The 244815-nt window shown below is 33.4% G+C and overlaps 14 protein-coding genes, 1 long non-coding RNA gene and 1 pseudogene across 37 annotated transcripts; 7 read left to right on the plus strand and 9 right to left on the minus strand.

The window, feature by feature from the left end:
- The first annotated feature begins 19377 nt into the window (after positions 1 to 19377).
- Positions 19378 to 25166, plus strand: LOC134247743 (AN1-type zinc finger protein 2A-like). Of its 2 annotated transcripts, none has more exons than XM_062730117.1 (11): positions 19378 to 19546; positions 19763 to 19805; positions 20124 to 20175; positions 20421 to 20552; positions 20976 to 21020; positions 22299 to 22414; positions 22707 to 22829; positions 22919 to 22970; positions 23179 to 23255; positions 24199 to 24286; positions 24544 to 25166. In XM_062730117.1, the coding sequence occupies exons 1-11, from the start codon at positions 19492 to 19494 to the stop codon at positions 24562 to 24564; spliced, it is 804 nt and encodes a 267-aa protein (XP_062586101.1). In that variant the 5' UTR covers positions 19378 to 19491; the 3' UTR covers positions 24565 to 25166. The 2 variants fall into 2 exon arrangements, with proteins under 2 accessions (XP_062586101.1, XP_062586100.1); XM_062730116.1 differs by having other exon boundaries at positions 24606 to 25161.
- A 1676-nt stretch (positions 25167 to 26842) lies between these two features.
- On the minus strand, positions 26843 to 36785 carry LOC134247735 (vacuolar protein sorting-associated protein 37A-like). 2 transcript variants are annotated; one of them, XM_062730094.1, is made up of 12 exons: positions 36601 to 36785; positions 36364 to 36438; positions 35833 to 35947; positions 35611 to 35699; positions 33401 to 33554; positions 33225 to 33289; positions 32724 to 32851; positions 32409 to 32467; positions 30655 to 30817; positions 30269 to 30318; positions 27930 to 28280; positions 26843 to 27472 (listed from the first exon to the last, which is right to left on the minus strand). In XM_062730094.1, the coding sequence occupies exons 1-11, from the start codon at positions 36705 to 36707 to the stop codon at positions 28209 to 28211; spliced, it is 1077 nt and encodes a 358-aa protein (XP_062586078.1). In that variant the 5' UTR covers positions 36708 to 36785; the 3' UTR covers positions 26843 to 27472; positions 27930 to 28208. The 2 variants fall into 2 exon arrangements, with proteins under 2 accessions (XP_062586078.1, XP_062586076.1); XM_062730092.1 differs by having other exon boundaries at positions 33225 to 33292.
- A 48-nt stretch (positions 36786 to 36833) lies between these two features.
- Positions 36834 to 45105, plus strand: LOC134247736 (CCR4-NOT transcription complex subunit 7-like). Its single transcript, XM_062730095.1, has 7 exons — positions 36834 to 36940; positions 38036 to 38213; positions 38473 to 38666; positions 38907 to 39068; positions 39399 to 39576; positions 41224 to 41301; positions 41584 to 45105. Exons 2-7 carry the CDS (start codon positions 38100 to 38102, stop codon positions 41749 to 41751), a joined length of 894 nt encoding a protein of 297 aa, XP_062586079.1. The 5' UTR covers positions 36834 to 36940; positions 38036 to 38099; the 3' UTR covers positions 41752 to 45105.
- A 7337-nt stretch (positions 45106 to 52442) lies between these two features.
- LOC134247737 (solute carrier family 53 member 1-like) lies at positions 52443 to 65236 on the minus strand. Of its 4 annotated transcripts, XM_062730096.1 has the most exons (18): positions 65104 to 65236; positions 64801 to 64888; positions 64325 to 64376; positions 64090 to 64191; positions 63609 to 63895; positions 61670 to 61771; positions 61101 to 61181; positions 60507 to 60585; positions 60197 to 60387; positions 59623 to 59802; positions 59127 to 59277; positions 58840 to 59040; positions 58385 to 58563; positions 57823 to 57959; positions 57374 to 57559; positions 57084 to 57098; positions 55787 to 55847; positions 52443 to 55253 (listed from the first exon to the last, which is right to left on the minus strand). In XM_062730096.1, the coding sequence occupies exons 2-18, from the start codon at positions 64867 to 64869 to the stop codon at positions 55239 to 55241; spliced, it is 2088 nt and encodes a 695-aa protein (XP_062586080.1). In that variant the 5' UTR covers positions 64870 to 64888; positions 65104 to 65236; the 3' UTR covers positions 52443 to 55238. The 4 variants fall into 4 exon arrangements, with proteins under 4 accessions (XP_062586080.1, XP_062586082.1, XP_062586081.1 ...); XM_062730098.1 differs by lacking the exon at positions 57084 to 57098; XM_062730097.1 differs by lacking the exon at positions 55787 to 55847.
- A 2758-nt stretch (positions 65237 to 67994) lies between these two features.
- On the plus strand, positions 67995 to 93909 carry LOC134247738 (uncharacterized). Of its 3 annotated transcripts, XM_062730101.1 has the most exons (10): positions 67995 to 68497; positions 71391 to 72249; positions 74388 to 74466; positions 75773 to 75889; positions 76285 to 77495; positions 81863 to 82160; positions 85380 to 85670; positions 85962 to 86158; positions 86380 to 86398; positions 91561 to 91648. In XM_062730101.1, the coding sequence occupies exons 1-9, from the start codon at positions 68246 to 68248 to the stop codon at positions 86385 to 86387; spliced, it is 3312 nt and encodes a 1103-aa protein (XP_062586085.1). In that variant the 5' UTR covers positions 67995 to 68245; the 3' UTR covers positions 86388 to 86398; positions 91561 to 91648. The 3 variants fall into 3 exon arrangements, with proteins under 3 accessions (XP_062586085.1, XP_062586084.1, XP_062586086.1); XM_062730100.1 differs by lacking the exon at positions 86380 to 86398 and having other exon boundaries at positions 91561 to 93909; XM_062730102.1 differs by lacking the exon at positions 86380 to 86398 and having other exon boundaries at positions 85962 to 86177; positions 91561 to 91657.
- Positions 93910 to 95400: 1491 nt separating this feature from the next.
- On the minus strand, positions 95401 to 103271 carry LOC134247740 (serine beta-lactamase-like protein LACTB, mitochondrial). The gene is made up of 9 exons (XM_062730103.1): positions 102968 to 103271; positions 100385 to 100557; positions 99789 to 99855; positions 99046 to 99236; positions 98679 to 98759; positions 98392 to 98416; positions 98099 to 98269; positions 96558 to 96723; positions 95401 to 96367 (listed from the first exon to the last, which is right to left on the minus strand). Exons 1-9 carry the CDS (start codon positions 103128 to 103130, stop codon positions 95833 to 95835), a joined length of 1572 nt encoding a protein of 523 aa, XP_062586087.1. The 5' UTR covers positions 103131 to 103271; the 3' UTR covers positions 95401 to 95832.
- Positions 103272 to 106245: 2974 nt separating this feature from the next.
- Positions 106246 to 109214, plus strand: LOC134247710 (uncharacterized). The gene is made up of 6 exons (XM_062730041.1): positions 106246 to 106281; positions 106963 to 107034; positions 107242 to 107298; positions 107455 to 107529; positions 108073 to 108209; positions 108529 to 109214. The coding sequence occupies exons 1-5, from the start codon at positions 106246 to 106248 to the stop codon at positions 108190 to 108192; spliced, it is 360 nt and encodes a 119-aa protein (XP_062586025.1). The 3' UTR covers positions 108193 to 108209; positions 108529 to 109214.
- A 974-nt stretch (positions 109215 to 110188) lies between these two features.
- On the plus strand, positions 110189 to 119831 carry LOC134247741 (pre-mRNA-splicing factor 38B-like). Of its 3 annotated transcripts, none has more exons than XM_062730105.1 (8): positions 110189 to 110301; positions 110476 to 110529; positions 113878 to 114048; positions 114344 to 114412; positions 114625 to 114776; positions 117181 to 117241; positions 118183 to 118460; positions 118653 to 119831. In XM_062730105.1, exons 3-8 carry the CDS (start codon positions 113893 to 113895, stop codon positions 119218 to 119220), a joined length of 1284 nt encoding a protein of 427 aa, XP_062586089.1. In that variant the 5' UTR covers positions 110189 to 110301; positions 110476 to 110529; positions 113878 to 113892; the 3' UTR covers positions 119221 to 119831. The 3 variants fall into 3 exon arrangements, with proteins under 3 accessions (XP_062586089.1, XP_062586088.1, XP_062586091.1); XM_062730104.1 differs by having other exon boundaries at positions 110476 to 110525; XM_062730107.1 differs by lacking the exons at positions 110189 to 110301; positions 110476 to 110529 and having other exon boundaries at positions 113922 to 114059.
- Positions 119832 to 121026: 1195 nt separating this feature from the next.
- LOC134247742 (ral guanine nucleotide dissociation stimulator-like 1) lies at positions 121027 to 149477 on the minus strand. 8 transcript variants are annotated; one of them, XM_062730108.1, is made up of 18 exons: positions 149152 to 149477; positions 144993 to 145011; positions 144412 to 144503; positions 135883 to 136076; positions 134226 to 134294; positions 133927 to 134111; positions 133465 to 133598; positions 133080 to 133301; positions 132771 to 132874; positions 132145 to 132229; positions 131938 to 132027; positions 131294 to 131535; positions 130815 to 130883; positions 130644 to 130682; positions 124899 to 125016; positions 124397 to 124546; positions 123944 to 124052; positions 121027 to 123749 (listed from the first exon to the last, which is right to left on the minus strand). In XM_062730108.1, exons 1-18 carry the CDS (start codon positions 149176 to 149178, stop codon positions 123595 to 123597), a joined length of 2103 nt encoding a protein of 700 aa, XP_062586092.1. In that variant the 5' UTR covers positions 149179 to 149477; the 3' UTR covers positions 121027 to 123594. The 8 variants fall into 8 exon arrangements, with proteins under 8 accessions (XP_062586092.1, XP_062586095.1, XP_062586093.1 ...); XM_062730111.1 differs by lacking the exon at positions 149152 to 149477 and adding an exon at positions 145704 to 146019; XM_062730109.1 differs by lacking the exon at positions 144993 to 145011 and having other exon boundaries at positions 144412 to 144507.
- A 9106-nt stretch (positions 149478 to 158583) lies between these two features.
- On the minus strand, positions 158584 to 184866 carry LOC134247745 (high affinity copper uptake protein 1-like). Of its 7 annotated transcripts, none has more exons than XM_062730119.1 (7): positions 184728 to 184866; positions 180229 to 180390; positions 166820 to 167026; positions 163435 to 163501; positions 161945 to 162116; positions 161359 to 161400; positions 158584 to 158795 (listed from the first exon to the last, which is right to left on the minus strand). In XM_062730119.1, the coding sequence occupies exons 2-7, from the start codon at positions 180250 to 180252 to the stop codon at positions 158594 to 158596; spliced, it is 714 nt and encodes a 237-aa protein (XP_062586103.1). In that variant the 5' UTR covers positions 180253 to 180390; positions 184728 to 184866; the 3' UTR covers positions 158584 to 158593. The 7 variants fall into 7 exon arrangements, with proteins under 7 accessions (XP_062586103.1, XP_062586104.1, XP_062586102.1 ...); XM_062730120.1 differs by lacking the exon at positions 161359 to 161400 and adding an exon at positions 160642 to 160680 and having other exon boundaries at positions 180229 to 180393; XM_062730118.1 differs by having other exon boundaries at positions 180229 to 180393.
- Positions 184867 to 185080: 214 nt separating this feature from the next.
- Positions 185081 to 201984, plus strand: LOC134247746 (FK506-binding protein 15-like). Its single transcript, XM_062730126.1, has 30 exons — positions 185081 to 185242; positions 187485 to 187573; positions 187900 to 187966; positions 188321 to 188390; positions 188506 to 188580; positions 190448 to 190546; positions 190903 to 191055; positions 191158 to 191226; positions 191466 to 191609; positions 191759 to 191902; positions 192071 to 192184; positions 192396 to 192555; positions 193560 to 193636; positions 193833 to 193908; positions 194476 to 194624; positions 194728 to 194826; positions 194922 to 195016; positions 195270 to 195372; positions 195744 to 195915; positions 196117 to 196253; positions 196382 to 196465; positions 196574 to 196645; positions 196735 to 196887; positions 197083 to 197175; positions 197329 to 197532; positions 199139 to 199246; positions 200012 to 200183; positions 200493 to 200967; positions 201240 to 201360; positions 201686 to 201984. Exons 1-30 carry the CDS (start codon positions 185187 to 185189, stop codon positions 201755 to 201757), a joined length of 3702 nt encoding a protein of 1233 aa, XP_062586110.1. The 5' UTR covers positions 185081 to 185186; the 3' UTR covers positions 201758 to 201984.
- Positions 201985 to 202866: 882 nt separating this feature from the next.
- LOC134247748 (plancitoxin-1-like) lies at positions 202867 to 207091 on the minus strand. The gene is made up of 8 exons (XM_062730128.1): positions 206941 to 207091; positions 206634 to 206805; positions 206321 to 206438; positions 205807 to 205971; positions 205296 to 205463; positions 203596 to 203693; positions 203388 to 203510; positions 202867 to 203224 (listed from the first exon to the last, which is right to left on the minus strand). Exons 1-8 carry the CDS (start codon positions 207042 to 207044, stop codon positions 203126 to 203128), a joined length of 1047 nt encoding a protein of 348 aa, XP_062586112.1. The 5' UTR covers positions 207045 to 207091; the 3' UTR covers positions 202867 to 203125.
- Positions 207092 to 210395: 3304 nt separating this feature from the next.
- LOC134247751 (plancitoxin-1-like) lies at positions 210396 to 215210 on the minus strand (annotated as a pseudogene).
- A 1020-nt stretch (positions 215211 to 216230) lies between these two features.
- Positions 216231 to 240973, minus strand: LOC134247711 (uncharacterized). Its single transcript, XM_062730042.1, has 22 exons — positions 240831 to 240973; positions 238180 to 238354; positions 237712 to 237793; positions 237448 to 237609; positions 236862 to 237065; positions 236199 to 236349; positions 233023 to 233167; positions 225176 to 225348; positions 224616 to 224787; positions 224124 to 224220; positions 223843 to 224004; positions 223178 to 223339; positions 222967 to 223064; positions 222445 to 222573; positions 222002 to 222063; positions 218490 to 218661; positions 217969 to 218080; positions 217676 to 217837; positions 217163 to 217324; positions 216977 to 217074; positions 216676 to 216798; positions 216231 to 216414 (listed from the first exon to the last, which is right to left on the minus strand). Exons 1-22 carry the CDS (start codon positions 240923 to 240925, stop codon positions 216304 to 216306), a joined length of 3009 nt encoding a protein of 1002 aa, XP_062586026.1. The 5' UTR covers positions 240926 to 240973; the 3' UTR covers positions 216231 to 216303.
- LOC134247749 (uncharacterized) lies at positions 227396 to 231012 on the plus strand. The gene is made up of 9 exons (XM_062730129.1): positions 227396 to 227591; positions 228707 to 228757; positions 228941 to 229015; positions 229277 to 229368; positions 229557 to 229599; positions 229881 to 229955; positions 230350 to 230438; positions 230603 to 230645; positions 230865 to 231012. Exons 2-9 carry the CDS (start codon positions 228713 to 228715, stop codon positions 230982 to 230984), a joined length of 582 nt encoding a protein of 193 aa, XP_062586113.1. The 5' UTR covers positions 227396 to 227591; positions 228707 to 228712; the 3' UTR covers positions 230985 to 231012.
- LOC134247752 (uncharacterized) lies at positions 232781 to 233700 on the minus strand. Its single transcript, XR_009987920.1, has 2 exons — positions 233660 to 233700; positions 232781 to 233176 (listed from the first exon to the last, which is right to left on the minus strand). It is a non-coding gene; the product is annotated as an uncharacterized LOC134247752 (long non-coding RNA).
- Positions 240974 to 244815: the final 3842 nt, after the last annotated feature.

Consider the following 244815-nt stretch of genomic DNA (forward strand, 5'->3'; position numbering starts at 1 on the left):
TAGAAATGACCGCAACAAAGACAAAGAATCTCAAAGTCCTCCCGTTGATTCTTCGGCTACGGCAACTAACGTTCAGTCTGAGCAATCGGCATCTGTTTCGCAGATATCGTCGAGCTACAAACTTGACAAAGTTGATCCTATCAAACTCATCCACAAAACTCTGTCGGACGATGAACGCCAGCAAATTTTGGAACATAAATGGGTACCAGATAAGAAGTTTGAATATCCTCAAAATACTACAGGTAGACGCTATAGTAGTAAATGGGAAGATACACGACCGTGGCTACGATATTCGCTTTCAGATGACAGCGCCTTTTGTGCGTATTGCATTGCATTTCCGGCAACAGTATCCGAGAAAAATCCAGAATTCATAACGGTTGGTTTTCGAGATTGGAAAAATGCTAAAGGAGAAACACGAGGTGCATTAGAAAGGCATGCCAAATCCGACAGGCACAAGACCGCTCAAGAGAAGAGCGAAATGTTTTTGATGACAGTTAAGGGAGAAAGTATTCCCGTGACCGAAAGTATAAGCAAGGCTTATCAGGAAAATGTTCAGAGGAACAGAGCTTGTCTAATGTCAGTTATAGATGTTGTTATACGGCTCGGACAGAGAAACATTCCTTTTCGCGGTAACTGGTCAAAAGAGCTAGGAAAAGAAGATGGTAAATTCCAATATTTTATTGATTGGAAAGCACAGTTTGATGATGTACTTAATGTACACCTATCTACTGCCAAACATAAATACCTTTCTCCGAAAGTTCAAAACGAATTCATTCGTATCTGTGAATTAGAAATACGAGAAGCTATCAGAAATCGGTGTGCAGAGTCGCAATTTTTTAGCATAATGGTCGACGAGACCACAGACGTGGCTGAAAAAGCACAACTGGCTATTTGTGTGAGATATGTAAATCTAGAAAACAATAGCTACCAGGTTAACGAGGACTTTTTGGGATTCGTTGAAGTGGCGCAAACAGACGCAGAAACAGTCTGCAATGCAGTTTTGCACAATCTTGGCGCGGAATGGGGGTTCGACCTGACAAAGTTGCGTGGACAAGGTTATGATGGATGCGCAAATGTCTGGTGAGGTTTCAGGGGTGCAAAAAAGAATCAGAGATGACTATCCGGAAGCAAAATACTTTGTTCATTGCAACTCGCACCGCCTGAACTTAGTTATAGTAAACACTTGTAATAAGGTGGTAGAGGCAAGAAACAATCTTACAATACTTGGTAAAATTACATGGTTTCTATGTGGCGTGAGCAAACGCAAAGCTATCTTGATGAACGAGGTGAAAGAAGGAAGCAAAGAGTTGGATTTCGACCTTCTGTACGAAAATGAAGATGTCCTCTTTGAATCTACGATGAGACAGAACATGATGCCGAAACTATCAGACACCCGATGGACTTCAAGGGTAGATACACTATCTTGGGTCCTAACGCATTATAAATCTCTCATCAGCGTTCTGGAAATCGTGCAGTCGAGATCTAAAGGCCAGGCTGCAGCTGATGCTTCATCATACCACGCCGTCTTACTGAAGTTCGATTTCATAGTTGTTGCAGTGGTTCTGCAATACACTCTTGGATATATACGCCCCCTTTCAATTCTGCTACAGTCGGAGTCTTGCGACCTAGTGAAAGCCTTCCAAGAAGCTAGGGATTTACTTTCAATATTCGAGCGTATTCGAGCAGATTCGAACATCAAATTCCACGATCTTTATGAAAGAGCCGTATCGATTGCCCATGAAATTGAAGTTGAACCAACAAAACCCCGAAGCACACAAAGGCAACGACATAGAGCGAATGCCCAAATAGAAGGCATTGAAGAACACTACCGTGTCAATCATTTTCTACCATTCATTGATCATATAATCGCACACTTAAATGAACGATTTCCAGAGACCCTGAAAGCAATGTTCTACGGGAACTATCTTGTACCGTCGTTGATCATACATCTGAATGAACAAATCATTACTGACATGAAAACCGAGTACCTGAATGACCTGCCTTCCCCAAATAACTTTAAACATGAGGTGGATAGATGGATTTTAAGGTGTAACAGGTCTAACTTGCCGGAGTCTGTAACAACTCTTACAGGTGCGTTACAGCATGCAGATACAGATTTGTATCCAAACATTCACGTCATCCTCAAGCTGCTCTTAACTCTACCAGTAGGTTCATGTTCTTGCGAGAGATCGTTCTCGGCACTCCGGCGGTTAAAGACATGGTGTAGAGCCACAATGACAGAAGATCGGCTCTGTGGTTTGGCTATGCTCCATGTCCACCGGAACGATCAGGTCGGCCAGGTAAACGCAGAGTCCGTGTTAAGACGGTGGGACATGGGAGGAAGCAGAAAGATCCATCTTGCGTTCTCTGGTGATCAAAGCTAGACGATCACCGTTAAGCCTTCAGACAATATTGAAAATGGGAATTACGATTGTTTATTTGATCATATCTATCCAAAATAGATATAATAAAGTGGTAAGCATTCTCAAAATCAAGGAAATGGTCCAAAATTGAGCCGTTTGAAGCAATTTTTTTTGCAGGGGGGCTTCGCCCCCCACACCCCCCGACCTTTGGGGGCCTCAATCGGCGGCCCCCAAACCCCCGCCTCCTCTATCTTTTACCCCTAGTTACGGCCCTGGAGATACTTGACACTGGTTGAATACGGATAATTATTATTTATTCTTTTGTATATTGAACTCTCTCTCTCTCTCTCTCTCTCTCTCTCTCTCTCTCTCTCTCTCTCTCTCTCTCTCTCTCTCTCTCTCTCTCTCTCTCTCTCTCTCTCTCTCTCTCTCTCTCTCTCTCTCTCTCTCTCTCTCTCTCTCTCTCTCTCTCTCTCTCTCTCTCTCTCTCTCTCTCTCTCTCTCTCTCTCTCTCTCTCTGTGTGTAACCACCCGTTGTGGCAATGATAGGTATAAAATCCTACGCACTTTGTGCTGTACCATTTATTATGCCTTAGGACAGATCAAGGATTTTTTTCAGGCGGGATGTCGAAACTTCATAAATTGAATAATAATTTTACTTTGGACTGGAAATTAACCCAAACGCCCAAATTGAAAGAGAAACTAGACGTACATGTATTATGAGCAATGAGCTCATACCCCGCCTCCCAGGGTTATAATGGCAAAGTCCATATTTCGCTAAACCCATACGTGTCAGATCAAAAAGTAAAATGGGAGGTGCATGATGGTAATATGTAATAAACTTAAGATTCTTTGAAAGTCTCATTAAATTTCTCTAACTGGTACAAGAGGATTTGCGGATAAGAGATGGGTACCCCAAAGCGTAACAGACAGACGAACGGACATAACGATTACTATATAACCTCCCACTTTTCAGGCGGGGGATATAATAAACGTGAACTATACATCACAGGAATGGGAACATTGGGAACTTTCTCGAATACCTTCTCAAACGTATGTGTCGAACTTGGACAACAGACAAAAGAATTTTTAAAAAGCTAGTTTTAGGTAAAATGTGGAATTCTCACGAGGAGTTTACTCTCTCTTCCTATATGCTTTTTCTAGTAATCATGAATTATTTATGTCTAGAAATTTAATTCACATTAAATTCTATTTTCATTATCATTGTACCAAAGAATCAAACTCGTTTATTATACCACATGCGTGAGGTATGATGTTTTTGACCCGTCAGTCAGTCTTTTTTTTTTTTTTTTTTTTTTTTTGGTCAGCGCAACTTCTCATAAACCACTGTACAGAGTTTTGTCAAACTTTGCAGATATTTATAGGAGACAATGTGTGTGTAGATTTGCACATCACCAGAAAATTCCGAATTCTTTATTTTTCGGGAATTTCCGCACTTTTACATTTAGATTTTGGCCATATCCTGAATATAGAGGTGAGCAGTTTGTCAGCGCAAGTCCTCATAAACCGCTGCACACAATTTCGTCAAACTTTGCAGATATTTAGGACACAATATGTATAGATGTGCATATTACAAGGAAATTACGATTCCTTTATTTTTTTCTGGGAATTTCAGCATTTCGACTTTTGGGGGAGCGTGGAGTATGTGAATGCTCACTTTTTCTTTCATAGTGCATAAAATTATAAATAACTTTAAATCAAATTATATTAGGTCTAATAAAGCCAATACACAGTATTTATTTGGTAATAATTGATCATAAATAAATCCAATCTGTTTCAGACGTTTTTCTTAAATTATTTTTATGAAAGTGTTATGCATGTTTTATTACACCCCCCCCATATCACGGGAAAATATCTTCAAAAGGTGAATGATTCGTAATAATGCCTGTTTTTTTTTTATGAATTTGATGAAGTTAAACCATGTACTTAATCGTAAATTTTATTTACAACATGTACAGACAAGAGTAATGATTATTTTTGAAAAAATTACTTGCATTTTTTTTTCAATCAACCCCACTGAGCTTTCAACCTTTGGTATTTTCCCTGAACAAATAAAATGATCGGCATGGGCCACGTGTGTCCAAGCATCTTTTATGTTGAGTTAGCAATGGATTACATGACTTCTGAGATGCATTTTTCAATAAAAGTAAAATAGGATCATTCTTTCGACATGTGCACATCCCTGTAACGATAGCAGTAGTCAGGTAAATGTTTTTATCACTGCGTTTGACGCGTTTTCTCGACCTGCATGGGTGTTTGGTGTACATGTATGTATTCCGTGTTAGTTTATTTTCTATATTGCAGCAAATGCATTAAAAAATAATTTGATTCTCGGTATAGTTCCATTTTTGTTGAATTTTTACTTTTCAAACATGTATTTGGTCAGTTTATGGACTTCTAAAAACTTTGTTATCGGAGATGTGTACATGTCGACAGTCAGGCTAGAAAATCACTCAAGTGAAGCAATCGTACAAGGCTATATATAGCAGGTACAGGTGACCAAAAATTTGCAATTAAATATGGCGGAATCGAAGAAATATGGCGGACAAAGGCGTACAGGAATGTAGTAAGTCGTACAAAGAGGAAAATGATGGCTTTTTAAGAGTTCATGTCAGCTTTAATGCACACAGTGGATCTTACCACGAACAACTGACAAATCGTTGAATGAATAGCAACATTTACGCCAGCTACATGTTTATCTTTTACCTCGTACACGTGGTTCCAGTCAATCTATGATCGATATTAAATGTACATCAAACATTTTTTAATAAAAAAAATATAAATATTAGAAACATTCAGAACACCAGCTCTTCATTTCATGCAAAGCGAGAATCTTTCCTCGCGTTCATCGACAAACTTGACACAGCCTGGAATTAAATCCAAACAATAGCTCACGTAACACTGCGTAACACTTTCGTTTCCATGCGATATCTCGAGAAGTCTTTGAGCTTTTGCAATGAAATTTTAGACAATAATCTTTAAAGCATATGGAAGATCCCTATTAATTCTGAAGTTAAAAGGTTATGGTCATCAATCAAAAAATTTTGTCTGTTTTAACAGTTTTGTTTCCAAGTTCTCGTGTCAAAGGTCAAGGTCATTAATTGATACATTTTATGAGTGTGTGTTAAACTTTCATTTCCTGGCAACATCTCAATAATCTTTTGGGTTTTAGCAATTAAATTTTATACCATAACACCATCTATTTCCCCACCGGCCTTCTTTACGTCCCTCCGTTCGACTGTATTTCTGTCTGTAACACTTTCATTCCCAAGCAATATTTCGAGAAGCCTTTGAACTTTTGCCATTGTATTCTGCATGGCACTCCCTATGGCCTAACTAAAACGCCTATTGGTTTTAAAGTCAAAGGTTAAGTAGAGAGTAAATTAGACACACAGTTTTTAGTAAAATTTTATCAATATAGAACGTGATGTAAAAATGCATAATTCTCAGAAACAGTTTGGTTTTTTTTTTACTTATAAACTTATTAAATTTACCCTTTTTCTATATACCTCATCTCCACACTCACCCCATCCTCTATCCCTCTCTCTCCCCTCACTCTCTCTCTCTCTCTCTTCACTCTTTCCCCAATCTCTCTTCCCACTTTCTCCCGTCTCTCTCCCCACTCTTTTTTCCCGCTGTCTCTCCCCACTCTCTTTCTATCTTTCTCTCTTTCTCAACTCTTTGCCCACTCTATCTCTTTCAACTCCCTCTCTCTCCCAATCTTCCCACTTTTTCCCTCTTTTCTCACTCCCTCTCTCTCCACAGTCTCTCACTCTCTCAACCCCATCTCTCTCCCCACTACCTCTCTCCAAACTCTCCACACTACCTCTATCCCCACTCTTTCTCTCCCTCTCTCCCTCTTTCTCCTAAGTTCCTCTTTCTCCCACTTCATCTCTTCCTTCAATTCTTCCCACTGCCTTTCTCTCCCACTCTCCACTTCCTCAATCTTCCTACTTCCTCTCTCTCCCCACTTCTTTTCTCTATCCGAATTCCCCCCTCTCTCTCCCACTCTCCGGACTACCTCTCTACCTACTCTCTCACTTACTATCCCAACTTCCTCTCTTTCCCCACTCTCTCTCTCCAAATTCCTTTTCTCTCTCCAACTCTCCCCACTCCCTCTCCCTCCCATTCCACTCCCCTCACCCACTCTCTACCCACTTACTAGGTTTCACACTCTCCCCACTCCCTCTGTATATTAGTACCACTCCTGCTCTTTTTCCAACTCTTCCGACTCCCTTTCTCCTTTCTCTCTCCCACTCTTTTCACTCCCTACCTTTTCCAGTCCCCCCTCCCTCTATCTCCAATTCTACCCACTCCATCTCCAACTCTCCCCAATCCCTCTCTCTCTCTCCCACTCTCTCATCACTCACTCTGAACATATTTTCTCTCGCTCTCTCTCTCTCTCCCACTCCCCCTCTTTTTCTACTCCCTCTCCCATTCCCCCATTTACTCCTCTCCCACTCTCCCAACTCCCTTTCTCTCCCATTCTCCTCACTCGGTCACTTTCTCACTCTCCCCATTCCTCTCTCTCCCCACTTCCTCTCCTTCCCCACCCCTCTCCAACTCCCCCACTCCCTCTCCTTCACCATTCCCTCTCCCATTCTCCCCACTCCCAATCTCCTCCTCTCTCTTCAATTCTCCCCACTCCCTCTCCTATTTTCCCCATTCCTTACTCTCCCCCACTCACATGCTCCCTCTACTCCCTCTCCTATTCTCCCCCACTCCCTTGCTCTCCCACCTTTCCACTCGCTCGCTCTCTCCCACTCTCCCCAATCCTCTCTCCACTCCTTCTTCTCCCTCTCTTCAATTCTCCCCATACCCTACTCCCACTTTCACCACTCCCTCTCTCTCCCTCTTTCTCCCCACTACTTCTCTCTCTCTCTCTCTTTCTCCCCACTCCCACTCTCTTCCTCTTTCTCCCCACTCCCTCTCACTCTCTCTCCCCACTCCCTCTCTTCCTCCCCATTCCCTCTCACTCTCTCTCCCACTTTCTCCCCACTCCCTCTCTCTCCCCGCTCCCTCTCTCTCCCTCTTTCTCCCCACTCCCTCTCTCTCTCTCTCTCTCCCCACTCCCCCTCTCTCCCTCTTTCTCCACCCACTCTCTCACTCTCTCTCTCCCACTCCCTCTCTCCCCACTCCCTCTCTCTCCCTCCTCTCTCTCTCCCCACTCCCTCTCTCTCTCACTCTCTCTCTCTCCCTCTCTCTCTCCCTCTCTATTCCATCTCTCTCTCTCGCTCTTTCTCCCCACTCCCTCTCTCTCTCCACTCCCTCTCTCTCTCCCTCTCTCTCCACTCCCTCTCTCCCCACTCCATCTCTCTCTCTCACTCTTTCTCCCCACTTCCTCTCACTCTCCCTCCCCACTCCCCCTCTCTCCCTCTTTCTCCCCACTCCCTCTCTCTCCCCACTCCCCCTCTCTCCCTCTTTCTCCCCACTCCCACTCTCTTCCTCTTTCTCCCCACTTCCTCTCACTCTCCCTCCCCACTCCCCCTCTCTCCCTCTTTCTCCCCACTCCATCTCTCTCTCTCACTCTTTCTCCCCACTCCCTCTCTCCCCCACTCCCTCTCTCTCCCTGCTCCCTCTCTCTCCCCACTCCCTCACTCTTTCTCCCTCTTCCCCTCTCTCGCTCTTTCTCCCCACTCCCTCTCTCTCCCTCTTTCTCCCCACTACCTCTCTCTCTCCCCACTCCCTCTCTCTCTCACTCTTTCTCCCCACTCCCTCTCTCTCCCTCTTTCTCCCCACTCCCTCTCTCTCCCCACTCCCTCTCCCTCATTTTTCCCACTCCCTCTCTCTCCCCACTCCCACTCCCTCATTTTCCCCACTCCCTCTCCATTCCCACTTATTTAAAATAATATTAATAAAAATAACTATCCAAAAATAATTATGAAATTTTTATTTTTCAATGTTTTAAGTTTTACTTAAACCGTGTTTACCTTTTAGCAGAAGAATTGTATATTTTTGCAAAAAAGAAATAATGCATTTTAAGATCTTAACGGAATCTTAAGGTAAATAACTTTAAACATCACAAAATACTCATGGCATTACATGTGTATGTTCATGGATTTAATTTGAATAACAATCTTTATATGCTTACTAGCAGGCACATCCACTCTGTCCTTGAAAAAACACTTCTTGATCTCTGAATGTTCTTGAAAATATTAATAAATCATTCAAATAGATGCAACACTGATGTTGAGATGAAAATTCACTTAACAATCTTCCATTATACTTTGACATGTTGCTGGACATTGGCCAAACCAAATGGAAACATTTTTTCCATGCCATAGATATTTATCTCTATTTCTCCCATCAGTCCTGGGGCGGAATTCATAAAACTTATTAGTATATTCTTAAGTTGCACTAGGACACCCAGTCTCATGATAACATTAGCAGCTTCTCCTTCACTGATCTTGGAATGGCTTGTAGGATTTGGTCTTCTCTGTACACCTTTTCTTTAGCAAGACACTGGACTTTGTAATGCCTTAGTTCATAGGAATTTTCTAATTTTGATGATCTGGAGAATGTCAAAATTTTTGGTAATCCTGTGTAGTGCTTTATAATATCAGTTTGAATTTCAGATTTAGTTTTCACTGTTGGTATTTCAGGTAATAATCCGATACATGTACTAGCAAATCCTTGTGGCCGTGTTTGAAGATCCTGAGGTGTATCTGCCTTGGGTGTCAACTTCAAGGCTTTAAAAGAATTGATAATGTCTTTGGCTTCTTCTGAAATATCATCTCCCATAATGAATTTTTCCAAGAATACAAAATCCTAGACAGAATTTGAATTTCCAATGTAGTAAATCACTTCAAAAGTTCACTCACATGTATCACTTGAATTGAATTCAAGATATTTCACTGATTTCTTAATTTCACATCCCAAAATGTATTGTTTCACTTTGATTAACACCACAAGTATCATATACATGATTTAATATGAGAGACTGTTTGTTTTGAATATACCTAGAATATCAAAGTAACATCTAAACAAGAGGCCCAGGGGCCACATCGCTCACCTGAGCAAATCGGCAAGTAAAAAGCACAAATCAAATCAGAACTGAAAAGTTTACTGAAGGGGGGGCTTTAATTTTAATACTACTTGAGAAGGCTTTCATATTAATACAGCATATGACTTTGCTGTTCTTGATAAAAAGATTTTTTAAAAACATTATCTTCCAATATACAACTTCATAATAATTTTAATTTGATTCCCCACTGTTTCCCTCCTTACTCTAAAGGGTCATGATTTGAATAAATTTAAATCTTCAATGCATGAGGATGTTTACATGTGATGTCAATATGACTAAACATTACTTTTCTGTTCTTGGGATTTTACCCTTTATTTTTCTATGTAACACTTTGATCCATCATTGTGGCCCCACCCTACCCTTGGGGGTTATGACCTGAGGATGATTCCACATGAGTTTCATCTTTCCTTACCCAGTGCTTTTAAGATTTTTTCCTATATGTTCCAATGTAAAACTTTGATCAGCCATTGTGGCTCCATCCTACCCCCCGGGGTCATGATTTGAATAAACTTGAATCAACACGTACTACCTGAGGATGATTCCCCATGAGTTTCATCTTTCCTGGCCCAGTGGTTCTTGAGAAGAAGATTTTTAAAGATTTTCCCTATATACTCCTATGTAAAAATTTGATCTGCCATTGTGGCCCCACCCTACCCCCGGGGGTCATGATTTGTACAAACTTGAATCTACACTACCTGAAGATGCTTCCACATGAGTTTTATCTTTCTTGGCCCAGTGGTTCTTGAGAAGAAGACTTTTAAAGATTTTCCCTATATACTCCTATGTAAAAATTTGATCAGCCGTTGTGGCCGGGCCACCCTACCCCCAGGGGTCATGATTTGAACAAACTTGAATCTACACTACCTGAGGATGATTACTCATGAGTTTCATCTTTCTTGGCCCAGTGGTTCTTGAGAAGAAGATTTTGTAAAGATTTTCCCTATATACTCCTATGTAAAACTTTGATCAGCCATTGTGGCTCCATCCTACCCCCGGGGGTCATGATTTGAACAAATTTGAATCTACACTACCTGAGGATGCTTCCACATGAGTTTCATCTTTCTTGGCCCAGTGGTTCTTGAGAAGAAGATTTTTTAAAAATGCCATTAATTTTTCACTAATTCATAATTATCTCCCCTGGAAGAGGGCCTGGCACTTCATTTGAACAAATTTGAATCCCCTATACCTATGAATACTTTGTGGCAAGTTTGCTTGAAATTGGCCCAGTGGTTCTTGAGAAGAAGATGAAAATCTGAAAAGTTAACAACGACAACGACGACACCACCGACAGACAATGGACAAATTTGGATCAGAAAAGCTCACTTGAGCCTTTGGCTCAGTGAGCTAAAAATCAAGATAAAATATACTTGAAAACAAGAGACCCAAGGACCACATTGCTCACCAGCACACTTTGGCTAAGGAAAAGCAGAAATCAGTTTAGTACTGCAAAGTTTAAATATTAAAGTGGTTCGAGGAGGTATGATTTGAACAAACTTAAAATCTCCACTTCCTAAGAAGGCTTTTGAATTACTGTAAACCAACTTTTATTCATGTGCTAGAAATTTTCACAAAGTTTGCGAGAGCCTCATCATCGAGAATATTTCTCGCCACCAACCAGTCCTTAAAGTCTCTGTATCTATTAAAAACAGATTAAAAAAGGCTTAATCGCAAGAATTAATCACTGCGAACTAGTTTTACTCCAGTAAATCGCAAAATGATTTGCTAGTTGTCGCAAATAAAAGTTGGTTTAGAGTAATATGACACATGATGGCTAAAGGATATCCCCATTGTACCCCACCCTACCTCCGGGGGTCATGATTTGAAAAAACTTGAATCTACACTATCTGAGGATGCTTCTATTTTAATATGTCCAATATCATGACTTTGCTGTTCTTGAGAAAAAAATTAAAGATTTTTTTCCTTATGTTTTCAATGTAAAACTTAGATCCCCGTTGTAGACCCATCCTGCCCCCTGGGGTTATGATTGGAACAAATTTGGAATCTACCCTACCTGAAAATGATTCCACGTAAGTTTCATTTTTTCAAGCACAGCTGTTCTTGAGAAAAACATTTTAAAATGATGCCACTTATTTTTCACAAAATCATAATAATCTCCCCTTGGAGGAAGAAGCGTCATTTGGAAAAAAAGTGAAAATCCACTTCACCCAAGGATAAATTGTGGCAAAGTTGGTTGAAATCGGACCAGTGGTTCTTGAGAAGAAGATGAAAATGTGAAAAGTTTACAGTGGTGATGATGACAATGATGACAGACAACGGACAAATTTTGATCAGAAAAGCTCACTTGAGCCTTCAGCCTAGGTGAGCTTAAAAAGAAAATGAAATGCAGCACAAGTATGCCAAATGAACAGAATAATAAAAATCATCAATGTAAGAACTGAATTTCAGAAAAGCTATTACATAAAAAATGTCATGAGTGAAAAAATATAATAATAAAATTTCAAAGAATTGTGGTCTATTTTCGTGAGATCCAATTATTTATGGGATATTCAATGTATGAAATACGAATGCCTTATCATATGTCATTCAAAAGCAATAACCAAACTTAAAGTTTTGGAAAATTATGTCAAACATGAAGATCAAGGGGTAAAAATTCAAAGCATGTTCAGAAACATCTTGTCACAGGAAATCCACATCAAATTTGAAAGCCCTAGCTATCTTTTCTAATGATAGCTATTATTGTAATAATGATAATTTTTTGAAAAATAGGTCAAACTTCAAGGTCACAGAGTCGAAATTCATAGTATATTTGGAAAAGTCTTGTCGCAGGTAATGTACAAAGTCATGTAAAATATGAAAACCCTTATCTCTTCTTGTTTTAAAGTAATGTCCAAGGTTAAAATATTTGTGACTGACTGATAGGAAAATGAGATTTATAGATGTCCCCTCACTTTTGCAAAAGCGGGCAACAATAATGAAAGGAATTTCCGACAAAAATTAAATAACATATTCACAAAAATTTGAAAATATTAAATCACTAATCAGTAATCAATATCCAGTCAATTTACTCTTAGTCCAAATACCAGTCAATATATAATTCTGATTGAGAATTCAACAATAAAATTTAAATTAACAAATTATCAAAGTAATATACAATTTAACTAATTTTATTACCTGGTATATAAAAAAAAATTTATGTAGCTCAGAAAGAAACAAAATCAAAAGAATGTCCATTTTTTTTTTTTTAAAAAAAGGAATGCCACACCAACATTTTATTTCATAGATTTAAGACATCCCTAAAATTTTTAAGTATGGTTTCTGCATTGAAAGGCTGATAATAGCTAATAATATTTGAAAAAATACAAAAAAATTCACATAAAATAATTAAGAGCTAATATTGGTCTTTCAATGTCGAAATCATTGTTTAAAAAGGATGACTCAGAGATCTATAAAATAAAAAAGTTTGTGTGGCATTCATCCTTAACTGATTACTCTGAATAAAGGGCAATAACTCTAGTTCACTTCAACTTGGTCTATATTTTGTGTACACAATAGAGAGAAACAACAATTGAAAGATGTTCAAAAGGCAATGACAACAAAATGAATATAATATACACAATAAAATTGAATACAGTGAATGAAATGAAAATTAAATATGAGCAGATGAAATAATAAAATAGTGGCAGTCTTATTCAAATCTACTCTCTAAATAGTGAGCAGGTATAAGGGGGGTATTCTCTACTCAGTACCAAAAATTTCAGTATATATTACATGTACTTTGATATTCACTGCAAAAATAAACTATGACAGACAGACATGTAATTTATAGTTAACCTTACTGTTGTCACACACCTACTATATTTCACTTGATCAACATCATCGTCGGTAACCCACGGGTGATTCACGTTGATTCTCTCTATCATCGAGGAAGCTTGCGGACTCAAAACCCATGGTTTGCGACGATGGATCAACATATAAACATATATAATATATTAATACCTATCATAAACATTTGAATGTACATGTGACTAAGAAGAAGGGTGGGGGGGTGGGGGGCATTACCTTTTATGTGCATTCTCCCACAGCTACCACAGCTCTGTCAGCATCTGTTCAGTCCAGTCAGCAGTTGTCAAATAATATACATCTGTATCATGCAGTGCAGTGCAAAGGTGTTAGTATAAGAGTCTGAATTTTAAAACTAATATATCCGTTACCAATACAATAAGGACAGGGCACAAATGTTTTGTTTTCAATTTACACATACATCTACATAGAGTAGATAATAATACAAAACAGACAGACGAACGTACAAACAGACATCCGAATTGCTATAGCTATACCCTCCCACTTTTCAAGCAGGGGGTATAAAATTCTAACTATATACTGGTTAGGGAGGTGCTGTATTGTAGACTTTCTTACCAATGCTGGTGGAATAATTCCGATTGAATCACCACAGAGTCAGTGCACACAGATGTCACAATAATATAAAATCACAGTTCACAGTGTTGATCACTATTACACTTAGGCTAAAGTCAGCCAGCACAAAACTCTCACTGTTGACAGTTAAAACATATAGTAGCTCTCACAAGGAGGAAGGTAGAGGTTAACCATCATTCATCAGCTATCTGCTTTATCTTGTGTAGGCACCATCCATCATCAACAACCAACTAGAGTGCCAAATGTAGTTGTGGTCTTATGTGAAGAATATAACACATGCATAATTATGGGTCCATTATTCATTTAATATTGCAGTGTTGATATGGATGGATTCTGGTGTAGTGGTCACAATAGCCCTATAATAGGAATAAATAAACAATATTAAGCATAAATGAGATGTGTTTGTGAAACAACTGATGCTTCCACATGGTAGATAATAGTGAGGGTTGATGTTTCTCAGATGCAGGTCAAATTCCAAAGGTAAAGGTCAAAAGGTTAAAATTGTTGATATCCAAAAGAAGGTCTTGTCAGACACTTAGAATACACCTGTAAAATATGAAAGCCCTTGTGCTAACTGTTCAAAAGTTATGACCAAGGTTAAAGTTTTCAAAACTCAGGGTCAAACTCTTAGGTCAAATTTAAAAATATCTATACCAATTGAAGGTTTAGTCAAATATAATACACATGTTAACCTAGCCCCAACTTGATCAGGGCCTGATATTCCTTACATCCAGATCTACTAACTGAACCTTGTCCCAATTGAACAGTAACTCTTTTCCCCAAAATTTTGGTAAAAAACACCCAATTTATAGGCAAATTGAATTTTTCTGTGATTTTATCATGCAAAAAAACTTGAATCTTAAGAATTTAAGGATTTATCTACATGTATATGTGAATAGGGAACAAGCCTTCAAAGTATCGCTTTTTTAAAAAGTAAAATTTAATACAAGGGAAATGCTGTAGACCCAATTGCACCCACTCAAAAGCTATGGGCAAGATTAATTTATATGCATACAAACAGGCAGATGGACAGGACAAAAACTATATAACCCCAAATCTTTGATTCCGAAGGCACAAAAAATGTAACTAATTTAAAGTGCACATTTCCCATTACATGAATACAGATCTGACTATAGCTCAGTAGATTAAGTCACAACTGCACTTTTTAAAATTTATTTTGAGGTTTTACTTACCTTGACTGCGTGGACCTGTCTGTTCCTTCTCGAATTCTTCATATGCTGGAAGAAGTCGATCAGTAACCTTTGACAACTAGAATAGATCATAAAGAAATTAAAAGAGTGATTTAAGAGTCAAACAAATTTGCTCTAGATTAAAAGAAAAACAAGATGTGTTTGTGAAACACTGATGCCCCTGTATGGCAGCTTAAGGCTGAGGTTGAAGGTTCTCAAACTCCAAGACCAAAAGGTCAATATTGTTGGTTTCAAGAGTAATTAGGTCTTTTCACAAGGAAAACACCAGGTCCCAGGATCATGAAACAGACAAGACTTAAGTCAATTTTTTAATCGCCTGGACAATGTTTATTAATCATTGAATGGATCTCTAATTTTGCACATAACAACATTTTGGTAATGCAATGTTAAAAAATACTTTAATTTTTGTCTACTTGACGTTAACAAAATTCTAGTACAACATGAATATTTTGACTTAAGTTTAAGAATGTTTCATGATCCTGGAGCAAGGTCCTGTGAAATATGAAAGCTGTAGCATTTACAGTTTAAATCCTGTGGCCAAGGTTAAAGTTTTTTACAAAGTGGGCCAAACTTTAAGGTCAAGGTCAAAAGGTCAAAATCTTTTACACCTGTTGAAAGGTCTAATCACTATGAATAAATATGTAAAGTATGAAAGCCCAAGCACCAATTGTTCTTAAGACATGGCCAAGGTTAAAGTTTGTTTGTTTGTTTTTTTTTTTAAAAGTGGGTCAAAATCTATTTTCAAGGTCCAGAGGTCAAATTTGGTGGTACCCAAAGAAAGCTCATCACAAGGAATACATCTGTGAAATAACAAATATATAATTAAGCCATATAGCCCCATCCAATAAAAAAATTATGGGTATTTAAATGTTATAGTTTTTGTTGACAAAGACAAACAGATAAACAGACAGAACAAAAACTATATTCGACTGGATCTTAATCTGTTAATTACAGCGGCATAAAAATTAACAATAAACTTATAACAGTATAAGGTAATATGCATATTGCAAGGACAATGTAGCTCTTGCTATCTCCTTTCATTTTGAATTAATTTACAAATTATTTCTCTTTATTGCATAAAAGTATATACTAGCATTAAAACATTAATTTTGAAAATTATTCATATAAAATATTACGTAATATATACATTTCAATGCAACTTTCACATTACATTTACTTATGATAAAAACATTATACTTCACAAGATTATCCAATAATCACCTGTTTCGTCACTGGCGGATTTAGAGGGGGACCAGCCCCCCTTCTTTGTGTCCAAAATATGCATAAGATACTGCCCCCCCCCCCCCCGACCCCCCTTTAAGTTTTTTTTTTGCTCCGTCACTGTGTTTATGGAGCAAGGCAAACTCAATAAAGCTGCATGAATATGTCTTATAATACTATACAAACATACATACCAATAATCTGTCAGGTTTGTCAGAATGGTTTTAATATGGCTGACTTCATAATAGAAACAGTAAGCTTAACCTGTCTTTTTCATGAACAAAAGCAGTTCACCAATAGCGGGAAAAATTCTAAAGGAAGTCTATTGGTTCTTCAAACCACATGACATATATCACATGTCTGAATTTGGCCAAATACAGTGTAGGTAAAATAGCCATAGGCATTATGGCCTATACTGACTGAAACTGAGAGTAATGATCATTCAATAGCACAAGAGAATAGGATATCAGGGCAATATAGGAATGTGTATCCAATTGTGTTTCAACTCAAATCAATGGCCGATTTAGAGGGGGGGGGGCAATTAAGCCTCCTCCCCATTCTGGTGTCCAAAATATACAAAAGATTTAATAAAGAAAATTTGTAGTGTGGCTGCACGCCCCCACCCCCCCCCCCACCCCCTTACAAGTTTCCTGGATCCGCCACTGACATAGAATAGAACAGAACAGAACAGAACATTTTATTTCTAATTTAGAGCCCATAACAGACAAGTATGAGATTGTTATAATAATAAGGAAAAGATAAGCCAATGAATAGCAAAACAATTATACAATTAGTAATTGACATAAATCATTTTAACAATAATCCTGTCTAAAAGGAATACATCAAATATGCATGTATGTGTAAAAGACTAATGCTACTATAACATGTTATCATTTATAAATTTGCCCACAAAATTAAGAGTTTCCTTATCTTCTGTATTGAGTAACCAATAAAGTTTTTGGTCATCATCTAAAGCTGAAAATAGTGGAAATTTATGATTAATTAACTGAAATATTTCTTTTCTTTGATGAGCAAATTTTTTGCATGTTATTAAAAAATGAGTTTCATCATCTATGTTGTTAGAATTACATCTATTACATGATCGATCTTCTCGAGGAATATTGGTAAATCTTCCCACTTCAATTTGTAATCTGTGACAGGAAATTCTTAATTTACATAGAGATTTTCTGTGATGAAAATTTTTAACAACTGATAAATAATTCTCATAACCCCAATTTTGTTTGAGTTTCACATATGTGGATAATTTGCCATCAGTATAACTTTTATGACTTGTATACCATTTCTTCACATAATAATCTAATAAAATTTTATGACAAAATGACTTAAATGTATATTTCCCATAACAAATAACTTCATCTTTAATATTCAGTAATTTTCTTAATTTCTGTATAAATGCAAACCATGAGTTCTTTCCATTCACAAAAAGCTTTTTACTACATTCATATGCATCTTTAAGTAAAGGAAATTCTATGGACAAATTTTCAAATCTATACCAACTTTTAATCAACAACCTGACAATATCATAATGCAGGGGGAACCTTCCTAATTCAGACAGTACTGCAAAATTTGTGCTTTTCTTATAAACGCCGAGAATATATTTACAGAATTTAAGGTGTATTCTTGCACAGGGCAGATTTTTAAAGCAGTCTTCAACTGTTAAATTTTGGCAGTTTAGGAATTTTTTAGTATTTCTATTACTTCAGTGGCAGAAGTTCAAAGGGTCACCCATCGTCGGAAACCCACGGGTGATCTCGTCTTTACTTATCAAAGACGAGATCACCCGTGGGTTTCCGACGACGAGGGTCACCGTGTTACCGTTTTATGCATACGATTACAAAAGCCTAGGATCAATCAACAGAGAAAAAAATTTAAAAGGCGTTATAACGCCTCTCGAAAAGGCGTAAACGCGTAATAACGCTTTTTTTCGCGTTATAACGCCTTTTAATTTTTTTTCTTCTTCTCAATTTGATTGTTCCTTATAGACTTTCGTATATATCAGCAATTTACTTCTCCAAAAGAATTATTTTTCACGTCCATGGAAACTTGGGGATCCCTCAATTTTGTCGATTAATAGTTTATTTTAGAAAGCATACCTTCTTGGTGCTCCATAATAACGTCTCTGGTGTCCTTTTTTCAAGCGATAATATATATGCACGTTAATATTTTTGCTTGGTAGTGCAACTCCCTATAAATATGTGGTTGTGTCCCCTCCCAAACTAAAATTAATTCTTTTCGTTTTGATCCTTCAAAAGTTTCAAAATTTATAGATATAGTAGCTAGAATAAAATGACAGCTAGTGGGCACAGGAGTTGGTGTACCTTTTAATAATTTTACCGAATTTTTCAGTAATTAAAAAAATTACGTAATTTACCGTAATACTGTAATCATGGTAATGGTTTTACCGAAATTTTCTGTAAAATAATACATAATTCTGTAACAAATATTACAATGTTACGTAGGTGTTTTTATTATTATTTATTTATTTTACAAGTATTTGAAAATTTACAGATGCCAATTAAAGATCCAAGTGTAGCATGCTTGCAATGAAAATTTCAGTACAAAAATCCATGGTGATAGCCAATATTTACCAAAATAAATCAATGTTTCTATTGGGTTTTGAACCAATTTCAAGAAAGAAAAGAAAGTGTCAAGAGTTTCAGAACCCAGTTTGTTGTGACATCCTAATTTAATAAGTATAATTTTTTCAATTCAGTTTATAATTTATTTCAAGTTGTAATTTTTATGTTAAAAGTTTCAGCCGGGGTGGGGGGGGGGGGGGTTGTTAACTATAAAAAGATGTTCAAAATCGACTTTTATTTGGATAAAAGTAATGAATTCTAGATGTGTTCAATATCAGAGTTGCGTCAGGGACCTACAGTGTACCGTGGTATCTGCTAAGAATATTCTGGGATTCTCTAGACGGGAGTATGCATTAGTTACAAAAAGTAAATCTCTTTATGGCGCGCGTATACATTATTTAAGATTTGAATACATCTAGTATGAAAATAAACTTATTTTTATTTTTTCTTATTTGGTTTTGTCGTTCTTAATTACTTTTAAAATTTTATTCTTCGGAGTTGAGTCCAACCACTGAGTATTTTAGTTAATGACTACTCTTTAGCGGATATGACGTCACGAAACTTATAAATAGCTATGTGAAAAACTAAACAGCAAAGTCACTGGTCACCATATAGTACTTGTAGAAGAAAGTAGAATTACTTGTTTATTGTAAAAGATGGAGTTTCCAGACTTGGGCCAAAATTGCCATGAAAAAACGTGTAAACAACTTGGTATGTTATTTGAAACTAATTATACTGTATGGATAAAGTACAGAACTGACTACATGATTTGGATATGGAATGGATATGTCAAAGCTTAGAGCCACTAATTTGCTGTAGATTGGCCCTATCATTATATAAACTCAATTTATATTATATAATCAGTGTATATATTCAAAATTTTAGGAAATTATGAGTCATGTATCTGAAAATCACATTTACTTTCAGATTTTCTACCTATGAAATGTGATGCTTGTTCTCAGATATTTTGGTAAGCAATTTTACAGTCTTATGTAAATTGAAGAAAACATTGTTTTTCATTTTTAGATCCTTTCAATGAATCGTACAAAGATATTACTTTCCTAAAAATTGTACCTGAATTTCGTGAAATAACAGTAAAAATATCATGGAGGACAAAATTAAGATACATAAAGACAATGGTCGTGTATTTTATGATCATACTGGAGACTTCAGGCACATACCTTTCCCTTTTAACTTGTAAACAAGATCATCTAGTTGCAACTATCTAAAGAGCAGTCGCAAATCCTCTCTGGGGTGAATGAACTGAATGTCTTGCTTTCTTTTGTAGCCGAGACCACATACACTACAATACCCACAATTGTACTGAATCATACAAGAAGGTCAGTGAGAACACCTCATTTTTATGAGGAATTGAATGTCACCAGTGTTTGAAATGCACTGTAAAAACTAGCCAGGCATTAGCCACCCCTGCTTAAGATCTACTATTATAGCAATTTTTATGTGTCGGGCCATCGGACACATAGTAATTTCAAGCAGACAAGCATAGATTCAAGTTAAATTCCCCCTTTTAATGTTAAAAATATATAGACCTGTTCTTAAACATCTATTCATTAATCTAAATTAGGATAACCAGGTACCTGTTTGTCCACTATGCAACACACCAATCCCTGTCAAGAAGGAGGAGATGCCGGATGTGGTCGTAGGCCAACACATAGACCGGGACTGTCAATCTGACCCCGCTCGCAAACGGAGAAAGGTATGATGTGTATCCATAAAGTCGGTATCCTAAGTAGTCTTACTTAGTATTAGGTAAATATAAGGATTAATTAAGCTTTCATTGACATTAGCCAGATAGGAAAAAAGCTAGCAGCTAAAGAGTTATGAAAGTAATCCAGACCATATTCAGTTTTTGTGAAGATTAAGGCTTTTGGGTGAAAAGCTTTAATTTTAGAATTTTGGTTTACTTTAATGATTTATTAACTAGTTTTAAGAGAGAAAAATATAGTGGGCCATGTACAGTTATAATGTTTTTACATGATCTTAAAAACTAAAGCCATATTATATTCTATGATGTAGATTGTTTCCATCAGATAGAATTAATACTGTATACTTTTAAAGACTGTATATTGAATTTATCCACTAATTTCTTGATGAATAACATCTTTAATTTAAATTTCAGGTTTACACCAACAAATGTTCACACAAAGGGTGTAAACAGAAAGAGGTATGAAACACTAAAGCTTCTGTCTACACATCACTTTATCAATGTCTATCCTCAATCTATTAGATTTAAGTACAGTGAAATATCAGTATCTCGAAGTTTGGGGGACCTGGACACGACTTCGAGATATCCGGGGGTTCGAGATATCCAAAGTTATCTTCCAAAGTCGAATCAATAATTTCCCGTTTTTTCGTATATATCTTCATGCGTAACACTATCCTGTATTACCAAACATGCAGTCTTTATGGTAAAAACTCAAGCATATTCGCAATAAATATTAAGAAAAACAATTGTTGTTGTTTTCTTTATCGTGTATAATTGTAAAACAATTTAATATACATGCCTAATTGCATATACAGCGAATTTACATTTTCCAGGCCATGCTTACGTTGTCAAACGGGATGTATCATTAGCGTTATTGAATTTTTTAAAAACATAATTTGATGAAATTTAATGCAAAATGTTATTTAAAAAATAATCAGTATTCAAACTGTGTACTTGTTTATTATTAATAGCTTGCAAGTATAACATTACGAAGTGCTACTAAGGAACATATAGTTTACGAAACTAACAATGCAAATGGCGGTCAAGATTATCTATTGATATGCAGATAAACATGAATGTAATCAATCACTGTGCATTATGCGCTGCAACTTAACTGTTTAACTTTATTGTGAAAAATATTTGAGTTTAATGAATTTACGATTTTAATTATACAGAGTATATTATTAAATGCAATATCGGTAATATTGTCTGTATTTAATTTCTGAGTTGCTGCGAAGTGGTTTGTTTTATCGGTCGTAGACTACACCAAACACCCAAGCTGTCATACCAATTAACCTGTCACAGATACCCAACATGAGCTTGGGATTAATTAAGATTCTCCAGGTTTGAAGGTGTTAATTAATAGCCACTGGCGAGAATGTGTGAAGTCACGATGCCAGGTGTGTTCAATAGACCGAAAAATTCACTGCAGTTCGAGATAAGCCAGGTAGAAAAGGGCTTGGGACTTTGAATATACTTCGAGATAAGCGGGGTATTCGAGATTACCGTGTTCGAGATATCAGGTGTTTTTTAAATCATTTATAGAGAGAAAACGGCTGGGACCAGCGATAGACTTCGACATAAGCGGGGTATTCGAGATATCCCATGTTCAAGATACTGATATTTACCTGTACTTGAAATAAAAGAAAACAAAGCAGATGTGTTCCTCAAGTAATTGATTTATTTAAGTTTACATTGTGAATGTGTAATACAATGCACTTTTCATGCTATTTACAGTTGGTTCCAGTTTTATGTGAAAAATGTCAACAGAACTTTTGTCTGAAGCACCGCTTTGAGACGGATCACGACTGTAAAGGGTTCCAAGACACAGGGAGGGGAATGTCTAGGACGGGGTAAGGGGAAAAAATATTTTAATGTAATGCTAACGTAAAGTTTAATCCAACTGCATACAAAAAAATAAACTAATCTATTTTATCATCTCAGAGGCAAGAAGTGTTGCTATAACTATCGGCAATTCTTGACGGCAAAGTGAAAACTTGACATGACTTTTGTGCATGTTTCTCTGAAATTTTCAATATCTTATTTTGTAATTGAGCATTTCTAAGTTTATCTAACTTTGGTATATAAATATACATCTTTATTTCAGTGTCGTACAACAAAAATAATAAAATGTATTTTTTTCAGTGCTGCAGCTATATTTAGAAATATGCAGTCTTCCAGTAAGCCGACAACAAGTGGTGCTAGTAGTAAACCGAAAACTAAACCTCAGACAACGTCTTTGTCACAGCTAGGCAGGGAACTAGACAGGTAGGGGTCTATAAAGAATTTCTTTTGTAATATATGTATGAAAAATATTGGAAGAAAAAAGAATTTCATTATAACTCATCTATTTTCAGTGAGAGAAGGCAAAGGCAAGCCGCTGCAGCTCAATCTGTTCAGGGGGGAATGGTAGGTACATTATACATGTATTCTATTATTAAGCATGATTTAAAGGAAAAAAAATCTCAATATCAATTCCCCCTCCTATGCCCCTAGTTTGTTATTGCATGTAGCAAAAACATAGGATCTTTACATTTACATTGTGACCAGTATTCATATTTCGTAGACACTTGTTTGGTACAATTAATTTATTGAACTCTACTTTTCCTTATTACAGACAGAAGATGAGGCATTAGCACAGGCAATTCAACAATCTTTGGCTAATTCATCTCAGCCACAAGCACCTTCAAAACCGTAAGGACAAAATATTGTTTTCTTGCTATTATCTTTATTTATGAATAAATTTGACACCTTGATTTAAGAAATAAATAACAAGTTTATAAACTTCAATTCCCATTGAAGTTTATAAACTTGTTATTTATTACTTATATATACATTTGAGACAGACAATTGAATATTTTCGAATTTAAATTATTGCACTTCGTAGATTTTGAAAAATGACGCAAGGTGTAAATCGGCTTGCATGGCGGTTAGAATTCATTAGGTTAAGGAATCTATTTCGAAGGGAATATATATAGTGAAGAGATCTGGGAATATTTTTATGAAAAATGATAATCAATTGACACAAGAAACACGTCCGAAGTTTGATGATACACAACATCCGATGGGAACACTTGTCCGAGCCAGTTAATTTGCAATTTGATCAAAAACTTTCTACGGTTTCAGTAACTTTTATCGTGAAACACTGATAAACACGGAGACAGGCCATATTGAACAGAAAACGCCGAGGTGTTTGGCAGTTGTTCATGGCATGATTGCAAAGATATTTTCCAACATATTTACACATTTATCGTGAGTAAAATTTAAAGATAAAGTAAAAGTTTATCGTGAAAATTTAACCAAAGGTCTACCCCAAAAATAAGGATGAACATTAGAGACTGTGCAGCTGACAAAAGTGAAGAAAAATGTAAACAAAAGCTAGGCTCCTCGTTTTCTCTATGTACACATGTTGAATCGATAGGTATCATTTTACTTGCTTATTTTGTTCATTTTTTATACATGAAAAGCAAAGAAGGTCAAGTTAGAAATTTTCTCTCTATATGTTTATATAGTGGAGAGATACCACAAATGTATATATTTGGTTTTATAACTATAACTTGTGATATGTAATGGTAATTTTAAGTGAACTTGTATAAAGTGAACAGATTGAATATATATAGAAATCATATTTTTGCAGACTGACACAACAGGAAAAAGAGGACCTACTTTTAGCTCAGGCCATAGCAGCTAGTCAGGAAGAGAACCAGCGAGAACAGAGGAGAAGGGTAAGTCTCAAAAGTCGGTTTGATTTATTAAAAACAAGATAGAAATCTCAAAAGTCATATGCTACTCAACACAGAAGACTATCTTGATATGGAGTCATAAAATTTGAAGATGAAAGGCCAGGGTTATTCCCTGCAAAGAATACAAACATTCCATTTTCATTGCATGCAAACAAAAACCAAAAATCAACACAAGCAGTACACATGTTATTTGTGAATCACATGTTAAGAATTCTATTTTCCTTTCCTTTTTACAACAGATGCTGTTGGCAGCAAGATAGAAAACAGGTTAGAATTCAGCCTTGTCTGTTTTCTATTGTAGCAAGAAGCCGCCCAGCGTAGAGAAGCAAATAAAACATCATGTCAGCTATCTTGACGAGGACTAAATTTTATTCAGGAAAACTGTGTTCTCTTTTTATTATGAACATCGCTAACATATTGAATATTTTATACCTGTATTATTATTAAATTATTTTATTCAAATTTATTGTAATATTTGGTTGGTCATCTTGAATAGAAATTCTGAAATTTTTCTTGTATTCAGATTATGCATGTTTTTTTGTGGTAATGTATTAATGAACTAGTGTATGCATTGATAATTCTTAAAAGATACGTGTACAAACCACAGTTTATCTCTCACACAGAAGAATTAAGCATTAAAAATGTTCCAAGTTACTTAAAGTGGCAAAATGTGCAACAGTTTATACGTGTATATTGTCCTGTAAAATTACCTTTTAAACTAAACAGCTATTACTTTTTTCAGTGTGGCAGGCACATCTGTTTTTAAATTTTGGAAGGAAAAGGCCAAAAAAAATTAATCAATAGTTTCTCAGGCACTGCCGCATCAGTTCAAAAACGGCCGCATTGATCAATTTTTTTGACATATTGAAAAGGGAAATAACTCAATTTTCTATTTTTCCAAGTTGAAAAAGAAAATGGAGATATTCCCCTTTTCATGAATGCTAAGGCCAAAAAAAATTAATTAATTGTTTCTCAGGCCAAAAAATTCAAAAAAACAATATATTTCTTCTAAATTTACAGTGTTTTATGAATTAACTTTTAAATAAATGTTTAGAATAACATTATTTAAAGATGAATACATATAACTAATTTCAGAGAACAAAAATTAAGAATTAGAAGATATTATCATTTTATTGAACATGCTTCAAAAAAAAAAAAAAAGCCTGCCTGCCGCATTGAATTTTGATTTTTTTGGCCTGAGAAACTATTAATTAAATTTTTTTAACCAAACAATGTGGGTTTTTTTTATTATTAAGTTTGATTGATGTAGATTTATTTATTTACATTGTATTTTCCTCTTGTGCAATGGTTGTCAGATACGTTTGCATTAGTCTTTAAAAGTTTTTAATCTTTTCCCAAAAGGCAAGTGGTTTAGAATTACCAAGAGTATATATTAAAAGCCTTCATTTTTATTTTTTATGAACCTTTGCATTATTAATAGATCATTCAACCTTGAGGGCTTTTTAAAAGTTTTCTTAATTTTGTATTTAAAGGTTGGCAAGATTGGCTTTCTCTAGTACATGTGCATGTACTATGTGTAATATTAACTCAAAGTGGAAATTATAGTTCATAACCATTACTATACTTGTCTTTTATTTTGAAAAAAGTGACAGTATATATATTGATTTATCAAAATGTTGTCTTCAAAATAATTAAATTTCTGCCCTCTTTAATTCTTGATGCACTTTTTATTAATTGTTGTGTGCATCTGAGTTTCAAGTAATATATATGTACATGACATTTTAATTTTTATTGTTGACTCAATAAATTATTTTAAACTGTTTATTTTTTTTTGTTAATTGTATTTTGATCTTCGTCAAGGGATATCTTTGAATGATATTGAATGAAAGGGAAATCATTTATGTTGAACAAAAAGGGAGTCCTATCATACCAACTTCGTTTTGACTTATTTTATTTCCAGATTTAACTATGATTTAACAATGTAGTAATGTTTAACTATGGTAATCTTTAGCATTGGTGATTTTTGAAAACAGACTCTGGGGTCACAAAACTTGCACAAGCTCACTTTTGATCTCCATCTCACCTGTCCACGATGTATTCCCTTTTGTAAAGTGAGACTGAGATCAAAAGAGAGCTCATCTAATTTTTATGGCCCCAGAGCCGGAAGGTCAGAGTTTAATTTCATGTATAAATGTATAAAGAATTCAAAATGATTCCAAGCTTAGCATTATGGCCAAAGTCTTTACATCTTTGACTTAAAACTTTTTTCCTCTCTTAATGTAAAAAATACTTTTCAATGTCCTTTCACTCCTTATACATGTGGCGCCAAGTCAGTAGTGTCTTGCGGTGAACCCCTAGCATGCAGGAGTTATGTAAATGTGTTAAGCTTGTATAATTTACTTCAAAAAGATACTTTCCATGGACTTCAAGTGCAATTTATACATGTACTATAATATACAGTCAAAACATGTATATTGCCAAATCACTGGAAAATTTCATCGTATTTGAGATATCACTGTTTGAGATTACGATATACAACTGTACCTGTGATACATTTTACTCCACCAAGTGACACCATTAATGGTTAACAATATTTATTTTTCAATAGCTTTTATCACATAACAGTTTTTGTAACTGCAGCCTTTTAACAACCATCTTCTTTCCTTCACAAAAAACTTTACACAACAAGATGAGTGCATTATAAATTACTTACACTTTTTGTCTAGTTGTTGACTTTTTCGCTCAAGTTTTTCTGGTAAATTATACTTGCAATCCATGTCAGAAATATACTATATGAAACTTCACACCAAACATTTCATTTTTTTTAGAATCAATTAAACCAACAAATCTTTTCTTGAAAAATAACAATGGTAAGTTAATAGGCAAATACAAAGTAATCATTATTCGTGCTAATGTCTGTATGAAAGCAATGAATAAAATACCATCTGTTCTTTAAAGACATCGGTCTATAGGGGAACATTTAAAAGATGTATTGCACAGAGACTACATGTATCTTAAACAAAAGTAAATGAAACAAAAATACAATAGTACAAAAGTCTTCACTCAATGTTCCAGTTGAGTAGAAAAATGAAAAGCATGAATCATTCCAAATTTTACATGATTGAATTTTTAAAAATAATTATGGACTTCTTTCTCTTTAAAAGTATTCTTTGGAAGTTACAATGTTTAGTGTATTTGCTGAGCTTACTATAGATAATTATTATGCTTCCTGTCTTTGTACAGATAAATATAGGATTTATATAGCGTAAGCATACTATGCCGAAATAGAGCACTGTACGTGATTTACATGCATATAGGAGAATTTTATTAAATATATAAACTTAATTTATACAATTTACACAAGTAGGAGAAAATAGACAAATATTATTTGAAAACAGTTATATTTATTCTAAGGAATCTGAGATAAATGTGTACAACAAAGTTTCAAACTAATTATATACAAATTGATACAAATTATAGAGATTAAACCCTGTCAGTCTTTAACAGCTCTTTGTGACAGAGAAAATCTAGTAACCAAAATAACTAAGCATGAAAATTCTAGCATCACACAGTTTTTGCAAGTGCGCTGTGTTACCACCATTATTTTCAGGAAAAAATCAAATGGGCATAAATAATAACAACAGTGAATATTTTCATGTGACACTATTATATAAATATAGTTGGAAGTACTTGTACATTTACATGCATATGATAAAACAATGTTGGATGCTCAATCTCTGGATCTGATTATACAAATTGATACAAATTATAGAGATTAAACCCTGTTTTAAAGCTCTTTTGAAAAATCAATCAGACAGAAATCTTCCTAAATGTTTTCATTCATAATGGATGCGAATATTTTCATGTGACTTTATGAGAAGTGATTTCCAACACAAATTCGGGACCGGTTTATGAACCTCAAAACTCATGCACAGCAAGTTTTTCAGCTTCTATATCCATGCTGTAGTATTATTTGAGTTAGTTTTTCATCCTTAGACCTTCTGGCATGACACAACTAGAATGAAGAAAAAAAATCAAATGACTTAAAAAATATATATAATCAACTGGTTTGATACCTGCAGCCAATCACCATGAATATTTACAGCTTTCTTATTTTAAGACATGTTTTTAATTGATATTCTAATCCAGTCAAACCACATATTATTTTAAGGAGGAATGCCACACCAACTTTTTATTTTATAGATCTCTGAGTCAACCTTTTCAAACAATGGTTTCAGCCGTCATTCGCTTTCAATTATTTTATATGAATTTTTTTGTATTTTTTTCAAAGAAAATTCAAAAAATTATTCACATCCAGATAAGATACTTTCTTGTAAAATTTTTGCTGTAAATGAATGCATCACATGAATACCTAATAAAATATGTAAAGAAAAGCCGTATAGATATTAAATTTTTTTAAATAAAAAAATATTTATGAAAATAAAACACATAATTTGTGAATATTTTTTAAACTTGTGGTTAAAATCTTCTTGAAACCAGTCATAACTTGGAAGAACATGTTCATTCATCATATTTATAAAAGAAATTGAAACGAAATAGCCAAATTTTAGAGAAATTGATTTTTTTTAATTTTGGCCAATCCAGATCAAAATTAAACCAATCCCAACCATAATTGCAAATTATTGGAAATAAATAACATTTCCCCAATAACACTAGTCTGATTGGGTGTTATAAGGGTTAAAACAATATTGAACCTGACAATAAAATAGATTTCTTCACTGTAAATACATGAAGAGGCAATAAATTAGCATTTTATTCATTTTGTGTTAATTTTGATCGGGATCAGTTTAATTTTGATCGGGTTAGGTCCAAATATTAAAAAAAAATTGATTTCTCTAAAATTTCTCAATTTCGTTTCAATTTCTTTTTAAAATATGATTGACAAACATGTTGTCCTTAGTTGTTACTAATTTTATGGTGTTTTTAACCATAGGTTTAAAAAATATTCACAAATAATGTGTTTTATTTTCATAATTTTTTATAAAAAAAATTAAAAAGTTCTAACCAGCCTTTCTTTACATATTTTATAAGATATTCATATGATGCATTCATTTACAGTAAACTTTTAACTCCAAAACAACTTATTTGGATATAAATGAATTTTTTCATTTTCTTTGAAAAAATACAAAAAAATTAATATAAAATAATTAAGCGGATTATAAAAAAGCCTTTCAATGCTGAAACCATATTGTTTAAAAAGGATCATTCCTTATAATTTAATTTTAAAATAATTAAAAATTGGGGATGTAAAATTGTGTTGTTTTTAATATCTCAAATTTCATCCAAATACAACAGTTTTAACGGAAGTGATGAGAAAAAGAGATAAAAACTGGTACATACAATAGCAGCCATTGATGGTAAAATTTTACATGAGGAAACGTTCGAGCAACTGTTTGAAGTCAAAGGTAACATAACGACACGCCCATTTCTTCATGAAACGAAGGACTGGAAATGAGGGGATTGATGGTTTTAGGACACTGGTTACACTTCCCGCGACAAGCAACATGATTATACAAAATGTTATGAGTTTTTTTGGAAAGAGCCAATGAGAGACCGCTTATGTAAAACAGAATTAAATTATTTGATATAATTATGAATTTTATCATGTTTATTGAAAAAATACAAAAAAATTAATATAAAATAATTAAGGGCTAATAACGGCCTTTCAATGCTGAAACCATTGTTTAAAAAGGATGACTCAAAGATCTATAGAATAAAAATTTGGTGTGGCATTCCACCTTAACCTCAATATCTCAGATCATCCAATATCTTACAGTTTTATTCTCATAAGACTTGAGATAAAAGAGATTTGACTGTACATACATGTAATGCAGTCTTTACTGCACGTGTTTTCAAAAATAAAATTCATCAAATTAACATTTACACTTTTAAATGTACAATATGTAATTTTCATTATAAACTACAAACAAAGTAGATACTGAAAAAACTAACACATTAGTTTAATGAATAAATGATGCTTACACTTCTTGTTTGAATAAATCTCTGTTTAAATTCCTCCACGTCCATTTTTTCTGAAAAAAAGAATTTTGATATTAAGCAAACATAAATTTATGTATAAGCATAAGCAACATACACAGGTATCATAGAGGTACCCTAGTAATTTTACCTTTTGACAGGGTTCTCTTGTATGAAATCATCAATAAATAAAATGTATATGATTGTACTGTTTTATGGACTTTTGATCTTGAATAATAATTTATTTCATATATATGAGATGAAAATAATTCATTTTATGTATTTTGTTGGACAGAGAAAGAGAGAAATAAATGCAAATCAGACAATGCTCTGGCCCAAGGATCTCCTTTCACATTTTTAAAATCTAACAATCTTCTCTAAATGCAACTTACTTTCCAGGAACTGGTCTACAATGCTTTCAGATTCTTCCTCTGCTTCCATTAGTGCCACCTTGAGGTTGTTTTGGATCACAGAGGGGTGAAAATCCTCTGATCTGGTCATTAGTCTCTTCTGATGTTGTTCAAACTCTTCTTGTGCTCTCTCATAAACGTTGTTCTATAAATTATAATTGAAATTCACACAAATCTTCTAAAAATAAGGAACATTCTCCATTTCCCATATGTCCATGCCTTGAATAGGATAACAGGGGACATTAAATCTCATTTGTCTGTCTGTACGTCAGTCCGTCTGTCTGTCTGTCCATCCATCACAAAAACTTTAACCTTGCCCATTTTTGATTTAAGGAGCTAGACTTTCATATTTCACATGTGTAATCCTTGTGACAAGACCTTTCTTTGGGTACCACCAAATTTGATCTTTTGACCTTGACCTTGGAGTCTGACCCACTTTTACACAAAAATTTTTAATTTTTACTTTGGCCAAAACTTTTGAACAGTAGATACTAGGACTTTTATATTTCACATATGTATTCTTTGTGGCAAGATCTTTCATTGGATATCAACAACTTTGACCTTTTGACCTTGACGTACTTATGAAAAAGCTTTAACCTTGGCCATAACTTTAAAACGGTCAGGGCTAGGACTTTAATACTTCAAATATTTAATCCTTGTGAGAAGTCCTTTCGTTGAATAACAAGAACTTTGAGCTTCTGACCTTGACCTTGGCATACTTTTTAAAAACTATAACCTTGGCCATAACTTTTGAAGGGTGAGGGCTAGGGCTTTCATACTTCACATATTTAATCCTTGTGACAAGACCTTTCATTGGATATCAACTATCAAGCACTTAGACCTTTTGACCTTGACCTTGGAGATTGACCTACTTTTTAAAAACTTTAATCTTGGCCATAACTTTTGAACAATAAGGGCTAGGGCTTTTGTACTTCACATATTTATTCCTTGTGACAGGACCTTTCATTGGATAACAAGATATTTGACCCTCTGATCTTGACCTTCTAGTTTGACCTACTTTTAAAAAAAAATTTGACCATAATATTTGAAGTGTTAGGGCTTTCATACTTCACACATTTATTCCTTGTGACAAGACCTTTTACTGGATATCAACAACTTTGACCTTGACCTTGGAGTTTGACCTTCTCTTTAAAAACTTTAACCTTGGCCACAACCTTTGAATGGTAAGGGCTAGGGCTTTCATACTTCACATATAAGTAATCCTTGTGAGAAGACCTTTCATTGGATACCTTTGACCCTTTTTACCTTGGCCTTGGAGTTTGACCTACTTTTTAAAATTTGGAATCCAATATATTTTAATTTGCATTTAAGAAAAGTTTGATCTTTGCTTTGTTACCATACAGGGTCATCAGTGTTTCACAAACGCATCCTGTTCCTTTTAACTTTTGATTGAGAAGAGATAGGGCTTTCATATTTGACATGTGCATTACCTATGACAAGATATTTCCGAGCATGCTATGATTTCTGACTCCTTGACCTTGGCCTTCACGATTGACCTTATTTTTGAAAAAAAAAAAAAAAAAACTTTGGTGATAATTTCTAAATGACATATGATAGGACATTCATATTTGACATCTCTTCCACAAAGACACAGAGAGCCAGGGACCACAATTCTTTGAATTTGCTTGTTTTTTAAAAAAAGATAATTTATATTTATCAATTTTCAAATGCCCTGAAAAGGAATAACTTCGCCATATATTATATCAGCACCATACCTTTTCTAAAATCCATTGTCTGAGTTGTTCCAGTATTGGTTTATAACTTAAATTGCTTCCTGCAAATAAACATATTGGCATATATTAAGAAATGTATATTTTTATGGTGATGCCTTATATTTTTCCATTATGTTTTTTTTTCACCTAAAAGCAAAAGACAATGGCAAATGGAAAAATACATGTATATTCCAATAAAATAGAAAATCAAGCCCTCAAATTACTACTTCATACTTTAATATCAAGATACATGTATCTGGATGCATTTTTCACTACCCACTTATTTATAGATTATAAAAAATGTACAAAGTTACTTACTAGCCAATTCGATGCATTCACTGGAAATTTTCTCTCTTTCCTCGGCAAATTTTCCCACCTCTGGTAATTTCTGGATCATTTCTAAAATTTTGTCTTCTTCATCTTGTAATTCATACAATTGTGTAAGGCTGGGGAAAAAAGGTGTTAAATAGAATACAATTATGTTAATAAATATAATTCTCAAAACCTTCAAACCACCCATCCCACCCCCAAATAAGTATCCCCTTATCTATTTCCCTTCAATAAAATCAAAATAAATTAAACTGAATAGATAATGAAAACTTTAAAAAAGTATCTTGTTTTTAAAAGATACAGATGACATTATTGACATATTAAAAAAAACAAAAGTAAGATAATTATGTATATTTCATGTCTTTTAATATACATGCATGTATATAAAAGTAGTTGTCAGTAGTTTAGATATATATGTAAACCTGAACAGTAAAACTTGAAAGAATAGATTATCTATGAAAAAATTCCATGTGCAATAACCTTACAAACCTTTTTGTTTTAAGATCTGGAAAGGCTGAAAACACATCAGGAACTCTACCTGGTGATACTCCAGCCTGCTAGAAAACAAACAAATAAAACTTGTCATATTCTGTCCATAAATAATTCTGCTAAATTTTTTTTTAAAACAGCTACAGCCCACACTAGTATCAATGTCTATAATGTACCTCTGTGGAATTTTCAGTGCCTTGCATTGGTTCTGGCTGACCGGTTCCATACTGAGCACCTGGTGGCTGGTAGTAACCTGCTAGACTCCCAGAACTAGAATAACCAGACACTGAGGAAGTAGCCGGGGGAAATGGAGGGGGTCCCACTACACCACTGAGAATAATTAAAATAGAAATGTCATGAATGTATTCCTTTACAGTACAAAAGAAAACAAGAGGCCCAGGGGCCACATCGCTCACCTGAGCAAATCGGCTGGGAAAAGCATAAATCAGATCAGAACAGAACAGTTTACTGAAGGGGGGAATTTAATACTACTTGAGAATGCCTTCATATTAATACAGCATAATACTTTGCTGTTCTTGATGCAAAAGATTTGTTAAAAACATTTTCTTCCTATATGTAACTTCATAAAAATTTGAATTGACTCCCCTTTGTTTCCCTCCCTACCCCAAAGGGCCATGATTTGAATAAATTTAAATCAGTATTTGAACAAACTTAATTCTACACTACCCAAAAATGCTTCCATATAAAAACTAGTATCACTAATCATGACTTTGCTATTCTTGAGAAGAAGATTTTTTAAAATAAATTTCAAGGCTAAAAAAGGATCCCCACCCTATCCCTGGGGGTTATAATTTGAACAAATTAGATTCTACACTTCCTGAGATTGATTCCATATAAATATCACTAATCATGGCTTTAAAGTGCTTGAGAAGACAATTTTTAAAGATTTCCCTCTCTAGTCCTATGTAAAAATTTGATTATCCATTTTGGCTCCACCCTACCCCCGGGGGTCATGATTTGAACAAACTTGAATCTACACTACCTAAGGATGCTTCCACATGAGTTTCATCTTTCCTGGCCCAGTGGTTCTTGAGAAGAAGATTTTTAAAGATTTTCCCTATATACTCCTATGTGAAACTTCGATCAGCCATTGTGACCCCACCCTACCCCCATGGGTCATGATTTTAATAAATTTGAATCTACACTACCTGAGGATGCTTCCACATGAGTTTCATTTTTCCTGGCCCAGTGGTTCTTGAGAAGAAGATTTTTAAAGATTTCCCCTATATACTACTATGTAAAACTTTGATCGGCCATTGTGGCCCCACCCTACACCCAAGGGCCATGATTTGAACAAACTTGAATCTACACTACCTGAGGATGATTCCACATGAGTTTCGTCTTTCCTGGCCCAGCGGTTCTTGAGAAGAAGATATACCCGGTACTCCTATGTAAAACTTTGATCGGCCATTGTGGTCCGCCCTACCCCCGGGGGGTCATGATTTGAACAAATTTGAATTTACACCACCTGAGGATGCTTCCACATGAGTTTCATCTTTCCTGACCCAGTGGTTCTTGAGAAGAAGATTTTTTAAAGATTGTTCTATATATTTCTATGTAAAACTTGGATTCCCTATTGTGGCCCCGCCCTACCCCGGGGGGTAAATGTTTTGAAAAAATTTGAATTTACACCAGCTGAGGATTCTTCCACATGAGTTTCATCTTTCCTGCCCAGTGGTTAGTGAGAAGAAGATTTTTAAAGATTTTTATATTCATATGTAAAATTTTAATCAATTGTGGACCCCGAAACACGTCCTGGGGGTCATAAAAATTTGAACAAACTTGAATCTACACCACCTGAGGATGATTCCACATGAGTTTCATCTTTCCTGGCTCAGTGGTTCTTGAGAAGAAGATTTTTTTAAAATGCCATTAATTTTTCAATAATTCATAATTATCTCCCCTTGGAAGCGTGTGTGGCCCTTCATTTTAACAAACTTGAATCCCCTTCACCTAAGGATACTTTGTGGCAAGTTTGGTTGAAATTGGCAACACCGAGGTGTTCGTGGTGTGATTGAAGATGAAAATGTGAAAAGTTTTCCAACAACGACGACTACAACAACTACGACGACGACGATAGACAATGGACAAATTTTGATCAGAAAAGCTCACTTGAGCCTTCCGCTCAGGTGAGCTAATAAGCAAGTAAGTGTAAGACAGAAAACTAAACAGTTTATCTAAAAATTTAGTTACTTTTGAGATATATTTAAGTAAAATATAATTTACTCCTTTGCTAATACTTTCAGAGTCTTTTTTCTGCTTTGAATCTATCAAAAAGTGCTCAAATATTGTCCTCTCGGCAGATAAGTTGCAACTAAGTGTAAATTATAACATAAAATAGCAATTAGCAAACCCCAATGCTTACAAATTATTTGATTGAAGCTGAGGGGGGTGCAACTTAAATTCATCAATAATGGACTGAACTACTGCAGCGAGACTGGAATGCATGGAAAACTGGAAAGAAAGACATACAGCTAGGTATTAAAATACTGATTACAACAGTTGTACAGATATTGATTACCTACAAGGTACTTTCCTTATAATTATTACTGATTTGGTTTTATTTCATCCTGTTACATGAACTTACTGATGAGAGATTTGGACAGTTGATAATTTTCGATGTCGAGTCGACCCATTGATGATATACTGGGGGATGAACGGATATTGAGGGTGGGTCTTGTGGGAACAGAGGAGGGAGAGATCTAAAATTTAAAAAAAAACATGACATGTATATCTCTTTTTTTTGCTGAATGAATTTCAGATAAGTACCCTATTTTTTGATTATGTCATCAGATTAAAACATATAAGAATGTAGACATGGTAGATATCCATATCTAATTGTCCCCCAGTTCTTTAAATTTGCTTTTTGAACCCTATATAACTAATTTCACTTAAGTGTGCCATTTCGCATTACGTCAGGATTTTTTCATCAGTTGCACCCAGCGTACACAATCCATGCCCCTGCTGTGTGATTTGTCAACTCATTATAATCTATACATTGACACCAAAAACAGTCTAGCACGAGCAACTTCCAGTTATAAGGCTTGCGGTTAGGAGCTGTGTACTATTTGATTACAGATATTACTATGCTGAATTTCTCTAATTAAATTCTACTTACACGACTAAAGTTATGTTATTGTTTCCTGTAACAAATGTTATTCTGTATTCTGTATTCGGTAGAACTTCAATTGGACTACAACAAAAAAATTATAGTTAGAAATTTTCTGAAAACACTGACATACACTGACATTTATACACTGTTTCGTCATTTCCCTTGTATTTCATACTAGTTCTTATGAAAGTATGAGTCATGAAATATTTACAAATATTATGGCAAACATATATGGTTACTTACTTCAAATTTGCTTTCTTTAGAGAATCGATTTGTTTTGTCCTGTGGGCCTGTAGATTTGTTTGTGATGAAGAGGTGTTTTTGTTTTTATTTCCAAAGATCCAACTCATTGTTGTATATTTTGACAGCTTTCACGACACAACTTTTTAGTCAAATGAAAACAGGAAGTCTATGAACGTCATCAAATTCTGCGATAGTCCGATTTCCGCTTTTCAGAGCATGCGTGTAATTTTGTACTGTGAAGACTTGACCATTGTAAAGAGAAATGTAGACGCCTCAGCACTACTCACTGATTATTTAATTGCTCCTGCAGTTAAGCACAATATCTTGAATATAGATAAGTGTAAGTAAAATAAACTTAGAAAATTAAATCCAGTGTTCATTCAGGAAATAAACGTTAAAATTTTGTATAGCATGCATGCATTGTGTTAGTTTCAGTTACTTTGCATGGAATTTAACTACTTGTAATGCTTTACTAGTTAACATGGTTAAGCCAACACAGGAACAAAGTTTAACACATAGGCATGAATATGTGATTGCTGCAAATAATTGAGATTTTTTATCTGCTAAAATAAATAAATGACAATTCCAGATGAATTAATACTGAGTCCAGTACCAGCAGGTAATTGTCATGAATAGAAAATGATTGATGCTTAGTGGTAGGTTATAATTTTAAATGGAATAGAAACTGTAGATGCAGTTAAGTCTTATGGATGATTTTTATTGATGAAACATGGAGATAATAATATTCAAGACCAAAATTCCATAAAACAATACAAAATAGAAGTAGAGCAAACAAGGACCTCCAAAACATCAAAGGTGAGATCAGGTGCCATGGAGGAGTGAGCATCCCCTGATCATACACCAACCTGTTTTTATAGCACTATGGAAGCCTTTCAAAATCTATGTTTTCAGTAATTTTATCAGACTGAAATAATGGTTGTACTTGTGTTTGAGAGAATTGTGAGCTCGGCCCCCTGAGATGCACTTATCTTGTTGTAGGTGAACAGATTTGCCATTATGGATGCCGGGCTAGACGTATTGAAATTTCCCAAACATTAAAATTCTCATATTTGTTGATTTTCTCTGGAATCAACTATAGTACTATCATTGGTAGCAAAGTTTAACAAGCAAAGGGGTATGGAGTTAGTTAGAATATAGATTCAGGATTGAAGTTATCATGATCTTGCATTGTTCGATTATTGCTAAAATCAAATGAAATTATTTTCTTGGGCTTCAAGATATTTGGCAGGACAGGGCTTACATCTTTGATATTCAAAAATATTCCATAATTCAGAAAATTAAAAGTTTATTATGTATCTGCTTTATAAATTGAAAACTTCAGAAAAGGAGATGGAGGACAAAAATTAAGCCTTGTCCTTAAAAATTCATATTTATAAAAGAAAAGGATGTTCATATTATTACATTCATTGTTTAGGAGAGGTGTAAACGTAATCTAGAAGTGTTGGAAGGCAGGGTTTGGTAGGGGCAGATATGCTGATATGCCTTCGGTAGCACAGACTGAGTATGGCATCAAAGATGTCTGGAACAGCAATCTGGAAGAGGAGTTTAAAAAGATCCGCCATGTTATTCAGCGATACAGATTTGTTGCTATGGTTTGTATTCAATTTAATGCAGCCTTTTATTACACAGAAGTTTTTAGTACTTTTCTGTCAAAAATCGGACATATCTATTCAATACATTTAATAGTTTTTCAAATGTAGTCGACAAAATATCACAATTTTACAATGTTGGGATATTGGCAGTTTATTTGGTTACCAAGGAGAGGTAGCGTAGAGGCAGCTGATAGTTTGGGCTGAATTAAGTTTAAAATACTGGAGCACATTTTGATGTGACTATTTTTTTTTTGTACAGGATACAGAATTTCCGGGAGTTGTAGCGAGGCCTATAGGAGAGTTCCGAAGCACTTCAGACTATCAGTATCAACTTCTAAGATGTAATGTAGACTTACTAAAAATCATCCAGGTGGGCCTTACATTTATGGATGAAAATGGACAGACCCCATCCCCCATATCTACGTGGCAGTTCAATTTTAGATATAATTTAACGTAAGTAGCAAAAGACTAAAGTAATATGGGCGTTATGGTGATACATCTAGTACATAATGTATGAAGAGAACAAAAGAAACAAAATCAAAATATAATATAGATTTTGATAAATGTTACATAGATAAATATGAGATGATGCTTAATTTGAGAGAAAAAAAATAGAAATAGAATCAAAATGTAGACTAGATTTTGATAAATGTTACATGAACATTGATAAATATGAAACTTTTGATATTTCAGAGAAGAAATGTATGCTCAGGAGTCAATAGACTTGCTACAACATTCAGGCATTCAGTTCAAGAAGCATGAAGAAGAGGGGATAGATGTGAATGATTTTGCGGAATTATTAATGACATCAGGAATAGTGCTAAGCGACCAAGTCAAATGGCTCTCATTTCACAGGTAAAGAAATTAAAAGTTTTTAAAGAATTATTCCTGAAAAATAAGTGAAATGACAGTTGTATGATTTTCTGTTCAAATTGTAAAAAAGGTACCCAAACTGTTGATTCAGAAATGTATTAATTGTTTATTACAAATGTATAAGTATGTAACCTTTCTTGACGAAGTTTGTTTAAAATGTAATGTACTGCTCAAATCCTTGTTATGCATCTCTGCTGACATATTTGCCCAGAATAGAAAAAAAAATGTACCAATAGGGAAGCTGAACTTTCATTAATTTATTTTACTGTTATTTATCCAGTGGTATAAATTAATGTTTGATGTGATTTTCAGTGGTTATGACTTTGGTTACCTCCTAAAGATTTTAACAAATACGCAGTTACCAGCGGAGGAGGCCGATTTCTTTGAATATCTTAGGATTTACTTTCCCAACATCTACGATGTCAAATATCTAATGAAGAGTTGTAAAAATTTAAAAGGAGGTTTGCAGGAAGTAGCAGAACAATTAGAGGTAATTTTCATCACAATTATTAAATCTCGTTTTGTTTTGAACATATTTTATTATGTAAAAATTACATAAACGGATTGGGCAGCAGGCATTGCCTATATGAGCCCTATCCACAAAATCTTGTTGAGTATGGATTATTCACTTACCTTTCTTGACGAAGTTTGTTTCTGTCTGTCCGTCTGTCTGTCTGTCCGTCTGTCTAGCTGTCCGTCTGTCTGTGCAAATGTAATGTACAGAGGGACATTAGAATCTACTACTCCACACTAAGATTGCTCATTAAGGGTGTGTCATGACCTTGACCCAAGGTCATTTGCCAAGGTCACTGGAAGAAAAATTTCATAATTCGTGTCCGGTCCATATCTTTATTATGGATAAACTTGGTAGGTTCTCATTTCACACAAAAATGACCTTGACCCAAGGTCATTTGGGGAAGTTCAAGGTCACTGGGAGAAAAATTTCAAAATTCATGTTTGACATATATTTTATGGATAAACTGTTTATTTATCCAAAGATTGCCCATGATCCAATGTTTGACCTTGACCCAAGGTCATTTTTCAAGGTCATGAAAAACATAATTTGGTTACCTCCTATAAGAGGTTTTCAACAGAATGACACAAGGGTGTTGACCAGCGGAGAAGTTCAAGGTCACTGGTAGAAAAATTTAATTTCCGGAATATCTTTCTTAAGGATAAACTTTCCCAACATCTAAGATGTCAAAGGGTGTGTCATGACCTTGAAGAGGTCACTGTAAAAATTTAAAAGGAGGTTTATAGCTTTCTTATGGAGAACAATTGGTAATTTTCATTTCACAATTATTAAACCCAAGGGTGTGTTTGACCCAAGGTTTTCAAGGTCACTGGTAGAAAAATTTAATAACGTATTCCATTCTTTCTTAAAGGTAAACTTGGTAGGTTTTCATTTCACACAAAGATTGCCCAATTATGGGTGTGTCATTACTTACCCAAGGTCATTTGGGGGCAGGTCAGGCATTTGTGTGTCCATATCCTATGATAACTTGGTAGGTTCCTCTCCACAAGAATGACCCAAGGGTGTGTCTTGTTGAAGTTCAAGGTCATGGAAAAATTTTATATTCGTGTTTGATACATATCTTTATTATGCAAAAACTTACTTCTGAAAAACCCAGCGGGGGGTATTTTGTCCCAATTGGACAGTTCTAGTTTGTGATGTCATAATGCTGTACGTCATGTTTCTAAAGATTAGATGAAGTTTATAAATAAACCGCTTTACGATCAAGATGTGTTTTTATATCTTTGCTATACATTCCACAACACACGTTATTAATATTAATGAAGATTTGCTGTAGTGAAGTTTTGTAGTTTGAATCTGTCATTTTCATACTGTTTATCGATTGATATTCAAATGAGAATTTATGTCAGAGATTTTTCACAGTTTTTAACTGACTTGCCTTAAAGGAAATATGTGTGAATGCCAATTACATTTTGTACTTTAAATTTTATTCAAAATTGATATAATACAGTGTGGCCTTGTTAATTTGGACACTCATAAGTGTCTGAAAATTTACATATAAACACATGCTGCAGAAGTTGAACTCCCCAGATAATTGGCATCTGGACTAACTAGGTCCTACTACATTTTCAAGCATAAATCATGTGTTTTGTAACATTGTAGATCACAAGGATCGGCCCTCAACATCAAGCAGGAAGTGATAGCTTACTGACAGGAGCTGCTTTCTTCAAAATGAGAGAGGTGAAGATTCATGTTTTGATTATATCTATGAACCATTTAAACAAAACTTTGAAATAAAATTACATTTGTTTGCAGCCCTTTTGGTTGTTTATTAACAAAAAATGTCCATTGTGAAGACGTGAATTTTTTTTTTTTGGAAATTTTACATTTAATTAAACTCTACCATTTGCAAATATTGTGCTCTTGCAAGTTGATTAAAAAAAAACTTTATTACATGTATCTTTTTTTGTGCCTTAGTATCTGTTAGATTTCTTTATACACTTACATTTTTAATTCTTGCAGATGTTCTTTGAGGATAATATTGACGATGCCAAATATTGTGGACACCTTTATGGACTTGGTACTTCTTATGTTCAGAATGGCTCAGGATATGAAAGTTTGACAAGTTATCAAAACCACAATTCAACACCCACTGTGGAAGATTCCAACTCTGTGTCAGCAAGTTCATAGAGCAATTAGAACATAATTCTGCACATTGCAGTCAGCACCCAGGAAAAGAAAATGGCAGCATTTTCATGTGGATCAAAACACTTTGTGGCAGCTAGAAGGAGGAAAGATTCAATATTTTAGTCCTTGATTTTCCAGTCTTCTCTTTGATCAGCTACAGTATTTCTGTGAGAGAGTCAGGGCTCAGTGAATTGTTTTAATTAATATAGAGATTTACTTCTATGGTTTTTGAATCTCTGTACATGCAGTGCAAGGTGAAATGATCAACTGTGTATTTTTTTTATTTGGTAACTTATAAGACAACTGTTTGCCTTTAAGCATTTTATAGTATTTATGGTTTTCCATTTCAACATGAAGCATTACAAGAGTATTTAATTAAAATGTGTCAGTGTAAATGGTTGGCAACCCTTCAAAAAATTTACAGAAAAGATTAAAACAACTAATAGTAAAACTATTTCCTCAAGGCTTAAAACATTTTAAAGAATCTCCTTCAATTTAAGATTGACTTTCCTATGCCTTTTCTAGTAATCCTGGCAAGTGGTGCCATTTTCTTTGCTTTGGTAGAGGGCTGCGGATTTTGCCAATTTTTAATAAGGTGTTATCTCCATTTTTGATATTCTTTGTGAACAAGGGAAACAAAAACCGTGTTAGCAATTTTGTATATAAATCCATTTTCATAATTTTACAAAGAGTACTCAAAACTTGAGAGAAAACCTAATACACTGATGTCTGTATGTCTGTCTGTATAAAGGCATGGGGTTCATTGTCAGAAATCTGCTGTATACATGTTCAAATGGGGCCACAAATACATGTATTCTTTACTTTATTCTTCTTATTGCATTCTTACAGAAACATCTCCAGGAATTTTCTATATTTTAAATTAGCTTGTACCCTTCTCTTGCATTGCAGCACTGTATGTAATGAAATTGATTGAAATTACCATGAAAACATTCAATTTAAGTGTGATAATGAAATTTTTCTTTGGAAAATTTATGATCTAAAATTCCATTTGATAGTCAATGTTTTGACATATAAAGTGAATGTGATATTACATGACTTTGCTTTTAATTATCTTTGTTAGTATCTTTTTAACAGTCAAAGCTGTGATCAGTCATTGTGCAATTTTCATATACAGTGTTAATTCTGATGTTATTCTGTATTTTTTATTGAAAGATGGACACAAACATTGCAGTGAGATTTAAAGTTAAAAGAGGTCAGATTGGCATTTTTTTGTTCTCCTCTGCTCTTTTTCAATGACGAATTGATCTTTTTTTCACTGACAAAATTGATGTAAGCAAATGTTTTTTTTGTCCATGACAATTATAAGACAGGCTGGAGATTTAAATTGTATGATGTTTGGAACATTCATTCTCAACTGGAATTTTAGAAAAGCAGTCTGTCATAATTTAAATGTGGTAGTTAAAATAATTTCAAAAGCAAAATACTAGTAACATTTTACATATTTCAAGGAAAAACTTAACAATTCTTTTAATGCATACATAACCCTATCTTTTTTCTGTACTTTTTTTGTTGTTTTTAATTTTATAAGACATCAGCCAGAATTGTGTTTGGCAGTTGAAAAGCCATTAATGGATTTAACTGTCAAACCTGGAAAAGATTTTAAGTGTTTTTTTTAAACAACAGTTTTAATTAACTGCATCAAATGTCAAGGTAATTTTTCAATTGCTGGCATCCAAGATTCCACGTATGAAGAATTAAATTGTCAGAGATGATGTATATTGGGAGTAATGCTTTAGAGACGGTTATTTTGTTCAGTGTGTTTTTGTGACATGTAATTTGATTTCTATTGTGTTATTCTCAACAATGGATATGGTCAGAGTTTTCCTATTTTAGAATCCAAAGGGCTTTCATTACATATTTTGTCATTAAAATAGACAGCTTTGATCATATCCTTCATTCAGAATTAATTTTTACTATTTTTTTTCATAGTCAACGCATCTATAGGTCATTGCAGAAATTGTTTTTAGTTGAATTTTTATTTTAACATTTTCCCCCCACTAACTGTATAATGTTTGTATTTTGTTATCAATGAAACCTGAAAAATTGATCTCAATGTAATATGAGTTTATAGTGTGCTTTTATTTCAACTCATTAAAATCCATATAAATATTACCAGGTCAACTTCTAATCTTTGTTTTAAGATTTTTTTAGAACATGTCTCTTGCATTCATGTTTGTTTTATTGACACAGATTACTGTTTTTTGTCCTTATATACAAATTTGTGATGTTTGAGCAATTTTCAATCTCTTGGCTGTAGAGAATCGATTTCATTGATAAGTACATGATTTTTTTCCCCCATAATTTGAGACTGTGATCTATTTTAAAGTTTCAAAATGTGTTGAAAGTTTTAATGGACTGTCAGGATGCAATTATACATTGAAATGATGCTTAGATTGTTCAATGCTGAGGACAGTTTTACATGCATTAATTATTTGCTGAAAGTGCTATTTTAATTGTCAATGTATAATTCACCCCCAAAACTCTGACATCCAAAATTAGAACTGTTGTTTATTTTAGGTAGCTTTAAATTGGAATGGCTCCCCCTCCAACCCAGCCACTTCATATTTGTTTGGTGTCAGATTTTTTTTTTATCATGATGCATTATTTGCAAAATTTTATCAATTCACTTGTGTATTTTTCTTGTAGTGTTTTCATACTGTCTCTATCTTTTGATTTTTAATTTGAATCAAATATGTGTGTGTATACTTTTACACCAAAATTCTGTTAAAATGATAATTTTTTTACAGTTAATTCTAAAAAAAATTACATACATTTTCAAAGGTATTTACTTTGGAAATAAATATGAAGAGAAGTTGAAAGAATGTGATTTATGAAGTATAGATACATACAATAGGTTAGATGCATGTTTTCAGAAGAGACCATTGTAAAAATATTGCTGGCAAATATTTTACAAAATGAAATGTTGGAGGATTTATTTCACATATAACTGCAAGTGTATTATTTAAGATGACTGACTTGAAACAATCTTTTGAACTACTGAAAGTCAAGTTGTCAGTTTCTCTCTGCAAGAAGTTTTGTCCATTACAATCCCAATGTATGTTTAAATTTGCTGTATTTAGTAATGTTTTTCTCAAAACTTGAATTTACTTCTCCTTGATTAATTTTCTGTTTGTATTGACTATTAGTTTGTCATGTCCTTTGTTGCCATTGGAGGGGGAGGGGTGTGACGTATGTTGGGCTGATGTCTTGCTGTACATTTTGTGTGGCCCCTTTATTATTTTACTGTCGTCTAGATGTAATGGAACTGGTTGTCTTTTTATGAATTGTAAATAAATATGTCATGGGGATGACCAGTCCAATGATAGCATAAAACAAGAGTTTGTTATTTTGTTAAACTTAGGTTTTATCCCAAAGCTGCTCCAAAAGACAGTATGCTATATAAATAAGAATTTGTCATTAAAAAATATGAAGTCAAATCGGAAATAATTTACAAATAATCTTGATCAAAGGTTTGCATTGTACAGTGTTGAAAGGCATTCATTAAGGAAGTTGTTTATTAAATTGAGATTTGAAAAATATTTCTCAACATTAATGCCCCCCACCCCATCCTCATGAAAGTGTAGGAGTAAGGCAAGAAAGTATCAGTAGCTTGAAAACTTTAAAGAACAAGATGTGTATGTGAAACACTGATGCCCCTCTATGGCAACATAGCGAAGGTTAAACTTTTTGAAAGGTAGGTCAAACTCCAAGGTCAAAGGGTAAAAGTTGTTGGTTTCTTAAGAAAGGTCTTGTCTCAAGGATTATATGTATGAAGTATGAAAGCCTTTGCCCTAAACGTGCAAAAGTTATGGCCAAGGTTTGTTTTTAAAGAGTAGGTCAAACTCTAAGGTCAAGATCAAAGGGTCAAAATTCTTGGTATCCAATGAAAGGTCTCACAAGAATTACATATGTGAAGTATGAAAGCCTTAGCCCTTACCCCTCGAAAGTTATGGCCAAGGTTCAAGTTTTTGTCACAAGGACTATATATGTGAAGTATGAAAGCCTTTGCCCTAACCGTGAAAAAGTTATGGCCAAGGTTTGTTTTTAGAAAGTAGATAAAACTCCAAGGTAAAGGTCAAAGGGTCACATATGTAGTCCTTGTGACAAAAATAACCAAGGTCAGGAGGTCAAAGTTGTTGGTAACCAATTAAAGGTCTTGCCACAAGGAATGCAGACATGAAATATGAAAGTCCTAGTATATTTAGTTCAAAAGTTACGTTCAAAGTAAAAGTTTGGAATTTTTGTCTAAAAGTGTGTCAAACTCAAGTTCATAAGGTCTTTGGGTGCTAGTCAGACTTGCGTCTGCAGAAATTCGACGGAAACTCGAAAATGGTTCATACGTATAAGCAGAATTTTTAGCGAGGATTTGATTTTGACATAATTAGAGAGATTTAGCTGAATATCTTTCATATTAATTGCGTTTTATTTATAATTTAACATTTTAAAATTACTAAAATTACATATCGCTAAAAATAAACCACCGGTTTTTATGGACAAACCGTGTCACTAAAAATTTCCAACAGTACGGTACCTCTAAAGTTGTAGTCATTGTTCAATAAAGATAACATAAATTGTTAACATTGATTCCACTCTCTTCTATGAAAACCAACACACGATTTCATTTAATTCAAAATTAAATACAGTGTGCAATTTAAAATTCAATACAGTGTGCAATTTAAATAAATCACGATAGTCGTTTATGATAATGTAATGCTTCTGATGTCCCCTCACTAATTGTATAATAACCGCTCCCATTAGCTTCCCAGCAAACGGATTCTCCCTGGTGTTCACTGATGTATGGGACCTGTGTCGGAGAGTGCATTAAAGCGCTCATATAGTCCCGATTATCCCCAACATTCCAGTAGTAAATCTTGTGATAGGTCTTGATAAGGACCTCCTGGCCGTTTGGGGAAATGTCACCCGCTACCGGGCCCCTCCCGTGATCGGGGGTTGGTATTTCCCGCCCTCCCGTCAGGTGATAGCGATGGGAGGATTCCACCCATGCTTCTTTGGGGATATGATATAATTTCCCCCTTCCTCCGTCAACCTTTGAGATAATATAGAGCTCTCCTTGCGGATCTACCATTAATGTTTCTGCGTTGTGTTCTTCCCATCTGTTCAAAATGGAAAATGTAACTAAGAGAAAGATTAATCGAACACGTAACAAAAATTGGCATGAAGCAATAGAAAACAATGAACTTTAAGATGTTCCTGTCCATTATCAACCAGTGCTTTACAACTTACCATAAAGAATTCTCTCCACCAGTGTTTCGCCAATACGCCAATATGTAGAGTTTTGTCATGGATACTTGGTGGTTCCCTCACCATAAAAGATCTATGATATTAATTTCATAAGATATAGATCTCTAAATATTCAGCCAGAAGTCTCAAACTCTCTGAAAACACAGGTACAGAGCAAAGAAAACAGTTCACTCACATATTTTTTGTTGAAATGCAATTGAGTGTTTTTTAAATACTTTAGACATGTCCAGCAAATAGGACACATGCTATAAAGACAACGTTGTTCTACGGTGAAACAATGAAGCGCATTGCTGCCAATGTACTGGTATTTTAAAAGACACTATGATATTAATTTCATACAACTGTATAAGATATAGATCTCTAAATAAACACCAGTAAACAGTCTCGAAACTCTCTGGAAACACATAGACATGATAAGTTGAAAACAGTTCACTGCATATTTTTTACAGAAATGTAACTCTCTCTTTTAGGTTTTTTTTAAAGATAATTTAGTGACATGTCCAGCTCAAATAGAATTGTCCGTAAAACTCACCATATTGCTATATCCATTTCTAAAAATATGGGCGTGTCAGTATGTTATAATTGACGTTCAAAACATGACTCAGAACTTTTCATCCAAACGGAAAATGTTACCACTTCAATGCGCTTCATTGTAACTCGGCTGTCGTGGCGTCAAGAGCGTAAAATCGAGCACTATCGCCAGAGTCGTTATGCGTGTACAGGATGTTGGTGTGTCGTCTGCTGGCACACAGACCCGACTCCTCTCGTACGGTGTGGCTGTTCACTTGACCAATGGTGTGGCCATGGTCGAAATGAGGACCTAAAAAATATAAAAGCTATGCCCCAGCCCAGCCCCCCCCCCCCCCCCCCCCCGGTTCCGACTTCTGTGCAAATACAGATTCAAATCTGGCAGAGGATACAAAAAAACTTGGGCTTTGATTGTTACATCACTTCATCAAAGAACACTTTATTATATTAAATAAAAGATTCTTTTGTTATAAAAAGTCTATTATGACTGGGTGGTGGGTGGGGGATGGGGGTGTATTTTTCCCCATTGTAACGCAAAATGAAAGGGCGTTAAGCTATAGTAGTAATAAGTAAACGATGAAAAATTTAAGAAAGATTCGGATATATCCGTCCAGTCAAATTACTTTTAAGTCAAAAAAAATTGCCTCGACGATTTATTTTACTAACTTGCCCGTTTTTGGACCACAGCTCCCCAGGTCCCCGACAACAGAAGTAATACGCCAACTCCGTACATTTTCATGGGAACACCAGGGGCTGTCTTATCGTGGGTCAAGGTCTTGTATTATGGAAATGTTAATAGCCATGTATTATCCAGAAGTGGACGTCTTTGCGTATTTCGAAACTGAACATTCTATCATAAAATTATCAAATGGAAAAACAAACAGTTGAGTCTCTTTAATATGCCAGTTTGTCTTTAATATAAGTTAGGGAATGATAATAATACAGTCGAGCTTTGTTAAATTGTCTATTTGCCTTGGATATAAATTCGGATATGACAGTTTAGTGGAACCTCGTTAATCTGGACCCGTGTTCCTGAGAAAATCGTCCGGATTGGATTACGAAAACGTACCTTAGTACATGTAATTGGTAGATACATATATAAATAAATGTGAAATCTAGGTTCAGCGTCCAGATTAATCTGTTTTACTCTCGCCAGTCCTATTCATGAGACAAGCAATGGTAAAATAGATCAGTATCAATATACTAAATTAGTATATAGATCCCTGAATATATGTATAAATGCGGGTGTCATGAAAAACAAAATTGATCATAAAATTTATATTTACTGTCATCAAATAATTTTGAAGTGTTGGAAACAAAGTTAGGTACACGTAGCGAAAATACAATAGAAGTCGTGAATTTGTGAAACAAAATGTCCAAGGGCCTTGAATTGCTCTTCTGATAAATTGTACTACTTAGCTATCACTTCTATTTGGAGACTTTACGTTTTTTTTTTCAGATAAAGTATCTTTCCACACAATTTTTACTGAAAATAAAAAATTTGGTGTTCGTCAGAAAACCAATTTTTGCCCCCCCCCCCTTTCGCGAAAGCGAGGGGACATTAAATCTCATTCGTCTGTCGGTCTGTCCGTCGGTCACAAAAACTTTAACCTTGTCCATAAATTTTGATTTAGCGGAGCTATGACTTTCATATTTCACATATGTATTCCCTGTGACAAGACTTTTCTTTAGGTAATTCCAAATTTGACCGTGACCTTGGAGTTTGACCCACTTTAACACAAAAATTCCAAACTTTTACTTTGGCCATAACTCTTGAATGGTAGATACTAGGACTTTCACATTTCATATCTATATACCCGGTATTTTTTGTGGCAAGACCATTGGATACCAACAACATTGAACTTTTGACCTTGACCTTGGAAATTTACGTACTTATGAAAAAAATTTAACCTTGGCCATAACTTTTTAACAGAAAGGGCTAGGGCTTTCATATTTCACATATGTAATCCTTGTGAGAAGACCTTTCATTGGATAGCAAGAACTTTGACCTTGACCTTGAAGTTTGACCTACTTGTAAAAACAAACTTGACCATAAATTTTGAAGGGTTAGGGCTTGGGCTTTCATACTTCAGATATTCAATTCTTGTGACAAGACCTTTCATTGAATAAAGAAATTTGACCCTTTGACCTTGATCTTGGAGTTTAATCTTCTTTTTAACAACTTTAACCGTAGCCATATACTTTGAACGGTAGATACTAGGACTTTAAATCTCATTCGTCTGTCAGTCTATCCGTCCGTCACAAAAAAAAATCATATTTCATATATATATTTTTTGTGGCAAGACCTTTCATTGTATATCAACAACTTTTACCTTTTGACATTGACCTTGAGATTTACGTACTAATGAAAAAATGTTAACCTTGGCCATAACTTTTGAACGGTAAGGGCTAGGGCTTTTATACATCAATTATTTAATACATTTGGGCACCAATATATTTAATTTGCAATTAAGAAAAGTTTAATCTTCGCTATGTTGCCATACGGGGGCATCAGTGTTTCACAAACACATCTTGTTCCTTATAACTTTTTATTGAGAAGAGATAGGACTTTCATATTTTTTTATATCTGCATTACCCGTGGCAAGGTATTTCCGAGAATGCTATGATTTCTTACCCCTTGACCTTGACCTTCACGATTGGCCTTATTTTTAAAGAATTAAACTTCGGTGATTGTTTCTAAATGATGTATGATAGGGCGTTCATATTTGACACAATATGTCTTAAAAAATGACATCTCACCCACAAAGACACCGAAAGCGGGGAACCACAATTCTTTGAATTTGCTTGTTCTATTTTAATAAAAAGGTGTGGGAAGTTTGCCTTAAAAATTCCAAAAGTAAGTCATCATGACCTACATTTTGGTTAAAACACTCTGAAAACCCAGGATGAATCAACTGACAGTGTTATGATTCGAATTTTCTTATTATCTTAAATGTTCACATATAGCCATAAGATTTCAAAATCTTACAGACAAAAGACAAAAGACAAAATCTTAAGGTCACAGTGATCAACGTTTTAGTAAGCATATTCCAAGACCCTAAAATATCTCAACTGACAAAGTTTATTGATTCTTAGTCAGTTAGGACCGAAGAATATTTGAATATAGCCATAAATTGTCAAAAGTAGGTAATGGTGACCTATTTTGAATCTAAGGGTTTCACATCATGTTAAGTCAAAGGTAGGTCACCGGTAGGTCACCGTGACCTACTTTTTGAATTTTGCGGGCATTCATTTTTTTTTTTCAAATTGATTTGGAGGCATATTTTGGACACATTAAGACCTATGATCTTCAAACTTTGTCAGTTGATGCATCTTGTGTCCTCAAACAATGTCAACTTAAAAATGCGTCACCTTGACCTACTTTTTGAAATGATTTTTTCTAAAACATTTAAATAATTATTGAGAGCTTTAAATCAGCAAACTTTGTAAGTTGATGCACCTTGGGGCCTTGAAATATATTTATTGAAAAGTAGGTCACAATGACATACTTTTTAAACTTTGCAGGCATTTGTTCTCAAATTGTTTAAAGTGCATATCTTGGATACTTTCAGAAATATGAACATCAAACTTTGTAAGTTGATGCATCCTGGGTCCTCGGACAATGTCAACTAAAAAAACATTGACCTACTTTTTGAAATGTTATGGCTGTAGATAATTATTGGCTTAGAATCATCAGACTTTGGTAGTTGAGTATGTCGGGTCCTTGGAGAACGTCAACCTAAGAGTAGGTCACGGTGACCTACTTTTGAGAGTTTATGGATATATTCAAATATTTCAGTTAATTACTGGCTTAGAATCATCAAACTTTGTCGGTTTATGCACCTCCGGTCCACAGAGAACATCAACCAAAAACTAGTTCACAGTCACCTACTTTTGAAATTTACAGTTATATTGAACAATGTCAAGCAATAGAAAACTAAAGAATTATTCTTTTACATGTAATAATCATGCCAACTACTTGAAATCCAGATGTAAAAAAGTTTAAATGCATCAATTTTTATCTCAACGTTATTATTGGCTTAGAATCATGAAAGTTTTTTGAGCAGTTTTCTTTTTGATGTCTTATATTGATTAGACATGCATGGAAGATGCTTCTAGTGTGTTTCATTGTACTAGAAGTTTCAGATGCTGCAATTTAAAAAGTAGGTCATGTTTTTGGAGCAGGTTAACATTTTTTGAAATGTAATGGCTATATTTAAAATATCTAAAAATCTTAGGAAATTATTGTCTAGAATCATCAAACTTTGTCAGTTGTTGCACCTCGGGTCCACAGAGAACATCAACCAAAAACTAGTTCACAGTCACCTACTTTTGAAATTTACAGTTATATTGAATTACTCCAGAACTTCTGACCCCCCAGCAATAGACTTCAAAGCTTTGGTAAACGAATTATTCATTTACATGTAATAATCATGCCAACACTGTACATGCGACTGCTTGAAATCCAGATGTAAAAAAGAAAGTTTTTGAAAATGCATCAATTTTTATGTTTTTGGATACATCATGCACACTAATGGATTTGCTCCGGATGCTGAATTCAACATACATTTTCCAGGGACCAGGTAAAAGTTATGGGTGCAGTTCTATTACCGGAAACTATAAGGCTTATATAAACCAAACTTCAAATGATCATCAGGTATTTTTCAGATGCTGGATTTTAATCACATTTTTGTGATGAAGAACTAGTTTGAAGTTTTTATATTCAAAATTGCATTTTTGAATGTACCTACACAAAAGTTAGTTGAAACTGGACCAGCAATTTAAACAAACTGGAAATGTGCACATGATGCAAGTTTATATCAACATACAATGACAACATCACATATTTGAAATCTGTTCCTGTTAAATAATAACACAAACTGTCTTATTAATTAAAGATTTATTTGGGTTTTGAATATGTATATGTTTTGAAATTTCACATGAACTTCAATAAGACACAGCAAGCAGTATTTAGCACTTTTTGCAGATGGACAATTTTCAACAACATAAAAAAGTTACATATATATTGCTCTAACCTTGACATGTTTGACTAGAAACAAATCAACTGGCATTTATTATTTTTTTTTTATATTATGCATCAAATGTAGGAGTTCTGTTCAATACTATAAAGTGGACGACCACTTGATTTGATTCTGAAGGAGGAGAGTTACTTATTTTTGTGTTCATAAGTCAAGATTAAATGTAGATTATTTCCTTTCTAGATGATCAAGGGCAGATTATTTAATTTCTTCTTTGATGAAAAAAGTTTGGCAGAAACTGTCAATATCCAAAACTCTATTTTGAGGGGGTATGGGTGTTTATTCTTTATCTTTAAAACCTGCCAGCCAGCATCCCCCCCTCCAAATCAAATGGTCATTCTATTACAGGAAGGTGGGGAATCACAACTAATTTTCTATAACAAGAGACAAGTACATCAGCACCAAATTTTTATAAACATAGACAAATGGTCAAACATTGAAAAGTCCTAGATCACAGAAAAGAAAATTATTAACTAATATAATCTGATTAATAAATCAGAGGACAACCACATAAAATCAAGCTTATAGTCACTGTAAACCACGTATAATATGCAAACTTTTTTATTTGCCAATTGCAAAGTCAAGAACCGGACTGCTAAGACTAACAGTTATCCTATTTTATAATTTTAAAAAATCTAAAAACTGTTTTACATCTAGCGGATATTTCACACAGTCATATAAATGTTGACATATACATGTATAACTGGGACCCTTTGCTATGGATGTTTTTACATGTACTAATCTTAAAATCACAATTGTAATACAGATATGATTTTTTCAATTAAGTATTGCGGAGAAATAATACATAACAGACTGGATTGAATAAATAACAGCAATTTTGGCTGGTCATGGAATCTTGGAATTCGTTGCACATAACTATACTGATTTGAAATACTGACCTGTTTCAAGTGGATCAGAATACATAGTTTAACAAATATAATACAGTTAATATAAGTGTGTAAAATTATTACCTGGTACATACAGTTCATGTACTTATACATGTACACATGTATTTCAAAGCCTAGTCACAATATACAGTAAAACTCATTTAGTTTGTACACGGTTATTGCAATTTCATGGATATAGGGAAGTTATCTTGAATCCTAAGCTATATCAATTTTACGAATTTCTTGTACGAACATAACAAATTACAGGTATAGCGAAGTAAATTCATGAGTCCCAGTGACTTCATTATAAGCGAGTTTTACTGTTACTACAAACAATACAACATTCTACTCCCATTGTTATTTATTACTTGCTATTCATATACATGTACTGTACAACTATATTGAATACATGCATGTTTATATAATTAAAACAAATCTGATTAATTAAAATGTTTCTGGAAAATAAAATACAAATAAAATACTCAATTGAAATCTTTAACATTTTACATCAAACAAATAGATATTTTTAAACATACATGTATGCTGCATGTTCTGTAAACATATTTTTTATAAAATATCAACAAAGAAAAATACCTGGTTCTCAGATCCAACTGAGGTAATAACAACATAAGTGTAAACTAAACAAAATAATAATTTTAATACAAGTCTGGTATTATGTTTTATAGTACCTACAATGCCTGGTAAGTACAAAATTTTTGAAAGAGAGAAATGAAAAGGGAAAAAAGAAATGAGCTATATACATGCAATACATGTACTATCAAAGACTTTTTTGCAACTCACGTCAAAAAGTCTTTCTGTTAGTCTGGCTCTCTATTAATCTTCATTCAATGATTAGGGCTGACCACAGTTGGGTATGAAAATGGAAAAAAATTGTTTGGCAGTTCATTGTACATTCAACTCTAATTTCATCCATGGGCCAGGACCAATGTAGAATCACTCACCCAAGAATAATCACAGTAATGGTAAATTTTATCATGCTGACCTCACTGAGGTGAATTAAAAGAATTAAAAGAAATCACAAAATCATCTACATTGTAAGTACATGTAAAATTCATATTTAAGTAGAAAAAGAAATGTTTTTCCATTTGTCAAAACATCAAAGTAGGAACAAATTTAGTACATATGTACTAAATGTAATTGACTCACATCAATTCAAACCAGTTTACCTACTGTATTACAAGTATCACATGATTTACAATTTTACAAAAAATTGCTGGGAGGGGGGCAGAGAATTTCCATTTGAGATCCTAATTTCATAATAACTACATGTATCTGGTGCTATTAAATGCTTAAGAAATGTATAACAAATAATAATGACTTAACTGTCTGAAAAGACCTTAACAAATTAAAGACATTTGACAAAATTAAAGCTAAGAAAGAAATCCTTTTTCATTTAAAGGAATAATAGCAAGGTCTGGGAATTGTTAAAGTTGGTCACTAAAAAATAAGATGAAAGAATTATACCATCTTTACCTGAAAATTATAACAAATTTTCTTTTTTATAGCATCTCTTCACAAAAGCAGTACATTCATCCTTACTCAACTACATGTATACACATTCATATCACAAGCAGTACTTATCACAGAAAAAATCTCTCGACCTTTCACCCCTGAACACATCAAATCTCTGTTTTTTCTATAGAGTGGGTCAGTCTGGTTGAAATGTTGGAAACATATATAGTTTCACACACCCTTGAAGTTCCACTTGATTTTAGTAGTCTCTTCATCATGTTTATCCTTCTTTCGACTGAAAAAAAGGTGAAAAAAAGACAAAAGATTAAATAATAATCTAATTAAATAATCTATATTTACCAAAAACACACTTACATGGTTATATGGGTCTGAAAGTTGCTCCTATTTTCCTAGAAATCTGGACATTAAAAAATCAACAATATCTATCTACGTCTACTTTATAGATAAGCAATTCACTCTCTACAAAAACTGAATAAGCTTTTTTTCAAAGCAAAAAAGCCTTTCAAAGCAGCTTTCAACCAAAGAATCAGAAATGTATTCATCAAATACGTAAGCCTTACATCCATTGTCATGATAAGTGATATTAATTGATAAAACATTACAATATCTACATGTAAGTCATATTTTTTTTCAAATGTGTCAATAAAGATTTTTAAAACATACATGTATTTCTTAACAAATTTCGATTCTGTTACCTGATTCATGAGAAAAAAACATATGGAGAACTAGTAGTGGAAGAAGAATTTCAATAATTAAAAATGAAAAGAGAGTAAATTATTTCATGCAGACAGAATAGAACAGGCCTACCGGGTCCATGAAACGTAAGAGGGCAGAGGATCGTCGAGTTCGTAGCGATGCCGAGCTTTTACTGGAAAAAAATGAGTACTTAATTTATCACAACAATCACAGTTGGTTGATGCTATAATGTGGTAGTAAAAACAGTTATAAAAGCACACATTTCTAATCACTGCCCACTGCAATACATGCAACATCTAACCATTCAAAGCTGGCTATTCAAATCATAAAACATCCAATCCACAACATTCAGTCATTGACATTCCAGGCTTGACATGTTATGTTAATCTATACACAGTATTAGAAACAACAATAAATGGTAAATGCATATCAAATCTTGAGTTATTTCACAAAAAAAAAAGTTTCAAGAAAATGTATTCAAGAGGATTCTACACAATTGATGATTTTTTTTTTCAGTTTTGGGGTATATATTCTTCTGACTTGAAGATTAAGATTAGAATAAAAATTAAATAATTCTACATTGACAACAAGGAAACAATTTAACCCTACTTTTATACAAAATAAATGTTAAACCTAACATCAAAATATAAGTATTATTTAAAAATTTGACTACTTCACTCCTAAATTGAACCTATAACAATGATCAACAGTCAGTTCTACCCGGGCCTACCTTCAGGCTTTAGGTTTAGGGGCTGATACCCAACTACAATGTATATGTATATAACTATCAAGGAATATAAATGTAAACATACTTGAAAAATTAATGAAAAGAAATCTATTTTCTTATCAAAAGATGGAAACGGCTATCCAAAATTTATAGGTGCTAAAAATTGTCAAATTTTTCCCCCAATTTAATGATAAAATACCCTGCAATTACCTTCACCAAAATGTGCCGATTTTTATCTACCACATATATATGTACACATGCATGCACAGCATGGGCTCTATGAACACTATATTATCATATTCAAGCATATGACAAAATTCTGGAAATATCTGCTGAACTAAACATACCGGTAATTATATGTAACTATACTTTGTAATACTGCTTCATGTTATGGTATATTATGAAAGCTATGACTCTAAGAAAATTGCCCCAAATAAATTTTAAAATGCAGGAAAGCTTGACTTCTAGATAACTTCATGCAAAACTTTTAAGGTGCATCCACTCTTTTTATATCTCAGGCTAAAAATAATATGGCAACAAATGCATTTGGCTGCAGAGCCAAGGGCTTGATAAAAATTAGTACCCTATGTTGCAATGCTTGTTACGACCTCTAAGCATACAACAGTTATTTTGTAAATATTAAAGCATGCTTTTCATGCTTCACTTTATAGATAACTGTACCTCCTTCTGTGCTGACTGGAAGAAAAATTCATCAACGTAAAAATTTAATATTTTACTGGCCACACCTTATCAGACTGTCTGGTACATGTACGTAATTTACATGTAAAAGCAAACTAGCCGTACATGAATTATTTCAAAATTAAATTTTTTGATGCAAGATAAACATTTTAGTAATGCCAAACAAAAATGCACTAAAATTTGTTAGAAGAAAAAAGATTAAAAAAAATTCACCAAAAGAAAAAGATATATGTATCTGTATACACCGGCCCCGGTTCCTGTAAAAATCTTACCTGGAGAGTAATTTCCGTTTCTCGCTGCGATACGTAAACACTCCGTCGTCCTCGTCCATCATTTCCTCCAGCTGGTTCTGGTCACTAGAATCTATCGGAGCGATAGAAATGTCCCGCACCGCTCGGAACTGTCCACAGTTGTTGAGATGCTCATTTTCCAGTCGGAAAAAATTCCACACAAATCTCCTGTTTAACAAGAATTTTTTTTTTACTTTACAACATTCATGTAGTTTTTGATCAATGCAAGTGTACAGCTTTTCATTAACATTTCTGTATGACTCACTGGTTTGTTCTGGTATATTGGTACGCTAACATTTACATTTCTATTTGGGTACCCGCAGAAACTTTTGCCCCTTGTCATTTATCAACCAATGACTTTTAATTAAAAACTTAAAAGTTTCATCCAAATCCAATTTTCTGTCCCTAGTGCTAGCTCCAGTTAGACTTACCTAAATACTTCAAAAGATGCCAATATTGTTACCAATGCCTCCTTCTGATTAAAAAGAATCCCTTCTCCTAATGAGACATGTAGAGTCCACACAAATCTTAGAATGGAGTCCTCAATGATAGCAAAATAATAGTAGGCCTGGAATACAAAACATGATGCCATAAATTTTACTGTCTCTATGCTAGCAAGACATACATAAGCACTATCACATTATTCCATATAAAGACCCATAAAGAGCACAACATATTTAAATGCAGGTATTTTATTACATTTTCAAAAGCCAACCATTCCAGTTGTCAATAGATCTCATAAAATTATTTTACTTCAAATTTAAGTTTCCCCCACATTTATTAATCCAAGAGTTTACAAAATTGCTAAATAATGCCTCAAATGATTTGGTTTGGTACATCTTAACATGTCCCCTGGAAAATTATACAAAGGGAGTGAACTGAAAGCAACTTCTTTTCTACAGTCAGTGTATAGTTCATTTAAAAACAAAAGATGAAGAACTGTCTGAGTAAGAAAGCACAGACAAGCATACAGGCAAGGATTACTGGTGTTACCTTATAGGCATAAACAATCTCCTCTCGGAGAAATCGGTTTTCCCCTGCGTTGGAGTCAAGTAAACCCCAATCCATTTTGAGGTCCCAGGTTAACGTGTAACAGGAACTTATGATGGCGAATGTTATCCACAGATAAAAGAAAGAATGGTTCTGGATGGAATCTGTGTTATTATTTACCACTGAAATACAAATGGATATCTTAATGATACATACTGTGCAGGTGTAATATTAAAAAGTTTTTACAGTAAAATATACAATGTGTATATATTCATTTATTGGGATGTTTATTCTAAAAATCAGATCTTCTAATGTTCCCCTATTTCAATGTCATGATATTAAATATGTAACACGTACTCAGACAAAAGAGGAAAAGATAATGACTCAAAGCATCCCTCCCCTCCCCCCCCCCAACACACACACACACACAAACAAAGTTCAGAGAGATAATAACTGACCTGTTTCTACTTTATAAAGTGTAGCAAACAAAACATTAAAGAATGTCGTGGAATATTTCCCAGCATTCACTAAATGAGGAAATGCTAGTCTGGTGTCACGGTAACGCCGTAAACACTGAGCAAATCGCCACCACGCTGGCAGACAGCTGATTACGGCACGAATGGCAACTGCATAAACATTTCTTGAACAAATTTTTGATTCTGGAATAAAAAGTGAATAATAATTATAATGATCTTGATGAATACTGTGTGTAAGAGATCTAAAACAATAATACAGGAATACATACTATCAGGATTTGGCAACCAGTCCACTTCAAAACCATAGAAACAAATCATGTATTCAAAGTCCAGTAATACTGTGCTAAGACTGTTTAACTGGTCAGCCAGCCAGAAATCAGCAAAGCCCACATGGTGAAAAGGTGCAGTTAAAATATGGAACTACAATAAAATAAAAGCGCTAAATAAATTGCTTGTTCACTTATTTGTATAATACATGGACATGAAGGTACATGTTCCTACATGTGAAAATCAAAATATTATTATTCATTAACCTGCATAAAACTCCTCAAAACAATGTCAGGATTTGCAATTTACAGCCAGTCCTTCTTCAATTTACATCAAGTTATTTGTCAATTTACAGCCAGTTATTTTTAATTTACAGTCAATTATTTTTCAGTTTACAGTCATTTATTTTTCAGTTTACAGTCTGCTATGTTGTAAAAATTACTGACAGTGCTTGTATTTGATATAACTATAATATCCCCAGGATGGCTTATATCTTACCAATATTTTCAGCAGCCACATCCTTGAGCTGTAGTGGAGAATTCGGAATGGATTGATGAGATACAGAATGAGGAATACAACCAGGGCCAGGGGACAGGCATAGGGAGGGATATGGAGGAATTTACTGTACAGGAATGCTAGGACATTGAGGGCCCACAACACTGCTAGAAATGCTGCCAGCTGTAAAAAAAAATCCATTTTTTTAATTTATAATCCTTATGAAGTCTACAAGCACCATTTTTTGTTCCCAGAGTATCTCTGAATCCAATTTTTATTGTACTTTTTAGTTATTACAAATGTATTTTTAGAACAAAAATTTCAGGGTATTGTGGTCTTTTATAAACTTTGAGACAAATGATCATTTTTTTTAAATATGAGCAAGAGTATGAATAATTTTCACTACTTCTGAGAGTATATTGAAACTTGTCTAAAAATCAAGATTATGATTGTGGATTCAGAAACCTTGCCTATTATGACTTTGTGGCCTTTTTTTATTGAACATTTAATTGTTTAAAATGTGTTACAATCTGGAATTTTGTCAGGACCAATGTTATTTATATATTAAGTTAAGTACCTCTAATAACTGTTGGTGAGATAAGTGATGTCTTGGATCAATCTCAAATATGAGTACATGGTTGACCCCTGATGACCTCCAGCCATACGTATTAATGCCAAGGAGGAATATCATGAGGATGACCAGGAATAGTCCCCGGTACATGTGTACTGATGTGTCCCATTGTATGCTGGTGTCAATTGGAAAAACAGCTGTAAAGGAAGGGAAAAAAAATTATGGACAGAATATCAAAATTTTCTTTCAATTTTTGCAATATTTTTAAATTCATAGCAAATATTATAAAACTGATGGCATTTCAGGTCTTACTTACCAGTAAGGACAATACAGACAATTAATACCAGAAAACAACCTGAGAATAAGCCAACTCGGAATGTAGTCCATGGATTTTGCTGAAAAAATTCACAAGAAGTTTAAAATGTGCACATTTCTATTGTGTCCTTTTTTAAAAAAAAAAAAAAAAAAAAAAAAAAAATTTCTTTAAAAGAAATTGGTAGGTCTTTGTGAAATTTGTACAATTTCAATAAACACTGCACTCCATTTTTACTTTTCACCATTTTCAGAACATGCTCCTATAACCATCTAAACCCAACTAGTTAAAAGCTATGCAAATAATTGGTTACAAAACATGTACATTTACATTTAAATTATCATATGAATATTCATGCTCTCAAAAATTTTAAACCCAATACCTTTTTAGCAAACATAAACATAAGAAACAAACCTGGGTTGTGAAGAAAAATTAATCTGACAAACAAAAGCAGCTATTAAAAGCAAATATTTTTGTTACAGAAGCAACTTATTAAGCTATGAACAAATTGATTTCAGCTGGCTGATACATGTTTTTCTTCTAAAGAACCTGATACCTTGAAGCATTTTACTGTTTTATATAATAACTGGTTCATACCTTTTCTCCTAGTGGAGGCACCCTCAACCTTTTCATTGCTTTACTTCGATTTCCTCCCTCTAGATCTGTTGTTACAACTTGCTGTAAAAAATAAAAATTCAGAGGATACCTCGGTGTATAAATTGGGAAAAAACATTAGCATTACATATATGAACATCAGTTTGTTTGTGTACAGATAGAACTTTACTTTATCACATATATCTCTAACTTGCTTCATATTAAAATTCCTCATCTGATCACTTAAAATACAACAATTTAACTTATACATGTACATACTTTGTTTCTTTCCCTCATTCAAAACATTTTGTTGCTTTCTTTGAAATTATACATAAAATATGTGAATCATACACATATTTTATGCAAAATCTTTTTTTTTTGGGGGGGGGGGGGGTATGCAAACTCTATGGAGGGGGGGGGTGTCAATTGTTTTTTGTTCTCTCTTTTTTCTCTGGTCTGTGTGTAAGTGTTTATGCTTTCCTCATTAGATAATCAAATGATTTGTTTTTAGATAACCTGTTTCATTATCTGGATGTAAATCCTTGTTTGTGTTCAGTCCCTGTGTTACGTACCTCCACCTCTTTGATCAGATGATCCACCTCTTTGTTGGTATAAAACGGGGCAATCTCTACATTTCCCTGACGCCATTCCGCTCCTCTCTGTGTCTGCATCAGCTACATTACCATTTAAAAAGAAATCCATTTCAGTCATTAGCAATTAATTATGAATGAGGCAATCAATTTTTGAATCTCACAATGAAACAATCAGATTTTTCCTATTGAATAACCACAATATAAGAAAATTCAACATTGCATATTTAGTAAATCAGTATTCTAGGTAAATATTGATTTTACCAATGTGTTATGCATAGATCAATGAATGCCAATAAATATTCTAAAATGTATACTGATCTGCTAGCTGGATCAATCATCTAAGGCTTATAAAAGTTTCTTGTACCAAATGGAAACTTGTTCCAAAGACATACTGTGAAATCATTAAATTTCATTGAGGTTTACGAGTAATTTTTTTTTTATATTTTCAAGATATGACGACACCCACAAAATAATGACACCCAGAAATGTAGAATTTTTCATTCATTCCTACTCAACACTTCTCCAACAAAATAATCCCACAAAGGACACCCTGAAAATATGAAATTTTTTTAGCAAGTATGTTCACTATGTTGTACTTGGTTCAATCTAATTAAAATTGGATATTCACATTACACTAACATCTAACACTTCTCCAACAGAATAATGACTTATTCCCTTCAACAAATATACGATGATTTTGCAGACAACGATATGATTGGTTGATAGAATTTGACCTCTGACATGTCCCTCTATGGGATATTTTTTAGAAGGCAAACCAATATTTTTTTCGGAGTTTGGGAACAAACCTTATTATTATTATTCTTAATTTTTCTTCCCCGCGAGTGATCTTGTAAACTACACATCAGACTAAGGTGAAATGTTTTTAGGGTCAGTTTAATTAGAGCGAAGGTCATTTTGTGCGCACGTGCTTGCAAGAGCGCGCACGTGCAACATGATAAATGACCGATTTAATTGATATAGATATAACTTTTTAAATTTTTGATGAAATGCTTTAGAACTCATAATATAAGGATACATTAGTAGCATAGAAAATGACATGGTCAAAATAGCAAGATCTCACGCGCATGCACGTGCGCTTCGTTCTGATTGGCTGAAACAAAAATCTCAATATCTTTTTTGTTTTTTGACGAAATGCTTTGAAATCTTGAACATAGCCATGCATTAGGATGTCCTACAATATGATATATAGCAATTATCATGAAAACACGTGCATGCACGTGCGCTGCAATCTGATTGGCTTAAACTTTAAATAGCTATAACTCATTTGGTTTTCAACCAAAGAGGATGGGATTTGAAACATAGATATATAAAATGGACTTCTACAAGAAAGTATTCGCCATGCACATGCATACACGTGCATGTACGTGCGCTGCAATCTGATTGGCTGAAACTTTAAACAGCTATAACTCCCTTGGTTTCAAACCAAACAGGATGGGATTTGGAACAATAGATATAATGGATTAAAAGAAAGGTTGTCATCATGCACATGCATACACGTGCGTGTACGTGCGCTGCAATCTGATTGGCTGTAACTTTTAACAGGTATAACGCCCTTGGTTTTCAACCATATGGGGTGGGATTTAGAACAAAGATAGATGTAATGGACTTCTACAAGAAGGTATGGTCACCGTGCTCATGTATGCACGTGCGTGCACGTGAAATGAACAAAATCAAAAATACACTTGAATGAGCGTATTTTTTATTACTTTTGGATTAAATACTTTAATTTTTAGTATATTAAAATATATGGATTGTGTAGACAAAATGATATGATCATCACGCACAGGCATTCGCATGTGCAAGCATGCAATGATAAAACTTGAATAAACTTCCGGGTAATGTTGTTAAAGTCTCAAATACATACATACAATTAGCACTAGTTTTAATTAGATTGTACCTTGTCATGTTTCTTAAGAATCTTTCTGAACCCTGTGAAGTTGAGGTTTTGGTAGTTTTGTAGCAGGATGAGACTGAGGTAGAATTCGCTGAAGGCCAGCTTCAGGTCATTGTGCTTGCGTGCGTGGGATAGTCCTTGGTTCTCCTTGTCCTTGAAGAGAGCGTACACCCCGTCCCGCTTGCGGCGGCGTAGACCTCCCAAAGTGGATGGTTTGTGGGCATGCTCATTGTAAGCATCCAGTTCTGCCTTTAAGCTGGCATATTTTCTGTTGGCCTCTGATATTTTTTCTATTAAAAAAAATTGTGAACAATGATTTCTCCCTCCCAAAAGCAGTGATTAATTTTAATCATTTCAAACAGGTTTTTCTCTGTTCATGTAGTTCAAAAATAGATTTCACAACAAATTCATACACAATTTTTTTTTTTACAAAATTGCATGTAGAGGTATATATCAAATCTATTATCCAAAAGTTCAAAATTACCATAAAAGAATGTGTTTATCTTGGATAGCTCTTTGTCACAGAACTGGAAAAATCGTTCATCAAACCGAGCGAAAAATCTGTGGATGGTGGCTTCGTCTGTCACTTTTATCAAAATTTAGAATTAATATGAAAAAAAATCTGTGCATGCTAAAATAATTGTATTACATGAAAACAGTTTGTGGGTAAAGAATGTTAAAATATCAGTAAAATACTTCAATTAAAATGCCATGCCTACCTTCTGGAGATGGTGCTTGCTCCTGTGCTTCATACAACATTTCTTTCATTGCCTAAAATGTATATCAAGCTTTTCTTTAACCATTTGCTCTTAAGTACATGAATTATGAATTTCAATACATATATGAGTGGAAGTTTTGCTATATCACATATGTAACATAAAATTACCTCACAGGCATAAATTTCTTGGTATAAAATACGAGCTAAAATTGTGTCTTTTTCATAATTTTTCCAAGAAAAAACAAAAATGCAGTTTTTACATCTGCCCCTTACTTTAGAGAGTAAATAAACATAAAGTCATTCAATTATTTAACAACAGTTACTGCTTCTCTTCATATTCAGATTGAGAAAAATCAAATTGTTTCTTGTCAATCATAAGAATGTTAAAACAATCATTTGAAATTTTTGTATTTTTATTAAATAATATGCATGGAAATCTAGTTGATGCATGCAAATATGTATATTTATCCCTCTTACCTCATACTGTATATACTGTTTTCTCCATTCAGGAGTAATGTGAGCTCCCAAATGCTCTGCAAACTTCATCCTGGGTCAAATACTATATCTACAAAACATTGTACATCTACATATTTTAAAATAAAGCAACAATTATACATCTCCCTCCAGTAAAAATACAATATAAAGATAAAGATAAAGTCTAAGTTCTCCTATACCCATATAGCTGCTACTACAGAATGTCAGTCTAAATCGAGACAGTAGCAGATTAATCAACATCCTCTTTTGCGACTCGTGGCTAATAAGACTGAATTCTTCACATACCAAAAACAATTAGATAATCTGTGATGAAGGTTGTAGTCCTTGATATGTCTAGGTCATTGCCGTACAAGACGGTTAAAGTGTTTCTTTCCAGTCTTCTTTGATATGCTGCTTGTACATCTGTGTTTACAAAGGGGAAAACGTCATCAAATCATGTGTAAAGAGGGAAGGGGTAAAAGCAGACAACACATTTTGTTTCTGAATACAGAAGCCGTTTCAGTTTAAACTGGTTTAATAACGTGAGGGTTTGGGACTTAAAAAGATTTTTAAAAGCTAAGAAAAGGTCATCAGACGTTATTTTAAGGAGGTATCACAACTTCAATTATAAACAGATAAAACAGTTGTTTTCTATAGTAATGTACGGGGGGGGGGGGTGTCAAACATTGGCATCTTTAATAAACTCTGTTCTTTTCTTGTCAAATAGTATTATACTGTATACCTTTCCTTTCTATAACTTCGTATACCCACTTGTAGGAGGGGGATCCATTGAAGTTTAACATTTGATTATCCAGACTACATTGATTTACCATCTCGATCAATGATTAAAAAATAAAATAAAAAGAGTTTTAAAGCACAGGTCTTCAACGATTTTTTGGATTCTAGATCAATGTGTAGATAGATTTTTAAAAGTAATTAAGTGCAAGGGATAACTCATTCCCCACTTCGTAGTTGACACCCCCCCCCCCCCCCACACACACACCTTCACCTGCTTAAAGAAATTAGAAATCCTTACTTAGTCTAAATTAATAAGCCTGAGCGTGAATTGAGCTAACTCCAAGCCATTGGTTTAGAATTTATAATATCACAAAAATCATGGGCTAAAATTTTTAAATTGCTAGAGTTGTTCAAAGCAGGAATCAAATTAATGGCCCTTATATGTTCAAAGACATAAAAGGTTACATCTGGACATGCAAGTCAATTGTGAATAATTTTGAAAAAAAAATTACCGAACTTCTTTATTTAACAGCTGTTTAAGTACCTAGCTCATGTATCAACTTACCTGACTGCGAGACCTCAAGACTGATACCGTCTTTTCGAATGCACTGACAATCACTGGTCCATAGATCAACAAATAGTCCTAAAGATTGCAGTGAATTTGTATTTTGGAATGATTGATATTGTATTCAGTAAATTATTTCAAATAGCAGCAGCTATATATTTCCCCCAGAATGATTTTCTCCACCGATTTAAAATTTTTAAAAAGATTTACCATTATGTAATATATCATCGGACAGCTTTGTAAATACTTTCTATCGATTTTCTCAAGTCAAACACTCGGGGGTTTGCTTCAGACGTTTAAAGGAGACGTATCTCATTAAATATGCTGCTCATATATTTGTGCGAGAAAGAATTTTTCTAACCATATTTACACATCTGATTTCCTTGATGTCATCTTTATTCTGTGTCCTGTGTTCTGCGTCCTGAAAGTCTACTCAGTTTTGTATATAAATACAGTTTCGTCCGTTTATTCAGATATTGTGTATAATGTGATAATGCTTGCTTCAATATATTTCTCCAAATCATTTGATTGAGGTTTGTGGTACAGATAAACCGGTGTGTTTTAGAATGCTCAGTACTAATAGTACTGTATACTATCCACTTAACAGTAAACAAGTGGATTTCATTCATGGTCTTTTTTAAAGATGCAAGTGTTCAATGACTGTTGTTCATTTTTTTCTGTTTTTCTTCTAAATACATGTTGCGCTCGAGCTCCATGATCGGAAAGTCCCTGACTTAGTCGATAAAAAATTGAACCAACTGCTCCTTCGCCATACATGCGCCCGGCACTTTAAAGTGAAAGATGCAGACCTTAAAAACCGAGGCCCCGCGCGTGTGTCGACAGGCTTTGGAACGATAAACAATTCCCATGAGTACCGAGTAATGGTCTTAATTTGAAGCCCTTCACCGGTATATGGTGACGTCTTTTCATGAGTGAAAAATTCCTGAATGGGACGTAAAACAACCTACAATCAATCAATTCAAATACATTTTGCTTTCGAAAGATCCAATATAAGCAACATTTTTATATATGTTATAGATAGTCTTTAAAAAAAATCTAGAGAATTTTAATGTTCAATATCTTGTATCAAGCTCATGTGTTTGTGTACAGCCATCTCGTCCCAATGTTCACCAATATAAGTTCATGTATTACCTTAAAATTTCGCTCTTAGTTTGAAACGACAGTGACATATCTTTCACGAATTGATATTTTATTTTTTAGTCAGTACAAATCTCTGTTCTGTAAAAGTCATGCATTCCAGATATTATCAACTTCTGTTATTGAAGTGATTGAACAAGCTAATTCAGACCGTCAATCTGTTTCCCCGCTTAAGGAAAAAAAGAAGAGTGTACGCGGATGGGGGGGTGTTCGAAGGGGCACTTTAAGAATGGCAGGCGGGGCTACTGGGATTTACGGTAAAAAAATTGATTACAAAGCTTCGTGAGATATCGCCTGGAAAAGAAAGTTTAACATACACACGGAATGTATAGATTTACGACCTTGACCTTTGACCTTTTGACCTCAAAATAAAAAGGGATCTTCCCCATACCATAGGAAGTTGTGGTATAAATGTTCAAAGGCTTCTCGAGATATCGCTCGGAAACGAAAGTATTAAGAGAAACAGACGGACAGACAGACCGAAATTAATCCCCCACTGGAAAGCGGTATACCAGCTAGTCTCAACCGACAAAATGCCATGGCTTTGCGAACAAGTGAAAAACAATAGTTTATGTTAAATTTTGTTTATAAAAACATTAAAAAATGCGTTTTTTTTTTTCTCAATACTGTTCAGATTAACTTTATGATTCACTGACTACCCACTTAAGACAATGCGAAACGGACTATAATTACCGCATGCTTTATACACAATAGTCGATGACGTATGAAGGTTACTACACAAAGCTTGCAAAAATGGATAGTGTCGAGTATGGTTGAATGACTTGTGCAGTGAAAATCAATGACTAACGGTTAGAGTGTCAAACTTGCTGAGTGTTTATTTAAATGAAAAGATATGGCACAATATTTTCATTTGTATAATAGATTCAAACAGAAAAATTAAAAACATGTGACGGATTTTATATCACTTTATCATTAGATATATTTTTCGCGCACCTGTTGTTGATAATTGTGAAAACTTGAATAACGATGGATCCATTGAGATTAAAAAGTGGGCTTCCTACACACCAATCGTATTACGATAAACTTGTTAAGTCAGGTAGAATTACCGGGAAAACTCGAAACACGACAGATAACATTATAGAACCAAATGTTCACGATGACATTGAGTGTGAGAATCCATTTATTACTGCCTCAGTTTCTCCGGGGCTGGAAATACCTAGTGAAAATAGGGAGAAAATCAAGGCCAAAAACTATGCAATGAGATCTAAATCTCTACAGGTATGCATCTTTTGAAGTTTACAATGCTACATATCGTACTAGCTGTAACGTACAGGTTAATTTTTACATTTTCCCTATCATTCATACTGGCCTAGATGAAATTCAGAAATGCACAGTAATGTATATTTTCAAGTACCAATTAGGTCACATCATGATCAACAGTTACATGTATTAGTTAAAGAGAGAATATAGCAGTGACTCTTGAAAGAAAAAAATCTTTCTTATAAAGAGGAATCAAGTAAGAATCCTGCGACAAGTCAGTGGAAATTTGTACATCTCCAATTGTAATTCTTTTAAACTTTTTTTCCCTCAGGTTTAAAATTTGATTGTTAACTTCACTGAGTTTAATTTGATTTTTTAAACAAGTGTCTTGATATTTCCTGTATAATTGCAGACACCTTTGCAATTCTAATTGTGCCTCATGAGTCATGCTGCTATAGAAATATATGTGAATGAAAATTGAAATATTCACTGTATTGACATTCTTTTTTTATTGTCACTTGATATGACGTTCAGACTTCCATCTTATTAATATTTGATGATGTGCTAATTACACTGTGAATGGGACTACAGTAATCAAATTTCCTGCATACACTAATTTTTGTGCAGGTCGGATTGGATCTTATGATAATTTTAAGCATAATTTGATCAGAAAGACATTTATTATATTTAGTAATTTATTGTACATGCATTCTGATTCAAAATAAGTCTAGATTATTTTTATATTGGTGACTTTTACTTGTTTAATTAGTATATCTGGTTCGAAGGAACTTGATTTAGTTTAAAGCAAAGTACGTGTTAAGGGACACAGTTTAGAGTTTAGACTTTAATTATACATGTGCCCCATCAATACTAGTATGTGATTTCATGACAAGTCACTGACTTGGTAAATAGTATCTTGCATCTTTTTTCAAATTTTCTTTTTTCTACATGTGCCTGTAATTGATTAAAAAACATTTAATTGTAGTTCTACTTTCAAACTTGATCCCAGTCATCCCACACATATGAAAAATGATATAAGAGAGATAATGATATAGATTTCAGATTTACTTGGACAAAGGTCAAGATATTTATTGACAGAGGAATAAAGCTACAGTGTAGACCTTTAACACACATTGCCGGTTTCCTAGTTTATATAAATTTACATACATGTACGTGTCTAAGCACATCAAATCACATTTAGGTTTACATGGTCCAAACACAAATTATTAGCCTCAGGCAGATATAAGATATATATGCACACCTATATATGTAATTACTGGTACACCTTATATGTTCGCTAAATGGACAATGTACTTAATTATCCCAGCATCATCAAGTTCAATGTGGATTCATTGCATGCCAGGATTTTGTCAGAAGTTTTCAGCTTTAAAGGCCCACATTACTGAGATTCCTGATATGTGTGTTACTGGATGTGAATGCATTACATCTTTGCTTTCAAGATTAAAACATGATTTAGACAAATAAGTCACAATTTGTGAAATGAAGAAACAAGATCTGCCTCATATGCATATTACAAGTTAATTTTTAAGACAGATATATTTCATTGTCCCCCGCTTGAAAAGTGGGGGATATTAATTTGGGTCTGTCCGTCTGTCTGTCCATCATTCTGTTTGTCTGTAACGCTTTCATTTCCACACGATATCTCGAGAACCCTTTGAGCTTTCATAATGAAATTTTGCATCTCAACTCCGTATGAACTAAAGAGGAACCCTATTGATTTTGAGGTCAAAAGGTCAAAGGTCAAGGTCATAAATTCGCAAATTGTGTCTATTATAACACTTTCGTTTCCACCATATCTCGAGAACCCTTTGAGCTTTTGCAATGAAATTTTACATAAAACTCCCTGTGACCTAAGAAAGACCCCTATTTATTTTGAGGTCAAAAGGTCAAAGTTTAAGGTCATAAATTTATACATTATGTCTGTTTGTAACACTATCCTTTCCAGGCGATATTTCAAGAGGATTTTGAACTTTTGCAATGCAATTATATACCAAAACTCCCTAGGACCTCTCTCACCCCTCTCAAAGTGTCCCGCCCCATTTGTTTTGTTAGTATTTATTGTATTACATGTCGCTATTTTTAGCACAGGGGCATGAGGAGAGTTATGACCGGGTACGTATAAAACAGGTTCTCGGCGGACTTTACATTGATTTCTTATTACATTAGAACTGTTTAATAAAGGTTAAATTAGCCACCATGCATTGTGTAAAATTTTGACAATATCGAACGTGAATATATAAATACATGTATGTGACTTCATCTTTGCATATAATTTTCGCCAGGATAAAGCAGTTCCGTGGTCTAGCGGTATGTCTCTCGCTTCACATGTAAGAGGTCGCGGGTTCGAATCCCGAACGATCCAATTTTTTTTTTTCGAAATACTTTTTTTTTTTTTTTACTAAATGATAGTATTCAGCATGTGAAATGAAAAATTTATGAGGTCTGGCTTGTACAAACTCATAAAATCATCATTACACTTTACAGTGTGATAAATATTCCATATAAAAAGAATCTTCTATACACATAATAAAGAATAAGCAATCAAATCTTTATATGCATATTGACATACATGTATTTATTTGCTTCAGTATACATGTATACATTTAATAATTCTACAAATTCAGTCAGGGGGATCCGACTTTTTCCCTAAGCAGGGGACACAAATTCTCTGAATTAGCTTGTGTGTTACAGAAACTGTTTAGGCCTATGAATTTTTGGAGTAGAATGCATTGAAAGTGTTAAAATGTTTATAATTACATGAACGTGGTAATTTTGAGTTTTTAAATTAATAAAGTAGATAAATATTATCATTAAAAGATGAACAATTGAAAAATTGCTTAGAGAAATTAATCTTGTTTACATGCTTATTTTATTTATATTTTGGTTACAGGATTTAAAAAATGCCAGACGAGAGATTGGACACAGCCAGTATGGAAATGGAATGGATTCTGAATATCTCCAAAACCTCTACAAGAAATATCCGCACACTTTCCACAGAAGAAACCCCAAAGATTCAAGGAGACCCTCAAGGCAAATGTTCAACTCAGGCCTTCATGTTCATTTTGACGACGAAGTTCATTATAATGACGATGTTTGCAGTGTTAGTTCAGAGAGACCAGCAATAACCAAATATGACAGAGAAATGGAGAGGATTTTTGGTCACCATAGACATCCTCGGTCATGTTTAACAAGTCCCACTCCATCCTTAATTCTGGATTCTGCAGAAAGGCACTGTGAACGTGGTCCAAGATTGCCTCCAAAAACTAAGTCATATACTCTGCCCAGTCGTCCTCTGCACCATGGAGACCTATCTGAACCATTGAAATTTCAAAGACCTAGCCAGTCAGAGAGTGATTATGGCTCAGATCGTATCAAATTGTTAGAACTAGAACTCGAGAGGAAAGAAAAACAGATACAGAGTTACAGACGGAGATTGGAGTTTCAGCATCAGACCCCCCACAATACTAATAGTACCTTATCTGACTCCTCACACTGGAGAGTGCTAAGTCCAGATTCCCCTCCTGACAGTGCCATTGACATAGACTCTTCCTCAGTGCAGTCCTCTAACTTGGGACCCTCACACCTGTCACCCCGAAATGATCACTTACCTTACGACACCGGTCACCTGAACCCAGAATTCTCACCAAAAGAGAGAAAGTATGGCTCCACTGGTCACCTGAATCAGATATCCATCGCTGGTTATCTGCAGCAAAGGCAGAATGGAAATCTTGTGCAAAACAGCAATAAAGGTAATTAATGCAAATATTAAGTGTAGATAATAAGCCTTTTACGCATTACAGGTGAGGTCAATTGATTTTCTTAGAAAAAAGACAGTTCTCAGAAGATGCATGATCATGCAGTTTATAGTGTATTAATTTATTTTTTTCCCCAAAAAATTAAAGTGAAACATCCTGGTATTTTCTGAATTTTTTAATGTCCCTGTGTTTGATATATAAGCTACAGTATCACACCATGACTTGAAAATATTCATGCTTTGGAAAGGTGTCTTAATATGTTTTTACATCAAAGTTATACACATGCATGTATGAAGACAATATGCTTATAAACACGTTTAAAGATGAATGTGTTCAGATTTGTAAAATCATTGAATGGACTACAAAAACTTCACACAGACCTGAGAGCTTGTAGTGTACACAAAAGCTTAGAATATTCATATAAACAGTACAGACTTGACCGCATTACACACATTGTCTGCGAGGGGTGTTGTTCTAGGGGCTTGGCCATGTTTGATTAGCCAGTAGGTAAATAATCTCGTTGATATATTTTCCCATAAATGGCATATTTTAGAGGGAGGTTTATCATAGGGAATGTTGCCTTGGGGTTATTGTCTCACCCATCAATAATGCCCTCTCAAATCAATAATTCAGTTCGGAGTTTTTATCTAAAGGCAACACCAGGTATCTCATTGTTTTGGGGGACACATTTTCTCACATGATTTAAATTTAACAACATGTGGTATGAATAGGGGCTGGTTTGACCTATTGATACTTAAAAGACTTGTCAAAGATTTTATTTGATATTGCTGTTATAAAAAATGTCGGAATTTTAAAAGAAAGATTGAACATAATTTTTTAGTTATGATTTTTTTTTATTGTGTTTGAGAAGAACAAACCTATGTAAAATGTTTATCATTCAGAAAAAATCAATTTGATTTATTTTCTAATATACTTCTTTAAAGTGATTTGTGTGATATTTAAAAAGAGATTATGAAAACTTGTTAGATTGCTCTAAAGGTCTCACAAAGGTTTTTCTGTTAGACTGTGCTTTCTGACCATTTTTTAGACAGTGTGCCGTTATAAGAAATAAAAAAATAAATATTTTTAAATCCACTTGTTCCAAAGTTCAGAAGATGAATAATCAAATTTAAACAGCCATTGGCTAAACACTTTTTAAAGAAAATGTTACCCTTTAAAGCTTTTATTGAAATGGAATTTGGGTTAAAAATCAATGTACTTTGAACTTGCAATTTAAAAGTTTATCCTCCTACTTTATTTAAAGTGATAAATTAAAATATATTAAATGCAAACATTAGAGTGCAATTTTTTGTGTTTTTTCCTCATTTCTCTCTAATTTGATGTTTTCTTTTACTGAATTAAAAATAAATAAATTCAAGTAACTACTCATTCCTCCTCCCCCCTCTCTCTCTTTTTCTCTCTCTCTCTCATCATCATAAAAACTTGACTGGTAAATTTAACCTAAATATCATTTTTATCACTGAATGGTTAAGGCATTTAATTCCCACTATAAATCAACAGTTTTGATATAGGTGCGTGTATTATCTATAACTATAAATTTTGAGAATTTCATTAAGGGTTTGAGATGTATATCTTTCAGTTTGTAAATTCTCATCCATCAGCATAGATTCTACATGTCAGACAATTGTAAACTGTCCTTATCAATTTCAAGAAATTACCATAATAGCATGGAGTGCTAAAAGTACTAGCTTCATATGACTCATAAAATTAACGATGCAGCAAATTAAAATGATTAATCAGCTGTATAGGCCTGTTTACTCAATTTCAATATTAATTGGTTAGAAATTTACGTCACTGTGTGTTTGGGAAATCAGTTAATGTTTTCAAAAACAAAAAAGTCTTAGTAACAAATAAGTTGGATACTGTGTGCGTATAATGATACTTGAAAAAATTATTTCATTTGTCAGAAGTGCAGAAAATATTCACCATTTAGAATGAGAGTAATTTAGTGTTTTGGTCGTTCAAAAAAAAAATGTCATAAATAATTATTGATTACGCAGAAGATTGATGTGAGTGAAATATCTACCTATAACAAATAACTCTTTTGGTAAGATTAGGGGACAAACACATCTAGTTTTATTTTATTTTCACCATGTTTCTTGATTCTACAGATTCTGATGTGGATTCCGGTATAGCACAGTCATTAACGAGGATGACGTTGGATAAAGGAATTAGAGACCTCCACAATGGGTAAGTGTTACCTCTGTATCTGACTATCAGTCATGCATCACTATCAACACAGCTTTCATGTTTAAGAGCAGAAGTTTACAATTGATAAACCTGTATAAGTACCGTATTTGCCCTTTCAGACATCCCTCGTCCCTTTTGTCTTTATCTTTTTCAAATTTGCTCAGATTTTGTTTTTTTTGTTTTTTTTTCATTCATAATTTAAAAAAAAATATATTATTATCAGAGGAACAGAGATGATACTTCTATGAACAAATTGTTTTTTTTATATTCAGGGACAAGTACCAGCTTGCATTTTTAAAAGCTTTTTTTTAAAGGAGGAAGGTTCTAAATATTAAATTATTATTATTTTTTCAACACATTTCAGCAGACACTCCCAAATTAAATATTTTGGAGCAACATGGACTCTTTCTAGGGTAAATAGGATAGTTGTGATTTTTTTTTTTTTGACAATCCTGAAAGCTTTGAGTAGAGATTCATGTATTTTAAATGCTTCAGCTGTTTTGTCATGTAACAGTACATCACTGTTTAATTACATTAAAATGAGCTAAAAGAGATCTGGTAAAGCCACACACATTGAAATTTGTAAAGGCTAAACATGCACATGATTTACATGTAAGTTAGTTGTATAAGTGTGCATTAAATATACCAATAATATGATTCTTTAAAAACTTCTTTTTTATTTTTGAAAGTTTCATTCAGGAGTTCATCTCTTATACAAATTGCAATTTTTATTTCAAAAAGGCAATGAAAAAACTGTATATTTATTGCGCACAAAAAAGTGCCTGCAAGTCTTCTGGAACATTTCAAAAAATTATTCTATCAAGCTTTTTGAACGAAGCATAAAAATGAAACCAAAATTGCATTATAAATAACGAAATGTTCGATGATTGCAATACTGACTATTAACAACAATTATGAGGAATGTTTTGTTTCAAAGAATATGTAGGAACACACTTATATTATTAAAAGACAGAAATTATTTAAATACTTTCTGGTTTTAACTGCTGAAATTCTTCTTTTATTATTGAAAGCTTGATTGAAAAATACCTTTACATGTACAACTGCTTTTATGTACCCTTATATTATTAAAACAGTTATTTAAATAATTTATAGTTTTAACTGCTTTCTTCAAATTTACCATGCCATTTTCATATGCAACTGTAGAATGCAACTTTTTCGTAGAATAAATTGCAATTTTTTTTTGAACATCTTATGCATTGTAAAATAAAGTTTTCAATTTGAAGGGCATATTAACCAAGCATCCAATTTTATACATGTAGTTACTTCTGTTTTCTTATTTTTGAAGGACATCCATATGGGATTCTAGCCATCTGCACCACAGACCAATGTCAGCCATGGAGTTTGGTCAAACCAGGCATGCTGTAGACAAGTTTGAATTCCTAAAGGACTCCAGAATTTCAAGGTACCCAAGAACTTTCATGAATATGAGGAGTTTCAGCAGGGTTGTCCCTAAGACCCTGGGGCCAGGGAATTTCCCTGCCTGTAATGATGTAATCCCCCAGTTATTTTGGTATTCCTCCTAAACTCCCAATATAAGGGGAAGAACTCCAGATCCCTGTCTATTTTCCAAATGTCCCCTTCTACATGTATTTCAATTCTTAGGGACAACCCTGTCTTTGATTGGCCAGTGTTTTCCCTTTTTCCCCCTTTGTGGATCCAAAATAGTTTTTTTAAAAGTAAATTCTATGCATATTTCAAAGCACACTTTTAGATTTGTATTCTATATGGTTTTGATTATTGTGTTAAATGAAGATAATAAAAAAAACAGCTAGATTAATATTTTATCATACATTGCAGGAGAAAAGATAGTGATGATGATTCCATCATCCAAGAAATACGGCATCACCCTGTGATGGCTGAATACCAGTTTAGGGCAGTGAACCAGCAAGAAGAAGAGGAAGAGGTGGATGACTCTGACCCTAGCTTTGGGCTTCCAACCATTACAGAGGATGATACTTTTGTTAGAGAAATCTACCAACAAAGGAAGAAGCCCACTCCTTACAAAATAGTGCAGCGGTGTCTGACGGCAAGACCAAATAGTGCTCCCACATGGAAGAACTGTGCTAGTGAAAGCCATGTATCTGTGTTGTGTACTCCAAGGAGGAAAGAAAAAACATGGAAATTTTCTGCAGTAAATCCGAGGGAAGAAGAGATGGAAAATGTCCAAACTTTCAAGAGCAAATCAGAGAGTCATCTGCATGGGAAGTCCGATGCCAGGACTTTTGACCGTGATGTTGACCAGTTCAAGTTTAATCCTAAGATAGAGGATAAGATACGAAGACACTCCAGAAAGTTGTCTCAGTCCAGTGATTCTGACCAGTCAGAGACAACTCTCATTTCCTCCCAAATAGCCCTCAATGAAAATCATCCCATTGGTGCTCATTTCGATCACAAAGACTTACCCATTGCTCCTAAATCTCCTCATAATTTTAACCAAATGGAAAGGATGCTTGTAAATGATAACTCGTCTGCAAGACCAGGATTTAGGGAGCCATTATCAAAAGTGCAATTCAGAAAGGATCTGAAGTTTACAGATTTGAATGATGATGTTTTAGGACATACTGAGGAAAGTGATACAACTAACTCTGGCCTTTTGGAACCTGAGAGACTGATGCCATATGAAGCTTCTGTGATAAAAATGGACCAACAAGGTTTGGCTGTGGAGGACATGATGGAAAGTGACTCAGACAATGTATTTGCTAAGCCTCTAGTGTTAAACAAAATTCCAAAGTCAGATCAACGAGAAAAGGATCCTAGGAGTAAATCTCCAGAGAAAGTGACCAGTTCCCATGTTACAGTTAGCAGGGAATCATCAGCTTCAGTGCCAGAGTCTGAGAATACAGAGCGGGCTTCTGGTTCTTCGGAGCTGTCTGCAGAATCGGACGACAATCAGGAAGATGGAAATGCAGCACCACTATTTGATGAGGAGGAGTATGATCCCCAGGACCCAGACTATGCAACTGTTATGTGTTCTGCTGATGATGGAATGAATCAACTCACCCTAACAGGTGTGTGCTACTGTAAATTATGAAATTTTGCCAGACCTTATTTTTTGTATGATATAGTTACTTGGTAATTTTAAACAGGACAAATTTTCTCAAATTCTGGTATAATTTTTACAAATAAAAATATACTCCAGAACAAAATTTTCATCAGCAAAAAGTCTCATTTATGCGGAAATAAAGTTCTTGTGCCCAGTAAATGAAAACTGATTATTACAGAGGTCATATGGTTTTCCTTTGTTTGCACATAAATTTCTGTGAAAAGGAAAAACCAAATTCTGTTTTTTAGGTCACCTGAGTAACTCAGGTGACCTATTGCCATCCGTTTTCGTCCGTCGTCGTGCGTCGTGTGTCGTGTGTTAACATTTGAACATTTTCAGCTTCTTCTCTGAAACCACTGAACCAATTTCAACCAAATTTGGTATACAGCATCTATGGGTGAAGGGAAACAAAAATTGTGAATTTCATGGTCCCCTGGGGCCTGAGGGGTGGGGCCAAAACCACTAAAATTATTGCAATCTTTAAAAATCTTCTTCTTTACTCCTGGACATCAAGCAGGCAAACTATTGGCATGAATGTAATGAGCATTGAGTCCTCTACCAAAATTGTAAAATTCATGGCCCCAGGGTCAGGGGTTCTAGTGCTGGGGCGGGGCTATATAGATTATATAGTGAAAATGCATTATTTCTTTGAAAGTCTTCTTCTCTGCTCCTGGGTATTAAAAAAACTAACTAAGTACATAGTTATGATGAGCAAGAGTGCCTCTTTCAGATTTGTGAAATTGATGGCCCCAGGGTCAGGGGTTCTGGTGTTAGGGCGGGGCTCTATAGATTATATAGTGAAAATGCACTTATTCTTCGAAAATCTTCTTCTCTGCTTCTGAGTATTAAATAAACTAACTTAGCACATAGTTATGATAAGCAAGAGTGCCTTTTCCAAAATTGTGAATTTTATTGCCCCAGGGTCAGGGGTTCTGGCGTTAGGGCAGGGCTCTATTGATTATATAGTGAAAATGCATTTATTCTTTGAAAATCTTCTTCTCTGCTTCTGGGTTTTAAGTTAACTAACTAAGTACATAGTTATGATGAGCAAGAGTGCTTCTTCCAGATTTGAGAATTTGATGGCCCCAGGGTCAGGGGTTCTGGTGTTAGGGCGGGGCTTTATAGATTATATAGTGAAAATGCAGTTATTCTTCGAAAATCTTCTTCTCTGCTTCTGAGTATGAAATAAACTAACTTAGCACATAGTTATGATAAGCAAGAGTGCCCTTTCCGAAATTGTGAATTTTATTGCCCCAGGGTCAGGGGTTCTGGCGTAAGGGCGGGGCTCTATTGATTATATAGTGAAAATGCAGTTATTCTTCGAAAATCTTCTTCTCTGCTTCTGGGTTTTAAGTTAACTAACTAAGTACATAGTTATGATGAGCAAGAGTGCCTCTTCCAGATTTGTGAATTTGATGGCCCCAGGGTCAGGGATTCTGGTGTTAGGGCAGGGCTCTATAAATTACATAGTGAAAATGCATTTATTCTCTGAAAATCTTCTTCTCTGCTTCTGAGTATTAAATAAACTAACTAAGCACAAAGTTATGATGAGCAAGAGTGCCTTTTTCAAAATTGTGAATTTTATAGCCCCAGAGTCAGGGGTTATGGTGTTAGGGCGGGGCTCTATTGATTATATAGTGAAAATGCATTTATTCTTCGAAAATCTTCTCTGCTTTTGAGTATGAAATAAACTAACTAAGCACATAGTTACGATAAGCAAGAGTGCCTTTTCCGAAATTGTGAATTTTATTGCCCCAGGGTCAGGGGTTCTGGCGTTAGGGCGGGGCTCTATTGATTATACAGTGAAAATGCATTTATTCTTTGAAAATCTTCTTCTCTGCTTCTGAGTATTAAATAAACTAACTAAGCACATAGCTATGATAAGCAAGAGTGCCTTTTCCAAAATTGTGAATTTTATGGCCCCAGAGTCAGGAGTTCAGGTGTTAGGGCGGGGGCTCTTTTGATTATTTAGTTAAAATACATTAATTCTTTGAAAATATTTCCCTTTGCTTCTGGGTTTTATGCCAATGATCCAAGTATATATATTTATGAAATGGTTATTTTTTTATGCCCCCCCCCTGGGTCAAGGGTTGGGGGGGAGGGGGGAGTTACATAGTCTGAAAATAAATTAATACTTTGAAATCTGCTCTTTGGTATTAATCAACCATTATATAATAAAATTTGCAAAATTTTATCATATGTGGCCCCAAGGTCAGTGTTTTTTTTTTGTGGTGAGGTGCACAACTGGTTAGAAAGTGGAAGAATGTTTGCTCTTTGTAACTCTGATCTACCTCTGGGTATTGAGTAAGTAGAGTAGGCATGCTAATTTTTAGCTCACCTGAGCCGAAGGCTCAAGTGAGCTTTTCTGATCACATTTTGTCCGTCGTCCGTCCGTCCGTCCGTCTGTCCGTCTGTCCGTCTGTCTGTCTGTCCGTCTGTAAACTTTTCACATTTTCGACTTCTTCTCAAGAACCACTGGGCCAATTTTGATCAAACTTGGTACAAAGCATCCTTGGGTGAAGGGGAATTTAAATTGTTAAAATGAAGGGACATATCCCCTCGCAAGGGGAGATAATCAAGAAAAGACAAAAATAGGGTGGGGTCATTAAAAAATCTTCTTCTCAAGAACCACTGGGCCAGTAAAGCTGAAACTTATGTGGAAGCATCCTGGTATAATGTAGATTCTAAATTGTTCAAATCATGACCCCCGGGGGAAGGGCGGGGCCACAATGGGGAATCAAAGTTTTATATAGAAATATATAGGAAAAATCTTTGAAAATCTTCTTCTCAAGAACCACTGGGCCAGAAAAGCTGAAACTTATGTGGAAGCATCCTGGTATAGTGTAGATTCTAAATTGTTCAAATAATGACCCCCGGGGGAAGGGCGGGGCCACAATGGGGAATCAAAGTTTATATAGGAAAAATCTTTGAAAATCTTCTTTTCAAGAACCACTGGGCCAGAAAAGCTGAAACTTATGTGGAAGCATCCTGGTATAATGTAGATTCTAAATTGTTCACATCATGACCCCCGGGGGAAGGGCGGGGCCACAATGGGGAATCAAAGTTTAATATAGAAATATATAGGAAAAATCTTTGAAAATCTTCTTCTCAAGAACCACTGGGCCAGAAAAGCTGAAACTTATGTGGAAGCATCCTGGTATAATGTAGATTCTAAATTGTTCACATCATGACCCCCGGGGGAAGGGCGGGGCCACAATGGGGAATCAAAGTTTTACATAGAAATATATAGGAAAAATCTTTGAAAATCTTCTTCTCAAGAACCACTGGGCCAGAAAAGCTGAAACTTATGTGGAAGCATCCTGGTATAATGTAGATTCTAAATTGTTCACATCATGACCCCCGGGGGAAGGGCGGGGCCACAATGGGGAATCAAAGTTTTATATAGAAATATATAGGAAAAATCTTTGAAAATCTTCTTCTCAAGAACCACTGGGCCAGAAAAGCTGAAACTTATGTGGAAGCATCCTGGTATAATGTAGATTCTAAATTTTCAAATAATGACCCCCGGGGGAAGGGCGGGGCCACAATGGGGAATCAAAGTTTTATATAGAAATATATAGGAAAAATCTTTGAAAATCTTCTTCTCAAGAACCATTGGGCCAGAAAAGCTGAAACTTATGTGGAAGCATCCTGGTATAATGTAGATTCTAAATTGTTCAAATAATGATCCCCGGGGGAAGGGCGGGGCCACAATGGGGAGTCAAAGTTTTATGTAGAAATATATAGGAAAAATCTTTGAAAATCTTTTTCTCAAGAACCATTGGGGCAGAAAAAGTGAAGCTTATGTGGAAGCATTCTGGGGTAGTGTTAATTCTAAATTATAGGAATCATGACCCCCGGGGGAAGGGCGGGGCCATTATAGGGAATCAAAGTTTTACATAGAAATATATAGGAAAAATCTTTGAAAATCTTCTTCTCAGGAACCACTGGGCCAAAAAAGCTGAAACATATGTGCCCATGGAAGGATCATGGGGTAGTGTAGATTTCAAAATGTCTAAATTATGATCAGTGGGGTAGGGTGGGGATGCTTTATGTATTACAAGGGGGAAATCTGGTAAAGAACAGAATGGTCAAAGCTTCTCAGGTGAGCGATGTGGCCCATGGGCCTCTTGTTTTAATTATGATTAGCAATGTTGCCTCTTTCAAAATTGTGAATTGTGAATTTCATGGCCTCTGGTTTAAAACACGAACCAAATTTAATTGTTTGAAAGTTGTTACACAATACTCAGGTGACCTATAAGGCCCGTGGGCCTCTTGTCTTCTCTCACATTTTCTTTTACAGTCTTTATTTTAACCCTGTCTTTTCTGTAGATCCTGTACAAGAACTGAATGAAGAAAAACCAGACACGTCACATCATATCTATGCCAAAGTGAAACATGTTAACAGAAAAACAGAAATACTGGACTCGGAGCAAGAGAAGGGTAAATCTAGTAGCCCAGAGGCAGACATTAGACTCCATGGTAGTGGAACTAACAATACTGAGAGTTATGTAGTGGAAGCGGGTACTAAGCTTAGTAGGAAAGTGTCACAGAGTACCCCAAATGTTGCAGAGACCTCTACATATAAATCTAATCAGGAAGTTCCACCATTACCTGACAGGAATTATGGGTAATAACAATACCTTTTTTAAAGACAAGATCGTGAATATATGAATATTGATGCAGATGATATGATATACATTCTTTGTTATATCGGTAAAGAGTAGTCTATATTCTGTAAAGGAGAAAGGCCAAAAACTGTCCATTCTGTTAATCGAGGGCCGTAAGATTAGTTCTTTTTCTCACAGAATGGACAGTTTGAGGCCTTTCTCCTACTTAAAACATGATTCTCTTTGTTCTGAAAATTTAACAAAAAAATGTGCAAAACGGGTAGCACACATACTATAAATTCATTGTTTACAGAATGGACAGTTACAGGTACGCTTGGGGTGCACAGCAATTTGTTGAATAGCCATTGTGTTTCCAGTTACAAATAACAAAAGGTCTTTGTCTAAAGAATGGACAGTTACAGGTGGATTTCGGGGATGCTAGTTTTTATATAAGAATGCAGCTCCTCAAAATCAGTTTATATTTTGCGTTGTTAAGGTAAACATGTTTCCCTCCGATGGAGAGAATATATGGCAGAATCGAAATCGAATTGAAACCAAAAGATGCACACAACCAGTGATACTTTTACCTGGAAACTGAGAATAGTAAGCCTAAAAGAAAATATTATCCAAACTTTGATCCCCTCAAAACTTCGACGACAGATACAGATATTTCGAATTCAAACCGAAATTTTTTTAATTCGAATTCAGTTTTTGAGGATATATTAACTGTAGCAGTGTAATGGTGAAATGCAAATTGTGTTCCAGTGTTGGATAGCCATGGGCCAAACTTCGACCTGAAAATGCAAATCTGGAAATGTTTCAATTTTAATTATTTGCTACCGAAATATTCACTGCAGCAGTGTAGTTTTCATGGTGCAAACTGTTTTCTGGTTGATGGATTCAATATACATGTAAGCCTACTTCAAGCTTAAAATGGATTCTTTTCTTGGGAATGGTGCTTCCAAAATCTTAATCAAATGTGAAATTTTGTCATTTAAATACAAGTTTTGTGAATTGAAATAAAGTGCATTACTGATGGATTTAAATGTGTAAAATCGAACAAATCTGATGCAGACACCGTGTTCTGGATTAACTTATATCTCCAAGTTCTTTTTGTCATTTATTTACATGTACATTAAATCTTATTTAATATATTAATTTGTTTTTGTTTCCCTCTTGTGCACATGCTAAGGTTTACCTGTACCTCTCCATTCTGTTTGTTTTAACTGTCCATTCTGTTCGTTTTTAATGTCCATTCTTAAAAAACTAAACTAAGCTAAGAATGGACAACACAAACAAAAGGTTTACATCACAATCATGTTTTAACTATATAGAGAAGTTGGTGTCAACATAATTGATATTAGTTCCTGTAACGATAAATATTGATGGTGACATCTAATTTTTACTATTAGCAATAATCGTCAGAGAGTTTTCTCCAATTTTTATTGATTTGAATCCTGATTAGTATTAGGGCTGTATCAATATATCGATACGTATCGATATTCAAGAAAAATATCGTATCGAAAAATTACTTCCAATACGTATCGGACAAGCAGTTTTTCTTCTAATTCTGTTAAAAAGATGGGAATTTTAATCAGCAAAGATTATATTTCACTTTTTTGAATTAAAACTGATCAATAATTATAGATTTATAAAAGAAATAACACAATTTTTGTAATTATTATAATATACATAATTTTATTTTAACATGTTGATTTTACAGTCATTAAAAGTTTCGATTGGGAGTGTTTTATTTACTGATTATGGGATAAGAACTTTGAAATGGGTAATAAAACACTAAATTTTTTTATGAAATCCATGCATTAAATGATTAATATGCCTTTTTTGATGGACTTGTTTTAGAATCCAATATATCGCATATCGCTTTAAAAAATATTGTTTCGTAACGAAATTTTTTGCTCAATACACAGCCCTAATTAGTATACTGATATATTGTGACAATGATATTGTCTCAACTTCCAAAAAACATGATATGTCACAATAAAAATTCAGGTAAAGTGATTATGGCAAAATTCTCTATCACTATACAATCAAATTGCAAATGATAAATTTGATACATATTGATTTAAAACAAAATACTTCTGACCTTATATTTAAAGATTTATCTGATCAAGTTTGGTTTGATTTGCGTGCTCATTTCAGTTTTTTTTTTTTCAAATTATTTTGAATTTTATTTTTCTTTTTATTTATTACACTATGTATCAATTTGCTATTAGCGTTTGATATCAAATTGTAAGTACATGTATTAGTAGACTGATTTTATAAGTATGTAGATTTTTCAGAAAAAGTATGCATAGGCCATCTAGGCACACGATATGCAACCAACCATTTTTATTACCTTCCAAAAAGTAATATTTAAAATAAATTTTTATTTCTATTTACCCGTATTATAGTATATTTTCATTTTAGCAAAAGTTGATCCAGGTACTAAAATTTACCATATGACCATATAAGTAGAACTTGAAGATGTAGTTATATAATATGTAAAATTGAGGAATCTTGATTATAAATCTATTCTTGGTACATATTATAAAATTGGGTGTATGAATTAATTTAGTAAATCTTTGTTTATGTTGAAAAAATACTAAATGCTGATTTTAAAAAAACTTATTTAATGAAAAACCTCTTATATTTGTAGAGTTTAGAGTTTATTTTTTGATCAAATGGTTAAGAATAGTAAAAACATTGAAAGATTTCATTCATGATTACTTTCTATAGGCATGCAAAAATCGATTACCTTTTAAATTACAGATAAACATAAGTACATGTACAAGTCTTTGAAGTTTCTTATCTGCACATGTCCTTGCATAGACCATCAGCTATAATGTAATGTAGAGAACTTTGATAGCAGTAAAGATTAGCTAGTATTTAATTCCGTCCTGTCTCTAAAAGTCTAAAAAAAAAAAAAAAAAAAAAGAAGATTGAATGCTGTGGGAATCATTGAAATTTATGAGGACTAATTTTTGTGATTTGCTTAAATTTTACATGTTGGTGGGGACATTATTTCTTGTATTATTTTATACCTACAAATTTTAAAGGATTTACATTACTTTGTTCATTAATCTGTGGAGGATGTTATTTTTGGATGAATGGAAGGTGCCCACAAATTCCATGAAAATCGAGCCAAGTACCATTGACAAAAGATAATAATTTCACAGTATTATAATAATTGATATAAAAATTGGCAGAGCAATTATATTTCTTGACCTTCAAAACAGGAGCACCACCAACTTGGCCAAGAGTAAGGAGCTAAGTGGATCCAGGATTTCTCTGTCCAATAAAATGAGCAACCTTCGGGCAGCGGCAAAGAGCAAGTTCAAGACTTTGCGAAAGGCCGTAAGTCTGGATAAAGGAATCAACAAGACACAGGGGGAGTTCCGCCCAGAGGACCTCTCGGCGGACATGCCTCCCCAGGGGAAACCCCCCAAAGCCAAGAAGGGGAGGTCACTCAAGAAATTATTTGGGAGGAAAAGTTCCAAACACAGATCCACAGAGATCTCTAATCATGGGTAAGTGTTAAAAATATATTGTTGAATACCGAGTTTGGGAAGATATATTATTTATTCAAAATTATATATTTGAAAAAAAAAGCAATTTGCAGTAATTCAACACAATTTTATGCCCAAAGAACTCAGACTTGATATAATGAATAGAACAATTAAAATTTTAAAAATTTTAAATTTTTAAATACAGTTGAATTCTGTTATCTGAAGTTTGAGTTAACAATGTTTGACTACATATGTTAAAAGATGGAGTAGTCTCCCTTTAACATTCCTATTCTTTGGATACTATCCTTTCAGAAGTACAGAGACATCAGATAAGGTAGCCGTGACTGGACATTGTAGTTCTATAGAGTCCAGGACGTCAGAAGACGAGGTCTCGATCAGTCAGCTGAGGGAAGTACTGCCTGATGGGACACAGATCGTGGAACTTAACAGACGACACAAGGGACCAATCGGATTCTACATAGCAAGAGGCAGCACACAATTCAAACATGGTTAGTGTTAAAGTCAAAGGTTAAGATACTCTTGAATAGAAAAAAAAATTCTATATAAACAAGTGTCATAGCTAGACCAGCTAGACATGCAATTATTATCACTTGCCTTGTAAAATTTCAAGTGATAAATTGTTAGTAATGAATTTAAAAAGTCTAAGGTTTTTATGATATTGTTCTGCAATCATTGATGACTCACATCTTCTGAAATTAAAATTTTGAAGGAAATTAAGATTTGAAATGGTAAGTAAATCTAGTGTGACAGATTTTCTGGATGTACAGGTTCTTTTGGTTGGTAATTTGGCATCTTTTTTATTTTACATTTTATTAACATGTTTATACACACTACACTTGTTTTATATCATGTAATGTATTTCTAATCACATTATGGTTTTGAAATCTCACTTTTTTGGGTGGTTGTGTTTTCATTTGAGATAAAAGATACAGTTTACCAACCGTTCAGTATATTTTCTTTTCATCAGTATAGAGTGCTTTATGACTGCAGTTTTCATCAGATCATCTATTCTCTTACTATTGTGTTCTCCATTTATTAGAATGCAGTGATTATATTCTCTATATATATGTATTCGAAGTCTTTAGTACATCTAATGAGTTGAAAGGCTCTTGCTTGGTTATACTTTATCAGACCCTAACATTTCTGTGCTACAGAATGGAAATTAAGATATTTATAAAAATTCACAAAATAGGCAAGTGTATGCTTACCACCCCTCTATTGCCAGCATTCCATTTGGCCCTTTCGAAAAATGCTTCTGTGGCTAACTGAGTACCGTATATACTCACCTAAAAGTCGGTCAGCCTATAAGTCGGTTGTATTTTTTGACGTTATTTTGGTGGGATTTACTATTGACCTGCCTATAAGTCGGTACAATTTTTTGCCAAAATCTGGTGACAGTTTCAAGTAAATCCATTGATGTTTTAATCTGGTTTCATTTAATATTTTTCGAAATGACACTGATCATATCTAATCTTAAATTATGAAAAAAAGGGACAATGCTCACTTAAAGGTCAAGTATAATATTTTTGTGAAAATTCATAATTATTCATTATTGTCAGCCCCTGGAGCAATATTAATGACATTCTGATGTCTGTTTATTTTTTTGTCACCAATTTCCATCACTATTAGTCGTTTAAACTTACCTGTGTGATAAGTGGATCATTTATTGTAAATCACTTATCTCCCTTGTTGTGTGAAGTCATCAGAGACAGCATGAAATAGGAAGTGCATGCTATATTGCCGTGTTTGGAACATTATTGTTTGGGAGATATTGCCATGTGGGCTTTTAACACTATAAATATAAGCGACATTTTAAAGAGACCAGTATAGGCTACATTTTAATTAATTATAAAATTATCTCACGAATTTCTTGGCTTTATTTCAAATTTAAATTGCATTTTACAATTTGTCAGTTTAGGTATTTATAGCCGCAATACTGTTTTGAGGAAAATATTTTTTTTCATTCTTGTTACAGTACTCAACAAGATCACAAGTATACCTGACGATTGGTTCATGTACTTTGCCCCTTCCTCCCTACTGAAAATAAAACGAAGCAAAATATACACGAATTACTTGTCCGTCATAGCAATACTTCGATATGTCATATGTACATGACTGAACATTACTCGGCGCCAAGTCAAAAGTACATGTATTTCGGCGTAAACCTCTAACATGCTGGAGTAAAAAAAATACTAGCAATTTTCATATTCTGTGAATGAACAATCTCTAAAACTTGACTGACAAAAAACGGAAGGTGTGGTATAATAGACAAGGAATTGATTATCTGCCAAGTTATCGTGTCTATAAAAAAAAAATCTCAGTTGGGATGGGGTATTTCCTGGAAATCCCCCCCCTCCCCCCTAAATACGCGCTTGATATCTGCGTCAGAAAATACTTACTCAAGAATGCGTTCATTTACTTCCAGTTGTCTCTTTTCTAGAAAATTTTTATATCAAAATTGTTTCCATTACATACCGGTATTTATTCAAACAATAAAACCTCAGTGTTAATGCACGCAAGTGATTGTTCCTCAATTTATTGCCCGCAGTTTTGTTTTCCTCCAGCACTTATTTTCTCTTGTGCTGGTGTCTTGACATAGTTACCACAAGCTTGTAATCAGATTGTATACTTAAAATAGTTTTGTTTTCTTTTCTCTAAACTAAATTAGGGTGAAATAATTCATATTAAAATATTTTTAAAATGAAAGCGCTATGTGACACAGATTTTCAGGCCTGTATGAAGCAATTAATATCCGTTTAGGGGGACAACAAAGAAATGTTACTTCGAAGTAGTAACGGGAGGGGGGGGGGAATAAAAATTACTTGCGCATAAATTAAAAAGGTGCCAGACAAATGCTTATTTACCACAGATTCTTAGGGACGGGGAAAATTCATACCCTCTGATACTAAAACAGAGCGTTCTGTTTTAGTATCAGAGGGTATGAAATAATAAAATGCTTAAACTAGCCTTCTTTCCACTTAAATTTTGGATTTTTCGGTTGTAATACTTTATGAATATATCATAGAAAAATATTATTTTAAAGTGGAAAACCTACTGGGGTACGGAACAACTGAGGGGAGGGGGGGTCCAAGCACCTGTGATAGCTACATTTTCGGATTCCCAGGTATGATATAAATCCGACGATGACGTAATTTCTGTTGTTCCGTTCATTGTTCATTCTTAGCATAAAAAAATCGCTGTGTGCCCGGTTCAAACGGCTATGCAATATAAAAAAAGGATTCTATACTTTTTCACAGTGTAAAAGTCCTGGTCCTATAAGATGAATTAAGAAATAACACATGAAATCAATTTTCCGCAGTTAAATATTTTTTGCAGAAATATTGAGCACACTCAGTAAAGGGCATTAAATACAAATTACATGTATGTACATTCGTTAGCCTCTGCGATGATCCCTTGTCTCTTTTGTTTTAATTTAAGTTCCACTTTCACCCTTACCGGCTTCGGACGAAACAGAATCGGTCGAAGAATTAAGAAAAATCAATTTGCGTACATTCTTTACTCAAATATACAAAGCCTATTCTAAACAGACAGATCTACGCATAACTCTGATATATCAACATATCTGTTCCCCAAAATTTGCCATAATTTTAGATAATCAAGAGCACATTTTACTATACTTATGTTACTAGATTTTGTCGAGTGTCTCTAATGACGTCACAAAAAGGGGAAGTAACTCTATTGATGAACGTTATTTTTAGCGATATTTGAACAGGTAAATAAAGAAAACAACGAGGTTTAAAATTAATTAAATATTGTAATTCCTTCTTTTTAACGATTGTTTACAACATATATAATATACAAGTATATCTATTTCCTTGATATTTGACCTTTAAAATACAAATAAAATTATTAAAATATGTAAATACCCGTACTTTTATATGTATATAATCTAAGAATACATAAATTATCTTATATATTCAGACATTTTCTTTGATAATCATCGGACATGCAAATAAGATACTACCTTTTAGCCTTCGGAAAATACCAATATCTTTATGACTCGCCTTTAAGTCGGACATAGAGTTTTAGACCAATATTTAACTCCCAAAATACCGACTTATAGGCGAGTATATACGGTAACTGTGAAATTGCTTCTTAACCCAAAATTGCTCTTTGCCTTTTAGTTGAAGAGGAATGAAAACCATTATTTCTATTTAGTTTAAATCACACAATTATACGACAAGCCACAGATGAGCAGAGGTTTTGTAGATCATTCTTCTCTTTAGTTGAGTTTTCCCCCTTTATATTACTTATACAAAAAGAAATATCTTTTCCTGTTGTTAAAAAAGAAATGGGGAAATGGGGATGACCAAGAAAAATCAAACTGCTGATTCAAATATGCTTTAAAAATTTCATTTATTTCTTTGAAGTGTTTTATATACTAGTAATATATTATTATACCCCCCGCAAACGAAGTTTGGGGGGGTATATAGGAATCACCTTGTCCGTCTGTCCGTTTGTCCGTCTGTCCGTCTGTCTGTCTGTCTGTCTGTCCGTCTGTCCGTCCGTCCGTCTGTCTGTCTGTCCGTCTGTCTGTGCAATCGTGTCCGGTCCATATCTTTCTTACAGAGGGACATTAGAATCTACTACTCAACACTAAGATTGCTCATGACCTAAGGGTGTGTCATGACCTTGACCCAAGGTCATTTGGGGAAGTTCAAGGTCACTGGAAGAAAAATTTCATAATTCGTGTCCGGTCCATATCTTTCTTATTGATAAACTTGGTAGGTTCTCATTTCACACAAAGATTGCCCATGACCTGAGGGTGTGCCCTGACTTTGACCCAAGGTCATTGAGGGAAGTTCAAGGTCACTAGAAGAAAATTTTCAAAAATCATGTTTGATACATATCTTTTATAGATAAACTTGGTAGGTTCTCATTTCACACAAAGATTACCCATGACCCAAGGATGTGTCATGACCTTGACCCAAGGTCAATTTAAGGTAGTTCAAGGTCGCTGGAAGAAAATTTTCATAATTCGTGTCCGGTCCATATCTTTCTTATGGATAAACTTGGTAGGTTTTTATTTCACACAAAGATTGCCCATGACCCAAGGGTGTGTCATGACCTTGACCCAAGGTCATTTGGGGAAGTTCATGGTCACTGGAAGAAAAATATCATAATTCGTGTCCGGTCCATATCTTTCTCATGGATAAACTTGGTAGATTCTCATTTCACACAAAGATTGCCCATGACCCAAGGGTGTGTCATGACCTTGACCCAAGGTCATTTGGGGTAGTTCAAGGTCACTGGAAGAAAAATATCATAATTCGTGTCCGGTCCATATCTTTCTTATGGATAAACTTGGTAGGTTCTCATTTCACTGAAAGATTGCCCATGACCCAAGGGTGTGTCATGACCTTGACCCAAGGTCATTTGGGGTAGTTCAAGGTCACTGGAAGAGAAATATCATAATTTGTGTCCGGTCCATATCTTTCTTATGGATAAACTTGGTAGGTTCTCATTTCACTGAAAGATTGCCCATGACCCAAGGGTGTGTCATGACCTTGACCCAAGATTATCTGGGGAAGTTCAGGGTCACTGGAATAAAAATTTCATAATTGGTGTTTGATACATATTTTTATTATGGAAAAACTTACTTCTGAAAAACCCAGCGGGGGGTATTTTGTCCCGTTTGGACAGTTCTAGTTTTTCATTCTTGAAATATTCTTTCTTGATCTTCTACCTCGATAGAGAAATTTAAACTTTAAAAATGGTGAAAATTTTGGCAAAATTTCTCCAAATGGTGGAATTTTTTAAAATCAAGATTTTAGTTTTTAACAGAATATGCAATAAATTGATCTCTTTTTTCTGTTGCTCTTTCACTTTATTTAAATTAATATAGAAATGTTTATTTTTGTATTAACAGGAATCTTTGTGTCCCGATTCTCGGAAGACGTAAATGCTGATGAGCGTTTTGCTGGACTGTTAAATGTGGGAGACGAGATATTAGAAGTAAATGGACACAATATCAGTGACGCATCACTGGACGACGTATATGACCTCATGGCTGACCAGTGCTTAGAGGTCAAGATTTTACCACTGTTGTCTCGCAAGGATATTCACGAAGAGTCATCGACGTGCTGAATTTCTTGGGAGCTCATCCATGTTGAAATGCCATAATTATTCTACAGTTACTGTAGAAATACTTTTTTTCTGAATGGGATTTATTAAGAAATATGTTTGAGGTCACATATTTTCTGTGGAAATTTTTCACATATTTTAATACAATGTATTTATAAATTCATAAATTGGCAATCCGAAAAATCTGAGTAATTTTATACTTGTGGATTGAACAGATATTGTGATTCTGAGGAAATATGACCCTGTGAAAAAGAATATGATTCTGTAGTATTAGCATTTTTGTTATGTACAATCATGGTATAAAGATGTTTATTTAAAATTTTTTTTTTTCAAGGCCAAAAAAAATTAATTAATACTTTTTCAGGCACCGCCGCATCAGTTCAAAAACGGCCGCATTGATCAATTTTATGACATATTGAAAAGAGAGATAACTCAATTTTCTATTTTTCCAAGTTGAAAAAGAAAATCGAGTTGTTCCCCTTTTCATAAGTGCTAAGATAAACGTTTTTTATTAGAAAAACAATGCATTTCTTCTTAATTGTCAGTATTATATTAATTAACTTTTAAATAAATGTTTGGAGTAACATTATTTAAAGTTGAATACATATTACAACCAATTTCAGAGAACAAAACTTAAGAATTGGTAGATATTATCATTATATTGAACAAATGGCTTAGAAAAGGTGTTAAACCTGCTTCCAAAAAAAAAAAAAAAAAAAGCCTGCCTGCCTGCCGCATTGAATTCTAATTTTTTTGGCCCGAGAAACTATTGATTAATTATTTTTGGCCCAATAGATATAACTTCATTGCACTATTTTACAATATTTATTATAAAGGAATATACCCTCCCTAACATGTTTTATGGTAAGTTACAAACTTACTAACAGAAATGTACCTTTACTTAAACTGTTAAATTGAAAGGTGTGGTGAATTTTACCTTTTATTTTCAAACCATATTTATTTAATGAGTTAAATTAATTAACGAAATTTTGCCAAAAAGTACATAATGAAAATGAAGATATATGTTCTTTAATAATGGAGAATGGTATTCAACTCTGGGTTTTTCAAAATGAAATGTTGAATTAAACTATTTTGTATGAACACAAAACCAGTTTTCTGAAGCAAGCCATATAAATTAATGTAATACTTTACAAAGTAAACACACAAGTCAATTTCAAATACAGATGTGGTGAAACATTCTGTTAAATGCTTGATGAGTCTTCCACTAAATTTTTGAACCACCTGTTCAAATTTTGAGCATGCCAACTTCCATTCTGAATATGTAAATGTTTAATGTTCTCCACACACAGAATTATTGTGATTTATGTATAATTTTAAAGTGGAGAGTAGTTTTAGATGTAAATGTTCAAGATTTGGTTCTTATTCAAGTCATTCAAGACCCCAATTAGGAAACGGATAACTTTCAAAATTTAAAAGTTATTGGATTCTGGATATTTTTTGTTATTTTTTGAATTCATTTTTGGTGCACTACTAAATATAATTGTTTATGAATTAGTAAATTACCACAGCAAACTATTTTGTGACATGAAATACTGTTGCATTTATAGTCTTACACAACATCAAAAACTCATCATATTTCATCCCAACTGAACAGAAAATTCATCGGTCAAAAAGCGTTATGTCCATATCGTTATGTCCATATAGCGAACAACATTGATTGTTGCCAGTTGTCCTTATGTTGTTTTAATTCATTTATAGACTTTTGATTATTAAAAGGTGTATTTTTATCAAGGACATAAAACAAAACAACTAATTTTGAAGTTGAGGATGCTAAATATATATAATTCAGTATATACTACAGCTTGATCGTTTTTCGATGAAATTTTCAGAAAACCCCCACAATTGAAAGGTTGTGTCTTTAAAGTTAAAAAATGATTTAAAATTTACATGAATTAAATGTGAATTTACACATTATTCTAGACATTGTAAAAGGTACAGAATGTGAAGCTGTTACCTCTACGCAGATTTAATTAAATCTTGCCATATCTTTTGTGATTTTAACATTTGATATTACAGCATTATTTATTACATGTATTTATTTTGGTACTTCATATTTATTGCATGTATTTTACATCTATATGTGTATTTATAATACAGAAAATGATATTAACAATGACTGTTTTGTCAATTTTCTTTTCAAGTGAAGGCATACCAAATTCCATGAAATTCTCGTGTGCCACACTTGGGTTATAGTACAAGGGGCATCAAGATCAAATTACTAGTAATTACCCACAAAAATTCTATCACTGTGCCATAGCCAACCAGGTTTTGTTTTAAGTGGCACAAGGGGTAGAATATATAAACTGTATTTTAATGGAAGTTATAATTATTTAAAATCAGAATTCTGGTTGTTTGAATATAATGTAGCAGTTCAGGCTATACAGACCATGGATGTTGGCTTGGGAAACTCAGCGGTAGAACACTTGATTAGTAATGCAGGGGTCCCGAGTTCAATTCCAAGTCCAGCCATATATTTTCTTTATACATTTCTCCTTTTCTACTATGATAACACAGCATGAGCAGAAATTTTTCAAGGAAATAAACTTCATCGATTTGTGATTTAAGATTTTTTTTTGGGGGGGGGGGGAGGATTAATTTCATTGTTTAAAAAAAATAACCTGATCAAAATTTATTTAAAGAACAATTTTTTTTTTAAAGATTTAGTTTTATTGTTACCCTTTTCAAATGAGTGAAAAAAAAATCTACTGAAGATATCACAGCTTTTACAGTAAAAAAATGAAAGTCCTAGCACGACCTGTTAAAAAGTTATGGCCAAGGTTAAAGTTTTTAAAAAGTAGGTCAAACTTTTAGGTCAAGGTCAAAGTTGTTGGTTTTTAAAGAAAGATCTTGTCACAAGAATTACATATTTAAAGTATGAAAACCCTAGCTTTAACTGTTAAAATGTTATGGCCAAGGTTAAAGTTTAATAAAAGTAGGTCAGAATCCTAGGTCAAGGTCAAAAGGTCACAGTTGTTGCTTTCTACAGAAAAGTTTTTTTCACAAGGATTACAAATGTGAAATATGAAAGCCCTAACCCTTACTGTTAAAAATGTATGGCCAAGGTTAACATTTTTTGAAAGTTGGTCAACCAAAGTCAAGGTCAAAGATGTTGGAATCCAATGAAAGGTCTTGTCACAAAGAATACATATGAGAAGTATGAAAGTCCTTGCACTCTCCTTTTAAAAGTTATCACTTAAGTAAAAGTAAGGTAATTTTTTGTAAAAGTAGGTTAAACTTGAAGGACAAATATGTTGGTACCCAATGAAAGGTCTTGTCACAAGGAATACACCTGTGAAATATGAAAGCCATAGCCCCACCCACTCAAAAGTTATAGGCAAGGTTAAAGTTTTTGCGAACAATCAAACAAACAGACAAACGGCAAAAACTATATACCCCCAAAACTTTGTTTATGGGGGCATAAAAAGAAAAAGATTAACACAAGCAAAGTATTCCATCTTAAATTTAATAGCTCATAATAACATTTATTGATTTGGATAAAAACTTGTAATTAAGTCAAACAATTTACAGAATTGCATAAAAAAAGGGAATATATTAATAAATTTTAGAATATATAAATGCAATCTATTGATTTAATAAACTTGACAAAGGTATAAGTTTGTGTGAATCTTAAGAACTTACAGATCATCTTAATCAATTTAAGGAATTTCATTAAATATTGCCATTGATTTACTTAATATCTAAAAAGAAACCTTTCTATGTAATACTGACAAATCAACTGCAGTCTGGGTACATGTACATGCATTTCATGCATAAATAGAGTTCATATTGATTCTTTAAGGCACTTTACAGATTTCTGTTTACATTCTCAGATTTTGACAACCTGTCACTAAACATGTTGCTTTTCATCAGGTCTGAAATTTTCTAAAATTTCAAACATCATTAACAAATCAATTGCAGTCTGGGTTCATGTTCTACATGTATTAATATAATTCACATTCATTCTGGTGGGTATACTTCATGGATTTCTGTTTATACAGTCAGAATCTGACATCATCACCTAATATGCTGCTTTTCATCATGTCTGATATTTTTCAAAATTTTCAAACAGTTTAGCCACCTCCATAGCTGTCGGACTCAGATTTACTGACATCATGTTCACCATGACAACCACTACCACTCCTTTTGGTGGATGATCCACCATTTTGGTTGATGGGGGCAAAATCAAAAGAACACTGCTTCCACCGACAGCAGCACCTGTGTGAGAGGCACAAAATCTGCTCTGTTTTCCCTGCCCATATTTTTGGCCTTCTTCATCAACAAACCAGCCCATGCCATAGAACACGTCTTTCTCTTTACTTGCTTTAAACAAAGGGGTCCATACTGATTTCATAGTCTCTTGCTTCAGGAAGCCCTGTTTTAGAGAGTCACTAGTATTTAAGGAACTGTTTTTGTTTGTGGAATTACTTGGACACTGGTAGCTGTACAACATGGCGTTTCCAAACTTCAGAAGATCAGGGATGTTGGATAACAGACCTCCTCCTGCCCACTTATATGACAAGTCGACGTATGGAGCATTGCGCAACTGACTTTTATTGTTCATGACATAATGCCTGAAATAAACAAATATACGTATATTACATGTTTTAATTAAAAAAAATCTTATTACAAAAGTTCCTTTTAATTTTGCACATAATTAATACTTAGAACAATATTCAAAGAACTGTTTCATGCTATTTTAAGGGAAACATTATTAATTGTCCTATAATTTCTAAAAAAAAATTATTTTAAAATTCCTGTTACCTTCCACGATTATAAATAAGAGGAGAATGCTCGTCTAGAAATGTATTATCCATGCCAAGTTCCTTCACCATTTTGATGATGTGTTTCTCATATGGTTCTTTGGTTACAGCCTCTAGGACAGCACTGATCAAAGTCCATCCATGTGTTGTGTACAGAAACTTACTGCCTGCAAAACAGGTAATTAACCTTTTTAGAAAAGTGGGTGGCAGATGGAAGTGTAAAACCAACCACTCCATTAAATTGATTAACAAGTATGAAATTCACACTGAAAAATATTGTCTTGTAATTTGTTGAAATTCAATTTGGATATGTTTCCCTGTGGAAAAAAAAAAACATTGACAGGCACCCAAAACCTAATTGTCCTGTCCCAACATACAATTATTAAAACTAATACTGTATACAGGGTTATTTTCGCCCCGTGTTATTTTCGCCCTTTCACGCTTGCAAACAATTTTACCTCGTTATAAATTCGCTCAGTGATGGTTTTCTTTAAGAAATTATACTGAATTGTTTCAATTCGCCCCGTTTTAAATTCGCCCAAATGAGAGTAGGGCAAAAGGGGCGAAAATTTCCCTGTATACAGTAATTGTGGGTACTTCAGACACTATTGAAACTGCAAGCTGTGTGCATGAAGAAATATTTGCTTGATATCACATAAGCAAACCTGACTTTTATGGCTATAGCATGAATAAATAGGGCATTTGTTAAGACTGCATAGATCAGAAACACTTGGCTAGCAAAGATGTCATGGAAATTGGTCTTGGTCATCCTAAAAATGAGGTCAGATTTACCTGGAGTCCTGGACTGGGGTCCAGTGAGTCCTCCTTAGATAAGGTCAGGCTTACCAAAAATGTCAACCAGGGGACCATCATGAAATAAGCTCAGACCTACCTAGACTGTTGCCAATGGGTCATCCCCTGAATAATGGTCAGACATACCCGGACTTTTGACCAGTGGGTCATCCTGAAATAAGGTCAGAACTACCAGGATCAGTGGGTCATCCTGAAATAAGGTCTTACTTACCAGGACTGTGGATCAGTGGGTCATCCTGAAATAATATTAGACCTACTTGGACTAGGGATCAGTGGGTCATCCTGAACTAAGTTCAGACCTACCAGGACTTTTGACCAGTGGGTCATTCTGAAATAAGGTCAGAACTACCAGGACCAGTGGGTCATCCTGAAATAAGGTCAGGCCTATTAGGATTGTAGACTAGTGTATCATCCTGAAATAAGGTAAGAACTACCAGGACTTTAGACCATGGGTCATCCTGAAATAAGGTAAGAACTACCAGGATTTTGAATAGTGGGTCATTCTTAAATAAGGCCAGAACTATTAGAACTGTTGACCAGTTTGTCATCCTGAAATAAAGTCAGGCCTACGTGGACAGTGGACCAGTGGGTTATGCTGAAATAAGGTCAGACCTACTCAAACTTATTAGGACTGGATCTGTGGTACATTTTGAAATAAGGTTAGATCTACCTGTACTGTGGACCAGGATTTAGGACAAATGGTTCATCCTGAAATTAGATTAGACTTACCAGGACTGTGGACCAGTGGATCATCCTGAAATAAGGTCAAACTCTCTTTCACACTTTTGTACTTTCTGGTGATGTAATATTCCTCTAACTCCATTTCATCCTGTTGAGCCTCTGACTTGTTATTACCACTTTTACCCTGTTTTCCTGCATTCTTTTTCTCACTGTTCTCATCTGTCAATTGAATACAATTTTATAATAAAGATTTTGTCCATTGGCAAGTATATAAAAGAATAAGTTATGCATGTACCTATAATTTATGCTATTTTATTGAAATGGAGAATCTTGAAACTTACTTAGATTTGTCTTTTCTTCTTTTTCCTACAGTATTTTGAAAAAAAAAGAGAGAGAAAATAATGATCAAATAAACAAGTACATGAACTCTTATGTCAATCAGATCCCCCCTCCTCTCCTACTACAAATGCCAGTTTTACATTTCCCTACATTTACAAGTTCATTACAGATGAAAAATCCACTATATAATCTGAAACTAATCTTTCATAAATATTCACACCCACTGATACTCAAAGATGACTATCTGTTTCAATAAGTTAAAAAAATTTCAAACTGTGATTTTACCAACCTCTTTTTTCTTGATGTAGTCTTTACGGTAGTGGCGAATTCCTCCCATCTGTGATACCAGCTGCCGTGTTGTTAACTGGACCTACCAGATATATATAAAAAGGAAAGCCATAAAAGCATAGTATTCACTTCATCCAATTGCTTGTACTGATAATGATTAAATTTTTCAATAACTTTGCCTCTCGCTTTCCCCTCAAAGAGCATCATATACCACCACTGATGGATAAAAATTAGCAGACTTTCACATCATGTAAGGATAATTTTGGAAAGCTCTTGACTCTGACAAAAGTTTAAATCTACACTATACTGTAATTAAATGAAGGATGAATGTCTAATTAATTGTAATGCATTCTTCACAGTCTACATACTGTAACATCATTGACTTTCTTCTCTGGGAATGAAGGCACATAGTACTGTACAGGTTTGTCAAGGTCTAGTTTTCCTATTTCCCATTGCTTAGCAACAGCTGCCATAGTGATGGGTTTACTGATGCTGGCGATTCTAAGAACTGTCTCTGGTTTCATTTTGATTCTGTTTTCCACATCAGCATACCCCAATCCTGCAAAGACAAACTTTGTTATTGGGAATCACCTATAAATGTACCCCACTCGATCAGAAACAAAAATTGATATAGGAAGTCAATTATACGGCAGAGATGAAGTTTTTAAAGGGAATCGGCTACCTCTTATTGAATTTGAAACACTCATATCTAGAACATATGTGATACATGTAAAATTATTGTCTGTTCAGAAGGCAATATTTCTGATCAGAGTACATAGCAACATCATATTAATAATAAACATCAAAGTTTTACAGGGGTCCAAAGAGATTGCTTTCAAACTGACAAATTTTCAGTAACATTGAATTTTCCAATAAAAAGGCATTCATTTCCTTATCAATTCGAAGATGAAAAGAAATTACAATCACGTCACGGTTCCTTTTGGTTCCTGGTGGAACATAGGGCCTCGGCAACAGTTTTCCTTTTACAATCACGTACAAAGGTGAAAAAACTTTGAAGACTGGTCAACATCAGTATATAGAATAAGGGGCAGTTTTCATACAGACATTGTCCAATAAGAGTTGTCCAGTAAGTGATGTGAACATGACTGACCTTCTGTCCACACAGTTTGACCATCCACACTGACCCCAACAACCAGACCTGGACTACCACACTCATCCTGTGGATATATTGAAAGCAACTGTGTCAATATGAAGTCCATAGACATGTATAGCTTGTTCTTTCATTTTCATGAAGTAAATTAATCAAGACTTCACTTATTCATACTGTAGATCACTAAATTTTCGGGACACCTTATTTTCGCGAGATAGTCATTGACTCTTTATTAGCGAAAAAAATTTTTCAGGAACTGTGGTTATTGCTCTATATAATCTTAAGGAATGCTATTATACATGAGAATTAAATTTTTGCAAGCACACTGTCTCGCGTAATTACGTGAAAATAAAGTTCTCGCGAACAAAAAGTGATTTACAGTATTGGTTATTTTTATGTTCAGGTAAATATCTATTTATGACATTTGGGTCACTAAGATTTCATTACCATCTTAATAAATATAATTTAAAAGGCGTCTTAGTCATATTATATTTCATAAATCTTACTAGTAGATTATTGTATTTCCAAACCATCTAAATTAATGAAATATTGCATTTTTTGAAAACAAAACATACAAATATTGTTGTTCCATTTACCTTAATTCTTTGAACAATATCTCGTGCTTTTTCAATAATTTCCTCTCGTGATAGCTGCCTTGCTTTAACTGTTACCCCTGTGTCTATATCCTCTTTCTGGGGAAAGGTCTTGCAATCAGCAATAGAACTATTTACATTGTAGATGTACACCACACCAACACCTATTCCTGCTACTGCAATATACAATATATATACAAAAACGTTAAAATAAGCATGTAGACCCAAAAAAATTGTATGTTATTTTCTAAAGAGTGCATAATATTTATGTTTACTTAATTGTTGTATCTGTTTTTACCTATCTTACTGCATGCATTTTTTTTTAGATATATACGTGTTGCATGTACAACAATGCATATTATATCTATAGTGTAAAATGAAAATAAATGCATAATTTGGGGTAAGGGGCTGCATTCAAAATTTAAATTAATTATTTAAATTTGATAACTTTATTAGTCAAGCTATTTTCATAAAAAAAGCTTATATTATATACCAGATTAAATGCATAAACAGAGTATCATTATCATATTAATTTTATGTTTATCATTTTCTGATTAGATCCCTACATTGGTAAAATCATTTACTAAACGACTAAGTCTTATATTTATGAGTATAAAAAATTGTACGTAAGAAACCTTGAATGGTAATAAAGAAACTCTAAATGTCATTAAAGAGAAGAATGCCTTGGCACGCAAGTACCTGGTACACAAAGATCCAGATGTTAGAAGAAACTACAATCGTACTCGAAACAAAGCAGGGAAACTAGTAAGGAAGGCTAGGAAGAAATACGAAAAAAATCTAGCAAAGGAAGCAAAGAGTAATTCAAAGAGAATATGGCAGTATATCAACTCAAAGAGTAAAAGCAGACAAGGGATTGCAGATTTATGCACCGACCCTAGAGATCCGAAATCAGAAAAAACGGATGATGATGAAACAAAAGCTAACATTTTAGCGGAAAGTAGTGTTTTTACCAAAGAACCAGATGGTGAAGTACCACAACTTAAAGCCAGAAACATCCAAATTCAATGGGAACAACGTAACATAAAGGAAGAAACTGTTAAGAAAATACTCCCTTTCCCAGGAAGACAATTTTCATCCAAGGTTTTTGAAGGAACTACATGAGGAGCTGTCGGTACCACTAACTATGATATTCAATAGATCATTGGAGGAAAGAAGGGTTCCAATGGAGTGGAAAAAAGCCAGAATAAGTGCTATTTACAAGAAAGGGAACAAGTCCTTAGCAGGAAATTATAGACCTGTGAGCCTCACATCAGTCGTGTGTAAAACAATGGAAAAGGTAATGCGGGATCAGATCACTGAACACTTCACAAGGAATGATCTATTTACAACAAGGCAGTATGGTTTCATGGGAGGGAGGTCAACCGCACTACAACTACTCAGAGTCTTAGATGAATGGACGGAGGCATTAGATCAGGGACACACCATAGATTGTATATATATGGACTTCAGAAAGCATTTGATACAGTTCCTCATAGACGTCTTATCAGCAAGCTGAAAGCATATGGAATAGGACTTGAAACAATTCAGTGGATCCAAGACTACCTAAGGGATAGAAAAGAACAGGTTACAGTGAATAGAACAGTGGCATGATGTAACATCCGGCATCCCACAAGGCTCCGTCTTAGGACCGATATTGTTTGTAATAATAAACGACCTACCAGAGATCGTCGAGTCAATGGTATACCTTTTCGCAGATGATACAAAGATTTTTAACATTGTGAAAGAAAATGGAGATCAGGAAACACTGCAAAGAGATGAAAAACTCACTCAGTGGAGCAATACTTGGTTGTTGAAATTCCATCCTGAAAAGTGTAAATATATGCATATAGGGAAAAAGTCTTCACAAGAGGTGTCATACAAGTTATTAGGAGAATTTTTAGAGCGTGTTCAGGAAGAAAAGGACATAGGAGTAATCATCGACGAAAATTTAACCTTTGAGAAACACATATGCGAGAAAGTAAAGAAAGCCAACTCGACATTTGCCATGATTAGAAGGATATTTCAACATTTAGATGAAAATACATTCATTCTGCTCTATAAATCTCTGGTTCGAACACACTTGGACTATGCAAGCTCAGTCTGGTTCACATACAAAACTAAATATATTGAGATGGTGGAGGGAGTGCAAAGAAGGGCAACAAAGCAGATACCTGGAATGTTTCTTACCTATTCTGAGAGACTGAAGAAACTCAAACTACCAACACTCAGCTATAGAAGACACAGAGGAGATATGATAGAGATATATAAAATTACGAGTGGAAAATATGACACAAAAGCAGCCAACTTTGTGAAATTTAGGAGAGATCATGTAGGGAGAGAAACTGCAAGGGGGAATTCCAAGCAACTATTAATCCAGAGAGCCAGACTAGATATCAGAAAATATAACTTCACCCTGAGAGCTGCTAAGATCTGGAACAGTCTACCAGAGGATGTTATAAGTGCGAAGACTACTAATTTTGGATAAACACTGGGAAAATCAAGACATTTTATATGACTATAAGGCTACAATATCCGGAAGTCACGTAGTAACGATAAGTAACGATAAGTAAAAATATGCTGAAATACCAATGCCCAAAGTAACTGCTGTTTTCTTGTTTGAATATATCGGTCCTCTCCCCTCATTGTGAAATGAGCGAGTCCCTCTCAAGATCGGGATCGAACTCCGTCGTCTTACAAAAAGGCCTCTCACATTTTTTGCATATCGGCAAATATGTTTTACTACCTGCATTTTATATTCCTATGGCATAACTATATTATCCCTTTCCCAAACAATGTTCCCGTCTGCATCACTATTGCAGAACTAGCTAAAATTGTCACTAGTAAAATAGACTACTGCCAGCTGATTCCATGGAAGGAAGACCGAACCCGATTTATTAGAAAAGCCCCCCCCCCCCCTCTTTTTTTTCTAAGACAAAGAGTGAAAATATAACATTGTTCATTGTAGGCACCGTTTAAGACATGCAGCTTTTACAGTGCATATTTCTATTGCATTGATTCTTATAAATTTTATAATTCTAGGTGGGATAATGTGCAAAACCCTTTCCCGACTTATGACGTAATATCACGTTCTGATTGATTTTTATCACCATGTTACGAAATAAACGGGAGCAGACATTTCATAAATTTTGCTAATAACCAGGAAGGTTAACTCAAGGTAAGCACAAAATGACCATTTACCAGTGTTCCTGTTTCACCATTTATACTGCTATGGTATTTCTTTCGTTGCTATAACAGATGACGTCATGCTAGGTAACTGCTAAGAAGCTTTGCGTTGTAGTTACCGTCCACAGGCACCTGACGTTACTTATTTTTCTTTTAATAAAAAAAATATACACATACCGAATAGAGTTGGGTATTGCGAGTGAAAACCATATTGCGATATATTGCAATATTTTACGTTGAATATTGCAATATATTGCGATATATTTTAGATTAATTATCATTAATAAATTTGTGCAGAAAGTTTAAAATGCTGCCAAGTTCAAAGACTATTTGATTTTATCTATAAATTTTAAAGGGGGCGGGGGATAAGACATTAATCGCACACATAATTATAATAACTTTTAATCAAAAACCAGGTACAAAATTAAAACAAAATGTACTCATTTGATGTATTTTCAAATTGAAAAAAAGTTTATGCATAGTTTATTCTTGATACGTTTTTTTTTTGGGGGGGGGGGGTGTTTTATTGAAATAGCACATAATGTAACTTAATGATTAAAACAATACATACTATATAGAAATTTTATGTGGTCACAGAATAAAATTAAAGCCAGAAAGAAATTGTGACCTATTTTCGGGCGTTTGGTGTTTAGTCTGACCCGACCTAATTTCACATTATGACATACGATCAGGAACGGCATTGGCCTATCTCTACTGTTTTAATATACATGCTCCTGGTATAGCATGAAGGTGTTTGAAATGGCATGAAACTTGTTAGAAAATAATAAAAAGCAACACTGTTTCAAGTGAAAACATGGATGGTTATTTATTAGAAATATGTATCTTGAACATTCATCGTCGATCGTGTAGATTCCATCAGATTTTGAGAACCACAGCACACATGGTATACACCATGTAGAAATGTTTTATTTATTTTCTTTCTTAATAATTTTATTTCAAAGTCTTTTTATTAATAAATAATTTTATTTTAAAGTAAGATATTTAAAATTGCGACATTGAATGAAAAGCTTCTCTCTCTCTCTCTCTCTCTCTCTCTCTCTCTCTCTCTCTCTCTCTCTCTCTGCCCCTGAGAGCTGACGAAGTATTTTTTTACTAGATTGAAAAGGCCTGGGAAGTTACAAGTATTATTTCAGCAGTTTCTATAATAAAGGAGGTTTTTATATATTTTCATAAATATCGTGAAATACCGGTATCTGATTTTCATATCGCGATATATTATCGTGGTGGATAATACCGCAATATACCGATATACCGGTAATATTGCACAGCCCTAATACCGAATAATAAACAAGGTACCCATCGAAACCCGCCATCTTGGATTTTCGAAGTAGGTCATCACTTGTATTTTCGTCTGAAACTCCGTCAAATAAATTCCCTGCAACCATATTCTTTCTGTAGCCAGTCTTTCGAGGTCTAAACTTACGGACACTGCAGCCAGGAAGGCACATTACACTTGCAAATATTGAAAATCCCTCGTCAAACTCGACCTACTGCTTCAACATTCCGAGAAATCGCCAAAAGGGGGCCGGAATTTACATACGACTTGAAATTCTTAGGGAAAGCCCTTTTTTGATTGGTCAATATATTTGTGCGATTTATTTTTAAAAATAACCGGCGAAAGTTAGTACTTATTCCAAAAACAATATTTCAGACAATAATACAACGTAATAATTATACGTGTAAGAACATTCTTTTTATTTCTCTCAAAATAATTTCGATATATCTTGATTAATAAAGCGATTATATTTGGTAAATGTCGAAGATCGGCCTGATCATGCTAGCTGATCAATGAACAAACAAATTGAGTTGGTTGTAAGGCCCTACTTACATGCACTAAATATAATTAATAACACTGTCATTATTGATGCCCTGATTGAGCTCTATCCGTGCAGAAGATTGACTTTATAAGTATGTACGCACGTGTGTGAGAGGGGGGGGGGGTCCACACTAAAATTATCCCAGGGAATGTTGAGATCTGCAATTTTATGTATTGCAATAAAGTACTGACATGGCGACATTTTTATTTTTTTTCTTGGTGACAGATTATACATATACATGTCGCATAGGCTTATATTTGATTTCATTACATATCCTTTTTTCAGTGTGATCCTTCTCCTTTTTCAATTAAGCATATGCCATATATATAACTGGATGGTTTGCAGTCTATTGTTTTTTGGAAACGATTCAATTAACTCTAGATGATTTGTTATTGATTTTTTAGTTAAGCTCCCCCCTCTCAAAATTCTCTCTCGACCTGTATAGATTAATATAGTATATTTTACAGGTATATTTATAAGAAGTGTTTTATTTTTCCCATTTTGCATTTTTTTCATTTCTATAATCGAAATATTCATTAAAATTTCAAAGTAATTATGACACCCCGCTTTAGATCCACCACAAAACTGACAAATACGGAATTCCCATTAGCATATTGATGTAAACTTCCGGCCCCCTTTTGGCGATTTCTCGGAATGTTGAAGCAGTAGGTCGAGTTTGACGAGGGATTTTCAATATTTACAAGTGTAATGTGCCTTCCTGGCTGCAGTGTCCGTAAGTTTAGACCTCGAAAGACTGGCTACAGAAAGAATATGGTTGCAGGGAATTTATTTGACGGAGTTTCAGACGAAAATACAAGTGATGACCTACTTCGAAAATCCAAGATGGCGGGTTTCGATGGGTACCTTGTTTATTATTCGGTATGTGTATATTTTTTTTATTAAAAGAAAAATAAGTAACGTCAGGTGCCTGTGGAATGACCAATTAAAAAGCGCCGGACCATATTTCATTTTAAAAAATAAAAAAAAAACGTAATATAAAGGGAAATACAATGTGTAGGAGGGAAAAGGGTAGGGGGGTATAGCAGTAGGCAAATTGTTGAAAAATTAAAATATGACAAGTAAGTGTACGAAGAATTTGGTATTGCATTTGAAGAGCTGTATACATTTCTCGAACATAATCACTTGCAAGAATATCAATAATATTACATAAAACAAAAGTCCACTTATAATTAAAAGGGGTTGGTGGGGGTTGTATTGTGGCAGGGATTCTCCTTTATCAAATGTATTACTTTTTTTTTTTTAATTTCGAATACTGTAAGCCAGCATGGACATAAGTATGAACTGAATATTAAATTACATAGGTAAAATAAAAAAGGCCGCAACACAGGTTCAAACACTAGCGTTTTCATTATTATCTCCAGACGTTTTACAAATGAATTACATCCATACATGCATTAGGGTCACCATTATCATAGATTAAAAGATAACTGTCTTTGTTAAACTTTTAATTAAATTTTCTGATGTTACATAAAGAGTAATCAATATTAAAGCGATTTTCTCCTTTGAATATATGTAACAAGAGTTAATTATCTACTTTAGCGCCGTGTAGAGGCCTCTTCAGATGACAAACAGTGGTACGAAGTGATGCTGAGTCTGGCGGCTAAATCTGCTGTAAGTCTGTCTGTCTTTCATATCTTCACTGGTAACATAACCTCTGTCGTCTGTCTCTCATATCTTCACTAGTAACATAATCTCTGTCATTTCTCTCTCTATATATATATATATATCTCTCTGCTACAGTAGAAATCTGCATGTCAAATGTTTCTTCTCTCTCTCTCTCTCTCTCTCTCTGTAATAACCTCTGTCATTTCTCTCCAGTGTCAGCCAGTCTTTACTTCTGCTGCTCATGGATGGGTAGAGCACATTGAAGACTGGGTAAGATTCTGACTGGGTACATTTTACACACCTTGCATGCATGCCACAGAATGCATCTCATCCAATGAATAACCGTGATCTATTGGCGTGGAAACATTTTTTTACAATTTATATTAAATGTGTGACATAAAAGTAATATGTTTTTTTTTGTTTTAGCGTAAACTGACCAGTGCCATTAACAAATCTGAGGAGCGTAGGGAACTTCCCACCATACCACAACCTACGCATCAGGTAAACTCCGCTGATTGTTAATATCCAAGCAATTTTTTAAAAAACTATATTCCTAACTGCTATTTTAGATTATTAAACCACATCATCTGTAAATCGCAGTTACAATTATAGTATGAAAGCCAAACAAACGGTCAAATACAGCTAGGCCAATAGAATCCAAGGGAGGGGACAGCACCCTACTCTTTTATAGTCTTTTTGATGTATAAAAATTCATTTCATTTTTTTTTGGGAAATTTTTATCGCTATTTAAAAAGTATATACATGTATATAGGTCAAAGTCCCCCCCCCCCCCCCCCCCACGAAATAGGATTTTCGTGTCTGGGAAATAGACATTTCCTTTTTTTTTTATTTTTTTTTTTTGCTTTTCAGGTTTTTTTTGGAGGTACAAAAAAAATAAGCGTGTGTGGAAACATCACACACATCAGTAAAGTAATGGCCTCCCCCCCCCCCCCCCCCCCCAACCTTTTACATGTATTATCTTTTCAACATTATACGTATTCTTTAACCAAAATTTGTTTCATGTGTATGATCTATTCTTTACAGATGGAGTGGTTGGCTAGAGTCAACTTTAAGCACAGAGCAGTGCGCCGTGACGTACCACAACAGAGACAACCCCAAGTCTCCCAGAGTCACGACCTGAACTCCTCATTTTACGTCTACTAGAGAGGAGAGTTTTCTTGGTAAGAAATTTTAACTAAAGACGGAGGGTGTGTCCCAAAATTAATTATATTATCAACTGAAATATATGCGTAATTTTGATTTTAAAGAAATCTAATATATAAATTGAATTATATCTTTGACTCTCTTTATTGATATGTCATTTTGATAGAGGTATACATATATACATAAATTCCAAATATGTTTCTTTAGAAAATGTATCAGTTCCTTAAAATTCTGTCTCTGTTACCCTTGTGACAACTTTCTCTTTTTATATGCATTCATATACTAGCTGCCATATGCATATGTATTGTATATGTCTAAAATTGCATATCATTGTAGGTGTCTGATCATGTCGAGCATGTCTTTGGCGAGATCACTGTAGGAAGCATACCATTACTTCTCTTCTGGACGCTGGCATTTTTTAACTGTGAATTTTATTGAGAGCAGTGAATGTCTTTACTTAGACAGTGCATGGTGTATTCAACACACGTGCTCCATGATTTGTATAGACCTTCACAGTGTCCAAGTTACAAGAATGCCATAGTAACCACTGTGCTTCCAGTTTGAGTGATCGGCATTGTCATTCTGCATATGCTGTGTTGCACATTCAAAACATTCCCGTGGAACCTTCAGTTCAGTTTGCAAAGAGACTGTTTATATATGGCAATTTAAGTTGCCTTTTATTTGTGTGTTGGACAGAACCCTCCAATCTGACTTTTTTTTCGGAGTAATGACCCTTTGAGTCAAAATACACCTGTAGTGAGTGTACTACTTTCAAAGCATGCTAATACTTACTAGCTCATCTAAGATTGACTGCTGTACAAGTTCATGTACATCTCTCTTATGATAAGAATTTTAAATCCATAGCTTCATACATGTACTTTATTTTTTCCATATAAGAATAACACAAGCATTTATGGTTTTCTGAATATGTCAGTTGCTGACATTTTTTCAATATTCCATTTTTTGGATTTTGTAGCTTTTTTTTTAGCCTGTAGTCATTGGATTGTCTTAATTATATTCATTCATACAATATTTTCAATAATTTCTTTTGATATGTTATTTGCCTGATGTTTAATTTTTTTAAATTAATAAAATGTTTCAGAAAAATACGTTTTTCTTTTTTTTAACCGAGGAAGCGAAGCGTCAAAATATTCTAGGTTTTCTGATATGAAAGATATCAGCATTCAGAGGTATAAAACTTACAGGGTTTACATTACATGTAAGTCTCACTTTCCCATAATAAATTCCTTTTTTAAAAGTGAGGCTAAGATAAAAGAAATTAAATGAGCTCATCTAAGCTTTAGAGCCCCAAGCGCTGGCACGTTGAAGTTTGTTTATAAATAACAGATAATATAATAGTTGGGCTGTATCTTTGGAAATCTACATGCATTCCAGAGATCTAGAGTCGCGAAGTAAAGAGTTGATCCTTACCTCGCAGGTTCGAATCCCACTGTGGTACGTGGAGATCGGTCCTTCGGATTAGACCTATAAACCGAAGTCCCGTGTCGCAGTAGGTGCTGGCACGAAAAAGCACCTTCCCTGCTCAATGGCCCAGAAAGCCGAGCGTGGGACAAAATTTGCAGCTCTCCACTGGCAAGTGGTGGCGTCTCCATATGAGTGAAAAAATCTCGAGAGGGACGTTAAACAACATACAAATCAATCATGCATGCATTCCATTTAATTATATTTAAAAAATTAACAGTGTTTACTTTAAAATCATTTTGTTAAATGGTGATAAAACGTTGAAAATGCATGTCAAAACGAAATTCACTATTGGGCTGCACAACTTCAAGGGTGAGTGCAGAACACTCCCCCTCCCCGAGAGACATGATAAATTGCTGACTAGGCCAATATGATTTTTATCTTTGGTAACTCTTACTCTTCCTTCTTGTTCTGAAAGAAACACGCCCACTAGAGTCACATCTCCGACAGTTGTGGCAATATCAATTGTTCTTGCACACATGGTGTTCCATAAGAAATGGAGAAAGTTATCGTTCTTGATTCCAAATGCGTTACTTCCGGTGAGACGGTGCTGAGTCGTAATATTTCAGTATTTGAAAAGCTTGAACAAAAACTACAATGATTGGGACTATATAGAGAGTTTTAAAGGTATTTAAGTAACTTAGAATAATATTTAAAACGTAAAGAAACCCTTTTCTATGATTGGATGTAAAATTAAATAGGTCAATTTTCGATTCCTGAGATTATTGACTGCGTAAATTTTCCAATGAAGTTTTTTTTTCTCTTTCTCATTTCATATTAATGAATTTTACTTCATTGTAGTTACAGTAATCAGGCAATTTGTGTAAGGAGAATTGTTGGCTGCCATTCACGTAAGTATCTTAAATTTAGAGCCCCCCCCCCCTCTTTCACCCAAATAGAAAAAATATCATCAATGATCATGATGTGACTTTGCGCTAATTGAGTATTTCTATTTTGAAATATCCAAACTAAAGACAATGAAATACATTTATTGACTGTTTTCAAGCATTACATGCATTTTTTCGAACCAAAGAACCAAACTGTGAGGCCATTCGGCTGTCAGAAGGCAAACAGTTTGGTTTTGGGGTCGACAAGCACATTTTACCTGAAAACACAGTCAATAAATGTTTTGTTATACCTCATTTTGTTTGACATATATGTATCTTGTGCTGGCTTCTTTGATATTTATTTCCTTTATCAGTACTGAGCTTTTAAACTTGGTCAATTCCACCTCGGTCTAATATCAACAAGTAAAATGCTAATCCCGCCCATTTTGTATCGTAAGCCGTTCAGTGACCGTCCTTCATAGACAGGTCTAGATAGAACATTCTATCGGTAAAATGATATTTTCCTTTGAACCCAGTTTAACAATAGAATTAGTTCCATGTATTTGCTATGTAGCAAAATAAAAATGCCATTTGGGCGATATAAACTTGTACTAAGTGTATTTACTACGAATAATCTAGAGAGTTCCGAATTTAAACATGGCAGGTAAATGTTTAGTGAGAAAAAACTGAGAAATTTAGTTGAATTTTCGTTTTTATATGAATCATTTTTTAGGATAAAATGCATAAACAATCTCAAAAAGGTTTAAAAAGATTAATTTAGTAGTTATTTTCAGTGTAACCCCTTTTTCGTTGTCTTCAAAATCATTTCGGAGCGGATCCACTCCTTTTTCCTACTTACTAATTTGCTACATTTAAAGTATATAGGACGTATTCTAACTGTGGTGAGGGTTTGTCCTGAGACACAGTTAGATTATTCTAACTAGGACAGGTCCAATAATCTCACTCTGTAGTCAAATACTTTTTACTATTTTTATACTATTTTTTTTTTTTTACGACCATTCAGTAAAACATTATAAGTGTTATACCTTATCAGCTGTGATTTATATAGCAACAAATTTTTAAAAGGTATAACAAAAAAGATTAGTGTTGGCAAATCGGACGATTTTTAGTAACCGGTTACTCGCTTCATCTTCCGATCGAGTACCCGGTTACTCGGATGATTTTTGGTAAAAGTATCAATATATATTATTTATCTTATTCTAGGGCTGTGCAATATTACCGGTATATCGGTATATTGCGGTATTATCCACCACGATAATATATCGCGATATGAAAATCAGATACCGGTATTTCACGATATTTATGAAAATATATAAAAACCTCCTTTATTATAGAAACTGCTGAAATAATACTTGTAACTTCCCAGGCCTTTTCAATCTAGTAAAAAAATACTTCGTCAGCTCTCAGAGAGAGAGAGAGAGAGAGAGAGAGAGAGAGAGAGAGAGAGAGAGAGAGAGAGAGAGAGAGAAGCTTTTCATTCAATGTCGCAATTTTAAATATCTTACTTTAAAATAAAATTATTTATTAATAAAAAGACTTTGAAATAAAATTATTAAGAAAGAAAATAAATAAAACATTTCTACATGGTGTATACCATGTGTGCTGTGGTTCTCAAAATCTGATGGAATCTACACGATCGACGATGAATGTTCAAGATACATATTACTAATAAATAACCATCCATGTTTTCACTTGAAACAGTGTTGCTTTTTATTATTTTTTAACAAGTTTCATGCCATTTTAAACTCCTTCATGCTATACCAGGAGCATGTATATTAAAACAGTAGAGATAGGCCAATGCCGTCATAATGTGAAATTAGGTCGGGTCAGACTAAACACCAAACGCCCGAAAATAGGTCACAATTTCTTTCTGGCTTTAATTTTATTCTGTGACCACATAAAATTTCTATATAGTATGTATTGTTTTAATCATTAAGTTACATTTTATGCATTTTATGCTATTTCAACCCCCCCCCCCCCCCCAAAAAAAAAACTATAAAGAATAAACTATGCATAAACTTTTTTTTCAATTTGAAAATACATCAAATGAGTACATTTTGTTTTAATTTTGTACCTGGTTTTTGATTAAAAGTTATTATAATTATGTGTGCGATTAATGTCTTATCCCCCGCCCCCTTTAAAATTTATAGATAAAATCAAATAGTCTTTGAACTTGACAGCATTTTAAACTTTCTGCACAAATTTATTAATGATAATTAATCTACAATATATCGCAATATATTGCAATATTCAACGTAAAATATTGCAATATATCGCAATATGGTTTTCACTCGCAATACCCAACTCTATCTTATTCTATACTTATCGGTAGTAGTAATGCACAAATATACTGTATAGGGACATCATATTTACAATACACACATACGATATCGTCGAAGATTTACGATTTTAAAATAAAGAAAATTAATAAGGAATTCGACACTCAAAGACAAATAAATACGTCATCGTCAATCACCATTTTACACTTTCTTTTTCAGCCCCCGAAATATGTCGCAATCAAGGAGAATAATTATTTACATACTCCATAATTAATAGTTAATATATGTGGAGTGTCCAGTAAATCGCTGGTTTCCGAATTATTTAAGCTTAGGTGATGTAACAGATTTTGAATCAGCTGTTCTTTTGTTACAACTCCAAGCTTATTATGTCTGCGGCGGTATCTCGTTAAATTATCAATTGAGGTAATTATAACTCAGGCCTTCAAAATATGTATACCCCAAGCAATGAAATCTATTAATTATATAAACTGTAAAAACTAATCAAAGCAATTTGATTCACTACAACCATACCCTAGATCAAGTCTAACGGTACCTAAAATTAGGCAAATGTGTAAGTTAGTATACATTTATAAATGATAAAACATTCATTTTCTATGCCTTTACAATGTAGAATTTATTTTATCCGAGTAACCGAATAGCAGTTTTACTAACCGATACTCGCAACGTTCGACGGTTAACCGGTTAACCGGGTACTCGTTGCCAACACTAAAAATGATAAGTGTTTGAATGAAAATCAAAATTACATGTTTTCTCTTCAAAAATTAAATATTGACAAGCATTACAAAGATTGTTACCACATAACATGCATAAAGATATAAAATTTAAAACGAACTACAGTAAAACTTGGTTATAACGAAGTCACTGCGACCTATGAAATTACTTCGCTTTATCCGTAATTCGTTATAACCGTATAAAGAATTTGTTAAATTTATATAGCTGGAGATCCAAGATAACTTCACTATATCCGTGATTTCGCAATATCCGTGTTGGTACTAACTAAGTTTTACTGCATATGTACTATTATCTAAACTTTTATTTTATGTTCTCCAACATAGGTATCATCTTAAATCATGGCTCCCAACAACCCACTGAACACATGGGGGAATGAGAAAACCATGAACCTGAATCCATTAATTCTCACTAACATTCAGGCATCACCATACTTCAAAGTCAACTTGTACGAGCTCAAAACCTACCATGAGGTCATTGATGAAATTTACTACAAGGTGAGTGAGAGGTAAGACCTTTTCTTTACTTTCATGGTGCTTCATTAGAGTAACTGATTTCTTTGAAAAAAATCTGATACCTGTAAAAAATCAAAGGATATTTAGTTTTGAGCACAATTTTTTATTTTTGAATATTACAAGATAGAAAACAAACAAGAAGTCACTAGTAGCTGATAGCAGCATAAGCAAACAACAAGTCGGTAATAGCTATAATTCTCAATGCTAGGTATGATTCAAAGCATGGATCCAACATGTTCAAATCAAATTTCAAAGGTGTCATTGAATTTGTTTTCAGGTGGATCATTTAGAACCATGGGAAAAAGGTAGTAGAAAAACAGCTGGACAGACGGGAATGTGTGGAGGGGTATGTATTAGCTTTAGATAGAAAGAATTAACATACAATAGTGCACTTTTTGGACTGTAAAATTTGCTGAATCTGACCATAAGGGGTTCCATACTTTTTTGCAAGATTAACTTACTCTCAGCTTAGAGATTTATGAATTTTAGATTAAGAACAGTAATATTTCCTATCAAATTAAAAAAGACAATATTTAGTTTTACATTTTTTTCTTACAGGTAAGAGGTGTAGGTGCGGGTGGAATTGTTTCTAGTGCCTACTGTCTTCTGTACAAGTTGTATACCCTGAAACTAACACGCAAACAGCTGATGGGATTAATTACTCACAAGGATTCACCATACATTCGAGGCCTGGGATTCATGTACATTAGGTAAGTGCTTAGTTGCTTGGGTGCAAAAGTTAGACTAGATAACTTTTAAACTTTTATACAGAGTCATAATTTCCTTGAATATTTTTTTTCGTATAAAATCATGATAATTTGTAATCTGAGTAAGAAATCTGAAACTCAGTATTTTTATGCTGCTCTTCAAAGAAGGGAGGGCATATTGATTTGCTGCTGTTGGTTGGTCTGTCAGTTGGTCCACCATCAGTTTTCATTTATTTTCTTTGCAGAGGTTGCACATATTGAAATGAAATTTGGTATTATACACTTATCCACTGGTTGTGAATGGGATAGCTCTTTTATCAAACCTGCGACAGGGAACTATTCCCCGAGGGCTTGCCCAAGGGGAATAGTTCCTATCAAGGGTTTGATGAAAGAGCTATCCCACTCACAAACAGTGGATAAGTGTTTTATTATACTGATGTATATTATAATTTCTAAGATTTGAATTTTCATTGGAGTTAGATTATACTGCAAGAATAAGCTGTTCATATCAAAATCCTGATGACGTCACATTGCTACTAAAATCATTATGACATCATCAGACAATAGATTTATTGCTCGAAATCAAAATTGGCATAAAAAATTGCATGAAAATTTTCCGAGGGTGGATAGCAAAAGCTATACCTCGGGGTATAGCTTTGCTATGCGTGAACTATAAAAGATAGTTATTTTACCTTCTGAACTTTATAGAGGAAACATTTCAACAGAAGTATAATAAACAGATTTATCATAAGAGTATATAGGCCAAGTTCTGTTTTGAATACAATTTTTAGGTCACCTGAGTAAACTCGGGTGACCTATTGCTATCCGTTTTCGTCCATCGTCGTGCGTTAAGATTTGAACATTTTCAGCTTCTTCTCTGAAACCACAGAACCAATTTCAACCAAATTTGGCATATAACATCTATGGGTGAAGGGGAAAAAAATTGTGAATTTCATGGTCCCTGCCCCCCTGGAGCCTGGGGGGTGGGGCAAAAACCACTAAAATTAGTGCAATCTTTAAAAATCTTCTTCTTTACTCCTGGACATCAAGCAGTCAAACTGTTGGTATGATTGTAATCAGCAATGAGTCCTCTACCAAAATTCTGAAATTCATGGCTCCAGGGTCAGGGGTTCTGGTGTTAGGGTGGGGCTCTATTGATTATATAGTGAAAATGCATTATTTCTTTGAAAATCTTCTTCTCTGTTCCTGAGTATTAAATAAACTAATTAAGTACATAGTTCTGATGAGCAAGAGTGCCTCTACCAAAAGTGTGAATTTTATGGCCCCAGGGTGAGGGGTTCTGGTGTTAGGGCGGGGCTCTATTGATTATATAGTAAAAATGCATTATTTCTTTGAAAATCTTCTTCTCTGTTCTTGAGTATTAAATAAACTAATTAAGTACATAGTTATGATGAGCAAGAGTGCCTCTACCAAAATTGTGAATTTTATGGCCCCAGGGTCAGGGGTTCTGGTGTTAAGACGGGGCTCTATTGATTATATAGTGAAAATGCATTTATTCTTTGAAAAGCGTCTTCTCTACTCCTAGGTATTAAATAAACTAATTAAGGACATAGTTATGATGAGTAAGAACGCTTCTACCAAAATTGTGAATTTTATGGCCCCAGGGTCAGGGATTATGGTGTTAGGGTGTGGCTCTATCATGATTATATGGTTATAATACATTACATATATGAAAATCTTTTTCTCTACTCCTGGGTAATAAGCAGATGAACTATTTATATAGTTATGATGTGCAAGCGCTCTTCTTTCAGAATTGTGAATTTCAAGGCCCCTGGGTGAGGGATGCCAAAGACGGGGGAAGAGGGGGGGGGGGGGGCTCTACTTCTATATACTGAAAATGAATTGTTTGAAATCTGCTCCTTGGTATTAATTGAACATTTTTGATAAGCAAGTGTGCCTTTTCAAAAATTGTGCAATGTGTAGACCTAGGGTCAGGGGTTCATGTGTGGTAAGGGAACTCCTGATTATTGCTGAATATTACTGATTAGTTGACATACATTTTTGTTCCCCTATCCTGCTGATGGGTACATTGTATTAAGTAAACAAACGAAGCAATTGGTAAGTGTATAGTTATGATAATCAATGGTGCCTCTTTCAAAATTGTGAATGCCATAGCATCTGGCTGAAAACATGAACCAAATTCAATCATTTGAAAGTTGTTGCATGATGCTCAGGTGACCTATAAGGCCCATGGGCCTCTTGTTTGATAGAGTTATGTCCCTTGAACTTAGAAAAATTCCAATTATTTGGAGGAGGAGAGGGGGGGGGCATAAGTGTTTTACAAACATCTCTTGTTATATACTTGTTACAGTACTTTAATATGCGTGTTACAATAAAAAAAAAAGATGAATGTGAATAATGTGACCCTGTTTTATTTGTGTTTTAGATACTGCCAGGACCCTAAGGAGATGTGGGACTGGTACGAGCCTTATCTGGATGATGAGGAGGTATGAAAGGACAGCTTGTCTGCCAAAAACCGGGTAATGTACCAGAAACAGAGTTTCCTACTTTCACTTTCAAAATCACTTGACTCAGATTAATTTCAAATATGCATTTACAAGATTTATTTTGTAGCTCAGTCACTATAATTTTATTAAAAAGTAGGAAATCTGTTTCATAATTTTTTTATATACTAATAATATTAAAATGATGTAAAAAATATTTTATTTTGCTGTATGTTTTGACTGCTATTTGTATACTACAGGGTGTTAGCTCTAGTCTCTGTGATGTAGAGGCCTGATACCAGATTACAGCGTGCGTCCCAAAGAGGTTAAGATATTCACCATACCTTGTTATCAATGTTCATACATATGAGATACATGTAATGATGTATTTAGAATTGGTTGTAGATTGTGAAATTTCCAGTCATCTCATCTTATATTAAGGTCAATCTTGTATCCCATGATGTTGCATGAATAGGGCTTATTAGATTGCTTTTTACAACTCCAAAAGTGAAATTATTTTTGCTGTAAAATCATCATTGTTTGAAATTTCTGGGAAAGGAAAAATATTATACATGCAACATAATGGAACATTTGGAATGAAATTCTAAAGCATTTGCATCCATGTTTTCAATTTGAAAATGCAGTTTACTATATATGTAATGCAGTTGTACCAATATGGCACATCAATTGTTGAGTAGTTGAACTCTTCACTTGAAGATATATTTCAAGAAATATGTACATGCATCTTGGATTTTAAAACAATTGCTCCGGAGCATTTCTTAACATGAAATGACTTTTTAATGTAGAGAATATTAAAGAGGATTTCTTGTATTATTATTAAGTACATCATATTTATTTTCTTTGTGCAAGAGTCTAGAGCAACACCTGTTAATTATCCATGTGATGTAATCCAGATTCAAGTTTTGTGCCTGGATATTTTACAGGAAATAGATGTAAAGGCAGGAGGTGGACACAAAATGACTATTGGAGAGGTACTTCGCCAGTGGATGGTAAAACTGGAATGGTACTGCACCCTATTTCCCAGAATTCCAGTTCCTGTGCAGAAGGATCTGATGCAGAAACTGAAGGAGAGGCCGCCCCAGGCACCGACCTATGAAGAGGAGGAGGAAGAGGAACCAGAGGAGTACAGGAGGCCAAGGCACATCCCCGACGGGGAAGTCTCATTTGGTGAAGCCGAAAGAAATCTTCATCACAGAAATAGGTACATATCTTTTAAATAAAATTAAAATTTGAGCCAGAGTTGAAAGTAGATAACAATGTCATTGCTTGGGAGAGGTTATCAACTTTTCATTTGCAGCAACATTTCTTTGTTTATTCCATGTTAAAGTAAATGATAACCGTGTATTTTAATATTTGGGGAAGATTATCAATTTTGATGTTGTTATTTTGATAGATCACCTGAATACAGACGTACCCCTCCACGACGATCTCCTCCCAGAAGGAGGTCAAGGTCACCTCGCAGACATCGATCTAGGTCACCTGTCCAAAGAAGGTCAAGGTCCCCTAGAAGACATCGGTCAAGGTCACCTTACAGACGAAGGAGTCCACCTAGATATTCACAGTCTAGAAGGAGGTCAAGGTCACCTCGTAATGACTTTGCCAGGGAACTTGAGAGAGAACGTCGCAGACAGGAAAGAGACAAAAGGAGTGACAGATCAAGAAGTAGAGAGAGGCAGAGAGGCCACAGATCAAGAAGCAAAGAAAGACCTAAGCATCGATCAAGAAGTAAAGAAAGGTCACAGCATCAGTCAAGGTCCAGGAGCAAGGAAAGAATGCAGGCAAGAGCACAGAGGTCAAGGTCAGGATCCAGAGAGAAAAAGAAGAAGAAAGAAAAAAAGCACAAGCATAGATCTAGGTCCAAAGAGCGTAATTCTAAGCATAAATCACACTCCAAGCGTCACAGGGACGTTGATGACGCCTCGCCAGATAGAGAGGAAGTTGATGCAAGGAATGATTCCTGATCTCTGGTTAGAGTAGCTGTTATATGGATGCCTTAAAACTTTTTATTCACTGTGGTCTCATATACTGTACGTTTACATTGTGTATCATTTAAAAAGACAAGGATGGGATCAAAACTGTGTAATACATTCACATGATTGTTTCATCATTATTCTTCATCACTTAAAAAAAGACTGTTTTTCACAGATTTGCATTGTTCAGTTAAAGAGTTGGTCTTCAAGGTATTTCAGTATTTGATGTTGGATAAGAAGTGTTTCTCCTAATTCCATTAGGTACTTCTTAAATTTTATTTCATTTTCTTATTTCATGTTATCAAACAGTAAATATTGCTAATACTTGTATCTCAATTTCTATGGAGATTTTTTAATCATGCAGTGTGCTGCAGCAATATGTGACAATGTCCGATATTAGAAATACATGTAGTCATATGTTCTTTATCAAATATTTGTTGGTCATATACATGTACGAGTTCAATTTAAAAAAAAAAAATCCATTTTGTTCGAAACAATGTACAAAATTTCACATGTGCAGATACAAAGTTCATTTTATTTTGAATCATTTTAGATTTTAGATGGATATGTTTTTATTTACAATAAAAACATTCAGAAAGTTATGCTGTTGGCTCATTACTGCTATGGATAATACATTTTAAAATAGGAAGTGGTTAGGACTCAGTGCAAAAGCACTATGCTACTGTAATTGAAATCACAAGAAGAATACATCTATAGCTAGGGAAAAAAAAAACAAAACATTGAAATTTTCATACGAATACATGTATTTGTATGGATGCCCATTGGATCCATTAATACTACTTTTGACATAAGTGGAAATATAGACTTGTTTTGACAAATATTGTTCCTTCTGAAGTGATGAAGAGCTGTGGTTTTATAATGGCAGTACAACCAAGCAGTGTGATAATGAATGACCAAAGAAAGGAACAATACTGCAGAATACTGTATTGTTACAGCAAAATGTCTCTATCAAACATGCTTATAATGAATTGATGCTTATAGCAAAGTGAATTTCATTCCTCATGGATTTAAAATATATTGTGAACTAGAGGTATATATAGCCAAGTAGTGCGAGGAAGGATATTGTTAAAATACTAGAGTATTTGAAAGGTTCACCTAAAGTCTTACTCAGCATGATATCTAATCCCTGGAACATTACAAGAAATATGAACCATTTGCAATAATTCTAATCTTGGGGCATCTGCTATTATGTTCATATTTCCAGAACCCTGGAGTTCTGACATCTTGCAACTTATTTACATATATATATATATGTGGTAGTGTGTGATGCATGGCTTCCTTCAACATGTAGGGTGGCCTAGTGGTTTAATCTTTATCCTCAAATACAGTAGAGCAATGAACTGTGCTCCCGAGTTCAATTCCAAGCAGAGACACATCTCTGTGATACATATATGACTTTAAATATAGACTGCAACACAGCTTAAAGTCATGGGCAACAGAGTAAGTCTGTCTGAATATCTTCCTAATAAATCAAAGTTGTTCCATTAAATTAGTGACCTTGACCTTTCATAAGACAGTTAGCTTCTAAGAATATTGCATCTCAGCCAATTGCTTGTACATCTTACACATTCCATTCTGAGCTATTATTTTGGAACCTTTCACTGGAATGATGGAAACTTAAAATTCTCCATGTTGGTGACTGTGAATCAAACAGTTACACCATTTTCTGCCTGTATCCTTGGGAAGAATATGAATCAAAATATAGTCACTTTTGAATGACGATAAATCCCCTACCCTTGGTGTTTGGTGATAGATGTGATAAAACAACAATAGCAATATTTTATATTAATATTTATTTATAACATTACAATTATTGCATTTTATAGGAAATTCCTACAAAAGTCCTTGATCCTGTACCGATTAGCCTCCTTATAACAACATTGTGGCAATTACTTTAACTTGTACAAGTTAAGCTCATTATCCACATTGTTGTGAGGTTATTACAAGTATGTTTCATACCCATTAGATGTATTATTTCTGACAAAAATAATTTGCTGGAGAATTCCTATCTTGCCCACCCTCTAAAATTTATACCATACAAATGTTGATATTATTTGTATCGTACATGTACATCTAGTTAAAAAGTTTGTTTTGTTGAAGGGATATTTTTTGTTGAAAGAATTACATGTATACGCATCTGTGTTGTGAAACTTATTTAAATTAATTTAAAACAGAAAAAAACGTGTACAGAAACAAATTTAACAATGAACAGAAAAATTAAGATTGATATTAATTGGTGGGTGCTGCCAATTTGAATATACGATCGGTAGTTTTAAATAAAGTGCTTGAATCTCTTTTTACAATTAGAAATTGCAAATTAATTTCACAGACCTTAAAAAAATCTATTTAATATCCATTACTTAAAAAGTTTGTGAAATAAATAATAAATACTCAGATAACATTATTTGAACAAAAAGAAACGAACACTCTTTTTATCCTATGCTGACAAACATGCAATTTGATTGGATTTCTAAACATAAATACAAAAAAGATCAAGCACCTGTGTCTTAAATGTATACGTAAAAATATACATTTAAAAAAAATTAATAGAAAACAGTACTACATTTTATAAAATATTGATGTCTACAAATTTGGAACACATTAATTTTCCAAAATTTTAGAACTGTAAAATAGTTTTAATTAAATTAATCATCAGCAGTTAATAAAAATGAACCATTGGTGGGTTTCAAAAAAATACACTTGCACTATTAAAAATGAACTAATTGGGGTATCGAAAAGATATGATGTACCTCGTATTAAAAATTAACCGTCGGTGGGCTTGGAAAACAATACACCTCTACTGACTAGACATAATTTCCTCAAAATTCAAATACTGGCTATGTTACAGGTATAAGTTACTGTTTAGTCATAGAGCATTTAGGATATTATTTATCACAACCATACAGAACATAATTATTATATATTATATCATATAATATATATATTCTAAGACGTACAGTGACGTATATAATTATTATAGCCATTTCATATGTCAGTCAAAACCAGCATTGTGGTTGACTCTTTAAAGAACAAAATACTGTACATTTTCAAAATGTGCCTCTCAGAAAGTTAATCATTAAAATAATTGATAAATATTGTGTGCTCTACATATAAAATTATGAATCACCCTGTCGCATTAAAAAACAAGATGCCCGTGGGCAAAAAATCATACACACTGCACTCCCACTCTATCAAAGCTCATTTACATTTTTAAAATATTATGTTACAGAATTTTAAGCCCTTTTATGGTGGGTTGATCATTATTACAGAGGTTTTAAATTTTGTTGAAACAAAAACATATCTGACTGTGGAAACAAATGTAATGTGAAAAATATGAAATCTTCTTTTATATCATTCTTGTGATCTCTTTGTAATCTCTCTCTGTTTATATTGCAATCATTTCAGACTTAATTTACTAACACAATCAAATTTGCTTGATTTTTACTCTCTTTCTAATTTTATGTCTATAACTTTATGTTTATCACATCATCTAACAAATACTTTTCAGGTATTTTGCACATATGTTAAAAGCAAATCTCCCTCTTAAAAACACACACAAAAAAAACTATACCTGTATTTCCATGAACATTTTGTGACTATGATATTACCAAAATACAGACCTATGCAGCAATACTGGTAAAAATTACTTTTTTGTCTAACATTGAAAGACGATATGATAAAACAACACACAAGTTTAATTTCACAACATAGAAACTGATGATGAAATCTACACCTGCATAGATATGCTGCAAAAGTATAAACTTTTTATTCAATACATAAGACATCATCAGATTTTTCACCAAAATTGTATATGCTTTTACAAGGAGTTTACATTGAATGTGTTTGTTACAATGAGAGACAGATAAGGGAATTCTAGAACAAAGTCTTCAAATATTTGTGTGGCAGTCTTCACTCATTAATATTGCACACAATATTGTAGACCCTGAATATACGAAAGTAGTTTATAATTGCGTAATTTCACTGGCCAAATAAAAATTTTTATTGCTAAAATAATTGTAAACACTTGCTATAAACAGTGACACACTTGCGAATTAAGAATCTTGTAATTTGACATCTCAGAATCTTTTCATTATATTCAGAACCCACATAAATTAAGGAATCTACAGTACTAGAGCAGTTTGCCATCTTCCTTTTTACCACTTCATGTTTCTCAAAATTGCTATATTTAATTTTACTGTAGATATGACATAAATCTATAATTAAATTACCCCTACATCATATATTGCACACAAAAAATAGCTGCAGATGATGAACTGTGAGACCAGAGCATGATTGCACCATGAAATTTACACCTGCTTTCTGAATGGACAGAGTATGAACCAATCAGAGACTCCAGTTTTTGAGTTTCCGCCGCCCCCTTTTCCTGTGCTGTATGCGAGCTTCGTGGTCCTGCTTGGTTCTCACTACAAACACCGGTTCAGAACCACCACTATTGTTCATGGCATAAAACACATTCACTTTCTCTGGAATTAATAATTCTGCAAAAAAAAAAGTTAATTTCACTTGCATGACATAACTTTAAGATATACAAGTATATTGTTAAAATGCATCCTCATTTATCTCCCATTGCTTTTGAGGCAAAAAAATCATTTAGGGAATATTAAATTTTTTTCAAAACAATCTTGAGAAAGTCTTTTGTCAGCTTATACAGAGTTATCTGCCGCTGACCTACCTCCATCAGACAGAACTTGCAGTAGACAGTAGTTACTGGACGGACCTTTTTTAGAGTATTTGTCCAATACTTTATCTATCACAGTGTGCGTGTGATCCGCATTCTTTAACTGAAGTATAAAAACAAAACTTGAATAGAATCTTTCTCATGAAAATAAAATGTAGCACATATGAAGTGATCTATGCAAGTAAAAAAAGAGAATAAACAGTTAATAATCTTCTCAATATCTTAATATTTTATATATAATTCTATAGATATGTTTCTAAAAACAATCAACATACAGTATTTTACTAGAAAAAAAATCAAATTATTACTATGGATCTCTGAATCTTTTAAAAATATCTAAACATATAATGTAAGTATATATGTAATTTAATAATTTATATATTAAGAAATTAAAATATTCATAATTGAACGTGAATATTTCCCTTTCAAAAATGAAAGATTTCTCACCATTATACTTTTGTAGACATGAGTATCTGATTCAGGTCCGGACTCAAAGCGGACTTTAATGACACAGGTGTCGGAAGATCGGAATGGTGACGACACGGTCGTGTCACTGTCACATGACAGAAGAGAGGAAGTGGAGGAGGAGTGGGACATCTAAATATAGAAACAATTAAGTACGATATATCTAAATATAGAAATATCTATCCCAAAATATAAAATTATAATAGTTCAAGGAAGACAATAAAAATAGTGAAGGTTGAGGGAATTGAAAAGCACCTGCTAGTTAGCACTTAAAAATCTTAATATTATGCAATCTTAATAGATTATTAACATATTGAATTTTCATTGTCTATCCAATCATATATGAATAGTTTCAATGACAGGAAACTTTCAAACCACTACTTGAAATATGATCATAGGGGGGAAATTTTTGTTTAAAACTCCTCTTTAGCAAATAGTTCTCATTGCTGATTTGATATATCCATGACGTATGAATAGTACTTACCCCTTGTGAGGGAGAGGCGGGGGAGTCCATGTTAGAACTACAGACGCTGGAATTATCCAGACCACAACTCAACAGGGACAGCTTACTGCCCTCGTAACGGGGCGGGCGGGTACCCAAACTGTGGGGAAGGAAAAAATCATGAATTAATAATATAATAGACAATTGAATTATCCAGGCCAAAACTCAATAGGCTGAGCTTACTGCAATCATAATGGGGCCAGAAGGCCAGTACACAAACTTTTTGCGGAATAGAAAATCAAAATTAAAAACTAGAATTTTAATATATCAAAGCACTGTTTTTATTTTTCTACTAAGAGTAAATCATTACAGCGGTTTAGACTTACACATGGTCCTTTTTAATGATATTATCAATTTAATCAATTTGTATTTTAATGGAGAATTGCTATTGCTGTAAATATGTATACAAACCCATATCAAAAAATAATACAGAAAAGTATATTTTTAATATACTTTTAATACATTCATTTCTGTACTTTCTTAAAATAATACAGAAAAAATATATTATTTTCCTATCACAAAAAATGGGTATATTATTTTTGTATTAAAATCTGACTTTGATATTTTGCAGTGTATTATTTTTGTATTTTTTTGAACTTAGATTATTTTCAGTGTATTATTTTTGTATTTTTAAGGACTTAGTTTTTTCCAACTGTATTTTTTCTGTATCAATTTTGAACTTATATATTTTACAGTAAAATCTCTACAGCTAGAGTGTATCATATTTGTATTAAATTTGGACTTAGTAATTTAACAGAAAGTTTGACTGTATTATTTTTATATTAAATTTGGACTTTTTAATTTTACAGAATTTGTCTGTATTATTTTTATATTAAATTTGGACTTTGTAACTTTTCAGAAAAGTCCTTAAATTTAGACTATATTATTTTTGTATTAAATTTGGACTTGGTAATTTTACAGGAAGATGGTCAGTATTTTTTTTTTATTTTGTATCAAATTTGATTTTAGTACATTTACAGAAAATTCCATAGTTAGTCTGTATATTTTGTTTGTTTTCTTTTTTTTCTTTGAGGAGGGGGGGGGGGGGTTTAAATTAATATTGTATTTATGAACTTTATAAATTTTAGAGAAATTCCTTGCAAATATTCTGCTGGTTTTAGATACCGGTACTAGTTTGTAGCATTTTTGAACATTTCTTTTTTTTTTTTTTATTTATTTTTTTAAAAGGTATCTTGGTATCCAAATCGAACTTAAAAATTAATTGGTACTAAAATTTTTGTTAATTCCATTCAGTTATATCAATGGTAATCTAAAGAAATGTCTCCATCTTCAGCTGATTAAGTTGAAGATTTTACAGAGGGTTTACATTTTTACAGCGGGTTTACATCCAATCTCGTGCAGCAGGTGGCCTTGCAGGCTTACAAATGATTGCATCATACTACAATGTAGAAATCACGTGATTTACCTGTGCACAACTATCAGTATTTCTGTACATACGATGTTTCTTCAGATTTGAGATATTTTGCAGTAATGAATGACAATTATATTTTAAATTAGCCTTAATGAATTTATTGAAACGGTCTTATAATGTACAAGTGCAGAAATGGTCGTAAAATCAGTAGATTTACTACCGTAATTGGCTGAAGCCAATGTTGTGTACACGTGCGCTTGTCACTTGATGATTATCTCTCCACACCCCTTCAGGCAATTAAATTGTGTACCGACTCTAAAGCATTGTTTTTACAGTAATGGGGCTAATTATTTGCTGTTCTTTTAATTGCTTGAATTATTTTCTTTCTTAAAAATCGGGGATCAGTTTAGAATCTTTCGTATAGTGTTGATTATGACACATTGAACACTTGTTGTGTAATTTTACCTTATCTTATACTTATCGGCCTCAATAATTGAGAGTTAACAAATGAAATACTAAGTATGTTAAAACAATATCACAATTACTTTGCTGAAATAAAATTAACTTAAGTATGTGGCGACGTAATATATCAAAATCTGTGTATTCTACAAAAAAAATAATAATAATAAACTCTTCTTCGCAACATTATCATGATTATCTTACGTAATTAATACAGTACATTTAGGATTATTTACTGAAGACATACATGGCTGATGCCTAGTTCTATTTTGGATAATTTCTGAAAATGCTTGTAATAAATATAACTGACGATTTCTATTTCACCGCGACTGTAAAGCTGCAAACATGTTTGTATATTCCCCGCGTTATATGATCCTAATTGTTGAACTTTATGGTCTATTTCACAGGTCAACTTGAATAATTATAAAAAGAAAAAAAACAAAACAAACAAACAAACAATATGGCCGACCGGAAATCTCTCTGTTTGTAATCGGAAAATTCCGTAGGAACAAAAATGTTACGATTTGAAGAAATGATTCCTAATAATTATTCCTATAATGATCTTGGGTTTGTTAAAAGGATTCTGTACTATTTTTAGACTTCGTAAATACATCTTTTTAAACTGTTTAAAATATTTTCTATTTAAAAATAGGAAATCTTCGTAAATATCGAACAATTTGATTGGTCAGAATTTAAATTTTTTCTTAGCTTTTCTCTGATTGGCTAACGGAAATTTACCCACGCCATTTTGAAAAATAGATTGACGAGCCATGCTAAGAGAGTTGTTGATGTTTTGAATAAATTAGTGAATATTCGCCGGTAAAATGGATTGAAAAATAGATGCTTAACTTCAGCATGTAAGGATGAACATCAGCAAAAAAAGCGAAAACAGGAGGAGGTTGGCGTTTTTCAAGCACAATGCCGGCCCTGGCTTTCCTGGTGTAAACAACGCCACATGCGGTAAGACTAAGAGTTTACACAAAACATCACGGTAGTTTTACTTTTTTTTAAAGTGCAATGTAGATTAATAAAGGTATAAGCTTTAATAACCAAATCATAGTAGGTCAAAATAAAAGAGGATATATTGGTCTTATTGTGAAAGATAGTTTTGTTATATGCTAGTTTCAACTTCAAGATCGAATTGTATGAAGGACTTTCAATGGCAAGTGAAATTATTCAGATAGACTAAAACTACTTCAAAATTAATTTCACACATGCCATGAAAATGGACTAATAACAGATAAAATCATTTTAATTTTGAAAGGGGGGGGGGGGGAGAATTGCAATAAGCTTCATGGATCTATAGTTTAGTATACTTATTTATTTCTATTATGAACATGCAGACAGAATTTTCTGTGTCTTAATAATAAATAAAGGCATCTGTTTAAACTCGAGACTGCTTTACTTTAGTAGGGATGATCCAGGATTTGGGGGGGGGGGGGAAAAGTCTACAAAAACTAAAAATTTCTTTCACTAAACAGTTGTTGGATAAACTAATATTTTTTATATGAATTATACTAAGTATTTTACTTAAAGATATCCTAATCAAATGCACCCCCAATAAGGCAATATGGGCGGGGGGGGGGGGGGGGGGGGGGGAAATGTTCATTTTTTTAATGTTCTATATTTGTCTCTCTGTTCTTCAAAACATTTAACAGTATTATTACTTTTACAGTTTTAGTCACTCGGCAGACCGGTTGAAGAAAAGCTGATTAGTTAAGATGAATACCCCCCCCCCCTTTGAAGCACTACAGGTGTGTAACCGCGACCAAGCAGGATGATTGAATGAGAAAACTGGAGATGTACTTCTGCAACAAAGTAAAGTGCTGTGCAGAAGAAACACCAAAGCAGAAAGAAGATCTAGACTTTAAGTCTCAAATATCATGACAAATGTACAATGTACAAAGTAGAACACAGACAATAAGATTGGTAAAACATGAATTAGGAATTTAAAAAAGGATAAGAAGAGTGAATACTGTATGTAAGACAAAAAAAATCAAGTTCATTATACTATAAGTAGCTAATTCAGCACTTAAAGCCATATTATTTACTTTTAGTGATTTGTACCTAATGACTAGCTCAAGGTTTTATTCTCATAAATTTTTTTTTACTGGGTTAAAGAATTTCAAATACTTATCTTGACCTGCTTTCAGAAACTTCATCAACATTGAGATTTTTAATGTTAAAATTTAATTCATCCATAAATTTAGACCTTTCAAACTTAATTTTATATTTTTTTGTATTATTTCAAGCTTTTAAATATACTTTTTGTCTATTAATTTTGTATTTTAATGGTATTTTTGAATAGCAATTCTTAAAGATGAAAAATACATTAGAAATATATTATTGATACAAAAATAATATACTGATACAAAAATAATACATTTATATTTTTTTTTTTCAAGATAAAAAATACAAAAATAATACACTAATACAAAAATAATCTACCTTTTCTGTATTTTTAATTCTTTCCAGATAAAAAATACAAAAATGATATACTGGTACAGAAATAATACATTTGTATTTTTTCTGTATTTTTTATTCTTCTCAGGTAAAAATACAAAAATAATACACTTTATATTATTTTCATACTTTTTTGACCACTGTATTATTTTTGTACTTTTCTGTAGTTTTAATTCTTCTCAGGTAAAAATACAAAAATAATACACTTTATATCATTTTCATACTTTTTTGAACACTGTATTATTTTCATATTTTTCTGTAGTTTTATTTCTTCTCAGGTAAAAATACAAAAATAATACACTTTATATTATTTTCATACTTTTTTGACCACTGTATTATTTTCATACTTTGAAAGAAAAATACAGAAATAATACAGAAGTACAAAAATAATACAATGTAACCAATCAATTCTATCATTTTTGTATTATTTCTAAAAAATAAAATATATTAAAAATATACTTTTTTGTGAGGATTTTAGATAATTTGGCTAGATTTTGAGGGTTCCAAATTTGGTCATTAAAAATATACTTTTTTTGTATTATTTTTGTATTATTCTCTTGTATTATTTTTATACATGGGAATATAAGATGGTAAAAAAAATCCAGAGGAGAAATTTATAATGTTGACATAGAGAAAGCTAGATGTCTTCATCAATTACACATGCACATAAACTTGAAAATTACACAGTTGAATTGATTTATAAGCTAGAAGTCTGTAATGTATATGAATATTTGTAGCATATTATTTCAACATGTACATGTATAAAGGAGCTGCCTTAACTTGCAGCATGAAGAACAATGAAAACTTGCAAAAATAGTATTCAGATTGTAAAAGACAATAAATGTTGTTTGCTATAGTGTCACTGTCAAATATCTGAACTTGCTTTGTTGTTGAACGATAAATTAGTCTACAAACAAAATCATTTTTTTTTCAATTCACATACTGTAAAAAGATGTTGGTATTAAGTTGCCAACAAAATCAAATGAACAAAACTCTCTGTAGAAATGTGTAAGTGTTCAACAAAAGACAATAGCATGCAATTATAATCTCCAAAACGTTTTATTTTACACCTTGTACCATTTCCAGTGAAGTCATTCCAATAAAACAGAACTTGTAAAAAAGTTCAATTTTTTATCAGATGTTGCTATTCTCTTGTTACACCCCATTAATGACAATTTCTGCTTCAAATATTTTTTAATCAGTTCTTCCAAAAAAATTACCGGGGTATTTTGAAATTTCAACCATCTGCATTTACCATTTCTGGAAGTTGAAGTCATATCAGAAGTACCAAAAATATGGGCTTTGGAATATCTTGTAATTTCATTTTCAATGGATTTTGATGAAACTTGGAAACTTGAACAGCTGCAGAAATTACCCATTATATGGTAAGTAGTGAATACAGTGACAGTTTGCAGAAGGAAAGGCCTACTTACTTATCACCATTTTTGACAACTTTGAGCAAACTTGAATAACTGGAAGACATTCAATCTTAAATGTGACTGTATCGTGACAAATAATTCATTCAATTTCAACACTTTTCAATGCAATACAAATCACAACACCCATATATCGAACTATTTCCAACAATAATGATATATATTTACCTTGCCGATTTCTTCTTTAAACGACCAGGGCCTTCTTTGACAGGTTCAATCAAACAAGACATGTCATGGCTAAAACAATTAAATTTTTAATCAATTAAATTTACTGTCTGAAAAAATTAAACATTTGTATTATAAATTTCCAATTTGGGTTATTAATACATGTACTATTAAATCATTATAGATTCATTATTTCATTCCTTTAACTTTTTTTAATTGATTAGTATTTTAGGGTTTAAATATTGTGAAATCATCATAGTTCTTGGACCATTGTTCACAAATTTTGTGTCTTCCCATCAATTTATTTCCCAAAGAAAACTACTTTTATCAATATATTGCATCATTTTACATCTCATATACCAATGAAATTACATTCCCACAGAGCAGTAAAATGTTGGCTGTCCTTGAGCATTGACCCCCATGAATCAAAATGACTCCACAGTCCTAGATTTAAGATCATGAAATAAGGAAATCAAAGTTACCATTCACTTTCATCATAGACCCGCACAGAATCAAACCAGGACCAAATCTGTTTGTTTTCCTGGAAATTATAGATCTGGGCCGCTGATTGTAGCAGTTTGATCTGGGCTAGCACCTCGAACTCTTTCCTCCGCTTTTCAAAGTTGATCAGTCCGCACTCGGTGCGGTCCGGAATAGCTGTGTCTATCATGGTTAGATCTGTCAGAAAGGTCCCTAAGTATGGAACGGTACCTTGAACTATCCCCTAGAGAAAGGAACAAGACCGATTACAAAATTACACCAAGGAATTTTCTGTAAAAAAAATTCTCTTTATAAATTTATAAATTTGTTTTTTTAGCATTATCTTGGATATGCTTTGAAGCCTGAGAGTCAATAAATCTCCTTTTTCTGTTCATCGTCTTTATTTAGTTTATTTCTGACAGTTTCATCTACATGTTTAATGTTCCCGACAACTGCAATCAGCTGACTGTATATTCTACCCAGTAACTCCTTAATCACTTTCTCCTTCAGAATCCAGTAAATAATACCAATGTTTATAGGTTTTCTGACAAGATGAGACAGCAATAATGTGATTAAATTCTCATTACATAACATATCAGCTGTTATCTGGATCTCTGTCAATTTATTTTCAGACTCCTTTACTTACGTTTTCTATCCAGGACCTGCGTTTTTGTAGATTTCGTCTCCTCAGTATCTTATTGTTGGAATCGAGATCGGGAAACTTTGCTGTAGCCTCCTACAGATGACAAAACACAGGTATACAGCAGATCCAAAAAAAAATATGATAAAAAGAAATTTCAACTGCAATAGATAAAAAAGCTACGACCTTGGCATACAAAACACACAATCTTACTTTCATGAGTAATTCTCGAGATAAAATCTGGTTATTGTCGTTGCTAAAGATGTCTGCCAACTCTTGAAATAAATCTATGCTCTCTCTGGAAGACAGACAAATGAAATATTTCAACTTCACCTGCTAAACTGCATGTGCAGCACTTTTAGGAGATGCTAAAGATTGTATTGGGTTACCGTAAAAACTCATGACTGCCAATCTCAAAAGCAATCAGAAATTTAAGTACTCTGAGGTTACTTAAAGTGGAATCATTCTGCAAGCATCAATTTGTTAGGATGACATATAAACACAAAAATTTTATAAGCACTAGGTGATCATTTATCTATTTCCCCTCTGCATCTGTCCTATTCCCAGAAGAAAACCCAATTTTAAATGAAAAGTAAGGATATTAGCAAGGTTGTCCCTAAGACCTGGGGAAGGGGAAGTCAAGTCTGCTTTAATATTCCAGTTATTCTGGTATTCCCCCCACAACCCCCTGTAAGGGGAGGAACTCTAAACCCCATTCTAACATGTATAATGTCCCTGCTATTTCAATTCTTAAGAAGCCCTGTATTGGGTTAAATGAATATAGATGAACATTTACCACAACAATTGTTGACAATTTGAATTCTAGAGGTTTATCTTACTTTGGAAGTGAGGCCCAGGTCCTCTTCAGACGATACACTGAATGAGACTGGAGTCCAGATATGATGGCTTTCAAAGAGGAAAAATTCTTCTGCTGTCTTAACTCCTGTATAAATAAAATTAAATATACACCATACATTTATCCTCTACATGTACACAATCATTTAAACCTAACTTATCCATCATATAAAGAGTTCTTTTCAGTGATAGCTTTGTTTGAATTACCTGGAATATCAATTCATTACTTAAGGATTTCTGCCCTCTGTAAGTTTGTTAGGACTTGAGGTCCCTGGTTTTCAGGCTTGACTTACCTGGGCAATATCAATCCATTTCTGGAGGATTTTTGCCCTCAGTGAAGACTTGAGGTCCCTGGTTCTCAAGATGGTAGCTATTACCCGTAATGACACCCTGTTGAACTGTTCAATGGTGGCCAATACACTGGGGGCTATGGTTCCACCTTTACCCAATTTCCTGTCCCTCCTTGCCCACACAGCCCCCAGACAGTGGTGGGGTATGACCCTTTTAAATAATTCCTAGAAAAAAGACATTATTATGCATATATTATTATTTATATGCTAATGAGCTGCATGTACATGTATTGCAGTAAACATATATCATAAGCTTGCAAGATATTGATACAAAATCTGATATGCATTTTGTGGAAGGGATGGGGTGGTATTTTCCACAATAACTTACTGCATCTTTGTATGTGAGTTGCTCTGCGAGTCGTTGATTGGGTATGTCTAGAAATTCTAGAGGCTTCTGGTACTCAGCATCAATCATGTGATCAACCTCATCCACAATGGAGAACTGAAATTTTATACCTCCATCTGCAGGTGTGAGAACAAAATATGTAATTTAGATTACTGCGCACAAATTAAAACCGCAAAGCATGTGTTATTTGTCTCTAATTAGTTTTACTATTATTGAAATTGTTATGTGAAATGAAAAACAAACCAAATTATTTATACAGTATAACATTGTTTTCTCAAGCATAATAGAACCAAGAAAAAACTTCAAGTTCAAGATATCCAAAGATGTGAGATACTGAAGGTAAAATACATGGTACCTGGGACTTCCAAATCTTTTTGACATGTCGACAATTTGTGTTTGACATATTGAAGTTCAACAACCGAACATATCAAATTGCATATTAACCTGATTTGGATACAGCCTCTCTTTGAAATTTTTCTATTTTGTGCCGAGCCCTCAGTTCGAGGTCACTGTCTGGTATAAACTGATGTGAGAAAGACTCTAATACTGTGAGACATGTGTAGTCGGGGTGATCACGGAAATCGTCAGGGTATGTATCCATCCACACTGATATCACATTCTTAAATGTCCTACAAAAAAAAACAATGATAAATTTTCTTCTTAGTCAACAAAAGATTTCCAAACAAAAAGAAAAAATATTTTTTACCAATATTTGGACAAGTTAAATGACATGGAAATCTCACTTTTGTTGGTTTTCATTGTTTTCTTTTTTTTCCTTGTGTTCACTGCTGTCCTTTTCCAGCCATTTATATCTATAAATCACAGCAATTTATAATAACAATAAACCAGCCTTTAAAGTTGAGAGCACTACGCTCATGTAATGAGAAAATTGTCCCCAAGGTCCCTCTATACCCATCACTGACCCCTTGTCAGAATATTGATATGACCTTGAAGACACCTCTGTACCATGGATAGCAATAAACTAATCTTTCAAAAGAAAACAATTCTAAGTTAGATTTCAGACATTTTTTAAAAATCTCTTTGTCTCTGACCTTGAGTCAAGAACATGATAAAGAACTATATGCGGTATATTGCATATATTTGCCCCCACAAAAGTCAAATTTTGAAGAAAACTTCCTAAAATGTGCTGAATTCAATAAATTGTATGAGAAATATAAATTAACAGAAAATATTATAGTGTCAAAGCAGTGTATTCACAATTTTTGTTTTTATGACGTCACAAACTAGTCCGATTTTATATCCTTTTTCAGAAAGTGGACGAAATGGACGAAATTTCAACAATTTTAGCTTTAAAATTTATAGAGCGCAAGTTTGTTCAGGAACAATATTGACATATTATTTCATTGATATTATCATTCTACACATTATATCAAAATATTGATCCTGAACACGCATGCGCTCGGTGTCTTTTACTCAAAATATCGACGAAATATGTACATTTTTCCGTAAAATTCATAAAAAACTGAAATTTACGTCATGTTTGTGACGTCATTACGTACATATGGCGTCATTACTTATGAAAATATTCAGTGCTTTGAAGTCAGCATATACTCCCCTGTTTAAGAACTTAATTAAATATATCTCCATCAAAGTTTGATTTGGGGGGCAAATATTGGTTATTACCGAATAAAGTTCTTTCCAAGACATAAGCAACCATATTATACTTTCATGTAAATTAGTTGAATCTGATTGGCTGAGAAACATTTGTAAAAAAACACTATTCCCGCTGAATAATGAAGCCACGCCCTCCAGCGTAGCAACAGTCAACAGTGCTTGATGACGGGTGATATTTCAAAAAAACAGTGACTGCACAGAATTTATGCGCGCACTGTTCACTGTTATATGCATTTGTATAAAACATTCAGTATAATATACGGTAATAAATATTGCATGTACATGTAGCTGAGTGTATCACTGAAAATTTTCACCCCTCGAAAACCATTGTCAACCTCGGCTGCGCCTCGGTTGACAATGGTTTTCTTGGGGTGAAAATTTTCAATGTTACACTCAACTACATGCAATATTCATATAATAACAAATTCATTAAATTTTCAATGTATTTCAATCATTAAAAGAACATGTTTCTTAAGTCTCACTGCAAACGACCAAAAAAGGTCAAATCCTTGAATCAGGAATTTTACATTTATACTCAGGCAATCTTTAGGCTTATTGCTTAATGATACATGGCGGAAGTTTTAGCAGTCATTAATCAGTATAATTTGTTTTTATCTAATACCAAGACTGGTAATTATGACCTTGACCTTCTTTAAAAAAAATAAAAGGAAAGTATTCTTGGTGCTAATCTGTCAACCAACAAAAAAAAATTATTCATCTTATTTTATAGGAAATATGGATGCTTCCCGTCTGCTAAGTACCCACCTTTTGATAAGAATTTCCAGAACCTGTTTAGGGGAAGCAAAGGTTCTGTAGGTAGCTAGGAAGATGTTGACATATGTTGAGTCAAGCTCTCCTTTTGCTGTGACCAAACTTTCAACAAGTTTTTCTAATGTACCAGCTTTGATGACTCGAATCTTTTGGGTTTCCCACATCAAATGCCCCTTGGAATGGTCCAACTAAAAATGTAATAATTTTTTTTTTTAAAAATAAAGCAAAAAGAGGCTGGTGGGTTACAATGAGCACTGTAAGATTTATGAAAGATTTTTTGCCTTCTCTATATTCATATAATTTTTTGCCCCATATTGTGGCCCCACTTTATCCCTGGGGGCCAAAATTGGAATAAACTTGATTCTGCACCTCTGAGGATGCTTTCATCAAAGTAATTTGGCTCAAAATCATGATAATGACTAGTAAACTGTTCTTGAGAAAAAGTTTGCTTTTTTTTATTCTTATGTACAGTATTCCTTACACATATTCACATATGATTATATGTACACATATCATAGCTACATATACCAGTAATCTTATGTGAGCCTATAGCCAAGGTGAGCTGATAAATGGAATATACCTGTACTATAGTAGTCTGACATTAAAAAAAAAAAAAAAAAAAAAAAAAAAAAAAAAAAAAACTTCCATACCATATGTGTGTTTATAATTTACATTCCAAGAGTTTCCAACTCCTTTTTTAAATACTATTAATGAGTATTACATGATCAAAATAAATATTTTTCTTTTAAAACTCATACAAAGTATAGATCGAAATCATTAAAGAAATAAGTTTTACATTCAACAAAAATCATTTCACTTTCTTTAGTTCTGTACTTGGGCAGATCTTTCAAACATGAACCTAATGGAGTCGAGAGAAAACATCAACTGTTTTCCAGTTTTGAAGTGTGTCTGAGGTAAACACCTAGACACCCACCAGATCAAGAAAGCAGATGATCTGATAAACAACCCCAGTCTTCAGCCCCAGGTCGATCCAGTGCTTCTCTATCAAAAGTTTACATAGGAGCTGTGGCTTGCACAGGGGCAGATTAATCACATTATAAAAAAAAACAACACATCCTGAACATACATTATATAAGCCTGCAAGACATTTGCACAACTTAAAACTTTCTTTATAGCGCACCTGTCTCCTTATTCATGTAACTAAAAAAAAAATTAAACAGTTTTATTCTTTCCAAACTGGTTTTACCATATATTTCTATTTTTTATGATTTAACTATATTTTTCTGTTTCCCTGACATATCCAGAAGTAATATATATTAAATTTAAAGTAAAATTATTTTTTTACCGGGTAAATTTCCTTTTTTTTTAAATGTTACACCTTTCAGTATCAGCATTAACGAGACCAAAAACGAAACACAAGGAAATATTAATAAAATGTAATTTATGCAATTTTCCCATGCGATCATAGCCTGAAAAGGTTATACAGGATGAATATAATATCCTGCCTGTTACGATTTTCCAATCGTGTACACACTGAATACATAGGGAAGTGCATTGAAAATTTATGCATTCTGATGTAATTAACTATGACTCAATACATGTGTAGCATCACCTCAGTTATTGGAACATTCAAATCACTCCTGAAAATAATGTATTTGACAAAATTAACATACAAGGAAACTACTTGTAGAAATTTTGTTACTGAGAAAAATTGCAGGAGAAAATAAACAAATTTATTTACTACAAGAACTCCAGCAGTAAATAATCATATTAATTGCCCACAGCACTGTAGTACCTAGACAGCTGTCTTGGAGTTGTACATGATAAGAAAGGGCCGTGTTGTTACTACATGAGTCTGAACCCCCCCCCCCCCCTCCCCATCTATAACAGAACATAGATTATGATTATACCTCTCAAAATAGGTAGCAAAGTGTTTGGATTGCATATTGTAAAAGTACAAATCATCAGTTTAACTATGTGTGTGTGGATACAATTCTATCTTTTCTTTTTATCTCAGGAAAAGTAATAAGCATTTTGCACTCTATAAATATAGCTGTAAATATAGCTGAAATAACAAAGGATGCACCAACATGATATATAAGATAAGATGGACATAAATAAATTGTACATTGACACCGTGACATAAATATTGCCATGCCCAACATATTGTATGGAAACTTCAAAAGTTCAGTAACATTAATGTTCATAATTTCAATGATTCTTGAAAAAAAAAAACATCCTGAACTGAAGTTAATCCAACACCCTCCTTTTCCTATGGATACACTTGTTACTCCAACCCTCTTCCTATAGGGTACACTTGATGTACCCCAACCCCTCCTCTTCCTATAGGGTACACTTGATATTACTCCCACCCCTCCTCTTCCTATAGGGTACACTTGATATTACTCCCACCCCTCCTCTTCCTATAGGGTACACTTGATATTACTCCCACCCCTCCTCTTCCTATAGGGTACACTTGATATTACTCCCACCCCTCCTCTTCCTATAGGGTACACTTGATATTACTCCCACCCCTCCTCTTCCTATAGGATACACTTGATATTACTCCCACCCCTCCTCTTCCTATAGGGTACACTTGATGTTACTCCCACCCCTCCTCTTCCTATAGGGTACACTTGATATTACTCCCACCCCTCCTTTTCCTATAGGGTACATTTGATGTTACTCCCACCCCTCCTCTTCCTATAGGATACACAAGATGTTACTGCCACCCCTCCTCTTCCTATAGGGTACATTTGATGTAACCTCCACCCCTCCTCTTCCTATAGGATACACTAGATGTTACTGCCACCCTCCTCTTCCTATAGGGTACATTTTAGGTTACTCCCACCCCTCCTCTTCCTATAGGATACACTTGATGTAACTCCCACCCCTCCTCTTCCTATAGGATTATAGAATATACTTGATGTTACTCCCACCCTCCTCTTCCTATAGGGTACACTTGATGTAACTCCCACCCCTCCTCTTCCTATAGGGTACACTTGATGTTACTCCCACCCCTCCTCTTCCTATAGGATACACTTGATGTAACTCCCACCCCTCCTCTTCCTATAGGATACACTAGATGTTACTGCTACCCCTCCTCTTCCTATAGGGTACATTTGATGTTACTCCCACCCCTCCTCTTCCTATAGGGTACACTTGATGTTACTCCCACCCCTCCTCTTCCTATAGGATACACTAGATGTTACTGCTACCCCTCCTTTTCCTATAGGATTATAGAATATACTTGATGTTACTCCCACCCTCCTCTTCCTATAGGGTACACTTGATGTAACTCCCACCCCTCCTCTTCCTATAGGGTAGACTTGATGTTACTCCCACCCCTCCAGTCTTCCTATAGGATACACTAGATGTTACTGCCACCCCTCCTCTTCCTATAGGGTCAACTTTATGTTACTGCCACCCCTCCTCTTCCTATAGGGTACACTTGATGTTACTCCCACCCCTCCTCTTCCTATAGGATATACTTGATGTAACTCCCACCCCTCCTTTTCCTATAGGATTATAGAATATACTTGATGTTACTCCCACCCTCCTCTTCCTATAGGGTACACTTGATGTAACTCCCACCCCTCCTCTTCCTATAGGGTACACTTGATGTTACTCCCACCCCTCCTCTTCCTATAGGGTACACTTGATGTAACTCCCACCCCTCCTCTTCCTATAGGATACACTAGATGTTACTGCTACCCCTCCTCTTCCTATAGGGTACATTTGATGTTACTCCCACCCCTCCTCTTCCTATAGGATACACTTGATGTTACTCCCACCCCTCCTCTTCCTGTAGGGTACACTTGATGTAACTCCCACCCCTCCTCTTCCTATAGGGTACATTTGATGTTACTCCCACCCCTCCTCTTCCTATAGGGTACACTTGATGTTACTCCCACCCCTCCTCTTCCTATAGGGTACATTTGATGTTACTCCCATCCCTCCTCTTCCTAGGGTAGACTTGATGTTACTCCCACCCCTCCTCTTCCTATAGGATACACTAGATGTTACTCCCACCCCTCCTCTTCCTATAGGATACACTAGATGTTACTACCACCCCTCCTCTTCCTATAGGATTATAGAATATACTTGATGTTACTCCCACCCTCCTCTTCCTATAGGGTACACTTGATGTAACTCCCACCCCTCCTCTTCCTATAGGGTACACTTGATGTTACTCCCACCCCTCCTCTTCCTATAGGGTACACTTGATGTAACTCCCACCCCTCCTCTTCCTATAGGATACACTTGATGTAACTCCCAACCCGCCTCTTCCTATAGGGTACATTTTAGGTTACTCCCACCCCTCCTCTTCCTATAGGATACACTTGATGTTACTCCCACCCCTCCTCTTCCTGTAGGGTACACTTGATGTTACTCCCACCCCTCCTCTTCCTATAGGGTACATTTGATGTTACTCCCATCCCTCCTCTTCCTATAGGGTACACTTGATGCAACTGCCACCCCTCCTCTTCCTATAGGGAACACTAGATGTTACTCCCATCCCTCCTCTTCCTATAGGGTACACCAGATGTTACTGCCACCCCTCCTCTTCCTATAGGGTACACTAGATGTTACTGCCACCCCTCCTCTTCCTATAGGGTACATTTGATGTTACTCCCATCCCTCCTCTTCCTATAGGGTACACTAGATGTTACTCCCATCCCTCCTCTTCCTATAGGATATACTTGATGTAACTCCCACCCCTCCTCTTCCTATAGGATACACTTGATGTAACTCCCAACCCTCCTCTTCCTATAGGGTACATTTGATGTTACTGCCACCCCTCCTCTTCCTATAGGGTACACTAGATGTTACTGCCACCCCTCCTCCTCTTCCTATAGGATACACTAGATGTTACTCCCACCCCTCCTCTTCCTATAGGGTACACTAGATGTTACTCCCATCCCTCCTCTTCCTATAGGATATACTTGATGTTACTACAGTCCCCCCCCTCTTCCTATAGGATACACTAGATGTTACTACCACCCCTCCTCTTCCTATAGGATACACTAGATGTTACTCCCACCCCTCCTCTTCCTAAAGGATACACTTGATGTTACTTCCACCCCACCTCTTCCTATAGGGTACGCTTGATGTTACTCCCATCCCTCCTCTTCCTATAGGATATACTTGATGTTACTACAATCCCCCCTCTTCCTATAGGATACACTAGATGTTACTGCCACCCCTCCTCTTCCTATAAGATACACTAGATGTTACTCCCACCCCTCCTCTTCCTATAGGATACACTTGATGTTACTCCCACCCCTCCTCTTCCTATAGGGTACACTAGATGTTACTCCCATCCCTCCTCTTCCTATAGGATATACTTGATGTTACTACAATCCCCCCTCTTCCTATAGGGTACACTAGATGTTACTGCCACCCCTCCTCTTCCTATAGGATACACTTGATGTTACTTCCACCCAGAGAGCTACAGTTCTGCAGCTATCATAATTCATGATAAGAAAGATATAATGTAATATTTCTGCTGTCAAAACTCTAACAGACTGTAAAAAATAAATCCAATTTTATTGTGTTACCGGTATTTAAAATGATCATGAGCACATTCAAGTACATTTGGAATGACTTTGGGTCAATTCAATAAGCCATCCTAAGGATACTTGAAACTTTTATAAGAATGGGCTTCCAATGGTTCTGCATCATTAAAGTATTGACAACAATTGAGATATTCCTGGTTATACACTGTATTTCCTCCTTATTGCTGATTTATAATTTTTTTGGAAAAGCAGAGGTATCTTTCTCCTTCAATCCCCACCCCCACCCCTTTTCTGTACAGGAACCACTCCTAAATGCCCCTGCTGATGCCCCTGTGACAGATCATTCTTAACCATTAAAGTTTTTCCTTTTAAATACTTCCAGAGAACACCATCTGGTAGAGATTTACAAGTCTGTATACTTTTACATTTATCAGATTCTAGATACACAAACAATATTATCTGTATGATTCATCAATAACATTTGATCATACCTATTACCCACGGCTATCTATATGGTATAAGAGTAAAGTACAAGTGTCAGAAAAAGAAGAAAAGCCCTTATTCAGCAGTGGATTTTGTTATTGCAGCTGTATACTATGACATTTTTTCTCTCTCTCTATGTTTAACCACCTCGTATCTGAATTTCAAATGAATGTTCCTGTTATAATTATCTTTTCAACTTTGAGGACTTCTTAAAAATTTGAAAATAATGAAATGATTACAGTATCATTTAAAATGAATATGTTGACTTTGAAATTCCATAACTAGATGGTGTTGTACCCATAGAGATCACTGGTAATTTCATAATTTATCAGTCTCGTCTAATCAAGATATTTTCTTGATCACCAGAAATCTGTTCTTTATCTACCCATACAAGCACACAGCAGGGGAATCTGAATTCTTCCCGATTTCCGAATTATAAACATATGAAATTTTAAGTCAAAACACCATAGCTCCCAATTAAACCACTCAAACCAATAATCTGAAATATCAATTATCACTGATATGTTCCCCATATCATTTCACCGATATGGATAAGAAAGATTTAAGTTTTGTGTGAGATAATAATTCTATCTTTTTAGAAGTAAGCTTATCCCTCTGAGAGAGATTTACTCTGACATATCCTACCATTAGATCACCATGAACTAGCTGCCAAACCCAATTCAAGACAAACACCTTACTTTATGGTACATTCACCTCCAGGTTGAATGGCCTCATGTATACTCATTATCATACAGGGTTCAATTTTATAATAAGTCTATTTTCTTATATTTTAATATCAAGGAAGATATTCATGTTCTACTAAAAAATATCTGACAATTTAAATTAAAATTCAAGTTTGATCTGTTTGACACTGATGGACAAAGAAGCTCAAGAACATATTTTTATGTCATGTAAATGAAAAGTGTGTGGGTGTGTGTGGGGGGGGGGGGGGGGTTAGCAGGGAGCTGTAGTAGACAAAGACAAGTATCAGTCTTGAGTCAACAGTTGAAAAGAAACTACAACTACCTAGTTTTGAATTACATAGAAGGCTAAATTTCTGTCAATCATTTGAAACTATATATACATTATATACCCTGGTCTTAAATTTTCTTTTAAATACAAGTCTTTCTATCTAAAGCTAAATTGAAGTGAAACATTATTTTAAAAAAATTCTGTTTACCAATACTTAGAATTTATAATACTTGACTCCCAACCCCCATCCCCCACAACAGAAAAAAATAAGTATAACTATTCGAACATACTATTAGATTATCTTGCTAATTAAAATGGATGCAATTTTAATATATTTATTCAAAGTGATTATGAAGTCTTTCTTTTTAATATTGGATAATGTGTTTCTTTTTTTGACTATGAAGAATTACTTATATTCATGTGGAAATCATTTCATGTCTGAATGTTTTCTAGAAACTTTTTTTTCACTTTCAGATCTATTAACCCGAGGAGAGATGAAAACATTAACCGGAATCTTGGGCCAAAATGAACCTGCAACTTATAAACAAAAATATTTTTCACCAAAACCCCAGAAAACTTCATTTCTTACACATTTTTTCCCTGGCATACCTAACAATTTTTTTTGGCCAAGTGTTCCATCACTTTACTTTAAGAGATGTCAGTTGGTTCTTATTTTGTTCTGTTACATAACAGTTTTCCATTTTAATACAGTTTGAAAATGAGCTATTCAAAAGGTTAGTCAACATACTTAAGTAACCCCCCTCCCCCTTTCAACTTCCCCCAAACTCCCCAGCTTTTGTTCATAAAACCCTCCCATCACAGACAAGCTTAGATAAAAACCTTGATTAGATGAGGATAATGCTTTTAAGCAAACAATTAACAAGTTATTCTGTTTTGAGAGCTGACTTTTTTTTATAAAACGCAACTGTTGTTCTTCACCAACAATATACCTGCTGTAATCGGTAAACCTTTGTTTCAAGAGTAATGCCGTAAAAAATCTACCCCGCCGAGAGGCTTAATTACCAGTTTTAAAGTGCACAGTGGCACAAGGGCTTCTGTTGCACTTTTTAAAAAAAATCTATATCCCTCTTGAACATCATCCATAAAACACACAAAAATGACTCTGTATCCCTTCAGGAACTGTTTAGCAGATGTTAAGTTTTCTTGCTTTTAAATGACAAAATAAATAAATCATGTGCTCTCCCATTGCATAAAACATCCACAAGCCTCAAGCTCACAAAAAAATCCCCTAAAATCATTAAAATTCTTCTGTCTTCCTCTTTCGTTAAACAACAGGTGGTTTGAAAAAAAAATTCCAAATCCTTTTTTAAAGGTTTTTTTAACATTCCTCTCTTTCTTTTGTACATATGAAGTTCTAAGGGTCATTAAACTTGAAGGAAGAAATTGAAAGTTCTTGTCCTCCCTCTCTTGCTCTGAAGTGGGGTAAAGTTTGGATCCCCGCCTAAGGCACTTAAAGTAACAAGAAACCTACAAATTTGGCACTAAGCTACAAATTTGGCATTAAGTTGAATAAAAAAAAATTGATGAGGCTATGACAGACTTTTCTGGGTTGAGATTAGGTACTTACATCAGAGATTGTGTGGTATGTCACTTTCTTCAGATAAACATTGTAAATTGCTCCATCTTCTTTTTCTTCTCTCCAAAATCTTGTCACATCATGATCCTGAAAAAAAAATTAAATTGATAATTCTATTTTTCTTTTTTGAAAAGAACATTTGCAATATAACTTTGTATTAAAAATCATCACATTTATTGTTGAAAACACACTCGGACAAGATTTACAAAATATCCATAAACTTATTATTTCAATATTTTTTTGTAATCAAAAGAATTTCAATACATGTAATTCAGTGTTGTGATTAATTAAACTCAAATAAGCATTGTATGGAAAAGGCAGATGATATCAGACACCATAAAAAGTTAAGTTAAAATATGGGTAACATAGTCATTAATGTATAAATAAAGCATAGTTTTTCATCGAACTGTAAAAAAACAAATTAAGGAAGCTAAATATGTGAATGTGCAAATCCCCAAAGTGAATGATAATAAATTAATTTATAACAACCATACATTCACTGTTACAGCTTTAATTTATGTGAAAACAAATTTTAAATCTATTTTGTGGGGCATTTATTGTTGCTTTTATTACCTGTTTTGATGTATCTTTCTGAAAATTACAAATAATACCTTAATTTTTTGTCTGAATTTGGATAAGATTTATAAACTTAAAATTTTTGATTTACACTAATATTTAATTGATCATTTGAACAGCATAGTGTACATCCTACTATTACACCAAATCATGTCTATAAACCGTAATAGTGGCAATATTATACTATCATACATGTTAACCTATTGTGATGAAAAATAGGGAGATTCAGACCCTAAAAGCGGTAGCATTTACAATGTAATCACTGGTAATCTTGTGCTGTTGTCGTTGTCAAATTCGTGCTTGAAATCTATGTACACATCGATACTAAAAAAGCATTTGTATGCTTCCGAGTCAAATCACGCGATATCTAACAAGATTTTGTTGGAGTGGCTTCAAAAATGGATACCCAAGCGAACCAAAAATACTTTAGATGCAACTTTTGTAGAAAAGCGGTAGATTTCTGAATTAAATCGGTAGGCGGGAGATGGAGTGAAAAAGCGGTAGACTCCCGCCTAATTCGGTAGAGTTAACATGTCTGATACTATTATTACTATAAATGAAAATTCTCAAGTTGACATCATTGATTCATCATTGTTCACAATTCTTTCACGCAGTAAAAAAAAAATATTTGTCAGGATACCATAAAGTATTTTTCTCTGTTTGAACTTATAAAATATAAATAAAAACATTCTCACAAAAATACTCACCAAAGTCATTTTTGCTCACATTTTACAATCCCAAATGAAAACAAACAAACATAAGTCAACATAAATTACTTCCCAATCCAAGTAACATTGCATGAATTTCGACCACTTTAGAAGGAAACGCTTAAAGGCCCCGTCAAATTTGATACTCAAAAGCTTGAAATCTATCCAACACCTAAAGCAGGGTGCTTCAGTTATAATTTACTGAAGAGTAAGCCACTTTATGCATGAACTTCACACACTGTCACTTCAACGGGAAAAAAATTTTTCACTGTTTATTTTCAGAAAATTTTACTTGTAAACAATTTTTTTTTTTCAAATTTTTTTTTTAACTGAAATTTATCATAATTCTGGATATTCCACTCTGAATTCACAATGTTAAATTCTGTTCATCACCATAAACAGATGAATTTCACCATAAACCCTTTTTTTCATCAAATAATTTGAACACACTGTAACTCTATTTACTTCTGAACATTATATACTCCGTAAATAAAACTATATAGACAAAGAGAGAAACCACCTCTTCTCTGATCAAGCTCACTCTGAAGTCAAAACATCTAGTTTCTTAGAATCCAGCTAAATTTCAACTAAAGGAAATTTACATCATCCGAGTTTTTGGTGTCCTTTGAACAATACCTTCCTCAAGCACAGAGGGGAACAATCAACACTGCCAAGATCTCGGGGTGTGAACAGCTAGGATTATCAGTTCAAACTTTGATAATTCCACTGATAATAAAAATATGATATCTGTCTCACAAAGAGCCATAGATAATTATGAATCTGTGTTAATCCTATCCCCTATCACACACGTGTGGGATTATCACATGGCTTAGAACAATAGGTAAAAAATTCTATGTCCTAATGATGGGAGTATCAAGCCAAGTATTGAAGCAGCATGTTTCCAGGTTAATGATCTCCCATCCTTCCTGTTTCTAATTATGATATAAGAAAAATGCATGATTAACCTATTTAAAAGTTCGGTTTATAAAGTTCAGGATAAATTTCACTTTTAACAGGTCCAGCACAATACCCCGATAAAGGTATATAGCTTGATAAAGCTATATAGCTTTATCAAGGTATTTAAAATACCTTGATCAAGGTATTTTAAATAATGAAAATTCAAAATAATTCTTTAAAAATTAAATACTGAAAGTCGAGTTCTGAGTTTTTGACAGTGTGTCTATTCTTGCATGAAAAACACTCTGGTATCAAAAAGAAAGCATGAAATAACGTCTCCTCTTACAACACGTTTTTATACTGATGTGTTTGTGTTTGAGTACTTTACATGCATGGGTGAATTTACTGACAACAACTCAGAACTCGATTTTCAGTAATTAATTTTTAAAGAATTTTTTTGAATTTTCATTACATAAAATACCTTGATCAAGGTATTTTAAATACCTTGATAAAGCTATATAGCTTTATTTAGCTATATACCTTTATCGGGGTATTGTGCTGGACCTGTTTAAGGTACAACAAGAAATGGCAAAATTATCACCCTAAGAACTGTACTTTCAATCAATGTCTGTCTCTTATGAGGAACAAAACATACTGGACATGGTTAAATGAGTCCCTCCCATCCAAACTGCATCTTTAATTTTTTTATGTAAACCTTACCTAGTGAGGATGCCCTCCCTGGAGTGACAGGATTTGTCATAGATGAAAAGTACAACCAGTTTAATGCTGTCAAACTTTGAAAAATTTTTAACAAATGACTTGTGAAATGATCATGATAAATGAAGGAACTACATGTATAATGAGTGCAAATACACATCTGGAACATTGCTTTTGAATTGTAGAGTAAGTACTTGATCCTTTATATGTTGCAGGTTTGAATCCCACTGTGAGATATGGAGAATTGTCCTTCTGATGAGACTGTAAAAACTAAGGTCTCGTGTCACAGAACGTGCTGGCACATAAAAGATTTCTAACTGCTCAAAGGCTATAAGTACCGTGTATAGGTAAAAATTTGCAGCCTCCATTGGCAAGTGGGAGCTTCTCATATACAGTGGACCTTCAGATATCCGGACGCCAGATATCCGGATGCTTCAGTATCCGGACGATTTTTCATCGGAACGAAATTTTTAAATGTTATTTTGTCTTGTTTAACTGGTGATTCAGATATCCGGATGCTTCACATATCCGGACAAATTGACTGGGAACCAAAGCGTCCGGATAAATGAGGGTCCACTGTACCGTATATATGCGTAATGGGTAAAAAATTTTCAAAGGGGAACAGTTAACAAACCACATGATCACATTTATGCATTCAATTTTTTTTTCACTGACTTTATGGACACTTTTTTTCATTTTAAATTGTTTCTCCTAAAAAAAAAAAAAAAAAAAAAAAAAAAACATTTTACATACATCAAGAAGGAATTCTTTTTGTGTTAATAAAGTCTGCAAAAGCTAGATACAGCTGCAGTCTGCCTGTTCAATGCATTCAAAATTTGATCAACTTTGTGCATATATATATCAAGTACATGTAGTCTTCAAAACTTTGTTCAGTTTATTGAATGAACATAATACCTAAAATCAGCTGTTTTCCTAAATGCATCCATTGCAAGATGACTTCTAAGCTCTTATTGTTGCCAATGAAAGATTTATATCTCGATATCAAATACCCCTCAGATTTTTATTCATATGAGCCAATTTTTGTGGATTGCTTAAATTTTCAGGTTTTTTAGGACGTTATTTCATGTATTCTCTTTTACATTTATCTACAAAATGAATTATGACTTTGCAACCCCGCTTTATTAATTTGTGGAGAATATTCATTCAAGGATGAGAGATACCCAAGTAATGTAAGCGAATGTGATGTGCGTACTATCTAATGGTGTAGTATTGGCCTAAAAAATGCAAGTTCATTACTATGTGTAGCAAAACAAAAGCAAAAAAATTCAAAAAAATTGTTTAGTAACGCTTGGTGATTTCTGCTTATGGTGATGGAGTTGGGGTATATAACGTTAGTATACAGTGGTATAATATATGGGTTAGAGTACATCAACCCAGAAAAAAATTAAGATTGTCCTTAAAATAACATAAAAAGTTTTACACCATGAATCTACAATAAGCTGATAAGAGCTGGTCGAGCATTATCCCACTCTGTAATAAGTAAACCTATGGCAATAGCCATAGGTCAAACATTTCTATGGAGCTGCTTATAGTTCTTTTGTCAATATTCACAGACACCTAATACAATGGCCTGAATCGCATGAACCTGACACTACTTTTCAACGATTAAAATGCATCACCTGCAGAATTTATACTATTTTCTTGTAAAAGAATAAATGTATTTTTGCTACTTTTATTTTTATTATTGTTTAATGAAATGCATAAAAATAGTCAAAACGTCAGTATCAGTACAGCTGCAGTGTGTGATACAGAATTTCAGCTGTTCAGCTTGTTCAACAAAAACAATCAATGTAATGCGTGCAGGAAAACTCACCTGGCCTTCGGAATTGTAAAAGGCCATGTCAAATCCTCTACTTCATGTTTTTGAATTGTTTCCCAAACCTGCTTCCCAGGGAAATTTAGTAAAACATCTTCACTTCCATCATCTCATTATCTTCTCTGCATCAAATCTCACTTCCGGTCAGACATGTTTATGTATGAACATCCGGAAATAGAAAAGTTATGGGCCATTTTTATTTTCCCTCTCTTTAGCAAAACACTGAACAAATAGATGGTTGAGATGAATAAATCAATAGTTTATAATTCATCGGATACAGGTAAACAGGATTGACATCGAGCATTTAGAGCCATACAAAATCCGACAACCCTTCGAGACCCTCTTAAATTGTATGGAACACAGCAATTGTTAAAATCAACGAATTGTGATGAAATTAGGTCTGATCGACATTCTTCTTTTCGATGTTCGTTATATGGTATTGACATTGTCAAATAATGATTCACATTTTACGTATGAAATGTCAGATTCTACAATGAAGCGCATTGCAGTGGTAAAATTTCCCGTTTGGATGGAGCGTTCTGAGCTATAGAAAGACACGCCCATTTCTTTAGAAAAGAAAAATCGATCAAATGATTCAATCGAATACCTGTAGAACAGGTATTCCATAAATATAATAACCAATCAAATTGACGGTCTTCATAAACACCGAGTAAGCACGCGTTCGACTGATACATGTGTTATGCTAACTCCAATAAATATGATAAAATCATAATTATGTACAAATTCGTTGCAATGCGTGTTTCACAGAAGCGGGGACTCTATATGTAGTTTTTTTCTTATTTTTAAAATCTTCATTTTAGTGTAACTCATGTTGCTTGTCGCGGAAAGTGGGGTGTCCTGAAACATTACGACAAATATTTCTTTCTCGTTTCTAAAGAAATGGGCGTGTCTTAATGTTATAATTGACGGCCAAAACATGACTCAGAACGTTTCATCCAAATGGAAAATTTTACCACTTCAATGCGCTTCATTGTATATCTGACGAAAAAAAGGGGAGTGGTAGAAAAAGGGGGGGGGGTACCGAGGTAATTAAAAGATACAACTGTTAATTGACAAATGTCTTAAAACCATTGCATATCAAATAAAGACATAAAATGAAATAAACAAAAACAAGATGTGTTTATGAAACAATGAAGCCTCGGATGACACCAAAGACTGAAATAGCTTGAGCCTTCTCATATGCAATTTAAACTCAAAGGCCAAAGGATGAAAAATATTGTTACAATGAAGCGCATTGAAGTGGTAAAATTTCCCGTTTGGATGGAGCGTTCTGAGCTATAGTAAGACACGCCCATTTCTTTAGAAAAGAAAAATCGGTCAAATGATTCAATCGAATACCTGTAGAACAGGTATTCCATAAATATAATAACCAATCAAATTGACGGTCTTCATAAACACCGAGTAAGCACGTGTTCGACTGATACATGTGTTATGCTAACTCCAATAAACATGATAAAATCATAATTATGTACAAATTCGCGTGTTTTACAGAAGCGGGGACTCTATATATAGTTTTTTCTTATTTAAAAATCTTCATTTTAGTGTAACTCATGTTACTTGTCGCGGAAAGTGGGGTGTCCTAAAACATTACGACAAATATTTCTTTCTCGTTTCTAAAGAAATGGGCGTATCGTTATGTAATAATTGACGGTCAAAACATGACTCAGAACGTTTCATCCAAATGGAAAATTTTACCACTTCAATGCGCTTCATTGTACAAAGAAAGAATTTGTGAAATATGAAAGCCCAATCATTAATCATTAAAACGTTATAGCCTAAGGTAAAGGTTTTTCAAGTGTGGGTCAAAATCCAAAGTCAAGGTCAAAGGGTCAAATTTGGCGTGCTAAACATAGTTTCACAATTGATAAACTAGGTTTATCGACTGTAAACTATAGTTTACAAAACATTACGACAAATATTTCTTTCTCGTTTCTAAAGAAATGGGCGTATCGTTATGTTATAATTGACGGTCAAAACATGACTCAGAACGTTTCATCCAAATGGAAAATTTTACCACTTCAATGCGCTTCATTGTACAAAGAAAGAATTTGTGAAATATATGAAAGCCCAATCATTAATCATTAAAACGTTATATCCTAAGGTAAAAGTTTTTCAAGTGTGGGTCAAAATCCAAAGTCAAGGTCAAAGGGTCAAATTTGGCGTGCTAAACATAGTTTCACAATTGATAAACTAGGTTTATCGACTGTAAACTATAGTTTACAAACCGTAAACCATAGTTAACGATTCGTTAAGTATAGTTTTCATCTGTAAAACTATATTTGACGGTTGTTAACTATAGTTTACGAATGCTAATCTAAGTTTATCTGTCTGTAATAAAACGTTAACAATAGATTTTGTTGATAAACATAGAATCACGTCTGTAAACTATAATTTACGATCGTTAACTATAGTTAAGATTTGTTAACCATAGTTTACAATCTTGAAACTGTATTTATCAGATAATCTATGTTTTGCGATCGCAAATGATTGTTTTTGGTGTTAAGTATAGTTTACGGTTGTGAAACATAGATTATCGCGTTAACTATAGTTTACAGATGTAAAATATAGATTAACGTCGTTAACTACAGTTTACAGTCCGTAAACTATAGTTTACAACCGATAAACCTAGTTTATCAACTGTGAAACTATGTTTTGCTCATTTTTGTGAATTTGGCGTGCCATAACAAAATTCCGCGGGAAATTTGTGACCGCGTACTACATAGCGTATTAAATTTATACCACGCGGAAAAATGTACTTCTACAGTATTTTATCCATCTCCATCTCCTAACCCTTTATAGTCGTCTCTATAAGTGATAAACTCGCTTGATTAAAATTATTTGTTACGCAGATTGCACTTCAAGCGAGTTTACTGCCTGTAGAGACACATATAAATGGTTGGGAGGTGGATAAAATATACATATTGGCTACAGCATGCGCGGATCTAGAGGGGGGGTCAGGACCCTCCCTGAAATTCGCAAGGTTATTAGATTTATAAAAAATAAAAAAAAGTTACCTTGGACCCTCCCCCCTTGGTAAACGCAGACACCAGATGTAAAATATAGATTAACGTCGTTAACTATAGTTTAAGTCCCCCTGGTAAACCTGGTAAACGCGAATTTGTGTTAAGGTCAGACGATACGTTCCCCTACTATCTGTTTTTGTATATCTTCATCATATATGAAAAATATACAAAATTTTCATTACTTTCTGATTTCTAAATCGGTTTTTAATAGATTTCAAAAATTTGAAACACTTAAAATGTGATTTTAACAAACTAAGTTTTTTTCCCTAAAGGATTATATCCTGTGGTATCTCGCACAAATGCCTGGTAAGGTACCTCAATTTTTTTGTGAGTAAACATGTTAAAGTATTAATTCTTCAATGTCAAAATCTTGGAAAAAATTATATATTATTTAGGAACCGAGGTCCGCACCTGTACAGAATAAGTCTAGAATTAGGGAGTGAAAGGTAGTTGATTGACCAAGGCTAGAAAGTGGAGAAATTCTCCCCAAAAGTGCGCAAAAAAGATTGCGCCGTAAATTGCACCTTTTTTGCATTACGGGATCTGTAGCTTATGGTCAAACACAAATATATAAAACCATACATAACGCTACAGATCTCCAGCTAGGGTGTGGCTTAATAGATTACATAGTGAAAATGCATTAATTCTTTGAAAATCCTCTGCTCCTGGGCATTAAGTACTTTAGTAAACTATCCAAGTACAGGGTTATGTTGAAAAGACTTCCTCTTCCAAAATTGTGAATTTCATGGCCCCAGGGTCAGGGGTTCTGGTGTTAGGGCGGGGCTCTATTGATTATATAGTACACAGGGACTTGAGACAATCTTAGACAAATCGGGTATATACAATGTAGCATAATAGGGGAGAAGGTGCGAGGCACCCAGGAATTAATGGCGGCTCGTTAGATCCCTTCTCCCCTATTACACTATATACCCGATTTTTCTCAGATTGTCTCAAGTCCCTAGGCCTGTGATGTAGTGAAAATGCATGAATTCTTTGAAAATCTTCATCTCTGCTCTTGGGGATTAAACAAACTAACTACTCTTCCAAAATGGTTAATTTCAGGGCCCCTGTGTCAGGGGTATTTATCAACCATTTATGATGAATAAAATTTATGCTAAAATTTTCAAAATTTTTAAATACATGCCCCCAGAGTCAGTGGTTCCTTTGGGGTGGGGTGCACAACTGGTTATAAATTTAAATGCATTTTCTCTTTGTTACTCTGATGTACCTCTGGGTATTACGTAACCAAAGTAAGCATGCTAAGTGTTTAGGCTAGTTATGAAAAGCAATGATGCCTCTTTCAAAACTGTGAATTTCATGGCCTCTGGTTTAAAACATGAACCAAATACAATTGTTGGAAAGTTGTTACCTGATACTCAGGTGACCTATAAGGCCCGCGGGCCTCTTGTTTCTGCTTGTCAATTTTTATGCGCCCGGATCGATAGATTGTTTTTGTCCTGTCTGCTTGTCTGTTTAGCTGTTTGTCGCTCTGTTGTCAACTTTAACCTTCGCCATAACTTTTGAACCATGAGAGATAGAGACTTCATATTTGGTATGCATACTCCACTAATTAAGTTCTTTCAAATGACACCTAGATCAATGGCCTTGTGACCTTGACTGTGACCCTTATGCTAAAAATAGCTTTTTCGAATTATCGCCATATCTTTTGAACCATGAAAGATAAAGACCTCATATTTAATATGCATACACCACTAATTAAGTTCTTTCAAATGACATAAAGGGCAATGACCTTAAGGCCTCTACCGTGATCTATATGCTAAAAATAGTTTTTCGAACTTTCGCCATAACTTTTGAACCATAGAAGATAGAGACTTCATATCTGGTAGGCAGACTCCACTAATTAAGTTCTTTAAAAAAGACATCAAGGTCAATGACCTTGTGACCTTGACTGTGACCACCGGGCGCATGGTGTTTTACAAACACATCTTGTTTTTTGTAGATTTGATTTTTTGTTCTTTTTCACTCCCCCCCCCCACACACACACTTTCAATTTGCTTCCGACGTCAATGGAATATTCATAGTGACAGAACTTTCAATGGGTGTATATATTGATATTTTTGACATATTGACTTTAGAGTTTGAAATTAGTACAATGGATTTTCTCTTCTTCACGTGTATTCATTGTGACAAGTAACCTTTTAGTCGGTAAAAAGATTATGACCCACTTTAAAAAAAAACTTAACGTTGGCCATAACTTTTGAACATTTAGACTAGGGGTTTCATATTTCACAATTACATATATATTCCTTTTGATAAGACCTTCCTTTGGATACCCAAAATTTGACCTTTTTACCTTTTCACCTTGGAGTTTGACTTGCATTTGAGAAACTTCAACCCTCGCAATATTAGTTGCCATACGGGGGCATTAGTGTTTCACAAACACATCTTGTTTTCCTTTGCTAATTCTTCCTTTTCTGAATTCATACTTTAGAACAAGATGTAATCATTCTGACAAGACCTTTCGTGGGTACCACCAAATTTGACCTTGACCTTGGAGTTTGACATACTTTTACACAAAATTCTAAATTTCTACTTTTGCCATAACTCTTGAACGATTGGTGCTAGGACTTTCATACTTCTAACGTATTTTCTGTGGCAGGACCTTCCATTGGATATCAAACTTGATCAAACTTGATCTTTTAACCTTGATATTTGAGATTGGTCTATTTAAAAAAAAAAATCTAGCTTTGGCCATAACTTTTGAACGGTAAGACCTAGGGCTTTCATACTTCACTGATACCAACACCTTTGACCCTTTGACCTAGACCTTAGCGTCTGACCTACATTTTAAAAACGTTAACATTGGACATAACTTTTGAATGGTTAGGGCTAGGACTTTCATACATCATACATGTTATTCTTATGACAAGAACTTTCATTGAATACCAACAATGACCTTTGACCTTGACCTTAGAGTGTGACATACTTTTTAAAATCTTTTTCTTGTCCATAACTTTTAAACAGTTAGAGCTAGGGCTCTCATACTTCACATTATGTAATCCTTGTAACAAGGCCTTTCATTAGAAACCAACAACCTTGACCCTTTGATCTTGACCTTAAAGTTTGACCTACTTTACAAAAACTTTAACCTTGGCCATAACTTTGAAAGGTTAGAGCTAGGGCTCTAATACTTCACATAATTGTAACAAGACCTTTCATTCGAAACTAACAACTTTGAACCTTTTACATTTACCCTGGAGTTGACCTACTTTTTGAAAACTTTAACCTTGGCCATAACTTTTGAACTGGTAATGCTAGGGCTTTCATATACCACAATAGTAATTCTAGTGAGAAGGCCTTACTTTGGGGACAAACATGTTTGATTTGCACATGAGAAAATTTATTCTTTACTATGTCACCATATGGGGGGATCAGTGTTTCACAAACACCTTTTGTTTTTAAATTTTGATTGTTATTCCATCCATGAGTCTGTGGCTATTAATTGCTTAAAGGTTTCTGGATGATAAATTTCATTGTCTTTGAGTTTTAGAATTAAATTTTAAATCTTACGTCCCCATGACTTAGGGAATGCCCGTTGATTATGAGGCAAATAGGTAAAAGGCCAAGGTCACATAAATATGCATCTGAAAGTTTTACCTTAGTTTCTGAATGAAATCTCTTAAATTCCTTTACCTTTTGTAATGGAATTTACTGCAACAGTAAATAAGTAAATTTTATCTATGGTTGGACTAGGTATACATTTGACAACAACAGGAGCTACAAAGCTCTATCACCAGTTATAACAGTTTTTGAAGACTTAAAATACAGACTCCTATTAAATTCTGCAAATAATGTGACCAGATTCTGGTTTTTCATGGAGGGGTTATGATATACTAGTATATTATATTAATATACAAATAAGAGATTGTTTGGTCAATTATATTTCAAATACTGTTAGGATTGTTAGTTGTTACAGCTTCAATGAAAATAAATGGCACAACGCAGCCTCGATGCTATATGTAAATGAATGAAGTTTCTGGACAGATAAGTATCATTCTGGATTCTATCAACTGAAGATAGACCACAAACATACTCTTATGCTATAAAATGTTATATTATATATTTTGACAGTTCTCCCCTGTGAAAATAGACTTTATTTATTAAATTTTCTGACAAAGACTGAGCTTATTTGAATTTCCAGTATTCTGTGGAGTCTTAAAATGTCTGAAAAAAAATCATGTTTTACCATGGACAAGCCATCATAGGAAACCAACGTACAGCTGCTTAAACTCTGATCTAATGTCAAAGATGGAGAGATGAATGAAGCATTTTAAGCCCTGGGTTACCAACAATGTGCATATGCATGAAATAAATACTGTAAACCAACTTTTAATGGTGTGCAAGAAATATCTGCGAGTTTTGTCACCTACATTAATCCGCAAATAATAATCCCTGTGAACTATTTATTTTGCTTTGTATTTGCAGAGGTTTCCTTAGTTGCAAAAATTCATTGTAAATGATTGATTGAAAACTGACAAATCAAAAATAAAGGATGAAATGAATCATAGGTGATTTACAGTAATCATCAATACCTTGACTCAGTTCAAAAGACATAAAAACCAAATCCTGAGATATACTTTTTTATTTGATAACCATATAACAATATTAATGACACTGGATTTCATAAAAGTTATGAAGTAAGAAACAATTATAATCACTCATTTCTTCATCAAAAAGTCAAAAATTATACATTAGCATAAAATAAATGTATTTATTTATATGATGTTACTTGTTGAATATAAATTTGATATTAATTTTTTTCCCATATATTACAGAAATGTTAAGTTATACATAGTTTCGTGCTACACACTCACTAGTATTATATTGCTGAACAGATTTTGTAATAAAAAGAATTTCAAACACTATCTGCAAAATCATTAATGCCAGTACATGTACTTTCAAATTATGTGATTATATTTTTCATCCAATTTATTATATTCTTAAACATAGTCTTTGAGTTAAAATATGATGTAAATTGTGCCATATCAACCCTAGAAATATATGAAATAAAATAAAAAATGCTGAAAATTAATCTCCATATTTCAAGTTATAATTAAGTACATGATAAGACTGGATAAATCTCTACTTAAACAGTTCAAGGCAAGTACAATACTGGCAGCGTTAAGTACTAGATTTTGGCATGAATTATTAATTGTACACAAAAACTATCAAAAATGGGGGAAAAACTAGGCTTTACTAAAGATGAGCAAAAAATTGCATAAAAAATGAATGATGTTAATGCATGATTTTGCAAATGAATGAGCAAAAAGAGACAGTGTATGATATCATATGTACAGTCTTAGAACCTTCACCGAGTGGAAAAAGAGAGAGAACTCTTGTATGAGACAAGACAGATTTGCTGATAGTCTTAATAATATTACAAAATCATCAAACTTTGTATTTATACAATCTACAACAAATTTGCTAAAAGATGAATATGAATGTAAAACACACATGAATAATCAACACAAATAACATTTTTTGATTTTAACAGAAACGTAACAGGAACTTTTTCTTTCCACAACTTTGAATATATAAAAGTTTGTTTATTGTTTGAATAAAATCCAACAGAATTCGTTAACATTTGATACTTTGCATATTATTTTCATCATGGTAACTATTCAAATTAGTCAAAATGAAAACCTTACTACAATATAGCCATTTTTTAATAGCAGTTAGTGTTCTTTTTCCCTTTTCTTTGGAAATTCAACACCCAGCATAGGAAAAAAAAATGTCAGAGCAAAAAGTTACAAATATTTTAACTGTAAAAAAAAAAAGAAAAATCAAGTTTGAACATTAGACAAAAAAGTAAAAGTCTATAATCCCCACGAATTGTTTCTCCAAAATTTTTACATGCAATAAAACTTTTCAACAGTACATGATTGCATGCTACATGTACTATGAATATTCAATTTTTCTTCAGAAAAAAAGGAATAAGAAAGAAATGCAGCTGCTACAGAAAATAACAATATGAGAGTAGATGTGTTTGTACTCCCTCCCCCCACATTTCTGGGTGAGCTAAATATATATCTCTCATCAGCTTCTCCCTACCGGGTGCATTTGAGATCATACAATATTGTTATTGTAGGTAGACTTAAAGCAGATTCACAACTTATGGTTACAACTGCAGCTTAAATGTTCCCTATATATATATCTGATGTCAGTACATATATAAATCCTTAAAAAAAAAAATAAAATGTTAAGCATTGCAACCTTTTTTAAAAAAAAATATGCTTGTATCTAAAATATAATGCTCTGTGAGCTACTAGTCCCTGGAATAATCTTGTTCAACAATCTGATAAAGGAGGATAAGAAATTGATATATATCACATGAGTTTGGAACCATCATCGTTTTTATTTTAAATTTTTGATTCTCAGTGACAGTGTTCGTTAACATCTACCACAACAGCTCGCTTCCAGCCGAAGAAAAAGTATCCGGCACCTGCTCCGAGAATCACCGCTAGGCATAACCAGACGTTGTACGTCATGAAGATGAGCATCAGACAGTAGCTTATAAACACCTGTACCACATGTAGGGTTGTCTGTATCAGGTGGGAAGTGCTGATCATCGTTAGTCTAAAATGTGAAGAGAAAATTCAAATTAATAACTTTCATATTAAAATTGATGCAAAAATCTCACAGCTGCACAGTGTATAAGAGACAATACACATGTATACTAACTGAACTATACACATCTAATGGACGGAAGTAGCAAAACTAAAACTAGGGATTTTTTTCTAATTATTTTCACATTTACATTTAACGAAGTCTCCCAAACCACCAAACAGAGATCAGTTTACTTTCAATTTGTTTGATCTTTATTTTACTTTTAATAAAATCTTTTGATTTTTGGACAATGAAGAATATATTACTAATGGTATGTGAGATACTGATTTATTTAAATACTTTTCTCTTGATCTTTCATATGTTCTCTGCATCAAAGTTCAATAGATTTGTTCTCAAACTCATTTGGGTGTTCAATGGACAGTGGTACTATATTATTAAAAACACCACATTGTATTTTCAATCCTCAAACAAAGTAGCTTCTATGAACAAATAAAGTCCTTGCATCTTCAAGAATCTATTACAAAGAAGAAGTTTACAGCATCTTCTTTTTAAGGGGGTAACTTTCATGTCATGAATGTTGAATGGACATGTTTGTTTTCAGATCTATAGACCTTAAATGATCTTTTTGGATAAACTGATAGACTTTATGTAACCAAAGTCATACTTTATGTAAGCAAATTCAAAGCCTATATTTTATTTCACCCTGACAAAGCCATGAAACTTTCCATACACAAAACAATTGACAAAGCTTGTTCACATTTTTTTTTTGATATATTTTCAGCTGTTTTACTTCTTTTGTCTGTATTAAAAACAACTGATAAAAAATATTATTGCAATAAAAGAAGAAAAAAATATATTAATTATGGCATTTACTACAGTATAAACAAACAAGCTCGACTTTGATTAATACCTTTGGCAGTAAATGTAAACAATAAACATGCACTCAAGCAAAATAGCTAAACCACAACCATGCAGGGTTATATACCATCACCAAAAGGTTAAATACAACACATGCAAGTACATGTCCCCATGGCCATAATGAAATAATCTGTGTGGTTAATTAGATGTACTTTTAATATAATTATTTTTAAGATACATATAAGAGTTAATATGTCTGCATTCTAAAATGTCTTAAAAATGTGAAATTTTTCAAAGAAATCTTGATACACTTTCCTGTACAATTCACAATGTATATTTATTGAAACTGACAGAAAAGAGATTTTGCCAAGTATCAAATGAGGGTTTTTCCCCATAAAAATGTCTAGTATGTGCTTCCAACAATTCTCCATGAAGTTGTTGTGGTCTAGACAAAAGTCACTGACAGACAGACAGAGGGACAAGGCAATTTGTATATACCTCCCCCACCCCTCCATCTACAAATACTATGTTTATTATAGTGAACTACATATTAATATAGAAAATCCACAAATAGATGAACAGGAGACATTTTACAGTATGGTGCTGTCTGTCCATCTGTCTGTCTATTGTGGAGGTCTGTTCAGATGTTAGCCCCCCCCCCCCAAATACCTTTTGCATCTCAAACCACAGAAAGAATACACTGTATATCTGACAGATTTCCCATTATGCATTTTTCCTAACCAATACTCTAAAAAATAAGAAATTTAAAGTGTCCAAAGTATACAGATCTAATATAGTACCCTTGTCCTTTCCAAACAAAGATCAAAAACCTGCACTCCCTTTAAATAAAGCAAATAAAATTATATATTAATTTAAAACAAACTTAAGAAATGCATATATAGGTATATCTACAATATTAAGGTACACGTTTGTTTACATAGAAAAGTACTACCGGGTAAGTACCATTAGTAGTCAGAGCTACAACTCCATGGCATACCTGTTATGTAGAATAGGATTACCAAAGACCACTTGATGACTGTCAAAAACAAAACAATTCACATGCAACATTTTTCTCTGTCTTTTCTCAGTGTTAGTAAAAACTAAAACAATATTAATTTAAAGTCCAACATTCCTTTCAATTGTTTATTCTTGCATGCCTATACTTCAGATGTTAAACTGGAACCAGAATGTGAATATAACAAGAAAAAAAAAATTACGGATGATTTTTTTTATTTGGGTGAAAAAAAGGCGGAGATGTTATTCTGGACTAATTATGTTCTTTACATATTAGTCAAAAGCTAAGAACATTCAAATATTTAGCACAGAGAGTCAGAGAAATATAGCTAGCTAGTATTCTCAAAAGCTTTTGTAGTTTCCATCTACATATTCCTTATACAAGTACTTCCTATCTGAATGAAATAATTTATTGTTGAGGTAATGGCTTAATATTCAGTTATTTCCATCTTTGATCAATGGAGAGTTATCATGGCTGAAATGAAACTTTTTTATTCTCCCTATTACAAGGGGTGAAGACAGACATTTATAGCTCTTTCTATACTGTAATCATGCAAGCCATAATGAATGATTTTAATTTCTAGCATGTATAAGCCTTAAATCTGCTCCCCGCAAGGTAGATTTTATCATGGAGGCACCAAGATAAATATATCTAGCATGATATGAAAGCAGACTATTCAATGAAGGTGATAAAATTCACCCAGTTGAATGCTTCTTCTCAGGCTTGTAGTCAAGTCCATTGCTGAAAATGTTTTGAAATTTTACAAAAATAAGTTGGTGAATTTGAAAAAAACAAAAGTTTTTTTTCTTCAAAAACCTTCAAAAGCTGGGTTGAAAATCTCAAATCAGTAATGGCATTTTAATGATAATGTTGAAATAGTTCAAGTACCGGTACATAGTCCTGTTAAATAAGTATTTATATTTTTTTGGGGGGGGGGCTATTAAAATTATTTTGAAAAGTTGATTTCAGCATTTTATTTTGAAGTTGTTTATCTGCAAATTTGTAGCAACCAGAAGCTGCAAGTTAATGTTTAATAAATTAAGTTGCCATGCCAGAGCCACATCCCGATCTGCTTCAATGTTGTAGTATTTTATTAAATCTATGAGTAGTTTCAAGCACATCATTGGAGTTTTTAAAAAAAAAAATTCTAACATTCTTTTGAAGTAAAATGATATGCAATTCTTTTCTCTTGTATTTTTCTGATTTTATAAACTAATGGGAAAAAATGAGAAAATAAAAAACATTGATCAAATTTCTTTTGAACTAGTCCATTGTCACTTTATACCTGTTTTTGATGTTCGTCTCGGCTACAATAGATTGTCCATTGGCTCCTATGGTGACCTCCTGGTACTTAGAGCCTGTGATCAAGGCTTTCTTGAGGAGGTATTCCCTGAACACCTTTAGGCCCTCATATAGAACTGCTAGTAAGAATACGATGATACAGGCAGCAACCATACCTAAAAAATATTTACGTGTCCTCAATGGTTTTGCTCTGAAAATTGCTATAAATTGGGTTCTCACTTCTGCAATTCTTGGATTGTCACATCTGCAATTGTCATTTTTAATGGCACTTTGCAGTACAATTAATATATTACCCTGGCAGTAAGCTTGGTATTTTGACCTTGACCTTGAAACAAGTCAGCCAAAAATTATGTACTTTCTTTTTTCAATTCTTTACTTAAATGCACCAAAGGTGAAGTGAAAATAGATTTTATTGCATCACATAAATGTGTAATAGTCTTAGCAAAATAATTCTGTTTTGTGTCCTATTCTCTTGTAGAGAAGTGTATAGGTTCAGCCCTCCAACATCCACTTCATGGATAAAAGCATAGGCCATGCCTATCCACTTCTCTGAAGAGAATAATTTGTATCCTACACAAAAACTGTTAATACAGGGAATTTCCTCTAACCATCCTTTAATTACATAAAAAATATCAAGTGTACCAGTATTTTGAGAGGCATTCAAGTAAGTTATCACATCAAATAAAAGCGATGATGGTCAGACACATGATTACTAGAGGGCACCTGTATTCAAGTTCATAATAAAAAAAAATATTTTAATATTCAATATAGTCAAAAACTGAAATCTTCAAAATAAATGTAAAATGCATATTTTTTTTAGCCTCTGAAGTAATCCCAACATATTTTTTAATGTGTAAATTTTAAAATAAAACAAGAGATGTTTGTGAAACACTTATACCCCCTCCCCCAAATACCTGGAATTTTTTTCAGTACAAGAGCATAACTCTGTCAAAAATTGCCCGATCATACCCTAAACACATCTTGACCTAAAATCTGTATACCAAATTTCATTTTCAGTAGGTGTAACCTCTGCAAAGAAAATGAACAGAAACTGAAAATAATTGGAACTTTTTTAAGTCTAAGGGGCATAACTCTTTCAAATATGGCTCGATCGTACTCGAAATAAAATTTCTCCTAGTTATTCTTATGAAAAATGTGTATACCAAATTACCACTGCAAAGAAAATGAACAGAAACTTGGTGAAAAATACAGAGAACCCTCATTATCTCAAACTTAATGGGACTTAGAAAAATTGACAAGATGTCCTAGGATACCAGACACCTAGGGGGAGGAAAATTTTAATTGGAAGTCGGGACTTTTAAGTCATGTACTTCATCTTATTTGGTATTCAAGATACAGGAGTTCAAATGCATTTCATTTATCATTTTCACTCAATGTAACAAGGAAATGAAGTTGCTAAAAACTACATGTCTGAATGATTTAAACTTTTTTACAGACATTTTTTAGACTTACCTGCCACTGTTTTGGTCTGTACTCCATCAAATAGTATATATTCACATTTTCCTGCATGGAAAAACATCTGAAATAATTTGAAAGGAATATTAGGGTTATCATGGTATAAATTGTAGAGCATTTCAAGTTTAAAAGTTACCCCCACCCCTCCCATCCACAGACAAATAAAACTTCTCACAACCAGATTGATCTCGCATTTTGCATTGCATTTTTCAAAAATTATTTGTACATGTTGATTTTGTTTGACATTTACATCTTTGAAATTCAGTCTCATTTTGTATATTGGCACATTTACACACAGAAATGTTGTACATAAGACATAATTACAGAAAACAGAAATGACTCTGTACCGGTACATATGAAGTCATAATTACAGAAACATTGTGATTGGGTACAAAAATAGGCTATAGCTTACACATGTATTGCAAAAAAGGTAACTTACCATCGTTGTGGAAACAAAAATGAAATTAACAAGTAAAAAAATGGAGATATACATGTACACCCCCTATTTCAGATGTTTTCCTCTCTATAAAATCAAGCTTATCTGAGGGTTTTCCTCCCTAAAAATGCATTTATCTCAAGTCAGTGAAGTACCCCCCTTAAAATTGATCTCTTGACCAGATGTTATCTTCCTTATAGGATTGGGTATCAGACTGAAATTCCGTACTGTATTTATAATATTCTGTGATATTTTCAACTGTATTGTGAGAAGCAAATTATTTTCAATGTGAACTAAAAATGATAATGTCTTGTTTTTTTTTTAACCTTCATTTACAAGCAGAGTGTATTTAATACATGTAAATATATTGGAACAGAAAAGTACTTGTTGATTTCTTTAGATTTGCAATGAAAAGCCACCTTACACCAGTAACCTTACTGATTGAAAAGGTTTCCCACATTGTATAAATTTTATATTTTACTTTACAAATCCAAAGCCTTAGCAGATTGTCCATATACAGGTACACGTACCTTAAAACTCATCTCAATACAATATTTTTGTCAATAAATTGGAATATACTGAAATATCCAAATTATTGCTCAGTAATAATTTAATAAATCTAAATTAGGTGTTTGCCTCCTCACCAACAAATTAATCTGAGATTTATACCACCAACTCAGGTGCCCCCCCCCCCCCTTAAAATTCAAATCTAAGTCAGGTGCTTATTGTCTAAAATTACAACTGATTTTCTCCCTTTAAAACACAATTTTGGTTTTTTTCCTCCTAAAAAACATAATTATCTATAATAAGTATTTAACCCCCCTCCCCTTCTCTATGTTAGGTGTTATTATCTTCTTAACGAGGCCGAGTCTAATTCGAGTGCGCATGACTTTTGCGCAGCCTTTTAAATTTCACGCAGTCATAAGTGCAAAAGTACACTTTCCCAAATATTGTGATTTTAACATAAGATTAACATTATCTGAAACGCCTTCTGGTCTGAAAGTGTGATTTTTTGACAATAATTGGGGAAAAAAGCTGAAATGGCTCTAACGACGTCACTGTCTTCCGATTTTGTAAGCAATGCATGACGCTGAAGAATGGTATATGACTCGCTTATATGTTCATAGACGTCCATGGATAGTTTACTAAAAACTGATGACAGAACATCAAAAGAAACATATCAGCAATCTAAATATTGCTATTTTGTACCAATTAAAAAATCATATGCGCCGATAATTCATCTGCACCAATACCACAATATGGCAATTTTAGAGATATTGGGCATCGAAAAAATAAACTCTGTAATTAAAGACCCAATTTTTTTACCGTACGGTTACCTGAGGAGGGGGAGTGGTCCAAGTAACAGTGGTGTTATTTACCTGGAGACCCCCAATACCCAAGATGTCAAAAATCTGTATACACGTAGCATTGCACAAGAAGTCTGTGTCTGATGATCAGGGTCAACATTCCGTGTTTCGTGTCTAAATTTGAGTGAAACTACTTGAAATAACTGAAATATTTCAATATAAAATTTATTTATTTATATACTTTCAGCGATATCTAATGAAGAAAAAAAAGTTATAAAGAAATATCGTTTTTATATTTAAAAAAAAAATGTAAAAAATGTTAAGAAAAGAACATAGAGTAAAACTACAAAGTAAGCACATCTCTTTTTAATTAAATTTGTGTAAATATCAAAATTTAAAAAATAATAAAATATTCCATTCAAAGGCCTATCCGTCGTGTGAACATTTATACAATGTACTGCGATAGTAATACTGCCTATGTTCAGACCAACAATACTGTCGAAAATATTCACCATTTCCGGGTGTTCGTGTGTTTACAATTTTTTATTGTTTGCAAGATTTCTTTTATACTTTTAAGAATTGATCTTTGGCTTTGTCCCACTTTCTAATTTCGAATATTGGGTATTAACAGTCGTTAGGAAATTCGAACTAAAAGTTACAATCTCGAAACTCATGTTTCTGACATTTCATTTACAACGGAACATGGTGTAGATTGTATTCATAAATACATATAGATAAAACATGGGATAAAGGAATTTTGTGCTAAATATCTTATTTATCATATTCCAATTTTAATCGGCAAATACTAAGTAGCGTTTCTGTGCACGGACCAGTCTAAATTCTACAGCAGATATCTTGGACGACATATCGCCTAAAATACAATGTAGCTGTTGAGATTGAAATCAAATATTTTATGATGTTATGTTTTAATTATCTACTCTCAATTGTTTTTTTAAATAAATTTTTACAAAGATTCTTTTTTTAATCCCCGTGTATACAACGCGGCTACATGAAAGTGTTTGACGCGTGACCAGGCAATCGTTTTCAAAAGACACAAACTCAGACTATCAATAGCTGGCCTGTCAATCAAATCAGAAGCTATTGTTTTTTTTTAATGATTGACAGGCGGTAAATTATTGATCTTGAATCAAGTAGATTTTGGGGGCGTTAACATAAAATTGGGTGTTTAAGATCCAGACCAATCTAGATGGTCAACGTTTTTGAAATCTCACAATTTGGTGACTTTTTACAATAGCTTTCATCTATTTGACTGAAGAAGAAATCTCTAGGGCAGAAATATGAAAAATATGGAAAAAATTTGATAATTTTGCGCTTTTCCAACAAATTTCCATAGGGTCCAATAGTAAAATTTGACAACTTTTGAGATGACCCCCAAAGAAATCGAGGTGGTAAGCATTCGATTTTTTAATCTTAAAACAATAAATATAACAGTAAAAACTAATTAATAAAAATTATCGAAATCCCTAGGGTAGAAATAATTAGACTCGGCCTCGTTAAAAACATATTTATTTCAGGTGTTATCTTGGAGACCTAATGAAACCCATTTTCCGGAGGGGTTAATTTTCCTCCTTAAAAATTCCTCTACTTTTAACATGGTTTCCTCCCTACAGGTACTTACTGACATGCCATTGCCACACCCATCAGTGTCATTCATGTTCATATGCATGCCTTCATGGCCGCCCATGCCCCCGCCCATCCCACCATGCCCACTCATATCATGCCCACTGTGGTCCATGGTCATGCCCGTCATCCCTGTACTCCCATGATGCATGTTGTGGTGATCATGCCCCGTCATTCCTGTCATGTTCATCATGGACATTGTGGTCTGAAAATATAACATTAAAACTCTTAATAATTAATTTAATTATTTTTAAATCCATATTTACCGAGGGTTTGTCAAATGCAGACTAATTTTTTGCTTGCACTTTTGTTGGCCATGGACTTTGTGAAAAACAGTTCTATATCTCTGTTGTGCAGACCTGATATCACTTCATGACAAGTTTCACATTCTCCATGCTGATAAACAACAGGCCTGTTGACATCTGATTATCGGCTTCTAATGGTGGGGTGACTTAAATGGTTATGAATTTGTTTGTCTTGGACCTAACATCCCCATTTTCATCATGTTATAAACACCCCAGTCTTTTTAAATTTTTCTCCTCTCCCTCTCTCTCTACTTCTCTCATTCAATTTTGCCCTTTTTCTACACAATTTTATTATTATTTTTTTTTATTTATATTTTATTCTGGATACCTTTTTGATCTATCCCTGAGAGATTTGGGTGTCAACCCTTATTTTTCACTAGTTGTTTTCCATTTGTTTAATTTTGAATTCTCTCATTTTTTGTCTTTTTGTACTTCTCATCATGTATTTTTGTTATACACTGTATAATATATAGCATTAATTCTGTCAATTGAATCCAAGTTCTAATGACTCCAAGCTGCAAAACCATATAAAAAAGAGAACAAAGTTGTTAACTCAAAATTTCAAATGAATATAACTTTTGATTGTATTCAAATATTTATACTCTAATTTTTTAAAACATATATTATTTAGAATTCAAATGATTGATATTAAGGATCAAAATTTGACCGACGTCTATTCTACGTTTATGGTCTTGAGGCCCAAAGTATTTCTGGTACCATTTGTCTCTATCACTGCCTTCTCTATTACAGCCTACATTTATATATCAGGAGCTTTTGGGATCATGAGGTTTTAGCATTGTTGTCCTCTTTCTGATGTAACTTCAAAACTTTTAATGCTCTGTTTAACTTTCTTACAGAGTTGATGAAACTTCTGTTTCTCTGTCATGAATGGAAATTGTTTCTCTGCCTGAGTTCAGACATTAATGCAATACCTGCTATTTGATATTTTCTACATATTGAACATGTAACCAGTTTGTTTACTATAGGACCAAAAGAAAGGAAGATTCTTAAATGTCTCTGTATTCTCAATTAAGTAAAATTAACACACAGCAAACATGTCTATAATAAGTGATAACAAATTACAAATGAACAACTATATTATGAAGCACAAAATAGTCCATCCCTGGCACTTTGATATTACATGTAGCATGTTTTAGTGTTATATCTCTCATCAATTTTCCCAAAACTTCTACAGAGACAAAGTAATACCATTTTCCCTTCTAATCTTTACAGGAGTAAAGATCTTTGAAAATGAATGAATTCTAATGGTTTGTGCCCCTGAGGCCAGAGTTTTTAAATTTTCAGTTTAACAGGAATTTTTAAGAAAAAGTCCGGCCGAGGGGGTGAAGTAAATAAAAAAGTTCGAAATATTTGGAGTCAGGGCAAAAAAAAAGTCCAAAAATGGTATAATTTTTTTAAAAATATATATAAAATATTGAAAAATGAAAGAAATCAAAAATATAAAATTTTGTTTATCATGTATTTGGATTTCAAGGCCTAAAATATGGATAAAAAAAAAGATGCAAATCCTTACTATATGCGCATGTGTTATCCTACTATGATTAATTACACTTGCAAATTCTAGCGTTTTAAGTTCAGGAACCATAGAATTTTCATTCAAGTTCTTTTCCTTATATCCTAAGATGCTATATATCAAAATCAGTTGAAACTGATAAAATGGTGTAAGGCAAGATAAAGTTGAAAATAGTCTACATTTATGCACACTGCACACTTCACAAAGACAAACAATTAATAGCTAGGTCACAAGAGTTACTCGGGTGACCTAAAATCAGACCAGGATCATTTTATATATTTTCTCAAACAAGATAAGGCCTAAAATTAATTCACATCATATATGTAGAAAATACTTACATGTGCAACTGTACAAATAAATCTGCCACATACTCAATTGACTTTTCGAGAAAATACTTCAACTATACAATCACAAAAAACCTATTTTTAAATGATTAAGTCATTAGATGAAATCTTGACAAAGAGAGATATTATAAAACTGAAATCAGTGTATCAAATCTACCGTCACTTAAACTGAAGTACATTTGGAGTGGTCTCCTTCCTGAAGTATGACTTAAATACATCAGTTAATTCGTACGTCTTGTTTGTAAACATGTCATGCCATTCACGTAAAGCGGTAAAGCGCGTTAAGATGTCATTAGTTCAGCTATCGCAAAATTTAGGACTTTGCTGAAAAATACACAATAATCTTTGTATCTTAAAACAATGACTTTTGTAGAGTGTTTATTGTTGAAAACCTCTTTCTGATAATTTGCTAGAACAGCAAATGTATTTTCTATTCATTGACAAAATTAGCTCACATTCGAATTTATAGGGCTGTGTGAAACAATATATTGGCATATCATGATACATTTTGCTTGAAGTAAGTTTTAAAACTCAAGAGGGGGGTTACTAGTATTTTATATTCAAACTGACTGTTTTCAGTTATCATGAACATTTTACAATAATACATAATTACAGTGTAACTGCAATTTGTCATACAGCTGATTCAGAAATTTCTTCAGTTTATCATAATTTTTTATAATAAAATCATCATTTCCTTATTTAAATTCATTTGATTTGAACACAAACTTAAAATTTAACTGAAAATGTCCTACATTCATAATTTTCACCATTAAACATGTATAATAATTGCAGCGTATACATCTATTTCTGTAATCAATCTTCTGGAAAATGAATATCTGCACCTACAGCATCCTAAACTTTACTATAAATCTTCAACCTTAGCATAATTATTTAATTTTTTTAAAAAGATTATAGTAATATGTAATTATATTGTTCTTAGTAAAAAGTTTTTTTTTCAAAAGAAATCATACCCTGGAAGTGGGCTTCTTGGAAGCCCTTAAACAGTAGAAGGAATTCAGAAATTAGTAACATTGCACATCCTCATGACATTAAGCTATTACATAAAACAAATAATCATAATTTGCTATAACCACTCAGACAGTAACAAAGGTCAAGAGACAATGAAGCTGAATTTTTAAACCACATCTTTTCAGACACGTTGATATAATTTCTCAGAGAAAAAGAGATGTTTGTAAAACACTTGTGTCCCCTCCCCCCAAATTGGAATTTTTCCAAGTCCAAAAGGGCACAACTCTGCCAAAAAGGGTGCAATAGTACCCAAAACAGAACTTGACCTAAATATTTATCTGATAAATCTGTATACCAAATTTCATTTCAGTATGTGCAACCTCTTAAAAAAAATGAACAGAAACTGCAAATAATTGGAAGTCCAAGGGTCATAACTCTGTCAAAAATAGCGCAATCATACCCAAAACAGAATCAGACCTAGATATTCATCTGATAAATTTGTACGCTAAATTTCATTCCAGAATGTGTAACAGTTGCAAAGAAAATGAATGGAAACTGCAAATAATTGGAATTTTTCTAAGTCTATAAGGGGCATAACTCCGTCAAAAATGGTGCAATCATACCCAAAACAGAACATGACCTACATATTTATGTGATATATCTGTATTCTAAATTTCATTTTAGTATGTACAAGGGTTGCGAAGAAAATGAACCGAAACTGCAAATAAATGGAATTTTTCTAAATCCAAGGGGCATAACTCTGTCAAAAATTGTGTGATTGTACCCAAAACAGAACTTGACCTAGATATTCATGTGATATATCTGTATACCAAATTTCATTTCAGTACGTACATTGGTTGCGAAGAAAATGAACGGAAACTAAGTGGACCGACAGACCGACAGCAGCAAAGCAATATGCCCTCCCTTCTTCGAAGGGGGGCATAAAAAGAGAAGAATTTGTTGACATCCTGTACAACTGAAAGGTCTAACAACAAGAGGCCCAGGGGCCACAGCGCTCACCTGAGCACATTGGGCTTGAATTTAAGGGCCGGTACACACGATAAGTCTTGCCTTATAAGTCATGGAACTTGAGTTTTAGCCTTACCGTGTGTACACCCTTAATACACGTTTTTTCGAGCCTTAAAAGTCTGACTTAGAAATAGAACACTGCTCTATTTCTTAATACAAGACTTAGCTGACGTTTATTTTTGAACCAATGAAAACTATTCACCCAAAGTTCAATCTATTTTTATTAAACCATACACGTTGGTATATTGAAAGGAACACAAAGTATATTCGAATAAGATAATGAAAATTCTGTAAACATTTTCCTCTTTGTTAAGAAGTGTGAATGCAATGGTCGTAAAATTATTTCAAAGTTCTATAGCTAGTAATCTATTATTCTATTAAGATATGTGCAATGTTTATGGCTCAAACCACATAGAATTTATGTAAATGTTGTTTATAATCTTGTAAGTCTTGCCTTAGTGTGTGGACATGAGGGCCGTACGTCCTGCAAAACGTAAGGTTTTCGACTTATAAGGCAAGCCTCACCGTGTGTACCGTCCTTAACACCATCCTCCCCCCCCCCCTGGCATTCATCATTTGAACAAACTAGAATCTACACTACCTGAGGATGATTCCATATAAATATCACTAATCATAGCTTTGAAATACTTGAAGAGAAGATTTTAAAAGGTTTCCCTATATATCCCTTTGTAAAACTTGGGTCGGCCATTTTGGCCCCACCCTAGCCCCAGGGGTCATGATTTGAACAAACTTGAATCTACACTACCTGAGGATGATTCCACATGAGTTTCATCTTTTCTGGCCCAGTGGTTCTGGAGAAGAATATTTTTAAAGATATTTCCTATATATTCCTATGTAAAACTTTCGGCCATTTTGGCCCCACCCTAGCCCCAGGGGTCATGATTTGAACAAACTTGAATCTACACTACCTGAGGATGATTCCACATGAGTTTCATCTTTCCTGGCCCAGTGGTTCTTGAGAAGAAGATTTTTAAAGATTTTTCCTATATATTCCTGTGTAAAACTTGGGTCGGCCATTTTGGCCCCACCCTAGCCCCAGGGGTCATGATTTGAACAAACTTGAATCTACACTATTTGAGGATGATTCCACATGAGTTTCATCTTTCCTGGCCCAGTGGTTCTTGAGAAGAAGATTTTTAAAGATTTTTCCTATATATTCCTATGTAAAACTTGGGTCGGCCATTTTGGCCCCACCCTAGCCACGGGGTCATGATTTGAACAAACTTGAATCTACACTACCTGAGGATGATTCCACATGAGTTTCATCTTTTCTGGCCCAGTGGTTCTGGAGAAGAATATTTTTAAAGATATTTCCTATATATTCCTATGTAAAACTTGGGTCGGCCATTTTGGCCCCACCCTAGCCCCGGGGGTCATGATTTGAACAAACTTGAATCTACACTACCTGAGGATGATTCCACATGAGTTTCATCTTTCCTGGCCCAGTGGTTCTTGAGAAGAAGATTTTTAAAGATTTTTCCTATATATTCCTGTGTAAAACTTGGGTCGGCCATTTTGGCCCCACCCTAGCCCCGGGGGTCATGATTTGAACAAACTTGAATCTACACTACCTGAGGATGATTCCACATGAGTTTCATCTTTCCTGGCCCAGTGGTTCTTGAGAAGAAGATTTTTAAAGATTTTTCCTATATATTCCTATGTAAAACTTGGGTTGGCCATTTTGGCCCCACCCTAGCCAGGGGGTCATGATTTGAACAAACTTGAATCTACACTACCTGAGGATGATTCCACATGAGTTCCATCTTTCCTGGCCCAGTGGTTCTTGAGAAGAAGATTTTTAAAGATTTTTCCTATATATTCCTATGTAAAACTTGGGTCAGCCATTTTGGCCCCACCCTAGCCCCGGGGGTCATGATTTGAACAAATTTAGAATCTACACTACCTGAGGATGATTCCACTTGAGTTTCATCTCTCTTGGTCCAGAGGTTCTTGAGAAGAAGATTTTAAAAGATTTTTCCTATATATTCCTATGTAATACTTGGGTCGGCCATTTTGGCCCCACCCTAGCCCCGGGGGTCATGATTTGAATAAACTTGAATCTACACTACCTGAGGATGATTCCACATGAGTTTCATCTCTCTTGGCCCAGTGGTTCTTGAGAAGAAGATTTTTTTAAAAATGCCATTTATTTTTTACTAATTCATAATTATCTCCCCTTGAAAGCAGGCGTGGCCCTTCATTTTAAAAAACTTAAATCCCCTTCACCTAAGGATACTTTGTGGCAAGTTTGGATTCCACATGAGTTTCATCTCTCTTGGCCCAGTGGTTCTTGAGAAGAAGATTTTTTTAAAAATGCCATTTATTTTTCACTAATTCATAATTATCTCCCCTTGAAAGCAGGCGTGGCCCTTCATTTTAACAAACTTAAATCCCCTTCACCTAAGGATACTTTGTGGCAAGTTTGGTTGAAATTGGCCCAGTGGTTCTTGAGAAGAAGATGAAAATGTGAAAAGTTTACGCTGACGCCGACGACAACGACGACAGACAACGGACAAAGAATGATTGCACTTAGTGTACTAAACGTGGCCCCCGGTAAATTGTGCATAAATAAGGTATAGAAAGTAGCCTAATGAAAGTAATAAAACAATTCTTCAAGGTCTAGATTGCAACTTTGCAAAATTACAGAAATTAAAAGTGAGTAATATTGAAGAACGAGACGTGTTTTGTAAGAGGGGTCAATGCAAATCACAAATCTCCATTGTTATTCAAAGATATTCCGATTTTTTGAGCTGAAATACATAGTGAGCGCATGCTTGCCCAAATTTCTAAAAAAGACAGAAGGTGTAGAACTTTTGGAAATTCAACATATTTAAGGGAGAATGTTGGGCAAGCCTGCGCTCGGGGTAAACTTTTTGAAAAAAGATACAAAACGCTGACAGTTTTCTTCACTGTTTACGGGTAATTACATGTCATTGACCTCATTGTGACCTGTTTAATATTCAAATTTACCACGTGATTTGTAGACTCAGGTAACATTGTGAATACAAAAAAATCGATAAACCACGTGGTTGTAGATTCCGTCGAAAGGGGTCCAACTTAGACCGTTACATGTACATTTTCAATCAATCAACATAGAATTATTTTTTTTTTGTCAAGTGTTTTGATAGGGTGCTGGAATATTAAATTGGAAAAAAAATGTAACAATATTTTATCTTTAGTCCTTGGATTTAAGAGGCACGTTTAGAGGCTCAACGAGTTTCAAAGATTTAGCCCCCATCTTCGAAGTAGCATCATTCCTCAAAGTGTTTTTGATTGTAAAAATATAAGGACACGGGGTAGAATATGTAGATTGTTTAACACTGGCATGGAATTCTTAATAGTACCCCCCCCAAAAAAAAAACAAACAAACAAACAAACAAAACAAAACAAAACAAAAAACAACAACAAAAATACAAAACAATCGCACATACAATTAAAAAAAATTGTTTTAGTGATAAAATATCACCACATGCAGCATCACAAAAAATATTCCGTACACCATTATGTGTGAGAAGTACGGGGTATTTACTGTACTTTAAAACGTACGAATAGAGAGAGAGAGAGAGAGAGAGAGAGAGAGAGAGAGAGAGTTTAAAATTGCAATACGACACTAACCTTTTAAAAAATATAGAAGTTTTTCTTAATTATGATTTTCCCCGTTTTCATATACAAGTAGGCTCAGTTCATTTAATTTAATGTTAAATTTCCACCGAGAAACAACCACAAGATGGGGAATCTGGATTTATAGGGATCATATACATCTCGAACACAGGTGCTTTATAGACCCCTGGGCTTTTTATTTTTTTCTTATAAAAAATCTTTCATTGCCATATTTGTAAAAAGATCTATACCAGCAAATCGAAAAATTACCTTAAACAAACGTTCTATTAAATCTGCCTTACATTCTCTATATAAAAATCAACAAGGTTGCCAACTCCGCAAATGCTCCGTAAAAAGCTTGTTAATTTATATATAGAGAGGGTAGATACTTTTTATAAAATGTAAGTTTAAGCAAATTTTTTGAATTGATAGGATAGATTATATCACAAATGTGTCATCCATATATAATTTATGTGAAAAAAGTCTAACAGGCCCGGGGGTCTGTATTGAGGGGTGGGGGGGGGGGGTCCTGTCCTCAAGCACCTGTGATCTCGAAGATCCTCCCCAGTACCATCTTTCGTAAAAAAAAAATGTCATAATCCTTGAAAAATTCTTTGTGTTTATTTTTCTGTATACAGTTTGTGTTTTGTATTAAATTCCAAAAGCCATTATAACTGGCTAAATATTACATGTTTTCAATCGATAGATGAAATGCCCGGCCTACACTGAATATTAATGTGACACAATTAAAACCCAACTCGGACAAGCGCAACATTCCGGAATTAACACGAAGTATATGGCTTTTTAAATTGCCATTTATAAAACTAAGACACGGTTTTCAGTGTGAATTTCTGCAAGTAATATACCACAAAGATAACAAAGTATGAGTTAGGTGTAAAATAATTAACATTTGAGTTAATTAGATAAAGTTAGAGGGGTCCGAAAAAGGGGCCACGGCACTATGCTTAAGTGGAAACATTCTTTGATCAGAAAAGCTCACTTGAGCCTTCGGCTCAGGTGAGAAAAATGAAAAAGGTCTGAAGACAAAAATGTGCAATCATCCATGGCATCAATGCATTTTAATTAAGATATTTAATATAAGATGATCGATTTACAGTAAGATACCTTAATTAACTTTCTGATTAGGAAAATTACATAATTTATCTTTTTAAAAAAATTAATACTAGAGCATAAAAATATTTGGAAAAAAAATTATTCTCAAAATAAAGTACTTTATTTTAACATTGAAAGGGAAATATATGACAAATTTAAGATCCTGCTTGCTTTATATTGTGCTGAAACAGAGTACAGGGTATCACCAGAAATTTTGAATGCCATGGAATTGAAATGCATTCATTAAAGTCATTGTGTGAATTACACTTAATCTCTGAGTAGATCTATACACATACCCTCATTCATTAGAGCCTACCTTTTTTAAATTGTTAAAATTCCACAATAAAAATAACACTTTGCCCCGAAAACGAAATGTGCATGAAGTCCTATATAGATGGCCTAGTATACCCAGTAACAGCTGCTGTCAGGGACCCAAAGCAATAGATAAATTTTGATAGAGGGAAAACCCTCAGACCAAACATGTGACACAGGTATGGGGAATCTCTACCATGTAAAAAATGATTTTCTGATCGGCCTTAAAAGATTTGTCTTTCCTGTCTCAGATGACAAACCGCTAAATGAATTTTCAGGCACCTGTGTTAATCAGCGAGTCACAGTATGGATGATAATTTACTCTCTTGATTTATTACTCCCTTTGTTTTCTTGAGGTTCTTTAAATCATTAATCTAAGATCACTTTCAAGGAATCAGTGACCAACTTCACTTAGTTCGGTTGCGTCACAGTTTTTTCTTCTTCTGAGAAATGAGACGCCATATCAATAATAAACAGGTAAACGATCGAACATGAATTTCAAAAAAGAAAGAGGATGTACATGTATTTGAATATATTAAACATCACTTAGATAATTATATATGTAATTTTATTTCCTTTATTATTTCACAGAAAAGTAAAGTGTTTTAAAAAGGTATTCATTCCAAGTGTACATATCAGAAGTATTGATCAATAGTGAAAATAAATTAACCAATTTTTTTTTTTACAGACTGCTTATAAGTGTATCATGTGTCTACTGACACAAGAAAAAACACATTTGGGAATATATTCATTGTCATCTAATAAACATTACATTTCTCCCTCTCTCTCATTAAAATAAATGTCATTTAAATAGGATATATTTTGTACACTAATACACATTTTAATTTAAATATTCATGTCCTGATACTATATCTGTGAACGTGAGTAGACTATCAATGATTACATGTCTACAAGGTAAAACATACAGTACACAGAGTACCTAAATTATGTCACGTACCAAAGTAAATTAAACACCCTGAATAAAGTGCATGCACACCAAAGCAGTCCTGCGACATTGATAATGACCTGCATTAGGACGAAAATTTCACTGTGCACATCATTATAGTCAAACAAGAAACATATGAAGTCTAAATATTTTATGCACATAAGCATTTAATTACAGAATGAGACTATATTAACACTAACACTCAATCCCCACACCACCTATCCATCAACCCACCCCCAATATTAAGGTTTTACAGATGTTTATTTCTGTGGCATTTTTTTTCTTCAAATTAATAAAAAAAAATTGCACAATGGAAAAACAATATGATCAATTAAGGGAAAAAAAATTCTCATGAAAAAATGTAGTAATATAGATCTACATGTACCTTTCCAACTGCTAAGAAAGAATGTTATCTACTCTACATGTATATCAAGTCATAGATCAAATGATTAAACCATTTGTTTAAAATTTCTTTAATCAGCTAATTTGCTTGCTCTAATTGATGAGGTATTGGTGGATTAAGATCACAAATACACTTCACTAGTCTTTATCTATATAGCACCCCCAACAACTAAGTAACCAAGTCATGCCCTTCAGTGTAAGCAAAGCATGAAAACAATGTTCCTTTTGCATGACATCTTAAGGGGCTTGTCCCCGACAAGGGGAGTAACAACGTAAACATTTCCTGTTTAAATAAAACTTAACACAAATTGCATTAGGATAAAATGCTAAAATGTATGTCGGAGTCATTTACTTGAAAAACTATACAAAAGGGCAAATTTTAAACAACAGTTAAGTCTGGATTTTGATAACCCTAAATGCAAAATTTCTCAGCCCAGCAGGAGCCAGGATGAAAACAAATTTTGATTTGCACTTATTATGGATGTTTGCAAAAATATAAGACGAAACTTTTTTTTATAAGTGCTTTACTGACAACAGTATGATGCCCCTCCCATTCTGAAATTTCTGGATCTGCCACTGTTCTTAACCCCATACCTAAAGACTTAATCAAAGATTTCACATACCTAAAGATGTTGTGTCCCAAAAGTGCCTGTTCAATAGTAAAATGAAGGAAGCGAAAGGCCTATAGCTAGTAGCTGATGAAATGAACTCACAATTTATATGTGTTCTAGATTTCACCAATCAAACACAAGGGAAATGAATCAGGGAGAAGGTTCTATATGAATTAAACAACGATCTATTATTATGTTTTCCAGTGACCATTTTCAATTGTTCTTCTGTTTTATGATTAATCAGATATGAAAAAGAGGATGTTCAACAGTACGTCAGCTGAAACCCCGCTTATTTTTTATAAAATCAAAGCTCAGAATTATATATACGCATTACACACTAGCTTATAAAGACTAAGTATTTTGATTTTTATGCCCCCAAAATCGAAGATTCGGGGGTATATAGTCTTTGCCCTGTCCATCTGTTTGTCTGCAAAAACTTTAACCTTGCCCATAACTTTTGACTGGGTGAGGCTATATAGCTTTCATATTTCACAGCCTGACAGGTGTTTTCCTTGTGACCAGACCTTTTTGGGGGTATACCACCAAATTTGACCTTTTGACCTTGACCTTAGAGTTTGACACACAATTATATAAAAATACCAATCATTTACTTTAGCCATAACTTATGCTTTCATACTTCACAGTAGTATTTCTTGTGAGAAGACCTTTCTTTGGGTACCAACATATTTGATTTGTATTTGACAAAGTTTAACCTTTGCTATTTTGCCTATACATGGTCATCAATGTTTCACAAGCACATCTTTTTTTTTAAATCCTTAAAACAAAATATATTTTTCACTTAGTAATACAAAAATCCCATAGACAAGGACTTCAAACAGTAGAGCTTGTGAATTTTTTTTTTTAAGAACAGAAAATATCAGTTCATTCATCTAAAAAAAAAAAACTATACAAAACTTTTTCATTATGCTTACTTGATCTCTGTAAGCAAACAATAGTGAGGGTAACATCAAATCAATTTGACTCCTGTGTGCCCTGTTGCACCAGCTACTCTTCATGCCCTCATAAGGTTATCACTTCCTGATTATACATGTAATAAAAGCACCTCAACATACAAAGGACTAATTAAATATCAAATAATACTTTGATTTGATTGTTTTCTTGGTCTTCACTTGACCCAGTTTATGGAGATGAGATCTCCCTGTAAAACTCGGACATAGTTATAAGAAAATGCCCATGGTCCATAATGCTCACCTAAGTCAAACGACCTATGTGTTCCTCATCAGGAAAATTTCCCCCTGTTTATTCCTTGGTAAAAATTGGATCTACTATAATGACCCAATTCTAGCCCTGAAGATTAATCATTAAAACTAATTTCTACACTACCCAAGGATGCTTTGCAAGATTTGATCCCTCTGATATCATGCAAGGCTATCCTTCCATCAATTATTTTCGAGGTCCAAACTAAGATTGACCCCCCTCCAAAATGGTTGTGCTAAGCAATATAAAAATTGACATAAAATCCTCCTCTCATGTGCCATACATTTCTGCAACCAACTTGAAAATCAAAGCAAAAATCCTGACTAAAAAATCAAAGCAAAACCCTGACTCATCTATGAACATGATGAAGAAAACAGTGTTCAACTAGCAATGATGGTCCCTTACCCAATTGCAGACAAGTTAATCTTTACTGTTATTTCAAACAAATGAAAAATATTCATTGCATTGGTCTGGTTCTGTCATTTTGTCCTTGAACCTGTATTTCAAAGGTCACTCTGAAGTCATTACCAAGTTGTGGAGTGGACTAGATTAGAACCTATGCCCCCGTGTCATGATGGTAAGATACCAGTATTCTCTCTGTGTTGTAACCATAAGATGATCATATAACTTGTCCTTTCCGCAATGAAAAGTTACAATTTGACTGACATTGAAATTTGAAGCAACTCATTTTTTGCTTGGAGCATCCTGATATCTTTAGCTGCTTTTAGCTGTGTTTAAATGTACATATCTCATAATTAATCAATGATGAACAGTGCATGAAAGATCAAACAGACTTAAACCCACTCCAATCAGGAAGGATTTGTAACAGTACAATAACATGAAAAAGATGCTGGATAACAGACAAGCAAACAATAGGCAAATGTTAAATCATATCGCTCAAAAAAGCCAGATTAACAAAGCTTATCCTTTGCTTTCTTTAAAATCAAAATCTTATAAAAGACAATGCTTTCTCAAAAAAAAAAAAAATAGTAAATAAACTTACCATTGACATATTCATCATGCTCATTGTGAAGGATGGAGTAATAATTGCACAGCAGTCCCAAATTTGATTCTTGAAGTCTCTCCCCTTCTGTTGTGTTTTCCTTTCACCTTTTCCTAACTGCGAAGTTCTTTAATATGCATAGAATCATCCAGGATGTTTTACCTGCTTTGAAAATTTATAAACACACATTTAAATCACTGATCTTGCTCGTGCTATAGATGTTAATAAAAGAAAGAATTTGCCACAATGACATCCTTTTTTTTAAAAAATAAATTCCCCCAAAACATGCCTTGAAAGGCTCCAACTACTTTGCAGTTCAACAAACTGTTTCAGTAAATAAAAATATCTGGGGTATACATGTATATATGTGCCAGCCAAAATTGATATAAAATAGGTCTGTTTAAAACTTAATACCGTGTACCTGTAATTTGATTTACCATTTAAATAACCTTTACCATGTTTACCTTTTTCTCAAGTACAGCAAGGACATCTCGATTGAGGTGCAAGTTTTAAAACTTTTTAATTCAACAACTGCATGTACACTGATATTATGGTAATGAAAAATACCGATAATTGCATGTTGATCACTAAATTTCCAACAAAAACAGTTAGCATCTTAAAGAATGAAGATGAATTTTCAATGAGACACACCCACTAATATGTCATGCATTCACATGTAAACTAACATTTTCCAAGGATTGCAACAATAAGATTAATTGAAAATAGATAGCTTTGAATTATTTGCATGCCAGATCTCTTTGTACATAGCCTATGAGAGACATCAAGCCATGCGTCAAAGATCAAATACGGTAAACAAAATTGGAGGATTATGAATAGTTATCATGCTAAAAGGTTCAATCAAACAATAAAAATTGAGAGCAGAGCTAACACAGTAGGTGAGAATTCTGAAAACATAAGAAGTAGATTCAGGTGCCATAGAGGAGTAAGCTTCCCTAGCTGACCAGTGACTATCACCATAAAATAGGTAATAGTCATATTTAAAAGAAAGCCTGCTTGCTTTTAGATCAGAATACCTCAACTGAGCCTTTTAAGCTAAAAAGAGCTAAAAAATTTGGTGATCAAAATGAATAAGACATTCAACATGTTCAAACCTTGGTCTCAAACTGGCCATAATGAAATTCAGAATTTAAAAAAGATATCTAAACTTCTAGATAGCAAGGAAGAAATTTATACATGTTATAAGGAAAAAGTGAAGCTGATGACACTTCCAACATGTCTTTAATAGTGACTCCAAGTTAAATGGCATTAGCATGATTAGAGGAATCGGTGTTTACTGCATTGAAGATGAACTAGCTGTACTGCCTGTACATGTTACTGTAAATATTTATTTGCTATATTCATTTCCACGATATTTACTGCTACATGTATAATTGTTGTAAATGCACGTTTTTCAAACTTTATGGGCCTTTTGTATACATGAGTTCATAAATAACAAAATAACAAAATTCTGTTTTTTTTATTAAATGATTTAAATCTTAATATGTAATGATAAATCAATAATAAAATATGGAGTTCCTTCTCAAATGCACTCCTTATTCCTGTGTCAAACATATTACATGATTGACAACTTAATGCCTACTTATCGACACTAAAGTAGATTTTTTTCACAGTGTAATGATCCATGTGACTCTCAAAATTTGTTATCATTATGTACAAAATAAGACTTTGATCTGTTGTTCCAAGTGATAAAAAAAAGAAAATAAATAAAAATAAAAACCACATCAATACATAATTTATAGACAGAAGACTTGATAAACAAGAGGTCCTTACCATCTCTAGACTAGCATGAAACAGATGACTAATTCTAAAGGAGTCAACTGGAATATTACATGCAGGAAATACCTCAAGCTTCATTGTCCAAAAGAAAAAAAAAGAACATTGTTTACAGTTTTTGAATCAACTATTACTTGTAGGGTAGATAATTTTAATCTATAGAATTTAAATAGAAAAAAATGGTAAAGAAATCATTTCGAGAAAAGAGGAGGGGAAAAAAAGTGTATTTCTAATGCAGATCAAAATCAAGTCCATACTAAAGGAAAAAAAGTAACCCTGTATATTGGCAGTTATAGAAGGGGGGTGTGTGTGGGGTGTGTGTGTGTTTTCTACCCCTTCCCCTTTTGTGTCCTAAACTGTAATAAAATATTACTTAAAACCAGGGCTCCCACTGGACCGAAAATATTTTTCGCCACTTATCGCGACAAAAGGAAAGGCATTATTACATCTGATTTCTCCACAATGCAATGCACTTTATGTTATTCCTTTCTTTTTATTATGTTTATCACAGACATTGTTTTAAAATTTTTATGTTTAAAGCTTATGGTAGTGTCCATTTAAAAAATAAATAAATAAAGTTGGAATTATACAATTAATTTGATACTGAATTGATATCAGCCAACTCTTGACAGAAAATGTCCTCTTGTCTATAATTTTTTGTTTGCCTGGGAAGGAGGGGGGGGGGGGGGGCTACAGACGTAGTAAAAATATATGGCATTTTTTAAAAATGTAAATTTTCATCATTTCATTAATTAATTGGGAAAAGAAGTAATTAAAAAGTAATAAGAATTAGATTTAAAACTTGACTTTATTTTAACAACTTGGACTCTAGACTCCAGGGTATACCAGACTAGTTACCTAGTCAGCTGTGTTCGTTCAAGCGAGACGTGGTTTCCTACATGCAGGTTTCAATTTTCCCACCTCTGCTGAATTAAATAAACAATGGGAGTTATCATTGAATAAACAAAGGAGCAAACTAGGACTACACAATTTTTGTACATGGTACATCTAAAAAAAATCATTTTCGCCACTTATGAATTTCTTTTCGCCACTTTTGAAAAAAATTCGCAATTGGCGACAATGGCGAATCACAGCTCGAGCCCTGCTTAAAACTGAATAAATCCTTAGATTCTGGTTATTAGAATTTACTTCTAATTATGCCAAAAGATAGTTAAAATATCTTAACTTACAAATCTGCTTTTAAAAGACAAAAAAATGAAGTTTCCTTTTAGAGCTTAATTTGCCCCCATCCCCTCCTTGGGCCTCAACCCCCTTACATGAATACTGCATGGATTCAAAACTACTCAGCCATTTGAACTTCGCTGTGAAAATTAAGAAGGTGATCTTTTATGTTCTCTTGTAAATACTGATATTCATACCAGCATCCTAACATGAAGCCATGCATGCATCACGTACATTTATTAAATTTTGTTTAGTTAAATGACCTAGACCTATTTTTTTTTTAACAAAAGATATATGAATCTGCTAAAAAATTGTACAAAACAAAAATTCAGAGGCTTAAGGGCTTAAGGGCCTAAATGGTCACCTAAGTATGATAAAAGGATCCATAGTATAGCAATTTATCTGGAAATTAAAATAATAAAATAATTGAAATACACTGATGGAAGGGCTGTCACAGTTCCATAATTTTACAGGTCAGGTTGGTCCTAATTTTTTTTAGGTTCAATTTCAGGTTTTTAATGTGTTACAATGTATTATGCCTAAGGGGAAAATTTATGATGTGAAATTTTAAGCAAACCACCCCTATGGGACTTTTTTAATTTTAATGTTTTAATTAACCATGACCATATTTTTTGACAAATTAACTGAAGAAATTAATTCTTTTAACTTGCTAGTTTCTCATGTCTCTGATTTTATGAATTATTACATTCAAAATTTCAAAAATATATTAATTAAAAGTGTAAGAAGTTAACAACTGTTTGAACCTAGTCAAGATTTAATAAGGAAAATAGGTATAAGGTACACTGGTAGGCAAACAAAAGCCAGGGCAAATTGAAAATCCAGGTTTTTCAAACTATTTCATTTTACCATTTTTTTAATATAAATACTTATTGGTGAGCACAGCGAGCGACACAAAGTGATACTCCTCACTGCGAACTCTAACGTCAATGCCGGGCGTCAAGAGAAAATTTTGGACTTATACACATTGATCCAAAAGATTTTTTTGTTCACAAATGTTACTTGAAGTTTGACGACCCAATTCTAAATAATAACTGAATTAGTACAGGTTCTGCCCTCATCCTAACGGTAATACCATCAACATACATGTATTACTGAATTTAATTTTTTATCGTTTTTTTAGTCTTTTCAAGTAATAATTGCTATGAAAATAAGATTGGTCGAAATAGGCTGGATTTTCAATTTCGTAATTGTTTATTTCCAAGGTACTAAAACTGGCAGGCAGTGTCAATCCAACATTTTACAATAAACTGTATAATGTTAATGAAGTTGTATAAACAGGTGCTTGCTATTCAAGATTGGGTACAATGACCCATATCATCGACTTTATTGCTATAATACATACCGATTTTACACAAGCTGGTGTTGAATTAATAAGAATAAATAAATTCCAATCTGTTAAGAATAACACAGATGTACACCTGTGACATGATGTCATATGTTTATCTGATGAAAATAAATAATAAACAACTTTAAACAATATTAGAAATCAATTTCTTTCTTACCTTACGTTCTTAAAACGGGTATTCCTCTATAAAGCTACTTTATGTCATGAATTAAGTGACCAAATAATTATGATTTAAATATACATCACGATTTTATGAATAAGCTTTCAATTTCATTCAGAATGATCGACGTCAACCTTTTAGTTTCAGGTGAAAGGTCACACATCTTCAGTGATATTTTCGGATCTTACATAATTTAAAAAAAAAATAGTTTATCAACGAACGGTTTTGTTTCTTTCTTTCAATCTCAAAACTAAAAACAACATAATAATATTTTTGATTAATGTTTGTTTTGTTATTAATGATGCTTTTATTGGTATATTAAAATTTCGAAACTATTAACTCTTTCCTAGCTCTGTGAGGTCTTGTGACTGTCAACTTCCGCACGGCAGACGAAAGTGACCATGATTTGATGGAGTTGTTCTTTCTTTATGCACGGCATTAGCACCAATCTAGATCATGTTCTTTAGCGCTGATGATGAGGACCAAGATTTCCTCACGCCAGGAGGAGGAGGGTCTGTAAAAAGTGTCCCAATCATTACAAATTCTTACCAGTTGCACTTATCAAGAAAGGGGGTGGTGCATTCAACATGCATTAGTTGATTCAGTCCACAATGCAATTTAACATTACTGCTAGGATAGAATTTAACTTTCAGACTTATATGTCTAATTGTCCATTAGGCAAGAATGCTTTTAGGGTGTTTTCCCTCCCTGCTAGGATAGAATTTAACTTTCAGACTTATATGTCTAATTGTCCATTAGGCAAGAATGCTCAAACCTTGATTTGTCCAAATGCAATACATGGTTGCCCAAAATTAAAAGAAAGATGAAATTAAATGACTTAAATTATTATTGTAAATGTTTATAAATCTCAGGGAGATTCGTGGAGACTTAAAAATTTGGTCTGGTTTTTCCTTTGAATCTCAAACTAGTCTGACACAAAGTGATTTGGGAAATCATGCAAAGCCTTTTGTTTTTAATTTTAAGAATTTTTAGCATCTAAGAATCTTACAGAGATTAAATGTTTATATGATAAAGTGCATCCAAATGGGGGGGGTTTAAGAGGAAAAAAGTTATTATAAGGTATGTTAAACATATATCCATGTAGTTAATTGAATAACTAATTGGATATAGGGGGTCATATGTTTTTGAAAAGTGGGGGGTTGATCAATCTGGGAAAAAATACTCATTGATACAGATTACCTGAAAGTTTTTGAAAAAGAAACTTTTTGAAAAATAAGTTTGCGAACCCGAAAATCCTGTTTTGTAAAGGGGTTTGGGTTTAATTTTGTTTTAACAACAGAATTTCTTTATATATTACAACATTAGCCTTTCAATGAACATTTTCTAGGCCAAAAATAAAATTAGCTTTGTTTGGCATTGCCGGCCCACTCGGGTAAATTAATGCGGTCCGAAGAATTTTTTTTCAACTGATACAACTCTTAATTTTTTTCATTATATTTAACCCGATTTAGGTGTCCATCTGTATGTTTGAGTAATACACAGAATGGGAAAGAATCATGTAAACGCTTGATTGATTAAACAGTTATCTGTAACGTTTTTCTCTATGGGGTGTTTGTTGTTACCCGCGTCACAAAAATATTGTGGATCCCGTGTAGAAGATGGGAACTTTAGATCTTTATAGATCTAACATAATAACAACGACAAAGTTTGTTTCAACGAGTGTATTAACAATATCCAAGAGTAGTTTTACAAATCAAATCCAAGCTATGTATATCTACTCACTAACTCTCTCTCTTTATATACCCTGTCTGACACCTAACGTGATTTAGGGCACCTAGTTAGGGCGTTAGGCTCCATGGTTAGGGCACCTGTTAGGGCGTTAGGCTTCATCGTTAGGGCACCCTGTTAGGGCAATCGGCTCCATCATTAGGGCACCTATTAGGGCAATCGGCTCCAAGTATTAGGGCCTCTGCACCATTGTTAGGTGTCAAGACACTTGATACATTTAGGGCATCTGATAAGCGCCATAATTAGGACACTAATTAGACTTCCAAGATAAGGGCACTAATCAGGTACCATGGTTAGGGCTTATCAGATAAACAAAATCCCTATCTCTGTTTTATTTATAACAATAACATATCTTCATGTAAAACAAAAACATTACATATCATTTAAAAGCTCTGTGTGATGTTGAAAATGTGTATCACAAATCTAAGCATGGCTGTCAAAAGTGGTAATGTAAACTCCGTATAACAGAAATTGATGGCATGACTCTCCGCGGTAATACATTTTAAAATGGCAAAAATATACTAAAAAATCAGTAACTGTTATCAGTTTGAAATAGAAATTTCAAGGTACAATGTCCTGTCTAATTTGCTAGATGAATCTAGCGGCCATGGTTGAATTTGTTCATATGAAAACGACTTTATGCTGATTCAATATAGGTGATTTTTTATACCATGCAAACTTATAGGGTTTGGAAATAAATAACAACTGGGAATCAATTTGGACTGCAGTTGTTGTTAAACAATGGGAAACTCATGACGCCACTGCAGATACTCCACTGTTTGGCAAGCTGATTGAGTTACAAAAAAATTTAACTCTGACTATGTAATACTTGTACATAATTTTTTATTTAACTTTTAAATACACATTGCCATGAAATAGTAAGCTCTTTAATTGTCAATTTAATGTGTAAACATGCAATGCTATGCAATAAATATCTCCTCTTCCCAGGTCTAATGGTCTTTGAGTTTGAAAAAAAAATTGTGAACATATTGTTTTTGAATTCAGATCTAAACTGGCTTCATTGTTTGGAGGAGGAAGTCAAGGTGGAAATGAATCCCTGACATACACTGCTCCAAAGCAGCCAAAGAAAGCAGGTAGGAATACTGAGATCGTACTGTGTAACACGTTATTTTAGTATTCAGCAATGTTAGCCATTTTATCCAAAAAGCATAGCTATTTATAATAAATAATGAGGATTACTTTCTTTATTTTATTATACAATATTTATGATTGAACTTTAAGTGGCGCTTGCAATTGATTTCAGCAATGCCAAAACTAAATTGTTAATATAATTAATGATCAAATTACATGATTGTTCAATATTCCTGTTAAAAGGTAAAAGTTTACCTGTAAAAATCAATGTCTTGTCAAAATCTTTATAATTTTATGAATAAATTAATTTTGAGATTTTCCTTTTCAGAACCGACAGCACAGTCTGGTGCAGCTCCACAGCTTCTGTTTGCCACAGCAGTACAAGCTTATAAATAGTAAGGTTATTTACATGGTATTCATACTTAGTATACTATAAATCATCTTTTATTCGTGAGGACTTTATTTTGCATTTTACAGGGGTTGAACTAGCTCACAACGATTAATTTTTGTGGTCAAGCCTTTTTTGGATCTGTTGTTAATAGACACAGAAACTTTAAGAACTGGTTCGCGGTGAGAAATAACAGCTCTCGCCAACTTCGCGAAAAAAAAGTTTGCTTACAGTATAAAGTTTTGTGATAGATATTTTATCAAATGTTAATCTAGCATAATAACATTTATGTTCTCTGCATGTTTGCATTTAAAAAAAAAACTTAAATATAGGAATGAATTATTTGATTAACATTTTGTAGTGTTGATGGAAAGTATGCCAGCCAAGGAAAATTAGGTGCAGCGATATTGGGATCTCATTCTAGCCTTTCTGTAAGAAATTTCTTAGGTTGAAAATTGTTTTTGAAATCCAGTAAAATTGTGAGCAAAATTTTTTAATAAAACTGATGGAAAATTTTATCATGATCGAAGCTTATTTATTTTGCAGTATCGGGTATTATTGTATGTGACAAAAAGTCAGCAAGTGGCGAATGCAACAATATCTTCATCATTTTCTTACACAGTAAGTTTTATTTTTCTACATAAAAGTTACATTTGAATGTATCATATATATGTTAATGGAATGCATCATATCATATTAAAGTAATCATAGAATCAATTGACTGGAACATGTGTTCTTGCAATTCAGTTTTTTAAAATATTATATTTTCTGTGAATGTGCCTTCTATTTGTAGTATTTATAATCTTTTATATATACTCAACAAAAAAAGTTAAGGGCCACTTACTTTTTTGGAAGTTTTAAAATCTATAACTATTTTTTGTTGCACTTTTTTGTTTTATCTGGGTTTCCATACATTTTTATGGATTGTTATTCAAACACACTCTTGATTTGTGCTCCATTCCTGTGATTTTTGCCAATTGAACGTTTTGCTTTATCCACATTTCTGTGATATTGGCTGTATTCTATACTCATTGACAACCTCAAAAAGGATCAAGATTCGATTATTTGTACAATATTTGTTGCTTTTTGCCATTTAACACGTTTTCATGCCTCAGAGAAGACATCTGACAGTAGAGGAAGCCGCAAGGGCCATTGGAATGCTTCAAGCTGGATGTTCACAGCGTCATGTTGGAGCGCAACTTGGTGTAAGTCATTCTGTTATAGGTTGTTTGTTGGAACGATACGAAGAGACTAATAGCGTCAAACCGAGACCTAAAAGTGGTCGTCCAAAAAGTACAACTGTTAGACAAGATAGACAAATATCCCTACTTGCGAAGAGAAATCGAATGTCTTCAGCTGTTGCTTTGAACAGAGAGCTATCTGCAGCAACAGGTATAAGGATTTCAACACAAACCTTGAGAAACAGACTGCATGATGCGGGATTACATGCCAGAAGACCTGCTGTGCGCCCACCTTTGACCGTGGAACATCGCAACCGCCGCCTCCAGTTTGCTCAAGACCATATCAATTGGGACCATCATCATATCCAAGGAGTGTTATGGACTGATGAATCCAGATTTTGTCTGGATTTTAATGATGGTCGCAGACGAGTATGGAGGAAGAAAAACGAGAGGTTTAAGGACTGCTGCATCACTGAACATGACCGGTTTGGTAGTGGATCAGTCATGGTTTGGGCAGGTATCAGCTACGATGGCTCCACAGACCTTTATGTCATAAGGAATGGATCGCTAACAGGTGTCCGCTACAGGGATGAGATCCTTGCACCAATTGTTAGGCCTTACGCTGGTGCCATCGGTGAAGATTTCATATTGATGGATGACAATGCCAGGCCACATCGTGCGAGAGTGGTAAATCAGTACCTAGAAGAAGAAACAATCGAAAGGATGGATTGGCCAGCAAAATCACCTGACCTGAATCCAATAGAGCATGCATGGGACATCCTCCAGAGGCAAATTTTAGGAAGGCAAAACCAACCAAACACGCTCCGTGAACTTGAGTTTGCTCTTGTTGAGGAATGGTCAAGAATTCCACAGGATAACTTCCGAAATTTGATCAACAGTTTTCCAAATCGATGTAGGGAAGTAATTCGGGCTAGAGGCGGTCATACAAGATACTGAAAATAACGTTTGGACTTTCCAGGTTAATTAAATCCCTGAGAACACGACTGTTGTTTCCTCATGAAATCCTGTATTGATGAATATTCTTGTTGTTTTGACAGTTACATGTTGTAACATGTTGTTCATTTGTTTATCATAAGAGATTTATAATTGTTTACTTTTAAAATGTTATTTGTTTCCACCACCTTTACAATATATGTTGCAAAAAATAAAATTTTCAAGTTGGCCCTTAACTTATTTTGTTGAGTGTATATTAATGTATCTTTTAACCTTTTATTTTTAAAGATGTAACTTCATTTTCCTTACATAAATTGGTGCCATAATGATGGATTGTTGCCTTTTCCTTGTAGGTACAGGCAAATAACTATGGGAGCTTTTATGATGAACAAAGGCAGACATGGTCTATAATGTTTGATTCGGAGGCAAATGCAATCCAGTTTGCCAAACATGTAAATATTGACCTTTATATCAAATGTCTGTTTAAAAATGAAGTGAAACTTTGAGATATACCAGCTAGAATTCAAGATTTTCAGGGTAGAGAAAGGGGTGAAAACCTTTAAATCACTTCAGTGTATTCATGGTATTCCAGATACATGCACATGTACAATAAAACTCGGTTATAACACGAAGTCACTGGGACAGATGAAATTCATTAAATTTATGTAGCTGGGGATCCAAGTTGACTTCGCTATATTTGTGAATTCGCAATATTCGTGGTCGTATTATATGTGTTTTACTGTATCAGTGTTCGAGATACAAAAATTGAACTATAGTCAGTTTTAAGGATCCAAGTTTTATGTTATAGGTTGCCCTGGCAAAAGCTAACAGTACAGGAGGAGATTTGTCCAGTCTCGTGTCCCAGGACCTACAGCTGGGGGACGGTACATCTGTAGACACAGGGGATATGGTGGAGGTCAAATACACAGGGTGGCTGCTGACCAACCACACATTTGGACAGGTAAACCTTCTCTGTGTTTATATAAAAAGAAGGTACAATATGTTCAAGGAATATTATATGTGTTTTTTTTTCAATAGTAATAAAGATCAATTTTGCTTGCAGGAATTTGATAGTAATGCCAAAGCAGACAAACTCTTCAGATTCAAAATTGGACAGGGTAAAGTTATTAAGGTAATGTATTCAACTGAAATACTCTTAATATTGTTTCTGAACTCTTAATTGTGTATGAGAATTTGATTTGTGTTTATCCTTAAATATTACTTGGAAAAATACTTCCAATCTCAGCCTGCGTGCTGTATATTTAAAATGCTACCTCAATACTCAAGATCATTCTATACATTTTGAATACATTTATATTATTGCTTTTTCTTTTGCAAATAATTACATGGGTACATGTATGACTTTTATAGGCCTGGGACCAAGGTGTTGTAGGAATGAAAAAAGGTTCCAAAAGATTATTGGTTGTTCCTCCAAGCTTAGGATATGGGAGTCAAGGAGCAGGCAGTAAAATTCCACCAAATTCTACTCTTATATTTGAAGTAGAGGTTGTAAGAGTAAGTAGTATGATAAATGTTATGCTGATTTTTTTTTGGTGTCTGTATTTCATTTATTATGTATGTGAACATGCATAATAATTGGAAAATTTGTTCAATCAACCTTAAATATACACATTAAGATCGGTTAAACACCTTTTCAAAAAAAGGTTAAATATGCCAAGTCATCAGAGTCCCCTAGCCCTGCGGTGGACACCCCCCAGCCCGTCACTGCCCCCTCCCCAGCAGAAGAACTGGAGGAGAGTCAGACAATAAAGGGAAGGACCAAGTCTTTAACAGAACATCAGGTGCAGGTATGGAAATCATGCTTCATTGTTTTTTAGAGTGTCTGTTTTGTGTTCAATAGATGTAATACTTCATGACATCTTGAGACCCCTGTCTATAAAATTCCAGTAACATCTTTATATTTCTAGACGTTCAGTGTATTAATTTTTCATTGCTCATATAAATTTTTCCTGCAGGGAAGTTCAAACAAGGCCAAACTGATCTCAAGGATGGCCAAGATGGGACAGCCTATGTTACCATTAGTAGGGGCTGTTCCTGCCCAGCCAGATGAAGAGGAAGAACAAGTCCCGGTATGTGACCTCTATCATATCAAATTTAATTTGTTTGTTGATTTTAAATGATCAAATTCAATATATTATACTTTGTTAATTCAAGTTATATATTTATATATATTTTTGAAAACTTGTATGTATAACTCTTGGAGAGTGGTCACTTTATAGATATGTAAAAGTGAAGTGTCTGCTTGTGATGTAATCCAGAGGTATTGATTTTTTTTTCTAGGAATCCCCACAGCCAGTGGTGGATACCCCAGTTCAGCCAACACAATCGGCAACAGGCCCATCAGTAACCAAACCAGTGCCTCACCATCCACGACAACCAGCCACTCAACCAACAGTTCAACCGGTACAGGTGATGCCACAGCAACCGGCTTTTCTCCAGAGTAAGTCAGTCACACAGTACACAGGTACATGTAATTTGTAGATTTCAGTCAATAGAAAATACATGTACACAGTATAAAGAACAACCACTGCATACAGGTATAGTTAAGGTGTATTTAAGACAGGATAATCCAGCATTTATCATAATAGGAGAATCAAGAAATTAATACTGTACTAAAGGTTCTCAATATCAGTTACATACAATGTAGATAGTGGTAGAAACCACAAACTGATAACTGGACAGAAATGGAATTTGTAAAAATCAAAAAAAAAAGATAACCATGAGGAAACCAAAGTTCTATAATGTATATAGGTTTTCATTTGCCTAATTTTCAGTTTATATTGTACCAAACTTTAGATAACCATATAAGCAAAAGAGCTGAACACAACCCTTACGATTTTGGCATAAGATTTAATGAATTTCTTATACAGTTATAATTAGGGATGTCAAAATTGTCAATAATGATTTCTCTCTATATTTTTCCGAATATATTTTGGTTAAAATAAATACTCTTGCATTATTAAATATATATAATACTCTGGAATTTTCAAGTAGTGTAGAGTTTATGCCATTATTTGGAATAAAAACTCATGTGGATTCGGTAAATACTGCAATTATAATTAAATATTCATAATCCAAATGTACATGATGCTTGCTTGTATTGTTCGATTAATTATCGGTTTTAGATGATAACTCCTACAAATTTATCGCATTCATGTAACAGTGTATTAAAAGCAATTACTTTTGCTAAATTGATTTCCTGATAATGATTTTTTGCATGTTCATTTACAAAACATCTTCAACAATACGGCATTGGCTGGAAAGTTATTATACTACTAATTAAGTGAACAAATAAATAAATTACTCTACCACACTCTTCACATTTTAAATTTCAGAATGTTTTTTTTTAATTTTTGTACAAACTTTATTCAATTTCTAATAAAACTATTGTATTTGTAGATATAAATTTAGTTTTCAAATCATTTAATATGACATTACTTACAGACATTCCTGCTGCCCAACAGTTATCTGTGTACCAGCCACAAATGTTACAGCAAGGAATGGTGCCCCCTGGCCTTCAGGTAACATATCAATTTAGATTTAAATTTACAAAATACTATCTACTGATTCTTTTTATCATTCTTTAGTACATTTTTTAATCATGTTTATTGCCATATTTTCAATGAAAATTTTCCATCCATCTTGATTCAAACAGAAAATTTTACAACCATTCAGGACAATACTGCACATGATATACAATATTGCAAATTATTCCAGAATGGATTTCAGGCCACCAGTGCATATCAAGGTCAGCCACAGATGATGGGAGGAATGCAACAACCTATGTACACAGGTAAATCTTTAAAGGCCATTGTTCTTTCTTGGTGTGAGATACTTGTGAGTAAATCAGTGGCATGAAAACAAGAGGGATTCTACTTTTCTTAAAAGGTGCAGGACAAACCCCAGATCAGAGTAAGCGTTTAAAGATTTCTATGAAAAACCCACCTTGTGTCCTTATAAAAACAGCACTGTTCTCATATTCTTCCCATCCCTAGTCCATTTATTCATTTGTACAAAATTAAGAACACATCCCACCCTTTTCAAAGGCAGCATGTATATAATTTTTCCTAATTAGTCCTTTATGTATATCAATGTTTAAAAATATGACTCCATTACCTGTACATCATTTTCCATGATTTTGTCTTTCCTGGACAAGTCAAACATCAAGTCCTGCATCAGACACTAGTGCATTAGTGTGCCAATCAATTCATTTACACATATTTTCTCCTTCACTTTAGTGAACAGACTTTCTATCCAGTTGGTTTGTTGACAAACTAAATATTCCTACACTGAGCTATTTTTAAACACAGAATGGCTAAAAACAATTATTTATAACATGCTGTATCTTGGTTGAACACAGGTGTAAGCATGGCATCAGGAATGCCCACAATGCACCAGTCAGGAGAACCCAGCCTACCAATACTCTTAACAGAAAACAGGCAGCAGAACACAGAACTCAGGTTGTCAGTGGGAAAGATGCAGGACAAGATAGATCAGCTACTGGAAAAGGTTAATATTATGTATTCTGTATATTTACAGTTATAAATATAGTATTTTGTATATCTAAAGCATTACCTTAAGCTAGAATTTTTATATTAAGTCTTATTTGTAGGTTGATATTTTACACAGAAAGGGACCCATGGCTCTAGAATCTTCAATGCCTAGCATGGAGTCTTCAGTCTTAATGCATAATATACAAAGAATTGTGCAGGTTAGTTTCAATTCTGTCTAGAATTCTTGACAATGATTTAACTTGCACATTAGGCAAAATGATTTATATACATGTACTTTTGTGCATTAATATAGGAAAACGAGAGACTGAAAAAAGAAGGTTATGATAAAAGTGCCAAAATAGAAAGACAGAATGAGAAAATATCAGAACTTTTACAAAGTAATCAAATGTAAGTAATACAGTAATAACAAATTGCTAATTGATCTCAAACATTTGATTAAAGTGCTCTACCCATAACTTAATTATTACATAGGAATTCCATTTCTTTACTAAAGAAAAAAATCATTACGTACCCATTCTTTTACGTCTAATGCCAATCATTCTAGATCTAGAGATGGTCTTTATATTTCAAGGACTTAGTAAAGTTTTGAAGTCACTGTGATCTAAAATGTTTATACAGTTGTAACTTTATTTCTTTACAGGTATGTGGAAAAGAGCCAGAGTCTTTTGGAGCAGAGAAATGAAGGATTCATCTCCTCTGCTTCCCAGTCACAGGCAAAGGTCCTAGCTCTGGAACAGGAAAAGGTATAGATATACGTACAGTACATATGTACCTAATGGAATTCACTTGTACAAACTAAATACAGTATGATATACCCTTTTAGCAAACATGCTTATAAAGAGTTGACATGCACAAACAGCGAAGTGATTTTCATTCTCCATGGCTTTAAAACACATTTGAACCCAACAAATATGATGAATTATGTTTGTAATAAAGCAAAATAATCCAACCTTGGCACTTTGTTATAAAATATGTTTATCAAGGTTTTGTTCCTCCCAAGTAATCATTTATAAAGCTTCAATGACATGTCTTCACAAGTACATGTGCATGACAAAATTAAACAAGTGAACAAGAGTTATGGGCATTTGCTAAAATTGTGGTTTTGTTATTATAGGTTAATCTAGCAACAAAATTAAGCACAGTGACAGCCCAGCTAGGAGATGCACAACTCCAGCTGGCCACATTAAGGGAGAAAGAGTTAACTGCACAGCAAAGGTTAGAGAACTCGGATCAAGACTCAAGGAAAAGTCAGAAAGAGTTACAAGCCTTGAAAGCACAGCATGAAGGTAAAATACTTCGGTCTACAATAATTTTAGACATGTTCGGATGTAATTCATGCATATTTGCCCAAGATTAAACATTACACAAAGAAATTGAAGTGAAATATTCTGATGCTGTCATTTTAGTATTGCATAATGGCTTATATGTATTGGCTTCTCTGTTGTAAGTTTCACAAGCAAATATATTATTTTCACTTTATTTGGCAGAGGATGAAGCAAAGATTTCAGAATTAAGTCAAGATTTGAAGCATGAAAAACAAAAGAGAAAAGACCTCGACAATAACTTTTCACAGTTACAAGAGGAATTGGCTGATATTAAGTCAACTAATGAAACTCTTCAAAAGGTGTGGTGCTAGCTAATGCTCATATACAAAGCACAAAGATAAGTTTATGTCCAAATTTCCTGATTTTACATTAAACAGGTAACTGAAACATGAAATTGATTGAAATGTTTATAACTGCTGTATTGTAGAATTTAAGCGACAGAAAACGAAAGGCAGCAGAAGAAAAAAGGAGGATGGAGGATGAATTTGAGGAAACTAAGATAAACTTTGAGGTTTGTTTTTTGTTCTTCTAACCATATCATTCATCAAGATTTTTTTTGGAAAAAAGAGGCATGGCCTTACGCACTGATTATGCTTATATTTTTTTTAATGATTTTCAGCAAGAGATCAAATCTTTGAGAGAAAAACTACGTAAACAAAAATCCTCAACTGATGTAGCTACTGCTGAGCAGGTAAAGATAGAAATTAACAGAATTAATTATTTTATTTAACAGATTAGGCATTTTTAAAATTCATTCTTTCACATATACAAATTATGTAGGTTGCAGAAGTTGAGGAAGAGCTGAACAGGGAATGGAAAGAGAAATGTGACAGACTTGTCACTGCTGCCAATGAAAAACAGAACAGAGCTCTTCAGGCAATGAAGGAGGAAAAGGATGAACTGGAAGAAAAAGTAGCAACCTTAGAGAACAAGGTACACTTACATGATATTGTATATAATAGTTTATTGAGATCGTTAATGCTGATTTAATGGAAAATGGCCTATTATTATGAATTCCATTCTATATCATGATAAATGTGTGATAAAATTGGCAAATAATTTTTTGGTCATTTTTCCATCTTTCAAGATATCAATGTATTATACACAGTTTTGAATATCAAATTATAGATTCATGCAATGAAGAATGAGCATTTGAGTGGTGATTCCAAACAAAAGGAACTGGAAGAACAAATAGAAGAGATGTCTGTTTGGAAAGGGAAGGTAAACAATTGATTTACACGACTTACTTCTTAACCAGCGAAATTTGTCATTACTTGTTGCTGTAAAGATTTTAAAGTTGTTAATTTTGATTTGAAGATTGAAAATAAATGATAAGCTGAATGCTTTAGAATTGAACATAAATTTCTATTTCAGTATGACAACCTGAGGTCTCAGGCAACCTCTATGAAGGAAAAGTACGAGGAAAGGATCGAAGATTTAGAGACTGAGAAAGAGGAGTTGGAGACAGACAAGGAAAAAGCTGAGGAGAGGATCCAGGTTCTTCAGAGAGAGCTGGCTAATCGACCGGCTACTGCCCCAGGAGGCAGTGCTACAGAGGGTGCTGATGTTGCTACTGAGGTAATTATCCATACTGAACAATTTGATTCCTAGATTAATTGATTAAAACACATTTTTTCTTTGCATACAAGAATAATTTAAATACATGTATGCATGTTCTTGAAAAGGTGGCCTTATTAGTTCAATTCAATGTAGGGGTCTTGTTTGATAAAAAAAAATGATGTGTGGGAGGGGATTAAACTTTTTCTAAAAATATTTTAATCATCAGATTAAAAAAAAGGAGATTCAATCATTATAAAGATGTTGGATATTGCAGGTTATCTTTCTACGATTGAATTTTTTTTAATGGTAATGTTTTTATGTCATATTATAGCTGATATAAATTCTGCGTGTTTGATATTTTGCGAGTTAAAAATGACTGCAGACATACATGTATTTGCCAAATTATAATAAAATAAAGACGACATTATATGATCACCCGGCGCCCCTCCCGATTAATTTTTAAATCTTCCCAGAATAATTCTTCAAATTAAATATATTTTGCATTACTTTTCATCAAGTTTCTTATAATTGCTTAGAATGACAATACATTGAGATAACAATGGCAGTGCAATAAATTCACAGCAGTAGGCTTCGTAGTAATCAATATGAGGTCGTATAATTCGGTTGTAAAAATTAGTGATATATCAACTTCATAAATGACCATCGATGTTTTATTGCTGAATTGCTGAATGCAGAACATTGTAATTAGTTGCTAAAATACTCAATTGCCATCTTCTAATGCTGCGGTGGTCATTAAAAGATACAGTTATAATATGTGTCAAACTTTAGTTAAAAATAGATCAAACTACAGGATGTTGCTAAAAATTATACCTGACTCTACTTTCACTTCGTTGTATTTTTAGAGAAATTAATTTCATCTCTTTATATTCTATTTAAAAAATACTGACATAAAATATGTTACATAAGACCTATATACATATGTTTTACTTCACTTACTGCTAAAAAATATACTTCACTCTACTTTGTTGTATTTTTTAGAGAAGTTAATTTTATCTCTTCATATTCTATTTAAAAACAAATTACTGACGTAAAATATGTTACATAAGATCTATGCATGTTTTACTTCACTTACTGGTTGATGTATCAATACCAAATCAAAAATAAAATTTTATTCAATGTTTTAATGATGATGTTAACTCTTAATTAATTTCAATGAATTAATTTAATTTTGATTTAATTTCACTTCTGAGCATTTGACTAAAAATCTAAAACATATCATTTCAAAGCTAACCTTTATGAAATAAAAATTATTTTAAGTAATATAGAGAGAGATGGCATTTTGTAGGGAGTTGGATGGTCATTCACGATTTGAAAAAATGTCGATAAAAAATCTCCAGTTTTAAGACCCAAACTCCAGCTGAAAAATTTCAAATCTCCAGTTGTGATTGTTCAGTTCTGTCACATGTATGTGCAGAAAAAGCAAAAAATAGATCATCACAAAAAAAACTGGATATACAGTAATTCTTGAAATCAAGTCTAGGCAGAAAATGTGATACTTTTAATCTGCAGTGCATAACTTTCAATGCAATTGCTTTATGTTGTTCTCAGAGATGTCACTGACAACCATTGAAATTTGAAACATGACATTTTAATATTTTAACAGGTGAAGAAGATAATGAATTCAGTGTACCAAAGCCTGAGGTCTAAATTTGAAGCTGACAATTCTTACCAAGGAGACGAAGTCTTAGCATCTATTTTAGGAGTCATTAAGGTTAGTCTGTTAAGGTTTTCTCAGCCTAGCGGCAATAGTATTATGCAATATTCTACCACGGTTATTGAAAAAATGACCTTGACCAATAAATCACGAACGTTTTATCAGATCAGAAACACGCATCAAATCTGAACAATTCAAATGCATGTTTGGCTGTAGAATGAAATACTTGTTTAGACCGCATTAATGTGTCGTCTTTTGCAGTATAAACACTGTAAATTGCATCAAGTTGCTGATGAATGTCGGTTTTTATAGCTAAGTAGGGGCTATTCCACGGACCTCCCTACACATTAAACGTGATTTTAGCAGTAAAACAGGAACATGATTTTGTTATTGTATATTCATTATTACTGATTAATACATATTACGAACAAATTTGTAATTTAAAAAGGCTATTTGAGTGTCTGCAGTCTATACACAGGTAAGCAAACAAATTTTACCTCTGGTGTTAAATGAAACAGCGTAATCGAGACATGGTGACCTAATTCATTTCTCTGTAGAGGAAATGATTATCCGTAATTTAGCGATTGTAGTATACATGGTAGAATAGAAATAAAGTCCTTGTTGTCGTGAATGATGCATCTAATGGATCTAATGGATCAATGTTGTAGGATTTGAAACATAAAAATTGTGTCTCAGGACAGGATCGTCTGTTGATTTTAGTCCTGCTTTAGTAATTCTTGTTTCTTAAGGCCATTTACAATTTAATATTTCTATAGAATTTTTTTCAAAAAATATTTGTGATATTTTATTCTTGAATTAAAGGAAACTACTTTAAAATTGGTGCAGCAAAGTTCCTCCTCAAAGCAGAGTGATGAAGAAGATGAAGAGGAAGAGGGAGAAGATGATGACGAGGAGGAAGAGGAAGAAGAGGAAGAGGATAGTGATGATAAAGATGAAGTCACTGAGGAAGAGGAAGAGAAAGAAGAAGTTGATAGTAAGAGATTGATCTGAGTCATCAGAAAGTACAAATCATGAGAAATGGAAACATTGTACAACCTTCGTGCTCTGTCAATATGCTTTTCTGTATAAGTTGATATATCTATGGATTGACCTCATGAAAGGGCTTGTTTATTAATATTATCTGAAATTCTGTTTTAAGTTTTAATGATACAATATATACAAAATATATGGTTCAGTTAAATTAAGAATTTCTCAAGAAAATCATTGATTTGCATTAATATCCGTATATCCATTATTTCATAGCATTTTGAAGAAAAAAAATCATTTACTATTTACTTTTCAGAAACCAATATAAATCAAGAAGAACAACCAGTGAAAGAAGCCCCGGTGACTGTAAGCAGTGAAAATGAACCTGTTGAAAAAGTAGATACAAGAACAGAGCCATCTAATGAAGAACTTCCTCCAACAGAAAAACAGGAGGATTCTCCCTCAATAGGAGAGACATCCCCAAAGTCTAGTACACCACCACCCCAGGAGGATACCCAAGAAAACACTCCCAAAGTCACTGATCCAGGCAGTGAAGAAGTGAAAAATCAGATCCCAGCAGAGAGTGATTCTAACGAGGAGGAAGTGAGGGATCAGATCCCAACAGGAAGTGAGTCCAACAAGGAGGAAGTGAAGGATCAGATCCCGAAGGAGGAAACATCCCAAAATAAATTTGATGACTTTGAAGTTCCTGCTATTGTGTCACGAGAGCCTCCACCCATAACTGATGATGAAGAATCAACTGAGAGTGAGAAGGCAGAAGAGAATAATGAGTCAGTATCTTTAGTGTTTCTTGTGGTTTTTGGCTTAACTTATATATTGTTTAAGAGAGTTCATGTTTGAGAAAGTCAAAGGTCATGGTGCAAAGCTGGTAAAGGTCAATAAGATCAAAGGTCAGATTTAAAATCGAGGGTACTTTGTTTCAAAAATGCATTATTTTGATTGCATGATATCATATTGATTCAAAATAGCTACTTATGATACTTTTGTGTAGAAGGTATTCTATTATATTCTACCACTTTTCTGTTTTTTTTCCTTTGTACAGCCCCCTTTTTGGGGAGGATGATCATATAGCAGATACATTAGGTGATACATTCCAAACTACAGAACAAAAGGAGAAAAATGACAAGAAGAAAAAACCTGATGCCAAAGATTTACTGGAAGATGTGAGTAAAAAATAGGAGAAAAGAAAATGAAATTTTAATGTCTTATAGTGTAATTGATATTAAAGAAGTTATCGTTATAAATACTGAAGAATTTAAAAGAATTCATTTTAATAAAATTTATACTTTGTAGACAAATTCTAATACTTATATCTTTCATCTTTTAAAAATGTTATCTCTATTCATAATTTCCATCCCGCAGACAACATAACTGTAAAGTCGTAATTCTGAATACATACATTTATTTGTGTGTGGGTGGGGGAGGATACAAATTTGTATTTATTTTTATGAAATGAATTTTAACAACCGCTCATTAATCTGTTTGTAGGATGTCAAGCAACGTCCACCTCCACTATTTCCAGATGATGATGACGATGATGACTTGGATTGGCTAAGCTAGCAGATGTTTAACAGGATAGAACTAAAAAATTTCAATTAATACTGTGATATTTCATAATGACTCTACCAGTGTCTGTTGATCAGGTACAATGAGTGGAAAGTGAATTTTATTCTATATACATTACAAGGCTGAATGGCAGAGAAAAAAAGATAATGGTGCAATTTACTTCAGTGAAGATGTTTAACTGTTTGGGAACAATGGAATTGTGTACATGTAGTTTATTTCATAAAGTAATATCCTTGCCATTATACCCAAGGCTTGGGATATTTATGAATATTAAAATGAAATAAAAGTATGTATCTTTGCAATATAATTGTTTGGAATCACTCCCCTTTAAGCATTTGAGTATGAATTATCAGTATGGACCTACAAAGAAGAATAAAATCAGGATTTATGATATAAGGCTCATTGTGCCGGCACCTGACGTTATACTGTCTTATTTCTCTTATATAAAAAAGAAACTTGAACCTCATAATGTTTTATTAGGTATGGGTTTATTTTTTTCTAATATAAGAAAAATAAGTAACGCCAGGTGCCTGTGCCACAGTGGTTCATTGAAACTCGGATAAAAGAGATAAAATATAATTCTAACTGGAAGAAATGACTATAGTTCCTTTACAGAACTGTAAATAATAAAAGGTCTTTTCTGTCAAATTATGCATTGCAAGGTATGATGAAAATAATATGATTGAATAGAGGCATTATGAATCTTAAACAATAGAGAGAGGAAGAGTTATGAATAAGCAATTTCTGATAATGATGATTTTTTCATAAATACTGCAGTTGATCAACAAGGGGACATTTATTGTAAATTTGTGAAAAAATAGATGTAACAAAATAAAGTCCATAGAATTGATGGTTATCATTAGCACCCTTTCAGAGACTTCATTTTTATATACACCTGTATATGACTGTGATTATGGCTATATTTCATAGCAGATGGACAATTTTGTTCTTTGAAACTACTAAGGGTTATAAATTTTTAAATTTTTATAATTCTATCTCTGAGTCATTAATACATGTTAATTTAACATATTTGGACTTCAAATGTCTGCCACTAATACTTTTTTCTTTATTCAAAACAAAACTTCTTCTTGCTTTATTTGAAATAAGAAATTGATAACCATCGCTGTGTATATATGAATTATTATATGGCTGAATTTTTTAAAGTGACCCAGATTTTTAATCTTGGAATAATATTGAAAATATTTCTGCTGTGAAATTACAGATGACAGTTTTCCTTAGAAACACATAATTCAATGTCAAATTATATATCAAGCTTAGAACTGCTGGTACTGTCCTTTTCTGACTGAAAAATTCACATCCAGAAGACCCTATGCAGGAAACAGAGGACAGGTCTGTCTTTCCTTAACATTTATGATATTCTCCTATGAGTTGTCTAAACTGCTGGGAAACTTTGCCATGATAAAAGCACATTGTTCCACCTCCTCTTTTGAACTGTGATGTCTACAATATTGTTTAAAATATGAATAAAGTCAAAACTCATTTTGTCAAACTCTCTGGGACCAAGAAAAAAAACTTTTAAGATATCCAGAGATTCAAGATATCAGGAGTAAATAGTAGAATAAATAGTTTTTTTTCATTTGTAACTTTGAATGTTAGTACTCACAGCTCTATTGATATCACCAATACAGGTCCATTCTCTGTTTTCTGTTACCGCCCACTTCGAGTGATCTGTTGTGGACATGAACTTGTAATGATTAGCAAACTTTACCTTTTCCACATTATAAACCTGAAGTAATTGTAATTAGGAAGATAGAATATGATTTATCATTTCTTTGTACAGGTCAATGGGGCACAAAATAGAGCATTCTTGCCTTGTACTGTGTTGAACAATTGGATTTCAGGCTTGGATGCCAAGTCTCCACATACATATTGTCTTTGAGATCCTTGGCAACAAATGCATCATACAAGTCTGTATTAAATTGAAATATTTATTTTAGTATAATAGATAATGATATGAATCAATTGTCAAAGTAAAATATTTTGAGTTAGAAATTCATGTCGGTAATTTTTGAAAATATAATCAAATCTTGTTATTTTGAAATTAGTGGGATAGAGAAAACACATCAAGATATTGGTATATGAGTTAATTAAGATATTGAGTTTAAACTGATAGAAACAAAGAAAAAATTGTTAGGCTTCCTTATTGGCTTCCTACTAACATACATGTTCTTATGGTATTTGAGATATCAGTGTTTGAGATACTGAAATTAAGATATGGGTTGATTTCCTTGTTTCAAAGTTCATATTAACCATAAGTCAAATTGGAGACTTTTGAATGTGGAGATTATGTCTTGAAAATATTTTCTTAACATTAATATGCCTTAAAATATTTTCTAAATCATTTATTTGCCTTGAAAATATTTTCTAAAGCATTTACTAGTAATCCATGTCAATTTATCTGCATATTTTTTTTCCAGACAATGCCCTAGAACAATGAAGTTTTGAATGCTAGAGATTTCCATCTGATAGAAATTGTATCCTCCTCATGCCAGGAGTCCATGAAAAACAAGAATGAGCCACTCTAGAACCAAGTGTCATGGACGGGTATTGAATATTGACAATTGTCCCCTTCCAATTCTGGTAAGCAGTTTGACTATTTAATGATAAATCATCATATCTATCAGACTAATAGATATATCTTTTCTCAAAAGAAATATTTATCAAAAAGAGTGAGAAATTTTATAAGATCTAAGAGGTTTTCTTTTCGTAATCTTTTTTTCACTAAGAGATGTTTCTTTTCCAATGGAACAAATCTCTATTTTAATACAATCATTTAAACAATTAAGTTACTTGTAAAGAAATATTCTGTTTGAGACAAAAGATATCTCCTTTGATTTTAAAAAGAAAAAATCCCCTTTTTCTTGAAACATTTACTTTGAAAAGAGATTTTTGCAAAAGGAGATATCCTTTTTTAATCATCTTGGTTAATATTATCTCTGTAGAAAAAGACAACTTTGAATTTTGTATCAATTTTCAGAAGATATAAAAAATTTATCTTGGAAGGTAGTATCTCTCTGAGCAAGTGAGACATCTTTTTCAGAAACATTTTCTTTTTGTTTGAAAAATAAGCACCTGACATAAAGCAATCTTTATGTCATTAAAAGCATTTTGCATCTAAGAGAATTATGTGATAAAGGTATAATTGGTCCAGGTCCCAGATTTTTTCATTGAAAGAGTAATTGCTGCCCTCAAATTGTATGTAAAGAAAGTTTATTATCAATCGAAGTTCAGAAAATATACAGAAAAGTGGGATGGGCTTTGGAGTTGGAAGTGGGTTTTAGCTTAAAATTTCTGATACATCTTAATGTGGTAAGTTTAAATGTTATAAAATTTAAGGACACCACATTTAAAACATTCAATGCAATCAGGTGAACGTGACTGAATTTCTTTAAGATATATAAGTATAAAGTAATCCTTCATTTCTGTAAATATATTATACCAGCAACATCATCAATTTAACGTTCAAATACAGAAATGAACCTAACAGAGCAGTCTAACAACGTAAACTTACCCATTCCAAACTTGTCTGATTTGGCAAAGAAGCGAAATTCCTGTCCTCCTTTGGATTTTAAATCCACCACAGTGAAAGTTGTAGAAGAAGGGCTGCTATATTTTTGCCCAGTTTTCATTGCCGTATTATCATCATAAATAGTTGGCTTTGTTATATGAAATATTTTTTCTAAAATATAAATTCATCTTAAATTAATCAGAAAGCCACTTGTAAGATGCTTTTAAGCTAAAGTTATGATATTTATGAAAACCCAGAATCATTTGATTTGGTTGAAAAGGCATTTTACTTAACATATTGTTATCATCATAAATAGTAGGCTTTGTTATTTGAAATATTTGTTTTAGAAAATATAAATTAAGTGTGTAATTCTAGAACAAGAGGAAATTTTAAGATTCAGTTTGGTTGAAAAGGCATTTTACTTAACTTCCAAAATTAAACAACTAATTTGTTTTAAAACAATAAACTTGTGTATAATTGTAGAATAAGAGGTAATTAATCAGCATAGCATTACCCATTTCTGCCTTAAGATACTGCTTGTCTAGAGTAACACATAGTATGCTCTGTCCCTCTCTGATCTGTGAATGACCATAACTGTATCCTTGCTTTCGTGGAGCGGGGAACTTTGGTATGCTTAGAATCAACCAAAAGCCTTCGTTCTCATCAAAAGCGTAGGCACCTGAAATATTTGTGTTTTATATCGTTAATAAACTATATAACACTTGCTAGTCATAATTTTCGTAGACCCGGGAAGTTAAAATTAAATCGGGAAACATTCATTAAGCTAAATAATTTAAAAACAAAAGTTCTACTATAAGGACCTTTTTTTCTTTTTTCTTTTTTTGTCCTGTAAAAAATAATATAAAAATGTAAACCTCTATTTTAATCTTTAGATATATCTACTTCGCAGTTCGCAGATGATACTTTAACGCATCGGCTTCATAAAAAGGCTTTGTTAAAATTAATAAGACAATTTTATGCATAATTATCATATGATATAAAATGATACATGATATACTGTAAAAGACCTTTCATGTGGGCGCCACCATTTGTCTCCCAATAAGCTGTTCTGTTACTCTCTGCTGTAAACCATGTAGTGTAGCGATTTGGAGGTTCGTCATTGTACATGGCATACACCGATGACTTCTGGAAATAATTGGCGTTGCAAAATAAATATTAAATGTTAAGAATGGTCAGTCTTTATATCTATATTTCTAAACTATCATACAGAAATAAAGTGTTGATAAAATAAATGGATCTTTCTATATATTTACTGAGTTTTAGAGAGAGAGAGAGAGAGAGAGAGAGAGAGAGAGAGAGAGAGAGAGAGAGAGTACATACCCCATCATAAATTTGTTGAAGTGTTTTGAACAGTGGGTTTTCCTTCTCTTTCTGTATACTGACACCTTTAAATACAAAAACTGGATTTACAGAGTCCAGATAATAAAACTCTTCCCCGGTAGTGTTTGCTGGCGTTCTTTTTGTTGGACGAGGAATTTTGTACATTATATACCTTTTTGAAAGAGTCACTCTGTATATGATATGTTTAGTTTAAAATACATTTATATCTTTAAAAGCAAATTTTAAGCACTTTGGCAAAGTACAATACAAATTTGAAGCAACCTTGCAAAACTAAATAAAAACTTACCAGTCAACTGGTTTTCCTGAAGGTGAAACACAGTTTAAACAGAAAGAAGGTTGTATGAGAATTGTAAATAGAATGACCGTCAGTGATGGCACAGGTGTTACCATTCTGATTTGTGCTGTAGATGCATTCGAACCAAAACTAAACCTGTGTGATCCCGATTGTTTAACCTATTTCCCTAAAATGATAGAATATATGGGAATGGGGAAGTAAATAGTTAATTTTTTATATCCTGTTTGCGAAAATTGATCACCATCATATGACAATATTTGAACTTCTATCTCTTCTCATAAGTACCAGTACTTCATCGTAACCATATTTTTTCAAACTGTAAAATCACATACTTTCTTAGGGTAAAATTTTCGATGTTTGAGGAAAAATTAAAAGTTTGTGGGGATTTGATTTCGTGGTTGAAAAATCTTTAGTAAATGCATATGAAATTTTACAATTTGACAATGTTTGCACTTCCATCTCCTCTCCTTAGTACTAGTACTCCATTGTCATGTACAAATTTTAATTGAAAAATTCAATTTTTGTAGAGGACCGTACGATAGATAAGGTGTACATTTGTACTTGTAAGGAAGTCTTGCTTTGCAATAGAACTTATGACTTTCCTCCATTGAAAAAAATGAGCTTGCAACGCTTATAACCTAATTCATTTCGGTTTATTTTTATAAAACTTTTTTATGTTTTGAGAGATGAAACTCCTCGAAATGACAATATTTGGTTATTTTGTATTGACTTTTTGGATTTTGAGCAGAAAATTTGAATTGAACATATTTTATTGTATTGTACATAATGTATAATGTATGTAATGGGATTGGACACAAGTTCTCAAAACTTATTTCAGAAAAAATTAGCAAAGGTTTACTATTTATTTCCTTTTATTATTCTTCTCTTCAAATTTGCAAATGACATTTATACATGTAACGCACTGAAAGTTTAAACAATTTTCGAGCAATGATTTGTAAAATTCTTCTACGGTTGGAATAAAGGCTATTGCAATTTTAAATAATTGTCATATCAAAAGGCAAAATTAACTTTACACCTATAAAAAAAATGAAACACCTATAAGACAAAGACGGATGGTATCTAAGAAATACCTTGAGTTAGTCCTTTATTTTTATCAAAATATGATACAATTAAGCTACAATAGTATTCAGGATCATAAAAATCATAATTGTATACAAAATTTATATACTATGTACAAGTAAAAGGTTGACAATATTAGCATGCAGTGCGCCACATCCATCTATAAAAGTTCCATTATCCAACTGAAGGTTGAATATTATTTCAGAATGCGCTAAATTAATAAATTAAGAGTAAAATATTGGCAGTATATTGACATAATTATCGAAAAAAAGACTATGTGCACTCTTAAAGCAAATAAATATGTTTCCTGTTACATGACCCAGCAATCGTGATGTTTTTTTTAAGGACATGCCTTTTCTAGGGTCCAGTGAAGATTAAATATTATTCAGAATATGCTTAATAAATAATAAATGAGTAAAATGCCGGCAGTATATTGACATGAATATCGGAGGGAAAGACTCTGCACTCTTAAAACAAATAATTCTGTTTCCTGTTATATGATTCAGCAATCATGATGTTTGTTTTTGGTCCAGATATAATTAAGTCCTGTGATTAAAACAATGGGAAAGGGAAGTTTTATTTTTTATCAAACAAAGAGCAAAAGAAGGAAAGAAGGATCCCACATATTACTTAAGTTTCTTTTCGTTTAACCCAACACAGAAGTTTGATAATAAAAAAGAAACATTTGCCAACTGAACCACCATTATAAGTAAGAACGTCCATGGATTTGTCAGACAGTAACATCGTATGTGAATGAATGTCGAATCGAGAAAATATCAACTGGTATTAGATATACATGTATAAATGATAATATATGTCAAACAATTCTTTATTTGCTTTTAGATGAATGTTGATATAATAAAATTTCTTTTAAAAAATTACAAGTCAAATTTCCTCATTTTAAAGGAAGTCTTTTACTTACTTATATACATGCTTATTTCTATCTCCCTTTTGTTATTACCTTTTTATACTAATTTAAATACCATACCTGCTGCTGTTTTCGGTTTTGGTCAATTATTTAAATGCAAATGCAGATTTTGTTCATTTACATGCTAAAATATTATTGCGTTATAAATTAATATTCATCAACCTATTCCCGAGAACTAGAGAATTCTGCCTGATAAGGCGACAGATGCTACTACATGTACATGTACAAGATTTTTTAAAACATGCAATTTGGTAACCACAAACAAATACTGCATATTATACAAATACGAGTATTGAAAAAATGTAACTTAAGTTATTAAAAAACATTAAGTAATAAGTAAATTATCATTTAGAGTATATTAGACATGAACTACATGCTAAAGTTACTAGTTATTAAAGAAATTAAGATATAAACAACTGTGAATTCTTTGATGTTCTTTTGGTACCAATGTTCGTGGATTTCGTGGGTCACTCTTATGAACGAATTATCATACCAACGAAAAACCCTGTTTTTTTAACATATTTGTTCATCGATTCTTTGTTTACCAACGAAATTCCAACTCCAAGAATAAAAAAAAAAAAATTGCTTACCCACGAGCATTGGCCCCTACGAATTAATGATTCCACAGTATCTTACATTTGAGACTCTAACTCGTTTTCAGAAATGATTTTCTACACGAAAATATTATTCAAATAAATTTCACACTTCGCCTAATAGAAGTTTTACATGTAACACTAGACAACTCTAAATTACAAAATACAAAATGTATGAAATTTAATTATGTTTCTGTAAGAGTTAAAAATAATCAAAATAGAAATAAGGTTAGTACGTCATATTACTTTCCTGAGAGATACACGCCATTGTATCTATGGAACGAAAATGTATATCCTACAAGGCAGCGAAAATTTGTAGAGTTGATGTTAAGTAACTGAAATTTTCTGCATTTGGATGTGTGTCACTTGTTATTTATAAAATGAAAACCGCTAAATTGGTCTGCAAGAAATAATCCAGATTCAATTGTCAATTAGTTGGTTCGATCTATTTTTTTCTTTCAACTTCTTATATATGTGAAAATTTTCTTTTCTTTTACAAATTAAGATAAAATGCATACATACTTGTCACATTGCAGAAAAATATATTATCATTATTTTTAATACTAAAGAATTATCTTTGAAAGTAGCAGTTGAAAATATGGATCGAAAACATTCTTAATCTTGTCCATTTTCTGTAAATAAATACAAATTCGTCTTTTTCTCCTTGCTACTCTTTATTTTAAAAAACCCACACATATTCAATTCTTGCCTAATAAAAAAAAATCATTGGTATGAAGCATTGATGTTAAAAAAAACAGACAAGAGATTCAAATTATTTTCAAAAATAAAATATTATGAAGCAAAATTACTGAATTTGCCATGATTTCCGCTTTTCTGCTCTTTTCTACTCTTCCATATTTGACTTGTAAGCCTAGGAAGAAGTGAGGTTGTTTATGATACTGGTTGATTTCAAATGTGATATTACAGAAAATTTTGGATATCTTCATATCCGATTACAAAATTTTTTAGATATCTTCATATCTGATTACAGAAAATTGTATCTTCATACACATTTTTCTGACTCTTTTAAGAGTTTTATAAACTGGCTTGCTACTTCCTTATGGTACAGACACATTGTTCCACCACCTCTTTCAAACTGGGTTTTCTACAATTGTTTATGATAAACTTTAGACATAGTTTAAAATACTTCAGTACTGAATTCTTGTAAAAATTTGCATATTCAAAATTTGAAAATTTGATTTTCAATGCCTCAATAGAAAGTTACTCAAAATATGGTCCTTCTGATGAGACCAACAGCTTTAGATTCTTCCACTTACTCGTCTGTTGATATCACCAATACAAGTCCATGGTTTCTTCTCTGCTACTGCCCACTTTGCATGATCCATTGTTGAAGGAAACCAGTACGATCCATTATCAAATTGCACCTTCTTTACATTATAAACCTGAAAAAGAAATCTGGGTAATAAAAATCTTGAACATATGCAAATCTGTCAAAAATACTAGTAAATGATCTTGCCTTGTAATGCGTAGAACAGTTTAATGAAAGGCTTCCTTGATGCGTCTCCACATAGAGATTGTCTTTCAGTTTCACAGCAACAAGTGAATCATACAGATCTGTAATAAATGCATGCATTTTACATTGCAGTCATCATTTATAAAACATAATCTTTTCAGAGTTATTTAAATGTCAGTTGAATTTTATTTTATCTACCGCTCCTTAATTTAGAAATATTGATTAAAAAATTATTTTTACATGAAGTTATCCTCGATACCAGATAAATAAAATTACTGTGTAATATATTAAGAAAACTTAAATACATGTGTATACAAATGCAACTGCATTGAGCAAGAATGAAATTGAATGCAAAACGCGAATGAAAACACATTGCTGATACTACCAAAATTTACTCAGGTTACTGTTTTCTTGTTGTTGTTCAAATACTTAATGAATATGTTGACCAAAAAAAAAAGGTTCGTGGGGATGTGAATTCGTAGATAAAGGTAACTTAAAATTCACGAAAATTAGTCCCCTATGAACATTGAAGATTCCACCGAAGATTGAAGATTATAATAAGTTTTTGTTCATTTTTTAGCTCAATTCCCATCGCATGTACACAAATTCATAGATGTAATCAGACCTTTTCCAAATTCAGCTGATTTCGCAAATGACTTAAACATTTGGTTCCCCGTTGAATTAAAAGGAACAACTATGGAAGTTTCTGATATGCTTCTGTGGTATGTTTCTTCTTTCTTCGCCAAAGTGTCGTTGCCATCGTAAAATGTGGGTTTTGTTAGAGCAAATATTTTTCCTGAAGTTGATATAAAATGTTAATTTTTGTTTCAATACGAAAACTTTATTTGTGTTTACTTCATATATATACATAGGGCCTATATACGAAGGGCCTATGTATCCATTTCTATTAGTTTTCTCTGCAGATAACAATTTGAAAATTAGTTTTTGTAAAAGTTTTAATTAATTTCTTGATCATTCTACCGAAATGTTAATTTCTCCAAGCTGTACATCAGGAGCTTAGGATGCTCATTTTTGGGGGGGTATATTTCGTAAATTTCTTCTAAAGTTAAAGTGGCCTAATAAGTATGTAATTTTTCTAGGCTTGTTGAGCAGAGCAAGCGCTCGCGACAATTTCTATTTGAGGTATAAGGAATTTTGGCGAGCGCTCACAAACGTTCGCACTGTTGAACATGCCTCTGGTGCCGTTGTCTTTGCGTTTGACGTCAATGAATGGGTACTGGTACTATTGAAATTGACATGGGAGGCCTCTTGTAATTGAAATTTATTAAACAACATTTTAAAAATTACAATGAAATAAAAATATAAGGAATCACTGTCTCGTGAAGTTAGAAAAGTATGCCGGGGACAAAAAAGATGAAAATATTACTCATTCCTGTGAGAGACTTCTTTTCTAGGGTAACACACAGTACGCTCTGTCCATATTTAAGCTGTGATTCACAGTATCTGTAGCCCTGTTTCCTGGGAGCTGGGAACGCTGGTATACTGGAAATCATCCAAAATCCTTCTTTCTCATCAAAGGCATAAGCACCTAAAGTTTTTATCAACAAGTATATCTTTATGCAGATTTGAAAAGATAGACCATCCTAGATTTTCATCTTAAAATTAAAATTGACAAATCCTTCTGTCCGGGCAGAAAGAATGTTTTATGTACTGCTTGTATTTAAAAAAACATTAAATAAAAAAAAGGTGTTTTAGTTGAAAGTGTTCAAAAAGCTTAAATTGCTTTAAGATTGCAAAGGTTGCGAAGTTTTCATAATATAATTTTAAAAAAATAAGAAAAATATATATACAGTATATATTTGACATTGATCAAAATGAAAGACCTTTCATATGGCCACTCTTCCCATGAGGAATTGTGTTGTTTACTAGCGTTGTTTTGTTACATTTTTTACCGGGTGGGATCTGGTCGTTGTACATGGCGTAAACCTGTGCTCTCTAAAATCATATTTGAAGAAAGAAGATTGGCGTATAAGGCGAGCAGAATGCCTATAGCGCGACTGATATGAAGGGAAAAAATTAATCTCAATTATATCCAAATTTTATGTCATATCTCATCTAATATTAAAGTATACTTTATGTAAAATCTCTACAATTTACAAAAATCTTACAAGGACTGAAAATATTTGCCTGTGAAAAAGCTTACACACACTAAAAAGAACAAAAACGATCATTTTCTCATACTTAAACAAAATTTTTCAATATGGGTGGGTCTTCTCTCCATTTTTTTGAAAGATGATCCTAAAAGTGTGCAATAAAATACACATTTTTTGGCTTTCAAAAACATGGAGAGAAGACCCACTATACCTTAAAAGTACACTTTTATGACACAGCCTTAGCATCTTTCCGAGAAATATTTCAAGTCCATTAAGTCGCGGGTCATATCACAAACATGATTTAAATACCTTAAATCAACATGAGCGGTGTAGTATAGTGGTTAACGCATTAGTCTCAAAGCAGTATGCTATTGATACGTCGGGTTTTTATAGCTAGGGTTCGAATCCCACGAATACCATCTAATAATTTTATGAAAGACATTTTTTACGAGATTTTTTTCATTCTCTGAAAAGTTTTTTTTCCTCATAATTTCAAAAATTTCAATAATTATGTGTAATTTAAATAATCAATTCACATATCTAATATGATTTCTTAATTTCTGACACTATAGGCATTCTGCCCGCCTTGTTCGCCCATCTTCTTTTAAATCAATTTAATCTTCATGAGATCGGATATAAATTAAAATCAAAATACAAAAATAGTTGTCTACTTGAAATAGCTTTATGTTATTTGACTTGAATTAAAACATGCTTTGTAAGATTTTAATGGAAACAATGAATTAAAAAAGAACGGTCTAAGCTTAAATTTTTTTAAATAATGAACGGAAAAATTAGAAAGGGAAAATGTCCAAAACCTCCCCATAATCTAAATCTTGATGAACATATACGTTTTTGACTCGCTAGACATTATCTAACTGAATAAAAAGAGCAATTCAATGATGTAGCGCATAGGGCAATTACTCAATAAATGTAGAGCATTTTATTTCGTCTTTCTTTCCTTGATGGAGTATATAGGAAACGTATTGTCCTCTTAAATGTATTTTCCGTATTCATTGTATAATAAAATAGATTGGAGAGAGAGAGAAAGAGAGAAGTCAATATGATATGCACTTACTCCGTCGTATATTTGTTCCAGAGTTTTGAATAATGGATTTTCTTCTTTCCGCTGTATGTCTACTTTCATAAAGGAAAATGTTGGGTTAAAAGAGTCCATATAATAAAACTCTGTATTTGGTTTTTTCACTGGCATTGGTTTCGTAGCATCAGGAACTTTGTATATTATAAACCTTTAATAAAAGAGAACGTTTATCAGATTAGCAGATATAAGCATCTTTTAAGGCACAGTGTTATTACATAGAGGTTATCAAAATTGAGTTTGGTTTTTTGAGTGACTCTTAAAACGAAGTATTGCTTTTAAGTGATAAGTAACAAAATCTTTGAATTTCATTTTTTTTTTTAAATTTCTATTAATATTTTAGCAAATTTGCTTTATAGATTGTAAAGCAATTTGAGCTCATCTACTACAATTACAGACTCCATTCGTATTTTCTCAATATAGATGAAATTTTATCATATTTGAGATATTCTTTACTTCGATAAACATATTTATTATAAGCTTTCCTATCTGCGATTTTCAGACACAAGATATATCTGAAAGAAAAAATGGTAAAATGATACAATTCATCAGCTTCCATCTGGTTTATATATATACACGTCAAATCAAACCAAAGCTAGTTTTCAACGATCTTTATTGCATGCAAACTATCATATTTTGATATATTTTATTTCAATTAATAGTAATCTTCCAACTTAGGCTATCACCCTCCCTTTTCCTTTGACACAGATTTAGTCAAGTAATATAGCAAGTTATATATATGAAATCGTATGTTACTTACTAATATAGTAAATATAACGGAAATTGTATATTACTTACCAGTCTACAGGTTTTCCAGTGGGCGACAAACAATTTAAACAGAAGCATGTTATGATCACTGACGACAGAGTGACAAAAAAGATTAACACTGATGTCCCCATACTGAATCTTACTGTAAAGTCTCTGAAGACGTATATTAAAACATACTTGTTTCATGATTGTATTACTTCTTTCGTCAGAAAAAATCAGCTTTTTATTACAATTACACGGAATCAATTAACGTTAATTATATGATCACGGATGCGAATTTATTCGAAGAGTTTTTTAAAATTTTTTTTAAGGGAATTCCTCATCAGAAGTACTTCAGTATTGCCATAAGAACTTCAAAAAGATCTAAATAATTAAAAAAATATATATATTAATTTTTTTATATAATGAAAAAGGTAATTATCTTGGGACATATTGTACTAGTTCATTTCATATTTAAGATGTATTGTTTACGGATAATGAGTATAGTAACAGTAATTTTTCCTTGTCAAAGACCATTTGACAAGAAGAAAAAAAATGTGAAAGTATTTATTTTAGATTATCAGATCAATGGGGGAATAAAAAAATACACCGAGTTGGATAAAATTAATATCCAACCTCAAATTATGGGATTTTTTTTTTATCCCATGTTGTATACATGACTATCTATGTTTTACAATGTTTTTCATAGGAATCCACTTTCCCCTATTTCATCATTTTCTCACAAAACCAAATTGTGACAACTGTGGGATATCCATGAGATAAAGGGGTTAATAAAATGGTAAAAACCCCTAGTATTATAATGATAAGCAATTAAAAATGTCATTTTTGATCTCAAGTTGATTGAAATTTGAGGTACAATATTCAATTACAGTATTTATTTCCTTGAAAAAAAAAACAACAGGAAAAACAAATTTCGATGTTTTTTTTACAAAAAATAATCCTTTTACATGTAAATATATAAGACTTATCATTTAATAGTTTCCCATGTATCATTCTTCCTGTCCATTATAAGCTATGCAATACGAGATTATAATTGCATAATTAATTGGCTATCGATAGCTTTTCCAAGTATAAATTGTACAAATATCATACATGAAGATCTTAAACCCTAAAAGTTCAGTCACTTCAATGTACAAGAGGTGAAATATAAGGAATACATTGCTTCTAATAGTCCAGAGAGCAAAGTCAATTATTTCTTATCAAAGTCGAGAGTTCCTTCCAGAGCTCATACCAATCCAAGTGCTTCATTGACAGTTGGTTGAATATTTAGGAAATATGGAATAATTCTATTAGTATTTGTGTCATTGATTTCTTGTACAAGTCTTCACAGATTTCATAAGGGCAGTAAAAGCCCTCCATACGGACTCACTGGATAAACAAATTGTTCCACCACCTCTCTTAAATTGTGTTGTCTATGAAAGATATCAAAGCAATGCATTATAAGACAATTTCAAGTAACAACAAGTTTCTGTTACAACAGCTTATTTGAATTTTTTACCACAGATTTACTATCAGGTTCATTTATTCATCAACTACTTGCAAATAGCAATGATTCAAGTCTTGAATTCTTTCATAATCTTTTTTTTTATATAATAATTGAAATTAATTTATCATGTTTAAATCCAAATAATTTCTTCTAAGACAATATTGGAAAAAAATTCTCAATGAAATACCTTTCTGTTGATGTCACCAACACAAACCCAGAAATCGTCTTTAGAAACAATCCATTTTGAGTGATCGCTGTTTGACTTGAACTCAGTGACATTGGAAAACTTAATTATTTCAATGTTCATAACCTACAAAAGTGACTTTTCAATACATTTACTGTATTAAAAAAAATGAATACTAGTTGATTATTTTAAAGCTTGAGCTTTTCTGTGTCCGAAACGTGAGATTTTCATTTCTAGAATTTGTAAAACTGTACAGTAATATCGGAAGTTGTATATTTATATGAAATGCATGCATTTTGCAAACCTTAAATTCCATATTACAAGCTGAAGTCAGGTTTGGTTCCCATGTATGCACGTAAAGAGATTCTCTCAATTCAGGTGCAACCAGACCGTCATACAAATCTTTAACAAAATTAATATTTGCAAGTTTGTTTTAAATTTAAAAAAATGATTGTCTTTTATTATGAAAAACTGGTCTGTCCTTTCTCACCCTTTCCAAAGATCGAAGACTTTGCAAAGAATCGGAACCTTTGACCTTTCACTGTTGAAATTGGGAAAACTTTATATGGGACCAAAGTAACATGCGAATAATGGCGCCGAGGACCTCGCTTTGGGTCATATATATTAGGATCTGTTATGTTGAATATGTCTTCTGAGAAAATAAAAGTATCATGTGTACACAAATTAAAATTAATGTAATAAAACAGCAGTGTCGCACATGTAAAAGAAATGTAGCAAAGTAACTGTTGGAAATTTACAATGTATCACTCACAACGAAAAAAAATGTTTCCATTACATTTTAACAGAATAAATACATAAAATATATTCCATGACACAAAAAATTTCATCTTTATTAGAGGACCTCTTTGGAAGAAAAAAGTCTAAGGCCTATAGGACGATTTGGAGTAAAATGGAACTCAAAAGAGAAAAAAATTATTCTCCCCAAGTGTGTTTTTGTAAGATTCATGAAGCATATTGTAAGTATTTCAGAACTTCTATTTACCTATAACTGTTAGATATTTTCTGCTGAGGGACACACAAATCATAGCCTGTCCTAATTTTGTTTGTTCTTGTTCATAGCTGTAATTATGTGATAGAGGAGCTGGAAATTTTGGAACACTTGATATCAGCCAGAATCCTTGTTTCTCATCAAATGCATACATGCCTGTATGGATAAAAATACAAGTGTCAATTTGTATGTTTCCAACTAGTAGAAGGAGAAAGCACTAAAAATGCTCAAATTTATAGTATAAGCAAATCGTCTATAATGATAGCGAGTTCTCGTGTTTAATATACCTTTGGTATGTCCATATAAATGATATTTTTTGAAAGATTCCTCGGATATATCAGTTGGCTTCAGTGGTGGTTGATCATTGTACATGGCATACTTAAATTTTTGTGGTCCATTCTGAAAAAAAAGTGATAAATACTGGAACAAACAATTACTGTATGTTTGGGTGAAAGACAAAAAAGTTACTCCAAAGAAACATTTATTAGATCCTTTTAACAATACTTTTTAAAGTAACTGAATGAAAAATTCCACAACTTGCATCTAAAAAAGGACATTATAAAATTCTTTCTAGAAATTATAAAGCCATCATTCATTAATCAAATCTTGAAATTCTTCTTACAAGCTAAACAAACTATGATGTGTTACGGTATTAATTTATCAGCAATATTTACTACTATGTATCTTTGTTAAAATACTACTTGTAGGTACAAAAATATTGAACCAAGGCTTCCATGTTCCGAGGTTTTATTCCGAAGCAACTTCCTTTAAGTACAGAGTCCATTTTGTCTTTAGTGATGATATATACCTGTTTATAAACTTGTTGCAGTGTGTTGTATAACGCGTGTCCCTCCTTTTGAATGTCAGCATCGGACAAGGAAAAAGAAGGGTTTTCAGAGTCCATATAGTAAAATCCAACTCCTTGCTTGATTAGAGGATTCCTATTTGATTTATTCTTGGGCAACTTGTAAACAATGAACCTAGAGGAAGGAAGATTTATTTTCGCTTTGTTTAATCAATCAAACACAAGAATATTTTAAAATCTGTTATCAGGTCAGTATCTGCTAAATGGAATTTGAAAGTCGTATTGCCCATAACTTATTTGCTGAGCATGAGAAAAGAATCATCGGTATAGATGATGCATGCAAATGTAATGATCTAGGTGTGACTGCTATGTACATAATACAATATGAACACTTATCGTTGACTGTACTTGTAGTTACATGTATAGGGAAAAAACTTTAGATTTAAATGATGATATGCTTAAAATTTGGACATTACCAGTCAACAGGTTCTCCTGACTCTTTTAAACATCCCAGACCCCAGCTTAGACTCACAAGAACGGAGCAGGGAATCACAAATCGGATCATCGCCAGAAAACAATACTAGACAGAGTATACCTTTTCTGTTTTGTTCCTATAGGAATTCAAACTCGAAATCATACGCATGTTTCTATAGGAAGGCACTTGATCCATTTCTGTAGTTTATGCTGATACATTTTGATATTTGAATATAATCTGATATGTGGAAAGTTGAGTGACTCAATATTTAGCGGAAGAACATTTTTGAAAAGCTAATTACACGCCCATTTGTTTTTATAAAACATTAGCCGTATTTAGGAAAGGGACAATTCTTACTTTGCCTAGCGTCCCGAGTTTCACCTCTTCGTTTCGGAATGTTGTTGTGAATTTCACAACAACATATGTACATATGTACTTCCTTTTTTGTATTACTGGTATGTTATAATACAATTTACGAACACACATAGATTGGGTATTATTTAAAGAATGCTTCCTTTTTCATACTATGTAATGAGGAAATACGAGAATATACAATTTCATGTATCCCATTCATTATCACGCGCTATCAGTTCAATTATTGTAAATTACTTCCCATTTTAACGTTTATACCAGAATGAAAAACAATCCATAAACAATTAAGGAATAAAGCTTATTTTAACCTATCGTATAGAATAGGTTAAAAAAAAAATAAGCTTCATTCCTTATAATTTAGTTTCATTGTTGACAATACTAAGACAATTTTACCTCATAAAATGGCTTCAAATTAAGCATAATGCCAAATTCACAAAAATGAGATAAACCTAGTTTCACATTTGATAAATTAGGTTTATCGACTGTTAACTATAGTTTACGAACCGAAAACTATAGTTAACGATTCGTTAAGTATAGTTTTCATCTGTAAAATTATATATGTTTTGCTCATTTTTAGCTCACCTCAACGAAGTTGGGGGAGCTTATGTAATACCCTCGGCGTCGGTGTCGGTGTCGGCGTCGGCGTCCCGGGTTAAGGTTAAGTTTTTTGGAGCAGTTTTCTTTTTAAGTACTTCTATGACCTATATTGATTAGACATGCATGGAAGATGGTTCTAGTGTGTTTCATTGTACCAGTCAAAGTTTCAGATGCTGCAATTTTAGCAAAGGAATGACCAGGTTAATGTTTTTGGAGCAGGTTAACATTTTTGGTGCAGTTTTTGGTGTAGGTTTCATTTCCAAGTAACTATAAGCCCTATGTTAACCAAACTTGCATGGATGATACATCTAAGGATGCATACTACCGGGCTTGCTTCGGATGCTGAATCTGACCTACTTTTTCCGGTTGAGTGAACAGGTTAAAGTTTTTTGGTGCAGGTTTCATTTCCAAGTATCTGTAAGTCCTATGTTGACCAAACTTGCATGGATGATACATCTAAGGATGGATACATCAGGCTTGCTTCGGATGCTGAATCTGACCTACATTTTCCGGTTGAGTGAACAGGTTAAAGTTTTTGGTGCAGGTTTCATTTCCAAGTATCTGTAAGTCCTATGTTGACCAAACTTGCATGGATGATACATCTAAGGATGGATACTACCAGGCTTGCTTCGGATGCTGAATCTGACCTACATTTTCCGGTTGAGTGAACTGGTTAAAGTTTTTGGTGCAGGTTTCATTTCCAAGTAACAAGTAACTATAAGCCCTATGTTGACCAAACTTGCATGGATGATACATCTAAGGATCTGCTGAATCTGACCTACATTTTCCAGTTGAGTGAACAAGTAAAAGTTTTTGGTGCAGGTTTCATTTCCAAGTAACTATGAGTTCTTTAATGACCAATCTTGCATGGATGATACATCTTAGGATGCATACTACCAGGCTTGCTTCGGATGCTGAATCTGACCTACATTTTGTGGATGAGTGAAAATGTTAGTTTTTGATGTATGTTTCATTTCCAATTAACTATGAGCCTTATAATGTGCAAACTTGCATGGACGATACATCTTAGGATGCACACTAATGGACTTGCTTCGGATGCTGAATTCGACATATATATTTTTCAGATAATAGACCAGGTTAAAGTTATGGTTGCAGGTCTATTACCAAAAAACTTTAAGGCTTTTATAACATTGTATAAACCAAACTTGCACAAATGTTGCATCAAGAGATGAAAACTCAAATTTGCTTTAGATGCTGAATTACATTTTCATGAAGAAGAACTACTTTAAATTTTTTATGTTGGTCTACTTCAAAGTATCAGATCAAAATTGCTTAGATATTTTCATTTTTGGAATGTACATTTTTTGTTGGTTAATTGTGTGACTTTGCCTTATTTAAAGACAACATTCGTTGAGGTGAGCTCTGTAATCTCTGATTACCTATGTTTGTGAATTTGGCGTGCCATACATATAAGTAACGTCAATCGGAATAATACATTTGGACGTTACTCATTGTGACGTACGTTTTACATCTAGAATTAAATTATTGTCAAATGAAATGGTGCTGACCAAACCATATTAGCTTGATCGGTGGTGGGTGTTGCCCCATCTTTGACTCTTATTAGGTTTGAAATACGTATTCTGTTCACTGCATATTTTTGTACCATGCGTATCTCATTGCACAGTACTGTGACATTAAGATTTTTTGATTGTTTCTTTCTTATACTTAATGTGTTTAATTTTGTTTCGTATTGTTAATTACACCATATGTTGACATATTTTGATTGCTTCTTCATTTATTTATTAATAAATGACCATTCATCTGCATTCTAACCTTGCGTTTTCATTTATGTCAAACAAAGCACCATCGTATCAGATATCTATAAAAGGACATGGTTAGAGTAAATTTCTTAAACTAAGGATGAATAAATAAAATTTATATCTTGCAGATTTTATTTTATTTTTTCTTGTTAGTAAAACACAAATAAAAACAATTCTTTCAGTCATAAATTAAAAAATGAAAAACATCGTTGTTTTATCATTAACCCAAGCTAAAATTAGCACTGATTTCAAATTAGCATTTGTCAACAGAGTTTGTGATGTTATGAAACGCCTTCCAAGCCGTGTAGTTGGCCATACACAACGCTCCTCCCCTTCTCTTGAGGGCGTAAGTCTGCAAATCAGAAAAAAGAATATGAAAATGTCAGTTTCAGAACATAAAATTTAACATTATATATCAAATAACATACAAGAAAAATGAAATAAAAATGAAATAAACAGGAGAGGATTTTAAATTGTCATTTCCTTTCTTAGAACTTAGAACTTCGTATATACGACTTTCCGCTGTTACATCTGGGATTTGTAAACTACAGTTGAACTACGTTATCTCGAACCTCAAAATATCGAATACCACTGAAAATTATACAGAGAGTTGGTTGTCTCCTTAGCTTTTGATTTTGTGTATTAGTCTTATTATCTCCAAGGACATATTGTGTTCCAGATAATGAAGTTTGACTGAATTATCTTAAAGAGAATGAAGAGAGAACTTAATTACCGATCGGTTGAGGTCTCCAATGCACACCCATCTCCCCAATTTCTCGGACACCGCCCACTTGGCGTGGTCTCTTTGGCCGGACAAGTAGATGTTGGTATCCGGGAACTTGATTTTGGATACATTAATCACCTATGCATACATACAAAATAAACTTAAAGATAATTCAGTAACTAATTTCAAGTAATCAGAAAAATATATTGCATTGTATTATATAAACAGATGTTTACAGTGAAAGTTCTTGACATTGAAAAAAGGGAATCTGAGACACAGTTTAAAGTATTGGTATTCAATATCGCTAACCACCAAATTATAGCTAGGGAAATTATTTGGGTTTTTTGTTTGTTCACGATTTGGTTGAAAGTGTATTGCCATTCCTAGTACTGAAGTAACTTATCAATACAAATATATCACCAAAACTACAATAAGTGAGTAAATTAAACACACACGGGACACATGTAATCACAAACTTACAACACACTTAAACACAGACACATAAAGTGTATGCAAGCTGATTGAATTCACCTTATACACTGTGGAGCAGGAAGACGGGATGCCTGTGTGAAAGGATTGGACCAAGACGTCGCTGGATAGACTCGGAGCAACCAAAGAATCGTACAGGTCTAGAAAAAATACAATCACATTTCTATTAAAAACTGTTTATCCATTTGTCAGTATTTATTGATTATGTAACATGTGACAAGGAAATTATAAATATGGTTTTAAAATTTCTAACCTTTCTCATATAGGGAACTTTTGGCTGAACACATTAGTTGCATGCTGTCGTGGGTATACATGCTTAACACAAAAGACTCGTTTGAGGGTTGCATTGGTGGCATTAGCGTTTCAGGTCCTTTTCCATCGTAAATTTGGGGTTGGGTTGTTCCGAATATTTTTCCTGAAAAAAAAAGTCGACAAGCTAAATAATATATCGATGATTTATTTTTTTATTTATTAAAGCCATATATGGCGTATGTACAATGAAAATTAATAGACTAAAGTTATAAGAAGTTATTATTTGTATCATTACTTCATATAAAGATAGAACTTTTCCGTAAATTACAAAATCTAAGTCAATTGCGTTATAAAGCTATCACAATTTAATTTGGATTCTCGGAATTTTCTCCGACTCGGAAGAAAATACAAAAGATTTAAATAACGCATTACAGAGAAGATAAAATCGTCTTATTAGTTGAAACGAGGTGTTCTCCGTGTTCAGAACTGTGTGAAAAGTTTTAATTTAAATGTATTAACTCTATTTCTTTACTTAATTTTGTATTTTTTTAAATTATATTTTTTGATCAGTTACGCCATATATGGCTTTAAAATAAAACAGTAAAAGTAAAAAGAACAATGCTGAGAGTTTAATTACTAAATCCAAGATAAAAAAGAATAACTTACGGAGATTCACGAGCTCTTGAGTATTTAATGTGACACAGACAGCCAGTTGACCGTTCTGCTGTGCCAGTTTGTTAAAGGCGTACCCCTTATTTTTGGGTGGGGGGAACTTAGGAATACTTGAAATCAACCAAAACCCAGTCTGCTTGTCAAATGCATATACCCCTGTAAAGGGTGGTAAAATTCAGTTATGACTATTTCACGACCATTGTCCAATTATTTTATATACATTAAAATATAAGTGTGAAAAGTAAGAAACTTCTTCTAGCGTGCCACATGTTTACCTTTGGTGTGACCAAACTCATTTTCCGGCCCTTTCCAGGTTTTGTTGGAACTTCCAGGCGGTTGGTCGTTATACATGCCGTACTCCACCATAAAGTACTGAGAAAAGAGAAAGAATCTACAAATCTAGAAATAACAGATTTATTATAGAAGAGTGTATAATTTAACATAGAAGCCCTTTTATGTAGAGTACCAACGACGGACAATTTTGCTTTTTAAACACAATTCGTTATCTACGTTAAGCGTTTTAAATTTATTTAATCCACAGTGAATGTGAATCAATTAAACTTCTCTTGAAGCGTCAATTCATTATAAGCGTCTTCAATATAAGCGTGTTTTACTGTATATAGATTAAGACCCATTCTTTCATTTTCCATGAGCTTTAATAGAAAGCACATTTCACGTTTTATCGATGAATTATGCTGTCGCTAACATTTAACTTGCTGTATTAAATACAATCTCTTTTTAGGGATATTAATTGAAGGAGTACTTACATTCAGATAGATCTGTTGGAGCGTGTTGTAAAGGGCATGTCCTTCCTTGTCTATGGGGGTGGGAGAAAGGGTCATCGCAGGTCGGTGGGAGTCCATATAATAAAAAGCCACGCCCTCCGATATCAGCTTGTTTTTGTTTTGGGGATCCTTGGGAGTTTTGTAAACAATAAACCTAAAATGGAAAGGAACCAGCGTTATAATCAAATGATAAAACATACGTCAATTTTCATAGTCTGTAGATTAGAATTTGAAATTAACATAACTGATCTTCTAGGAAACTGAAAGTTTATTGGTCTAAACCAACGTAGATGCAACAGAAATTAGTATAAAAGAAATTCCAGAAAATGTAACGTTTCTTCTTTCTTGTCTTGAGATGAATTACTTTTTTATTAGAGCAAAAATGTATAAGGAGAAACATTTTGATGAAAAATGATAATTCAATTTCTCACCTTTCCTAGAATTACAATGTATTAGCATATCATAAAAAAAATTTATGACAGTAAATATTTTTTTTCATTTTAAGAAAGACACCGAAAATTTATGTAAAAAGCTATATTTACCAGTCCACGGGTTGGCGATCAATACCCTGACATGTTATTCCATTGGTGTACCCCTCTCCACGGGCTGTACCCGAAAACGTCACCCACAAAGTCCACAGAATAAAGTCAAACAAGACGGGCATTTTCATATGGAGACCAGGTTGATGTTCTTCTTTCTTATATTCATATAGTATTTAAAGTTATATTCAACGTTATGAGTTTGAAGTAAAATTGATAAAAATGTTGAATAATTTAACCAATCTTCGCAGAAAAAAAATGCAATGAGGAAATTTTTGGCGATGAGCCGGAAATTTTTTTTTCAAACACAACATTATCAAAACACTTAACAATAATTACTCCACATTTGACATCGACAATCAGGAACTATAGACTCAAAAGCTTAGTCCAAAAAATTAATTCCAAAATTAATAAGTGCACTTAATTATAATTGATTTTGATTTCATAAATTTCTAACTTATTATTTATAACCAATAATTAAAATGGAAATCTGCAAAAGTACATTTAAGAAAATTTAAGCACACAATCAATAGATAAACAATCAATATTTTGAACATTTTACATTCTTTGCCATCCTCATCATGCCAGGGGCCATGAGTCAACATGTGCACGTTGCCGTTGGACCTCTGGCATACTTCATTAGATAGTTTAGGGCCGCTTGTTTCTCTCATTGAGAAGCGTCAATCAAATTAAAGCTTTCGTAAACAGCAAGATGATGCAATCAAAGAGGATTCAGATGACACTTCAAATGCACTTCTTTTTTGGAAAAATGCATTTTCTGCGTTGTAAAAATATACACAATGTATACATGTATATATTTTTAAAAGTACGCGGATTCATTTAAAAATTTTATATTCTAGGTCCTGGTCTTGTTTTTACTGTTTATCCGGAAGGTTTGGCCCAAATGTCGGTAGCGCCGTTATGGTCAATATTGTTTTTCTTCACGATGGTGGCCTTAGGATTCTCTTCAGCGGTAATATTCATTGAAACTATTCTATACTGTAAGGTAAAAGGTCTCGATGAGACTTTCTTTCATCATGAAGCCATAAAATCAGGCAGTAATTCTCTTCATATTAATTCAAACAGAATATTTAGAAAGCGATGAATATTTATACCCAGACATTGGCCATGTGATCGCCTGGTTAATTCAAGCTAAGTGTTTGATTGGAATTCTTGGTTGGTTTATATATGCTGTTAGAGGGGGGCTTGGAAAGGAAAGAAACCCCTCACTAAGCTCAGATAAAAAAAAAACAAAAACATCATTCTATATTTTTGAAATGCTTTCCAAATTTCATCCAAGACTTTTCATTTCAAAAGTCTGATTTTGTTGTATTTTATTTTATTATTATTATTTTTTTTTTTGCAGCCAACGGAAGACTGGGGACCAGCCTTACCTGAGAACAGAACAGGTCGTTATTCTGTGGCTTTCAATGACATCACCGCTGATGTCATGATTACTCTGTTGACATGATGAAAATGCAATCCAAAAAATATGATAATAAAGCTTACGTAATAGAAGCAGGGGACACAACTGCCACAAAGTTCTAACAAATCAACTTAAAAATTAATCTCTGTTCTCTGTCTCCGTGACCCTCTTCAGGATCGATCGAAGGACTGAGAAATTCAGCTTTTAGAATTTACAGAGCACGAAGTATATCACTAGCAATATCCTTCTGAATGAAACAGAAGGCATATATATCTGGAAACAAAATAAAAGCAGGTGTAACATATTCATTTACCATTCATTTACCAAAGGAAATTAGATCTTGACATTATTGTATTTTTAATTAACAATTTTACATATATAATCAAGTTATAGTTTTGTTTTGAACATATTTTATTGTATAAACAAAAATATTGGAAACAAGTTCTTTCAACTTACGAGTTCCTCTCCTTAAATATAACTATATGTCATGCAATTAAAGTTATAGTGTATTATGTTTTATGTAAATAAAATTAAAATACATTTTTGGGAGCATTGATTCCTGTTTATTGAGACGAGCATATAGAAAGTCGCTGGTTTGCTGATGCTAGTCAGTCAACAATAGACTAGAGTAGGTTAGAACATTTCCAACAGAATGGAAATGATATTATACGTTACGAAACTTGTATGTATGATGTAAAATACCTTTAAACAACAAAAAATATACATGTATTTACTTCCCAATAAAGCAAATTACTTACCCGATTCAGTGTTTGGGATTTATGCATACGATGCAGTTCTCTTTTACACTTGTCACTTTTCTTAATTAATTAATACCAGTCTGCGCCGCTCGACAGATTCGCACCTTTGATTTATGCGACGGAAACATCCGAGGATTGCCGAACTATTGTCACAAGGAGCATTGTGACGTCATGCTTTTATGACGAAATAGATCTATATCTATCTTATCAACCAAACAAAAGGGCGGCGTAAAGAGTGAGTATAAAATTTCTTTGTATCTAATGGATCTATACACTACATGTTAGTTTGAGATTCAAGATAAATGGCATTTTTTAAAAAGAAAAATAGCACGTATCATATCCTCCAGTGTTACCACTCATAAACTAGCGTAGCAGAAATTTACAGGTGGTAAATACATGTGTAGCATTCCTTGTGTCCAGAAAAAGAATGAAAACATCTATATTTTATGTGTTAAACCAAAGTTTCTGTAGCAGATTTAAACTAAGAATCATGTCATATGAGATAAAGACCTAATCACATACGTATACAATAAACCACGGTATTTGACGAAAGTAGATCCTTTATTCCTGTAGAACATCTCTGAATAAATAACCCTATTATATAGATTTAAGCCCGTTTCCACCTATTTTCTGAAACTAATTACAGTTCCTGGCACGAACGATAAAAAAAAAATATTTCGAGTTTTAGACTATAAATTTACTTCTTTTCTTGTTTCGTTTATTAGTAAGTTTTTAAAAGCATTTATGCACCCATTCAACTAGCACTTATTTTTCATTTTTGTGATGAATTCACATGCACCAATGCCCATTAAACTAAAACTAAACTAAAACTTTGTGTATATTACAATTAATGTGGCATTTTCCTGGCACTCTATAATTTTTTTTATCCTGTATTATAACACGTGCACGTAAATTTAGCTACTCTTTTCGGGCTAAAATAGTAATCGTAATTTTGAGTCTACAGTTCCAGGAATGGCGCTATTTTTTTAGGTTCTTTGATATCGCATTTAAGTAGTTTTTCGTGAGATTTATTGTTCAACATAAACTTACATGTAAGACACAAAATATTTACTATTGTCCTTTAAACAATTTTACACCAACGTTCTTGACAGATTAAAAAAAGTATACTTTCATGGATAAAAAAAAAATATTTTGTGTATGACGTCATGAAAGCATACACACAAACTTAAACGTAACAATTATGTGACGTAACAATTATCACTATAACAAAAGTGGATGCAGATGGCAGACATATTAGCGGTAAAATTCACGACTAAATTACTCTTTTCTTGTTTGTTTTTCTTGACAGGAGAAAATGTATTTTTTATAAATATGCTTTTTTGATTGTAGACAATCATGGATGTTGCAATGGATTTTGGGAGTGAGCCAGTTAAGGATGTTGTAAGTACCTTTAATATCTTGCATATCAATTATGAAGGGTTTTTAACGACGGAAACTGGCAACTACCTTTTACAGCAAATTCAATGCAAAAAATATAAAGTAAATTATTCGTTCAAAGAAATTGTTCGTACATATATTAAAAGAAAATCTGAACAAAAATAATTTCTTGGTGTTGTTTTTCAGGACACAAAGCTACAGATTCTGAAATTCAGTTATAGTTGGATTGAAGAAGTTGAAAAGGAAGAAAGACTTATGAAGGTACATTTATTCAGAAAATTTAGATATATGTCTTGTGCAACAACACAGTTACACTACAACTCGGACAAGACTTGCATATCGTTCACAATATATTTCTTTACATGTAGTTGTAATTTATTTTACCAGAATTTCATTACGCATTTAAACATATGTAAATTATTTTTTTCAATATGCACATTTTTTAAAGTATTTTTAAGTTTCCCTATAAAGAGAGATTTATTATTTTTAATGAGGTAAAATGTATGTTTAATTTTTATCTAGGAAGTCACCGAACCAGATTTGGTACAAGAAGTTGATCAGAAGAATGAATGCAAAGTTAAAACGTTAAGAACAGAGACAAAGGAAATTCCCAGGTAAGACTAGAACTGTGTGAGGCTTTAAGATTCTTGTATTAAATTAATACAGTTTACAAATGTGATTCTACAAGTTATCTCGTTTCAAATATTGAACATGTAACATTAAATCTGAGTGTACATTTGGCATCATTCAGTCAATTTGAAAGTCAATATGAAAGTTTCATCAAATATATTCATCGTTGTAGAGAGACAGTCTTGGATTTCGGGGATAGACCCGTGAGAGATCTGGTAAGTAAACTATCTGCTTTGTTTCGGTGTATTTTTTAATTCATGTGATTTTTGATGGAGACGGATTTTTTCCCCCCAGGAATTATATAGTTATGATTATAGTGCATGGCCAACTATGCAATTATTGATTATAATGATTTATAATGTATGAAAAAAAAATGGATAAGATTATTGATCAATTTATGCAATATATTTATCGAATAATATACCCAATCGAATTTTACTTTTATACATTGTCAATATTATGCCATCCGTTTTAACGTTGAATCTTAAAATTTTAGGATGAAAAATTAGAAATTCTGAAATTCCCATACTCCTGGGTAGAGGTCGTTGAAGAGGAGGAAAGAAGAGCAAAGGTAAAAATAATATATCAATTCTGCTTACTTTGTATTAAATGAACATAAATTATGTATTTATATAAACTTTGTACAAGAGGGTAACATAAATTTAGTGATTTTAGTTGAATATCTATGAGAACGACTGAATTTAAATTAAAATTCTGAGTGTATATTATGATTTATGGCCAATTTCAATGGAGTCCAAGATTTTATGATCATATATTTATCCAAACAATAACAGTAAAAGACTACAATTTTAAGAAATTGACAATTTTTTTCATTTTATCATACTATTGCGTTTTTCCCATTTTTTTTTTTTTTTTATTTTCAAAAGTGAATATTGAAATTTCATTGAAGCTATAACAAAACAATCTATCTAAAAATGAAGCATCATTTCTTTTTCTTTTTTTAGGAAGATGATGAACTAACTGTAGAACAGACGAACAAGGAGGCCGAATCCAACGTTAAGATTTTCAGAGAGGAAACAAATGAAATCCCCAGGTAACCAATTTTTCCTTGACAGACTGTAAAAGATTTGAAAATATTACAATGTTTCTCTCCATAATTAATGCATAAAATTTGTAAAGCTAGCATGTATCAAATAAAAGGTACATAGTAAAACCACATAGTGCATGAAGTGAAAATTTTGAAATTTTTTATTCCAGAGAGCCAATCTTGAATTTTGGTGAAGAACCTGTTACTAACTTGGTAAGTAAATCTGATGTTATGTTTTGTTGTTATTTTCTTTTAGTTTATATTACACATGTATTTACTTAAATATAATGAAAAAAATGTCAATTTAAAAAAAATTATATTATGTTGCATTAAACAACCGAGAATTTTCTTGATCAAAAGAACTTTACTTAAGTGATGTAGGTTGTTTTGTAGCATAATTTCTATTTTAACTTTGTATGTTATAACTTCTAGGAAGAAAAACTGGAAATACTGAAGTTTCCGTACAAGTGGGCTGATATAGTAGAGGAAGAAGAAATAGGAACAAAGGTATATAAATGGATTGATTTAGTTTACTTCTGCAGGTTAACTTAAACATTGCAAAAGTTTATATCTTGTATCATTTTTTATTTATTAATTTTGGTACATGTGCATAAGAAGGCTAAATTAATTGATTTTTGGAAGAAATGAAGGAATTTTCATCCTAAAAGGATAAACCCTAATGCTCGAGTAATTGCATGCAAATACAAATATATGAATATTTTTTTTTAAAAAAAGAAAAGATCAATACAATCCAAGATTTTTATATAAGTATTTTATTTACAGGAGCCTTCCATGTTTAACAAAGCCATACAACAAGAAGGCAGAGACCACGAGAAAGTTACCCAAGAGGACGAACCAAAAGAAGAAATAGCTCCCAACAATATCAGGTACTAACTTCATATTAAAATCAACTGTTGACATTTCATTGTAATTATGATATTAAATTAAATGAATGTACATGTAATTATGCATTTGTTAAACGAGTCCATTTTTCGCGAAAACGCTATGGAATATTTTTTTTAAGTTTTAAAAATCCCTTCATTGTTGATATTAAAGTAAAATTTTATACTATAAAGCAGCAAACCCCAAGATATACCTCAAGCATTGAAAGCTGAGATTGACACTGACAAGGAAACCAAAGACTTGGAAGCTACATGTAGCAAGGCGGAAACACAGCAGATGAAACTGGAGGTAAGGAATACGCCATGTAGAACAGAAACAATGTAAAAACTTTTTTAAATGAAAAAATGTTCAAAAAGTAATGTTAAATTCAACTTCATAGAAAACAAGTCTAAAACCAGTATTTAAAATACTGATACTTTGAAAGTATCGGATCGTTTATTTACTGAATAAATTTTCATTTTTCGTTGTTTTTCTTTTACAGTTTTTAAATAACGACGAAGATGAAAATGACAACTGCTTTGTCCCAAGAAAATTGTTTCTTTTCGGAGTTGTGGAATTTAAGGTACGTTCATTGAAGTTTATATATTTTAGTACATCTGAAATAATTCAAATTAAATCTCAATTACAAAAGATTTTGAAAATAATTTTTGCTCGCCAAACGTTAATCATTGGGGGTTTAAGAACATGCCTGTAATATTACTGAAAATGTATTTGTCAATTGGAATATAAGATTTTTCTTTCTTATAGAGTGACTTGAAACGGCCAAACAAAAATGTGGAACAACCACAAATACCTGAGAAACCAACTGATGCGCTTAACTCCACATATGAATCTGTAGGAAACGTGGTAAGTTCATGCAATTATAGCACCTAAAATACTAGTAAATACTTTGACAAAATGTATGTGTATAAAGATGAAGGTCTGTAAAAAAGTCACATGTCTCTCATATTTTCTTTTCAGACATCTGTGAAAAAGAGAATCGGTATCGGAAGGAAAATCAAGGCATTCCTTGGTATCAGATGAAAAGATTAATTGCCAAGCTGTATAAACTCCTAATAAAGACTCTTACGACGTATAAATGAAGAATTCTTGTGTTAATTTAAGTTAATCAATCAATAATAAAAGATCTATCTTGTATTTATATATGAATTTTGTGTGTGTGTTTTTTCGTTTTTAAATCCCATTATATACAACATTTAAACATGAGTTTTAAGTGACAAAGAATACGTCAAGGGGCAGATCTTTTGTCACAAACTTTGGAAATTTACGTACTGTTTATTAACAGAAGAAATATACGCAGATAACTTTAAGTTATACAAATTAAGAATCATATATCATTTCATCTATGAAACAATCGCAATTAATGTTTTTTCATATGATTATTTATTATTTATAAAACATACACTATAAAAATATATAAAAGATACAACGTTTTTATCAATTTACAATGTAAGGTAATGCCAGATGTTTTCAAGTACTCTGAAAAAATATAGGGTTTTGAGTTATAATTTATCAACGTCTTCAAATCCAAGCCTTTGGTTTACCACTTTGAGATTCCATGAATAAATTTTTTTTTCAATGTGATGTCATAAACACAGAATGAAAACAACTTCCATTTCTTGATAATAATAATGACATATACACATAGAGGGATAAACTATTTATACAGAAGATAAACTTTTTATACAGAAATAAGAGTTTCCAGTTTTAAGTGTCGGGTTTGGGACTTATCCGAATATTGGTCCACACGTCTCGATGTCCCGGATGATGTTTGTGTATTCCTTCCATGTGTGGGGGTCAGACATGCACATGGTACTTCCACCACGATGAAACTGTGTATGCTTATTAAAAAAAATTATTAATTTAAAAAAAGGTTTCCGATGGTGCAAAACATGAAGCAATATATTTCCTGTCATAATTGCATCAAACTCCCTATAAAAGTAGGAAAGTATTCACTTGAATTTAGAACAAATACATACACCCTGGACAGTAAAATAATTGACTAAATGCAGAAAAACGTATTTCAAAAATCGTCAACTACTACAAGGTCTCCAATCACGACAGAATAACATACTGAGGGAGAGAACTCTTCTTTTTCAAATTATCTCAAGTGATCTCTAACTGAAAAATTTAACTTTTTGATATTAATATAATTTAACTTTTGAAAAAGGATCACTTAAATTGATAAGAAATCTTAATTACACCTGAAAAGAATAATGAGCTAATGAAATTCAGTTTTCTTTATGGAAGATTGGAAAAGTTTTCTCATGTACGAGTACTTTTTAAAAAAAAAAATTTGATCAAGCTATAGTTTCATTATTTACCTGTCTATTTATGTCTCCAATACAAATCCATGAACCCGTCTATTAATTAGTGATCCTGTCTCTTCAAAATTCCGTATAGTTATTATTGATTTTTTTATTATTTTCCTACAAAGTAATTATTTACGTCTTTTTCAATGTAAAACTGTCATTTATGTATATGTATCTAATGACGAAACAAAAATGTAGTAAAGGGTGTCTATTACATAGCATTTAAAAATCGGAAAAGGAAAAGTGTGCACAGCAAAGTATAAAATTAATATAGTAATATTGTTAGTATTGTTTATACGTGATATACAACGTAAAAACCAAAAGGTGCATTCTATATAATATACTAACAGACAATCATTGTTAAAGGGAAAATTTAAAAAAAAAGGAAAACGTTTTTACATACAGTAAGAGTTCGCTATATCGAACACGGATATCTCGAATATCATTGATATTTATAAACCTTGAAAACAAGAAAACACACGTTTCTTTGAACATGTATGAAAATAATGTGTGTTTTAATCGAGTTTGAGACAAAAATGTTTGACTGTGCTTCAAGTGTCATATAAAAAATCAGTAAAGAAAAGCATGCAAATCAAATTTGAAATTAATATCGAATTTATGTGATAATAGTGATGACGCAACTGTTTCGGTACATACATTGCAAAGAAGTTATAACGTTGCATGCAATTGAACAAAGGCCCGCGGCCATTTTGCCAAGTTTCTACGAATAAGTCGTGATTTATCCTCTCATTGATCCAAGCATCATACAGATCTGAAATGTTTACATTTATTGTATCACAAAAAAGCACCGTTTTCGATATTAATTTCTAGTAAAAATTTATGATGGCCATCCAATAATTTTATATTAAATATGTGTTAATCAAATAACTTTTCAAACATTGAAAGATGTTGAGAAAAGTTTAGATACTACACATTAGAATAAATGTCAAAGCAATCTGAAAAAATTTAGGCCATTCCTACTGCCATATTAGGTAAGTTTAGTAATTTCTTTGACGAGTAAAAAAATCCAGCCAAATTCTGTGCTGATTTTTTTGAACATATATATAAATATTTTTTTTATATTTATATTAAATACGATAGGACAATACCCCTTTCACCCTCCCTTTTACCGATCCCATACATTTGAACTCGATAGACTGAGCAGAGAAAAAGATAGCGAAAAATTAATTAGTAAGCAGTCGAATAAAAAGCACAAAGTCTTCCACGATTACAGTTCATGGAATCTAGACAATTAAATTGTTTAAAATATCAGCATCTAATAAATATATAACAAAATATAATATACATTCCAAAAGCCATACCATGCAAGCTATGCAAGCAAGTTCTATGAAAGCAAAAATATTTTTAAGGATTAAATATGTATCGACATCCAAACAACATGAGTTTAGAAGATGAAGATTGCTAAAAGTGAATATTAGAGTAACTAGACATGCAAAACGGGCTTTGTTAGTATAGAATCATCTACTTCGTATGTTGCAGATACCTGAAATTTGAGAGAACAATTTGAAATTAATTCTAGGTCCATTTTGCCATGTTTCGACAAATAATGATTCTTGTAAAACTGGAGCCAAATAATCATCGTATAAATCTGAAAATAGTGTTTCTCATATCTACAAATGCCACACTTAAAATATGAAAGTAAAGAAAAAGGGTGTTAAGAAAGGTTTTCTGTATAAAATACATTTAAAAAAAAAAAAAAACAGACAATAATTTCTTCCAATTTTGTGAAAACTTATTAATATGTGATCTTAAGGAATACACAGTTTGTGTTAATGACAAAATTATTTAGTGATGAAAAAATTTGTTGTGGTAGAGAGAAGTCATCACCACAATGACAGATCAAATGTTTTCATCAATTTTTGCAAAAAAGTAAACTGCATGTGTTGTGTAAGTTCTGACCAATTTTAATAGGTTTGTTTAACCACATACATGTACCTAACATTCATTTTATAAGGTCTTAAAGCTTTCTTTTGTTTTCATAAGTTTTGTAAATTTGAACTGGATCCATGTTTTCTCAGAAATAACTTGGTTTTTTTTTTCACAAATAATGTGTAAGACTTCAAAGTAACACAACTTTTCAAAATTTTAAAAATGCACGGTAAATAAAATATACAGGAAGTCTATGCCTAGCTTCCTGATCCCATTGCCAATGTATCTGAACTGAATGTTATTTTTTAATAAAAATGCCACAAATTAATATACCGTATAATCCCTATGGTGAAACGGTAATTCAATATGTTAAATAGTAAAGTTTAGAATTGTAAATATCGCTTTTTTATTGAATATGACCATGCAGATTTCCTTTAAAAAAAGTCGTTTTAAATCTAAGCAGAACACAACATATATATGCACTCAAAAGTAAAAACTCATGCAAGCGAACTATATGAAAGCGAAAACTATAATAGGGATTAAAAAATCTTAACATCCAAAATACATTATTAAAGATGAGTTTAGAGGAAGAAAACTACTAAAAATTAATATATGAGTAGCTAGACATGCAACAAAGGGTTTGCTAGTGTAAAGTTAGTACTAGAATAAAGTGTCTTCTACTTCGCATGTTGCAGATACCTGAAACTTGAGAGAACAATTTGAGGGTAAATCGTCCGATCTGGGTCCATTTTGCCAAGTTTCAACAAAAAATGTTTCTTGTAAAACGGGGGCCAAAAAAGCATCGTATAAATCTGAAAATAGCATTTCTCATATGTCTACAAGACTACAAATAAATGTCACGTCACTTCAAATACATAGGAAAGAGAATATGTTGGGGTTTTTTAAATCTGATTTTAATAAAAATGAAATTGAACAATAATTTATCTAAATTTTGTTAAAAGTAAATTTTGAAATAGGTGAAGAAGACACAATTGCTTTTAAAATCCTCTAAAGCAAAATACAAGCTTTATGAGCAACACAATTTGAAGACCAAAAAATCCTACAGTGTTATCCTAAGATTAGTACACTTTATCCATAAATTTCTTAAATCAGAGTAACTATATTCATTAAACCCTTTACTGAAGCTGATTTTTCTCCTTCACTTCATTTTTGAAGTGTTAATTTTTGTCATTTTTGGGAGTTAAAATATATCTTTAACAAATGCCATAAATATAGTGATTCAATATTGACAAGAACTATGATATTAACTGCACTTTACCGAATACAAGTCAATAATTATAAAACAATTTTACAGTCCGACTACCTTTTTCAAAATCAGTTGACTTGGCAAAGTTATGTAGCACCACACCGTCTGTGGTATGGAGTGTGGTTTCCAGCTGAAATGGAGGGGATGTCACATGTTTCTGACTCCCTGACAGAACACTCATTGTGATGGGGTTCTCCGAGGAGAAAGACGGAGGTAAATAATGGTCGTAAAACTTGGGGTAGGTGAAGGTCATTATCTTGGCTGGAAAAAAAGGTAAAACTACCGGTATAATAAGTAATTCATCACAATTATCACTGAACTTCTATTACTTCTATTCAATGAGAATGAATAAATTTAATCTCAGGAATGATGTATTCAATTTCTTATTTTAAATCTGTTTTAGAGAAACTCAAAGTGTCATTTCAATTTTAACTAAGCAGTACTATTCTATGTTGTGAATTCTTCAACAAGGTACTGATAAAAAAGTATAATTTAAATTAATTATCAAGAACACCATATTTCATTATTCAGATATCTTCATAAAAAATCCCAAAACAAACAAAAACAAGAGAATGAAAACATGATATTTATAGAATAATTTCTTTTTACTGTAGGTCAAAGTGAAAAAAAAAACAAAACTTACCAACACTCTCAATAGCTGAATATTGAAGACTGACACAGAATATTGACTGTCCGTACACCTTGCCACTATCAGGGTAGGAGAAGCCAGAACTTCTAGGGGGAGGGAAATGAGGGATACTCATAATCAACCAGAACCCCTCAGATTTATCAAAAGCATAGACCCCTGAAAGAAAATAATAAACATGAATAGATAATAATGATGAAGGTCAAGGTAGAAAATTTAAAATTAGTAATTTGAATAAGGGAGACAACCTAAAAATCTTACCTTTCGTGTGGCCATGGTTTAAAGATGTATGTCCTGTCGGGGGCTGATCATTGTACATAGCATACATGTATTCATTTGTAGTCTGTCAAATACAAAAGATTGACTTTTATTGTAAATAAAATTAATTAAAACTTTGCATAAAATTAAAATTGCAGTTGTTAAATTAACTGCTGCATTCAATGGACACAATTTTAAAATCAGAGCAAGTGTTAATACTTCTTTCACTTTCAAATCTAATGGGACTTGGTAAAATTTAGAGATATCCAAGGATTCAAAAAATCAAGATACATGTACTAAGAGAGTAAATGGCTGGGACTCTCATATCACTTTGAAACATCCAAGATATCAGTATTTGAGATACCAACATTCAGCTGTGAATGATTAAGGTTTTTTTTTCTAAATTGACACTCTTAAAACTCTTTCCTACAAACATCCAAATTACCCATGATACCAATATATTAAACTTGCATTCTTGTAGATCTGTCTTAGTGTATACTCCACAGAGTGTCCTGTTGCGTTGAATGGGATAGATGACAACTTCCAACTTGGAGAATTGGAATCCATGTAGTAGAAACCAACGCCATCATAAGACCATTTGTCTATTCCCACATCATGGATTTCTGGAAGCTTGTACACAGTGAACCTACAAGAATTATACAGTCACCTACTCAGTGGAAAGAATCAAAATATATAGTGTGCCCAAACTTGTACCATAAAGTATGTAACTTAAAACTAGGAAGAGTGAATTGAAAGGAAATAATTTAGAATATTAAGCCATCGTAATCAAAGATTTTCGCTCTGTTCTGTATGTCTGCAAAGATTCTAACCCTGCCCATAACTTTTGATTAGTTGGAACTATGGCTTTCATATTTCACAGTAATTCTTGACCTTGGAGTTTGACCTACTTTTGGAAAAATTTACCAGAGTATATCCTTGGTCACAACTTTTGAATGGTTGGTTCTAGGACTTTCATACTTCATACATGTATTGTATTCCATGTGATGGGGCCTTTCCTTGGGCAAAAAATTTTGACGTTTAATTTGGAGTTTGCTTTACCTTTGTAAATCTTAACTTTGGCCATATTAGTACAATTTCCACTTAAGCTTGGACTTTCGGTAAGGTGTGGCATTCTCAATGTTACATAATTAGCTTTTGAAATACACAGCTTTCCTTCACTGTTGAAACATACATAGGATAGAAATTCGCCAAATTTTAACTAGTGTAGCAAATAGCCAATTACAAGTTCTCGCACGGCACAGAGGCGGGGCTTACGGTAAGTTGTCTCATCGATATCAACAACAATTTAAAGTTCCTGATGTTATTAATTCCTTAAACAATGAAAATCTATTTGCCATTTGACAGACGCTAATTACGTTACGCCGAGAACGCCTTACTGAAAGTCCAAGCTTACCTGAGAATTGTACTAAAGTTCTGAATGGTTGGAACAAGGGCTTTCCAAAAATTCTTGTGTATTTCATGTGACAAGATCTTTCCTTAGGTACCAACAAATTTACCCTTTAACCTTGGAGTTTTATCCATTTTTAACATAGTTTAACCTCTGTTATAATTTTTTGGAGTGTTTACCTTGCTTTCATACTTCAACATGTTCACAGGTGAATTTTAATGAGACCTTTCCTTGAGTACCAACAATTGTGACCCTTTGTCCTTCACCTTGCATTATGACTTTCTTTAAAACAAAACTTGGCCAAAAATTTTAAATGGTTGGTGCCAGGGTTTTCATATTTTAAATGTGTATGTATATTCCTTGTGACAAGTCCATTCTTTGGATACCAAAATTTTATCTCTTTATCTTACTTTGGAGTTTGACCTGCATTTGAGAAACTTTAACGTCCATCATGAGCTGCCATATGGATTTAGCACTGTTTTACAAACACATCTTGTTTTCTTTTCAGAAAAGATTTTGTTCTGTTCTTGTTTTTGTTTGCGAAGATTCTGGAGGTTTGAAATGCATATTTCATAGAAATTTTCAGAAAAAGACTAATCTGACTTTAAAAAAAAAACCATCTCAGTTAAATGATAGTTGTTTCAATCCTTAGGGAATAGAAAATCTATGATAGATATAAATTATAATTCCATATGAGTCTACCATAGATATAAATTATTATTCAGTATTAGGTAACACAAGAGAATTACGCTGTTACATTTACAATATGTAGAACTTAGATTAGCCTTATCTCTTGTGTGACGAGGGCATTATATGTCCAAGGTTTCAAACTTTGTCACCTTACGACTTCCCATTTTATGTACAAAAATAAATTATCTTATGACTAAAGTAAATTTCCTGTTTGGTTTCACAAACCTTTCAAATCTGAGTGGGTGCTTCAAAATATTGTTACTCAGTGAACTAAATTTGCTCATGACAGAACAGATTTCAGACTGTCAATTCACTGCACACATTAGGTAATAGTCATGTGCAGATTATAAGGTTGATATCATAAATTGCATGGAGACAACTACATGTATATGTAGGTTAATGTGTTGAATGAATGTCATCTAGTTTATTAAATTGTTTGGCTGTTAGTAAAATCAGCCAGGGATTAAAGTCTGAAAAACAGTCAAAAGTTTAAAATATTATTTCTCTCTCTTTATGAACCTGTACAATGAATGATATACAAAATTAGCATGTAATCACAACTAAAACATCATTTTGAATATAATTGATAATTTTTTGGACGGCTTACATTAAAACATGGTTAAGTATATAAGTATGAACACCTAATTTTTCCAAAAGAAAAATTTCCATGGCAATTTATGAAGCACTGAAATTATCTGAACATTGATTTGTGTATCTGGATTCCTAAACAATATAATGTTATCAAACCTTCTACATGTTTTTTATTTACTTCATGAAAATTAAATTTAAAAAAAAATCCCTTAAAACTTTTTTTTATGAAACCTTCGTTACATGTAAAATCTCAGAAATGTTCCGGAAGGGTTTACATTCTCAAACTTAAGTAATTTGTCAAGTGTCAAGTCGTCTTTTTTGTTTCCTGGATTGGTTTTCAGTGAAGTCAGAAGTTTTTTGTTTTTTTTTAAATAAAGCGTTTTTCTCACGATTAATAATCAAAATACATTGAAAAGGTTACGGATTTCCTTACCAATCGACAGGTTGTCCAGTGTGTGACTTACACTTAAGACTCCCACAGACATTGACAAAAACTACCAGCACACAAACGATCACATCTCGCACCATTTCAGTTGTTTATCTCGACTGATTTTGCACTCCTTGTCTACTTTCATTTTCGCAATGAAGACCCAGTGGCACGGATCTAAAAATCTTCAATTTTTATCTTGAATGAAAAGTATTTTATATACTAAGAAACCTTTTATGTCTGTGATGTTGTAATTTATTGTTTATGTTTGTGTTACGATTTGCTTACATTTGGACATGTTGAAACGGATCCAAAAACTGAGGAAGAAAAAAAAGGCCTATGAAAAGGGGGGGGGGGGTAAATTGAAAAAAAAATGGAAGTGAACATTAGGATGTTGGAGAATTAACATTAGGATGTTGGAGAATTTAGAATTAATTTTTGCATTGTAATTAGCTGAATATGTAGGCTTTCACAGTTGTCAAAGACACAGAATCTTCCCAAGCACTAATCATTAGGCCTATATGAATTTATTTGCGATCGACCTAAAGATCCAAATGTCTGCATAATAATGATAATATAGAGTGAAATCGCCGATTCTGGGTCACGTCAGGGTGTTTCCTTGATATTTCGCATAGTCGTCAGATTCATATTTTATGCAATATGTACTGAAAGTACAAATAGTGAGTCATCCAAAAGTCTTTTTTTTATTTTCAAAGAAACTATATATGGGAACAATATTTACAGGCGTATTTCAGCAAGGCCTAGCTTCCCCAGTTACGGATCACTTTCTCCATTTCCGGGTAATGTGCCTCCGTGGTCTTGTAATATGCACGGATCGTTTCAGAACAAGATTTTTATGATGTTGAAGCATAAAAGAATTCATGCAGCTCGCAAAAACGGAAACAATCACAGAAATGAGTTTTAATCTATTTTTAAAAACAATTTTTAAAAAAATGCAATATGCAGAATTTACAAACATGATATTAGGATTAAAATAAGAACTATTGGACTTATTTAAAAAAAAGTATTTTTAAAAAGTATTTGAAAGGTAAACTCAAATTCATTTTTAAAAAATTATTCTTAAATTGGTTTAACAGTGTAATTTTATTTGAGCAGTGATCATTATGATTGATTTCTGAATTAAAACTAAATACATGTGATATACTTTTGAGCTATTATTGTTTACCTAGTACTTTTATATCAGCCTTGTTTGCAGCGAACAAAAACAAAGGCAGTCTATCAACGAAACAGATTCGATCATCCGTGTCTTCTGTCCATTCTGTCATATTTTATTTTTCAAATAAAATCTGCAACATAATGCGCGCGTTTCATATTGTCGTTCGTGGGATACTCCTTTTAAGTTGATGACCAGTGTATTTATTAAGTTTTTACGCTTTAAATTTCACAATATGACATGAAATACACACGAGTGACCAGGAATCAGCGACCCCACTGCATCAGGCTGATGATTTCAATGTAAATGCAAAATTATATGGGTACGGAGGTTCCAAGTTTAAGTACAAATTTTTTTTTATCCAAACCCTACCTTAACCTCGTTTGACTTTGATGCATCAAAAAGTCGTGGGGAGGGGCGGGCTTTAATGATCATTTTCTGTAGTAAAATGTTATGTCCGTAACCCCTAACCCCCCAGCCCATTATACATGCCTTGTCAATATCAAAAGAAACATATACAATGTATAACTTTCGAGGTTTACAGTTTTGAAAACGAAAAGTATGCTATTTTCAAGTTCAAGTCTGAACTTTTGCATACACTTTACATTTTCATATTTGATTCATAAAAAACGCTTCATATATACATTTAATTTCCGAAGCCATCGATCTTCACTTACAAACTGACTACATCCAATTCTTTTATACATGCTGAAGAGATAATGTATAGTAAAAAAGCCTACAGTATAAATTCATTCTGGGTATTGCATTGACATTGAATGAATGATGATTTATAATATCACGCATCCCTTTGATTTATGTCTTATTTTTAAATGTACGAAAATATTTAATTTTAATTTGCAGCCAAAATGACACACGATTTTTTTCTCTTTTTTTTTCAGTGGTACAGGTAACTGTATAGTTTCAAATGCAAACCATCCACGGTCACAGATTCAAGTAAATTATAAAAGTTTATAAGAGATATACTATAAAAAGTTTTCATTACCAGATTGGTTTTTCAAACTGCATTTGTTTCTTCTTCTTTTTACAGGAATTGACACAATAATACTACTTACTCGCTTATTATTAAGCCACCACGAAACATTTTGTATATATTTTGTATGTAAGGAATGTACCTCCATCCCGGCTTTTGGGTTATTTAGAGTTAGAAATTTGATGTATTATCAAGACAGGGAATCGGATGCCTGGTCTATGAATCGTACCGGAAACAGCATCTTTTTACGATATTTATTTCCAACAATACATTCTTAAGGAATTTGTACGCTACATGTACTTATTTTCGTCAATTCACTCATAAAAAATTAACAAACATTGATATTAAATATACACATGTTACAAATGCTGTATATTCTTAATACATGTATTGCTATTTTCATTGTGTTTGCGAAAAATTTAAAAAATTGTTTACAGAATTTTATTTGGTGTGCAAGTATTCGCAATCAATTCTAAAGAGTATTATCTGAGGAAAAATATCATGCGAAATAAAACATTCGAATAAGAATTTAACCGTGGAAATTAAATGTTGACAAATATATGTATTATGAAAACAAAAACTGTCGAACTCGAACCATGCAGATAATTCATGTATTCATATTGTGTACTTTCCTCGTTTTGCCAAAATTTTATGGTAATGAATTTTTTATCGGGTATTCAAAAAACTATACTTATTAGTAAATTCATCCTTTGTTTTTATTCTATTTATATATAAAACAAATCACATAGCTTATCGTTTTAATAAAGCGGTAAATATTTGCAAATTTGCTTTCCCTTTCTATTAATTAATATATCAAGTGATGAATCAAACACAGTTCGACATTCCAGACGTAGCAGACGAGATCATGCATGTATGTTACGTCACATTCCGTCTGTTTCTTTGATTAGGCGTCACGTGACGAGAGCGGATGCTGTCGCCTCCCATACTGTGACAGAATGGGAATGTTTATTTATTCTTTACATATGTACTTCCTTCTATACATTCGATACCCACATGTTTATTTTGCTATTTGACACGGGAAGCGCTGGTATCGACATGACGCACTGACCTAATCTGTTCAGTAATCACATTATTGACCCGTTTACCCCATCCTGTGACCATGGACAAAGAAGGCAAACATGTTTATTTATTTCACATACAGAACACATGGTGAATATCACTGATAAATTATATCGAGAGGTGGAATTCAAAAATTCCATATTAGTTGACTCCATTTTAATCATCTCTAAGATAACTCTTGCTGAAAATCATTTTTTTTTTCATTTCAGTGGACATGCACATGTCGAAGAATAAAAAAAATAGCCTCAACTAAAATAGAGTACAAATAAAGCTGTTACATTTAATTTATTCAATCAAACAATACAAAATGATGATATTCAGTTTTATCTTTAGTCATGACTTATACACCGCCGCTGCAACGATGTTTTCAGCATGACTCAGTCGATTTGTTTTCAAAAATAAAATATGATGGTGAAACGGCAATTAGAAACGACAACCATCTCACAAGATAAAGTGTGTGCGTACAAATCGCCACTCCAAGATTTCCAGACCAATATATCGAGCCTGGACGCAATTGAAGCACTAGGCAGTAAACGCATTAACCTATATATCGTATTCTGGATATTGTTGTTTATTGTCCAAAATGCTCACAAACAAACTGAAGAAGAAATATAAATATAATGCCAAACTTTCCTGCTAAACTGAAAGAAAATAAAATCTTGCTGTCAAATAAATTAAGAAAAGGTATATTATTTTAGATACTAGTATATTGATTAAGTTGCACGTAGAAAAGTACACAATGTGTA

Source organism: Saccostrea cucullata, unplaced genomic scaffold, assembly GCF_032062105.1.
Source record: "Saccostrea cucullata isolate Sc308-1 unplaced genomic scaffold, CSIRO_AGI_Scuc_v1 ctg64, whole genome shotgun sequence".
Lineage (NCBI taxonomy): Eukaryota > Metazoa > Mollusca > Bivalvia > Ostreida > Ostreidae > Saccostrea > Saccostrea cuccullata.

Coding starts and splice junctions, on each gene's coding strand:
- LOC134247737 (XM_062730096.1), bottom strand. CDS start 64,869: ATGAAGTTTGCAGAGCATTTGGGAGCTCACATTACTCCTGAATGGAGA. Junction 59,803..60,196: donor CTCACCAACAGTTATTAGAG/GTACTTAACTTA, acceptor TTTTTTTTACAG/CTGGCAGCATTTCTAGCAGT. Junction 57,960..58,384: donor AGATTGTTTATGCCTATAAG/GTAACACCAGTA, acceptor TTTGTATTCCAG/GCCTACTATTATTTTGCTAT.
- LOC134247736 (XM_062730095.1), top strand. CDS start 38,100: ATGCCTTCGGTAGCACAGACTGAGTATGGCATCAAAGATGTCTGGAAC. Junction 38,214..38,472: donor GATACAGATTTGTTGCTATG/GTTTGTATTCAA, acceptor TTTTTTGTACAG/GATACAGAATTTCCGGGAGT. Junction 39,069..39,398: donor AAATGGCTCTCATTTCACAG/GTAAAGAAATTA, acceptor TGTGATTTTCAG/TGGTTATGACTTTGGTTACC.
- LOC134247741 (XM_062730105.1), top strand. CDS start 113,893: ATGGCTCCCAACAACCCACTGAACACATGGGGGAATGAGAAAACCATG. Junction 114,049..114,343: donor TTGATGAAATTTACTACAAG/GTGAGTGAGAGG, acceptor ATTTGTTTTCAG/GTGGATCATTTAGAACCATG. Junction 114,777..117,180: donor CTGGGATTCATGTACATTAG/GTAAGTGCTTAG, acceptor TTTGTGTTTTAG/ATACTGCCAGGACCCTAAGG.
- LOC134247742 (XM_062730108.1), bottom strand. CDS start 149,178: ATGGCCTTTTACAATTCCGAAGGCCAG. Junction 133,599..133,926: donor AGAGGCTGTATCCAAATCAG/GTTAATATGCAA, acceptor TCACACCTGCAG/ATGGAGGTATAAAATTTCAG. Junction 123,750..123,943: donor GCAAGTTCTGTCTGATGGAG/GTAGGTCAGCGG, acceptor TTTTTTTTGCAG/AATTATTAATTCCAGAGAAA.
- LOC134247735 (XM_062730092.1), bottom strand. CDS start 36,707: ATGAGTTGGATCTTTGGAAATAAAAACAAAAACACCTCTTCATCACAA. Junction 36,439..36,600: donor CTAAAGAAAGCAAATTTGAA/GTAAGTAACCAT, acceptor TTTTTGTTGTAG/TCCAATTGAAGTTCTACCGA. Junction 35,700..35,832: donor ACTGTCCAAATCTCTCATCA/GTAAGTTCATGT, acceptor CTTTCTTTCCAG/TTTTCCATGCATTCCAGTCT.
- LOC134247745 (XM_062730119.1), bottom strand. CDS start 180,252: ATGAGCATGATGAATATGTCAATG. Junction 167,027..180,228: donor GCATGATGAATATGTCAATG/GTAAGTTTATTT, acceptor TTATATTTTCAG/ACCACAATGTCCATGATGAA. Junction 161,401..161,944: donor GAGACGAACATCAAAAACAG/GTATAAAGTGAC, acceptor AAACATTTTCAG/CAATGGACTTGACTACAAGC.
- LOC134247746 (XM_062730126.1), top strand. CDS start 185,187: ATGTTCTTTAGCGCTGATGATGAGGACCAAGATTTCCTCACGCCAGGA. Junction 185,243..187,484: donor CTCACGCCAGGAGGAGGAGG/GTCTGTAAAAAG, acceptor TTTTGAATTCAG/ATCTAAACTGGCTTCATTGT. Junction 196,466..196,573: donor AAACTAAGATAAACTTTGAG/GTTTGTTTTTTG, acceptor AATGATTTTCAG/CAAGAGATCAAATCTTTGAG.
- LOC134247749 (XM_062730129.1), top strand. CDS start 228,713: ATGGATGTTGCAATGGATTTTGGGAGTGAGCCAGTTAAGGATGTT. Junction 229,016..229,276: donor AGGAAGAAAGACTTATGAAG/GTACATTTATTC, acceptor ATTTTTATCTAG/GAAGTCACCGAACCAGATTT. Junction 229,600..229,880: donor ATAGACCCGTGAGAGATCTG/GTAAGTAAACTA, acceptor TTAAAATTTTAG/GATGAAAAATTAGAAATTCT.
- LOC134247743 (XM_062730116.1), top strand. CDS start 19,492: ATGGAGTTTCCAGACTTGGGCCAAAATTGCCATGAAAAAACGTGTAAA. Junction 19,806..20,123: donor GCTTGTTCTCAGATATTTTG/GTAAGCAATTTT, acceptor TTTCTTTTGTAG/CCGAGACCACATACACTACA. Junction 20,553..20,975: donor CCGCTCGCAAACGGAGAAAG/GTATGATGTGTA, acceptor TTTAAATTTCAG/GTTTACACCAACAAATGTTC.
- LOC134247710 (XM_062730041.1), top strand. CDS start 106,246: ATGGCGGGTTTCGATGGGTACCTTGTTTATTATTCG. Junction 106,282..106,962: donor GGTACCTTGTTTATTATTCG/GTATGTGTATAT, acceptor TATCTACTTTAG/CGCCGTGTAGAGGCCTCTTC. Junction 107,299..107,454: donor TAGAGCACATTGAAGACTGG/GTAAGATTCTGA, acceptor TTTTTGTTTTAG/CGTAAACTGACCAGTGCCAT.
- LOC134247711 (XM_062730042.1), bottom strand. CDS start 240,925: ATGGTGCGAGATGTGATCGTTTGTGTGCTGGTAGTTTTTGTCAATGTC. Junction 224,221..224,615: donor TCCAACAGATCTATCTGAAT/GTAAGTACTCCT, acceptor CTCTTTTCTCAG/TACTTTATGGTGGAGTACGG. Junction 216,415..216,675: donor TTGGTGACATCAACAGAAAG/GTATTTCATTGA, acceptor TATCTTTCATAG/ACAACACAATTTAAGAGAGG.
- LOC134247748 (XM_062730128.1), bottom strand. CDS start 207,044: ATGGTAACACCTGTGCCATCACTGACGGTCATTCTATTTACAATTCTC. Junction 206,439..206,633: donor TTCAACAAATTTATGATGGG/GTATGTACTCTC, acceptor AATTATTTCCAG/AAGTCATCGGTGTATGCCAT. Junction 203,225..203,387: donor TTGGTGATATCAATAGAGCT/GTGAGTACTAAC, acceptor ACAATATTGTAG/ACATCACAGTTCAAAAGAGG.
- LOC134247738 (XM_062730100.1), top strand. CDS start 68,246: ATGGATCCATTGAGATTAAAAAGTGGGCTTCCTACACACCAATCGTAT. Junction 77,496..81,862: donor GAATCAACTCACCCTAACAG/GTGTGTGCTACT, acceptor TCTTTTCTGTAG/ATCCTGTACAAGAACTGAAT. Junction 85,671..85,961: donor ACAGAGATCTCTAATCATGG/GTAAGTGTTAAA, acceptor CTATCCTTTCAG/AAGTACAGAGACATCAGATA.
- LOC134247740 (XM_062730103.1), bottom strand. CDS start 103,130: ATGCAGGTAGTAAAACATATTTGCCGATATGCAAAAAATGTGAGAGGC. Junction 98,760..99,045: donor AGAAAGTCAATGATGTTACA/GTATGTAGACTG, acceptor TATATCTGGTAG/GTCCAGTTAACAACACGGCA. Junction 96,724..98,098: donor TCCACTGGTCCACAGTCCTG/GTAAGTCTAATC, acceptor CCTGTTTTGCAG/GCAGTAAGTTTCTGTACACA.